We start from the raw sequence: 263,744 nt of genomic DNA on the forward strand, positions 1-263,744 counted from the left end.
CTAACTGTATATAACCCTTTAAAGAGATATGTTAAGGAGGAAAGAACTTCTCATTCAACTAACTTCCTTGACTCGTTGACATATCAATTCATTAGTATAAATAGTGATTAATCAAAGAGGTCTAGCGCTGATGAGTTAAGTGATTCACCGAAAAAGCGGGAATTGATATCATTTAGTTAAAAAAAAAGTGGAAATGGTTACTAGCACTAGCTTTGCAACACTCGCCTATATAAATACTTGTGCTTATTTCTTTCCTTAACTACTGTAACGTCCATCCACCTCCACCTCTGTTAATGACAATAACAATTTAAAGAAAAAGTGCTAGAAAATCGTCGTGTATCAAAGAGATAGCAGGCCAAGTCAACATCTTGTGTGCATCCACTCAACACATTTTGAGTAATGTTTTGGGTATAAAGCATACCAATTATGGTTAATGTTTTGGATATAATTTTATATAATTTGGTTAGTGTTTTGAGTATGAAGCCTATTAATAATGGACTTGTACTAAAATTCAAGCCTACTACTGTCCTGAAAAATACAAATTTTTCCTACTCAAATTTAATAGGGAATCTTTATTATCATTCGAAACAACCTTCTTTGGCATTTATTTTTTATGTTTCTCTCAAAACTTGGACGCGGCTACGTCTCAGATAGTCCATCCGTTCAGTTCAATTGTCACTGACTCGTTCGAGCATTTCGACTGGTAGCTGGCCAATTGGCACGAGTGAGTTTTTCTCCGAGGCCTAAATCGAAGCGGGATTGTCCGCATAGAATTTAGCTTTTACATATCCTCACAGAAAAAAGTCTAACAGTGTGATATCACACGATCTTGGTGACCAACGAACCGGCCCAAAATGTGAAATTATCTGCTCCTCGAAGTGTTCTCTCAATAAACCCATTGATTGATGCGATGTATGGAAAGCCGTCTTGTTGAAACCAAATATCGCTGAGATGACAAGCTTCAAATTCCAGCAGCAAATAGTTAGTTATCAAGGCACGACAATGGTCACCATTGATAGTTACGTTATCACCGGCATCATTTTTGACAAAATAGAGACAGAAGATTTCACAGGCGCACAAACCAAACCGTTGTTTGGTTAAAATGGCAACTATTGAATCTCCTGCGGTTCCTTTTTGTCCCAAATGTAGCAATTTTGCTTATTTACGTACCAATTGAGCCAGAAATGGGCCTTATCGCTGAACAAAATTTGGCTCGAAATCGTCGGATTTTCTTGGAACCATTGAGCAAAGACATATCGTTTGTGAGGGTGTAGCGGCTTCAGTTCTTGCACAAGCTGTATTTTATGCTTTTAATGTAAGATCTCGACGTAAAATGCGGTAAGACGTTCCATGCGTCAGTCCGAGTTGTTGCGAATCTACTTTCCACGGTCATCGTGTACACTCTCAGCTACGGCTGCTATATTTTCTTCACTGCGTGCAGGAAGTGGTCTATTCGGTCGAATATTATCCAATAATGAATGCTGGTTCTCAAGATGAGTGATCGTTTTGCGAAAAGCACGCTCAGTAGGCCGATTATGTTGACCATAAGTTGAGCGAAGCGCAGAAACACATTATTTATAACTCATACAAACTCACATAATTGAGAATAGCGGGCATGTATGGTAGGCAAAGCCATGCAATGCCACCAAGTACACGTGTTGCATATTGTAAACTAAAGAAAAAAAACGAAAAAATGCACAAAAACATGGTTGAAATTCATAAAACATTGACGGTAATCATGAATCTTAATTAAGGTGTTCAATATTTAAAATGCAATTAACACCTATTAATGATTTATTTGCCTTATTTTCCCAAGTTTATTATGCACATGTATACCGTCAATATGGCAGCGCTGCACGCGCTCTCAATGACTGCGTAATTTAATAAACTGCGGAAATATAGCTGTAGTGGTAGCGTGTGACAAAATGTTGAAAAAAAAATTAGTTCAAGCATTAAAAAGCATATTCAAATTCATTAACGAGTTGTGTACAAAAGCGGCAATTAATAAAAGCAAACACAAAATCTTCTGCTGCAATTAACGCAATTACCAGTGGCGGCTGAAATTCAACTTATTTGCTATTGTTTATGCATTTTACCTTCAACTGCATATTTTTTAAATAAATTACATATTTTAAACTAAAAAAAGTAAATTACTTGCATAGTTTTTGTGTTTTAGGTTTAAATTTAATCGCTAAATATTATTGTCCTGTCCGTTGTGTGCTAATAAGAGCGTGTGAAGTCGCGCATATGCCTTATATTTTATATCGATCACATTTCGCAGAATTCCATGCAATTAACTGTTATCCGTAAATTAAATAGAAATGTATTAAAATCGCATTAAGTAAGAATTTCAACACCCTCATAATAGGATTGCCATTATGGTGACATTAATTTCGAGGCGGAGTTGGGGAAATTGGCAGATGTTTGTCAAAGCTACATATTTTTTTTTGTTTTAAATGTAATTAAATAACAGAGTGCTTACATTTCTTATTAGATTAGTATAACCTAACTAACTTTGTTTATCTCGAAACCAGCATAAATTCCACCAATAATCTGGAACTTGAAAATCAAACGCAGTAATACTCTTACCAACTGCTAGTTTGGGATTGATAAGCAATTGAGATGCAGATGCCTCTCACGACGTACAAATATTGCGCTTTATGTTTCTCATTATTTCCGTTCTAAGTATTGTACGGAAAAAAATGGATAATGACGAAACGAGATGAGAAAGATGAGACGAGATGACACGTTCTAGAGAGAACTATTTTTCGCAAGATTTTTGAACCATTTGAAAGAACTGTTCTTCGCAAAATCTTTAGAGCCATTCGTGTGAGCGATGAATATCGAAGAAGATGAAACCACGAACTGTATGAGCTCTACGCGGCGACTTGGATCTAGTTGGCGCATAAGCATCGTAAGAATGCGCTGGTTGGGCCATGTCGTTCGCATGGAAGATGATGGTTCAGCAAAAAGCTAATTTGACTCGAGACCCATAGGTGGACAACGGAAACCAGAACGTCCACGCATCCAATGTAAGGACCAAGTGCAAAGCGATCTGTCTGCACTTGCAAGGTACAATCGACGTGAATTCACAAACGAAGTTTTATGTTTTCGCCCAGGCCGACACATGTTGCTAGAAAGGAAGAAAATTTAAAATACGGAGTTAAATTTTGAAAGAAATCTCAAGATTTACAAACAGAAAGATTAAGCTTGCAAAAGGTTAAAATAAATTATTTCTGAGGTAATTTTTGAGGTACACTTTATGCTTTTCTTCGACTATATCTTCATTGTCCCAAAATTTATTTTTAGCTACCATTTCCTTATAGGCCTTAATAGCAAAACAAGGTTACTAGAGGTTAGACCAAGAAATCATAAATCATCCTAAAGCAATTAGAATGTTGTAACTGTTCTCATTGAGTTAAAGATGGTAATGTGTTTTGATAGCGCAGCACTCCTTTCTTCAGCATTTTCATCGATTTCATTTATTTTTCCTTCAAACGCTCAATAAAATTTCATTTAATTCACTTTAAATCCATTTGCAAGATAGTCAATTAAAATTATTCCAAGCTCACCCTGAAATTAAAGCGCCATAGCTTTAACAACTGATTACTTCGTCATTCCACTACTTAATTCGGTCCATCGTATGTACTCCATTCGGATGATCGGCGATTGAATTCCGATTAATATTGTTGGAGCCAGATTTCATTCTCTTATCGACAGAAAGTTGTTGGTAATATTGTTTTGCTCTGAGATAAACCTCACTGAAGCTTGTTTTTCACTGGATTATAATATTTTTTATTTCATTTCAACCGAGCGAGTATCTGCGAGGTTCATTACTCCAATCAGGCATGAAGTACTCAAATTTATTGCAATGTAAACGAGAATTCTCATAAACTTGTACATGTTGTAAGCTAATAGTAGAAAAATAGCAAAATAAACCACAAACGAATTATGCAACATGCGTTCCACATGAAAAAGCATGCAATAAAAATAAATGAGAAAATTTAAAGCACCATAAATTAACTAGCGAAAACAAACGCCATGCAATTATTGCACTGCAATTATATCATATCATATTTACAAAACTTGCCTGCGTACGCACCACAACAACAACTTAAATGAGAGTAAAGGATACAAGCTGCTCATTTCGAGGGCTAAATTGGAAGACGCTCCTCACATTGATGTTTATGCAGCTGTTAGTTGTATTATTATTTTCGAGTTTGCGATAACTTTTTTTATACTCTTGCAACATGTTGCTATAGAGTATTATAGTTTTGTTCACTTATGAATCACTTAAAAGTAATCGCGTTAGATATAGGGTTATATCTATAAAAAAAAAATCAGGATAACGAGAAAAGTTGAAATCCGGTTACCTGTACGTCCGTCCGTCCGTGCAAGCTGTAACTTGAGTACAAATTGAGATGTTTTGATGAAACTTGGTATTTAGGTTCCTTGGTACAAAAAAAAATTTCAAGTTCATAGATGGGCGTAGTCGGACCACTGCCACGCCTACAAAACGCCATTAACTGAAAACTTATATACAGGGGATGGCAGTAGCAAGGGGCATCCGTGAGCTAAAAGTTAAAAAAAAAAGTGGGAATGGTCCCTCTAATAGGGTTAATTTACATATCACTTACACTATTCGAGCTAAACTAACCAAATTCACTCAATAAAAATTCCTTAAGATCCCCTACCTATAGTATTAAAAATTATTAATCGTTCACTCATTATATAACGGCGCTGTTAAAAACTGCTAAAAGTGCGATAAATCACTAACTAAGACGCCAGAGACATAAAATTTTACGCCCGAGATGGTATGAGAGGGCTTTATGGGAGCCGGTCTGAAAACTGGGTGAGTGGCGTGGCACTGTCCACTTTTAGGTGAAATCAATATCTCGAAACCCGTCAAACCGATTTCAACCAAATTTACAATATTTTTCTGACATTGGTATGTTAGTGTAATACAAATGGGTTAAATCGGGTCAATTCTTTCTCTAGCCCCCATATACCTAAACGAACCTTTCCAGGTGACTTATGCCACATCCTTCAGCTAATATGTAAGTTACCTCAATGAAAATGAAGTAGCATGTTTTACTGATAATAGTATATCTATGTAAAAAAATAGCTAAAATTGGCCGAAAACTTGACCTAGCCCGCATATAACTACATATTAACAGGACTATTTCGAACATCTGGCAGACTTTGTTCCATATGATTGTTGATTGTATGTGAGGTACCTTAAAGAATCTCAGAAATTTAGTTAGTATGTGACATATTAATAGTATATACTCGTAGTATTGACAAAAATTAATAAAATCGGGCTAATACTACAAACATATAATGATTCTCGCTTTTATTGAAAATGTCGATTCAGTGTAAGAGTTATATATGCATATATCTGCTTGGATTCCGATCTTCTGGTTGACGTTTTGCATCTTAAGGGGTAACATGGATTTACAGGTTTCAAAAAATCAATTTTTTTTATTGTCTTATTAAATTCTAGAACATCTCTAGAATATTGTCCTAAATTTTCAGGTTGATCCGAGTAATAGCTTAGGAGGATGGAGTCATGTGTAGAAGTTCACGCAAGTGAGGAAAGTTCTCTGATTGCCATTCACTTGGGAGTGGCCAGAAACGATTCTTTTACATGTGACTCAAGCAGCTCACGACTTCCGGTCTTTGACCAAGTATCCTCTGGGTAGCCTAAGAACATCCGTTTGAAGGCGAGCTAACGTGAGAAGGCGAAACATCCCCTGCATAGGGTTGTGCGCTGGGTTTGGGACCCGCCACGTAAAAAAACACTCCAGTGAATAGTCATAACCAGCCTCGGATGAGAGACCCCCCTTTTGATGACGACCATGGCAAACGAAATAAGGACTACGAATTGAGGGCATGCACCTGGAATGTCCGGTCCCTTAACTGGGAAGGTGCCACTGCCCAGCTGGTTGATGTCCTCGTGAAAACAAAGGCTGACATCACCGCCGTCCAAGAAATGCGATGGACGGGACAAGGACAGAGACGTGTAGGTCCTTGTGACATTTACTACAGTGGCCATATAAAGGAGCGCAAGTTTGGTGTGGGATTCGTGGTGGGAGAGAGACTCCGTCGCCGAGTACTATCATTCACTGCGGTGAATGAACGTCTAGCCACAATCCGCATGAAAGCGAGGTTCTTCAACATATCGCTGATTTGCGCCCACGCCCCGACGGAAGAGAAGGACGATGTGACCAAAGATGCTTTTTATGAGTGCTTGGAGCGCACTTATGTGAGATGCCCCCGTCACGATGTAAAAATCGTGCTTGGCGACTTCAACGCCAGGGTGGGCAAAGAAGGTATCTTTGGTACTACGGTCGGTAAATTCAGCCTCCACGAGGAAACTTCCCCAAATGGGTTGAGGCTGATCGACTTCGCCGGGGCCCGAAATATGGTTATCTGTAGTACTAGATTCCAGCATAAGAAGATCCATCAAGCTACCTGGCTGTCTCCGGATCGAAAAAACTACCAACCAGATCGATCATGTTGTGATAGACGGAAGACACGTCTCCAGTGTTTTAGATGTGCGTGCGCTCCGAGGTCCTAACATCGACTCGGACCACTATCTTGTTGCAGCTAAGATTCGCACCCGCCTCTGTGCAGCAAAAAACGCACGCCAACAAACACAAGGAAGCTTCGACGTCGAGAAGCTGCAATCACAACAGACAGCCGAACGATTCTCTACTCGGCTTGCACTCCTGCTCTCTGAGAGCACTCGTCAACAACTCGGTATAAGGGAACTGTGGGACGGCATTTCAAACTCCTTACGTACAGCTGCAACCGAAACCATTGGTTTTCGGAAAGTGCAAAAGAACAGCTGGTACGACGAAGAGTGCCGTGTCGCAGCGGAGAGAAAACAGGCTGCCTACCTCGCAACGTTACGATCGACCACAACACGTGCGGGATGGGATAGATACCGAGAGTTGAAGAGGGAAGCGAGACGCATTTTCAGACAGAAGAAGAAAGAGGCCGAAATGCGTGAGTACGAGCAGCTTGACAAGCTGGCCGACAGAGGTAATGCTCGAAAATTCTACGAAAAAATGCGGCGGCTTACAGAAGGTTTCAAGACCGGAGCATACTCCTGTAGAACCCCCCAAGGTGATCTAGCCACCGATGCCCAGAGCATACTTAAATTATGGAGGGAACACTTCTCCAGCCTGCTGAATGGCAGTGAACGCACAACAGCAGGAGAAGGCGAACCCGATACCCCAATCGATGACGATGGAGCAGACGTTCCATTGCCTTATCATGAAGAAGTTCGAATAGCAATTGCCCGTCTGAAAAACAACAAAGCGGCAGGGGCCGATGGATTGCCGGCCGAGCTATTCAAACACGGCGGCGAAGAACTGATAAGGAGCATGCATCAACTTCTTTGTAAAATATGGTCGGACGAAAGCATGCCCAACGATTGGAATCTAAGTGTGCTCTGCCCAATCCATAAAAAAGGAGACCCCACAATCTGCGCCAACTACCGTGGGATAAGCCTCCTCAACATCGCATATAAGGTTCTGTCGAGCGTACTGTGTGAGAGATTAAAGCCCACCGTCAACAAACTGATTGGACCTTATCAGTGTGGCTTCAGACCTGGTAAATCAACAACCGACCAGATATTCACCATGCGCCAAATCTTGGAAAAGACCCGTGAAAGGAGAATCGACACTCACCACCTATTCGTCGATTTCAAAGCTGCTTTCGACAGCACGAAAAGGAGCTGCATTTATGCCGCGATGTCTGAATTTGGTATCCCCGCAAAACTAATACGGCTGTGTAAACTGACGTTGAGCAACACGAAAAGCTCCGTCAGGATCGGGAAGGACCTCTCCGAGCCGTTCGATACCAAACGAGGTTTCAGACAAGGCGATTCCCTATCGTGCGACTTTTTCAACCTGCTTCTGGAGAAAATAGTTCGAGCTGCAGAACTGAACAGAGAAGGTACCATCTTCCATAAGAGTGTACAACTGCTGGCGTATGCCGATGATATTGATATCATCGGCCTTAACACCCGCGCCGTTAGTTCTGCTTTCTCCAGACTGGACAAGGAAGCAAAAGAAATGGGTCTGGCAGTGAACGAGGACAAGACGAAATATCTCCTGTCATCAAACAAACAGTCGTCGCACTCGCGACTTGGCACTCACGTCAATGTTGACAGTCATAACTTTGAAGTTGTAGATAATTTCGTCTATCTTGGAACCAGCGTAAACACCACCAACAATGTCAGCCTAGAAATCCAACGCAGGATAACTCTTGCCAACAGGTGCTACTTCGGACTAAGTAGGCAATTGAGAAGCAAAGTCCTCTCCCGACAAACAAAAACCAAACTCTATAAGTCACTCATAATTCCCGTCCTGCTTTATGGTGCAGAGGCCTGGACGATGTCAACAACAGATGAGTCGACGTTGCGAGTTTTCGAGAGAAAAGTTCTGCGAAAGATTTATGGTCCTTTGCGCGTTGGCCACGGCGAATATCGCATACGATGGAACGATGAGCTGTACGAGATATACGACGACATTGACATAGTTCAGCGAATTAAAAGACAGCGGCTACGCTGGCTAGGTCATGTTGTCCGGATGGACGAAAACACTCCAGCTCTGAAAGTATTCGACGCAGTACCCGCCGCGGGAAGCAGAGGAAGAGGAAGACCTCCACTCCGTTGGAAGGACCAAGTGGAGAAGGACCTGGCCTCGCTTGGAATATCCAATTGGCGCCACGTTGCGAAAAGAAGAAACGACTGGCGCGCGGTTATTAACTCGGCTATAATCGCATAAGCGGTGCCTACGCCAATTAAGAAGAAGAAGAATAGCTTCGGAGATACAGCTTAGAGGACTTGTGCACTTATGTCTCCCTTTATTATCACTCAAATCTTTGAACGCTTTTTTCTGGAAACTGTGTTTTTAAAATCGGTTGGCAAAATTTCTCGAGAACTACTCAACCGATCTTCATAAAATTATACATTGAAAAAAAACTCGCGAAATTTTCACTGAAATTTTCATTTTTTTGTAAAAATGTGTGCTTAAAATCCATTTTTCAGTTTTTTCCCTTGTCCAAGTTCTAAGTAATTTAAAATTTTTACTAAAACACGTAATTTTTTCACTTTAGATGATCGTGTAAGGAGTTATCATGCCAGCGGGGCTTGATAACTTTTTAAAAAAAAAAACGCATAAAATTTGCAAAATCTCATCGGTTCTTTATTTGAAACGTTAGATTGGTTCATGACATTTACTTTTTGAAGATAATTTCATTTAAATGTTGACCGCGGCTGCGTCTTAGGTGGTCCATTCGGAAAGTCCAATTTTGGGCAACTTTTTCGAGCATTTCGGCCGGAATAGCCCGAATTTCTTCGGAAATGTTGTCTTCCAAAGCTGGAATAGTTGCTGGCTTATTTCTGTAGACTTTAGACTTGACGTAGCCCCACAAAAATTAGTCTAAAGGCGTTAAATCGCATGATCTTGGTGGCCAACTTACGGGTCCATTTCTTGAGATGAATTGTTGTCCGAAGTTTTCCCTCAAAATGGCCATAGAATCGCGAGCTGTGTGGCATGTAGCGCCATCTTGTTGAAACCACATGTCAACCAAGTTCAGTTCTTCCATTTTTGGCAACAAAAAGTTTGTTAGCATCGAACGATAGCGATCGCCATTCACCGTAACGTTGCGTCCAACAGCATCTTTGAAAAAATACGGTCCAATGATTCCACCAGCGTACAAACCACACCAAACAGTGCATTTTTCGGGATGCATGGGCAGTTCTTGAACGGCTTCTGGTTGCTCTTCACCCCAAATGCGGCAATTTTGCTTATTTACGTAGCCATTCAACCAGAAATGAGCCTCATCGCTGAACAAAATTTGTCCGAAAAAAAAAAAAAAACCGAACACTAATTTTGGTAATAAAATTCAATGATTTGCAAGCGTTGCTCGTTAGTAAGTCTATTCATGATGAAATGTCAAAGCATACTGAGCATCTTTCTCTTTGACACCATGTCTGAAATCCCACGTGATCTGTCAAATACTAATGCATGAAAATCCTAACCTCAAAAAAATCACCCGTTATATGTATATAGGTATTTAAATTAGTATGTATGTAGGATAGCCCTTAAAACAAACGCACTCGGTTCAAGTTCAACTTGGTGATTACACTTTTATTTAAAATACTTATAAATGTTCCTTTAAACTGAATGGGTGAAGTGTTACCGTCTTGTACGTGTGGCGACTGTTTAACGACTGTCCTATACTTGTGGCGACTGTTTAACGACTGTCCCCCTTGTCATGTTTGTTAAGTTGGTTGTGCCCTATCAGTGCTGCCTATTGTCATAGGTCAGTGTTGCCCTTTGTAAGTGAAGTGAGTATGCGTACGTCTTAATAGGTGTGTCCACTACGTGTTGTCTTGTCATCGCTTCCCACAATCGGCCATCCTGCACTTTCATTCGACCCGAATGAAGGATCAAATTTTTTCATGAATTCCGCGACGGTAGTCGTGCGTCCGGGTCCTTCGTGATCTCCAACTTTCACAACTTCGTATCTGCCATGTTTCAACTGCTTAATGATCTTGTACGGTCCAAGATATTTTGGCTTCAGCTTCAGCCCAGATCCATACTGTGTACGTTTGATTACTACCAGTTCATTAATTTTGTACTCAACTTCAGCTTTACGACGAACATTGTAGGTCTTGCGATTTTCTTCTTGTAAACGAACTATGTTCTCTTTCGCTTGAAGACGGCTTTTCTCACGCTCTGAGTCGATTTCTTCTATTGCGAAGTTTTCTAAAAGCTCTTCCAGATTCGGCATTTCAGCCACTCTCATTTCTAATCCAGTTAATATCTTAAACGGTGATATTTTTGTACTACGAGGTGGAGTGTTGTTTATAGTCTGTTGTACGCGTTCTACATGTTTGTACCACTCACCAGGACTTTCGTGGCATAATTTCGATATCATAGGTATCACGATTTTGTGTATTCGCTCAACCTGTCCGTTCCCCCTTGGAACACCCGTGGCAATTGTTAGATGCTGAATACCTTCTTTCTCACAATACTCTTTGAAAAGAGTTGACGTAAATGCGGAGCCTCTGTCGCTGATTATGCGCTTTGGATTTCCAAATACCGACGACTGCTTCCTAAGTCTGTCAACTACTGCCTCTGCTCCCGTGTTTTTTGTTGGATAAAGCCAAACAAATTTGGAAAATGCGTCGACAACCACAAGCAAATAATTATAAGATTTCTTCGACATTTCCATTGGTCCAACGTGGTCGACGTGGTATGTACCTAAAGGACAGTCCTCCTTGTTGATTGGATTCAGCCAGCCTTCCTTTTTCCCTACTTTATTTTCGTTTACCAGACATTCGATACAGCTTTCTACTACGCGAGATGTTTTCGCTTTCAACTGTGGAATATAATATGTTTTCTCCACTATGTCTTGTGTTTTCTTACTGGAGAAGTGACCTTGTTTATGTGCAATCCTTATCACTTCCTCCTCCATGAGTGAAGGTACTACTATCAACTCTTTGATGGGGTCCTTGTGTAATATGCCGTATTTCATATAGTAATCCTCGTATTCGTCCTTTTCTAAAATCTTCCGTACAGCTCTAACCCAATTGTCCTCTTCTTGAGCTTGCTTTAACCGGTGTCGCAATGAATCTTCCATGAGTAGACAGGAAACTCTGCTCAACGCGTCTACGTGCCTCATTTTAGTGCCACTTCGATGCTCTATTTCGTAATCAAAATCCTGTAAATACATTGCCCAGCGCGAAACTCTTAAGGGTACGTCTCGTTTCTTCATCGTCATGGCGAACGCATTACAATCGGTTACTATTCGGAATTTAATACCTATCAGATATACGCGCCATTTCTTGAGTGCTTCGATGATGGCTAAGACTTCGAGTTCGTACGAATGGTAAAACTCCTCACACGGTTTCGTCTTCCGACTCATATACTGGACTGGATGAAAGTTCTGATCATCTCTATTCCTCTGCAATAGTACTGCCCCATATCCGAATTTCGATGCGTCTGTATGCACCTCTGTTACTGCTCGCGGATCGTATAACGTTAAAACTGGCGCATTGATTAGTGCCGCTTTTAGTTGCTGAAATGCTGTTAGTTGCTCATCACCTAGTTCATATCGTACATCTTGTTTCAACATTTCTGACAATGGTCTCGCAATTATTGCGTAACCTTCGATGAATCGCCTAAAGTACGAGGTTAGTCCAAGGAATCGTTGCATAGCTTTTTTATCACGTGGCAGCGGGAACTGTTTGATGGCGTTCGTCTTCGCCTCGGATGGTTTTATGCAACTATTCTTGATAATGTAACCCAGGAACTCAACTTTCCTCACCAGAAACTGACACTTGCTCCAATTGATTCGCAATCCACTAGCTGCAGCTGTCTTCAGCACAACTTCCAAGTTCTTGATGCCCTCGAATTCATCTTTGGAAGGAATTATAAGGTCATCCATGTACGCAATCACGATCCCATCTTTTATCAAATCTCTGAATACGGCTAGAATGAATCTCACAAACACTGCTGGTGAATTACAAATTCCAAATGGTACATACAAAAACTCATACTGTCCGGTACCCGTAACAAATGACGTATATTTTGTGCATTCGGCGCTTACGGGCACGTGAAAAAATCCATTTACCAAATCAAGTGTCGTATATATCTGGGCACCTTGCAAACACTCGACTACTTCATCCATCGATGGCATCGGGAAATTGTCCCTTAGTATTTTCGCATTCAATCTCCTATAATCGCAACATATCCTCTTTTCGCCGTTCTTTTTAGGTACCAGAACAATTGGTGATGCATATTCCGATGTGCTGGGTTTAATGACCCCTTCTTCCAACCATCGTCCAACTTGCTCATCGACCCAAATCTTATCTACGTAGGATACTCGCCTCGGCCTCTCGTATACCGGCTCTTCGTCCTTCATTACAATTTTCATCTCTACAGGCGACTTCACGTTCTTCGCTGGTCGATACTCGGTTATCAACTTATCTATCATCACCGCATGTGTGTGACTGAGATGCTGCAGATCGATATGTGATGCTACACTCATATCAGAAGCCAACAAAATGTCTCCAAACTCGCCAATCAATTCATTAATCCGAATCTCATCTTGTTCCATACTGTTCCTCTTCACATCGCATACATCGGCACTTCCGTATAATGACGTTGATGCCTCGCCACGCTTCATACTATCAGCTCCTTGGGCTCGCTTATTAGTTGTTGACTCTGCAACTAAACGCTCCTTTCCGCTTACGCTGTACTTTTCCATTGTTCCACTCGACCCTCTTCCATGTTTGCGAAGTCCACTATCTTCTTCCACGTGCTTCTCTGACTCTGATTCTCCTCCGTACCTCTTGATGGCACCATCCGACACCTTGCTGTGTCCACACAGTTCTCTGACTGCCCTCTCGTACTCTCCAGTATCACCATTCTCGGATATGTCGTGCCTTCTATCGCACATCACGTGTTCCTTTGAAACACCCTTCGACACCTCACAGTGTCCACGCAGTTCTTTAGCCACGTCCACGTGCCCCTTGGCACCAACTTCTTCTCCACACGCCTCAGATGAAACTTCTTCGGTACAAACACTTCTGCCGGTCTTCTGCTGCACTCCCTTTATCTGCTTCGACCCTTTCTTGCAAAATTTAACGTCTTCCTCTGTCACTATCAAATCTACTTGCTTCAGGATATCATTCCCTATCACGACATGATAACTTAAATCACGCTCCTTTGCGACATGAAACTTAACTTCCAAAGGTATATTGTCTATAACCATTGATATCGTAAAACTGCCCATGGTTACCAATTCGCTGTTGCCAATGCCAGCTAAATACTTCTTTTCGTTACTCAATTCAACATCAAACCGTAGCATCAACAAAGCATCATTCCGAATTAGACACAAATCGGAACCAGTATCAATTAACGCAGACATCGTTTGGGGCATCCTATTAGGTGCCGTAAAAATTAAATCTTTGAATAATAAATTGCTGTTCCTGCTTATCTTCCTCATTGTATTCATACTCCCTTCCGCACCCCTTTCTGGCTTGTTGGCTTTGACGAAAGTTTTACATTCGGATGCTTTATGTCCTTCTCTTCCGCAACTGTAGCAGGTGAATCTGCCCTTTGGACAATCTCTAGCCATGTGTGAACTTTCTCCGCATCTAAAACACTTCCTATCTCCGGGATTGAAATTCGATGTTACTCTGTTTGACGACGATGATTTGAACGGATTTGCAAATTGGAATGGAGGCTTTCCAGCGTTGATTCGTTCGTAAATTTTGATCTGCTCCTTGAGATCACCGATAGACCTTGCTTGGTATAAATTGGATTTGTTTACTTTAGAATCCGGAATACCATCGACGAAATACTCTATAAGGCTGTGGTCATCTAAGTTTATAGGTTTCCCGATTTCCATAAGACAATATAGGTATTCACGCATATCTTCGTTCTGTCGTTTACGTCGGTTCCTCAATGTACGATGTACATCAATTGCTGATACGGTGGTACCAAACTCGCTCTTCAATGCTGATTTCAACGAACTCCAACTACAAATACCAACTTGACCACGTACGAACATCTTTGCAGCTCCCTTCAGTAATTGCTTGGCATAGATATATTTCTGTAGTTCATTCCACTGTACAGCTTCCGCATTATCTTCGAAGTCTTGTAGCCATTGTTCAAAATTAGGCTGTCCTGAACCACTAAATGGAGTCATGGAATCTTCCACATCACGAAGTGTAAACATCGATCGCTCTACAATCGGTGTATTCACGCTACGTCTACTACCGGCGTCATCGGCCTCATCCTCGCTTGCATTCAGGCCGAAGTGTTCCAGCAATCTGTCCTGCAGTACGGTTTTCCGTCCACTAGCTACTAATCCCAACCTTTCCAAATTTTCCCTAAGTCCGTCCACAGTCAATGCTAAAATCTGTTCGCGGTCCATTGTCTTACAATGCTCTTAACAATTCAATTACAAAATCAATATCAATACAAATTAAGGAAGAAGTGAAATATTACAAATTTTAAATTTTATATACGTATTAACAATATAAAATTCTGCAAATTCTTAAAAAATTTTACAATATGTTACAAGATGAAAATGGTCACAAAGTTTATTAAAGTTATTTCGAATAACAATATTGGAATAATGTTTGTAAAATGAAATTAAATTACAAAATTTATTAAATTGAATTGAATTATAATATGAATATAAAATTATATGGCCTTACTTTATTCGCCTCAACTGTACTTGTGAATTGTTTTACAGTTGACCTCTTATGGTTACCGCTACTGTATTTGTTCACTTCTCTGCTACTATACCGCTACCAACGCTTTTCTGCTGCCTTCTCTGCTTCTACCACTACGGACGCCTTGCTTTACACCGCTACGAATGCCTTGTTGCTGCCTTCTCTGCTTTACCACTACGGACGCCTTGCTTTACACCGCTACGAATGCCTTGTTGCTGCCTTCTCTGCTTTACCACTACGGACGCCTTGCTTTACACCGCTACGAATGCCTTGTTGCTGCCTTCTCTGCTTTACCATTTGTTGCTGCTTTCTGGATCTTACTTGTTGCTGACTTGATGGTCTCGTACAAAAAATTTACGCTGCTTAAAATTTGCTGCTCATCCGCTACTCTGCTTCTAATCACTGCATTCACCGCTACATTCTAGGCTTTTCTAATAGACGCCCGTTATACGTCTGTATGTTTCTTAACGCCGTTACTTTTGCTTTTATATATAAATATGTATATTTTACAAAAGTACAGTTCTTTTCGCACGTTTTATATTTTGATATAAAGTTAAAATTACACATTGACGGAAACGTTTTTATTTATCTAATAACTTTACGCGCACTTCACATTCATTTGAAATAAGTATAAAAAATGTCAATTTAAAAGTTTTTTTTTTCGCGGGGCTACCATCTCACTCTGACACCATATTTGTAGGATAGCCCTTAAAACAAACGCACTCGGTTCAAGTTCAACTTGGTGATTACACTTTTATTTAAAATACTTATAAATGTTCCTTTAAACTGAATGGGTGAAGTGTTACCGTCTTGTACGTGTGGCGACTGTTTAACGACTGTCCTATACTTGTGGCGACTGTTTAACGACTGTCCCCCTTGTCATGTTTGTTAAGTTGGTTGTGCCCTATCAGTGCTGCCTATTGTCATAGGTCAGTGTTGCCCTTTGTAAGTGAAGTGAGTATGCGTACGTCTTAATAGGTGTGTCCACTACGTGTTGTCTTGTCATCGCTTCCCACATGTATGTTTATGAAAATATTGTGATTAAAGATAAGCTTCGAAATATTTATTGCCTAAAAAGGGTGCAGAAAGGCTGGCGCGGAGTAAATAACATACAAAAACCCGTTTAAATGCAGTTTGAAGAATTTTACAATTATTTTTATCAAATATAAGTTAGTATAAAACTAATGACACGCATTTATTTACTAAATATCCTTTTATATATTTACTTAAGAAATAAGCTAGTCTAGAATTAAAAAAAAAATGGTATAATTCTGACAATTTATTCAAGAAGTGAGGAAAAAGGAGTCGAATTTCTGTATTTCAGGTTTCATCAAAATTATACTTGAGTATATAAAAAATTCTATATTAACTATTTTACACAAAATGTTGGCGATTGGCCATTCTCCGAAATCATCTTTTCCACAGTTTATCGCCATAACACCAATTGAAAAAGTGCTCAGAACTATACGCTGTACTTTAGGCCTAAAAATATTTTCGATCTTTCGAAATCCCACGCCGTCCCAAACCTTTAACGTTAGGATCATCATCTCTCATCTCTTTGAGAATTAGAGAAACTACAAGAATCATTAATTATCAGTATTGATCAAGGAGGTAACATTTGAATCATAAGAATCTGGGATTTATCTAAAACCAATAATAATTCTTATAAGATAAGATAAGATAAACGAGGATTGAACGGCGACCTAAGGTATATTGTGCCCTCTCCTAAGTCACAAACACTCATAGCATATTGATAAAGTCCAATATCTGCAAGGTGCCAGTGAGACAATGTGATCCCTATTTGAAAACATACATAAATCCCAAAGCTTTTATCCTGCGTCTGCAGACTTCTATGCAGTTAATTAGTAGATGTTCTGTAGTTTCAGGCTCCCAGTCGCAGAACCGGTAATTTACGCAAGAAGCTAGACCCATGTTGCTTAAGTGCTTCATCACCTTGTAGTGGCCAGTGTATAATGCGAATAGTAGCCTGAATTCGTCCCCAAGGAAGTTGGTTGACATAAGTATTTAAACCTGCTGAGGTCAGAACACCCCATTAGTGACTTAGCATGCCGCATGTCTTGCAGTTGTTGCCAATATCGCTATCTGTCTATTCCTTCTCCCTTGCGGAGCAGCTCCATTTTGGATCCACCGCGATGAAGAGTTCAGCTCTTACCATATCAGTTCATTTCTGGCTATACCTTTGTGAACGGGCACCCAGAAGAGGTGCACTTGGTTACATTCCGCTGCAGCCGTTCTCTAAACCATTCATATCATGATTTCATTTTTTAATCAAATTTTGAATATAATAATTTTTATACTCTCGCAACAAAGTTGCTAAAGAGAGTATTATAGATTTGTTCACATAACGGTTGTTTGTAAGTCCTAAAACTAAAAGAGTCAGATATAGGGTTATATATACCAAAGTGATCAGGGTGACGAGTAGAGTTGAAATCCGGATGTCTGTCTGTCCGTCTGTCCGTCCGTCCGTCCGTGCAAGCTGTAACTTGAGTAAAAATTGAGATATCATGATGAAACTTGGTACACGTATTTCTTGGCTCCATAAGAAGGTTAAGTTCGAAGATGGGCAAAATCGGCCCACTGCCACGCCCACAAAATGGTGGAAACCGAAAACCTATAAAGTGTCATAACTAAGCTATAAATAAAGATATTAAAGTGAAATTTGGCACGAAGGATCACATTAGGGAGGGGCATATTTGGACGTAATTTTTTTGGAAAGTGGGCGTGGCCCCGCCCCCTATTAAGTTTTTTGTATATATCTCGGAAACTACTATAGCTATGCTAACGAAACTATATAGGGTCGTTTTTTTCGGGCATTTCCATATACAGTTCAAAAATGGAAGAAATCGAATAATAACCACGCCCACCTCCCATACAAAGGTTATGTTGAAAATCACTAAAAGTGCGTTAACCGACTAACAAAAAACGTCAGAAACACTAAATTTTACGGAAGAAATGGCAGAAGAAAGCTGCACCCAGGCTTTTTTTAAAAATTGAAAATGGACGTACCGTCGCCCACTTATGAACCAAAAACCATATCTCAGGAACTACTCAACCGATTTCAATGAAATTCGGTATATGATATTTTCTTAACACCCTGATGACATGTACGAAATATGGGTGAAATTGGTTCACAACCACGCCTTCTTCCAATATAACGCTATTTTGAATTCCATCTGATGCCTTCTCTGTATAATATACGAGTATACATTAGGAACCAATGATGATAGCGGAATAAAACTTTACACAAATACGGTATTTGAGCTGAGGTATCCCTTGTGGAAAAATTGTCGTGATCGGACTATAACTTTTCAAGGTCCCTGATATCGAACACGAAGAACTCAGTGCCTAACCTAACCTAACCTAATTTTTCACCGAAAATATCGGTAAATCTCTCAGAATTTAATTCTAATTAATTTTACAGCAAAATAAAAAATATATGTAAATGGCGGATAATGAAATCTCGATTATCACTTTATCATGTGAGAGTGTAAAATGTTCGGTGACACCCGAAATTAGCCCTTCCTTACTTGTTTTAAATTTGACTTTCAATCGATAATTGTTTAATTTTTAAGCATATTCTGAAAATCAACTCCAACTCTATTCAAAAGCCGTTTACCCTAACTTGCGTTTTATGAAACCAACAAATTTCAAAAAGTAACAAGTAAGGAAGGGCTAAGTTCGGGTGTCACCGAACATTTTATACTCCCGCATGATAAAGTAATAATGGAGATTTCATTATCCGTCATTTACATATTTTTTTATTTTGCTGTAAAATTAATTAGAATTAAATTCTGAGAGATTTACCGATATTTTCGGTGAAAAATTAGGTTAGGTTAGGCACTGAGTTCTTCGCGTTCGATATAAGGAACCTTGAAAAGTTATATATATGTATGTATGTGTAAAGTTTTATTCCGCTATCATCATTTGTTCCTAATGTGTATATTATAAAGAGAAGGCATCAGATGGAATTCAAAATAGCGTTATATTGGAAGAAGGCGTGGTTGTGAACCGATTTCACCCATATTTCGTACATGTCACCAGGGTGATAAGGAAATATTATATACCGAATTTTATTGAAATCGGTGGAGTAGTTCCTGAGATATGGTTTTTGGTCCCTAAGTGGGCGACGCCACGCCCTTTTTCAATTTGTAGAAAAAGCCTGGGTGCAGCTTCCTTCTGCCATTTCTTCCGTAAAATTTAGTGTTTCTGACGTTTTTTGTTAGTCGGTTAACGCACTTTTAGTGATTTTCAACATAACCATTGTATGGGAGGTGGGCGTGGTTATTATCCGATTTCTTCCATTTTTGAACTGTATATGAAGATGTCTGAAGAAAACGATTCTGTTGAGTTTGGTTGACGTAGCTATAGTAGTTTCCGAGATATGTACAAAAAACTTTTTAGGGGGCGGGGCCACGCCCACTTTTCCAAAAAAATTACGTCCAAATATGCCCCTCCCTAATGTGATCCTTTGTGCCAAATTTCCTTTCAATATCTTTATTTATGGCTTAGTTATGACACTTTATAAGTTTTCGGTTTCCGCCATTTTGTGGGCGTGGCAGTGGGCCGATTTTGCCCATCTTCGAACTTAACCTTCTTATGGAGCCAAGAAATACCTGTTCCAAGTTTCATAATGATATCTCAATTTTTACTCAAGTTACAGCTTGCACGGTTTCAACTCTACTCGTCACCCTGATCACTTTGGTATTTATAACCTTATATCTGACTCTTCTAGTTTTAAGACTTACAAACAACCGTTATCTGAACAAAACTATAATACTCTCCTTACCAACTTTGTTGCGAGAGTATAAAAATGAAATTGCGAATACTTTACTTCCGTCCAAACCACTGTAAAATAGTATTCAAATTTCCATTTGCCATCCACAAAATATTTCCGAGCACTCTTCCTAATACAAATCACTTCTGTGCCGGCACCTTTGTGCTTCTACCTTTGCGTCCATTGAAGCGTTCCACGCACAACTAGCCACTTAGCTAACTAGCCAATAAGTACCAGCAGCTGTGACCAACATACAGCGGCCAGCTTGTATTTTGACAGCAACAATAACAAACGACTCAATTACCTTAAAGCAGCATGTCTATCAAAGAGTTTGAATGCGTGCGCCGTGACGTATGAGTGACCTCAAAAGGAGAACCGCACGCACACGACCCAAGGAACACAACTACCTCCACGCGCACGCACACACAAACACACAGTGGTTGCGTTTGTGTGTTTGACACTTGGGCATAAATCACTTTAAAATTGATTTAATGCAATACGCTGCTGAGTGCAGTCATGGGAAAAGTAGAATATCAAAATGGCATTAAGGAAACTTTGAGACACGCAGCAATGGAGGGGAATGCTGGTGTGGCGCACGAGCAGTGATTGGTATTGAATACAATGGACGTGTTGGAAATGCGTGAATGGCAGCACATATATAGACACGTATAAACACGAGTTCGATTGCCTAATATATTATGCATTAGCGCGTTTTTGGCAAGCGTGCTGAGCTAACTGCTGCCGAAAAGCGAAATGCTGATGGAAATATTTCTTTCTAACGCAACAAACGTGCTTATATATATTAGAGTATACCACGCATTGGTACATAAATAATTAAATTTGATAGATTGCAGATAAAAGGTCGCTTCATCTTCGCCTTAATTTGTGCAGCAAACAAAGCGTTGACTGTTGCTTCAATATGCTTACTTTCATTAACGGTGAATATCATTGATTTTGCTGTCTGCTTTGATTAAATGAAATGCGCATGTCGGTGCTCTTCGCAGTTGCGTCATTAGTTCACTTCATTTTCGAAATTTCGAAATGTCAAAATCTTTACACATCATCATTTGCATTGACTTTAACGGCAATAAATCATAAGCAAGGCAAGCAATCAATTTTCCAACAACAGTAAGCACTCCAAACCAAACGTCGTGCTTAGGCGGTGATTACCCAAAAATTGTCATTTGCTGTTTGCTTTGGTAATTTGACTGCCATTTGCTTTGTACAGCATTCATTGCCGGCAATTGGTTTCAATTAAAATCAGACATCCTTTCCTTTGCAACAAAAGTCGTCAGCAATATTGCTGCTGAAGTGAAAGCTTTTTTGCCAAATACTAGAGGGACGTTATTTTCGAAGACTATTCAAGTACTGTGGTTATCAGTGCAATTCTCAAAGTTTTTCGTATGAAATAGTTTTGTATTTCTAGTCTATCTCATTGTATCATATTATATATCATTTTCAAAACTCTTAAAATATGTGGATGAAGATTAACTAATTATTAATAGATTAATTTTTCTAGTCTTGAATATCTTTTTGTCACATAATATATAATAAATCTCAGATATACTATGTATGTACATGTCAGCCATTTTTGCAATTTTTAAAACTCTCATAGTTTTTAGTTCTTTTAGCGATATGCGATCTTTTCAAAGATTCCGCCATGCTATCCCAACAGTGAAATTTCCTATTACGGACAGTGCTCATAGCCGGACATCTCCCATAACTGGACAAATTTTATGAACACAAATTTTCTTTATTTTCTTCATATAAAAGCATTTCTTATTACTGGATATGGTTACGTTCCAATGGCCGGACACGAACACTATTTTGGTAGTATTTCGTTAAATTATTTCTGATAAACGGATACGATTTCATATAAATCTGTCAAGAAAATTGTTTACAATTTACAGTTCCCCCTCTTTTAAATTCTTATTAATTTTTGGTATTTTGAGATAGGCTTTTTTAAGAAAAATGCGAATAATGCTCACGGCAGATAAATTGTCTTGCGCTGGTGCTGCCGGGCTCGCGGTGAATCATGGGCAACTAATGGGATAATTGTCATTCGTTCATTCAGTTCTGGCTGACATTGGCGTGCATTCATTAGTTCCCTAAAAATATAGTTTGTGAGTTGCAGCTTCTGTCTCTAAGCATACATTTTAAATACTCATTTTTGTCTCCTTCCTATATACGTATATGGACACCTCCCTTAGCCGGGCAAAAACACTGTTATTGTTCAAAACACTGCACCCCCGACAGTCGGGTGAACGTAACCGGAACGACCCGGGTTTTTTATCTGGCCAAGGCCTATGGCATGGTGGGTGCGATGGTGGGTTTTCGGCTATGAGGAATTTCACCGAAGATCAAAAAATGTGGCAACGTTATATAAATTTATATTAGAATTTCTTGCATTTCAAAACAGTTGACAACACTATAAATTTTATATATATTGAGAATAACATAGACTTAATTTTTTTTCTAATTTTTAAAATAAATTTTAGCAAAAGTTAAGTAATGGTGGCAACCTCGTTCCAAAGTAAAATTTTCATCTTGTTAATTATTTTCAAATAAAAAATACAGTTTGCAACTCTATAAAAAAATATATTTACAATAAATGTTCCTGAAGAGCTCGGCTAGTCATCGTTTACGAGTAATTTATCATCGAAATACATTCTTAAACGGCTTTTTTATAGTAAAACTTAATGGAAATTTATGAACGATGGCAACGATGCATCCTCCTTTATCTAAAGTCAAGCTCTGTAAGACATTTAAGGGTGCCATAAATACACTGACTAATTTTTAGGGTTTTATTTATTGTAAACCAATCGCAAATGAAATCAGTGGGTAACTCTGTTATCATAAATATCATATTTTTTAATAAATCTCCCGCATTTATCTCTACTTGGCTACTCTAATTACGTTGAATTATATAAATGGCATACATTTCCTTAATTAAATACATATGGCAACCACAATTTTTACTTTTTTTAAATTCACCAGATTGAAGGTTTGCAATTCAACTCTTATATGAAGAGTTCAGCTTATTAATGTTGCGTAAACTATTATATCTTATTATGTAATGTGATAGGAAAAAAATAAATTCTTAGAAACCACTAAGAAAATGTCTCCATGTTTGAGTTCTTAGTTGTAACGGCAAGGTTCTCCGCCTTACAAAGCTCTACTCCACGATTTTTTCATACACCTAACCGTTAAAAAGAAAACAAGTCTGAATATTTTGAACAAAGCTTTTTCTGAGTTTTATAATTCAATGAAGAAAAAAATTATTGTAAATCAGAAAACTCTTAGCTTTGTAGGAAATATACTGCTCTTCAGCAATTTTCTCTTATAATTAAAAAAAAAATAAAAAAATATCTATATCGTCACCTAAAATGCAAAATAACGTATCATCAAAAAATTCAAAACTGAGTATGTTTTTGATTACGATTCACTACTTTAAATTCCATACATAATATTACATATGCCCAATATTTTCAGGTTCTGCGTTCATATATGAACCAGTTTTAAGAAAAAATAAAAAAATTTTTCACTCGTGTTCCATTTTATTTCGCGTTTCATTCACGCCACTGTAAATTTTCGAAAATGTTGTTACGTTATTTTGCATTTTAGGTGACCATATGTACTTATGTATAGTATGATACGCATTGATGCCTGTATTTCAGAGTACCTAGCGAAATAATTTTAACCCACCCTAATGTATACACACCAAAGATCAAATTTGACCCGGATATAAATTAGAGTGTCCTTTATCTTTTTAATATATTTTATAGATGTTTTCCATAGAAATATTTCAATAAAAGTTATACGCAGTTCATTCATTTCATTCACACAGTACACCATGTCGTATGAGCAACACAGTTTTTATAAGAGACTTGCACTTGTATGAAGTTGCGTAAAGATATTTAAGATTAAATTGACAGCCTTGCATACTACACTTTCCAGCACCACAGCCACTCCAGCTATTTAATAATATAGCGTTTAGTGCACATACCCGCATTTACCAGATAATTGCTTATATACTATATATAGCATACATACATACTATATGTACATAGAAATGTGTACATCACACAGCTGGTATTTAACACCCGAATTTCAATTTTCACACACATCACTACAACAACAATGGTTTCCCCTTTTGTTACTGGTTTCCAACTACCCACACTACTGCGCCAGTGAAGCCAAAGTTTACCGTTATTATGTGGCAATGACGTCAGCAGTAAAATCGACGTTTGCTGTTGCTGTTGCTGCTTGGTAGCGCGAAAATTCTAGAGAGTTAGTGCTTTGCTAACACTTCCTGGAAGTGCTATTTTTATAACTGCAAATATGTGAGTGTGTTGGCACATATTTATTGCTAATTTTTTCACTCTCTTCAACTAAAATTCGCTTTCGTTGACTGCATGTACATTGGCACATTACTTTGGCTGGCTGCTGGAGCAAACATAATTTAGCCTGTTGCTAGAAAAGTTGTTTACGAGTTTCTACATACATTTAGTTGTTGCAGTTACAGTTTAGTGTTTGTATGTCCATATGTGGGTATTCGCGCTGGTTGCACTGCACTCAATTAGGTAAGCATCTGCACAAGCATATAAGTTGATGTGTGGTGTGGCGTTTCGATTCTGTTATGGTGTGTGCGTGTGTTAAGTTACGAATATGTGCTGATGTTGATTTACTTACAATCACATATAAGTGTTAGAAAAATGTTTGCAGGAAGTTAATGTGGCATACGTTTTTAAATTAATTTTTAGACTGGTCTGTGTAAAAGTTGAGCCATGAATAAATATCTATGGAATAGAAATATTTTATATTTATGGTTTGGCATGAGGTGGTTAGTGTCAAGCGGGGACTCGTTGCACTCTGGACATATATTTGATATATCAAAATCGATTGTAAATAAGGAGGAGTTTAACCTGCTACAGTATCCAGAACGAAGCTCTCGATTCTCGCGGCAACTCAAGCTCGTCGCCTGCAATAGATTTTGTTTTGATTCCAAATGTACCATTCACTGAGAGTGGTGGGGAAGAGTTAATAACTCCACTGTGAATGGTGATCTGTGCATGTCTGGAGTTTGTTGCGTCCGAAGTCTGGTCGTCGTATTGTTTTATGTCGTCGGTGTAGTTGAAGAAGAACCTATTGATGCTCCTAGAAGGCGGTTCCCTACTAGCAGGTAACTGCAGAGATTATTTCTACGAAATCACCTCAAAACTGCTTGGAGAGGAGTTTATTATGCTCCTTAACTGGGAGCATATGGGTCTGACTGTGCTGATGTTCAATTCGAGTCATCAAGAGCCATTCCGCTCAAATAGTTCATAGGTCACCTCTTGAAACCTGGAGGGAGCGTAGATTTTTCGATGTCCTTAAGTAGAGTTGTATGGTTGACTGTGTCAAAGGCTTTCGACAAGTCCAAAGCTACGAGGATCGTCCTCTCCCAGGGTGATTTTTGGTTGAGTCCACGAACTACCTGGGCGCTTATGACACTAAATGCTGTGATAATGTGGTGTGCACTTTTTGGATGCCAAGCTCTTGGTTTGCTAGACTAAGGAGGTGCGTGAAGATCGGTTGTAATTTGGCCTCAAGTGACTTCTCTAATGGGAAGAGGATAGTTATCAGACGAAAGGACTCCCTTTGTTGGCTGGTTTTAGTAGTGGGACCACTCTCCCGAAGTCCGAAGAGGCGTGGCCATCGAATTGGATTTCAACATTGGATCGGACATCGTGTCTCTTAGGGTTAGAAAAAGTTTTGACAGTAGTCCAAAGCTTTTTCATGCAGGTGCAGAGGTTGCAAGACTATAGGTGGTCCGCTTGTGTTTATTTACCTTTTGACGAATCTCCAAATTGAGTTCCCCTAATCAGGGATCACAGGATCTAAATACATGACGTAAGGTGTTGCGCTTGTCAGCTAAGGCTGCTGCTACGGCTGAGATCGTTTTTTTGGATCCATCGGTTATTGCTTTGACTATTCCTGTTGATATTATTATCTCAATCCAAGAGTGAAAAGTGCGCCATGAAACAACTAATAATTTGAGCTCCAAAAAATTGCAAATATGTATAACGATGAAATTACATACAATAAAAACAAGTCTATATTACACTTAACACCATCAAGCAAGTACCACCAAACTAAGTTAACTCAACAATAAATACTCATAAATTTGTTTCTGGCAGTTGATAACGCCACAGTTTTATTATTGTTTGTTTTCACAAAGATTAAGTGTCAATAGACTCCTAAGAGTGGGTAACAGGCTACGAAACAAAAAGCAGCCTGATGGCTGAAATTAATAACATATATATAAACAATAAACACGATTTGACCGAGGTTGACCTTTCAACGCAACACTTTTCTCTGCAACTTCGTATATTTCATTTGAAACTTTTGTATGTTTGTATTATTGTGCTATTCATTTGCTGCCACAACTTAAATCATTACTTTATGCTGGTAGTAGAGGGTCCGTTATGAAGTCAGAGAATGTAAATAATTTCTTTGGCAGAAGGAAGCAGACAACAGTAATAAATAAAGTCTTTTCACAGATTATTTTAAATGTGGTGAATAGAGAACTTGAAGACGCACCAGTTGTGCAAAGAGTTTATGAAGAACTTAATGTGATTAAAGGAACACTTAGTGGAGTAAAGTGCTAAATAAGGATTAGAGCAAAAAATAAAAACGAAATAAAATACATAAAATTCTTATACTGGGTAGTCGAAAAAGTCTTTTCGTATTTTGCGAATAGACAAAATATGTGAAAATAATGAAGCAGTTCGGTATATTTTTAAATTTTTGTATAAAAGAGAGAAGAATACCACGTAAGCCACCAATGAAATTTGTGAAGTTTACGGAAACGATGCTGCATCAGTTCGTGTTGCACACCTCGCTCTGGTCGACCTTTCGTTGAAAAAGTCGATAAAATTGTGGAAAATAATGACCAAGGCCGTCTAATAAGCAGCTATGAGATCGCTAAGGAACTTAACATTCATCTTCAAACAGTTAAGAACCATTTAAAAAAGGCTGGCCATAAAAAGAGACCCGATGTTTGAATACCACATGAATTGTCTGTGAGAAATCTAATGGACCGAATTAACATCTGCGATTCTTTGTTGAAACGAGATGAAATCGGACCATTTCTGAAAAGAATGGTTACTGGAGACGGGAAATGGGTCAATACGACAATAATGTGTGAAAAAGATCATGGGCCAAGCGTGGTGAAGCTCAACAAATGGTCGCAAAGCCAGGACTGACGCCTCGAAAGGTTATGCTGAGTGTTTGATAGAATTGGAAAGGAATCATCCACTATGAGCTGCTCCAACCTGGTCGAACGATTGCTTCTACATTTTACTGTCAACTATTGATGAGATTGAAGCAAGCAATCGAAAAAACAGCCAGAACTAATCAACAGAAAGGGCTCCATCTTCCATCAGGACAATGCTAGACCACACACATATTTGATGACTCAGCAAAAACTGGGAGAGCTTGGCTGGGAAGTTTTGATGCATCCACCATATAACCCTGATTTTGCACCATCACACTACCATTTGTTTCGGTCAATGCAGAAGTCCCTTAATGGAGTAAAGTTTACGAGCTGAAGTTGACGAGCCAAAATTCGTTGACATTTCGACGAATTAACCAAGAAAATTGCTTTCACTTTCCTAACCTCTTACACCACTTCGTGAAGTTTGTTTTATCTATAAATCTAACAGAGGTTTGTTATTCAATAAAATATGTGTTTAATCCGATATTACAATAAATCCAATTCCCAATTTTAACCCTAGCTGAATAGTTGTTTCATATACTTCGCACTCACTAGTAAGATTTGCACTATGACAGCCTTAATCTATACGAATTCATTATTGCTTTCTGTATTTAATTATTGCTTCTTTGCATATTCACGTACTGGAGAAGAAAAGTAAATTAATAACCCACAAATAATGCCTGAACGAGTTTCTTTTCAATATCACTTTACTCCACTTAAGTTTATGACAACTCAATAAAGATATTATTCGAACAGCATTGTGCGTTAATAACGCTCCTGCAAGCAGTAAATAACATTTTCTGCGAACTCTTCAGCCTGAAGTGCCAATTGCAGCATAATTTGTATGTAAAGCAACAAAAACAAATCTGATATTATTCGTACTCAATTTACTCGGCGGCAACAGTTTGTATGCAAAAAGCGCTGCTTCAACGGAATTCACTTGCCATTATTTATAAGATTGGCTTTTTAATCTGCACACAAAAGGATTTCCTTTTATTGCACACGTCGACGAAAGCAATTATACACATGCCAAGCATTTTTGTGTGGAAATTTAATTATTTTGGAGTAATGAAAGGTGCAGGCGAGCTGTTAAGTAATATTCAAAGAATTTCAACTGAAAAAGAAAACCATTGATTACACACATTTGAATGCAATTAATATACTACATTGATAAATAAATGTGTAAATATGCATCGGGTATACTGCAGCAATAACAAAGTGTGTGCTCGTGTGTGCGCCAACCATTGTTGAAAAGTTACTCATACGCAACGTCAGCTCAGTCAGGCACATATCACAACATACAAAAAGGTAACTGAGGCAAATATTTTAAATGTAAAGCGTATTGAATCATTTATTTACAATGAACATTTTATACTCGAGTGAGTTTAAAGCAACTTGCAGACAATCAAACACGCACACACACACATAAGTAAAGAAAAACAGCTGGCTTTAAGAATTTATGCTACTTCCTATGTATTTTTGTACAGATATGCACTTGTATGTATTAGTAATAAATTCTCTTGCACATCAATATGTTGGTATGTATGCGGGAAAGCAGAAAATGTCATCGAATTATTTTATGAGAATTTTATGAACTTCAGCGTTGCCTTGGGAGACGACCACATACATTTCTTACAAGTCTTTGCACGTTTATACTTTTGTTTGTAGATATGTGTGGATTATATATATACATAAATGTAAAGGGTGTATTTTATGAGATATGGAATTTTGTAGAACATTTATTTTAATTTAAAACCCTACAAAACACCTTAGTGAAGCGATCAAACTTGATTTTTGTCATTCAGTTTATATGGCAGCTACATGCTATAGTAATATGATCTAAACCATTTGTACAGAAATTGTAGCTTTGTCTTAGATAATACGCTGCGCCAAATTTTGTTGTAATATCTTGTCAAATGAAAAAGTTTTCCATACAAGAACTGAATTTTAAACGGTCCATTTATATGACAGCTATATGCTATAGTAGTCCGATCTGAACAGGAGTCTCGAAAATTATACCATTATCTTGTGTAATAACCTATACCAATTTTCATTAAGATATCTCGTCAACTAAACAAGTTTTTCTTACAAAGACTTGTGTTTTATCGGTCAGTTTGTATGGTAGCTATATACTATAGTAGCCTGATCTAAACAATTTCTTGAGATATTGTAGTGTATGCTAGAAGAATAAGTTGTGGTAAATTTCGTGAAGATTTCTTAACAAATAAAAACGTTTGCCATACAAGGACTTCGTTTTGAGCGGTCAGTTTGTATGGCAGTTATATGCGATAGTGATCCGATCTGAACCATTTATAAGGAATTTATAGCATTGCTTCGGATAATAATACCTGCCAAATTTTGTTCGGATATCTCGACAAATAAAAAAGTTTTCCATACAAAAACTTGATTTTGATCGGTCAGTTTATATTGCAGGTACAAGCTATAGTGGTCCAATACCGACGATTCCAACAAATAAACAATTTTTTAAGAAGAAAAGAACGTGAGCGAAATTTCACATAAAAAATAAAATATTTTAATTTTTTACTTAATTATTTTATTTTTCTATTACTTTTTAAACTTTATTTTAAACAAAAAAACTCCACTACCCCTATAAAGACACCCTTTCATATGCATAATAAATTCACTCGTGCATGCAAATGGGTGAGGGCTGCCAAGGCAGCAGGAAATATGCATGGAAGATGAAGCAAAGCCAAAGAGATAAAGACAAAGCTGCGCTGCAGCCCTCAGTACGTGTTCTTTATGGGGTTATGCTATGGCGCACTACAACTGCATACAATCATATTTAGTGGCAGCTGTTGCAGCTTTTGAATCGCTTTTTTTTTATTCAGTTGCTACACGCTCTGTCCCTCGCAACTTATGTACCGTTACACGCTATTTATTTCACCCCCGCATTCCTTTGCTGTATGGCGCTGCAACTGACTGCCAGCTTGATTTTCTTTTATTTCCAACTCGAATGCCTTTTTGATTAGTTAAAAATGGTGAAAAACACGAATTTTTCTGTGCTTTTGTGCGCTGCTGACTTACGCATGCGCAATACTTTAAGCGCATTTGCTTTGTCGAAAAATAAAAAAAAATTAATTTTTTTTCTGTGTAATATATGAAATGAGTTCCCTCCCAGCACTGCGCTTAAGTATTTTTGTACCCTTTAACAAATTTATAACCAAAAAAAGCTCGAAACTGTGTGAAACATGTTTCATATGTTTCTCAAAACTTTTCAAAAAAATTGAAGAATGTTTATTTTTAGAAACATATGTCAAAAATATTTTTGAAATTTTCGAAAAATATTTTTAAAAAATTTAGAAAAAAATTGTTATGAATGTAAAAACTTTTAAGTTATTTAAACTGCCATTGCCTTCCATTCGTTTTTTTGTAATTCTTTGCTAATTACATTTAAAAAAAATTTACTAATTAATTTGTTTCTAAATATATTTTTCCATATATATTTTTAAAAATAATTGTATTGCTTTAAAAAAAAAATGTTTTTATAAACATTATTTTCAATTTTTTTTTTAATTTTCAAAAATTTAAAAATATTTTTTAACTTTTTTTCTAAAAAGTTTAATTTAATTAATTTTTTCTTCAAAATTGTTGCTACGGCATTTTCTGTTCATACATTTTTTCAATTCTTTACAAATTTCTTTTTCAAACAAATTTTGAAACTACTTTTCATTTTTTTTCTAAATATTTTTTCTAATAATTAGTTTTAAAAATAATTATATTGATTTTTAAAAGGAAAAAATTTTTTTTCCACCACTTTTACATTATTTTTTTTTTAATTATGTAAGCAGTCTAAGGCAATTTCTGTTTGATTGTGTAATTTTTTTCTAACTTTTCTTCAATATTTTTTTGTAAATTTTTTTTTTGAAAATTCCAAAAATATTTTTTAACATTTGTCTCCAAAAATTTTAATTTAATTAATATTTTGTTAAAAATTTCTGTGTTCATTCGTTTTTTTTGTAATTCTTTGCTAATTACTTTTAAAAAAATTTGCTACTAAATTTTTGTATAAATATTTTTTTCGTTATATATTTCTAAAAATAATTATATTGATTTTTAAAAGAAAAATTTTTTTCTAAACATTATTTTCAATTTTTCTCAAAAAAAAATTTCAAAAATATTTTTCAACTTTTGTTTCTAAAAGTTTTTTCTAATCTTTATTTTTAAAAATAATTATATTGATTTTTAAAAAGAAAATTTTTTTCTAAACATAATTTTTCCGTAACAGTCAGTTCTATGTACTATAATAATACGTGCTCAGCTACTAATTAAATATTTAGGAGATAGCTTATACCGCGATAATATCATCAACATACATATCTGTCCTATGTGCTTAATAAAATTCGAAATCATAATTTTACTGTACAAATTTAAATGTGTACGTTATATGGCTATATTTCTCAAAAATTCAAATATTTACGGTAAAATATATACACAAGTATCATTGTAAGCTCCTTTGCACACACATTTCCGGCGAAACCTTTTTGAACTATTAGTTGCTTTCCATGAATTTTTCCGCCGACACGCGCGTTTGCGCTTTTAACTACGACCTTGCAACTATAGTTACTCATACGCCATGGTCATGCATCACAGTCGCTACTTTTATTAGTACTGTTTTTCGAAAATGCTGTGATTGAGTTTAATTCCACTTTGTTGTTTTAAATTTAATACAACTCAAGGAGTTTTTAGCATTTTTGTTATTATTGTACTGTGAACATGATTATATTTTTAAGGGCGCAGAATGGCAACATATGTATGCGTATGTAAATATTGTCATCCAGATGGTTTAGTGAGTGTACAACAGGTTAAATTACAATACAAAAAAAATCATTTTTTCTCCAAAGCATCAAGTGTGAACACTGGCAAAGTGGAAATCTGTCTTATTTTACAGTTTTTTCTTTCAAATAGGATTTTACGCGATGATAATGCATCACCGCATCGAGCCACAATTGTGACCGAATTTAAAGCCAAAAATGCAATGAACACCATCGTATTCACCAGATTTGGCTCCGTGTGATGTTTTCTTGTTCGCCAACTTGAAATTGCCGCTCCGTGGAACCCTTTTTCAGTCGATCGAAGAGATAAAACAAAAATCGCTGAAGGAGCTCAAGGCCATCCCCAGAAGAGCTAATGAAAAGTGCTTCGAGTACTGGAAAAATTGTTGGCTTAAGTATATTACATCTGTTGTGTATTACTTTGGAGTCGACAAAATAAATATTGATGAATTATTAAATATTTTGCGTTTTATTTACAATTTCCGGGTACTTTTTTGTCACAATATATACATATGTTTTTATTATACATATATAGAGTAGTTACTAACTTGCTCTTTTGGCTGCCTTAACAGCCTCACTAACCCCCATATACAGATAACGGTGAAAGCTAATTAAATTGTGCTTATTTCATAATCCTTTTGATTGCGCGTGAACTACACGGCGTATACGTAACTGTAACAGCAATGTAATAAGATTACTTAGGCGTTGATACATGAAGCGCATTTGTTGTGTAAACGACACATTTCTATGGAATTGGGTCCTCTATACTTCAACTAATTAATATAATTTTTATTTTTTCTACTTTTACTTGCAGTTTTGTGCAGCATCTTGTACGATTACAGAGTGGTTCAGCCACATAAGCGACATAAAAATAAAAGAAATAAAAGTTCACAATCACAAGCAGTGATTAACGCGATAAATCAAGTTATATAAGAGAAATATTAAATAAATATTAAAATAAAAACCGTTTGTAATCCACACCAAAGCATTTTAATCAGTAACAACGCCTCCATATAAACACATACCCATCCGTCACCACACCATCACATTGGATTACGCGCAGCTTTATTTTCGTCCAGAGCCAACTAGTGGCCCCATACCGCAGCAGTATCAACAGTACCAGAAGTACCAACAGTATCAGAAGTATCAGCATCAACCGTACCAGCAGAAGTATTCACAGTATCAGCAGTTGCCACAGCATTACAACTACTACAACTACAACTACAATCATAATTATAATATCACCAGTTCACGTTCCACACCGACCCATTCGCCCGCTCCCTCATATACACATCTCCATCAACACTCACATCATCAACAACATCATCTGCAACAACAACAACTACTTATACAACAACATCAATTACAACAACAGCAACTACAACTACAAAAGCAACAACAACAACAGCTGCAACAGCAGCAGCTGCAGCAACAAAAATCGCTCTCACAACAGCAGGCACAACAGGCGTGCCACTATTACACGGCGCCGCCGCCACCAACCAACACCAACACCAGTTCGAACCACCACACGCCGAGTCATCACAGTTCGACCTATAGCGCATACGGATCGTACGGTTCGTACGGCGGCGGTACATACGGCGGCGCTTATCTCGGCACGAGCGGCAGCGATAGCGGCGTAGGCGGTCTTACACCCATCGGCCGCAACTATCGTTGGTATCACTCGAGCGGTAGCGGCGGTAGTGGCAGCGTCAGCGGTAGTGTTGGGAGCAATTATCTTACTGCCGGCTCACTTGGCGCCACATACGGACGCACGTCGCCAGCCGCGCTTGCACACGCGCGCCCCTTGCTCGCCTCCACATCGACAGCGGCCAGCAGCAGCGCAGGTGGTTGTGGTGCCAGCAGCGGCGCATACGGTTTGGGACTTGGCCTGGGTTTGGGCCTCGATCTCGATACCAGTGACTACGAATACGAACGCGCGTCGCTACACTCTGGCGCTTACGCATACAAATCGTCGTCATCGCGACGTGGCAGCAGTCTTGCTGCCGATTATCTATTGGACGTTGCAGCACGTTGCAGCGTACCATCGCCGGCACTTGAGGCCGAGCCGGATACTGATCTTGAACTTGATCTTGATCTCGATCTCGACGTGGGCGTCGGCGTCGGTGTTGACGTTAACGACGTTGACCACATTGGTCACGACATTGGCTTGGGCCTTAACGTCGAGGATCTTGAAGATCTTGATATCCCGGTACCAGAACCGGAACCCGAGGCGGACGTACACGACGAACTTGTGCGCGCACTCGAACTCGAACTCGATTGGGGTCTTGACTACAACACCGCCACCACCACCACTACCACCCATCTCAATCTCGATCTCGACAGCAGCACCGATCTCGTCGGACTCGACGACATCGACATTGACGAAGAAGAAGAGCCGATACTATCGCCTGTGCTCAATCGGTCATTGCGTCCATTCACCTATCCGGCGCTTACGATTACAGCACCAGAGAATAGTATCGCAAGCGAATCACCAATACCTGTGGCGACACCGCCACCGACACCGACGGATTTTCTATATCCGCAGTTGGCGGTACACAGCAACAAAACGTCACCTCAACAGCAACAGCCACAACTACAGCAACACCAGCAGCAGCAGCAACAACAACAGCAGGCACAACAACAATACCAGCATCAACCACAACACTACCACCACCAACAACGTACAACGACGACACGTCTACCGCAACACGACGACAGTTGCGAGGAGTTCAATAACATTACCGACGATCCGACGTCCTGCGTCGGCCAAAAAAGAATGATGGTTAGTCGTTTGTGGAATAGTTGTTTCCCCAAATTCACGCCGGAGCATGTGCACCGGCACAATTTCTACCTGTGTCAGGTAAGTCTCTCATGAGTCTACTCTCTTTGTTTAACTTGAACTGCTATTTACCCTCCATTCATCACTAATCTCGACTCCCTCTTAGTGGCAACGCAACACCCAAGTGCGCATAGTCTATCTTTTTTACCGTTGGCTAACGGCAATTACCTGCCTCGCCGCACTCGTTTGCTCGCTACTGGACATCGGTCGCACCGAAGAGCACTTCGAGAATCATTATGCGAAATGGTGGATCTACTTGACACATTGGGGTCTGCTCTTTTGTACGGTGCAAGCTTGGTTGGCGGCGTGGATTGTAACGCAGGGCATGATGGTGGAGCGTGAGGATTTCGAGGTTGTACGTCAGGTGCGCAAGAGCCGCCTGCATCATATCTACTGGGTGCTCTACACATGTGCCACCGTGTATTCGTTCATAATAACGATGTGCTATTGGTTGTTGGTGCACGATCCAGGTATGCAAATCAATGCATGTGGGAATATTATATATAACTTTTCGTTTCTTTTGCAGAAATCCACAAAATAGACGCTTTAAATATAATGGTGCATGTGTTCAATTCGGTGATTATGCTCATCGATTTAGCTATTGTCGGACATCCGATTAAATTGAGTCATGTCTACTTTACAACCGGCATCGGCTTGGCCTACGGCATATTTACGGGCATATATTTCATAGCTGGTGGTACAGATAGGTGAGTATTGAAGTTTTCTGGTTAAAACACGATTTTGTTGTTATTATTGGTTCACGATTTAGAGGAGAAATTCATTCAAAAACTTTAATTTTTCTTCTCAGTTTACTTATCACTTTTTGATACTTCAATTGATTGGGTAAAATAAGATGCGAGTTTCTTGAAACCCTACTTAAAGACCTTTCTTGTTGTTAGTCTGATTTTCTTAGAGAACGTGCACATTTTTCACGTCCCTGTTTTTCTAATGTCAGTCTCCCTTTGGCAGGCTATCAAGTACAATTCTGTCATAAAAAAGCTCTTTAAAAATTCTTTAGCGGGACTTATAAGTCCTTCTATTTATCAGATAACATCAATATACAATCGAAGGTTAGATTAGGTCTGTCTGGTAGGCCAATGAACCACGCATAGACCAGTTTTGGCCCAGATGGAGTTCAGTTACATGGTACATATGGAGAAATCGTCGGATGTCTTCGCGTGACGCGAATTTTAACTGCCTCTGTGGTCTCACTATCGATACTTCTTCCAATGTATCAGTGGGGACCCCAGATACTTACAGCGTAGTCCTGCCAAGGCGGGACAAGTGAACAAGAGACCTTCTATTGTTTCCTTTGTGCCTTGCTTTAAAAATTTCCTTCTTCTCAATCTGACATTTGCACCCAGGTAGCTCGTTGCATCGGGTTTTGATTTTTTTTATCATACTTCTGTCGAGATCGTCGTATAAACAATGCATGGGTTTCCCAATGTTGATCACATTTTCACCTTTCTTGGCAATCTCTTCCACTATTTTATTGCATTCGATGCCTTTGTGGCCTGGCACACAGTAAAAGTGAAATTGCTTGCTTCTGGCAACACTTTCCACTACTGCACTGCTTCTCAAGGCACCTCTGGGCGATATGCGATACACATTTACTGCCTTGATTGTTGCAGCGCTAGGGAATTGTCTACAGGTGCATTAGAGACCATCTCCGCGTCTTTGGCAATAGCCGAGACCTCAGCTTGAAATATACTGCAGTGGTCCGGCTACTTAAAAGTCTGCCTTGTGCCTAACTCTGGACAATATGTTTCCGCACCAATTCCATCCTCCATTTTCGACCCATCCGTATAAATGTTTAGAGTGTTGCACGCAGCTACATACCCTTACCTCAACCATCTTTTCGATATTTACTTGAAACCTTCTCTCCCAGTTGAAAAGTGGGATCATGTTGTCGATGCTTGCAAAATAGCCAGAGTTGTCCTTAAAGTTTCGGCTGTTGATTTCGATTTCGATTTTGGTCAAAAAGCCAGTAACAATCATACTAGGATGTGATGAGACTTTATCGTGGAAAAAATCTACTGCGCACAAATCCGGTCGTTTAAGAGGAGTAACATCACGTAGACGTCTCAAAACGATTATGTGGTATTCTTTACAGACCTTTTGACTCTGTGGAACCAATTCATAGAGTATTCCTTATTATTCGTTTGATCCTATGGAACGAATTCATGGTGCAACACACCAATATAGTCAAAGAAAACGATGAATATTACTTTAATTTTTGACCGATTTTGACTATTGTTTTCGGTATCAGCTCATTTTCGGAACATTATTCCCTGGACTGTTTCAACATATAATACTCATAAACCCATGTCTCTTCACCAGTAATGATGAGTATGATGATTTAAGGGTTCTCACCCACGTTGTCAAGCACATCTTTTGCTTTAATACCCAAAATAGTAACCAAAATGTATTGAGTGGATCGCTAAGAGATGCTGAGATCCTCTGTTATCTCTCTGACTCCAACAAAATAATTTTCAAGCACAGTTTCTTTAAATTTTTTGAGATTATCATCCTTAACTCGCATAAAGTAAGTTTTTAATGACTTCACGACCACGCGGAATACTTTGTGTCACGCACCAAAATACTTCTTCAACATTTTTAATGATTCCGTAGCCATGATTCTAAAACTTCAAGCAAACTCTTCGTTAAGTTTTTCCTCCATGGTAAAAAACCCCAGACAAATTTTTCGCATCGTAAACAAATAGCTACCAAGCAGACCATAGTTGATATATGGAGGTTAAACTTCTCACTGACAAACCTATAAAAAGGTTGTTATAAAAAATTAAAAAGAACAGTCCGAGTCAAATTTGATCAGATGGTGTAATAGGTATGTGAACACAATAGGTTCCTTAAAGATGGTTCCCCCGTAAATAGTTTTATTTTGTATTGCAATATAGATTTTAAATTATTTAAAATTGTTTTTGTTTTTTAAGAATTTTTAAATATATATGTTTGTATGCTTTATTTTATATTCTTATTTTAGTATAAAAACTTGCACAAAATCAACAAACAAATGTTTTTTTTTAAGTTTAAAGTATTGAAAAAATGCGCACAGCATTCTGCACATCACTTTTTGGTTTGATTTCCACATCTTTATTGAGTTTCCTGCACACGTTCACCACTTCAACACCGCACACCAATTGCAAGCACATCAATAAATATATAATGAACGCTGATCTTCTTACAAACGCCACAATTTTCCGTTCACAGAAAGAACAACGTCTACATTTACCCGATGCTGGACTGGACCAAACCGGGCAAGGCCATAATTGTCACCGTGTGTGCCATAATATTCGTCGTTGTGGTGCATTTCTGCTGCTATCTGCTCTACCGCACACGCGTCTGGCTCTTCACTAAGCTGTGCATACGCGGCGCGAACAACCGCGACGGCGACATGGGCGAGGGGCTGCACGACGAGTCCACGGCGCGTCTGGGTGGCGGCACTTCGCAGGAATACTCGCATCAACAGCAATATCCGATATTGCATTCCGAGCAACCGCGCAGCGCGCATCACCACCACCAACACGGACATCCGCAGCACACACAACAGCAACAATATCAGCAGCAACCACAACAACAACAGCAGTACCAGCAACAGCCGAGCGGAAATGTGCAAACGGTAGACATGGTAAGCGGCAGCGGTGGCGGCGGCGGCGGCACACAGCATACCACACCGCCTTACTATCCGCAGTATTCCGGCTACCAGCAGCAGCCCGTTGTGGCGGGCGTGAATGTGGGTGTGCTCAGCGCCGGCGGTTACTATCAGCCGGAAAACAATAATCAAAATAAACATCAGCAGCAACAGCAACAACAACACAAACAACAGCAGCAGTCACAGCAGCAACAAGCACAACAGCAGTCGCAGCAGCAGCAGCTGCAACAACAACAGCAGCAAAAGCACTCCTCACCCGGTGCAAGCAGCGCATCCGGCTTAAGTCGCACCGTCGCCCACTTGGATGCGGCACAGCGTGAGCAATTCCTGAATCCAAACAAGATTGTGGAATATAAGATGTAAAGGCGTTGTACCCGGCACCGATATACGTTCCACTTGTCCATGAAATTCTTGGAGAAACACTGTGCGCAATGTCAGGCGGCCAAGCGACGCGCCGAAGCCGAAGCCGCAGCGGAAGCGCATGCCAAGGCGGAAGCGCAAGCGGCCATCGAAGCGGCGGAAAAGGCAGCAGCCGCAGCGTTCGAAGCAGCCGCCAAAGTCAAATCCGAATGCGCGAAATGCTGTTGAGCGCGTCGCCAATGCCAATGCACTTCGCAGCTCCTAGACATTGGCTACAACACAGGCGGTCGGGCAGTCTTGATTTGTTAGCGTCACAGTGTGCCTGCGTTTTTGTAACTATGTGTGTACATGTGTGTGTTGTTGTTGTGTGCGCACATTGTTGTTGGTATTAGGTTCAATTTAACTACTAGACAGTGTTCAGTGGCTCCGTTGTTATGGTGTCGGGTATTGGCGTTTGCATTTAAGGTAAACGAAACGGGCGTATGTGCGAGCGCTAGAGAGGAACAAAGGACAAAGAAACGGAGAATAAGAAAAAAAGGAAAAACAAAGTTGAAGAAAACTGGAAAATTTTTTATGAATACAAATGCGGTATGGGGCCTATGGTGGGGTTGAATAATTTTTATAATCAAATAAACGTACAAGTTAGTGTTAATGTAGCATGCGGAGAAGTGTGGTTAGAGAGAGCAGATGTTTAGAGACTTGTTTGCCGATTCATATGTGTTCCTTTAAAAGCCGAGTTCGTAATTATTTCGTCAGTTATATACAATATTTATGAATATAGTATTATTTATGAATATAAGTTATTATTTAGGTTAGAAAAAAGTGAGAAAATGGTTGCAAAAAACTATTACAAGCGACAACCAGAGTTCAGCTTATGGAGAATGAAGTGCTCGAGAGTCATAACAAGAGCACGAAGGTTAGTTAAAAAAGGCTTAGAAATATTAACATTAAATTTTCATGAAAATTTTAGCTCAATTTCGTAAAATAAAAATAATTTTTAAATTATTATACAAAAAATATTAAAAAAATTTTTTGAACTGAACTGAATTTTGAATTTTGAACTCAATTAAACCGAAATATTAGAAAATTTTATTTTGTTTTTTTATTAATTAATAAAAAATTTAGCTGAAAGTTGGAATCTCAGAATTCCATTAGAAATATAATTATCGAAAATGATTTCCATTTTAAAAGTATCAAACATTACTAACGCAATACTTGATTATTCTATTATTAATCTTACTCCACTTAAACTATTTTTGCATGTAAACAACAATATACATATTTTTTTTTTAATATTTTTACTTCTTATTAAACGAATTTTTTTGAGCAAAAGAGATTTTTTATTTTTGTATAAAAAAGTATTTCAGTGCAAATTATTGCCAATTTCAGTAGTAGGCATTTGGCATTGTAGGAATTGTTTTTTCTTAAGCGCTATGTTGTCATGTTTCTCAAGTGCTATGTTGCCAAGTTTCTGCTGGGAAAGCGTTTTTAAGGCATGGAGAGCTGTTAGTTATTGTAACAAATTTGCCTGAGATCTTTCAAGACACAAAAATATCAAAAATTCATTTTAACATTATCATTGAAAATTCATTTTAATATTCAATTGCAGTATTTCGTTTCAAAAACAGCAAATTGTAAGTGTAAAATGGTGTGCGGATTGACTAAAACATATAAATGTGTTAGGAAGAGTTTCGAATATTGTCCGTTTCAGAAAATACTCAATTAAATAAACGTAATTTTTACAAAAACAATAAGTTCAAGCCAAGAATGTTAAATAGATTATTAGTACTTCAAAATTTATTACAATTTGTGGAAAAGGTTGTGCCCTCGACTTAATATAAATTTGTTCGTGTCTAAACAAGCGATATTTGAAGCATTTGCTTTGATTCTCTTCCCTTTAATTGTGAAAAAACTGTAATAATATTTTTCCAAGCGTTGATATGATGTGCTTAATAAAAACAACATTTTGATGATTTCACTTGTTAATTTTTAGATTCTTCTCCTTCTTCCTGATAGCTAGCAGCTACTAGCACTTAAGAAACATACTTAATATAAAACAATAAATGTCAAAAAGATTTTTTTTTTTCAATAAAAAATGAGTAAATTATTGCGAATATATAATATTTTTTATTTATTTTTTATTAAGATATTATTTTTATTGCAAAAAAATAAGCTCCAAATTAAACAAAATATATTATTTATTATTTTTTATTTATTTTTAAAAGTCTAAAATATTGAAAACTATATAAAAATTAAAATTTACAGATTTTTCTTTTTTCAATATAAAATAATGAATAAATACAATAATTCAGGCAACATTATTGTTATTTTTAAATATTTTTTTTTATTAGTTTTGGAAAAGCTTACCGGTTGTATAAAATTTTTTATTATTTCTATGAAAAATAAAAACTAGTAAATTACTACAATTTTAAAATAATTTTCTTATTTTTTTTAATAATTTTTTTTTATTAATGTTTACTAATTGTATAAGTTTTTTAATACAAATTTAAAAGATAAACATCATGTAAGTATATATATTTTTCACATTCATAGTCACATTAAAAAAAAAATTTTGACTTTTTTTTTATTTTTTACAAATGTTTATTAAAATTTAATCCTTTATATACATACATATTTTTTTTGTTTACGTACATTTATATTCTATACTATTTATTTGCCTTTCTTGCCAAAAGAAAATAAGAATCGTAATACTTTTTTTAAACTTACCATTTTATTTGAAAATTATTCAATTAATTTAATTAAATAAAATTTAATTTATAGATATTTTTTTAATAATTAAATTAATTAAATAACATTTAATTAAAATTAATGGTCAATTCAACTTTTGTTCATATCTGCGAGTCAATACATAGTTATATAGCATACTATACACATACATGTGTATATGTGTCATGATTGTTGTGCATAGCGGGTAGTTGGTATATCGGTGCAGGAACCATATATACATATATATATAGAAAATGGAAACAATAAAAAATATGTACTAAGTATATATATGCAACTAGTGTGAGTAGTAAGCAAAACGTAGTTGAAACGTAGAAAGGCCTTTAATATTCAAAAAAGATGTAAATTTGTTAGCGCTTGTATGTATTTATTTAGGAATAGTTGGAACGCCAGAAATACAATAAACAAAACAAATAAAGGAATGCTAAACTAATTAATAAATGGTGTCTACAAGACATGCAAAAAATAACTAAAATATAATTATGCAAATTTAAAATGGAAAAAATATAAATAAAATAGAAAAAAAATATTTAATGGAAATAGAAAAATAAAATAAAAATAAATGGAAATGAAAATGAAAAAAAAATTAATTGAAAAAAAAATAAAAATTTAATTGGAAAAAATAAAAATTAAATGGAAATAAAATAGACACATAAACTTGTGTGTATATAAGAAAAACAGTGAAAATTAAAATGTATTAAAATATACACACATGTATGTGTGTCCATGTACATAAATTCATGGGAAGCTGAAAAGCCGATTTATTTTTTACTTGGCTTATAGAAGATCATACAGAAAACACGAAAAAAACCTGTTAAAATGCTGACTAAACCCAAAAAATAAACATCAATTACTATTATATATACTTACATATATTATATAAAAAAGTATATGAGAAAAAAATTGATAAAAAAAAATTATTAAAAATATTTAAAAAATATTAAAAAAGAAAAAATTAAGAAGTAATAAACAATTAATGCTTAGCATGTAAATGGCAATGTCGCAACAATAAAAAACAATTTAATATGTAATCAAAAGCAAGGAAAAAATTACTAAATTTAATTTAGCATTACACTGTAATATTAAAAAAAAAACTATATATTGTATTGTTAAAAAAAGCAAACACAAAAATGTTAAAAAAAAATACTTGAAAATTGTTAGCAATGTGGTAGTGATTAGTTGTAAGACAGTACTAAACACAAAAGCAAAAAAATAATAAAAAATAATAAAATAATTATGTTAAAAATATATATGAAATATATATACAATATAAATGTATTAATATATATATTTACATTGCATAAGAAAGTGTTTTTCAAAGAAAATTAAAAAAACGAGGAAACAAATATTTTAAGAAATCACTTCAAACGTTGTAAGAAACAGTAAAAACAGTAAATAATAAAAATAAGTACAGTAAAGACTCACCAAACCAAAACCAAGCATACCAAAAATAAGCACCAAACCAACTAAAGATATCATTTGCAAAAATAAATAGTAAAATAGCAAACAAAATGTATAACCAAATTATTTTTAAGTGCAGCTGAAGAGCAATTTCAGTTTACAACAAAAGAAAGTAAGCCAATAGAGTACAGTAGGTAAGAAAAAATTAAACACAAAACCTACATGCATACATAAATATCGACACCTAAAATGCAAAATAACGTAACATCACTTTTGATAAGTTTACAGGCGAAGGAAAAATGATAAAATGAAACCACTTATGTTGAAACAAAATTTGAGTTTTGGTTATATATTGGTTATCAAACACTCATATTGAATTAAAAATTTTAGTTTTGGTTTTGAAATGGCTATTTATTGGTTATCATGCACTCCTTTTGAAACAATATTTGAGATTTGGTTATAAAATGGTTATCTATTGGTTATAAAATGGTTATATATTGGTTATAAAGTGGTTATATATCGGTTATAAAACTGTTATATATCAGTTTTTCTATCAGACAGCGTTTTTCGATTTATTTTTGATGTTACGCTGTTTTGCATTTTAGGTGACGATACATAATATAAAGCATACATACATACCTACAATAAGGCAATACAATATTTGTAAAACTCGTCAAGAGAATGTGTTAAATATGTATTACTATAGAGACAACACAGTTTGAAAACAAAAAATTAAAAAATATTAAACTACAGTTGCAAACAAAATGTCACACCCAAATGCACAATCGCCCACTAAGCATAAAACTTATTTTAAAATAATATATATTATTTTAATTGAACTTCAAAATTTTATTCAAAAATATTACTAAAAACGCAAATTAAGAATATATATAGGGTGTAACAGCAAATGGTGTGCAATTTGAAAGGTAAAAGATGAGCGCTTGACAGCTGTTAAATATTTTAATATAAAGTGAGCACGTGAAATGTCATATTTTATTAAAAAAATGCCAAAATTTTTGAAAGGCATAGATTTTGACAGATGAACGTTTGACAGATGAACGTTTGACAGCTGTCAAATATTTAAATATTAAGTGAGTAAGGGAATTTCAAAACATCAACATTTTATTAAAATAATGCCACACCTCTTGTTGATACGAGTACACTCTATATAAGCCATCAGAGAAGAACAATATTTACCTCGCATTCACATACATCAAACACTTAGAAGCCATTATTAAGTGAAAATTTCTTGAAGCTCAACGTCTAATTTCCACTTTAATATGCAGCTATCTGCCTTTACATGCAATTTTGGTTTTCCTTTCCAACTTCTTCTTTATAAGTTAAACCTTATAGTGAATAACACTTCTGTGACATCAACAACTTCAATAAATTGTTATTATTGTAGTCTTTTACCACACACGCAATCAAGTCTAAAGAATTTATTGTTTGTACAGTTTACCATTTTCAAGCGTGGCCCATTTTGATAGCAAAAGTTTTAAGTTAAAGGTGTGTGTGATAACCAATGTCAATATTTTTTTCATAATACCCAACTTCTTGCTCACATTTTCGAGTTTTACGAAGTTTAGCAGAAGGTTCTAATAGTTTTCATACAGAAGTGCTCAACCTTTTCTATTTAATTCATCACTTTTCCCGATGATCCCTACTTTTTTAAAGAAAAAACACAGAAACTTTAAATTTAAAGAGGAATGTTGTTGTCATTAGAAAGAACATTCTTTAACATTTATTTTTTGAAGTTTTTCTCATACAAATGTTGGCCGCGGGTACGACTCAGATGGTCCATCTTTCAGTCCAATTTTCGATGACTCGTTCGAGCATTTCGACTGTTTAACTGGCGATATTTTGCTCCAAGGCCTGAAACGAAGTGGGATTGTCCACATAGACTCGCCGAGATCACGACCTTCCATTTCCCGATCCTTTAAACTAAACTCAAAGTACGCGAGAATATGTTTTCCAAGAAAAAAATACTTTCGTAAATATGGCACATTATGAACCAGGCATTAGTTTCGCTAAAAACTCTTTTGAATTTTCAAAACCCCAAAGCAAATATTCTTTAAATCTCAAAACATAAATTAAGACGTTTTTCGCACGCAAAAAACAATGTGTTCATTCATTTTTAAGTAAAATTACGAACACTGCTTTGATTTAAATGTTCAAATACACAACACTGAGCACTTAATGCTCACAAATAGCAGATGTAAAAAAATGTCAGTACAGAAAATAAGTGAACTTTAATTACGTAATGTAAGTATTAAAAACCAGTATTTCACCAACCTATAGTCAGTGCACCTTAAAGTTATTCAAATCAACTACAGAATTAATAAATTATGTAATAACTGAAATATGAAATTTAATAAATTTTTAGCAGCTACAGTTGGACAACACAGTCTATGTACAATAAAATTGCAAGCCACTTTTTTATTTCTAATGTTTCTGACTAAATTCAAAACGAGTAAAAATTCATGAGAAATAGTGTTATACATATGTATATAAAAATAATATAAATATAGACTGACTACAAGTTTACGCCGAAAAGAATACATAAATAATGCAAATGCAACTAATAAAATGGAAATAAATGAATTAAAAATAAATTACTGAAGTTCAAAATTAAAATTTTAATTGTTTAAAAATAATACTGAATATAAATATAAAATAAAAAAATACAAAAATTAAAAATGACACGCTCAAAGCCACAAAAAAATAATTGCTCCATAATTTTCAAACAGACTGTAAAGAATTGATAACAGAAATTTGTAAAGTAAAAAAGTATTAAAAATTCTATTTTAATTTGAAATACACTGAGATCTTTTAGGTCAGAAATTGTTAAAAATACAATTTCGAATTTCGATTGCTCTATTTTGTTCCAAAAACGTCAGATGGTAGGTGCAAAATGGTGTGCGACATGGCTAAAAAAACTTGGCTTTGTTCTAAAAAGCGTCGAAAGTTGATTTTTTCACTAAATATATGTATAAAATATTAAAAAACCCACATTCCAAGTCATACTAATATAATAGCGGAATATTAATAAGGTTGCATAATTTTCGAACACCCTGTAAAAAATTTGTCTGAGATATTGAAAGTCAAAACAGTATAAATACGCATCTTTAATATTTAATTGCACCATTTTGTTTCAAAAAAGTCAAATTGTAAGTGCAAAATGGTATGCGACTTGGCTAAAGGAGGTAAGTTTGTTCTGAAAAGTTTCGAATATTATCTGCAGACTTTTCGAACACACTATTTCACAAATTTCACTGAGAGCTTTAAAGTCCAAAAATATTAAAAATGCAAATTTGAAATTTTGTTGCTCTATTTCGTTTCAAAAACATCAAATTGTGGGTGCAAAATGGTGTGCGACTTGGCTAAGACATGAAAATTTGTTCAAAAAAGATTCGAAATGTAATTTTAACAAAAACAATAAGATGAAGCCAAAAACAATAAGATGTTAAAATAAATTATCAGTATTGAAAAAGTTAGTGCAATTTGTGGAAAAGGTTGTGGACTTCACTAAAGATAAGAAGTCGACTTTTATTTGAAAAACTAAAAATATATTAATTTTTCTTCGAAATAAATTTTACTGAGGTTTTTTAGTGGAATTATCAATTAAATTTTTCTTCAAAAACTCCAGACGCAAAGAATGGTGTGAAACTTTGCTAAAAAACAGAAAGTTTATTGTTTCACAAAATCATTGAAATAAAAGTAATTTTGGCAAAAATACTAAGATCGAACCAAGAATGCTAAAATAACTTAAGAGTATTCAAAAATTTAGTGCAATTTGTGGAAAAGGTTGTGGCCTTGACTAAATATAATAATTTGATTTTTATTTGAAAGACTATACATATATATTAAGTTTTTCTCTTTTCCTTCTTATTGATGTTATTTTGTAGAATTATTTTTAATTTCGTTAAAGAAAATGACATACGTGAAATAATGGTATGAGACTTTGCTAAAAAACATGACTCTGTTCTAAAAAGTGTGGAGTGTTGATTTTTTCACAAATGCTGCATGAAATAAAAGTAATACCAAGGAAGACCTATCATACTTTTCTTGAGATAAAGCCAAGCATGTAAAGCAGTTTAACAAATTTAAAAATAAACAAAGTATTAAAAGATGTAGTTCTCCGTTTGTGGAAAAGGTTATGGACTTCGCTAAATAATTTGACTTCTTCTTGAAAACTACAAATAGCCAACTCTTGTTTTTTTTTTAATAAATCTTTTATTTATAATTTTAAGTTATTTTTTGTAAGAAATATATTATCACTTCCTTTTGCTCCATATTCATCTTCAATGACTCACATATCAACTAACCACATATACATATACCTATATATAAATATAATGGATTGTATTTAAACATATTTCGCTTTAAGCCTAAATAATCAACTTGTTGTTGTTGCCTGTATACAATAAACGAATCAAACGAAATAAAATAGAAATTCTAAAACGTAAAAACCGAAAAAGATTTACCTCATGGGATGTGAGTCAGCAAAATCATGCAATTATTCACTACCTAACCACAAAAGTTAAATAAAGTAAAGAAAAATAAAAATTAAAATTAAACAAAACAAAAAAAATAAAGAATAAATAAAAGATATAAGTAAATCAAAAATAAAAAATTATTAAAAAAAAAATAAAAAAATTTATAAAAATTATAAAAGCTGCTGAGAAAAGAAAAAGGACATACACATAGTAAATATATATAAATAGTGCTGATGTCATATATTAAAAATAATCATTGATGCAACAGTTTGTTAATAGAGTGTCGGGAATTCATACAATCATAAATCATGCGAGTACAGTGTGTCGAACAAGTATAGCTTTAAACAGGTAGTTGGTAAAAAATATATAACAAGGTTCATGATTGCGCGGTTGCAAACAAAAAGCTCCTTCCGAAACACAAATATCATGCAATTCTAAAGAAAAAATTTTAATTTTTGTTTACGGAATTTTTTTCATTTTTTTATAATTTTTTTATTTTTTTTCTTTTTTTGTTTTTCTGTTGTTGCCAAAAACCTCCTTACAAAACTAAAATGTCATACAATCAAAAAAAAAACATATATACCATATATTTTAAGAAAATAATTTAACAATTTTTTTTTTTAAATAATTTAATTATATTGCTATTAAATATAAAAGAAAATATTTTTATAGTTTTTCATAACTTTTTTTATTATTTTTTTTAAGACTTCGACAAAAAATTATTTTTTTGTTTGGAGAAATATTTTTATAGGTTTTTTAAATATATATTTTTTATTATATTGTTTTTGCAAAAACTCTTGAAACTCAATATCATCAGAACATTTTTTTCTTTATAATTATTTTTTCTTAACAAAAAAATTTTTTTCAAGGAAATATTTTTATTATTTTCTTAACTTTTTCTTATTGTTTACAATTTTTTATTTAAGAAAATAGTTTTATAACTTTTTTGTAATTTTTTTACATTAATATTTATTTTTTTTTTATTTTTTTATAACTATTTTAATTTTTATTCATTTTTTTTTTTTGTTAAGAAAATATTCCTACACCTTTTAATTTTTTTTATTTATATTTTTTATAATCTTTTTATTTTTTTTATTGTTAAAAAAATGCCTTCCAAAAATTCTAGAAAAAAAATTTTGTTTAAAAAAATATTTTAATAATATTATTTCTAATTAATTTTTTTATTGTTGTTAATAATTTTTTTTCTCTTAACAAAAAGTTTAATTTAATTTTTTTTTCTTAAGAAAATATTTTTATAATTTTGTTACAATTTTTTTTTCCTTTTTTTATTTTTTAATTTCTTTAATTTTTTTTTTGTTTATGAAAATATAAAACAATTTTATTATTTTTTATATTTATTTTTTTTTTAGTTTATATACAATTAATTTTTTTTTTATTAAAAAAATGGTTTTAAGTTTTTGTAAATTTTTTAAAATTATTTTATATGTATTCTTATTCTTCATAAAATGATTTATTTTTTTTTTGTTCTAGAAAATATTTCTTCAATTTTTTATTGTTGCAACAAAAGCTTCTTTCCAACCGCAAATATTATACAAAAAATGTGTTCATAATTAATTTATTATTTGTTGTTTTTGTTCATATTGTATTTCATTCTTCAAAAAAACGTTTTTGTTTCTTTAAGAAAATATTTTTTATAATATTTTTACAATTTTTTATTATATTTCATATTTTTATTTATAATAATTTGTTGTTAAAAAATCTTTGTTTCTTTAAGAAAATATTTTTATAACTTTGTTACATTTTATTTTTACTTTTTTTATTATTATTTTTTATTCTCCACAAACAATTTTTTTCTTTAGGAAAATATCATACATACGTATATATTAATTTTTATAAATTATAACTATTTATTTTTACTAGGAAAATATTTTTATATTATTTCCTAAAAAATTTTTTTTCTTGCTAAATTTTTTTATTGTTAATATTTTTTACTCTTTGTTAAATTTTTCCGTAAAAAAATATTTGTATACTTTTCTTTTATTTTTTTTTGTATTGTTTTATATATTTTATTTCTTCTTCATAAAAAAAATTTTTGTTGAATAAAATATTTCTATAATTTTTACAATGTTGTTGTTGTTGTTCTTCGCAAAATTTTGTTTGCTTCTTTCACGAAAATATTTTTTTTTAATTTTTTTATTTATGTTTTTTATTTTAATTTTATTTTTCTTATAATTTTTAATATCATTTTACAATTTTAATAGAAGCATTACTAATACAGTATTATGTACACCATCCTGTATTAAAATATATAACAAAAAAATTAAGAAATAATTATAGAAAAATATTTTAAACAAATATTTAAAAATTCAGAAAATTCAAAATATAAATAATAAAAATAAGAAATAATAATTTCTCATACAAAAAACTGAAATAGTAGCAGTACAACCATAATTAAAAATAAATAAATAAAATTGTAAAATCGTTTTAGTTCTTTAAAACCTATAATTGATATTTACTTAGAATAAAACAACAATAAAAGGGAAGAATATAATTAAAAAATAGTATACAGCATACTGTAAGATTATATACATACATATAATAAATTATAAATCATGAAATACTGAATATATAATTTGAAATTAATAAAAAGCAAAATATACATGAAAAATATAATTAAAAATTGATATTAAAAAAATAAATTTAGTGTTTTGCAAAGAAATAAAAACGAAAACAATTAAATAGCAAGTAAAAACAAAAAAACAAGCACCAAAACAACAGAAAATAATTAAAAAGCAAAACTCATGTAATTTGTAAGAAAACTTAGAACGCATTAGTTTCAGATAAACAGTAAATATTATTAAATAAATTTAAAAATAAGTATGTATGTCATTTATAATTGCTTACAAGTATTAACTAGACCAAAACAATTCCTGAAAACGACACAAATATCAAACGAACACAGCAAAAGAAACTCAAAACTTATTTACAAACACAAAATTCCAAGCAAATAAAACACAACCAAACTATAAAATCTTAAAATAAAAAAAATAAAATAAAATTTAAATTACTTAAAATTACCAAATAAACAGTAAACCAATTTAGCACCTTACTTTTGACATTTTTAACCCCAATTGTACTGTTGTTGACACACTGTTCTAAGACTATTTGAAAATTTCAACTGTTATTACACAGACACGCGCAAAACTAGCAAGTCACATGGGTGAAACATAATACTGCAGAGTATAACTTATGGTACTCGTACTACATAGTACCGCATAGTACTCAGAGTACGACATAGTATGAGTTAGTATGTATACACGATAAACCAGAAGTATTAGCGCGTTAAAAAGACATAACTAGTATTTGCAAATATATATTAAGCAGATTGATAAATTAATTATTTACAATTGATTACATAAATACAATATGCGGCATTCGCGCATAAGTTACATAACATAGCAGTATATGAAAAGTACGGAGATGAGATGAGTGCGGATGAACAACTACCTAAACTCAGTTTATCAGAAACGAAAACCAAACCAAAACAAGAACAAGAAAACAACAACAAACAACACGACTAGTTTAGCATTAAAATAAAATTGAGATAAAAAGTGGAAATAAAATATATTAAACAAAAAATACATATAAATGACAATTCGTGTTTTTATTGGGTAGTCGAAAAAGTCTTTTCGTATTTTGTCATCAATTCCCATACTCAATTTGAGAAAACTAGAATTTTGGCTAATATTTTTTATAGGTTTTCTCGTAATAGTGAGCAATCCATGTACAGATTATTCAGTCTCAAGGCGCATTGCTCACAAATGTTCTTAATTAGTAAGAATATGACTCACCTCAACCTTAGTTCGAACTAAGGCATCGTAAATGCACTCTTTCCCGTGCATCTAAGCTGGCTATAATACTAAATAAATCCTCTACTTCACTCTTGAGAAACTACAATTCGACGTTAGCAAGCTCAAAACTAACATATTGCCCGGCCCGGATGAGATCCCAGCGAAAATACTTAAAACAATAGCTGCAGGATGATTCACAGCAATCTTAAATATGTACAACGCCTGCCTCGAAACTGGAATATTTCCTGAAATATGAAAGACACAACATCTTGTCGTAATCAGCATGGGAAAAGGGAATCCCAACTTGTCTGCTCACTATGCATGATCGACACAGCAGGAAAGCTCTATGAAGCTTGCGGACTCTCCCCCAGAGAACACGGTTTTAGACCAAGTCAACTCTAGAAGCCATCCAAAACTTCTTTAAAAGGTTAGAAATCGCGACTTTAGACATTCGGAATGCCTTGAACAGCGTGAGATGGTCGGACATTAATGATGCATTAGAAACAAATTTTAGAATTTCGATTACCTCAATGGTGAGGAACTATCTTAGTAACAGGAAAGTGATGTACCAGACTAGAGAGGGACCACGACAAATAGAAGTTAGGAATAGAAGCAGAAAAGGCAACGAAAATCACCTCCTATCTTAGCAGACCAACATAAGAGGGCCCACTCAAGAAAAGAGGAAGCTCTTAATGTCAACAACCACCAGCGTCTTACTGTACGAAGCAGAGATTTGGCAAACGGACTACAAAACCAGTGCACTGCAGGTGCGGCTGCTTACCGAACTATGGCATTTTGTGACCTACAATTGGCAAATACCGTTGCTGAAGGTATTTTCCATTCCCTCACCCGCAAAAGAAAACCTTTGTCTGCAACCATTATAAACAAGTAAAGATCCCAAATATAGACTTACTTCTTATTTCATAAATCGTTGTTCCTTACACAGTAGTTAGGTTAGGTAAGCTGGATATTCGCCAAGATGGCAAGAGGATCACACTTCTTAGTACAATCCTTTGTGAAGCCGCACAAAAACTTAATAAATTCTCGACAAAGCGTATTGAAAGTATCACAAATCTTCTTAGGTAATTTATTTCCTACTTTCGCTATTTCATTTGCATATCTAAAGGTGCGAAATCCTAAAAATTTTAAGTAGCCTTGATCTGACAATGGCGAAACATTCGTGTAGAAAGTGTTGAGATGATTCTATCTTATCCGCTGCCAAGCTGTTTATGCAACTGAAATCCGGTAAAATTTTCAATCTTAATGCATGAATCTCAAATGGGTAGTGTCCAAATAAAACGCATACAAGTATAATAGTTGAAAGCTGAACTTTGCTAAGGGCCACGAACCCCGTAGACCTTTACGATTTACCCTGGGCCTGAAGGACTTTACAATTGCTCAGTTGCTGGAATGTGACGAAAGTCTGCCAAACTAACTTGATTCCCCCCCTACCAGTACTAAACCGCAAGAAGCCAGTAGAGCTCCTACCCATACCTATTCTGCTAGTGAGACAGAAGTTCATGAACATGCAAGCTCGTCAGCCTTGCAGCATTACCCATTCCGTTAATGCCAGGCACCCAAACCAGTAGAGGCATGAAGTAAGAGGATGTCGGAGTTTACTAGTCTCGAGCGTACGGTTATCGAGCTCAAGGCTATTATCGCCGCCTCGCTATTGGCTTAGAGCTACTGCTGCCTTAATGTCAGCTACTTCCGCTCCAATTAACAAGAAGTCTGAGCCTGGAGTTGATAGATATTTCGGCATGTATTGCGCCACAGTATCTTCCCAACATAGTCCAGTCATTATAGTAAGTTCACCTCGGAATTCGATATACCCATTTATATGACTGTAAATACTTGTATATTGACACCCTAAAGTTGTCTCAAAGCCTACATATGGTAGGTATACCCTTTTCAATATACAAGTATTTACAGACATATGTATAAATGGATATATCGAATTCCGAGATTCTTACCTAATTTAAGCTTAAATGACTGGACTAACAAAGTTTGATACATCTATAAAAAAGCTCACCACGCCTCTCTCAAGGTATGTGTGTAGATAATAGACTGCCAGAGCCTAAAACTTACCAGACTGACAAAAGAATCCATTTTCAATCCATGTTATACAAGTCTTTATAACCGCCTTCAAAATAGGCTCTTTGGCCTAAACTGGCATTGGTTCAGTGCCTTTTAATGACAATGAAGTATCCGAAGTGAAGAGTCACAGGTAGCCAAATCTTCGCAATGGCGGCTTAGCTATGACTCTCATGTCTTGCTTGGCCGAAAAGTCAGTCTAAACCATATTAGAATGTGACGAAACTCCCTGAATTTTCTGCTCCCAAATCCGGTTGTATTTGACGGATTTTTGGTCTCAAATATATACGACGGATTACTTCCCATAAGCAAAAAAAAAACGGGTAATTAGTGCTCCTTATAGGGCTTTTGATACTGTGGAACGAATTCTTGGCGAAGCACGCCACCGCCATACATGGAAACGAAGAGCTCAGCTTGATTTTTTGGCGACTTTGACGAGGTTTTTCGGTTTTGGCTAATTTTGTGGAGCATTATTTCGCTAGATTGTTGGAGAGTTTCAACGTCATATTCATAAACCCACGTCTCGTCGACACTATTAATGTTTTTCGTGAATTTAGAATCCTCAGCTACTAAGTCAATTACCTCTTTTGCGACTTTTACTTGGTATTGACATTCATACACAAACCATTAACCAATATGTGTAAGAGATTATCTACGATCTCTCTGATTGCAACACGACAATTTTCAAGCAACTGCCTTGCAGCTTCGACATTAATGATTTTCTTGTTTCTGAATTTCTCTACAAAATTTGAAGCAATTTTCTCAACTTTTCTCTCGTTTTTGAATTTTTAAATATTAAAAAACAAAACAAAACTTTTTTTTTGGCATTTTAGGTAAAATTTTTCTTTATTTATTTTAGTTTATTAATGAAAATAATCACTGACTCATTTTATCATTAATTGTTTATTATTAATTTCTTTTAGCAACTAATAATAGTTTAGTTTATTTAACTATATTACAAAATCTAATGATTCTTTTTGTTCACATTTATTATTTATGTCAGTTTCTAAATATTTTCGCACTTTAATAACTTGTCATCAGATCTGAATATTTTTGTGTTTTAATTTTTTGCTTTCATCAATAATTAAAATATTGCATATGATTACATAACTAGTTGTGTATATGTACATAGTAAGTATGTAATTATATGCCTTTAGTCCTATATAATAAGATTTTTAGTTTTATTTATTATTTTCAGCAACGCATTTAGTTGTAAATTTCTTTAGTTTTGCATAAACTTAACATTAGCTTGGTTTATTGTTGTTGTAGTTATTAGCGCAGTGGATTTGTCGCGAAAACTGCAAAAGCTAGCAAAAGGCAGGTCAACTTTTACTGGGGAGAAAATATAATATTTGATATTTGCAAATAAGAGCGGAGAGAGGATGGAAATTATAATGAAAAAGTAGAACTTTTTTTCATTTTTTGGTATTTTTTAAATTATTTATTAATATTTTTAAATAATTTTTGAATACTTTAAAAAGTTGTTAGTAAAGTTATAAATAATAGCGATGTTTAAAAATATAACAGAAATGTTTGCAGATTTTTGTAACTTTTAAATGTTTGAGTAGAGAAAAGTGAGAATATGCAGTTGGAGATTTTTAAGGTTGGAACTAAAGGCTATTTGGGTATACTTCCGATTAGGTCACACCTCAAATTTGTTGCAAAATTTATATAGAAGTTCCTTATGGGATAAAAAAAAATTAATTACTTTTGTTGTCGAAGTTGCGATAAAATAAAATAGGGGGAAAAAAATATAAAAAAAAATTAAAAAAAAAATTAAAAAAAAAATAAAAAATAAAATAAAATAAAAAAATAAATAAAATAAAATAAAATAAAATAAATAAAAAAAAATATAAAAAAAATAAAAAAAATAAAAAAAATAAAAATAAAAAATAAAATAAAAAAATTTAAACCATTAAAAAAAATTAAATTATTTTTTAATTAAAAAAATTAAAAGAAAATAAAAATAATAAAAATAAAAAAACAACAAAATTTAAAAACTTTAATTTAAACTCAAAGAAATAAAAAAAAAATATATAGGTATATAAAATAAAATATAAGAATAAATAAAATAAAAAAAAAATTGTATATATAAAAATTAAAAACAAAATTCAAAGGAAATAAAAAAATACACATTTATAATAAAATTTAACAAAAAATAATCAGCCGAAGGCCCTTGTTGCTAGCGCTGCTAAATATTTATTTGTTAAATAATTTATTATTGTACAAATTTCTTAAAAAAAAAATAAAAAAAAAAATAACAAAAATAAATAAAATAAAAGAAATTAAAAAAATATTATATCTAAGAACACAAAAAATAATTAAAAGCAATTTATAAACCGAATTTTTCAAAAAAAATTATAATAACATTAAATAAAAAATAAATAATATTACAAAAACAAATTAAAGAAATTAAAAAAAGAAATGAAGATAATTAAAAAAAATTAAAACAGAAACAAATAAATAAAAGTAAAATAAAAAAATTTTAGCTTAAATTAAAAATAAAACTAGAAGCTAAAAAATATATATAATAATTTGAAAAAAATCAAATAAGGAAATATTAATAATTAATTAAATGATTAAAAAACCAGTAAAAATTAAGAAACAAAAAATAAATTAAATTAAAAGAACTTAAAGAAATAAAATCTAAGGTCATAAAAAAATAATAAAAAGCAATTTATAAAAATTTCATATTAATAAATTTCAATCCCCCATGATCCGCTTAAAAAATTAAAAAAAAAATGTCAATAAAAAATATATAAAAATTATGAAAAAAATACTATCAAAGAAATAATAAAAAGAAATACAAAACAAATTAAATAATTAAAATTTTAAAAATAAATTTGGAAAAAATAAAAATAAAATGATAATGAAAAAATTAAATTAAAAAATTTTATAAAAAAATATATAGTGAAATAAATAAAATTAAAAATAAAAAATACAATGAACTGAATAAATAATTAAATAAATAAAAAATTAAGAAACAACAAAATTAGAAATGTTTTTTTTTACTGTTGCTCACCTTGTATATAAATTATTTGTTTCCATATTCCATATTTGTTTGTTCGTTTTTAATAGAAAAAAAATATTATTAAAATAATAGATTTTTTTATTTTGCTTTCAAAAATATTAAAATTAATATTTTTTAGATCATAATTAGTGCAAACAATTTTTAAAAAATTACAACGATTTAAACTATACTATATACATGAGCTTTAGATATTGATTTATTTTTTTAATTTTCAGAAAGTATAAAAAAAATTCCAATTAGCGATTTTATGAAATTTTTTGTTAATATCGTTATTTTTTTTTTTTGTTAAAAATAAAAAAAAATCCTTGCCTGCCTTTTTTTAACAAATATATTCCATAAAATTTATTTTAATTTTTCATTTTATTTTTAGCATAACTGTCTCCAACTACTCTTCTATTCTTATTTCTTTGCGCTGTAACTGTATTTTGCTTTTTTTTTTCACTTCACTGTTGCCATTAGCCTAATTAATTCATATAATTAACAATATTTTATTATAATTTTAACCATTGTTTTTGAAAATTGTTGACACATATTTGCTTGCCCGTCGTTATCTACACAGTTTAGCAATTAAATATTTTTGTATTATGAATTAATTTTATGTTTTTTAAAAATCACCTACGACGTTACATACATACATACGTTACCAACTAACAACACAGTCTGATTTTATTACAAATTCTTCAATAGATTTAGTTTTTTTATTATAGACTTCTCTCAAAACATGAGGCGAGAGCGATAAAGGGTGAGAAGGTTCACGCTAACTAGCCTTCGCTGACTTTTTCGAAACATTTTTCAAAGCGCGAAACAGAAAGTTTTTATTACACATTTTTTTAACTTTTTTTAATTTTGTAAATTAATTTTTTTTATTATTTTTTTAATTTTGTAAATAAATTTTTTTTTATTATTTTTTTAATTAATACAAACATTTTTAAATTTTTTTCGTAAAAATATTCGCAAAATCAATGCAACAATAATACGTTTGTTTAATTTGTGTAAAATATATAATAATAAAAATATTTCAAAATTAGCATAAAATATTTTTAAACGAAAAAAGTCAATATTACTAAAACTAAACTTGTGAAACAGCAACAGATTGTTGTGGCGCAAAAGCAGCTGCTAAAAGCTTAGCCAACAGTTACACATAAAAATGAAAAAGAAAATATCAATAAAGCAGCAAAATAACAGTTAAGTGCGATGACTTGTTAAACAAAATACCATTTTTTTTATTTTTATTATTTATTTTTATTTTTCTAACCGACATTTGCTTATTTGCTTAAATATTTAAATTATTATTTGACTCTTCAAATGCTTATTATTCATATACATATACATATACTAGAATATAAAATATTTTTTAAAATCTAAAAGGCAAACGAAATGTACTTAATCGCGTGTGTCAACTTAAAGCGTAAATTACTTATTCGGAAATAACAAAAAACGTGGGCAATAAATGAGAAACATATACATACGGACACTTTGTGTGTGTGTGTGTGTGTAAATATAATAATAATAATAAATAACGCGCTTTTGGCCAACAATTTACGATAACTTTAAATATGACGGCGGTGAGCATTTTTTGCGCAAGAATTTTATAATGTACAAAGGGAAGCAGGACACTAGGGTAATTATGGAGACCTTCCAGAGGAAGTCATACGACCAGATGAACTCCCAATCTGTGTGAGGAAGAAAGAGAGAATAATATAATTATTACTTTAGTTAACAATTGTTAAAATATCAATAACTCACCGAAATACTCGTGCAACACAGCCAACGATATCAAGTAGAGGGCCAAACTGAAGAGTTCAGCTAATACCATAAGGCTGTAAAAGGAAGAGAACAATTATTTAATTTTGAGATATTCTTAAATAAATACAATTTTAATAAATTTCGTAAAATAATTTGTCAAATAAAAAAGTTTTCCATACAAAAACTCGATTTTGAACGATCTGTTTGTATGGCAGCTGTATGCTATAGTGGTCCGATCCAAAAAAGATTTTCGGAGATTTCAGCTTTGCCTTAGAAAATAATATATGTCAAATTTGGGGAAGCTAGCTTGTCAAATAAAAAAGTTTTCAATACAAGGACTTGATTTTAATCGATGAGTTTGTATGGCAGCTATATGCTATAATGGTCCGATCCAAAAAATATTTTCGGAGATTTCAGCTTTGCTTTAGAAAATAATATATGTCAAATTTCGGGAAGATATCATCTCAAATAAAAGTTTTCCATACAAAAACTTAATTTTGAACGATCAGTTTATATGGCAGCTGTAGGCTATAGTAATCCGATCTAAAAAATATTTTCGGGGATTATAGCTTTGCCTTAGAAAATATTCAATGTCAAATTTCATAAAGATATCTTGTCAAATAAAAAAGTTTTCAATACAAAAACTTGATTTTGAACGTTCAGTTTGTATGACAGCTAAAGGCTATAGTGGTGCGATATTGGCGAATCCGATAAATCAACAGCTACTTGGGGACAAAAGAATGTGTGTAAAGTTTCAGAACGATATCTCAAAAACTAAGAGACGGGTTCGCCTACTTATATACAGACTGAGCGTATTGTCTTGAGAAAGTGAATATAGAAAAAACAAAAAAGGAAATAGAAAAATTAGTAAAATTCAGATATCCAACGACGCCAGTTTAGTATCATGCCTAGTATTCACTTAATTTAATATAAAAATATTTTCTCACTCACCGATGCCACGTGCGCACTGTCAACGCCACCATGATCAGCTCGGTGACAATGAGCGCCGAGAAGCTAATCGCCACAATATGTATGAATTCGTCCTCGAATAATATGAGTGCGCCATACATAATCACACCGCCCTGGTATATACTGATTAGCACCCAAATGAAGAACGTTTTGTAGCTTAAACTACGACCCTTGGATAGATCCTTGTACAACTCGGGATAGGTGACGGCTGTGGTCGACGTAATATCTTGATCCAGCACCAAAGAGAAAACGGGAAACATTGTGTACAACGTTGAATAGCCGACCATGAGGAAACCTTGATACAAAGCCACCGAACTCAGATAGAAGACGGCGGAGAAGACTGCTTGCAGTGTAGTTATAATTAAACCACGATGTATGACGAACTGTGAAAGCGCCGCCGAGCGTTTGTACGAGCGACGACCATGCACCAGCAGCAATTTGGCAATATGTGAGAATTGTGGTACGCTAAAGTCGCCTGCGAGTGAAGCTTGTCTACCCTCGCGACCCTCGATACCCACACCGGCATCGGCTTGTTGTATCATGCTGACATCGTTGCCACCATCGCCGACGGCGCAGGTGCGTTTGCCGGTGTGATGTTGTATGAGTTGCACGACTTGCGCCTTTTGCGTTGGACTGCAGCGGCAGCACACAACCGCCGGACTGGCGGTGGCAAGTTCGAGGAACTCCGGCCGATAATATTGTAAGCAGACCTCGAGCGATTCACCAGATATAACCAATGCGTGTCCTTGTTTGCGGCGGAAGTTATTCAACTCGGCGTGCGCTTCGGTACGCGTCGACACGGAGCGCAATACATGCAGACCCTGATTGCGGCCGATCAGCTGTGATGACTTGGCAATACAACAGGCGGTCTCGAGCTTGTCACCCGTCAACATCCACACACGTACACCGGCGTTGCGCAGCAATTCGAGTGTGGGACGCACGCCATCCTGCAGACGGTCCTCAACGCCTGCAAAAACATAAAAGAAAAATCGTATATAAAATTATGGGTTTTTCATTCCTGGCCGTGTTTAACTCACCCGTCAAGCAAAGCAGCTCCATTTCACGCTCCAACGACTCAATCACTGCGGCGACTTTTGCCACACGATCGGTTACGCTGAGTCGTGCCGCGCTTATGCGTGTCTCAAAATCATTATATTGCTCTTCGGAGAGCACTTTCTTGGCGACCACCAAGGTGCGCAGACCTTCGCGCGCCATATTGCCTGATTCTTCGCTTAGCCAATCGTTGTACTGCACGATGGAGGTCATGACTACGTCGGCGCCTTTAAGGTAGAAAGTAATTTCGCCGGATCCTGAATCGCGCACTATAATGCCCATACGTTTACTCTCGCTGGTAAAGGGGAACAGCTGGAGAATTTGGAATTGCAGCATGCCGTCTGCAGATTCGCCTTTGGCTGTAAGAAAGGAGGAGAGGTGAAAATTAATATTAGAAGCAAGTGGGGATGGAAATTTCCTCTGATGAGGGATGAAGTTTCCAGATGTAGAAGTTCCCACGACCCTCGTTTTTACGTAACCGGAACGGACCCGAATTTTTACCCTGCCAAAGACTGCAAGACCCGACTGTCGTGGGATCGAACTAGAACGATCCTCTCATAGGGGGGTGCTTGATTTAGGCCATGAGTTATCTAGGCGTTTATAAGTGCTCTCAAGACTTATGGTATTGGGTAACCCAGACAACAAAAATAGATCCACAGATTTTGTCTTTATACTCACATTTTCTCGTTTTCATTTGTAAAGTCATCGAATTAATGTCACGTGCAATTAAAGTTAGGCCAACTTCGGCCGTCCACTTAACCAGCGCGATCTCATCGGGTGACGAAGCCTGATACTGGTGCTCCGTGGCGCTGGATTCAACATTTATCACAGATTTTGTAGGTGAAGTGGAGCCGCCTGCAACATGCAATAAACCAAAAGATGGACACGTGATTAATATTTAAATTAATGTATATTCATGTAAATACACGCACCTGCGGACGATGTGTAGGTCGACGACGTCGATACAGATTTGTTATCGTCCTCATCAGTGATCGGTGTAACATTGTGACATAACGCCAACGCCTTAACCGCCTCCCATTCACGCCAACCCTCCGGATGACGCATGCGATTGCCGGAATACATCGGTTTGTTTGTGATTATTAACGGTGCTTGTTGTTGTTCAACGACAACGCTATTACCAGCACCACCGCTGCCACCACCACCACCGACGCCCGGTGCACTTTGTGACAGTATTGTGGGCGCTAAATTTTGTATAATTTGACCGATGTGATGAAATGTGTCATTGTCATGTGAAACTATGCCCAAGTGTATCTTCTTGAAAACCATTTCGTTTTGTGTCAGCGTGCCGGTTTTGTCCGTCAGCACGTACGATATGCGACCGAGCTCTTCGGGTATGGTCGTCGAACGTACTACGGTACCTTGTATTTCGGGATCGTTTTGCATTTGCCATGAATAGAAAGCTTTGCCCATATCCAAATTGACGCGCAAGCTGATGGGTATGATGTAGGAGAAGAGTAGTACAAAGCGAAACATGTAACGATACCAGGGGCCGCTGAAGCCTTTAAGCATCATCATGACGAGCGACAAGCCGAGCACGGCGCAGAAGAGCACCTGGCGGAATGAAGATTAATTATATTATATAATTTAGAGTATTAACGAGAAAAAACGATGACTTCGGTTTCGACGAGTATCGCAAAGAAACAAATTTTGCTCACAAGAACTTGAACAGTTTTATGGCACCTATATGCTATGGTGGTTCGATCTAAGTAATTTGTTTGGAGATTGTACCGTTGCCTTTAACAATGATCTATGTCAAACCACATTTGTTGTACCTACCTTTGTTAGACCATTAATCTCCACATCGAGCAGCCCCACCTTCGAACGAGGCTGTGAGTTATTCATTACGCTACGCGTTTCACAGCCTGTATAGATGACAATGCCGGTGGCGGTGCCGGCAGCGACCACTGTATTCGCCCACAAAGTATTCTCCACATTTAGACCAGTTTCATCGCCGCCATCGTGCTAAGGAAAAACAGGAAAAATAAATTATTAAGCAAAACTTAATTAAAAATGTTATGGATACACAAAGAACTGCAACGTACCATCGAAAATGTGCCTATGAAGGAGTGTATATCATTTTGTGGCTTTTCAATGTAAACACTGGCGTCAATATTAAATAAATCTGAGTCCTTGTTCAGCTTCTGCGTAAGCGGCACGGCTAAGCGCAGTTTCCAATCGGTTTCACCTGTAAACAAAGTACAAAGAAAACATATTTAATTTTAAATAATAACACTAGTGCACTCTTCACTCACCATCCAATTGATCGGTTCGCACGAAAACGGAGCCGCTCTTGTCGCTGGTGCGCAACAGCACTAAATCGGCTGGCACGCGTTCGTTCTTCTCCACAATGATCATATCACCCACTTTCAGTTTCGATGAGGGCACCATTTCATAACCTGGTGTCTCATTTACAGTTAGCCTCTTGTATTTCTGTGAATTCACCTCGTGATCACGTTGATGTCGCCGCAAATCATCGACTGCCTCACGTCCAATTGTCACCATCAGCACGAAACTAAGCGGTCCCCAATAGGTGTACGGATAGCCGATACGTATGTCGGGTATGAATTGTGACAATGCCATGAGTAGGAAATAGAGATTTAAAAAGAAGCGGAATTGCTCGAATAGCACGAGCGGCAGGAACGTGATCACATTGTATTTTTGATTACGTATCTCGTTCGGTGGGAATTTCTCAGTAGTCGCACGTCCTAAGTGGACGGTGCGAGCGCGCAGTTCGCGTGGTGAAAACCATTTGCGCCAACAACTGTAAAGATGGAGATTTAGTTAAAACGTTTTGAGGTGAAATAAATAGATGGTACAAAATTTTGTTGTTGAAAAAACACAGTTTTGTTTTTAAGATATTATTTTAGCTGCTGGAAGCTTTTTTATAATATTTGTAGAAAAAAAGTTTGGTTTATAATATATTATCTTGGTTTCATCATTATCTTTTTTTATGATATTTTTGGCAATATGCAATTCGTCAAATAATTTTGACATTTATAGCACGTTTCACAACACTAGGGTTTGATGACCCGGAAAATGTATATTGTGTATTTAGCTTTGACAGCATAAACACTATAACACTTTATATTTATATTTTCAAAATGCGATAGAAGTAGCACACATTGCCTCAAATCAACAATTTGTAAAAGTTTTTTAATTGTTTCTGAAGGATCTGCAAGTATTTCAAGCACTTATGTGCAACTTTTGATCGAAAATTAAAAATCAGTATTCATTGTCTCAATTCAGTAAGTTTTTACTTTTTTTTAAGATATTGCAAAAACTTTATGTGCATGTGTCCAACTTTCTACAGCCGACCATTTTTGGACAAAGTTTCCAAATAAGTATTCCCAAATTCACTGGACACACTAATCAAAGTCTTTGAAAATTCACAATTCAACCGATATTTTTCTCAAACCTACAAATATAGTACAAGGAAAAACTTTGCGCTCAGCTTCAACTTCACCAATTCCTTGCCCGTTTCTTTATTTTCGACAACTTCCGACATTTTTGCACTTTACTTTCACAAATTCGTCATCGTTCAAGCCACACCAATAACTTACTGACTGTTTGGCTAGAAGCAAAACTGCGGTCAGCACAATTCGTAAAATATGAAAAATAATAATACAAATAATAATGCATAACTTTAAAGTTATACTAAAGCCAACAAACAAACGTATTGATTTTCTGAGCGACACATTTGGGCTTATGGGCAATCGTTTAATTAACCAGGCATGCCTTTGTATGGCGAAAAAGCAACAAAAATCACATACAAGTGGAATAATTATTACCAAAAGCTAATTATTATTCATAACTTGAATGCGAACAAGAAAAAAAAATATATACAAACAATAACAAAACAACGTAAAGAAAAATTCTGAGCAATGAATATTGAAAGGTGAGAGAACTTGCAGAGCATAGCAGAGTTTGAGTGGGTACTCATGGCTACATTAAAAACCTTCAAAAGCAAAACAAACTGCGCGAGTTTAAAGGTAATGGAAGTGCACGTAGCGCTTATGAAAAGTAGTAATTAATAAAACAAACAAAAATATGTAAATATATGGGTTCATCTAAAAAAATGTATTATGAAACAGGAGGTGTTTTTAAAAGATAAAATTTAAAACAGAAACAAAAAAAACAAAAACAATACATTTCTATTAAATTGGAGTTACAAATAATTCAATTACACTCATAATACTCGTTTAACTAGTAAATGAACTTGTGCCGCAATGCAAATTAGAATTATCGCTCCAAACTGCTTGCAAACAGAAAAAATTTACAGAATTATACCGATATAGTTGCACAAAGGCTTTGATAGTAATAATATAGCAACAATAAACGCAATTTAGATGGAAAATATACTACATATATTGTGGCGTTGAACTGTGGTACAGATTGTGTAGCCATTCAAAGGCAAAACAAGTAGATCGGCATAAATTTTCAATATATGCAAATTTTGCGTTGCACTTTTATTGCATTTATACACATTCATATATGTATTTGTGCATATTTACAAATGAACATTTTAAACACCCTCAACGAATATATTTTATTACCCACTGAATGTGCAGTAATAAAAACCAGCTGAACATTAGCAATAATAAATATGAGAGTGGGAAGCGAATAACAGAACGAGATATAACAATTCATTGCGAATAATTGCCACAATGGCGAGCTGGAGCGAAAAGCAATTATAGAAATACAGCTTTTGAGATTTACTTTTGTATATGTATAACTATACACAGGCATATCTGTATGATGTCATGATTGTAACTAACAAATAACATTTGTTGCGATTTTGTTGATTATAAAATCATAAGAAATAAGTGAAGGAGACATAACCATTTGAAACCACTTTTAAAGAAAAAATACAATTTATATTGAAATTGTCTACACAGTGAAAACTGGAAATAAGTTGCTCAGCAAATGCTGATTATAGAACTATTCAATACATATACATATGTACACATTGTATGTATGTACATAAATATTTTTCTAGATAACTGCACAATGTATTCGGTACAACCACCAGTTGTATAAGCAATACGTAAAAATAATTGGCTTTTTATTTGGTAAAAGTCGGTGATATGAACACTATTTCCACAACTTATTTGGGTTGTTTAAGTTTTAGCTACGAAAATATGTATGTATATAGAAGCACATCTCTACATAAGGTCAAGGTCGCTCAAAATATATACACATACACACATATCTGCTTAATGATATTTATTAAATTAAAACTTATTAAGGGAAAGGTCAAAGATTTTACAATTCAATTAGACGAAGTTTGTTATTATTTGTATTCACATTTCTACAATAGATCCGTTTGGTCTGTCACCATGAATCAGTAACTAAATAAGATTATGGGTACATATTATATTGAATTTGTAAGTTCATACATACATTTATTACTATTGTGTTGCTGCTTATCAGAATATTTTAATCAATTTTTTACAAAAATTGTCTCAATTGAAAAATGCATATAAACACAACACTTTTGTATATACAACAGTGAATATATGAGAAAATAATTAAAATGCGGGCAATAATAACCCAACAGCTTTCTCCAAAAATGGTGAACTCCTCGCAAGCAAAAACAACATACAAAAACTACTTTTCACTGCAATCAGCGCGAATGTGGGTCTATAGCGAAAGCTGCAGCCATAAACATTAGTGGAGCACCACTCCAGCACGACACACAAACACACATTAGCAAGCGTAGTTAAAAACTTTGTCACCACTTTATATAAGCGAATATCTTGTCTGTGTTAATCAATTCCACATATGGCATACCATGTCAAATAACTGTGCAAATAAATTTGCAAACGACTAATGTATGTATGTATAATTAAATACACTTAATTAATCGAAAATTGATGATTCACCTGAATAAATACCAACGTCGTCTGGGTCGATTTATTAGCGGAATGTTCTCTCGAGCCGCCATCGGCGTAGTTGCAGAACTTTGCGACGCGTCGTCCATTACGAAATTAGTTAATTTAAACGAATACACTTTTGCGTTTCCAGTTTAAAACTTGGCTGCTGCGTTCTTTGTTATTTGTTCCACACCAAAGACTGGGACTCATACACGATTTGTAAATTGTGAAAGACAAAGTGCCACTTTGTGTATTTACATTGCTTACAGCACAGCAAGTGGCTGAGTAATACACTTGAAACACTATTTCCAGAATACGCAAAATATTATTCTTTATTTTTGCACAATATTTACTACACTTGAAACGCCAATAACAATAAAATTCGCTTTTACATCGGTTAAAATTTTTTCACAGAACTGGTTCCAGACAGTGCTGAAAAATTTCAATGCACACTAACGCACGAATACGCAAGAACACAATGAAAATCGATAAGCCAAATGGCGCAAACGATGAGCGCGAGTGTGATGGCATGTCTTGTTTTCATTGAGCTAGTTCGGCACGTCTGTCACAAGCGTGTGAGTAGAAGCACTGCTGACCATGCTAAAAAATAGCAATTGTGTTGTGGTGATGGCAACACTGTTTTGACGTTCTTGCTTTCGCCAGCTTCTGTTTTCGTTGGCTTTGCTTTAAGCAAATTCCGCTGTTGTTTTTTGTTTTGGTTTGAAATTTTGTTGTTTTTATTTTTGTTTCATTTTGCTTTGCTTACGTGTTTCGTAAGCAAATGCAGCAAATCAGCTGTGAAAGAGTATGTGCTGTGTTTGCAGAGAAAGTGTGGGAGTAAAAGAAGAGAGTGTGTTTTAAAATTGTTGTGTTTTGGTAGGAGAGCAGTGCAAATGCATATTTGACATTGGTAACGGGAATTTATATAAATTTTATTGAACAATTTTTATTTTCTTTTATTTTATATCATTTATTTTTGTATATAATTATTTAACAGTTATTATTCTTGTTATAATATAAAAAGGTTTTGAAGGAAGGTTCTTTTAACAGTTATGCTTAGAAAATTCATTTATTTTCGTTTGATATTCCACTTGTTGTTCACAATAAGGGGGTTTTTTCTGACTTGGAAGAACCTAATGGCGTTTCTGTTTACATAGACGTAAATAAATGTATGTATGTATATAAACAGTTGAACTTCCCTAACTCGAATCACCATAACCCACAAAAAACATCGAGTTAGAGAGACTCGTGTTGTGGAAGGAAATTTGTATGAAAATTGACTTATATTGCCAATTCAAGAGTTTCAGTTATGGAGAACTTTGAGTTATACATACATATATGTACATATAATAATCGAATAGACATAAATTATGTACATAACAAAAATATATTCATGCTGGCTACTACACCTACATACATACGTATGAATGTAAATGTAAAAGTTTCTTAGAAAATTCTAAAAATAATATTTAATTAAAGGGAATTTTTCAATATTAAAATCTGCGTGACTATAAAAGCAAATCTGTGATCAGTGATGCGCTGAAATCACGCATCAAAATCAAAACAAATATATGTAAATATATTTTGGGTTAGTGAATTTATTTCATTTTGGAACACCCGCATTTAGATCCGCAACTCAAGCAAATAAAAAAATTTATAAATATAACAAACACATATTTATTCGCAAGTTTTTGATGTTAAGAAAATAGGGTGTTTGGAGCAAAACTATTTTGTGGAACTACATAAATTTAAATTGAAAATTATAAGGTTTTTGAAGAATACATTTTATCCAAGTCGTATAAACCTCAAAAAATCCATTTGCGTCTGTGTACAATTTCAATTCCCCACACTTATTGCTTCACCAACTGCCGTCGCTAATCAAGGTTTCGCTATGAACGTTGGTCTCTACTAATATATACATATATTCATTTAACATGTAATTGCGAAATTCTTTGTAAATATGTATTTATATTTATGGTTTTAAATGAATTCGCTTTCTTCAATTAGTGTGTATATTTTCAATGAACACAAGTCGCTCTGTTTCACACACACATTCACCAACATATCAATCGTTACAACACCCTTTCGTGCCACCTTATCGCAGATTACGGAAATTCATTAAGTCGACGGACTGTGTGGGGCGAACGATTTTGTGTGAACAGTTGTTGGCATTGTAATGTTTGACAGCGGTTAATTCCACGTGTCAAGGTATATATTTATGAAAAGCTGTTGTTGGTTGTTAGTTTGCATATATATTTGTTATTATTAATTTTTAATTATATTGTGCGTCAGAAAAAGCTGCCGCGCTCAGTCAATTTGAGCAATCTGGTTAATTATATCGGGTATAATGGATTACGGCATTAGATGATTATTGATTCCAAGCTTCATAGAGATAAAAATCAGTTTGAATAGAATGCTTACTGAGGTGTAGCAATGAAATCAATTTTTGATGTATAGTACATAGGTGTATACCCTTAACAGGGTATATACTTACTTAGTTTGCAACGAAGTTTGTACACTTAAAAGGAAACATCGAAAACCTTAAAAAATAATCGTGAGCGGGGACGACGATACCAAAGATGAATTCTACGAACGCGAATGAGAAGTGCCCCCGCAACGATTATGATCGGCGATTTCAACGCCTTGATGGGCAAAGAAGGCATCTTTGAATCGAAGTCAGAAAATTTCGTCTTTACGATAACACTTCCTACATTGAAAAGGGAGTAATTGACTTCCGCCGCGGAGCATAGCATGGTAGTTTATAGTACCAGGTTTCAGCACCTAAACATCCATAAAACTACTTGGATGCCCCCTGTCAAATTGATCATTTTGTAATAGACGGAAGACACGCTTTCAGTGTGCTAGATATGTTCATTCCGAGGTGCTTCATCATGTCCGATGTTTGGAGTATACTCTGCCTTATTCATACAGGGTTTGTCCGGAGTATAATAGAACTGATTCGATTTAAAAAAAATTATTGAACCAATCGTTACAATACTTTAAAAACTTTCAAAATAGGCTTCTTCTGCGTCGATGCACCGCTGCCAAGGCGATTTCCAAGCATTGAAGTAGTCACGGAAGGCATTCTCAGGAATAGCCTTGAAAGCCGAGGTGCATATTGCTTGGATCTCCTGTGTCGTCTCAAAACGGTTGCCTTTATCGGCCCTTTCAGGCAGGGAAACAAAAAAATCTGGGGCACATCTGGGATGCCGGTCTTGGTTACGTACCTGTTTACAAAAAAGGCGGTGTGAGCCGGGGCGTTGTCGTGATGCAACCTCCAATCGACTACGATGTTTTGTCGAACCCGATTGACCCTTCATTTGAGTCTTTCGAGGATTGAATCACAGTTTCTGATTCGGTCGACGGTCTGAGTTCAAAACTTTGCGCACACGAATCACGTTTTCGCTGTTTGTAGAAGTCACTGGTATCCCAGCATGGTCTTCATCAGCGACCTCTTCCCGGCCTTGCAAAAAGGCCTGGCGCTATCGAAATACGCCAACATCTGGGTAAGCCTGCTTGATCATATCAAACGTCTCTGTCTCAGATTTACCGAGCTTAACATAGAATTTAATCGCGTACCTCTGCTCTAACGAACGCTGTATTTTCAGCTTGCACCACTCACAGAAACACGTCGCGCGAAAATGTTTGCACTGAGTCTCCAGGTGCTCGGAGACAACTGACTAGCTGCCAGCTGCTCGTTCGTTAGCTAGGAACACCCTCTACCGAATCCAGTCGATGCGCGCACGTTCCGAAGTACAGTCGCGGCGAAAGAAAATCAGTCCTAGTAATTTTCAGACAAACCTTCTACGAAAGCAGATAGACAGTCTGCACGAATTATCGCAGAATCAGCCTTATCCCACGTCAAAGTTGACTGACAAAATCGAAGTCGTATTTAGAATAACTCTTGTCAACAGGTGCTGCTTCGAACTGAGTAGTAAAATGAGAAGTAAAGTCCTCTCTCGACGAACAAAGACCAAATTTTACAAGTCACTCATCATCCCCGTTCTGCTATGTCGTGCAGAGGCATGGACGATGACAACATCTGATGAGTCGACGTTACGAGTTTTCGAGAGAAAGGTTCTGCTGAAGATTTATGAGCTCAACATCTCCGTTCGAATGATTTTGGTGGATATTATAGGTTTGAAACGCGTTCTTGCTCGACTCGCCCCAATAAAGATGATTTTTTTCTCTAAAACTACCGTAAACAGGTCTCTTTGGACATGCATGATCGTGCCAATTATGATCCCATAACAACCATCAGAGTGGAGGGGGGAAAAACGGGCAGAAACCAAAAACACGCACCAAAACCGCTGAAAAATCAAGGTGGTACTTATTGTTTTTTTCGATATTCGCGGTTTGGCACATCATGAATTTGTTCCGGAGGTACAGACGGTCAATATTGGAATTAGATTGAAAAAATCGTTAGCATAAGTGTACGAGTATTACATAAGTATAGTGGGGATTACTTTGAAAGCGACAAAATATTTATTTACAATTTACGGGTACTTTTTTGCCACAACGTATATAGAACTTTTAATTATTATAATAATAATTATTAAAACTAAATAAATTTCAGGATTCCATTTTAATTTTTCTCAAAACAAAGTTTCTTCAGGGAAAAAATAATTTTGCTACTTTTGTAGGTCGCTGCATTTTCTTCTTCATTTCATTTCTTATTGGTTTTTTTCTCCTTTTTATTTTTCTCTTATCTATGACGAACCATGAATAATAAAACTATAGTTATTTTTATCTAAATAGTTAAATACACAAAGCAAACGAAATTCAATTTTAAATTAAGAATGACGTTTGTGCTACATACAAGTCACGTCACCATTTGACATTTTACAGCGTCACCAGATTTTTTAATCAAGCCACGTAAATTTTACGTACGAATCATTAACGACTTAAATAGTTTAGACGCATTTAGTTCATACACACATACTTATGTGCATATATTACATATACATAAACATATAGATGTGTTTGGATGTGCATATATTCGTCTAAAAAAGTTTGCTATAAATAATACAAATGAACAAAATTGAGAACACTCGTGTGGCTATTTAAGTATTAGTTTTCTGTAACGTCAGCATATTTGCGGCAAAATTAAAGAACGTCTAAAGTGAACGAAGGCGCATGCAACGGCACGTTGTCTCGGAAAATCAAAGAGTCAATAAACAAGCGAGAATGATGAGAAAGGGCCGAAATACATTAAGTAAAATAAAATAAACAGCAAAGCCAAGAACAAAGCAATAAAAATAAAAGTAAGAAAAATAAAAACAACAAAAAAGTAACAAAAGCGAAAATAATCTGTAGACAAGAATCTTGGCTAAGCGTTGGTACGCAATGGCATGTCAAACAATACTGTTAAAGGTAAATGACATTTGCTGACATTTTTGTTTTCGCTCCAACTCCATCTTCCGCTTTATTATTTATTTATTTTATAAACTTTTTGTCTGGCGTGTTTTCGTTTAATTTTAGCAACATAATGTGAAAAATATCGCTTGGTGTACATACATACTATGAATTTACATATATATGTTTATAGACCCACGGTGTGAGTGAGTAAACCGCGTCGGTATGTCTTGTTCATAAATCTTGCTAAATTTGCGAAAAATCTCTGCATGAAAGGCGAAGTAGTTGACACAGGCCAAATAAAAGCCAGCATTCCTGCCGAAATTTGTAAGCGCCGGCAAGATTACGTTGGAAAAGGCGGTTGCGGCAACAACCAGCCGCCTTTGTGTTGGTTATACAAATATTCGGTCTCAGCATCGAGGTTATTTACATATGTAGCGTTACATGCATTTACATTATTTCGTGTAATTTAGGTCAAGCTGCAAATGACTAATATCTGTGAAGTTCCAACGAATATGCTCCATAAGCAGCACTTTCAAGCGAAACGCGAGTTATGACAAACTTTGATGACGAATCGGAAAACTCTTACGCGTAAGTAGTAAATTTTGTGGTGCGTAATTAGTCACACCTCGTTATTTTTGTTATAATTATTGAGTGCCATTTTTGAGGTTGTTCTGTGAAACTATACCAAATCAGTTAAAAAAGAATGCCTATCAGTTAAAAATAGCCTAAAGAAGCCGAAATAATTGTCTATGCGGGCGACATTGCTGTGATGATGGTTGCGAAAGAACTTTCCCTGATTCAAAATTTCTGCAATGCGATCACAACAAAAATTAAGGATTGGCTCACGGAAACTAAGCTGCAGCTGGCCGACGAAAAGGCGGAAGCGGTGCTTATCACAAGCAGAAGAAAAGCGGTCACCGTAAACATCGATAGATAAACGCAAAACCCACTGAGGTACCTTAGCGTTATGATTGAGACGAGACTGAACTTTAAAGCGCACGTTGAAAAAGCCTTTGGCAAGGCAGCTAAAGTGACAGCGTCCCTGTTAAGAATAATGGCTAACTACTACTACTAGTGGCTCTAGCCAAAGTAGGAGAGCCCTACTAGCCAAAGTCAGCCAGTCAACACTCATATACGCGGCTCCTACATGGGGAACAGCACTGCGCCTAAAAACAAATGTCAATAGAGTAAAGACAGTGTCCAGATTATGCGCCATTAGAGTGGCCTGTGCGTTTTGACGGTCTCACATGAAACCAGTGTCATTATCTGGTCTTATGCCACCGGATTTAATGGAGATAAGTAGAGTCTATCAAAACTCTAAAGCTATGAATAGGCGTCTAACGGCTGACGAGCGAAAAAAGGAGCGGCAGGCAGGCCTCGAAGAGTGGCAAAAATAATGGCATGGATGGGAGAAAAGGAAAAAAAAAACCATGATGTCAACACAAAATGTTCATTCTGCATCAGAGCCAATGAAAACGCAGAATATATCTTTTTCTCCTGCTTAAGATGTGTAGTGGAGATAACTACCATGGAACGAATAACACACCAAAGGACGACGCCCGACAATATTTTAAGTCACATGCTGCAATCAAAGCTTGTATGGGCGAAAATTAAAATGTGGGCCATAATAGTGATCCAAGAATTCGGGATAACGGAACGAAATGGCAGCAGAGAACCTTAAGACCAGCTAAATAATCCCGCAGGGAACAGATGGTGAGTGCGTAGTCAGAAGGGGCAAGGTTAGGGCTATAAGGCGAGCAAGGAAAACTTCCCACTCACTGTTTTCCAAATAGTTTCCAAGCGGTCTTGCAACATGGAATTATCATAGGTCTAGCTGATGAAAAAAACAAGGTCCACGACTGCATGCAAAAAAAATAATTAAAATACCTTTCATTCAATGACTAACTGCGTTCCCATGAGTTTTCAGAACAATGATTCATCATTTTTTCGAACAATTTTTATTGAGCACCTTAATATAGCATTTAGGGCTGTCTGGTTAGCAGTTAATTTGTGGTTAACTTAACCAGGTGTCCTTCTTTCGGTGAAGAACCTTTTTTTTAACTAGAACTTGATTGACAGATGACTGCTAACCAGACATTGCGAAAACGTCTTTTACACAAATGCGAGACATTGTAAACTTGAAATTCTTGGAACCTTATCAAGTCTACAAATCGTTTCGCTCAATACAAAGTAATTAAATTGAGTGCCATCGTTACTTTTCATTTTGTCGCGACAATTTCATTTAAGTTTGCGCCAGCGTCAACATTTTTCCATTAACTCTGATTCACTAAGTATACAGCACAGTTCTAAAGTATTTCTATAGAATTTTCACCTCGAAGCAACTGATAAGCGCGCCACGTTTATTTACAGTAAATGCTGATAGCGTCTATCGATAGTTGTTTGTCACTTGGCGAGCACTTTAAAGTACAAAGTATTATATATAATTTAAAAGTAGTTAATTATATAAAATACCATTTATAAGAGGTGCAGCTGTTTTCTGATAAAAAGTTTGTTGAGTGCTACTCAAGTCAAAAATTTTAAATAATGAAATCAACTGCCAGAATGAGATAACATTCATCTGTTTTCCTTTTCTGCTAAGAAAATAAAGACAAAATAAATATATTATGACTGCGCGGTGATTTCAAAACATCTGATAGTAAGTTCGTATCTCCCGCTCAATAGACACTATTATACTATATTATCATAACGAACTTTGAATCGCAGCACGTGTTCTTAGGTTGAGAAGTGAAGTGAAAGAAAAAGTAACGACAAAATAAATTAAAATCTGAAACTGGTTTTAGAAGCGCTACTTCGTAGTTCATTTAAATTTGAGATTTTCACTTTCTAACTACGCTCAATTTCTTTTGCTTCCTCAGCCTTAGCACCATTTTCTTACCTAATGCAATACTGCATTAGAAATCCAGCCAAGTAAGATCGATATCAATCAAACGAGTAACACAAATCAAATCTCTCAAATGTAAGTCAAGCAGTGAATCATATTCACACTCATATTTCGTCAGCTGATAGAGTACGAGTGACTTGCTACCAAGGCACTCAAGATATGTCAAAGGCTAGCCGGTAGATCCTGAGGCTGCAAGCCAGGTATTATGCGATGGCAGGATCGTAAGGCCTATCGTCACTTATGGAACGGTTGCTTGAACATCGAAGGCAACGTAGTCTTCGGTAGGTCTTCAACTATCGAAACTGCAAAGACTAGCAACGCCATGTTACTATTAGGATGTTTCAACCTAGCAAGGTTAAGAGAAATGATCAACATCCCCCGAGAAAAATCCCGTCTCCTAGCCGCACTCTCTACTGGGCACTGCAAGCTCAAGAAACGCTTGTCCAATATGCATAGTCTCTTGCTCAAACTTAAGCTTTGTGGTATGGCGGCATCATCGGACCTTATTGCTTTCGAAATGAGGCCAATAATGGCGTTACCATTAATAGCGAGCGTGTTTCTTCAAAAATGATGCTGGCGGGAACGTAAGCGTCAATGGCGACCGTTATCGCGCCATCATAAGCAACTATTTGTTGCCTGAAATTGAAGCTCGTGATCTCATCGAAATTTGGTTTCAACAAGACGACGCCACTTCCCTCACATCCCATCAATCAATGGATTTATTTAGCGAACACTTCGGTGAGTAGATAATTTCACAATTTGAGCCGATCGATTGGATACCAAGATTAAGTGATATCATACCTTTAGATTTCTCCTGTGGAGATATGTAAAGTCTAAAGTACATGCGAGCTATCTACCTTCGTTTCAGGCCTTTGACCAAAACATCACGCGTTTCGTTCACCATTTACCAGTGGAAATGCTCGAACTATTAGACTCAACGGATGAACCATCTGAGACGCAGCCGTGACCAACATTTGAAAAAAATGATCATCAAAAAATAAATGCCAATGAATGTTCTCTCGATTGATAATACACATTCCACATTAAATTTGAAGCTTCTGTGTTTTTTCTTTGAGAACCTTGAAATGGATCTCCCTTCACAGGAGCATTTTTTAGCATAAAAAGGTATAAAAAGATCAATTTGAACAGCAGCTAAATGCTATAGTGAATCGATATTGGCTATCTCAAAACTTGAAGGGTCTCCGACTTTCCCTCTGAGTGTCACCAAACTTCGTGGCAAACGCTTTTCAGGTTATAAATACACAAAATTGAATTATCTTAACTCGTGTGCAAAAGTTATCAATTCAAAATCACAAAAGAAAACCAAAAGCTAAGCAAATAAATGAAAGAAGACGTTCATTGTTTACAAAATGCGGCAAAATCAACACCCACACAAAATAAATCTAATACACACACCCCGAACACATACAGACAATGGCAGCGAAGAGCAAATAGAAATATGTATGACACCTTCCCTTCCTCTTATAAAATATGGCACACAAATGCCAATGAAAGATGCCAAGGAAAAGTGAAAAACAACACAGCGCCAACAAATGATCGAATAAAGACAATTGAGCGACCACGAAAGTAACCTTGTCGTTGTTGCGGCTGCTGGTTTTCGATTTTAGTTGAAACAAAGGCAAATGAAAGCGAATATTTAATAATGTTTTGTGAATGTATTATATAGACATATATACCTGAAATAAAGTGGGGTTTTTAATATTTTTTTTTAAATTAGTTCCTGTTAATTTATTTATTATTAATTTATTGTTTAATATATTATTATTAAATGTTAAAAGTAATAATGTTTAGATTTATATGACAGTATTTTTTACAAATTTTACTTTTTGAATAAATTTTGCTTCTCACACTGTCTAGAGTGCATACCGTGGGCATTGGCATTCCGCATTTCGCCTAATTGTAAGCAAAATAAAAAAAGCGTTGCCTACCTTTAGAAGTAATGACATGTGCTTGTAATTATAATATTATAAACTATATTGTGGTCTAAACATGGATCTTTCTGAGATACCCTTCTCGAAATTTGAGTCATGGACACGAACTTATGTTATATTTATAGTACTGATCCTAAGTTGGTCTCCGTGGCAGTATCTATGGGTTAAGCATTTGGAACTTGTTTTCATTTTTTTTTATCTTAGATATATTGCATATAAATATTAATAAAATATAAAGTTCCAACGTAAAAGCTTAAAAGCACCCACAGTGCTCATAAATAATTAAACTTGTGTATTCTTGGTGACATTATTAGAGCAGAACAGCAGAAAAGGCCAGTCAAAAGACAGACAGGCGCGGTACTCTAGGTAAGTTAAAAAAAAACCCCAATGAGCACGTTTAGATATACGGTATATGTTAAAAGTAATGGTATTCATAAGTATATGACAGTTTAAATATATTATTAACATTATGTTATGAAAAAATGAACCTGTGAAGGGTATTACAGCTTCGGTATAGCTGAAGTTACCGTTATTAAGACTTGACCTCCCAAGCGCGAAACAGTCAAGAAGGAAGTGTTGAGTTGTTTCCATCTCATCTTCTTCCAAACAGCTTCTCCAAATGACGTTTGGTGAGATTCCCAACCTTACAGCATGAACGCCAATAGGGCAATGGCTTGTTAAAAGTCCTACAACTAGGGAGAGGCTAGCCTTACTGAAGGCAAAGAGATCACCAGATCTTCTGCGATCAATCTTGATTAAAAAGGCTTTCGCGAAAGCGGAATACCGATGGTGACTCATCGCTGGCCACACTTCCGCGAAGCCGAGCTATCTAGTAGTAAAACACAAGAGAACATGGGAGCACCGATCCGCTGCCATTCTACCGATACCGGTTCTATGGTCCTTTTTCTTGTTAGCTCATCCATTTACAATATCCTGCGATTCCGCTATAGCGCGACAGCCATACCAGTCTTATCACAAGGACGCTCGATGCTATTGATAGCGAGTTTAGGCACTCCTCGACCAACCCTGAACGCTCTGTAAATGAGTTCAAGGCTAGTATCGCCGCTCAGCTATATGAGTGAATGGTTACTTTTCTAAAGGAGGCCGCACTCCGGATCAGCAGATCTACTCCTAACTTAATGGCTGCAACCTTGACTTGGAAGACACTGCAATGGTCAGTAAGTCTGCAACTGGAGTTGATAGAGAGACAGTAAACCACCAACCTTCACCGCAAGCATTGACATTTCCGTAAAGAAGCTCACTGCCTCTCTTCTCCAACGTCTTCTTCCCATCCATAGCTCCCTCGTCGGTATATGGGTAGAGAAGGAGCCGCCAGAGTTCGGTTTGGTCTAGAAGGTATGAAGTCAAAGTGTGTGCGGCTATCCGAGTGTTCAGATACATGTTCTATTAAGAATCCAAAGTTGCTAAATATAATAGCCACTTTCGCGGTCATACACCTTCCGGCGATGTCTACGTACACCATGTTCAAAATGGCGTTAAGTGTCATGGTTGGAGTGGAGCGTCGGACGTTGAACGCTCGTGAGTTTCTTTGCAAGTGTGATATTTTCTAGAGCCTCCACCACATAAAGACTCCATTGAACATAATTGTGTTATCTATGGTGTTATAGAGCTATACGACCACTTTCGATGAGAGACCCCAACAACTCTTGCAAATGGCTCCTCTACAACTCTTTGATATACAGCCCCAAGAAAGCTTCCTATTCAGGCTGAGCACTAGATATTTCACTGTATCCGCCAGTTGAAGGCGGTGCCATCAAAATCTTATATCTTCTAGTGATTAAAAACCATCTCGGTTTTACTTGGATTGATGGCGAGACCAGGTTTAGGTTAATAAATATTTAAATAATTTTCCACTAGAATTAACATACTTTCTTAATGTACTGTATGCTTTTGCAAACGTGTGTAATGCTTCATTTAGTCATGGACGCAAAACCGTGGACGGAATCAGCTGATATGACCAACCTAATCTCCTACCGCCCTTATACGTGGATATCCGCAAAAATTTGATTTATTTCGTAGAAAGGAGCCAGGTGATTGTTCTCATACAACACAGAGTGACCACTAGTAATATATCATATATGTAGTAATTAAAAAATTAACTTGAATTCATTTGATATATTCTTAAAATAACTCAAAACTAGGAGATTCTTATTTTTAATATTTTAATTTTAGCTTTGAATTTTTCATTATGAAAAATTATAACTAAAAACCTGGATGTGATTAAGAGAGCACAACCGTTAAGTTGTCACTACGGACGGGCGGCACGTCGGCGACTAAATGAAGCATAAAGCACCTAACGCCTCGACGGAGACATTCTCTGCCGTGTTGCACTGTTTTCTTTTTTTAACGTGGGCTGCTGCATTAAATTTTATGAATGCGCAGAAAAACACACATAAATATGGATATAAATATATATATCTATATACATAATAATATGTCTTCACTACATGCAACGTGTTTCATGTCAACAGCAAAACAAAAGACAATGAAAACAATTTACTTTAAGAAAACAACATAACCATTTATATTTGTTTGCACACAACTGTATATTTTAGTTATAGAAAATATGGTCACACATGGGCGAAAAGAAAATATACAAAACAACTGCATAATGAAGAAAAAATACAATAATAATGATGACAAATACAGAAACTGTGTGAGAAGCAATGGCAGGTCTAAGACACTTTCCAATGCATAGGTTTTTGCTCTATAGATACCGACAAGCATCGTTAACAGACCTTCAGATGTAGAAAATAGCCATGGTCTCATAATTCAAGCGAAGTTTTGTAAGTTATCGATAATCTTCGAGGCACTTCGATTCCATAGTAGAAGAAGAAAGTCTCTTGCAACGTCTGTATACATTTTGACTACCACCATGTTATGCTTTCTGTGGACAGAGAGCCATCATATGAAACAATTACCTAGTTTATACAGCCTGAGGACTTGTGGAACTTTCCGTTGTTAGTACACATATGTAGCTTCTATTTCATCAAACCTTGTTTTTGCGATAGAACGATCGACCGATTTCAAACATATAATCTTTCTAAGAGCTATCTCTAAAGTATGGTACATGAAAGATCCTAAAGCAAAGCTAGAGGAATTACCCATCCTTCAATGGCCTCGTTTTTTTTTGTTTTTTTTTGAGATCCCTAAACGTATCTATATTCTGAAAACTTTGCGAGAGATAAGCTTCAGAAGGAAAGGTTAACTTCAAGAGAAAGCTTTATTTTTATTTTTGTAGTCCCTTACAAAAGCTAATGGAGACCGTAATTCCTATTATGGATCAACGTGATCAGTACCCTATCCTCTCTGGTTGATTGGTGAACTCGGAGTCGGACCTATCATCCAAAGACTTTCAAAAAGAAACAGAAATATTTAAAACGAGCTTTAGCTGCCGCTACACACAGTAGGCGCCTTGTATAAATTTTATAGCTTCAACCAACCGGCCGCCAGTAAAAATACTATGTAACATAACCTAATATGCGGAATAAAGTGTAGGTGGGTAATGAGTGCTCTGTGCTGTACTCAACTAACTGAGATAACCAGACAGATGGTTGCTGCGGCGACCGCTATAGACGCCGTGGCTGACGGTTGGACGAGCTGTGAATAGTGTGGCATACAAAAGGCCATCAGCATGAATGACAGACAGTGTTTGACAAGGTTCATAGAAGGTGTAAAGGATGTGACGACCAAAGTGAACCACATTTCAACGCAGTCCTAACCTACTGACGAGGTAGTCACTTAACAAATAGGTACGCGTTGTTATTGTTTTTGCAATTGAAAGTGAAAAACAAAAAACATGGAAAGTGTATTTAGTCATGGCGCCTGTCGCTCATTAGCAAGAAAAATATATGTATACGCGAGTGTAGGCGGCATACACTGCATGCACTTGCAGACCAGCCTCTTATGGCCACGAGCGTGTGTTGGCAATTTGTTTGGGTGTGCGACGGCGGTAAGTAGGCGTTGAAGTGCGCGTGCACTCTGCCTTGACATTTTATTTTCTATTAAAAAAAAAACACAAAAAAACAAAAACAAGTGAAAAAGCGTTGTGAAATAAAATTACTGTAACTGAGGGGCGTTAAAGTGGCCAACGAGGCAGGTTTCCTGTTTGGCTAAGTAAATTAAACGTGTTTAAAAATGGCTAAAATGTTTTAGATTGTAAACTAACTGGAATTACGCTGTAAAGATGAAGTATTTTGAACATAAATAATATATAATATAATGGACAAAAAGAAATCAAATAACTTGTGGAAGATGCTTTAGTCTGATGGAATCCACTAGAAGTTCGAAACTGGTATGTAGAGCTCGCTCACAGTGCGCTGAAGACTTATCAAGGAGCTTTTGACCTCTTTGTCAATAGCATCAGATTGCTTTGTTATCCGAAATGGTATCGGGTCGAAAATAAATCTCTGAAACTGCAAAGCTCGAGAGTGAATCTATACCCCAATTTCATGAGATTGACGACGAGTCGATACTCCACTGTCGCCTTGTGTTTTAGCCTTGAATCTATGGAGCCCTCATGGACTTGCGACATGCTTGGGTGACGGATCACAGCTAGATCGCTTGAACTGCAAAGCTCGAGAGTGAATCCTTACCCAAATTTCATAAGATTGACGACGAGTCGATACTCCACTGTCCTCTTGCATTTTAATCTTGGATCTATGGAGCTCCCTCCCAGATATCCCCTAAACTACATTCTCTTGGCAAGGTTCATCTTGGCGCCATCATAGACGTTCTGACTGGGCACTGTTCAAAAAATTCACATTCGAGGAGTTTACACATCTAGACGGACGTAAACTGACAAATCTATATCTCAGAAGCCGAGGTGGAAGTATCAGATATTTTTATCTCAACGGCCCTGCTTCTGGCAGACTAAGCTTTAAAGAATTCGGTAGGTCCAAAGCGTTTCGCCGATCTATAAATTTAGTGATCTATATGTACGAGTTTAAGGACTAACTATTCAAGTGGAATCCTGCCTATATCCTTGGTACGAGGATCAGCTCTACGACCTAACCATACCTAACCAAAAACTGTTAAGATGCGATTTCAATCTGAAGAACTGATCGAGGTGACTGGAAAATATGGTATATAGCCCGAGGAAGTTTACTTTTTGTTATGACTCAGTCACCGAAAGTTGCGCTGTCTTATTCGGCCTTAAAACTATTGATATCGATCTGAAGATCCAAAAAGTCTGGAATTATTTTTATTTCCTGGGAAAGTAGAAGTCTTGTAAAGGCTTTTAATATGTTAATAGGCTTCAGAAAACTCAGAAGAAGAGAAAGTACAAGTTAGAAACACTGGATTCTATCGACATATCAACAGTCCCAAAAGGTTAATACTATTAAGGAAACGAGATAGACAGGTTACAGAATAAAATGATGTTGTTTTGAATCCTATAAATCCGTAAGAATGCTTATGTCTGAAAAATATCTCTTGGTAGAAAGACGAAATATTGGGGTTGAGGTTGAGCAGCAATATTTCAAGTGGCTGAAAGTCCTTAAAGGTAATCAGTTAATAAAGTTTAAACTCAAGTGAAATCGAGGGATGGTTTTAAGGTAGTCAAACAATAAAAAAGCTTTAGAGCTCAATGAAGGGAATATACATTATACATTTATACTGAAGCAAAAAATATTTGAGTTTCAAGAGTCCAGAAATACTCTTGAGAACAGAATACAAAAGCAGAAAACGTGCTCGGCGTTTTACAAAGGAGAATCTTGGACTACATCTAAAGAGTGAGATATTGTTCTTCATACACGATTCGACTACAAGCCATTGAACTTCACAAAAAGATGGATTTACTCACAGCTTATCATTATTTTTTAGTCTTCATATTTCTGGCGTCGATTTTGAAAAACAAAAGAAAGGGTGAAACGAAAAGTCGTCGATTGTTTGTGAGAAAACAACACTAATCATACAAATGAACAGCAAGACAACAAATTATGGAAAACAATGAAAGGCAAAAAGCAAAAACAAACAGCTAAAGAAAGTGACAAGAAAAATTGCAACTTTGCATGAAAATTCTCAGTTAAGTGAGGCATAAAGCAAGTGGAAAATTCAATTAGGCGCCCAACTGACAATGTATAGTATATAGACGCCTTACGTCAAGTGGTAGCGTAGTCAAGTGTAGGTGTACCGAACAGAGTCTCAAGTGTATTAAATACTAGTTTCGAACAAATACACGAAAGAGGGAGGTGGTTGCGTTAGTGGCTTACAAAAATCGGAGAAAAACAGTATATTACAAAAGGCGGCGCCAATTGTGGCGGCAACTAAAATGAAAGGCATTGAACTAAAATAGCAAAAAGACAACCATTTCATAACAAAAGGCAGGGCTCTAAGCTTGTACAAAAAATACTTTGCCTTACATAGCTATAAAGTAAGTCGCGCTAAAAAAAGGGTGCGTCATGAGCAATACATATCGAGGCAGTCATATGTGCTTAGATTTGTCGTCGCATTAATATTTAATGTTGCAATAAAATTTAATGGTTATGGCCAACTGTTTTCAGCTACGTATCTGCTAATATATCTGAAAGGTGTGAGATCATTTCACACCACAAGTGACAAAATCGATATTGTCTTGCTTATTTGGCACTGAAACGAGATCGAATACCGAGAATTTTAGTTTTGGCATAGAATTGGAATGAAATAATTAAAGTTGTTGCCTACAATCAGGCGTAATACACATATTTTAGCAAAGTCGCACACCCAACACGTGTCAACAAGTACAAAATGAGGGGGTTTTCAGTTTTTTTTAATTTTAACTTAAATCTGCGCAGAAAATGGAAATTTTTCATAACCACATTTACGCCCACAGTCATAATCTTCATTCTTATTTATGAATGATGATTATAAATCACTTTTTTTTTTGAATTTCCAGAGATTATGTGGGTAGTATATGTATATGAATTCACTAGAAGTCCAATTATGCGATTATATATTAACAGCTTGTCATATGCCATAAACTCATGTAAATAAGTACGGCAGCATTTGGAAGTTACTCCACAGGGTGCTTATTTACGAAAATGGTTGCACCTAAACGCCAATTTATTTCGGTGTTTCAATTATGGATATTTTCGCTTTAAATAATACGTAGTAGTGGGTTAGCTAAGAATAACTTCTGTTGAAAGTGATGTGGTACTTACGACAAAAAGTCTTTTCAAAGCCTCTGCTGTGTATGAAACAGTTTTATTTTCGTAGAATAATTAACCAAGAACTTATCTCACGAAAATATAAGTGTGTTGCGTCAAAAAAGTTTTTAGAACTAAAATTCTATAACTGAATTGCATACTGGAAGTTTATTATTGAATTTAGTAGATTTTTATTAGGTTCAGAACTCGGCTAAAAATTTGCCTAAATGTAGGCAATGATTTATATTTTATTTGTATTTCCGAGATCTAAGTTCTGCTTCGTATCGAGCTTAGGATAAATAGTGATTTATATACATTTGAACTCACGGATCACCTAGATAGTCAAAAACACAAACCATTTAGTGACGCTGTTAATAAAAATTAGTATTTTTCCGGTTTATAAAAGCCGAAGTTAAAACGGCCAAAAAATATTTAGCAGTTGGGCATGAAGTAGAAATGAGCACTCCATGACTTGAAATTGAGCGCAATTTCGGCACAAGGTTTTTAGGAATCCACAGAACTTCCAAGCTAACGGTATAGAACTCCAAAATGTGAAATCATTTTGTTTTTAGGGCAGTATTATATCTCTAAAGGGAGGATAAAAGGAAGGCTAAGCACACTTCTACTCGGATTCGAAACATGGAATCTAGTAGCCTCTGACATCCAAAGCTGCAAGTTTTCACAAACCGTTGCAATTTGGCATTTTCTGGCACGTCACCGTCATATGGTCACGCACAAATCAAAAACCCCTGTGGGCCGAAATTCTGGGCCGGCTGGTTCGGTCATATACTGAAACGAGTTCCAGACAGAAAAATCCGGAACACTATCGACCGTTCCCACGACAGTCTGGTATACATAACCAGAACGAATCCAGATTTTTGTCAGGTCAAGGACTGTCAACAATGCAGAATTCTTCCGCTATAACAAGAACAATGCAGTCGACGGAAAGTCCGACCCGGTCAAGTTAAGTTTGGTTAGGTTTGATGGCTGATCCAGAAATCACACTCGGACTTTGTGAAGACACAAAACATAGAATTCGTGTTATTGGAACTTATCAGCAAAACGCCTTGTGGCCAGTAACAAATTACTCAGACGTTTGATTTCAATTTCTACCAGTTCGGTGTGATATCTGAAAGTGTGAGTAGTCTTGATGTTTCCATCTCGTATTTTCCTCCAAAAGCTTTTGCAGCTGGCGTTCGGTAAGATTACCAACCTTACAGCATAGACGCTGATAGAACAATGACGATTGATCTTGGGTCAAAAGAATCTTCCGACAACACATGAACCGATGGTAATTCAGTGTTAGCCACACACGTGGAGACGGGAACACCGACCGGTTTTTATTCTAATTATAGCGGAACTAGAGGACACTTCCTTGTCACTTCATCACCTTTACAGTTGCCTGCGATTTCGCTATGGTCTGGTACTCATACTAGTATTTTCAAAAAGAGACTTGACACCATTAATAATGAGGTTAGGCATTCCTTAAGAAGAAATTAAAATATGGCTAGCAGAAGATCGATGCAAATGGAAGAGTCTCAAAGAAGCCCTTGATCCAATAAATCTTCTTTCATAATGATATCAATCTATGAATTTGGCTTTCTCATGTATCCTTATCTCGTTCAATTTTCGGTAAACCTTTTCAATAACTATTTAAGTATTTTCAAAATTTAATCTCGCCCTTAAACTAAAGAATTTTACAGAAACGCGACAATACGCGCCATTAAAATAAATATCAAGTAACAAATATCGAATTTTGCTCACGCGAAAATAAGTTTTTTTATTACTTCTCATACCACTTCATTACCTGAGACATGCTAAGCTCAACATGCAACAATTCAATAAAGAGTCGAAGTTCACAACAGGGGTGGAACTACCACACCAAACAAGCGACAGTCGAATTTTTCGAAACAATTTAGAGCTATAGTTTTGGTATTAGCGCGACTGCTAACAAATGTATCTGCATAGAAGGTAAGTTAGCTTATGGCTTTTTTGTGAATAAATTTTATGAACTTACAAACGCAAAATAACAGTTTATGCATTCGGCTTGACAGTAAGTATTGACTACAATGCAGACACATCAACTAAGAAGGGTCTAATGTATTACATATATATGTGTGTGTGTGTGTTTTTCCAGCGACAGTTTAGTACTTTGACATTAAGAAGCCAATCGGTGGGGTCGAGGAGCAAAATACTCTTGCAAGTAAGGTCAATGCGGTAGACACGAAAATAAATGAATCAGACACCACTTTTGGTTGTTGTTGTTGTTGCTAATACCTACGAGACATGTGCGCCGCACAAAGCAACGTTGAATTTCTTTTGTCAGCTGTATTTCTTTCGCGTATTTTTACATGCACTGTTTCAGATTTAATTTGGTTTCTGTAAACTTTGCTCTTCCTGTCTCACCATAATCAGCCAAGCAGTGCATTTTCTAGAATTCTAAAGTTTAAAATAAATGCGCTGAACTATTGATTGTTGCAACGCGTTACTCTGTGCGGATGCCTTATGTTTGTTTAGCTATTTTAGTCATTGTAATAGTCAATATATTGTCGTCATGGCTCGCGCTGTTGGCTTTCCAGCTGAGTTGCGTTGCATATGGCATTTGAGTAGCATTTCTCCTTTATTTGCTCTTTGGTGCTATTTCTAAGCGCAGACATGTGATGCGTTAACATATGCCGTTGTAATGAAAACATTTGTGCTGAGTAAATATTTTTTGATTGAATTGATTTATTTTGAGAAGATTACGCACAGTCTTCTTCAGCGAAAAATGCACTTTCACAAATGCTAAATAATTTTTGTGGAAAATTTTGCCAAACAAATATATTTTTATAAGCAGAAAATAGTAAAATATGAAATTTTTTACCTATAATTTTTATTTATTGTTTTTATTATTTATTGTGTGTTGCTATAAAATTATAGCGAACTCAAAAAGTTATCTGATGCTAAAAATTTGATTATTCTGTTTACAAAAAAGTTTAAAAACCATGTATTTCGATAATTATTGAATTTTTTACTTGCTATAAAAATTAAAAAATTATTTAATTCTAAAAAGTCTCTGATTCTTTTTCCAAATATGCTTAAATACTAAGAACTTGGGTAATTGTTGAATTTCTGACTTGCTATAAAATTATAGCAAACTCAAAAAGTTATTTTATGCTAAAAATTTTGTTATTCTGTTTACAAAAATGTTTTAATATCACATGTTTTCATAATTATTGCATTTTTTACTTGTTATAAAATTATAGCGAACTCAAAAAGTTATTTCATTCTAAACATTTTGTTATTCTGATTTCAAAAATGTTTAAGAACCTAGAACTTTCAAAATTTTTAAATTTATGAGCTGCTATAAAATTATAGTAAACATAAAAATAATTTTCATTCTTACGATTACCCACAAAAAGCCGTTTTGTAACTAAAATATGTTTCCTAATAAGTTTAATTTGCTATAAAAATATTATAGCAAAAATTTTCTGACAATTTATGCCATTGTGGGTTACAAAAAACGGAGCGAAAAGAAGAAACGACTGGCGTGCGGTTGTTAACTCGGCTATAATCGCGTAAGCCGTAGACACCGCTTACGCGATTATAGCCAATTAAGAAGAGGAAGAAGGTTACAAAAAACAAAGAAAAAATATTTTAATTTATTTAAAAACTCACTAAGCATACTTTACAATGCATATTTAAAAGTCTGAAAGCCTTGCTTTAAAAAATTTATGGCTTTGTTTTAATTTACAGCATGTTTGCTATAAAATGATAAGTGACATTTATACTCTTTATAGGGAGACAAACAGCCATAAAAATTATTCCGCTATTTTGCAATTTAAGTGCATTTGTCTGAGGCGGCCGAAGTCAACACATTATTTATATCTCGATAAATAAAAGGTTACGTCAATTTTTTTGAATTTTGTATAATGAAAATACAGCACTCTTTATAGCAATATTGACAAAATACTCATTTGTTAACTTGCTATAAAAATGTATTGCTATAAAAAGTAAATGTAATTACTTTCAGGTAATTTTAATTAATTATTTATTCTAAAATACTAGTAAGTTGTAATTAATATTATATTAGAATTTTATGAAGTGAGTAGTTAATGCGATTTTGTTCTTGATATAAAAATTATAGCACAAAAGTGAGTGGTTTCAAAATTTGACTTTATATACATTTTATAATTAAATTGCTTACTTAAGAAATTTTACAGTAATTGCTCAACTGTACCTTGCTATAAAAAATTATAGCAAGTAAAATATTGAATTTTTTAAGAAATCGTATTTAACAAGATATATTGGGCTCTAAATAATGTGAATTCATGATTACTATAAAATTATATGAACTTTTATAGCAACTAAAAAATTATTTTTGCGTTGTATACATACATATGTATGTATATATGTACATATGTATGTACATGTACCCATAAACTCCACAAACATTCAATCACAAAAGACCTCGCCTCAACAAGCGCTACCTTTACGAGTACCCAAGTGAGTCATATTTCTGCAATATTACCGCAATGTGGCAGTGTCTTGAGAACCTTCAATTTAATTTTTTCGAAATTGACTTTTGGGTTTTTGGTGGACGGCATTCCATGAGCTTGTGAGCAGCGTTATGTAGTATGTACTCGTATGTAAGTTATGTACAAAAGTGCCCGATCAATCACATATTTTATATGCAGCACTTGAAGACAATCCGCGCCGTTGCTTACCAGCAAATTTTTTTCTCAAATGTCTGTCTTTTCCATTGTCTAATTTTGTGTCGTAGTTGGTGTTGGAATGAAGAGTTTGGCGTTTTCACTGCTAATTTGTGAGGCAATGCTTTTGTACTCAGCATTCATAGAAAATGTTATACTATGTTGTATATACACATGTACATATGTATATACATGTACATACATACATATGTGCTTATGTGTGACCTGTCATTATGTACTTCAAGGCTTCACGAAAAACATTGCAACAATATAACATTTTTGTTGATATCATGGCTTTTGTTACATGTACTTGTTGTTGTTTTTGTGGCGGGCTTAGATTGTAGCGGATGCTGCCGTTTTAATGTAATGGAAAAAAATTTCTTTGATGTGAAAAAAAAATAAATTTAAAAACTTTTCAAGCTAACAATTGCAAGTACTTGTGGTGGAAGCGGAGGCGTTGCTGATGGAGATTGGTGGGTTTCTTCGAACATAAAATGTCGAAAAATATACAAATTCGAGTGAAGTGAATGAAATGTGTGAAATATTTTTGCCACAGAATTTGAAGCAGGGGTCGTTGTTGATAAACAAAATTAATATTATTACAATTAAAAAAAATTAAAATTATATTTTTTATAAATTTTTTTAATTAAAATTTTATTCTTTTTCAATTAAATACATTTTTCAAATTTCCCGTTTAATTTCGTTTTTGATTCTCAATTTAAATATTTTTTCCATCATTCTTAGTCGAATTTATTAACTCGTGCTTGCCATATTCGTAACTTATACACACACACCCACAGTTATAATTATGTGCTTTGTTGTTGCTATGGAATAAATTTTGTTACTTTACAGCTAGTTTTCTGTTTATATTATTTGCTTTTCTTATTGCATAATTCCATTCACTGGTTAGCATTGACGTGAGGCATCCAAGCTGGTGCACAGAGTGTTAAAAACGGTAAATTGTGAATAAAAAATTTTTAAAAAATATAAAAAAATTTAAAAATAAAATAAAATATATACAGTAATAAAAAAAAATAAAAATAAAAAAATAATATAAAAAATAGAAAAAAATATGAGAATTTTTGCTTGAAAGGTTCTTTTTATTAAGAAATAAATAAAAATAAGGTACGTTTGCTGAATTTATGTACTTTAAAAATCAGTGATTCATTCCGAAACATTTTGGATGCCCTTGATATCGTTGCCGATCTCCCACAGGGCCTTAAAATCTATTCTCTTATGATTTTGCTGAAGAAGAGAGACGATAACATAACTTGGCAATATAACCCAATGAGAAATAGAAACTATAGACGGAGAGCTACGATCGGATCAACTGAATACCTAAAACTGTTTTATGAGTCTATAAATGCTCTATCCCTTCTATAACAATATTTATCGAAAATATTTCGCCATTCACACCACTGTCGCATACAACCGGCTTCAGCGATAGACGCTTTGCACAAGTCGCGTTTTAGACGCGCCGACGTCAGCGAAACTTTTCTACACACATACACTCACAAGTATTGTTTTTGTTATTGCACAAAGCACATTCTTTATCTTCACATTTCGGTTTCGACGACTTCTGCAGCTGAACGATGGACTGAGTTTGTAGACGACGACGGGGTAAAAATGTGGTACAAATACGAAATGCGAATGTAGCAATATGAGTGTTGTTGTTGTAGCTAATGTTATTTGTACTCATGGTGGCATGTACATAACTTTTTTTGTTGCTTTAAATAAGCTTTTTAGATAATTTTTTTTTGTTGCTTTATTTTATTTATTTTTTCTGCTGTTTGTTTTTGTAATTTTCTTTAACCATTAGGCCACGTTCAAGCACCGAAACGCTTAACAACAACAACAACACAACGAAGTATAGTTTAACGATTTGCGCCAGCGATTAGAATGTGCCACACAAAGGTAGACAGCAAATGGGCAAAACTTTTGAATTTGAACTGGTAGCAGGGAATGAAGAAGCAAACGAAAGCGCAGCTCACGAAAGCATGAAACATTAGCGAGCGTTAATTTTTGTTGTTGTGCGATTTGTTTTACGTTTTTTTGGTATTTTTAGATTGTTGTATTGGTGTGGGGTATTTTTTATTGTTACTTTATGCTTTATAACGCTAAATCATTTTAAATTGCTTTCAAATTCGGCGATTTACTGACGTGACGACGGGACAAGCTATCAAACTATAAAACAATACTACTACAAAAAAATAAATATTTTTTTTTAAGCTGTGAACATGTGAACATTCATTAAAAAACTCTGATATGCACATATTTATATGTAATAAAAAGGCACATACACACGCATAAATCTTGTCAGCGGCTACTATCTGCCGCTTTGACCTTGAGACTGGAAATAAAATCGAGATTTGGAAATCAAATAAAAATTAACGAAATGTAAAAAATTCAATGGCAACAACAAATACACATAAACGGCATTAGAAAGAACGCCGAAAACGCGAGTGTAACAAAATTTCATTGCCACGAGAAACAGGCCAAACTGGATTTTAATACACGCACGCACACACACACGCAGGCACAGAGATGCCGAGCTTAGATTGCGTTGGTATTTAAAAATAAACATACAAACTACAAAAATAAATCAACGAAAAAATATTAGCGCAATTTAATAGCAAACAGAATTTCGACTCAGACGGCCATAAACTGGAACTGTGCACATTTGCAAATAATTGCCAACAGCACTTAGTGACAGTTTATAAAAATAAGCAATTATCTTATGCTAAAAATAATTATTTGTGATCAAAGGAAAATAAATTAACGTTAAGCACGGCGAACATTTGTTAAAAATTTCAACAAATTTAATTTAGTTATTATTACTCATGAGTTTATGGTAAAATTATCAATATATTTTATTTTGAAACCAGAGTTTCAACATACAATTAAGTTTAATTACCGGTTTTATGCGTTTCATGCAATGTTTTTACTCTTTGTGTTGAAAAAATTTTGGTATAAAATTATAGCAAGTAAAAAAAATAAAGAATTAATTCACCTTTTATACCTTTTTGCACAGGTTTTTAGCATTTTTGATGAAAAAAGCTTGCTATAAAATTATAGCAAGTAAAAAAATAAAAAAATAATTAATGCGTTATGCTTTTTTGCACATTCTTTTACGATTTCGTATTGAAAAAGTTTGCTATAAAATTATGGCAAGTAAAAACGTAAACTATTAATTCACTATTATGCCATTTTGCACATTTTTTATGATTTTGTGTTAAAAAAGGGTTGCTATAAAATTATAGCAAACTCAAAACCAAAAATATTGTTATAAAAACGAATTAATTTGAACTTTTCATACACTTCTCGCTCATTTCAGTTAGTATTTCATTTGCTATAAAATTATAGCAAGTTGCCTAGAGTGTGCCAACGCGAAAAAATAATATTTTTAAAAGTTTCAACGACGACGAGCTTTAACTTTGTTTTTTAAAATTGTTAGTCAATTTATTTGGATTTTCATTGGAACTGCAAACATTACATTATTCTTAAAATTGTTTATTTATTTTATTTGTTTACTTTATATTGTTTTTCCTTTATTTTGTTATATATTTTTATTTGTTTCAGTTATTTTTAGATACACTAATATACTTTTTTTTTTAATTTTTACACATTTTGCATATTTCTAGGCTGCTAAATTCAATTTCTAATTATAACTGTAATATTTAATTGAATATATAATATGCCCACAAATAAAGTACACTGTTTTATTTTGTGTATTTTCTCAAATTATCTTCAATTTGAATTGAAAAATTTTGCAACAAACCACAGCACAATTCCCACCATTGATATTTTCGCTCATTTTCTGAAATTCTCAACTTGCTGTATATAAACAATTCACATTCACAAAGCGCCCCGTTATTTTTAATAATTTATTATAGCACATTTTTCCACGAACCATTCTTTTTTTTGATATTTTTTAAACATTTGCTTTTGTGGGTTTTTATACGCATGTTTTTTCATGTTGAGTTTTGCTGTTATGTAGATATGTAAACACTCGAAAGTAGCACACCATTTTTTCACTACATTTATTTGTATAATTATTTAACAACAAATTCTCACGTTATTTTGGAACACGCTAATGAGCAACACTCGCTTTTCGTTGTTAACAATTGTTGTTACTAAGATTGTTACGGTTTTTTGCGATGCACTCACTCACTAAGGCGTTTTTATAGCTTGTATTACGAGCTATAAAAATTATAATATCGGGTCATTTGCATCGCCGATGTATTAAAGACACATGTACACACACACATGTAAGTTTGATTGTGTGTGGCAGCCACTTCGCGTACGCGTAAATAAATAAGGGAAAGTAAAATTATGCGCAGCTTTTTCTGTATTTTTCCAAACAACTTTTTTGTACACACGTACACACACTTATGAACACATGAAGATTTTTTCAACTCATAAGAGGTAGATACTCACCCGCACAGGCACAATTTGCACAGATTCGCCAACGATCTGCGTTTACTGCGTCGCCGATTCTTCTGGTAGTAGACGGTCGTCGAACCGTTCTCAGCATCCAATACTGTCTGTTGTAGCACAACACCCGCGCCACCACCCATACCGCCACCCCCGCTAGCACTTTCACTCGTCGCGCTTGTGGCGCCCGTCGCATCATAACGTTTATGTGCACCACTTTGGCCACCAATACTACGTACGCCCAGCGCTACAGACTCGGTGACACCGTGTGCCGCCGCATCAACACCGCCCGACGCACCGTCGCCACCGCCAACGCGATACGACGTTTGCGTTGTCTGCGCCAATTTCGCCAGTCTCGCAGACGTACCCAATCCCGTATTGAAACCGCCAAAACTAAGTGCCGTTGTTCTAGCTTGTTGTCGCTGGTATTGTTGTTGTTGTTGCTCTTGTAATTGTTGCGTTCTTGCTCTCGAGGCGGCGTATTTATCGCGCTCGCGACTACGTTCATTTCTGAGACGTACTTGCCCGGCAGCGCGGCCAAGACTGTTCGTTGTGTTGCCAAACAAATTGCTAAGGAAGCCCGTCGCTATGTTGGTAGCCGACAACGACGATGCGGTCGCTGCCGTCGGCTGTGTTGCTGTTGAGTAATCATGGAGATAGTAGCGTGAGGTGGCAATGCTGCCGCGTTTCGCTGGTTGGCGCGCACCACCGCGTCCACTGTGGCGTATGAGCAATTCAGTCTCGGAGTCAGAGTCTTCGGTTTCGCCATCGAAATCGCGTAGCTGTATTTCGCTATCGGCCACCATGGCAGTGTGTTAGTGTATGCACAGAACGCACAAAAAGTGTGTGAATACGAAAAAAACAACAGCAACAATAAAGTATGCGTAGAAAAAAAGTTCGAAAATACCAAAAATAGAGAGCTGGAGGCAGAGAGCGTTGATTTAATTTGAAATATTGTATAATAAAAGGCAGAGAGCGGTATTTTGGTCGTCGTGTGGTCTTTTCTCGGGCACACGCGTCGTTTATTTGTTTGGCTATTTGGAGAGCATGTTACAATTTTTAATCCAATTGACTTTGCGTTTGTTTGGTTTTTTAGTTTTTATACAGGCAATACTGAGCGTTTGTTATGCTATTAGCTATTTCACTTTGTCTCTTTATTGCCGTATTTCTAGCGCGAGCGTATATTTTTAACATCACCATAGTTCTTTGGCTAATTTGCACTGTCAACATTCGTCGTTTTACTACTGTAGCTGCCGGTGACGACGCTCATCGCTTGGTGCCGTTTGCGGTGATTGGCTGCTGTCGCCTTCAGCGCAACGCAGTTGTTCTGTTTTTAATTGACCGCGTTAGTAACTTAAATGTGCATCAGCAATGCTCAGCATGGTCTGGCTTATTGCCTTGCTATATATTTTATTTGCTTTTGCAATTTATGCCAATTGCTTACTTGTTGTTGTATTTCTATTATTTTGAGCGCGCACAAGTGGTGGCATTGATGAGCTGGAGGCTGCTGATGTCAGCCTCGCTGATGTGCTTTTGTTTTCTCACTTCGTTTTTTTTTATTTTGTCCGCTTGAAAGACAGTTACCAGTTAAATTCACTTTAACTCATTTATTTATTGACGAACTTTATGGAAATTTATTTCCGATGCTTTTTTAATGTTAATTTTTAAATGCTTTAACGAGCGACGATATTTTGTTACTAATATTGAAAAAGGGAGAGCAAAAATTTTTAATTATAGTTATTTAAGAAACAAATTTCGGACAATGAATAAGTACTTGAGGACGATCAGGGACCAAATTTGCAACTATGACATTTACAAATTTTAAAACACTACGAAATCAAAGACGCGAAGTTTTTAGTAATTAAAAAAATTATATCTGAGGATTTTAAGTAACTTCATAAAGCAAATGAGCTAACCTAACGTCGCCCTCTACTGAACCTTTTGTGTAATCAAAATTATTTACTTAAAAATACAATGCCATATTAGTAAAGTTTATTATTTTATTGTGGTATATCATTATTATTTCTCTTACAAAATTTATTTAACAAAGACTCAAAACTCTTTCACTGCTCGCAGCAGTAAGTAAACAAACTTAGATTTTCTTTTTGTATAATTGGAAATTGATTTCAACAACTAATGGGGTTTTTGTTTTTGACGAATATTTATTACAAAAATGTGTTAATTTATATAGAGCTAATAGAATTCAAGCTGTAGAATTAAAATTGTGCATCAGCATTTTAGAAATTCATTATAAATCAAAAACTTTGCACTATTCAATTCAAACGAAAATATAACATGATGTCATTCAAGGAAGTAATTAAACAAAAAGCATAAATTCGTTTAAATCGCAATTTAAAACTTTTCACTTTTGTGTAGCCACGACACCAGAAAAGGGCAATACCGCGCACGAATGAGAATAATTGAAAGTACTGCGAAAGGTCTTTAACTTGCAATTATTATTGCAGTTTTTTTTCACACATATACAGCGTTTAAAAACAGGTTTTGAGGTGTATATATTGCATACAGCAGTATCCATTGATACCACAAATACACCTGTTCAGGGCGAAACGTTCATTTAAGTACTTCCAATTTCATTTAATTATTTCTTATCAGATGGCAGATTGCAGATTGATTGTGGCGATAGTAAAAACCATTGAATTTTGTAACTATTCTTATATTAATTTAAGTGATTGAAACTTGTTGAAGATTAGTTAGCACTATATATGATTGCAATGACTTCACCCGTCGCGATTGCGTGGCACAACTTTGCTAAATTTTTTCGTAATTTTCACACATTTAACGAAATTTTAATGTGCATATTTTAAGTCCTTCACATTACCCGTTATTTTAGTTTCACTCTGAATTGCGATTTATGTTATATTTTTGTCATTTTTTTAGACTTTTACACAATTTATTATAGATAAATATTTTTCACTGGGCGCGCTTGATTTCACTTTGCACATCTTTTAATTGGTTGTGTTCGCATTTACGAATTTGCGAATGTCAAATTACTGAACAGCTGATTATTAGATTTTCCTTTGCACGCTCTTCGTGTTTGCAGTGTTGGAAACGGCGGTAAATATGAAATCATAACGACAAGCTGATCAGCAACAAGACGGGCAATAGTTAAATAACAGCTACACTCGAGTGTTCACATTTAAGTAATACATAAGTTAACTGTAAGCTTTAATTGATGCGCCATGTAACTTAATTAACAAAAAGGAAAAGAAAAAAAAAACATAAAGACATTATTATCAAATTTCATTGTATAGATTGTCAAAAAAACCTATAAAAATTTAATATTTCTTTTTCTAAATATTGCTATAAAAATATCTTACAGCTGCAACACTGCTGTTTAAATATGCGCTCTCTCAAAACGCCAACATCCAATCAGTGCATTTTGCAGCAACAAAAATGTAAACAAACAAACATTTTTTCATCGAAAGAGAGTGCAGGCGCAGTGGATGCAACAATTTTCCTTTGTGTTATTTCTCCAATTTGACGTTTTTCATTCTTCCTGACATACACAACGACCGACTCTATTGCAGGTCAAAAAAGCGCAAATTCAGTGGAGCAGCTTAGAGAAAAAGTCAATTTGTTTGTGCCAGTGGTATTCGTGGAGGACAGTGCAATCGTTTTTGGCAAGCGCCAAGTAAGGAAGTTGCAAGGTAAATCAGTTTTCAGCGTTTATATTAGTAGAATCTCATGAATTTAGTGTGTGCAATCAAATTTTCAGTATGCTGAATTTTTTCAAAGACGTAATGGCTCCTACAACGCGTAGCGTAAAATCTGAAGACAATAAAGATGGCGGTGTCTGTGGTAAACTTGGAATCAGTGAAAATTGTGCTAAGCAAACTACAGCACCTCCACCAATTAAAGGCTACAAAATAACAGACAACGAACGTTCTAAAAAATACGGCATTGGCGCTAATTCGCTACAAATGCTAAAGGATAAGGCGAAACTAAAGTTCCCTGTGAGTAAATATAAATATTTAATGTTTTAATGGAAATTGCGTCGTACGTTTTCATTGAATACACGCTGATTGCTCAGCGTATCTGCAACCACCCACACCACCTACACACAGCATCCAATGCCATTGCCAGTGCCAAAACGGCCAATTAATAGTTCTAGGCCGCTTCGTAGCGCCAGGAGCCAAAAATGTGAATAAAGCAAATACAATGGCAAGGCAGTTTCCAAGAATTTTGTTTTCATATTATGCCTAAACTTGGCATTGGCTACCATATTGTGCACAAATGAAGTGTATTTTTTCTTTCCAATTGATGAATTCAATGTCAAGGCGTCGTGCGCATGACCCACAACCGGGCGCGCAAAATTCACAGACAACAACTACTAAGCAATGGTGGTGGGCAAAATCAGTGAGCAATACAACCTGTTGCTGCTTTTGATGTAGCATTGAAGCCTGAATGTGTGGGGATACTATGAAGGACGCTAGCTATAAGCACACATTCATTCATGACAGCTGTGCGTGTATCCTTGAGCGTATGCCAGTAGGGTTGTCAGACTGTTGATTTGTAAAAATCTTAAACTGCAGCAGTGTACTGTTGCACAAATTTTCATGGCCTTGTATGGCAACTCTGTGCCATACTCGTTCAAGGCCAATAAACTTTATTATTTTGGTTTACACATTTGGCTGTTGCTGCTCACATGGCCTTGTGACCTTGTTGGCTATATGGTCTGCTTAGTGTTGTTATCATTATGGGGCGGCGTTCTTATCTCGGCCAGGGTCTTTAATTCAAACAAATCGTAGGTCATGTCCTTCAATTGCTCACTTGACACTATTTAACTTTTATTTTTTCTTGGCGTGACATTGATGAACATTTGTATATGTATGTTTATGTTATTGCTACTTGCTTACAGATTAAAGACTTACGGTTGTATATTTCTACTGATGGCTTTGAAGTATCTGATGATGATTACTTTCAAACATTGGCGCCTCAAACACTTTTCATTGTGGCTGGGCCGGATGAGATTATAACAACAGGTGCGTATATATACAATAATATTTATGTAATTAATTTCACCTACACACCCCACTTACAGATGCCGACTTTGAATTCGAAAAACTGCGCCAAAACTCACCTTTACTCCGTGTTGCCGATATCATTTATGAATTCATTGAACAAAATCCCGAGCAATTTCGCAAAATGATAACGGATTATGAAAATCGCAAGATTTGTCGTCAACAAGCGCTCGATAGCAACAAACAGGCATACGAAAGCAAAACCGAACTTAGTTTGCGTACACAACACAGCGAGTGGTTTGAGGGCCAAGAGGAACGTTGCCATTCCAAGGAAGAGGCCATGGCGCGTCGTGCACAAGATCGTATGCGTAGCTACTACTACAAAACGAAAGAGGAACTGACACGCAATAAACTTTATCGCCAAAATCTAAAAGCACGTCACACAATCGATGCGGTGCTAGAGCAATTCCGTTATCTGCTAATCGGTTGTGATTACTTCTCCATGCTATTCGATCGCAAGTGTCCGAAAAAACATGCAATTCTGCAACAACAACTCGATGATGAAACCGATGCCAGCGCAATGCTGCCAAATAAACGACTGCGTCAGGTCATCAAAGAGTATACGACACGCCATAAAATACTGGACGAATGGTCGGTGTCGCTCTGCACTGAGCTGGGCGATTTCTACTGTCAAGGCAGCTACTCGGATAACGGCAATTGTTGCGCGCTCAAACACACCATCAATCCATACGCATCGCGTGAGAATTTAATACTCTTCCAGGTGTGGAATTTAGATCATCAAATTGAGTTGTCGCGTTCCATATTGCCCGCTTTAATTGAGAATGTGCGCGAGCTGGTTGAGCACCCGCAACGCAAATGCACGCTGCACAACAAGCGCGTCATTGACATTTCTGTGTTGGAATACTTTTTGGAAATATTCTCTTTGAAAAATCTAAAACTGGTGCATATCGTTTGTCATGATAAAACGCAGCGCGCAAACAAGTCCAATGGACGCTTGGTATGTGTGCAATGCCATGAGTACAAAATCGTGCAAGAATTAATGGGTGTGCGCAATCAGGAGGATGAAGTAGATGCAACGAGTTAAAGAATTTTGTGTGTGTGATTTATTGAAGGTAGGACACATTCCTTTGCGTTAAAGTAGTGTCAGTTTGTGCTGTTATAAAGCGTTTAGAAAGTTTGAGCGCTGTCAAATAGTACGTATAGCATTTGACGTGCAAAAAATTTCCATTCTGCGCTTTGCAACTGCTTGCGTTACTTTTATATAAGAAAAAGTTTGACGATGAATATGTACAGTATAAACCTAGCTTCCACTCATATTCTGTCTTAATACCTGAATTAACTTAAAATTACTCTACTCGACTTACTGATTAAGCCAAATTTTTTAGTAAAACCTAACCTATAAATTTGCACTAAATGGTTAAAAAAAAATAGTTATATTTGCGATTAGATAACTGCTCCGATTTGCTTCAAATTAGGAAGAGTGTCTTAAGGCCATTAGAACAAAAATCCATATTTTGCCATTCCAATCCATATTTTCGTTCTAAAAAAATTTAAAATAAATCCGAAAAAAATATTTTCATATCTGTAATTTCTTAAAAAAAATAAAAAAATGTTTTATGCAACAAACTTTGTTTTACTACACCAACACATCATTGTCATGATAACTGTATACAACACAATTAAAATATTATATCCAAGCCCATATCTACAATATTTAAATGCTGAAATGATTATTTTTGAAAAATAAAAATTATATATTAAATTTTTTGGAAAAAGTTTTTTTTGTGAGAAAAAAATTTTTACAAAAAAAAAACGATTTTATTAAAAAATTTAGATTTAAAAATCATAGATTTGATCGAATTCATTTTGAAAAAAAAAATTCATTTAGACCACCATGACACCATAGTGGAGGGTCCTTTCTATGCGAGAAACGATGTCCTTCGCCGGGATCTAAATTTACAGTGAAAGGAAACAATCGAAGAATTTAGCAGACGTTGCCTCATCTGTTTTGAGCATCATATTCAATGTCATACTACCATATCCCATTCCCATTGTGTTTTCATGAAATTTAGTTTTAGTTTTTTTAATTAAACAGATTCTAAATATATTGAAATTTTCAAAAAAAAAATTTGAAAAAAATAAATTTTTTTTCGTCATAGAGGGTTTTTTTTAACTTTTTTTCCTCATTTCATGAAATTTTGTTGTTGTTTTTTTAATTAAAAATTCTAAATACATACATATATTCAAATTTTCAAAAAAAAAAATTCCAAAATGTTTATTTAAAATTTTTTTATTCGAAAATTTCGTTAAATTTTGCCAAACAGGTTTTATTTTTTCATTTTAAAATATATTTTACCTTTTTTTGGAGGAATTTTTGTTTTAACTCTTTGCCAAAAAACAGTTCATGTGAATTAATTTTTTTTTGTTTTGGAAATTTACAAGTTTTACCAAAATTTGTATTTTTCCAAATTGATTGAATATTGATTTTTTATTAATTATTTTTTTTTTTATAAATTTATCAATTTTTTTTTTTTGAATTTGGACGTCTTTATCAAAATTTTTATTTTCCTGTTTTTTTCTGCCAAACAAGACACAAGGGAAATTGCAGATTTTATCACATCAGGAATCACAATATAAATTATGAAACACATGGGAGGAGTGACCTAATCGAAAGTATAGCTTAAAAAACGAATAAACTGGACTATACTTAAGTGCAAAAATGTCACACTTCTCTCTAATCACCTAAAAATAGTAATAAAGTATAAATAAATAAATATTACTTGCGCTATTTGGCAAGTTACTACATTACTATTTAATACACAATTCAAAAATACAAAAAAACTAATTAATAATTACAAATATATACTACTATACTACAGCATACAATATTCATATGTACAAATATATACAAAAACAAAAAAATATAAAGTATACTACATATTCATATATACTAAAGGGATTCAAAAGTCTACCATAAGTTAAATACTAAACTGAATAATATATTTACAATATTAATGGAATAAACTGCTAAAAGTATTTACAAATATCCGAACCATATTACGAGCTGCAGTTAACAAAACAACATAACTTTAAGCAATGATCTCGAATAAAACTGGAAATATGTATGTATATACTATAAATATAAATATATAAATTACTAAAAGCTATACACATATATACATACAAATATCTTACTATAAAAGTAAAAAAAAATATGCTGAAATGTAGCTTGTTGCGTAATTGATGGCTTTATAGCTTTTAAAAGACATTACAGAAATATTACAAATAATATTATATTGAAAAGAAAAAAATGTTGTTGCTTTAGAAATGCTATATACTATGTATTGTTGCTATGTAGTTGCCATATTCTACTATGTAGTAGTGTTGTTGTTATAGTTGTAGTTATAGTTGAGACTTTGTAGAGTTGCTGTCAATAATATGCTTTAGCAAGCAAAATTATAGCCGACTATAAAAGCAATAATTTAGCAAAATATGAAAAAATACTATTAACCGTTAAAAATTATTAAAAAATATTGAAAGAAACAAAGCGTTAGGCAGGCTGGCCCTGTTAAGCAATCGTTTGCAAAGAAAGTAAAAATTATGAACTTAAAAATTCGAACATAATCTAAAAGTTGTTGGGAGCAATATTTATTGTCCGCCAAAATTAAGCTTAAAATGTAAGCAATTTAAGCTATAAAGTTTCTGAAATTTAAGTATATGCTTTCTACATTGACGATTGATAATATTGCAGTACAAACTTAAGGTGTTTCATAATTTTTGTTGTTGAAAAAATTTTATGTCTGAAATACCCTCAAAAAATTTCTAAAATATTTTCTTTTATAATACCCCACAAATAACATCTAAATCTCCAAACACCCCATACGACTCGTTAAAAATTTTACCCGAAAAAATTTTTTCTCCTAAATACCCTCAAAAAATTTCGAAAATATGTTTTTTAGAATATCCCATAAATGCCAAATTAATAACTGTAATATATTCCCTAAAATATGAGTAGAAATTATTTTCATTAAAATCACAAATATTTGCATACTTTTAGGGTCAGTACTTTAATAGTAAAAAAAATTGATTTGTTGTATTCGGAAACCGTAGACCTCACTCTAGGACTTCATAACTGAGTTGTTTCTGGAGTGAACTGTGATCTCGTCGGCATAAAACTCGAATAAATCTCTCACTGTTTTTATTTATTTTTTATTAAATTTTTACTTTTTAATCCGGTTGGATCCAACATTTTTCATTTTTATTTCCAAAAAATTATTTTCTAATCTCATAAAAAATAAAAATGAAAGTTTTTAGCCCATCGCCAAAATCGGTATTAAAAAATAAAAATTTAATTTTTGTCGTAAATTTTTACATAATAAAATTCCCAACCCTACACCTACCCTTCTAAATATTATATATCCTTTTTCCCTATCAGAAAAATATATCTATTTGGGTTAGTTAACTAGACTCTACACCTTTAGTTGCCACAGGTTTTCAGATATTGAATATAATAACTGGTTTCTTAACGCAAATACTTCATCTTAAAAACGGTTTTTGAACTGGTTTCAATACCTACAACAATGTATGTATACTCAAATGCCAAAATCTCATTAAAATCGTGCAAATTTTAATACTTTTCTTCAAGCAAAAAAATGGTTTTATTCATTGAAACTAAAGAATATTTTTAATAAGCCTTTCAATGCCTTTACTGTCTAAGCAAATTAAATAAATACTTTTAATTGTAAAATTTTAACTTTTTTGTATGATTTTACAAGTAATTATTTTAAAGTTAATTTAGATTTGTTTTTAAATCTATAAAAAAACAGGTTTGCTGCTCGATACCTAAAATTTATTAAGAACTATATTCTACATATATATGACGTGTAAACTAAAGTTAACAATAAACTGGAAAAATAACTAAACTAGAAAAATGCAGTTTTCTTACTAATTAATAAAATTTTAACTTGAGAAAAAAATAGAGAGAATAATAGAAGCAAATAATTATCGAATTAAGTTACTATATTGTCAAAAAATGTCCTTAAGACCCAGAAACCATCGTACATCGTTGTGAAAAATACTATCAAATGCGGCAATTTTGCTTGTTTTCATACCCATTGAGCCAGAAAGTGACCTCATCGCTGCACAAAATCTGACTCGAAAACGTCGGATCTTCTTGGAAGTTTTCAAGCGCCCATAAATCCAAGCGCTGTCGTTTGGGAAGGTCCAGCGGCTTCAGTTCTTGCACAACCTGTATTTTGTTCGCGTTCAACATTATCTCGACGTAAGTTCAAGTTGCAGCGAACGGCATCGAATCGACTCCTTAAACTTCTCCTGTGCGACTGCTAGAACTTTCTACTCTAGTGTAAAACACTTGAGTTTCTCTAAACTACCTGCTCTCTGGAATATTCATCTTAAATCGTAGGAGTTCTTGACCAATAGAGTACATGCGGTAAGACTGAAAATTTTGTCGGTCAAAGTTGTAGAAGTATGGAGGAAGGTGAGTGGGGAAACATGCAGGCATTTTCTCCTTCATTGTCCAGCTTTTTCTAGGCAGATTGAGCCCTCATATACCTAATATAAAGATTTTCGAAATTCCCCTCAATGAAAAAAAAGATATCGTGTTTTGTATCTTTCTACCTAAAATTGATAAAAATCCGGCGAAAACAGGATAACTAATAATAGAATTTTCGAACATCCGGCTGACTTTAGTCCATACAGATTGGTGGTGGTATTTGAGGTACATTAATAAAACGTTGAGCGCATTTAATTAGTATGTGGTATTGGCTAGAGTTGACAGAATCAATTTACTCGTAGTATGATTTAGTATAATTTTCACGTTGTTTAATCCATTCACCATTTCGACGAGCAATGAACTGGAACTCTTTCTGCATTTTCCAATATTGACAACACCGCAAGGTATTTAGTCGGCTGTGATGCTTGCAAGTTGCAAGAGTATAAAAAGTTCGGTTATACACCAACTTAGCTCTTCCTTATTTGTTGAGTTTTTTTCCAAAGAGTATGGACAGGCGTTCTCAGCTACCAAGTGTAGCCGTTTATGGGTTTGACAGCTTAGCCTAACCTAATTTAAGGGGTATATAGTAAGAATTTTCAAGAAAATAGATTTAACAACACTTTAACGAAATCTGTTTGGTTTTTCAATTTCAGAGGATGCAGTTCAGAGATATAGTGGTTACCGCAAAACGCCTTTTTTGAAAGAAGCTCCTGGAGATCAGTTGTCGTTCCTTTCCAAATAAATATTTTTACTAAACTATGTCTTAAAATACAGGTAAAAGATACCATAATATGTATACACATTTTTGGATCAATAAATTTAAAAGTTTTCGCAGCAAAAAATCTGGAAAAATCACTTTTTTCGGCCTCCAAACTGTATATAACCTCTTAACTTACTCGTTTCTTACTTCAAATTGGTGCCATACAACTGTTTTTTATTCTTTTCTACAATTTAATGACAAAATTCGTCCCTTCTGCCATTATTTTGAATAAAACACTCACAATTTGTTATTTTTTTTTTTAATTTTCATATCCTTTATTTCATGAAATACATCGCATTAATAAAAATATTACAACACTAAAGAAATTATTTCGTTTTTTGTTGTTTTCAAAAAAAGTATAAATAATTTGAATTGCTAATAAAATGTTTAGATATATTATATAGTATGTAGTATGTTGCATAACAAAAATGATATAGACACACCGTTATAGTGTTTGAGTAATATTTCTTATGAATTCGTGTTTACAAGATTTTTTCATAATTTTAATTAATATAAAATTAACAAATTTCGTTACACATGCCACAATAAATTGATGAAATAATTCAAAATATGCACAAAATGAAGGACTTAATTACAAAAAAAAAAATAACTAAGAATACACAATTAAAATATAATAATTAATAAAAAATGAGTTAAGAACAAAAAAGTGTTAGCGCATTTTTTCGTTGAGTTCTTCTTCTTCCTTTGCAAGTCGATATTTTTAATTTTTTATAAAATTTTATGTTTCGTTTAAAAATTGTTTACATTTTTAGCTCTGCTTTGCGGCATTCGATAAGTTTCGTTACCTTTTTCAACCTGCCTTTGTTTTTATATGCTTTTCTTTTGTTGTTGTTGTTTAATAATTATCGTTTTCTTTTGCAAACAAAAAGTTTCACATTTCAAATATGTTTCACCCCGCCCACAGTTAGCGTACAATTCAAACATCTTTTTTTGCTTAAGTTTTTAAGTGGTTAATATTTCGTTATTCATAAACTGCCGTTAGTCCCCCAAAAACTGTTTAGGGCTCTTATAATTATACTTCATCGCCAAACTCCAAAGTGTTAATGTCGTCTTAGTAAGCACTAATGTACTAATGTTGGACAAAAAATATATATAAACGAAATTTTTATTTCTTTATATTCATTTAAAAAAAATCTATAACCAATTTCTATAAGTATGAGAAATAATTATAGATCTGATTGTCCAGGCCCTGAAACGAAAATGATAAAAAAGAGAAAGTAGAAGAGAATTAGTTATTTTTTCATAAAATATAAAATAGTTTACAAAATATATATTGAAACATAAAAAGCTTATTTAAAAAGGTTGGATAAAATGTCAAGCTGCGCGGACAAAGACAGAGTGTGGGGTACAATAACGGTACAGGCGTGGGTGCAGCAGCACTACGTTGGCACACAATGACAGTTAGAGAAATACAGGCCACGCTGGCGGAGTTTGTGAGCGCGCTTTTATGAAAATCTGACAGTTTCTTGACAGCTGTTTGATATTTCATAGGCGAAGAGAGCTTTTCGGTTTATTTTGAGAACAATTGTATAATTATTAATTAACTAAAAATATTAATTTTATTTATATTTTTAAAATTTTTTAATTTTAGAATTTTTATTTATTTATTATGAAACCAATTATATTTAATTAATTCGAATTTTTCAAGTGTTTTTAATTTTTCACATTTTTTTAAATATAATTTTAATTTAATTTAAAAAAAAACCATATAATTTTATTTAATTAAAAAATTTAAGCAATACTTTTAAGTTCTAAATTTTATTTTGTTTCATGGATTTTTTTATTTATTTTTTTAAACTATTTCATTTAGTTTTAATTTTTAAATAATTTCATTTTAATAATTTTTGAATTTTTTTTTTTAATATTTTGCGTAATTTAATTTTTTATAACTTTGTTAAATTTATTTTAATTTTTAGATAATTTTATTTAATTTTAACGGCACTTTTATACTTTTAATTTTTGATATTTCAACAATTTTTTTTATAATTTTAATTCATTTTATAATATTTACATTTTTTTTAATTTTTTTGATAGTTTTATTATAATTTTATATATACTTTTTTAATTATTTCAACTAAATTTTATATTATAACTTAACAGTAATTTTTAGTTTTAATTTTTCTCTATACTTTTAATTAAAAAAAATATTTTTAATTAATATTTTTTATTACTTTTTATAAATTTTAATTTTTTTATTTATTTTACGTAATTTCATTGTTAAAATTATTTTATTTAATTTTATGATTTTCACAATTTTTTTAATTTTTTAATTTTTGATAATTTTTTTATATTTTTGTATGTTTTTTAATTTTATTTTTTAAATTATTTCATTTAATTCTATAATATTTTAACAGTGCTTTTAAATTTCAAATTTTCTATATTTTTATGAGTAATTTTTATAATTTCTTAAATTTTATTCTTTTTATATTCACTGCAGTTTAATTTTTAAAATCATTTTTATTAATTGCATAATATAAAATTTTTTTAAGTTTTGATAATTTTCTTAAATTTTTTAAATTTAATTTTCGATATTTCAATATTTTTTTGTATAATTTTACTATTCTGTTTAATTATATAATATTTTAAATTTAATTTCCTTCTTATGAACTTTTTATATTTTTTTTAATTTAATTTTTTAAATATTTTTAGATTTAATAATTTTATTTATTTTTATTTTAATAATATTTCAACAACACTTTTGAGTTTACTGCATTAACGCTTTGCCAAGGGATTTCAAGGTGGTCACACATCGTACAGTGGGCAGTGTAAAGCCAAAGCGCATGTAAAAATAAGCCAGTCAAAGAATTTAGCCAGTGTAAAATCAAACAAAACAGCGACACATAAATAAAGAGCTTTGTATGAGAGAAAACTTCACCTTTTTAATTTCATAAAATTATTATTTTTAAAATATTTGTTTTTATTATTGTTTTTTCATGATATATCTCGCACTTAATATTATACAAACATTATTGCCTTCATGTCCAAAATAAAATACTCAAACAGTAAAGCCATTCACAGATCAAGAGAATAGAAAACCATTAGAGTTTATTATAAATAATTATATTAGAATTGTTATACTAAAATAGAATTAGAAGAAAATTAGGCGTTTATAAAAAAGTTAATCGGTTTTAGAAGGAAAACGTTGAAAAAATAATTAAAAAAGAAAACATTTAGAAAACGAACGAACGAGTATTGAATGCGGTTATATAAATCAAGTCAGAGTATAGTACAGTGTTTATTTTTAATCATTTATATGAGGACTATAGAAAATTTATAAAAAGAAAAATTATTCATTCGTTTCGTCGGCAATTCAGTGAGATATTTTTTTACAGTTCCTTAACGCATTTTCACGCACAGTAGCCAAAGGTGGAGTTCTTCTCTCCATACAACAACAAAAAATTCATTTTTATTATGGGTAGAATTTGTATTCAATAATTACAAAAAGCAATATAAAAGCCTTTTTGCTTTAAGCAAAATATTTGCGATAAAATATGTAGACAATGACGTTTAAAAATAAAAATTAAAATATACATAATTAGAGATTCTAAATGCCAATTTAATTGAATTTAAATCGTCACATTAAAGTGTTAATTACAGTACAGTTAGCCAAATAACAGTTCAGTATTATACAAACCTTCAATTGAAAAATAAAATTCCAATTATTTTTATTTTTTATTTTTAACTTTAAATAATTTTTTTTTAATATTAATTTCAATTAGTAAAATAAATTTGAAGATGTTGGAGAAGAGTTCAAGAATTAATTAAATTAAAAGCTTTGGAATTAATAATCAAAAATACAAAATGATTTGATGTGTTTCTAATAACGATATGAGACTGCCGATTTTTTTATGAAAGTATATTTTTTTTTAAGTTATAGTGAAGAAGAAATTCTAGACATTTGACGTATCGCAAATATTTAAACTTTTTTGTTGGAAAATTGGTTTAGTTTAGCACACTAGGTCGAGCGCTGAAGCGGCTTAGTGCGTAAGCTTGTTTTCGTAAGAGAGTCCACAGTAGATAAAATTTTAAGAAAAAAGTAAAGATCGACCGAGAGGAATTGCAATAAGAATAAAAGTCAGAATAAAAAATTATATTCCGTTAAAACCCAACGGTGAGCTTAGACATTTTTGAAAGTGTCATAAAGCCCGAAACCTTGTCAGAGTGGCTCTCTTAGCTCTAAACCTAATTTTTAATATTTATGCCTAAATGTATGCAGCGTTTATATCCACCTACATATTACACGCTAAAAGGTATGCTACATTTTTAAAATGTCACATAATGCTGATATTTGTTGTAATTTTATTTTATAGATATTTTAGACGACTCCTTAATAGTCTTTTCGCACAGACAAATTAATTTAGCACATTAATATTATAATTGAGAAACCAACTTTTGCCTTTCGCATAGGCGGCTACTCGATCAACGATAGGCTCGATTAACGATCAGCTTTTATACTTGCTTATAATTGCTTGAGTTCTTCATTTTGCAATCTTTTCTTCTAACGAATATATTATATATATAATAATGCCGAATTTGTCAGTTTCCACACAACCAAATTTCCAGCCTAGACAACAACCGTCAGAGTTTAATACAGCCAAGTTTTCAGTATGGACAACGACCCGCAGGATTGCTTCCAGTTTCATCTCAATTTTAATTCGATTAAGAAATAATGTAGTAAAATAAGCACTCGGCTATAACTGCGTAAGTGGTTTCTACGCCAGTAAAGAAGAAAAAGTAGTAAAATAAGATTTTTATTTGGTATGGTAAATCGATCTAAATTAGCGCTATAATCGAGCAAAGGTCGGTTAATAGATACATTAACTCCTGTGCGAAGAGGCTTAAGGAGTTATAGTCACTTGTAAAATTTTTTAGAACAGTCAATTTCTTTTTGAAAATTAAAATTATTTTTTTTCATGAGTTACGGGTTTATGGATCAATCGACATAATATTTCAAGTAGTTGGGAGCAAGAGATGATTTTTTCTGATAAGTAATAAGCAAAAAAAAAAAATAGAAAACTGTAAGACCCTTTCTCGTTACAATTGTGAGCTCATAAATACTTGGAAATATTTTCTTAAAGGTGTCCAAGAACATATTTTTCAGAGTACTAAGCTTAAAACAAAATATTCGTTTTTTCTGTACCCACTTTTATGTATCTAATATTTAGGAATGCTCTCCGAAAATGAAGCTGTTGGTCAGTCAAATAGTTTCGGAGATATGAGTGTATTTCTACGAATTTCTTATCTTAGTGTAATCGGCCTCCAAAATTTTAAATGTGCTTTTCTAGAAAGTCTGTTTTCAGAGTCGATGAGGTAAAAGGCTGAAACTATCGACGTGAAATTTTCACATTGAATTGAAGAATTTTGACTTTTGACTGACCTTCGTAAATATATTTTTCAGGTATTAATCGAAGAAATAAGACTCTTAACTAACTTCGAATAATTTTTAGCCACTGTTGAGTGTAAATGTTTTCACAAAAACTAAAATTTGAACTAGTAAATAGTATAATATTTGTATAGTATTCATAATAATTTTTTTTAGCTTAAGGTTTTGTGATAATTTCCAACAGAAAAATCGTCTTCATTGTCAGACACCGTTTTTCGAAGGTCTTCATGAAGACTGACGAGGGGATTAAGCAAATCCAAAATTTTTGAAAATAACTCGCCGATTATTAAATTACATTAATTGCTGTAAATTTACATATTTTTTATTTATGTAGTAAATAAAATGCTTCTTCAAAAAAAAAATAAAAATCGCAAAAAAACATTTTCTTCTGACCGGCAAGTGGACATAACCACTTAATTTAGTGAATTATTAAATATACGGCATTACTAATTGACTAAATTAAGAGCTGAAAATAACTCGCCGATTATTAAATTACATTAATTGCTGTAAATTTACATATTTTTTATTTATTTAGTAAATAAAATGCTTCTTCTAAAAAAAAATCGCAAAAAAACGTGGTTTTCTGAGCGGCAAATGGACATAACCACTTAATTTAGTAAACTATTAAGTAGGTGGGATTGGTAATTGACTAAATTAAGGATTGTAAATTTACAAAAAAATGCCACTTCAAAAAAATAAAAAATCACAAAACACGCGCAGCTTCCGACTTGTAAGTGGATCTAACCCCTTAATTTAGTGACTACCGAAGTTGGCGACATTGCTAATTGACTAAATTAAACGCTGTGGATTTTCTCACGAAAACATTTTGGTTGATTAGCACAGGGAAAAAAAGCCAGCTTTGCGTAAATATCTATGCAAAACAAAAATTGGAGAACAAAAAATAATTCAAAAAATGTATTTTTTCTTTTAGATACCTTAGGATTTTGAATGAGCTTGGCAAAATACTTTGTTCGTTGATGAAGAAAATTTTTGTTTGAACGTTTTATGATAAATTTTGGTTTCGCAATTTACAAAAGACGGCCGAATTGCTGTTTACGCGCTTTTTCTTTGTGCGTACGCATGTGTGTGTGTTTGGCTGTTTACGATTGACCTACAATTTTTACACTTGACTGAGGTGCTTTTTGATTGCATGACTTGATTGGTTGGACGATTTAACGATATTCTCTCGTTTAAGCTCTGTACATATTTACATAGAAGTATGTTTGTAGTACGTGATTTTGCACCATATATACAGGTGTGTATGCATGTGTGCTTGTATGAAGGCACTGAGGTAACGAACGAACGAATGAACGATTTTTCTTTGTTTTTTGTTGACGACTTTATTATTGCTGGTGTTTTAGTTAAGTTTTATATTTTTTGTTTTTCCTCGAATTGTTGCGGATTTTACAATTTTTTTTATTTACTGTTAATTTTGCTTATTTTTTTATTTTGTTGTTTCGTTTGTTTTGGCAGAAATGTGAACTATTTCTGTTTGTATGATTTATGTGACTGTGCTGCTGGTTGGGTTATTGTGAGAGCATGAATGATTCGGCAAAATGCAAAATCTGGCTGGCTAAATACAAAATTTTGCTTACAAAAGTGTTTTTTATTAAAAAAAAAGATTAACGCGGCTATCACTTTATGTTTTTATAAAATATTTAAGATTACTTTTATTTACAATAAATTCAAAGTTGAACACACTCTATGCGCCAACTTTGCAATGGTTAAACTTTTTCCATTAACTGAGTACAAAAAGGCAGTGTTGGGTTGGTTGAACTGTGCGAGTTGGTGCTACCACCCAGCTAATAAGAAAACTAGTAAATTTATGACATTTTTTTCTTGCATTTAAGTGTCCCTTGCCTACAGCGCAGCTGTCGCAATGAGACACTTTTTTTGATAATTTTTGATTTTTTTTAGTTACTTTGGTGCCATGCACCAGAAGCGCTTTCCGCCTTTCACAACAGTTTTCATTTAAAATTTTTAATTTGCATCACCGTTATTTGTATTTTCCTACAACTATACTTTAAACAGCTATTTTACTTAAGCATTTACGATTTCCCCCAGTTTTGGCGACCCGTTCACCCGCTTTGTATGTGCCGCCACCCTAATGAGCCCGCTAAACTTTGCGCCAACGACTCACCGAGCCCTCGCGCGATTGCGAGAGACAGTCGGGACTTTTGCTATTTCGTGCGAAAATCTCCGGCGACTCGGTTACACGCGCCAAATCGCGATTTATCGTTTTCGAACTGAGCACACGTGGACAACGCACGGACCAGGGGCTGCGTCGCGGCACATCTTGCATGGCGCGATACGCTTTTGGTGGCATGCCGTCCACGCCGCTGCCGTTCGCGTGCGACCATGTATCGTAGTAGTCGGCATAGCTTTTGTCGTTTTTGATGTCGTTTGGTGTGAGTGCCGGTGTCGTCTCGACCGATGTATTCTCCAATGAGTCCAGCTCCTCTTCAAGCACACGTTTGGCAGCTGCCTGCAGCTTTTCCATGGGCATTTGACGCAAATGGCTGCTATCGCGTTTCAATAGCAGGCTCTGCACCAATTCATTGACTAGTTTATCGCTAGTGTTACTGGACGGTTGTCCCATAATCGGTGAGGCTGGACTGTTGGGTGTCGAAGGATTATCCGCATCGATGCTGGTGTTTTTACGTAGTGGCAGTGAGAGACGTTCGCGTCGTTGTGTCATGGTTTCGGCATCGGCAAGTGCTTTAGGATTCTGTCGACGTGTGATGGATACATTGTGCACGATCTTGCGACGGCTGGGTTTGAAGTGATACTCGTCTGCGAGTTCTTTACTCAGCTTTTCATCTTCGAGTGGATCGTTGTCGTCTTGCAGTAGCTTGAAGAGTCTGGAATGTGTGGCGGCGCGTTGATAGCTGCTCATTTTACGCAGCTCGGGGAAGCTTTCGGATTCGGTGTCAGTTTCGGAAAGTGGTTTATTCATATCCGTTACACCCGAGTCATCTTCCTCAATTTCCGACTCGGAACGTTGTGAACTGTTACGCGACAGCGTTCCTCTGGGTGTGCAGCTCTCCACCGAGAGTGAGTGTGTTTTGCTATCGTCAGTTTTCTTTGCTGTGGTTGGCGACTCGACTGCACCAGTTTCGAAAGCAGAGATTCTATCGCGTACTGAAATCTTAACCTCTTCTTTCTTAAGACCCAAATCTGGTAAACCGTTAGGTAGACGCTTTCTTTCTACAATGGGCTCCACATAAACCTCGGGTAAAGTCTGCTCGAAGTTTGTAGGTGTTTTATTGCGTTCCGTATACACTTCGGTGGCGTTCGGTTCGGTAAGTACCTCTGTGTTCAGTGTATTACATGTTATTTCCGCACCTACACTTTTACCTCTGGTCTGATTTATGGTTTGTTGTAGGCTATTTTCAGTACAGAAACTGTCGGGCCCGACACTCTTGCCTCTTACTGTAGACTGTTCAAGGGTTTCTTTGTAGTAGTTGTTGACTGCATTTTCGATGCTTTCTTTTTCAATTACATTCGCGTTTTCTGTCCCAACGAGCGAGTTTCTATTTGACGAACGGCCTTTACGTGTTTTTTTCTCGGCATTCACTTCCTTTTGCTCGTCAATGGACGTAGTGAAGAAGGCCATAGCTTTACGGTAATTATTGCGTTTGACATTTGCCTCATCTGGCTCTTCAACGCGTTCAATTTTAGTGCGCTCCTCCGCCACCGGTTCGGTAGTTTCATTAATATCGTTGTTGTGTATCCATTGTTCGAGATCTTGATATGGCTTGCTAAGCTCATTGGTCTCTACCGTTGGCTCCCAAACATTTGCCACAACAGGTTCGTGTAGAGAAGCTACTTCCCAAATGTCACTTGAGCTTTTATTAATATCTTCAACATTTTCTGCTTTATCTGGTGTTTCTTCTTCCATTGGGATCTCATTGAATTGTGCTGCTAGCACCTTCTCTTCCTCCACAACTGGATCAATGTATTCCGGCTCTACACCTTTCGCGGCTTCTAAAGCTGCCCATAGACCCACATTTACAGTTGGCTCGTCGGGCAAGTTGGCTGGGAATGGTTTAGGTAGCACTTTCGAATAAGGTGTTTCATCGACAGAATTATGGCGTTCACGATTAGCCCAGAAAGACGCAGATTTATAGAAGTTAACGTCATCTGTGTCTTGATTCTTAGCTTCAATTTCAGCCCAGAAATCGATCTCTTCATCGGTATCAACTTCACGTGGTTCTTCGGGGTAAAGTGTGGGGTCATAGATATGTTGTGGGGCTTGCGTTGTTTGAGAATTGTTTTCAATGTTTGCCCAGTAATTGGTCTCTTCAACAACGGCTTGTGTTGAAGGAGCTACCGCATTATTGGTTGTTGAATATGATACCTGTTTTGCTGTAGATGTATTATCCTTATTATTTTCAATTTCAGCCCAAAAGTCTACTTCCTCAACAACCTCTTGGACTGGGGAAGACTTTATATTATTATGTGTTGATAGCTCATTCGTTACATTCTTATTATTGTCCTTATTCTTTTCCATGTCGGTCCAGAAGTCGACTGCCTCAACAACCTCTTGGGCTGGGATAGCCTTTACATTATTATGGGTTGATGACTCATTCTTTGCAGTTGTAATGTTCTTATTCTTTTCAATGTCGGCCCAGAAGTCGACTTCCTCTACAACGGCTTGGGCTGAAGGCGCCTCTGCACTGTTGGGGTTTGATGACTTTTTCGTTGTAGTTTTAATATTCTTGTTCTTTTCAATGTCAGCCCAGAAGTCGACCTCTTCAACAACCGGTTTTGCTGATGGAGCTTCAACTTTGTCGAGAGTTGTATATTGTTTTGTTGTACCAATTGCGGCTTTAGCTTTTTCCACAGACGCCCAGAAGTCTTCCTCATCTTCTTTCTCCTCCACTGGTGCTTTTGGTTCAGACAGCTTTCTGCCAACATTCACCTTTTCATACTGAACCTCTTCTTCATCTGCGTCTGAATCTTCTTCCTCACTCTCACTTGACTCTTCTGCCACCTGTTCTGATGGAGGCGGTGTATACAAATCTGCTTGTAGCGCTGTTGGTAGAACCTTTGTAGATGACTTCATAGTGTTTGATCTATGCATAATCTCACTTATTTCTTTACGCTCGTACGCAGTAGAGGTCTTGAATTCGGTTTTCTTTTCAGTTGTCTTAGTTTCCTTGGATTTTTCGATCTCTGCCCAAAAGTCGACTTCTTCCGACTCGTCTACAGTTTCGACCTTGTCTTTAATATCCACCGTGTCTCCAAATGTGACCTTACGGCCAGCTTGGACCTGAGCGGTGGCTTCATCATTCTTGATAAATGTGTTTACCGACATTTTTTCTACAACAACATCTTCCGTTTGCGTTTCCTCGTGTGTTTTTCGTGTTGCCGCTGCAAATGTGGACCAGAAATCGTCTTTAGCATCGGCTAATTTCAATTTCGGCACCGGCTTCGGTAAATCCTCGTTTCTATCAGCCCAAATATCATCCACCTCTGGTTCGGGCTCAGTTGTAGTTGCTGCGGCAACTTCCTCCTTTACTTCTTCCTTTTTGGGTTCCTCTTTCGCCTTTAACTTGCCCCAATAGTTCGCTGATGTCTCCATCATTTTCTGCGCTTGCAGTTTAGTAGCACGCAGTGTAGCAAAGAAGTCCAAATCGTCGGACGGTATTACTGGCGTAACTGATTCTTTCGCCACGGGCTCTTCTTTCATTTGTCTCGTACCTATATCTGGTTTCTTTATTTCTTTTTTTACTTGTTCCTGTATGGTCTCTTTTTGCGTCACACTGTTGAACATAGCTATATTATTGGTCACATCATCCCTGATAGTTTGACCCATAAACTTGTTGCGGGCATTTAATGAGAATGACACCGAAACGTTTTCGTTACTCGATGCTGGGCTGGGCGGCTCTGGTGTTGGCAGCTCTTCAATTGGATATGCTGCTGAGACGCGACGTCCGTCGGGCTTGCGTTCCATTGAACTCGAGCGTGAAGATCCACTCAAGCTTATCGTTACACTTACTTCACAATCATCATCGTACTCATAAGCTGCTCCTTCCTCATTGTCGGAATCATGTTGCGGTTCCGCAATGACAAATGCAGTGCTGCGCTTACCTTCCGAAGACGTGCTGTGACGCCTTTCTTCAATTTGGGATTTGCCAACCTCCACAGTGGCTACATTCTCATCGTTGAATGAGAACTTTAATGGTAGACGTACGGTAACCGAAGTGGAGTCATCCTCTGCGTCATCATTGTTGTCATTCTCCTCAATTTGCTGCTCCACAGCGTCGTCACGTTCAACTGTTGTAGCATCACTGGCATTTGAGCCATCACGTTGTATGATTGTATTCGGCTTATCGCTGCTATGTTCCATTTCACTCTCCTCTTCGTAGATGACACTCAGGTTATCGTAGTCCATATCATCGTTTTCTTCAATATATTCATCCAACTCAAGTTGCTCAGCGACATCTTCTTCATTGTCTTCCTCATCGAAGATATCGCTCTCGCCGTCAGCCGTTGTCACATCGTCTTCATCATCGACTTCGTTTATGTTTATATTACAATTCTTGTAGATTTGTATATTTGTGACTGATTTAATTGCCTGCAAGCCATTCGTTTCGACACATTTGGGTGTCGCATCCGAGTCCTCATCACTGCTGCTATCTGAGTCCGTACTCACTTCGGTCTCCGAAGCTAAGGTCACAATACCTACCGGCACTGGCGATGCGTTATCTGTCGGTGATTTTTCGCCGAATTCCTTATCACGCTCGCCGGCATAGTTCTTCTCGACATCTTTGCTCATATTTAAATTGTGTTCGACAACTTTGGACATATTCGCCAAACGTTGGGACAACATATCAATAACGGAACCCTCACGTTGTTCGCGCCTAAACTCTGGCGGCCTCATTTCACTATCACTCGTAGGGACCTCTTCGATCACAACAGCATCATTGCGCTTCGGCGGTTCACTTTTCTCGATTTTTATGTGATGTTGCAGTATAACCTGTGAGGGCATATCATCCGTACTGGGCGTAACAATAATGTCGGGCAATACACTGCTGGCGCGACTCGACGTCGTGCTCTGACTGTAGCTAGGCGCTACCGGGTAGGGGTATGGATATGGCGGCACATAAGCGGGATATGCGGTGCTTGCATTTACATCGTGATAAGCATTTTGCGAATCAAATTCATTCGGGGTTTGAGCGCGGGGCGGTTGCATATAAGCATAAGGGTTATGTGCTGGTGGCGGCGGTGGGGGATAGTAAGGATAATAGTAGGGATAGTGTGGCGCATATGGAGTGTGCGACGCGGCATCGCCGCTTTGTTCGTTAGGCTGTGCCTGTGTTGAAGGTGGTGGTGGTGGTGGGGGCATATTGTATGGGTACGGCCATGCCGGATATGCCTCACCGTTAGTCGGTGGCATTGGCGGCGGATACCAGGGATAAGGATATGCATAGCCATAGGCGGGGTAGGGATGTTTGGGTATGGGATAGGTGCAAGAGTCGGAGCTGAGCGATGATATAGAGGATGAGGATGAGGTGGTGGATGGTGCATGTGTTGTGCTATGGGTATGTGTAATTTCGGATGTGCCTTCATTATATTCATTCACATTTTCAGTACAATTTTTATTCAAAATATTTTTGCTTTGATTTTCTTTGGCTTTCAAAGGGGTTTCGTTCAATTCAACACGATCTGTAGCTGCCAACTCGGCTAAAATATTTTCGGTTATTTTTTTTTTTGTTTTTTGAATTTTTGGGGAGAAAATTTAAGTCAAGCGAATGGAAAGGAATAGAAAGAAGAAATAAAGAAAGAGTATAATTAACATAATGAATGCTAAATAAATGTGTAAGAATGTAACGATTTTGAATATTTTTTTCAATTTTTAATACTAAAAATAATTAACCAATATTATGCTACATACAAACAAACGAATGTAGTTAACGTGTGCGTTGAATGTGCGAATGATTGTGTGACATGAAAATGTAATGAAAATTTGGTAATTCGGTTTCTAACTCATACACGAAAAAAATCCAAAAAATAAACCATTTAGGGGTATAACAAATGTTGGGGATATTCTGCTTTTTATGAGAAATTGATGGTTTTTCTTCTTCTAATAATATTTTTTCTAAGTTTTTATTTTTAATCATGCCATTAATTACTGCAATTGTAATGTTGTTTTTATACAAATTAGTTTGAAAACATTATTTATATTTAAAGTTTGGTTATGTTTTTAATATTATTATTAAAAATTAATAATAAATGTATTATATAAAAATTTTTAAATTATACAACCCAAATGGATTAGTTTTAGATTTTTTTGCGGTAAAAATAAATATATAAAAGTGTAATGCATAAATATAAATTACAAAAGAATTAATTAAATCACAAACGTTCGAAAGATAAGCGGTTCATTTCTTAGTAATAACTTTAAGGCACAACAAAGGTGTCAAATCTAGTGACATTAATATTTATATATTGTATATGGATTTAAATAATAATTTATTGCAAAAAAAGGTGAAATTTCTCTTCAACTCATAAAAGGTTTCTAAACAATAATATATAATAATAATAAAAATAAATAAATAATAGTTTATAGTCTAATGTAAAATTGTTAGTGTGTCTTTCTTGAATTATATTTTTTGTTTAATTCATATGTATGTATTCTTGAAAATTGTTTATTTTTGGATGTTTGCTTTGTAAGTTTTTAATGTTCATATGTGTATGTTTGATTGGTTGAGTGTAACGGTATCAGCAGATGAGGTCGTCAGGGCAGGTTAACCTAACAAGTTGTAGGCACTCTGCCTGTCGCTACATCTACACTACTCACAGATCTTTCAATGCTATATAAATATGAATGCTCATAACTCCGAAATGTTCATAATACCACAACACGTGCGGGATGGGATAGATACCAAGAGTTGAAGAGGGAAGCGACACACATTTACAAACAAAAAAATCCCCAATCCCCAATTGATGAAGATGGAGCAGAAGTTTCATTGCCCGACCATGAAGAAGTTCGAATAGTAATTACCCCATTGAAGAACAACAAAGCGGCGGGGGCCGATGGATTACCGGCCGACCTATTCAAATACGACTGCGAAGAATTGATAAAGAACATGGATCAGCTTCTCTCGATTGGAATTTAAATATACTCTGCCCAATCTACAAAAAGGGATGCGCCCAAGGTGCGCGAACTACCGCGGGATATGCCTCCTCAGTATCGCATAAGATTCTATCGAATGTATTGTTTGAAAAAGAAAAGCCCATCGTCAACAAACTGGTTGGACTTTATCAATATGGTGTTAGATCTGGAAAATCAACAATTTACCAGATATTCAAAATGCTCCAAATCTTGGAAAAGGCCCGTGAAAAGAGAATCAACACATAGCACCTCTTCGTCGATTTCAAAGCTGCTTTTGACAGCACGAAGAGTAGCCTGATGTTGAACAATGCCAAAAGGTCCTTCAGGATAGGGAAGGACCTCTCCGAAGGACCTCAAACGAGGTTTCAGACAATTCGACTCCCTATCATGCGACTTCTTTAATCTGCTGCTGGAGAAAATAATTCGACAAGGTACAATCTTTTATAAGAGTGTTCATCTGCCGGCGTACGCCGATAATATTGATACCATTGGTCGCATTAGTTCTTCTTCGCCGTTAGTTCTTCTTTCTCCAGACTAGATAAAGAAGCGAAGCAACAGGTCTGTTAGTGAACGAAGGCAAGATGTATACGCATGCAGGATGACTGATAAGTCCACGTTACGAGTTTTCGAGAGAAAGGTTCAGAATATATACATATGTACCTTTGCGCAATGGCAACGGTGAGTACCGCATTCAATGGGACGATGAGCTGTACGAGAAATACGACGACATTGATATTGTTCAGCGAATTAAGAGACAGCGGCTACAAAAGTACTCGATGCGGTGCCCCCACCGGAGGAAGCAAAAGAAGAGAAAGACCTTCTCAGATATCATCATCATCTTTTGGCGCTACAGATCTTTGTGAGCTAAGGCCTCCTGAACATCCAGAAATTTCGGTAATTTGCTTTATAATTTATATGCCCAGCTTCTGTTTGTCTTCCTCGAGTATGCCGATCTATCTTGCTTTAGTAGTGAATATCTGGCCTCTACAATTTTCGTACTGTTCTGCAGTCCGTTACATGATCGAGCCATGTTAGTCGCTGCTTTGATGAATTTTAGAATATTTTCACTTTTTTAACATATGCTGATGTATCTCACGGTTCCACTTTAAACTCCTTTCGTCACTATCTTTTATTACTTCAAAGATTTTTAATTCTTTCGAAGATTTTCAGTTGGGTTTTGTCCTTTTCGACCAGCACAAATGATTTTGCGCCGTGGGAAAATACTGGTTCGAAAGATGGTTTTGTGTGGGGCCAGTTTTCATTGCTTATTGTATCAAGAAGTAGTAAGCCAAAATTTGCTGCGAGATCCCGAAATACAAATTCCGATATTTAATGACAAAAAATGTTCCATAATTCGAGCAATCTCAATATGAATGCCACTCTAATCGCAATATGAAGGAATTTCTAAAGCTTGGGTACAGCTTGGTTAAGAAAGTAGTAATATATACAACTTTAATGTCTAATAAATCCCCTTTCGAGACTTGTTAAGTATACAAAAATATCTACGAAAAGCTTAGGCTCCAATCAATTTAAGGACTTTGATTATCTTCGTTCAAAAATTCTACCTAAAGACCTCTGTACACGATCCCAAAGTACGAAACACAATATTACGAGACTTAAAGAGATACGTCAATATCAGATTTCATAATGTTTAGAAAATTTTTAAGGACTAATTCAGAGTTTGTAACTCTATTACGAAATCGCTATGGTTATTTTGAAGTTGCCTTATCTGGTTTTACCTTTATACCGATAAATCCTGTTTAAGTATGTACAGACCTAACCAAAACTCGAAAAGTGTAGACTTCCTTGAGAGTTCGGGTTTTAGAGTTTCGGTTAGATCTAGGCTCCTATTATCTTAAAAGATAAGAAAATTCTCGCAGTTCATATTTTGCAGCATATGTATGTCTAAAGTTTTAAGCTTTTCCCCCATTTTATGCCCATCATTCTGTCCGAACCTCATCCTCTGATCTCACCGTCTTTTAGTTAGCATAAGTTATTTACGTTTGACACAAACATTTAATGAATCAATTAGTTAATTAAATCAGTTATTTTTTCTCAAAATTATAAACATAGTATCCATAATTTATTGATCAATGAGGGTGTAAAAGCACTTACCAGCATTTTCTGGTGTTGTCATCGCTTGCAAAATTTTAAACGATCGACTTGGTATTGCGCTACCGGTATATTTTTTCGGTTCGGGTACTTGTTGTTCACTAGGGTGGATATATGGTTGTGGCATGTCTAAAATTATATAATTATTAGGTTTTTAAATGCACAGAATCGGAAGTTATAGACAAAAACACATTTCGTCAACAAACTACAACAACACTACAGTCCAATAAGCTTCCAAAAAGCTCACCGTTGTTATTGTTATAAATGGTGTGCTGCTGTGAGCTTTTTAAAGCATTACCTAGAAGAAAAGAAATTGAAAAGGCATATAAATATATTAATTTAAAGTGAAATATAGAGCAGTAAAATTTTGTAGGAAATATGTGTGTGTGTAAAAATGTGTGCAGTGGTGTAAATGTGTTTTGGGTAGTTGTGGTGTGCGTGTTAAGAATATTAATGTGCTTTTTATACAAAAAAAAGCTACAAATTTCCATTCACCAAAAACCATTAATCGTTTTATGAAGCTTAAATCAAAGGAAGCTTAAGTAAGGAGGTAACAAGTGTACTCAAATTTAAATTTTTTTCTCATTTTCATATTTCAGTAGTAAAAGAGTAGCTAACTCAGTGAACCGCAAGCTTTTTGAACAACAGCGCCTTAAAAAGCTTTGCTGCAAACAAATGAGTTTTAGGTATATTAAAAGCCAATTAAACTTGTTTTACCTTCCTGTTAAGACTCCCCATTTAGTTATTTAATTATTATACTATTTACAAAGTTATTGTGGTGATGGTGCCCCCAAACTTTTACAACTTTTCTATGTTGAGCTTTCATAGAACTCAATTCACAATAGCTTTCACCTTTAACTTCCACTTTTTCTTTTTTTTTACATTTACTTCTCAACACCATCTTTACCGGTATCTGTGTGCCCTGTCGTTTTTTAAGCTTTTGCAGGGTTGTAACCCACCTTGATTCCATGCCTGTGGCGCTTGTGACTGTTGCTGCTGCTGCTGTGGTTCGGCGGCGATTTGCATGCGTCTCATTTGCTCTACATTCGGTTGTGGACGCGCCTGTTGGGCGCTCATTTGTCTCGCGTATTGAGGTCGTTGTAATTGTGGCTCTACGTCGACATGGCTTTCCGCTTTCCTATCATCGCCGCTACCGTCGTCAATAGTGTCAGTGATTTTTTGCAAAATTCTAAAGGATTTCGATTGTATGGGTGACGAGCGTGGATCGCTAGAAGAAGTGGGCGAGTTGCTGGTTAGATGTTTTAGTGATGATGTCAATTAGTAGCGCATATTCTCTTGATTAGTAATAGTGAAAAAATACAGACTTGTCGAACACAAGCGGTGCTGCGATTAGGTGACAGAGATTCGTGTGGTGTGTGTCTAAGTTAACAGTGCTTTCAATAATTATAAGTGCTCTGTATAGGTTTCGACAAGTTTCTTATACTCTTAATATTGGTTGGTGCTACTCAACTTTTTTACTTATTGGGAGCAATTCTTATACTCTTATTGCACGTTTAGGAATATTGACCTTTCTAAACAAAATATAAAACTTAATACTCAAAAGCTTGTAACCTTTACGGAGCTTTCAAAAAGCTTTACTTATAATTTTAATGTTCTCTGATAATTTGTGAATTTTAAACGAAAAACATAAAACTTAATACTCAAAAGCTGATCAGCTTAACTGAGCTTTCATAAAGCTTTCGAAAGGTCTCCTTATAACTTAAGTTATTTCTCAAATTTTGTTTTTTAAAAACAAAACTAAAATCTCATACTCAAAAACTGATGCGCTTATGTAAGTGAGCTTTCAAATAGTTCAAAAAGATTTCGAAGTGTTTACTTATAATTTAGTTATTTTTTGATACTTTGTCCTCTACAAACAAAACTTAACACTCAAAAGCTGATGAGCTTAATTGAGCTTTCGAAGGCTTTACTTATAATTTAAATGAATTCTGGTATTTTGTGAGTTTTGAGAACAAAACGTAAAACCTAATAGTCAAAAACTGATAAACTTAATTGAGCTTTCAAATAGCTTTCGAAGGGTTTAATTATAATTTAAGTGATTTCTGATATTTTGTGTGCTCTAAAACCAAAATATAGAACCTAACACTCAAAAGCTCATAAGCTCAACTGGGCTTTTAAAAAGCTTTCGAAGCGTTTTCTTATAATTTAAGTGATTTGTAATATTTTGTGTAGCCCTGGCGGCGTTTTTATATACTTTAGCGACTTAAGAATTTTTAAAAATTAAAAATTATTGAAAGGCCTCAAATTTTTTTGCAACACAAAATATCATGCTGCCAATTTCTTAAAGAACAACAAAATTTTTCGAAAGCTTTATAGGCTTTTTGGCTTTCATGAACTTTTAGAAAAGTTTTGTGGGCTTATTAGCTTTCTCGAACAATTAGAGTGAGCGTTTTGCAATCTTTCTTTCATCATGAAAATAATTAAATTTGGATCGCATGTATACCGATTAGTAAAGAGTTATAAAATATTAATAATCGAACAGTAATGAAATTTACAAGTTCTCAGGACTGGGAGGAAATGTAATTGTTGGCTGAATTGAACTTCTGAAGAGGGGTATTGGTATTATAATCCTGCAATTCAAATACATTTTTTGTCAAAAATTTATGGAAATTTCAAATATTAATTTTAAGAACCCATTTTAGAAAGAAACTTTGAAAAGAGCTATGCGTCTGAAATTAATCATAAATCAGTGAATTAAAATATGGTTTTGAGGTTATTTATTTTTAGATATGACTTTGTGAAATTAACACTTTTCAACTGTCAAAACAAGTATTTGTTCACATTTTGTCATGCGAAACACACAAACTGTAACAACACTGACATGTGACATATGACACAAGATACAAACATACAATTTGTTTACATCTCACACGCTACCTGAGACGATTCATTCTGTACCGTATTTCCGCCTCAAGTGGACAATCGTAAACTACCAGATTGTAGTTTTCACTTGATCATCATTAGCAGAGGCAACAAAAAAATACCAAAACAAAGAATAAAAATGTTAATAAAAAAAGCGTAAAGTTAGTGAAAGCTTTCTAAAATATGTTTGGTTTACTAAAAAAAACTCGAATGAAAGAATATATGGAAATGCGTGCCATCGAAACAATGAGAAAACTGAGCCGATCGAATCGTCAAATAACGAACTTTAAAATGCGAGCTTTTTCGCCAAAGCTTTCACACAACAGCTTACACACTTACTTTTGCAAAACGATTGGTGATGGTGAAATGGGGCCACGTGTGCCCTCACTCTCCATAGCGATGGGTATGATGCGTGAGCGATTAGCGCCAGCGCCAGCACCATTGTTGTTATTCGTATATTGCTGTTGTTGTTGCACAATGCGTGGAGCATTCAGTTGCTGTGTTGGTGACATCACACGCTGAGCTGATGGCTGTTGATTGGTGCCAGCTGAGGGTGGGAAATTGTTGTAACCTTGATCAACGAATTGATTGGGCGAACGCACCACATAGCTGCTCGGTGCTGTGCGAGAGATTGCGAGTGCATAAAGCGATATTACATGTTAGTAGAGGTTACTTACCAGTGGTGATGCCACCATAGCTGACATTGAAGTTCGGTTGCTGTGATGTAGTATTCGTCGGTGTCTGCTCCAACTGGATGGGTATGATGCGTTCCTGTGATAGAGAATAAAACTTTATTGCAAAACTACATATTTACAAAAAAATATCGTAAGTCACTCACCCTTGGACCAGTTTGTTGAGTTGCCGTATTATTGACAATCGGGTTGGCATTGATTTGCAAGCGTAAACCGGTGCTGCCAATGCCATGGCTACCGAAATTCGTTGGTGCTGCTGCAGCAAAACCGTTACCCTGCTCCGGTTGATAGCCGTAGAGCTGAGGTTGGGGTTGTTGTTGTTGTTGTTGATGGTAGACTTGCTGCTGTTGTTGTTGTGACTGTGGTGGCGGCGGCGACTTAATGCGATTCAGCGACGAAGGCACCACATTGCCATTTTCCTCGGGACGCGCCCATTCTGGCTGATCGTTTGCCTTCGGTTTTGTGCTCAGCCAAGGCACAGTGGAGCGTAAAGGCTGTGCTTGTTGTTGCTGTGGTGTTTGCTGTTGTTGTTGTTGTTGTGGTATTTGACGAATTGGAGATTCGCGTGCTTGCTGTTGCTGTTGTTGTTGCTGAAATTGACGCACAACATTGGGTGCCTGCGGCTCAGTAGGTGCTGCCAGGGGTGCAATATAGAGCGAGCCGACGTTGGACTGTAATAAATTCGGAGTATAGAAGTGAATTATATGAAATAGTAGTGGAAAATATACCGTTAGGTATAAAAATGTCGGGAATAATTGCTAAAAAGACCCAAACCCCTGTTTCTGTCCAGCTATTGACGACAAAATGTTTCTGGTCGGAAGACTATATCAGGAAATGTTCAGAACTGGGCAAAATAGCGATGATAATTCAACGGGGAAAGATTTTAGGAGAAAAGACAAAACATTTCTGTTCTAATTTTTGAATGCATTACTTGAGATGATGACCTGTTAGAATTATAATCAGCTGATAAGAAATACGAAAATACTTTTTCAACTTCCCGAAATTTTTTCTTCAATAATTGATTTCTAACCAAAAATTAATCTGCAAATTTTTCTATAAAAAGCTCGCCGATCTATAAAATTTCGAACGCTCTTCTTAAAAGCTTTCCGATCTCATCAGAAATTAAGAGAATAGACAAAACTGGTCTATGCCCGTTTTTGAAACTTTTACTAATAATGATGCCCTGCTGGTACCACACAGCTTCACACAATTTTTTTTAAATAATTTTCGATTTCTGCAGATTTTAAGAAAAAATAAATAACAGATCTATCCTAATTTTGGAAAGCTTTACTAAAGTGTGACTCGCTACAAACTTATTTAACTCAAATTTTTTCTTCAGTATATGAAGTCTAACCTAAAACTAACATATCAAAGTTTGAAAAATTTTCTGTGTAAAGCTTTCCGATCTACTAAACTTCAAACTCTCTTCTTAGAAACTTTCTGGGCACAGCAGACTTTAAGAGAAAAAAAAGATCTATGCTAATGTTTGAAAGCTTTACTAAAATGATACCCTAATACTTTATAATACTTTATAGATTGAGTTTTCCTTCAACATCTTGAATCAACAAAGTTTTGAAATTTTTTCTATGAAGAGCTTTCGAAATTACAAAGCTTTAAACATATTTTTTAAAAGCTTTTCGATCTCAAAAAAGCTTTTGGAATTATAAAGCTTCAAAAACTTTCGATAAAAGCTTTTCGACGAAAAAGACGAAATATAAAACAGGTCTCAGCCAATTTTTGAAAGTTTTACTATTGATGATGGCTTGCTGCAATGTTCAGCAAAAACAAATTTCCTTCAATAATTAATCTCCAACCTAAAATTAATGAACCAAGTTTGAAAATATTTCTATGAAAAGCTTTCGGAACTGCAAAGCTTCGGACACCTTTATCAAAAGCTTTTCGATCACAACAACACATTCGGCTGTGGAACATTATCTGCTATGAACTAGAGCTCTGAACTTTAGGAAATACATTCTATTGAAAGACGTCACCAGCCGAGATCTGGACCTAAAAAGTTAAGAAAACTGCACGAAGATCCTCTGCAAGCTCAAAATACATAAATTTTACTAAGGAACCGCCGCACTTAGCGCTTATCAAACTACGTGAGCTTACACCCAAAGAAAGTGAAGGTTGTATGACTCAATTTAACTGGAAGTGATACTATGTATATGTAGTATCAACGACATTGACATTGTAAATATTTCTTTCATGAGCCAACGAACACAATGCAGAAATCAATGATTCCAAATTTTTAAAAATAAGCACGTACGAAAGTCTTTACTTGATTCAAATGCCAATTGTCATAAAACAATCACATCAATTCCGGCAATAATTGGTGACAACTACACCAAACTGTTCATGAGCTTTAATTAAAAACTGTTAATAAGCATCCAAAAATATGATGGCATAATGAAATTATTGTCAAATGAATTTACAGCAGCTGTGTAGCTGTACATTTATGTGAAAAAACAAAACAAAACAAAATCATAAAAATATCTGCGAAGAAATCTTCTTTAATTAGATTCTATATTAATGAACATGCACACAGAGTACAAATAAAAACAGCGCGCCATTGATAAAAATAGACGCTTCCGCAAGCTTTGCACTTACAGACGCAAAAATATTCATGAATGTGCCGCTGTATGTAATTTCATACTATGTTATTAGGTTTAGAACTATGCTCATGTATTTTTTTAAATTTTATTTAAGAGAAAACATATGGAATAGTATTAGATATAAGTGTCCAAATGGAGCTATAGCATTTTGACAATTTTCTGACAAGCTGTGGACTCCATCCCAAACTAACTTAGAGGGCTTGGTAGCAAACCAATTTTTGACACCCTGTTCTGATGTGGCTGGTATTCCAGTGAGGACGTTATGCATCGACTGTAACAGATAGTATTCAGAAGAGGACAGGTCTGGACTATAAGCCGGTTGAGGCAAAACTTCCCAGCTGCTGTTTTCCAAACGATTTTTAACTGGTCTTACAACATGTGCCGAGTCTTGTCATATTATAAATTATTGCCTCGTATCTAGTGGCGAATATATAGGCGTATTTTGGCAATCGCTCGCTTCAATTTGATGAAGACTGTAGAGAGTGGTTTCCGCGCAACGGAGCAACTCGGACTAACGTCGAACGAATTGGCGCATTTAACATCGAGATCTTAAACTGGAAGTTCGCTTTGCTCTATGAGCTCTTGAAAAGTTCCAAGAACATCCATTGTTTTTGAGCCAAATTTTGTTCAGCTATGAGCTCCATTTCTAACTCAACGATGATAAACGACTTTTAGCCGCCTGAAATTGAAGTTCGTGATCTCGGCGACATTTAGTTTCAATAAGACGGCGCTACTTCCTACACATGGCATCAATCAATGTATATATTGAGAGAACCCTTCGCTGATCCGGTCGATTGGCCCACAAGATCGTGTAATATCTCAACATTAGACTTTTTCATATGGGGATTTGTAAAGTCTAAAGTCTATGCGGACAATCCCACTTCGATTCAAGTCTTCGAGCAAAACATCACGCATGTCATTCGCAAGTTACCAGTCGAAATGCTCGATCGAGTCATCGAAAATTGGACTCAACGGATGAACCATCTGAAACGTTGCCGCGTCCAACATTTGAAAAAGATAGTCTTCAAAAACCAAATGCCAAGAACATTCTTCTTGAGTGATAATACATATTCCCCATTAAATTAGAAGTTTCTGTGCTTTTTCTTTGAAAAAGTAGGATGTCTCGAAATGGATCTTATATCATATAGACGTATGCATATAGTTCTAAAATAAGCACAGATCTTTTTTATCTCTCATTTTCTATGTTGTACCATTTTCATAGGTCTAAAAACCCGTTCTACGAAATCTTGTTCAATTTATCTTGCAAAAGCGAATTAGATATGATGCCGTGTGCAGATCTAGACGAGAAATAAATCTAGAAGCATATATTCATCTATCGCACATTTTGTTGTAAACTTAACGTGAAAAGGTCCCAACAAATTTTGGAGCGTAATTTTATGTTTCACTTGTACTACTTGTATATCACTTACCGGCTTGGGACCCTGATAGGCCGAAGTTGGCTGAGTTTGCTGTTGTTGTTGTGGCGAGACATTGTTATATATCGCAGTCGTTTGTGGCTGCGACTGTGGTTGTTGTTGTTGCGTCGGAGTACGTTGAGTGCGCCAGGGCACAGTTTGTGCCGTTGGCTGTGAGTTGGGAGAATTGTTGGCTGTTGTTGGCTGTGCTGGGGTTCCAGCGCCGGTCGGTGATGAAGTATACAGCTTTGTTGGTTGCTGTTGTGCTAGCGGTGAAATAGCTGGTGGAGCGCGTTGTTGTTGCGGTGGCTGCTGCTGCTGTTGCTGTGGTTGTGGACCGCCATATCGGAAAGGACTGTCGGTGGCGCGTTGTGGCGGTGTGCCACTTTCAGCACGTGGACTGTCCGTTTGACGCGTATAGACATGGACACTTGGCGATTGTGGCGGTGCAACGCTACGGAACTCAGGGCGTGGCGATTGTTGTTGCTGCTGTGGTTGTTGTTGTGATGGTGATGAAGCCGGCAAGGGTGGTGTGATGTTATTATATTGAGTCTGTTGTTGCTGCTGCTGCAAAGGCTGATAGGATGGTGAGTACGTGGGCTGAGGCGGTGTGTATTGTTGTTGAGTGGAGTTGTTGCTGTTATAGTTAAGTTCAGGTTGCTGGGTAGTCGTTGTTGGTTTCTTGTAACCTGTTGTATGATTGAGAAATATATATTAGATAAAATCGTTTCACAAAAATATGCAGTATTTTGAGGTTAGTTTTCGGAACCATTAGAATTCGGTTTGGTAAAGGATTAGCGTGTGACTTGTGAGAGTTAGCGGCGCCAGCACCATTTAAAGAGTTAGTAGACCCAACTGGTTTGCTGAAATATCATATTAGTTAGTAGTAAACTTCATAAACTGTTCCAAAAAGTGGAATCCGTGTGTATACCAATATCATATATAAGGAGACCCACAAAACCCAAAGCAAAATTATTCAAATATATATTAGCATGTGTCGGGCGTGTTTTGGCTTCGAGGTCAATTAGGTCTTCCATATACCCTTTGGCCTCTACATACTGAGTAGTTGTGTAATGAGAAATAACTTTTAGTCGATGCAAAAACCACCAAAATAGGACCAAGGTTAAACCCATACAAAGCGTTCTTGATGTGTGGATGAAGTGATGAACCGTTAAATATATATCATAATTTTCTACGCGCATTTCTCACCATCGACATGTTCGTTGACATCGTTGTTATTGTTGTTGTTCACATTGTTGTTAAGACTGACCGTAGCTGGCTCACCGCCACCGGCGCTAACGGCATGACCATTAGCAGCGGTATTCGGTGAACTAGCACGATCATTTTCACCCACCATGGGACTCTTGGAGCGATCGCGCACATACTCATCCTTCCAGAAGGTATTCTTCTCCACCGGCGGTGGTACTTTGCGCAATGCCGCCATTGGATTTGGCGGTATTTTGATTTCCGGTCGGAAACCCAATGGTGGCGGTTCGAAACGTTGCGGTGTGGGCGACTTGCGTTGCGCGTTGGGCGACCCGGGCGCACTACCCGGCCCGCCGCCATTCTGTGGTGGTGCTAATGTATTGGAGGAGCTAGGTGGTGGTGGTGGTGGCGGTGCCGATGTGCCATTCAATTTCTTACCCGCTACTCCGGTTGGCGCTGGTGGTGGCGGCGGCGGCAACACCTGGAACGGCATACCCATCCCGGCGGCGCCAATTTGCGACGCAGCATTGCCGCTACTGCCCGGCGATTGCGGCTGTGTCGGTCTGTTTTGTTGTGAGGCGCCTGTGGCGCCTTCGGCTTGTGCGTTGCGCGCCAAACGTTTCGCCATGCGCTCCGATTTGATTTGTGAGAGATCAATGCCGCCCGGTGTGTAGGTGAATGGCTTCTTGTCTTTTGTCACCATTGCATTCTGTACGCAGGCGGGCGCTTCGTAGCCCCGTTGAGCGGAGCCGCCATACCTGTGAAGCAAATGAAAAGAAAGAATTTGTGGTTAGAGAAGTGGTTAGAAAAGTAGTTAGAAAAGTGGTTATATTTTTATTTAGAAAATATCTTGCATATAATATTTCAAAATAAATAAATACAAACTATTTTAACATAAATAAATGTCCTAGAATGCCGCTATGATTAATTATTATCCGCAAACCAAATATAAATCATAGCTTTTTAATCCCTAAAAAATATTTATGTAAATATGAGTTCCACTCATTACGTTCGTTGACGTCATAAAAGTTTCGAAAAACTGTGCACACGCTAAGTATTTTTTTATACTACGCAGACTCCGAGCTGACGCGTGAACTGTCAATTTTGTTTGTGCCAACTATTTTTTTGACGCTTTTGCTGAAATGAATTTTTCTCAGATAAATCAGCAAGCTCGGCTAAAAAGCACAAACACGTGCGTTGCCGATGCGTTGGTCATTTCTTTTATTTTTGTTGACTTTTTTTTTAATTCTTTGTTTTACTGTTTTTTTCTTTTAGAAAACTGCAAAGTTTGGATGTATTATGTTGTTGTTGTCAAAACATATAGTCACCTATTACTTATGTAGAGTACAGCCAAAAATTCGACGATTTGTGCGACTTTATACTATCATGTTCTGACGCATTTTAACCAGACGACATGCATCTAAAAGTTATGGCTATTTGACAGGTTTGACATGAAAACTAATGCCATATGTTTGCGGTTTCAAAAGCGTGTTGGATTGATTTTAAAGGATTGCAATGATTTGAATTTTTTTTTAAGTGGATTAAATATCACTTTGTGTTGTATTAACGGCACTTACAGCTTGTCTAGACGTTATTGACAGCCTTTGTGGTGTGTGTGTTTTGAGGTTATCTCGAAAATCAAACGTCATTCAGCGCCTTCGTCGGCTGTAATTTTTTCGTAAATTCAAACGAAATTTGTCTGCTAAAGAGCAATTTATATCAAAAGCTGTGGCTTTAGTCGGTATTCGAAACTTTAGACCTTTTAGTTTATCAAAGAATAAATATAAAATTTAAGATTAAACGCTCTATAATATGCCTAGATGTTTTTCATGAGCGTTAACATATTCCCTCTGACATGTTTCAACAAAAGATTGTTAACTGTAATTTCTAGTCCCCTTTCTATTAGATGACAGTCATATGGAGCTTCTAAAATACTGGAAAATGACGACTTTTGAATAAATGCATATAATCCAACATTCAGATCATCGCCTAAATCACCCCTTGGTTGAACGAGTTCTCATTCTTAAGAGGTCTTTCTCCTTTTTCTTGTTTTATTTATCGTCGAATTCATTTATCTTAAGGGGCACATCTAAAACTCGTATTTTTTGATGATTAAAAAAAATACTGTATAAATTATTTTAAAATCTATTTAAAAAAACTGTTGTTTTATTTTTATTTATTTTTTAACTTTACTTAGGTGCGCGCCTTAAGCATCTGTTTTATTTTTTAGGTGCTCGAACTCTTATCTATGTAGTTAGATAAGATATAAAAGGGTTATTCATGGATGATTAATTGTTCTTGAAAATATTCTTTTGGAAACTGTTCGATGCTTGAAGTAAGTTATTATTATTAACGATAATATTTTAGATTCCCTTGGGTTTTTCTTTTGGTACTTTTTTAATGATTAACAGTCATTACTTGATGCTATTTTATCTTCGCACACAACCGAATTTACAGCCTGATCAACGACCTGCCGAGTTCAACTTAGCCAAGTTCACAGCATTGACAACAACCTGCAGAGTTTCATTCCAGTTCCAGCTCGATTTGAATTCGAAATTAATATAGTAAAATAAGACTTTAATTTTGTATTGCAAATCGAATCTAAATTAGTGCTTTTGTGGAGTAAAAGAGGGTTAATTGGTCAATTAAGAGGTTATATACGTTTTCGGGTTCTCTCTAGAATATTGTCCTAAAATTTCAAGTTGATTTGAGAAATAGTTTTGAAGACACAGCCTTGAGAACTTGAACACTTCTGTCCTTCTTTTATTGTCACTCAAATCTTTAAACGCGTTTTTCTCGAAACTGTGTTTTTGAAGATTTCTCGGGAATTGCTCAAACACTTTCCATGCAATTTTTAACAGGTCTTTGAGAAATTCTTAAGGACTTTGGGAGTATTTTTTTCCATTACAACTATTGAAAAAAAAATTTCGCGATATTTTCACTGAAATTTTCATTTTTTTTTATTAAAAATGCCTGCCAAATATCAAATTCTCAGTTTTTTTCATCTTCCAAATTCTAAATTAAGGGTTTAACTAAAACACATATTTTTTAACTTTTGATGATCCTTTAAGGAGTTATCCTGCTAACGCGGGTGCATCTTTTTTACCGAGGGATCACCGGAAATGGCGTCGCAATGGCCGAGCTTAAAATATCTTTTTCCGAAAATTTCAGAATTTCTTTGTTAATAGTGTAGGCTGTAACAATAAAAAATTCTCACATAATATTTAATTTTTTATAAAAGAAAAATGATTGAAAAAATTGTGTTTTTTATCCGAGAAAATGAGAAACCACTTAACCCTGTGCGAAAAGCCTAGAAAAAAAGCCTTCTTTCATTGAAAAATGCTTTATTACTTCAATGTTACCATAAAATTTGCAATACTTCTATAATATTATTGACTTTTTAAAGCATTCATAGTAGACTAAAACAATGCATACTTGAGAATTTTTTACTCTCAGTTCACTATAACCTAGCGTTATTGAAGTAGGGTTAAAAAGAATCAAACTAGTATCAAATTTGAGCCACCACAAGAACACCAAACCAGAATATTGACATGAACAGTTGCTTGTTTACCTTTTGCTCTAATTGGTAATTTGTTAATTTCGAAAAAAATATGCGCAATTTAATGACTTCAACGAGGAAATTAGGTTTTTCTAACTGTTGCAAATCAAGAATTGCGGTGGCGCGCTTGTACAGCACCGAAGTTTGCTACAACTACAACTAAAACAGTTGTGCGACGATAGGCATTACCATCAAATTATAGCAAGACAGCTAATGCGGGCGATAAAAAATACTCGTAACTGTATGGAAATTAGTTGCAGTGACAAGACAAGAAATCGTAGGTAAGCGCTAACCGCAAAACCGACAATTTTAATACAAATGTTAAGGTTGTGCGCTTAGTATATATTATATATAATAGACTACAGGGCTTAAGGTGTAGGTATGTGCATACTTGTACTATAGTATGAAGGTATGTAAATGAGTGAACTGAAATGTGGGCCGATTTGTAGACGCAATATATATTGTATGTAAAAATGGTATATAAGAACCTACTGATATATTATAAAAAATAATAAAAACCGTTATGAAAAACGAATAAAAAATATGTTTCAAACTCGATTTCTGTTCGTAAAATTATTTTTTTATTAAGAAAACCATCAATTTGAAAATATAAATTATTTTTCTTTACTAAATATAAATATTAAACATTCCACACTTTGTAATAATTAAATAATATTAATTAGTAACGCAATTGAAATGTGTAAATTATCGTCATTACAATCGCCATACACCTCAACGACGCCATAACGCGCTATAATTAATTACATATGAACAATTCAATGTCATAATAGTCTCCAACTATCGGCAATTACTCGTATACTTCGCTGCTTCCAAAAGCAGATAAATAATCCTGAACGAGCTTGCACTCATAATTTAAGCACTAATACATATACATATTTTAATTCAATTTTAATTCAAATGTGGAAATTGCATAAATTAAACTTGTTCCGCGCCCATTTATGGCTCCTTTGCGATATGATTTGACAGGTGTCACTGAAGTCAGTGTAGAGGAGGGTGCTACATACACATTGGTTCCACTCTACTGGGTATTTCCCGCTCGGCTGTGAAGTATGAAAGTTATTCCGTTAATCAAACGGGAGCCGTATGGTAGCTGTAGCTTTGGCAATATTGGCGTTTGTGCAAGTGGCTTTTGGACAGATATGGCAGCATGAATTTTATTTTAATTGTATGTATACAAGTATGTGTATATACAGTTCAATACATGTGTTTATGGTATTTTTCCGTTAAATTAAATATAAAAATAATATAAATAATTTGAAAAAATTTCAACTTTGTTTGTGGTTGAACTTGAACTAACGATATAAGGAAGCTGAGAAAAGGTGAGGTCGCATAAACGTGGAACCGACTGTAATTGGCGTTATGCGTTGCTATCCTTATGTTATGATATGTTATGTATACATATGGGTATCAAATAAGATTTTTATGTTTTGCTTAATTTTGTAAGAATGCTTGGATGACTTTCAAAATAGTCATTAAGGCAATTAAGAATATTTATGAAAATTGAAGAAATAATTCATACTTCTTTTCAAGGTTATGTCAACAACTCGGATGGGTAAAAATGCATGTTAGCTGTATCTTTCGCGCGGCTGTCGACTGGACAATGAGTGTCGCTCAAGTTGGCTCCTGTTAGCGTCATTGCAGGCAGGCGGTTCCTAGCAAAGACTGATGTATGTTCCCAATCATCCCCTTATGAATGACTGCTTCATATGTATCCTCAGCAGTACGTGAATGGGTAATACAACGGCCATTACTATGAGGTATATATGAGGCCTGGCGGCAGGTATAAAACACTATCTGGGATATCAAACGTCGGTGAGAGACGAGTGCAACGGAAGTACGTGCGGCGGTTGTGGTACTACTGCCTAACCAGCTTTATAGCGCACGGGTGCCACAGTCCATGAAGACTCGGACTAAGAAAGTGCTATAAACATAAACGCAGAAAAGGAAGGAGAACTTATTCGCTCTGTTGGGCAGACGCCCAAGGGTTCCAACTCTGGCAATAAGAGAGGGCCCCGGAAGAAATCAAGCTAGGAGGGGTTAAAGGCAAAAGCGAGGTACAAGACAGCGGTCGGAATATGTAACTGTCTCGAAGGCAAGTCTAACCTGAATGAAGAAGAGGTGAAACGACTGGTTTGGACTAGAGAGGAGGCCGTTATTTGGCCTGACACACTTCTCCAATCGTATTCGGAGTAAAGCCTCGGATCATCGGCAGACATTGAGATTGCCAAACGGCATTTGACCATTTTTGATCGTATCAAATAACTGGTACATCATTGTAGTCTCCATGTACATATAACTCAAGCAAATTTTTTCCGATTTTTAGAAAAACGTGTTGGAGCTGATTGAACTGAGCCGCACTTTAAATGCTGTAATTCAAAAATTTCTGGAGATATCAATTAAAAATGTTAGTATGTTATTTTTAAAAGTATAAGCTCTAGATATACGCTCTGAAAAAATCAATTTTGTTTCTAATTTTTCATTTAGTGTACCTAGGTATTAAGCATCCTTCCATAAAAACATTTACTTCAGTTCGAAAATTGGCGCTGTCTAATTAATATTAGAACTTAAAGCTCCCATGAGCCCTTCCTTCAAATTTCGAGCTTTCGCAATATTTAATTACAGCTATTTAAACTATATTTCGAATTGCCAGAGCTCCCACTTTTTCCCATATGTCACAAAAACAGTTTAATAGTTGCCTAATTCGGCCAAACACATTGCAGGTGATAGAAATGGCAACCGTTTCTAGTATGACCAGGTTTAACCAGTCCCACGATTATGGCTACACATTTACATACATATACAAGTATGTATGAGCATATCTAAGCACCACGAAATCATAATCATTTAAATAAAGCACAGCATTAGATTTAAATTTCGCAAGAACGAAGACAGACAGACATATCAGCTCATTATTTTTTATGCGGTGCCGCCGCCTGCTCTTCATACATTCATAAATACATACAACGGGTGATCCACTAGGGATACTTCTTTCAATAGCCCTTTTTTTGATAGATCACTCGTGTGCCGTGTCAAGCTGTATCTTCCAAGAAGATACAACTTCTTCGAGCCAAATATTGTTCCACTATAAGACCCATTTCTGACTCAACGGGTATGTAAACAAGCCAAATTGCCACATTTAGAACGAAGAGTAACCTGAAGACATTCAAGAGTTGCTATTTCATCCCGAGAAAACAACGGTTTGATGTGGTTTATAGGCCAGTAGAATCATCGGTCCATAAAAATGATGCCGGTGAAAACGTAACCGTCAATGGCGACCGTAATCGCGCCATAATAACCGACTGTTTGATGGCTGAAATTGAAGCTCGTGATCTCGCAACATTTGGTTTCAACAAGACGACGCCCCTCATCGACAATTAAACTCAAAAAATGGACCATCTGAGAGGTAGCCGCGGTTAACATTTGAAAGAGATAATCTAGAAGAAATAAATTCCAAAGAACGTTCTTTCGAATGATACTAAACATTCCACATTAAATTTGAGGTTTCTGTGTTGTTTCTTTAATGAAGTAGGAAACCTCGAAATGGATCACCCTATATATACTAACTAGTTTGCGCTTAGAACATTATGCAGTTGTAATTACGCGCTTTCACAAGCCGTTAAGCGTTTAAGTGGAAATGCGTGCGAAGCGCGGACAATTTTGCTGCAGTTGACCATGAAATGAGTCTTCAAATACACAAACATACATACACGCAATATATTCTTATGTTAACTGCCATTATGCGTCGAGTAACATATCTTCGTTTGATTTGTTACACTTGTTTAGCGTTGTAAGCAGCCGGCTTTACTGGCTCTAAGCCAACAGGTTTCGCAGACACATTTCGCAATTATTTCGCGCTTTTTTCACTCTTTCACACACATAAAAAGTAGGAAAGTAGTTCTATCGTAAACTACTTGTAAGCGCAGACGGACACTTTGAGGTGGCAGCGCCACACCAAAGCACCAACCGGCTAACTACCACAGGCCACCGCTGTGAAGCGCGCCAAAGTTGCATTTACTCACTTTTTCTAGGTAATGCTTTGGTGGCACCGAAAATTTGGGTCAACAGACTGGTAGCATCAGCTTTATAAAATTATTAATATACGAACATACATACATACATACATACTTATATACATACTTGTACTACGAATAAAAATGTGGCAAACACTGTGCGCTGCTGTGGCAATCACAATTTGTTTGCTGATTTCATGGTTGCCACCTGATGGCCAATGGCTTTCAACGTCGCTTCAATAATAAGTTTTCATGGCGTTTAAGCAACAACTGTGTTTATTGCACTTTTAACGAATATTTTTTGTAATTCCTATTCATTTTTATGTGCTACAAAACAAGCTATTTTGAATAGTTGGCAGTTGATTAAAGACATTTTGTTAAAAATAAAATATTTGTACTTAAATAAGAAAGAACGTTAACTTCGTTTGCACTGAAGCTATAATACCCCAGACAAGTGTATTTCTTCTAGCATAAAAGGATATAAAAATATTCTTATATTAATTTTCATGGTCCCTTTATATGACAGCTATATGCTAGAGTGATCTGATCTGAACCGTTTGTTCGGAGATTGCACCGTAATTTTTATCAATGATCTATGTCAAATTTCTTGAAGATAACTCGTCAAATGAAAAGGTTTTCCATACAAGTACTTGATTTTGTCCCTTCAGTTTGTATGGCAGCTGTATGTTATATTAGTCCGATCGCAACAATTTTTTCAGAAATTGTACCAATAGCTTAGGCAATAATATGTGCTAAGTTTTGTAGAAATATCTTGGAAATAAGAAAGTTTTCCTTACAAGAACTTGATCTCGATCGTTCAGTTCGTATGCCAAGTATATGCTATAATGGCTCAATCTGACAAATTTTTTCGGAAATTGTGACTATGCTTTGAATAATTAGCCATTCCAAATTTCGAATAGATATCACGTCAAATAAAAAAAATTTCCGATATAAAGACTAGATTCCGATCGTTCAGTTTGTATGACAGCTATACCATATGATTCTTGGGAAGAAAAATATATGTAAATTTCTGATCGATGTCTTAAAAACTGAGGGACTAATTCGCGTATATGCAGTCAGACGGACAGACAAACGAATGATGGCTAAATCGACCCAGCTCGCCACGATGATCATTTCTATATACTTAATAAGGCCTCTGACGTTTTCCTCTGTGTATTTCTGTAAAAAGCTGTTTTAAAGGCTATAGTTGACTAAATGTAGAATATGTCTAACCGCTTATTAGTCCTTATTATTATATATATAAGATAAATACAGGAGGATTGCACCGCGATCTTAGGTCTATTTTGTCTTCTCCTAAGCCACACAGCATATTCATAAAGTCCAATATATTATTATATATATTTAATAAATATATGAATATGACCTCTAAATATCGATTTCAAATCCTTCAAGTTAAGTTACTCCGAATCACAAAAAGCCCTCTGCTTATTCTCATACGAATTTTCAGCAGTTTAATATTCTGGTACTGTTAGATATAAATCAGACATTTACTGTATGTTAACCTACATAAACAAGGGTCTAAGCCCTATCGGCATGATTTCCATAAGCTTTGCTATTAATTTACTCTTTTTCTGCATAATATCACAGTTCTTTGAAAACATTATATTAAGTTTTTGAGAAGAAAAAAATTTTATGTGAAGAATATACTCGATGAAAACTGTATATTCCATTCGGGCGATTTCATATCAATAAAATATGAGATAAGTCATAAGCTTGCGGTTTTAAGGATATTCATAAATTCTTGAATTTCTTATATTTAGATATGTTCTAGAACCAAATTGTAATCAAAAATCAGCAACATTTGTTTGAAACAAAAATGAAGCAATAAGTTAAGCAACTGAAATCAAAATTTCATTTCATGATCTTCTGATCATTCCATTAATGTCTCATGAATCCAGAGATGATAACCATAAAAGAGTTAATCATCTTTCTCATGATCTGATGATGATTTAAGAAAAATCAGGAATTTTAGGCAAAACATAGATTACGACCTCAAAAAAAATATATATTTTTTATGGTTAGATCTGAGGATGTTTTCAGAATACTCGGCATTTTTGGACAAAACATGGATTTGTATGATTTATGATCTCAAAACAGTATTAACAAAACATTTGTAATTCTAAAACCAATTTCCATCTAAAATCCAACTGTGAAATACTTAATTCAATTAAATATGCGTTAATTAAAAAACATGCTATCGATTATACACATACAGGCATATGAGAACACTTCGGTAATTAAAAAAGACAGCCGCGAAAAGCAAATAAATGCCTGAACCCTATTCGACCTCAATTTTAATCATCTGCCTGATTACCTCCTCCACAAAACCACAAATAAACAATATTCTATAAAATCGCCAAAGCACAGCGCAAAACATCTGACTCATACCTTGGTACATTTGTTGTTTTTGATTTAATATAAAGAATCTTGCAATTTATTTCTACATGTTTTTCTTACATTTGGCATGAGTAATAATTTTTCACCACCACCATATTTATTGGACGAACAAAACAAAGTGAAATGGAAAAATAAATTACAAATTGTTGCAACTGACTCTGCAACTGATGAAAGAAAATAGCCAAAAAAAAGAAAACAACAAACGAAAATAAAAACAAAAAAAAAATATTTCCAACAAAAAACATTAAGAAAATTAATTATTTGTGTTTTCGTTGAAAAAGTGTGGCAGCTGGCGCGTAGAAGTATCAATATTATGCACTTTGTACTATGAGAAGGTGTAGTCAGATATTTGCATTTGAGGTATAGTGAACATTTGTAAGCAGTTCGTACGTGCTCTTTTGATGGTTTTCCTTTCTGGTACAATGTGCGTATGAGTAAACGTTATTTCACTTTCCGTCTTGTTTTGGTAGTCGGTCTGTTTAGTCTGCCTTATTTTTGAGGCATTTCAACCATACGCAGTGCTTTCCTTGAGAAATGCCTTACTCAATTATTTATTCTTTGTTGATTTCAGTATATTTTTCCCCAAAAAAATAACCGCCTGTTTTACTTTTTGCACTTTGTTGGTTATCAGCTATCGCTGCTAACCTTGAACTTTTGAGAAAAAATATAACAATATTTACTTGAAAAATAATAAAAATTATCGAAACATTTTGAAGGCTTTCTGAGTAATTTTTTGTTATACATACATACATACATATAATACATATGGTAGATACAACATATGTACTTGAAACTTGCAACCATATGATTAAGCACAGTGGGATTGCGAAGGAAACTCATATTGTGATGATCTGGCTGCTCTTTTTATCTATCACCCAGATTCGAAAACTTCTTGTAAGCCACCTATAGGTAAAAATAACCGGTTAATTACCCATCAGCGCTACCAGAAACAGGACGCGAAAATTTTCTGTAAATTTAGGTAAAATTACCGGTTAGTTACCCAACAGCGCTACCAGAAATTACTGTTAAAATTTCTATGAGTGCCCTAAAGCTCAATTGACAATTCTAACTGAAGTTTTTGTGTACGTGGGATCGTTCATCAAAATTAATTTTTTAATGTATTGCAGTTTCCGTAGTCGTGATTTTCTGGGTTAAAAAATAATAATACGAGTATATCCTTAAAGGTATTTGTATATTTTTTCACTGATTGCAACTTAAGTATGGTTGATTTTAATATATTATGTCTATCAGCATAACTACTTTCAATAAAACTAAGAAGTACTCTTTGTTAAGAGGTATTCTCCCAGTATGAACCCCATTCTCAACCAAAGCCTATAGCAACCCCAAATTTCGAGTTGCTCTACATACTATGGCTCTGAACAGGCCATAAAGACAAAAGAATTTTTTTGTCTCACCCTCGAAAACTTCTTCAGTGACAGCTATGAGTATTTTAAATCGGAGTTGTAAGACTGAAGAATGTTTCTTTCACATTTCTGTCAATACTAACGACTCTCTGATGTACTGAGATAATGTCATGTATTCAACAAGATGCTTTCTAAACATATCGATGCCTTGATCTTCCCAACGTATTTTTTTTTTGAAAAATTGTGATATTCCGTAAAGTAGAGACACTAACCTATGGATAGGTTAACAAATATAAAGTAGAGACACTGACCCATGGATAGGTAATCAAATTTTATTTCGTGAATCCTGTACAAAAACTTATAGATGTAAGAAAGAGAAAGAGAGATGTTCTCCGAAAAGGCAACCATTGCATTTTTGCCCTTAAAAATATATGCGATTACTTCACTAACGACATAAAAGTTCTCAAGACCGGATCATATTATGAGATTAGTGGCAAAAATTTAAAAATTTCTCCAGTATATGTGTCTATTTCTTTCATAGATCACCATGGAAGGTGGAAACCTATGATGAAAGAGTACACTAAAAGCTATAGCCCCTCCATATCATTTTCCAACACATCTGCATACTTTACGCCACCACTGTTACCCGTTTCACTTCGCATGTCTTATGCAAATTAAAAAGACCACTTCATATATTTTTTCAAGCACTTCATTAAACATTTTTTATAATCTTTCTATAAATTTCAGTGGCACACAGTATTGACATTTCTAATTTCTATGCGCCACTTCCTGCGGCTAACAAAACTCAAGTATCCGCTTTGGCGGCCACTTTTTTTTGTTTTGAAAATCGCCAGACCCGTTATGAAGTTGTTTGAAGAGTGGATAATGTGCCAAGTGGTTGGGTGCTATGCCGGTATGTATGCTGTGTACGAGCGTTCAAAAAGCTAAGACTGACGCAGCTGAGCACCAGGAAAAAGTAAACAAAGCTGAATGACACTTTTGACAGTTAAATTATGCAAATCAACTGATATGATAGGTGCTTGTGGTTTACAGAAATCAATGCTTTGTTTGCTTAGAAAAAAAGTGAACAATAACGAAAACTAATATTGCACACTCATTGCTGAGTCAGTGTATATGCTGTGACCTATTTTGTGGTGATTTTTTAATGTAAAAAAAAAATTGAGAAAAATATTGTTTATTTGTTTAGAGGTATTTAGCACGGTATATAGTAGATATTGAGTTGTGTGTAAATATATATTTAACAAAAAATTATTAAATTAATCTTGAAAACCAACGACTCTAATTTTTTTTATTTTTAAACGAAAAATGATTTTTGCTTGCTTTTATTATCATACAAAACAATGTTGTCACACAAAAATAATGAAATCTCTTGTATTTAAAAATAAATGCATCCAAATTATATTTAAAAACATCGTAAATATTTCAAAATTTTCGAAAATTATGTTCATTCAAGAGGTCAGTGCTGACTAATCAGCATGAAGGCGACGTGTGTGCTTTGTGCTTGAAATGCTCCTCGCAAAGCGGCACCACCCAAAAGAAGACTCATGTCATTTGGCACGACGCTTTATAACCAAAAAAAATTTGTGTTCATATTTACAATATATGTTTACGTTTTTGTTTGCTCTGGAATTGCACTTAGAGCTTCTTATATGTTCAAAACAAAAACCAAGACAAATTTCTTTGGTGACATATTAATGACTAAATGTCGCTGATATATATATATACATATTTGTACATAGTATATATGGCTTCATACATACATCTATCGATGTTCGTAAGTCTATGCAGTATATATATAATTTGTATATTCAATTTTCATTGTTGATTTACGACTCTCCGTTTGCGAATATGATTTCATAAATAGAAATTCACAATCATCAAGAAATTGCGCCTTTAGAACAAATCATTCCTTAAACGTGGTACTTTCGGCTATTGAATTTTTATAGGTTTTTTTGGGATTTTGTTCTATACTTTCTCTTATGGTTGATTTCATTTTGAATAAATATCGCTAATTTGCCATCTGGTGGCCTCTTGCTTTTGAAGAAAATCTTAATATTTGTTTTCAATTTTCTCCAAGAAAAAAATACTCAGAAGAAAAGAGGGTGTTTAAGGAAAAATACTTGTCATAGTAAATTTTTTTGTACTTTAATTTATACGCCAATTAACTGTTAATTATGCAATTAATTTTGTCAAATAATGGTAATGCAACTTGGCTGATGGCCTTACAATTAATAAATTGAGCTTCTTGAAGAGAAAAGGTGCGAAATTTCAGAACGATATCTCAAAACTTTTCAGAAATTTTGTCTAAGTCCTTTTCTTCCAAACAAGGTGCTCACTTCTTAGAATCATCTATATTGCACCACTATATCGCATAGCTGTCATACAAACTGATCGATCAAAATTAAGTTCTTGCACGGAAAACTTTTTATTTGTCAAGATATCTTCACGAAATTTGGCATGGATCATTATCTAAAGTAAATATTTATCACCTGAAGAAATGGTTTAGATTGGATCATTATAGCTTATAGCTGTCATACATGCTAAGCGTTCAGAATCTAGCCCTTCTATGGAAAACTGATCGTTCAATTTTCAGTTCTTGTATGAAAAACTTTTCTGTTTGACGAGTTATCTGTACGAAATTCGGCTCGAATTCGTACCCAAGACAATGGTATAATCTCGGAATAAATTATTCAGATCGAACAACTGTAGCATATAGCTGTCATACAAACTGATAGATCGAAAACAAATTCTTGTATGGATACTTTTTTATTTGATGACATATCTTTTTGAAATTTGTCATCGATTACTGTTAGTTTAAGCCAAAAAAAAAGGTGAGTTAAAAAGTCAGCATTACATTCTGTAATTTTTCGTATTTTTTGTGATTTATTTATTATGATTTAATTAATTTCGCATTTTTTAAGTGCAACTCAATTCTAATTATTAGCTTGGAAAAATTTGCATCGCCTAAAAATAAAATTACAACAATGCCCTATAACACATAGCGACTTCCACTTCCCTTACTCATCAAGTTTCGATTTTCTTCCCATACTTGGTCCTTTTGTTTGCGCTGCTGATTCCACAGAAATCTGTGATCGCTAAAAATAGTGCAGCGACACTTAAAAATACGACACTCAGTGAATGTGCGACCCATATGTAATACTGATTCGTCGTGCAATTATTTTTTACACTCCTTTTTTCACAGCGACCAGCAGCATCCACAATTTAATGAACGCCATTTAATCTCGTAATACACACTTCACTTCAAGTTGCATTTTGCTTTGCCCAAACAAAGGCTGCAACAAAGAAATGCGGTATACTCGAACGGCCTGAGCCATAGCAACCGAGGAGCATATATAAGTATATGTATGTATATATATTTGTACTTATATATTTACAAGTGTGTTCACATATGCATATACATATACATACAAGTAGATATGTCAGCTTATATACATAGCTGCATACAGTAAGGCAAGTCATGACTCTGGAGCAACAACATGTTGCTGCTGCAGCTACTGCTCTTGGTGTTATTGTTGTTGCTGCTGTCGTTGATTGGCATCACCCATTTGTTGTTTGTGTTTTTTCTTTATTGGCATTCACATATTTTTCTTTTTTTTTGCCTTTTTAATGTTTCTTTCTTCTTGGAAGGCATTTTTAAGCGTTCAATGGCATTTCACTTAGTGTCGCTTGGAGTGAGGGGGCCGCCTTGGCGCTTTATGGCCCGCGAAACTTTTGCTTTTCTTTATTTTCCATCAAACACAAGACCACAGCGGCACCCTCCGCCTCACCCACACACAGCCAACAACACTGACTCACAGCGATTTTTCAAGATCAAGGGCGTCATGAAAAAAGAAAAGCAAATGCGTTGCTCAGTACATATGTAAGTATGTGTATGTGTTTGTATATGTAAGTCTGTTGTATGCATGTGTGAGTGTTTTGTTTGTATGTGTGGTGGGGGATTAGAGGCAGTTGACTGTTGTGTCGCGCAAGCTATTGCATCTGCAGTACATGACATAATGACAGCATGCGTTGCTATAAATAGATGCACGTTAACAAGTCGGCGAAAAATGAGTGACGAAACCACAAGATGGCGTTTTTGTGGTCGATTGGGGAGGGAGTGCACACATTCGGGAATGCATGTAATATACATAAAATATTCGAATAATAAATAACACAAACAATAAAAAAATTGCTCTCAAGAAAATAACGTTTGGTTTTATTATCAAAAATAATTTTTTTTAGGTAAAAGTTTTTCATAATCACATTTATTCATAATTTTTTATATGAATATACTTTTTGCAATTTTATGGAGGCCTTTGAACAAAAGATATTTTTCTCTTGCAAGCTCTAAACTGTATTTTAATGTTTTTTTGCAGTTTTTAAATACATTTTCACTAATATTAAAAGCTCAAACTTTGGAATCACTCATCGCTTTTTACACTATTTAAAAGCTCTGAATTTTCTGAGTAAAATTTCTGTTGAAAAAAAATTAAAATTTCATAAAAGTTTGCTTGCTAAGTGAAGAACTCAATCAGAAACAGACTGTAAACAATCGTATCCATCCAAAACAATGCATAAAGATAATAAATATAATATTATAGGATATATTAGAAGATGGTCGAAAAAGTCTTTTCGTATTTTGTATCGGTACCGATGCTACCGATCATATTATGTTTTTAAGCTTCATTTAACCAAAAAAAAATAAGCTCGATGTTTGGGTACCACATGAATTGTCTGTGAAAAATTTAATTGACCGAATTAACATCTACGATTCTTTGCTGAAATTAAATGAAATCGAACCATTTCTGAAGCGAATAGTAACAGAATAAGAGAAGTGGATCAAATTATGTATAATGTGCGAATAAGATCATGGTCCAAGCGTGATGAAGCTCAATAAATGGTCGCAAAGCCAAGATTGACCCCTCGAAAGGATATGTTGAGTGTTTGGTGAGATTGAAAAGGAATCGTCTACTATAAGCTGCTCTAGTCTGGTCGAACGATTGATTCCACATTTCACTGTCAATAACTGATGAAATTGAAGTAAGAAATCGAAAAAATGGCCAGAACTGATCAACAGAAAGGGCTTCATCTTTCATCAGGACAACGCTAGGCCACACACCTCTTTGATAACTCGGCAAAAACTGGTAGAGCTTGGTTGGGAATTCTTGATGCATTCACCATATAGCCCTGACCTTGCATCATCGGACTACTATTTACTTCGGTTAATGCAGAACTCCCTTAATGGAGTAAAGTTGGCTTCAAGAGAAGCCTGGGAAAATTACTTGTCGCAGCTTTTCGCCGAGAAACCAGAAAGGTTTTACACTGATGGAGTAATGTTCATTAAAGTTCATTATAAATATGGAAAAAATAAGTTGAAGTTTGATTAGAAATACGAAAAGACTTTTTCGACTGCCTTATATTATATTTTTACTTTTATAAACATTTTTAATTTTAATTTCGAATATTTATTCATTTATTTTATTATACATTTACTTTATTTGCTTTTTTATTTATTCGAAATTTTGAGATAATTTTTATTTTTTAAGTAATGATTCCATTTTTTTATTAAAATTGTATCATTTTATTCTCCGAAAGTTTTTCTTCAGTTACTTTTATACTGTTAAAAATTATTTCAAATACGTAATTTATATTTTAACAATTTTTTTTTTGACTGAAAAATTTGATTTTGTTACCTACTTTTGTTTAATAATTAATTAATTTTCAACCTTACCTAAATACTAGACAAATTTAAATAAAATCACATAGTAAAAATAATTAATATAAATAAAAAATATTAATTCAGATTATTATAATATTTAATATATTTATTTTATATTTATTTTTTTAATTAAAATTTTTTTACTATTTTAGGTATTTTTCTTTTCACTCTTGTCGTCACAGAAATTTTTTTGGGCCCACCACAAATCAAGAAAAAAAATCAGAATATCGACAGAAATCAAAATCCTACTAATTTTTATCAATATATCTACAACACGAATAAATTGCATGAATTCAATAAGAAAAACTTCAAACATTTACAATAAACCCATACCCACAATCACAATCAAGTAAAATGTGCGCACTTACAATTCGCTCACACGTTCACCCTGTGCCGCTGCTGCTGCGGCCGCCGCCGCGGCCACTTGTCGTAGCAGCGCTGCCGCCGCGCAATTCGGTGGCGCCGTGCCATTCGTGTGCGCTGCTGGCGCTGCCGTACCAGCAATAGTTGCTGTTATATGCTGACTTGGTGGTGTAGCTGTTGTTGTTGTTGATCTCGCTGGTATGCTTATAATTGTTTTCGACGCTACTGTTGCCGGCGTTGGCGCTGCCGCTGTTACTGTCGCAGTCACCACGCCATTGGGCTCACAATGAAAGCCGCGATCCTCGCGCACCATATAAGCGGGCAGCGTTTCGATAATTGCATTCGCCTTGTCGTTGTAGGAGCCCAAAAGTTCGCGATATTTCGAGTAGACAATGCGCTTCAGTTGGGGGTTTGTGGCCGCATTCGCTGGCGCGGCACTCTGTTGCATTGTCGTGGCCATTTTCACACTTGTGGGCGTCGCGTGTGCTGAGTTTTCTTGCAATTAAAATGCACTAGACTTCAGACTTGTTGTTTTTGTGTTTAGCACTTGTTGTTTTGCGCAATTTCACTTGCGTTCAGAAAATCACAATGAATTGTTTTTGTTTGTTGTTGTTGGTTTTGCGTATTCAGTGCGTGCTGCAACGTTCACTGTAGATCACTTATTTTGATTATGATTATTATTATTATTTCTTGTTGTTGTTGTTATTATTTGCCAGCGTATTAACACGTTGCTGACTTAATCACGTATTTAAATGAGTATTTTATGATTTTCTTTGTATTCCGGTTCAATTGATTTTATTACTTTATAATCACCTCCTAATTGTGCCGCCACTCATCACTGCCTTTATTGGTATGCCTATAAATTTTATTATCAGTTACATATGTCCGACTGTACGTGCGCATATCTAAGCGCTTCTAGAAAATGCATCGTCCGTCGTTATACACAATAATTAAAAAGCTGAAGTGTGGGTGCCGCCGGATTCCTTTGTTACAATAATATCGCATTTCAACGACATTTGAGCACAAAGCGTTCATGATTTTTTTAGAAACACATACATTGATATATATAAAGTGTGATATATGTATATGTATATCGTTATTTAAAATTCAAAATAAGGTATCATCAAAAAGAACGAAATTGAGTTTTCTATTGCTTACATCATATTATTTTCAGCTTTCGCAGACAGATATAACCAATATATAACCATTTTATAATCAAAACTACAAAATCGAAATTGAGTTTTTGTACTGCTTACGATTTACTCTATTATATTATAAAATTTTCAGCTCCCGCTGTCAGATATAACTAATATATAACCATTTTATAACCAATATATAACCACTTTATAACCAATATATAACCATTTTATAACCAAAACTCGATTTTTTTTTTATATGAGTGATTTCTATTAAAATGTTTTTCCTTCGCCTTTAAACTTATGAAAAGTGATGTTACGTTATTTTGCATTTTAGGTAAGGGTATATATTTTTGTAAATATAATTAAAATCGAAATATGTACATCAAACATTTAGCCATTAAATGTGATTGTTCAAAACAAAAAATTACTAAATTTTGCAAGTGGAACTTTATGGCTTTTGGTCGCCTGTATAAAGTCCAGATTATGAAAAAATATGTATTTTATTAACAATTTTTATTATTTAAATTTTTATTAAGCTATTAATCGCTACAAATATAGCGTATTTTCGTATAATAATTTTTTTCTCATATAAATTATTATTGTGTTTATTTCAAAAATTATTTTTTAAGCGCCTACAAATTGGCTTACTGCTAAAAATTATTTGGACACTTGTCTTGCCTTTGTTGGCACTGGCTTTTCCTAAAATGACTTTTGTACTTAATTTTGATTGTTTTTAATAAAAAAACAATAATAAATCAAAAAATTAGAAGTATTACTTGTTCTAGGCCCGACTTGAAACTGCGCATAAACCAAAAAGTAAGTAGATGCAGTGAACTCACTTTGAAGCTTAACTGAAGGCGGTCTGTGGCATCTCCTATACTTTTGAGGCAACATTTATTCACCTTAAAATCTTAGCTGAAAAAATAGTCGACAAACGGATTCCAATCGGAAATTTTAGCTGAAACGACTTTTCGCACAGAAATCATTCAGTTCGTCCAATACCGTACCATTCGTGTCACTTTGAGATCACTTACTGTTTGCTATGATCACTTTTTATTTAGAGTGTTTAATTATGACCAATTTGTTATAGGAAATTAATGTATTCAATCAGTTAGATGCCAAGGAAGGTTAGTTTAGCTTAGACTAGATGGCTGATTGCTTCACATCGCGTAGAGATCACACTTGGACTCTAATGTACATACAGTCCATTGGGAAGCCAGATGATAAACTCCTGATTGGATATATATCGGCTATCATTCTATCAGCTATTCAGGGCGCTTGAACCTATCACAAATCTGTTTAGGTGCTTTATTGCTCTTTCCACTTCTTCGGCTGGATGTCTAAAAGTATGATAGCCGAGCTGTTTTTGCCTTGATCTTGCAAAGGTGGCACATACGACGAGGGAGTGTTGAGTTGGTTCTATTTCATCTTCTTCCAAAATATTCAGTTTAACGCATAAATACCGATCGGACAGAGTCCAGTTAGAACTACTATTGCACCTTACAGCACTTTGTTATCAAAGTCTGTACACTTTGACTTCATACTGGACCACTTGGATCATGGAGTCGCTAAACCGAACTCTGGCTAAACCGAGCTCTGCCCATATACCTGCGAGGAAACTGTGTGTTAGAAGAAGCCGTTGGAGGAGAAGGGCAGTGAGCTGCTTTACGAATGTGTCAAAGCTTGGGGTGAAGGGGTTTACTATTAAGAGCTTTCTATCAACTCCAGCTTCAGACTTCCTGACTATTGCAGTGCTTTCCAAGCCGAGGTTGCAGCCACTGAGGTAGCAGTAAATTTACTGATCCGGAGTGCAGCCTCCTTCAGAGAAGTGACCATCCACTCAGATAGCAGGGTGGCCATACTAGCTTTGAACCCATTAACAATGCGTTCAGGGTTGGTCAAGGAGTACCTAATCCCGCTATCAATAGAATCGAGGCTCTTTGTGATAAGACTGGTAAGGGTGCCAGATCACAGTGGAATCGCAGGAATTTGTAAAGCTGATGAGCTAGCAAGGAATGGCACCTTAGAACCGCTGTAAGTAGAATGGGAACGGATCGGTGCCCCCGTATACTCTTATGTTTTACTACTAGATATCTAGGCTTCGCGTTGGGCCACCATTGATACATGCGCTGTCACAAAAGCATTTTGGCCCAAGATCCACTGCAAAAGATCTAGTGGTCTAGTGGTCTCTTTACCCTCAGTCTCTCCCTAGTTGTGGGGGTTTTAGCAGGCCATTACCCTATTGGTGTCCAAGCTGTAAGCCTGGGAATCAAAGTCAAAGGACTACATATAGCGATCACGTGCGATCTCTCTAGATCAGCCACCTAACTCAAGTTAACCTTACTTAAAAAGTCGATCGGATTAACTATGTACTCCTGAGAAAGAGTAACTTGTTGAAATTACTGCTTTTCAAATAAACTAACGGTACTCTGCGTCAAGTTATTAAATATGGTAAAAGAGCTTTCTTGTCTTCATACCAAAAATTTATGAAACCAATTTCGGCAAGATCAGCAAGCCAAATGATCTTCATTACACGAAGTGATCTTTATGGTACATAAAATTGACAGCTGTCAATAAATAACACTTACAGCTGAATCAAATTACCAGCAGGATATCGCGCTGTCTCAGCTTACAAACGGACGTAAAATTCACGGAAAACTATAACAAATGCGTGAAACGGCAACCAAAGCCTAACAAATGGTTAGGCAGCAAACGTAAAACGCATCATAAAAGCGTGTAATAAATTCGCACTCATGGCGAGCTCAAAACGCGGCACTAGTAAAGTACAAAGATATGTACATACAGCTATACAACTCGTATAATAAGCGCATGAGGTAATAATAAGCTTAAAGCATTAAATACGCTCGCATGAGAGCAAAGAGGATCCTGACATGATCATTAATGAGGAAATATCAACATTTTATTGATTTGTGCATGTGTGTTATAGCAATGCAATACACTGCTTGGCCTCGTTTTTGCCAAATCTTCAATTTGCGGGCATTCATTTGTGCGCTGACAAATAGTCTGAAATTGATCAGTATGATCGGCAATGATCATGATATGTGATCTTCTTGAACCCCAAATAAAGCAAGCAACTGTGTTTGAACTCTAATTCAATTCAGCTAGCCATTTGAGGCTGTTAAATTTTGAGGAAATACTGCTGACTCATAGCATACGGTTGGAGTATGGTTTCGAAATGCCAAGCGACATACGACCAACAGCTGATCGTCACACATATGTATGTATATAAGTATGTACATACTGCGGTTTCGTTGTGTGTAAGTAAAGTGTGTGGGTTTTTTATGTTTTCTTTTTTATCACAAAAGCGAACAAATTATTCATGATCACATCACGTCATAGTGCCCTGATCGCTTACCAAGCCAAGAAAAAAATGTAAAAAAAATACGAACTGAATTCAATGCGATCATGAAAAGTTCTAATGAAGTAGAAAATGCGATAAACATTTTTGAGCGTGAGATGGAACCTTTTAGTGTGATCGGTCGCACATTTTTCAATTTCTTTTTCTTCTGCTACTCGCTTTCAATGCCTTGTGGCAAGGCATGAATGTCTTGACGTGTCTGTCGGGCTGAACTTGGCTGGCATTTACTTAGTGGTTGCTTGCCTTTGGGCTAATAGGGCAGTCAGCGCAAACATTGTTGTTGTTGTTAGGTATGCTGTACATATGTGTTTGTGTATGTGTAGGTGAGTAGGTAGGTGGCGGCGTTTCTGGCACAAGGTGAATGCGGTTGCCAGCCGCCAGGAGGCCAAATACTCGAGTGTTGAGTGCGGAGCGTGCGATCTATTACAAAGCGCTGATGTCTGCCAGGCCGCATTCTTCTCAAATACAACAACCAAACCAAGTATAACGGGTGATTTTTTTGAGGTTAGGATTTTCATGCATTAGCATTTGACAGATCACGTGGGATTTCAGACATGGTGTCAAAGAGAAAGATGCTCAGTATGCTTTGACATTTCATCATGAATAGACTTACTAACGAGCAACGCTTGCAAATCATTGAATTTTATTACCAAAATCAGTGTTCGGTTCGAAATGTGAAAATCCGCTTTTTTATCGACAAATTTTGTTCAGCGATGAGGCTCATTTCTGGTTGAATGGCTACGTCAATAAGCAAAATTGCCGCATTTGGGGTGAAGAGCAACCAGAAGCCGTTCAAGAACTGCCCATGCATCCCGAAAAATGCACTGTTTGGTGTGGTTTGTACGCTGGTGGAATCATTGGACCGTATTTTTTCAAAGATGCTGTTGGACGCAACGTTACGGTGAATGGCGATCGCTATCGTTCGATGCTAACAAACTTTTTGTTGCCAAAAATGGAAGAACTGAACTTGGTTGACATGTGGTTTCAACAAGATGGCGCTACATGCCACACAGCTCGCGATTCTATGGCCATTTTGAGGGAAAACTTCGGACAACAATTCATCTCAAGAAATGGACCCGTAAGTTGGCCACCAAGATCATGCGATTTAACGCCTTTAGACTATTTTTTGTGGGGCTACGTCAAGTCTAAAGTCTACAGAAATAAGCCAGCAACTATTCCAGCTTTGGAAGACAACATTTCCGAAGAAATTCGGGCTATTCCGGCCGAAATGCTCGAAAAAGTTGCCCAAAATTGGACTTTCCGAATGGACCACCTAAGACGCAGCCGCGGTCAACATTTAAATGAAATTATCTTCAAAAAGTAAATGTCATGAACCAATCTAACGTTTCAAATAAAGAACCGATGAGATTTTGCAAATTTTATGCGTTTTTTTTTTTTAAAAAGTTATCAAGCTCTTAAAAAATCACCCTATAACTAAGTATATTTATACCATAGATATATATTTATTTATGTATGCCATTTGGGCTGCTCAATCGGCGGCACATTTAGTCGGTGCGTGTGGGGTGCTGCCACATACAAATGTACATATGTATGAGAACATAGCTATGCATTTAGTGCCAAGCGGAATGATTCATCACGTCCATTCATATCAACAACACTGTTCTGCTGCCTGCTCGACGGACGCGCACTCAGTCATCCATTGTGCTTCCTCACCTCTATTATCGTCTTTTCAAGCATAAATAAAGACAAGCAACAACAGCAAAATAGAATAAATAAAATTAATTTGTATGAAAAAGTGCAGTGCGGCGCTGAGAACTTCCACTTACATATGTACATACATGCATAGATATAACTACAATTATGCATAAATACGCGCATTTACAGCAACAACTACAAATTCTTTGTGTAAAAAGGCCAAAAGATGAAAAGTCTTCGTGTCTGCGGGAAACTGCAGAAAGTGTTTTTTCCATTTTTCAAGTAGAAAATTTATTGCATGCACCCACATACACACACAAGTATATGTGCGCGCACCTTTAATAAATGCAATGCATGCATGCATTTATTTAAATAGTTTATGTGGAACATTTGCGTTCTCACGCAGCTAACCGCATTTTTCGTGATTAATGTGCATGAAACCCAAGAGAAAAGGAAAATATAGAAGGAATTTGTGCTCTTTTTTAAGAAAAAAAAATAAAAATTTTCTTTTCACTATATTTTTTTGCGTAGTGATTATGTGTTGCTAATTTGATAATCGATTTTAGAATAATAATAATAAATTTCAAAAACTCAATACAAAAACAATATTTTTAATTTTTGCTTTAGTTTTTGGGAGAAATTTAATAACTTTCTGAGTAAATATGGCAAAAATAATTTTTTCACAAACTTTTTTTTTATTTTGAAAGTAAACTAATACTTTTTTTGAGAAAACATTCAAGGTTCTAATACTTTTTGAGTAAAAACAGCAAAAAAAAAAAATCGAAAATTTTCGAACTTCGAATTTTGCATTTTCGAATTACGAAAATTTTCGAAATTTTTTTCTTTTGAAAAAAATGTTATATTTTTTCTTGATTAATTCTTCAACTTAATCAAAAACCGAAATATTGTTTTCGAAACTAATTAGTTACTTAAAGATTTTTAATTTATGTTTATCGGCTTTTCTTTTATCGAAGCATTATCACTTCTATCAATATATTATTTAACACAATTTATTACATTATGCCAAATTTTGATGTTTCGCACATTTAAATAACTTATGGATTTCTTAGTATATCGCACGCTATATACAAAAAGGTCAGAACTAGAATGTACACAAAAGTAGACCTAACGTTGAATTTCCAGTTAAATAAGATAGTGATGACAATGCAATTCTTGGATAAGTGTATTACGTATTGATATTGGGTAGTCGAAAAAGTCTTTTCGTATTTTAGCAATAGATGTTGTTGCAGTCGTATTTCTGCAGTGCTACCAATCACATTGTGTCCTACCATATAGTGTTGGAAGTTGGGATTTTAAGCTTCATCTAATTAAAAAACAAAATAAATTCGGGGAAGTTGAAAAACACTTACAGCTGTTCAAAAATGAGTGAAAATAATGAAAAAATTCGTTATATTTTGAAATTTTTGTATAAAAAATGGAGCGATGCCATTCAAACCACCAATGAAATTTGTAAAGTTTACGGAGGCGATGCTGAATCAGTTCGTGTAGCACAACCATGATTCGCTCGCTTCCGTTCTGGAAATTTCGATGAAGATGCACCTCTCTCTGGTCGACCTATCGTTGAAAAAGTCGATGAAATTATGGAAACAATTGACCAGACCGTCATATAAGCTGCCATGACATCTCTAAAGAACTTAACATACATCATCAAACGTTTTTGAACCATTGAAAAAAGGCTGGCTACAAAAATAAGCTCGATGTCTGGGTACCACATGAATTGTCTGTGAAAAATTTAATGGACCGAATTAACATCTGGAATTCTTTGCTGAAACGAAATGAAAACGAACCATGAATGGTAACAGGAGACGAAAAGTAGATCAAATAAGATAATAATGTGCGAAAAAGATCACGTTACAAGCATGGTGAAGCTCAACAAATGGTCGCAAAGTCTCGCTTGACGCCGAAAGGTTATGCTGATGTTTGGTGGCATTGGAAAGGAATCATCCACTATGAGCTGCTCCAGCTTGAGCGAACGATTGGTTTTACTTTTTTGTATCAACAACTGATGAGATTGAAGCAAACGATCGAAAAAATGGTCAGAACTATCAACAGAAATGGCTTCGTCTTCTATCAGGACAACGCTAGATCACACACATCTTTGATGACTCGGCGAAAACTGGGACAACTTGGCTGGAAAGTTTCGATATGTTCACTACATAGCCCTGACCTTGCACCATCGGACTACCATTTGTTTCGGTCAATGCAGAACTCCCTTAATGGAGTAAAGTTGGCTTCAAGAGAAGCCTGTGAAAATTACTTGTTGCAGTTTTTCGCCGAGAAACCAGAAAAGTTTTACACTGATGGAATAATGTCTCTAGCGAAAAAATAGCAAAATGTGGTCGACTAAAATGGTACATATTTCTTTATTTATTTATTTCAAGTATTTTCAAGGAATATATTATTCTTTTGGGTACTAAAAAATTTAATCAATGAATATTATATTTAAATTATAAGCTTCATCGATTTAATTTAAAAAGGAAACTACTACTTCAAATTTAATTAATATGAATTGTGATTCTAATTTCTTTCAGATATTTTTTACCTTTTATAACAAACCAAACATTTCCTATATATTTTACTTTTTTGATTTACTAAATTATTTGAAATATAAACAAAAATATTATTCCAATTTAATAAAAATATATCCAGCTATTTTTTTATCCAGATATTTTTTTTTTAATTTAATATACAAAAATTTTGTATTATATTAAAAAACAAAATTATAAAAAATTTATTTTCTTAAAAAAAAAAAACATTTTGTATAAAAAATTATTATTAAATAAAAAAAAATTATATGCAAAATATTTTTTAAATAAAAATAATTTTTTATACAAAATATTATTTTTAAATAGAAAATAAATTTTTAATAATTTTTGTAAATATTTTTTAACTAGAAAATAAATTTTTTGTTATTAAATTATTTTTTTAATTCAAATTTTTTATATACTATGATATGTCAAATTTGGCTCAACTCACGACCTATTAATTTAAAAAAAAAATGTTGTGTGTAATATTTATAATTTTTAAACACTTTGCCGAGCAAAAGAATTTCTTATCTTTACTTTTTTACATACATAATATTTTTTTCAAAAATATCATAACATAAACGTAATTTTTTCATAATTTTGCCTTTGCAGTTACTCCTTAAATCACTTGCAAATGTATGTATGTATGTATGTATGTGTATTGGTTAAACACAAAATAAATCTCGTCGTTTTAAATGAAAGTGCAAATATAATAAATATTTCAGTTTCTTCTTATTATTATTTTTTTATTTTTGTTATAAAACATCAAAAATTTTATCACCAGGCAGCACTCACACAATAAAATTTATCAGTCAACAGTCAAGTTGGCAAAGAAATTACTCTTACACAACTCGCAAAACTGTAATTTGCAATTTTTTCACAATCTCAAAAACCACACAGCATTAAATAAACCAATTTTAAACAATTTTGCGCACCAAAGCGTCTTTTTTTTGGTTGCAAAAAGCATTCGACGAAGAATCGTGGTAATTTTTTAAACGATGTTGACACTTGAATTATGCGGACTTACGCGCGGCGACGACAAACATCAACAGCTGACAAACAAAAAAGCTGAACTGAATTGCGAACGCAACTTAACCGAACTGGAGTGGAGTGGAATACTAGTAAAGAAGTACGGAAAAAAGACAGTTGAAGCGCGCGAAAAGGCGAACTGCACGCCGCGATGTGTGGACGCGCAATGAGCTGAGACGCGCGTCGAGCTTAGCGTCCAAGCGATTACGACGCCACAGTTGGGGCGCAGTGACGTTGAGACATATCAGCAGCAACAAAAGCAACAATATGAGAGTCAACAACAAGTTGAAGCGCGTCTGATCCGCAGCAAACGGCGTTACAAGCAGGGCTCACACACCAGTTGGAATGTAGATGTGTGTGTTGTCAGTGGCTGTGCGGGTTTTGTGTGTGCGGTTCCATTTCGTGTGCTGTGCGCTTGGCTATAAATTGATCTTGTTTTGTTGTTGTGCATTATTGGCGTTATTGATCATGTTGCAATTGCTGTTGTTGCTCTGGTTGCTGCTTGATGGTGACTCGAAATGTGGTTAGCTTTTTTTCTACCCATTTGAGTTGTGGTTGTGGCCGCTTTTAATTTCGTTTCAAAATCGTTATTGTTGCTATTTCCTTTATACATACATATTGCTGGCTGGTGCGCTTCCTTTGTGGCAATGAGGCGCGCGATCACTACTTTTGTAATAAACAGTCATGGACACAGCGCGCTGCATGATGACGCCAACGTCACGGCAGGAAAAGTGACCAAGACGATAAACGTTTGGCGTCCGGTGGACTTACACACACAAAAAGATATATACGCTTGTAAAAGCACACGCACACCCATGCAAGCGGTGGAAAAAAGGTGCTGGTCAGACAGGCCGAAAGTGACTTGCAGGCGTGCAGACCAGACAGACTCCCAGTGCTGGGCACGCCGCCGCCAGAAGTTGCAACAAAGCAGCAAATTGCTGTTGCTAATGCCCAAGTTGTGTGGACTGTCTGTCGTTGGCGTTGTGCGCGCTTGCAGTGGTGTTGGTTGCAGCAACAGTTTTGGTCAACAGCACTGGCTGCGCAGCACAAACGTCCCACTTGCTACAGCAGTGTCTGGTGTGGGCAATTGCAACTTGTTGCCGTGAATTGGGTTGGAGTTCTTGCATAAATTTGTTAAATAAAGAGTTTTATTTCCTTGAGTTAGCTTGAATTTTATTGAATTGAATAAGAAGGCGACACTAGTGCGCGAAACTGGTCGTTTTAAGATCTAATTTACATAGTGAGAGATTTTTGTAGAGGCTTAGAACAGATATATGTATATCATATATTGGATAGTCGAAAAAGTCTTTACGTATTTCTAATCAAACTTAAAATCTCTTCTTGCCAACGCTATATTGTATAACACAATTTGATTGGTAGCACTTATATACGACAAAATACGAAAATATTTATTCGACTACCCAACTTCAATCCATGAAAGTTAAAAAGGGTTTATAACTGGCAATGCAGTAGACTAAGCCAAGAATTTTGTATTTGGTTACTATCATCTATTCCACATGCTAAATATATAGCTAAAATGAGCTGCCTCGACATGTAAAAAGTGGCTGAGAGCAACTACCCTCTCTCTTCAATGTAAACATAATGCGATTGATATCTTTTTTTAAGTGGTGTATCCAATAAAACACAAACTGAACTTTGCAGATCAGTTTATACACTCCCTGCATCCAGGGCTGCCTAATGCTTTGTAGCCAGAATCAGGCTTTTTGGATCAGATACTATTGACTCGAATTCTTCGGCGCCGCGAAGTGTTCGCTCATATGCCAATTTAAATGTTAAGACGCTCGAATGTTGTGAATGAAGAAAAATTCAGGTATCGAGACCCTCAAAAGTTATAAATAAAGAACAATTTGGAAAAATATTTTGAAATTTCTATAATTATACGAATCTGTTTTATTTAATATTTTTCTTAAATAATTTGTATTTAGTTGAAATAAATTTTGCTAAAAAACTGAAATTTTAATTCTTTGCGCTATAATTTTTGATTTACAATCTTTTAAATAATATTTTATAGACTTTTTTCAGTATTTTCAAAAATTTCTTTTTCTTTAAAAAAATTTTATAATAATAATTATTATTATTCATTTTATTTTTTTTTTAATATTTAATTATTATTTTTATTATTTTGCGATATTTGGTATATTTTTAACTTTTACATTTTTTATTTTATTTTTTTAATTTTTTATTGATATTACTGTATTTTAATTTTATTTTTATTATATTCTTTTAATTTTTTTGTACTTCATTTTTTATTCTTTTTTATGCATATAAAAATAAATTTTATTTTTTATAACACAATCTTCAACCATTGCACTGCTTCAAGATTCGCTGCCACCAAAGTCAATCTAATTTGTCTGTCAAAATTTCATTTTTCAAGCGAACACGCTTCATTACAACCAATTTAATTTCCAACTGCGTTTCTGTTTTCTAATCTTTATCTTAGTCAAGCTATTTGGTGTTGTTTCCCCTTGTTGTTGCTGCCGTTTGTGTTACATATTGCTGTTTTTCTACGTTTTCAGTCACATAATTGCTGTTAAGCTTTTGTTTTGTTGTTTTTGTTTACTGGCTTTTCGTTTGTTAAATTCATAATTTCGCTATCACTTGAATTGTTTTGATTTCGTTTCATGTTTTTGTTTATTTTTTCGCTTGCAAACTTATATTGTTAAGTTTTTGTTTGATTGCGCTTGTTGCTGTGTTTTTGTTTGATAAATTTCATTTATCTCTTGTGGCGTGTAGTTCCTTTATTTTCTCAATATTTCGCAAATGTAACTGTTTATATGCACATTTTGATTGAATTTGGTAAAGAAATTGTGAAAGAGAAAATAAAAAAAAATTGAAGATATTCATATTAGGGTGGGTAAAAAAAAAAATTATTCTTAATTTTTTTATTTTTAAGAATAAGAAAAAATAGGAAATTGGCAGTATTATTAAGAAACTGAAATATAATGGAAAATATTCAGATTAGGGTGGGTCAAAGAAAATTATTTTCAAATTTTCTTTTTAATTGTTCTTAATTTTTTTTTCTTAAGAATAAGAAACAAATAAGGAATTGAAAATAGTATTAAGAAACTGAAATATAATAATATAAATTCATAATGATATGGAGAGCAGAATATAAAATGAAAAAAAGTTTTTTTTTAACCACCCTAATATACGTGGTATATATGTTTAAGAAGAAACTGAAATATAGTAGTATCAATTCCTAAAAATAAGGAGGGTAGAGTATAAAATGAAAAAAAGTTTTTTTTTTAACCACCCTAATACGCATACCATTTATGTTCAAGAAGTAAGTGAAATATAATAATATTAATTTCTAATAATAAAGAGAGCAGAGTATAAAATGAAAAAAAGTTTTTTTTTTAACCACCCTAATACGCATACCATTTATGTTCAAGAAGTAAATGAAATATAATAATATTAATTCCTAAGAATACGGGACGCAAAGTATATAGTGAAAAAAAAAGTTTAGATTTTTTTAACCACCCTAATACTTAATATATGTTTGTATGTTTGTCTAAAAAGTAATAATTTATCGCGCTTCGCCTCGAGACTGATTGAAGTAATTAATCTCCTTTTTTGTACACACAAATATGTTATATGCAGTTGTTGTTGTTTTTTTTATTTATTGTTATTAGGTGATTTGTAACAGTATTATCTGGCAATTACAACTGCGAGCGTCAATAATAGAAAATTAATTAAGCCAGCTTTCGCTGGGAGCAATAGTTTGGTAGTGTGTTTTTGTAACTAAATTTTTTGTAATTGTTTATTTTAAAAAAAATTTTAATTTCTTTATATTTTTTTCTTAAATTAAAAATTTTTTAAGTTTTTTGGTTTTTGTATTTTTTTTTTATTTTAATTTTTTATGTACATATCTAGCAATTATTATTTTTTTAAATATTTTTTCTTTATTTTTAATTTTTTCATTTCATTATAATAAGAAAATATAATATAAATAAAAAAAACAAAAAATATAAATATAAACTATATATTAAATTTTTTGCTTTTGTATTATATTTTTCAATTTTTCTTATATTTTTTATTTTTAATATTTTTTTTAATCTCTTTTCATTTTTCCATTTTTTCCAATACCTATTTGTTAGTTTCGAATTTCATTAAAGCAAACCAACAACAGCTGCTCAAGTGCACCCTAAATATGATTAATGATAAGAAGCTACAAGGTGTCACTAATTAGTTGGCAATCTCAACGTTAAATTCGCTTTTCGCAACAATTCCATAAATGTTGGTTTTTAATTCACCGCAATTTTTTGTATGACTTTCGCACATAATTACGCTTACCTTGCAGCTGTATGTCAATTTGCCGCTTTCAAGCGTTATGAAATCACTGTCTCGCGGCCTTTCTTAGTTAAAGCATAGTTCAAATATTTTCATTTATTTATTTATTTTCTTCATTCATTTTTTACGAACTCAAATCCTTTGTTTTAATTGTTTATTTACTGATCTAACTGCGCTCAGACACTGGGTTTGTGGAGCAAGCTATTTTATCATTTGCCCTTCTAGGCATTAGCTAAGCTGTTACACTTTCATAGAAGTCATTTAAATGAGGTACACACAAGTAGATATTATGATCTAATATTTATATGGAAATAAACTTTGTCAACATCATGCAAATTCCTCAGCGTGTGCGCAATTCTCACAATTTTTCTTCATAACTACATACCTATATTTGTATTATATAGAAGTATACATAGCTACTTCTGTACATTAAGTTTGAGAAATTAAGTAATTTGCTCTAGTAGTTCACTTAGTATGCTTGTATGTATGTTTACCGCTGACGAAAGGTAGTATATGCGGAATATAAAAATCCAATGAGAAAGCAAATATTTTGTTTTTTAGCGCAGAAAGTGTGAGACTTATGTATTTCAATGGGGAAGCGGCACTAAGAAAAGTGATGAGTGATAAATTTTAAAAATTTTACAACGTATACACGTATTTGAAATTCCAGCCAGTAGAGACAGAGGAAGAGTACTATACATTTACTTAATTTTATCTATCGGGTAGTCGAAAAAGTCTTTTCGTATTTCTAATCAAACTTCTACTTATTTTTTTATATTTATACTAATAAATAAATAAATTTTGGTCGACCACTTTTTGCCAATCTTCCGCTAGAGATCTTAATCCATCAATGTAAGACTTTTTGGTTTCTGGGCGAAAAACTGCGACAAGTAATTTTCACAGGTCGCTTTTTAAGCCAACTTTATTCCATGGTTCAAGATCAGGAAACATTGCTTGTATATACATTTTCTAAAATATACGAAATTGGAACCAACTTGAAGCTTTGTTTTGACAAAAATAATGAAGTCTCATATACATATGTATGTATGTATGGGTACCATAAATCCAAACCTATAACGAAAAGGTGTTATAAAGTACAACTATATATATAGTAAACTTTTCGAAGCTCATGAATCAACGTATAACCTGTTTTAACCCACATTTGTTTCAAAAGTCAAATGGTGATTTTTTTTTGCTTTATCGGTCGAAAAAATTTTAAGAAGTCGATATGGATCAATTTCGGTGTTTGTCACTGTGAACAAAAATTTCATGAATTAGTGTTATCTCCTTAATAGATGATGTAAGGTTTGGTTAATTGGTTGATCCAAACGGATCCACTTGGATAGCTAAAAACGCCGCTCCATTAGGATACCGAAATTCGCCTAAGTATTGATCGAAAAGACCGTCGCATATCGAAAAAGCGCCTTAAGCTGGCATCAAATTTATTGAGGCTAATGAAATCAATTACATCCAGTTCGATTAGTTAGATAGAAGTGTGACAACGGAGATACTTCAACCTTAATCTGCCGACATGCGAAAGGCTCAAACGAGTCATCGCAAATTGGACTCAACGAATGGACCAATGGATGTAAACGCAACCAACATTTGAAAGATATAAGCTTCAAAAAATAAATGCCGAAGAATGATCTTTTCAATGATAAATTAAATTTGAGCTTTATGTGTTTTTTCTTGAAAAAAGTAGGAAACATCGAAATAGATTACCCTTTACATATGACTATCCATAGCCTTTCTAAAGTGATCTCTACAAGGAATAATGACTTTTTATATTTAATGTTCATCCTAAACACGCCAAAACAAAGCCCCAAAAAATAAATTTACTTGTATTCTGCGTCGAAATCGCTACTCAAATTCACTTTCATTTAAAAATAGCGCTTAACTCACGCACAACATTTTTCAAAACAAAAACATATATTTTCTTATATTTCAAACATTGTTTCCTACTCTGAAATTTATTGCTTTTATCCGAAATTCACGCGGAAAAAAACAACAACTCAACCGAATTCTATGTAATTTCTTTATTTATTAAATTAAATGTTTAAATACACGTATTTATACGCCCACCACAGGCGGCCGCGTAAAAGGCAAATGAAATCAACACCAAAAAGAAAACTAAAGCAAAAAGTAATTAAAAAGTGGAAGAAATTAACAACAAAGCACAAAGTAAAGCACCGTTCTTGATATTGTTGCACAAAAGTCATTTTGGTTATGATATATCGTATAAACAATTTTCAAAAAAATTTATGAGTAAGGTGGTCTAGCTTGGTCTCTGAAGTGGAGGTGATTTTAACTAAGTTTTTTGGTTCGCAGCCTTAAGCATTTTGGACTTTTAACATGATTTTCTGTCGGCAATTCAAAGTATTATTTTTGTAAGAAACTTTTTTGTTTAACAATGTTTTTCGAATACGCTATTTTGCCATTTAGACTCTCTAAAGATTATTCGTTTTCTATACTTTCGGCCCAAAACTGTCTGAGAATTATACTCCACTCTATTATTGTTCTTCATATATATTTTTTTAGCATTTCCTTAGTGGTTATTACTAAACAAAGCAACTAACAAGCTCATAGCTCGTCATATTTATTATTATTATTATTTTTTTGGTGCTAGACTAAATTGTCAACAACATTTAATTTTATATTTGTCAATGACTCTGCGCAACAGCTGTTTGTCGTCGCATTCCGTCAAACGCTTAACGAGTTATGTCTGCCTGTTCGTTTGCTTGTAAGTTTCCGGAATAGCAAGTGTTCCGCAGAAATCGCAAACGGTTGTGGTGTCTAATAGTCGTAGGCAGCCGTGGGCGTTTAAAATGTATCGATGCAGAACAGAATGTGGCGCTTTTCGACGCCTGACAGACTGCATTTTAATAACTCTGATTGCTAACGGCAATTTGTTGAGCAGTAGGTGCAAATACAATCAATTAAAAGTGTAAATTGAATGATTTTTTCTAGTAAATTATGTGGTATTTTATAATAGAGAGATAAAGTTGATAAAAGGTAAGGCTATGAACAGATTGAGAGTTAGAGTTGAAGTAAACGTTTTGAGATAAAGTTAAGGCTGCAGTCAATATTAAGGCACAGATAAAGTTAATGTAGAGATAAGATTGTAGAAATGTAAGATCTAAAAATTACATTATAGAAATAAGATTATGAAGAGGGATTAGAGAAGAGTATAAACATTTATAAACTAGTAATAAACAAATAGCTGAAAAATAAAAGAAAGAAAGATAAAAATTAAAGACGCAAATAAAAGTTAGATAAGCGAGCTCAATTATTATTACAGTAGTTCAAGGCAAAATGAAAGATAAAGATGTAGTTAAGTCATAGATAATGTCAAAAGATGATAATACAGATAAAATGAAACTGTTATTTAAATAAGAATTAACGGCATTAGCAGTTATAGTTAGATAGATAGAGATGGAACTAAATATTTGAGAGGTAGCAATATAAACAAAGGTAGAACAAAGACTTATTTAAATTGCCATAAAGAGTCCGAAGCTCGAGAGAGATAAGTATAGGCTTTGTAATAAAACAAGTGGCAAGAATATGAAGTTAGTAGAAGTGCAGCTATTCAAAAACTTAAACACCTATGAGTAAAGATAAAGTTTTCAATCTTTAGAAAATAATAATAACGAGTCCGCAGATAAAATGTGTAGATATAAAAAAATACGAGAAAGTAAAAAGAAGAAAAAAAGAAAGCTAAAATTTAATAATGGTTGATTTTTTAAGATGTGTGGTTTCCAATGAAGCAATAATTATTTTCAGATGCCGAGATGTCCTTGACAGGATAAAAATCCGAATCCGTTCCGGTTTCTTAGACCCGACTATTGTTGGAGCAGTTTTCGGAGTTGGTCTTTTTGACAGCTGTAACTTGATTTTTAACCACGTAAGCGTTGTTTACGCCAACAAAGAAGACGAAAAACTTGATTTGTATTTAGTTGTATTTGATATTTCATAATAAAAAGTTTTAATCCGGAACAATGTATGTAAATCGTGCAAATTTATTACCAAAATAATGGCTTTGTTCGAGCGACGTGTCCAATATTCGATCGAGATATTGCTCAACGGAGCCGGTTTCGTCCCACGTTTAGTCTAGTTGATAAAGCTCATACTAAGAAACGCCGTACAGTGCGCACTGAAAACGATATTGATGTTATGGGGAAAAATATCGAAGAAGACCATCGAGTCAGCGAGCCCAGCAATTGGTGTAGTATCCAACCCAATTCGTACGAGAATTGAAGCCGAACAACCAACAAGGGCGCCACATGTTCGATGGATGGACCCAAATCCCAATTTTGGCAAGAAAGTGGACAGAAACGATTCCTTTACAGACGGCTTAAGCAGTTCACGACTTCCGGTCTTAGACTAAGTATCCTCTTTGTAGCCAAAGAACATCCGTTTGAAGGCGAGCTAAAGTGGTAAGACGAACCATCCCTCCCGAGGCTTGTACACTGGGTTTGGGACTCGCCACTTAAAAAATAACCCCAGTGAAAGGGAAATAACTGCCTCGGACGCAAACGGTGTCTACGCCAGTAAAGACGAAGTGAATAAATCGCATTTGGAATGATGATAATCTACAAGTCATTGTTGAGGCATTTCTCAAAAAGTCATAGTTTGTTATAGGGCAGAGGGGATCATTGATACATATTTATTTAGAAATGAAATGAAGTCGATCATAATATTGCAGTCAAAGGTGAACGATATATAATAATAATTAATAAGTTTTTCGTGACTGCGCTCTATTCCATACAATCAAAGAAGAAATCAATTTATTGAAGGAAACTTTTGGTGAACGTATTATCTCGGCTATAACCGGTATATAAGCGATAACGCCAGTAAAGAAGGAGTGGGGTGACCTGCAAGATCGTAGGATTTAACACCGCTGGACTATTTTTTGTGAGGTTATGTAAAGTCGTTTGTCTAAGCAACCTTGGAAGAGAATATTCGGCACATTATTGCTGGCATACTGCTTCAATTGCTGCAAAAAGTGGTTGAAAACTGTGCTTGTTGGCTGCAATCTATTCGAGCCAGCCGCGGTCACTTGCCCCAAATAATTTCAAAAACATCTTTATGATTAAGCAAATTTCATGATCACAATATTAAATTATATGTTTTATTTCTACTTGAAAATCACATGTCTAAAAACAACGTTAAAAATTTATGATTTTCTACTTAAAATCATATTTTGGAGGCAGAAAAAAATCACCAGAATTGGCTTGAGCAGCAACTTAAAAATAATCCGGATTTTAATCGATCAGCGATGAGACTCATTACTGGCGGAATGGATTTGACAATAAGCAAAATATGCGTTATTGGTCAGGCAGCAATCCAAACGTACTTCATGATTCACCATTGCATTACGAAAAAATTACGGTTTGGCACGGATTATAGGTCGGCGGCGTCATTGGACCGTACTTCTTCTATGATGATCCAGCCCGGCTCGTTACTGTGAATGAGAATCGCTACCTCTCAACGACAAATGCCAAAAAGGCAGCGACGAACTTCGTACGAATATCAAAAGTGAAATTGCAGCAGTATCGGCCGGCTTTTTCGGAAAAAATTTATTTCGAACAATCATATGGAGTATATATATATATTATGCTATATATTATAATACCGTCGGACTGCTGAATTTATTAGAATTAGAATTTTAATTTATATCTACTTGTATAAATGTCTGTTTTTTATGAGCTTACCAAAGCTTAAATGCAATAATCCGTGCCACAACTGCATATTGTTTACCGCACAAAAGCCCTATAATAATTCACATTAACTTGGAGAACAACAAAAAATATAATTTTGTTGACATTTTCATAGCCGTGCAAATTTTTGCGATTTATTTTGAGTGATTTATGATTTTGAATATAATTCATGGCCGCACGTTTAGCCATGATGATGGCGCTTGAACTTCGTCGGGACTATGCACAATGAAAATATATATTTAAATATAAAAATAATATTATTTTAGGCAACAAGTAAATTGTTAATTTTTAAGTAAACATGGCGTATAAATATTGAAAAATGTATGGATTTACACACTTGCTAAGCGAAAACGACTGCAAACGGCTGAAAAATTCCATTACTGCGGACGACAAAAGTCAATAACAACAAATAAAAAAACAAAAAAGCAGAAAATGTAAAAAATTAAAAGTAAAAAATAAAAAGTAAAAAGCTGGTTAGCATGCGCAGTGCTGGCCGCTCGTTTGGGAAGATTTTCACACATAAAAAATATGTTTTGCATGCCGCATGCGCGACTGCCCGCCTTTAAATTGAATGTGTTTTTATTAAAGGAATTTATTATTGCATTTCTTGCGCTTACATATTCTTAGTACTTGTTTACATACAGCCACAGTGACTGTTGTTGTTGTTGTTTACCTTACGAGTACACATTTTATGAGCGGTGTTAAGGTAATACAATACATCAAAATGTCGTAAAACGTAAATATTTGCAAAAGTTTACAAGATGCAATGACAACAAATAAAGGTGGAAGGTGGCTGCGCAAAAACAAGCTGTGAAAATATAAACCAAACTTCTCGCATAAATACAATGTACATACCACACATACATATGTAAATAGTATTACCACCAACCACAGCGCTTGACGAATTTAATACCGAAAGTTCATGGCGTGAAATTATGTAAAGAAAAGAGCGAAAAAATATTTCAAAACAAATACGCTAACAAAGCCAAAGCCGATAATGTAAGTAAAAATTATATTTGCACAACTTTAAGCGATCACGTGTCGCGGTCTAACTGATCGACGACAGGCCATATCATGGATCGCCTGTGCGAGCAGACGCTTGCTCGTTGCAATGACCAGAAAGTAAGCAGTCGCTTTACAACAATCCTTTCAGCTTGCAACGGATGAGCGGGCTAGTCACCGGGCCATGTTGATTGTCATAGCCTAACGCCAATGCATGCAAGCCCTGTAGAAAATTTTACTGAGTTTTTGAAAATGTTGCTGATCTGAAGCCAGTACTAAGGTGCCGCTTTTATAAAACCTTTTCTTACAAAAACCCGGTTTCAAAAAGTACTAAATTTCTGATTAATGCAATTTTAAGCATCATAGATATAACTTTATGACTGAAAACAGGATACATCAAGTTTGCCAAGAAGTTTGTAAAAACTAGAAGGAAACGTCGGAGACCCTATTTAATATAAGTTGTTGTTGTAACGGTTAGGATGGTACGGCTTAGATAAGCTGTCATCGAGGTCATCCAACGGTAGGCCCAGGGAATGTGCTATTTCGACTTTGGTCGGACCTTAGCCGGAGGGTAGTCAGATATGTAGGGTTAGCAGGGCATGCAAAGAGATAATTAGTGTCATGCGGGGACTCCTTGCACGCTGGAGATATGTTTGATATGTAAGGGTCGATTCTGAATACATAGGAGTTTAACTGCTACAGTATCCAGAACGAAGCTGCGCAAGGGTCACTCTCGATTCTCGTGGCAACTCGAGCTCTTCGTTTACAATGGGTGGTGGTTTGAACCAAGTACGCCATTCACTTGAGAGGGAGTCGGCGAAGGTGTTAATGGCTCCATTGTGAATGACGATCAGTGCATGTCTAAGATTTGTTGCGTCCAAAGTCCGGTCGTCGTGTTGCTTTATGTCGTCGACGTTGTTGAGAAAGGTCCCCTTGACGCTTCTAGGAGGCAGTTCCACTACAAGCAGGTGACTGCAGGGATAATTTCTGCGAAAGGACCACAGTAGAAACTGCTTGGAGAGGAGTTCATTATGCTCCTTAACTGGAAGCATATAGGCCTTACTGTACAGTTGTTCGATGGGAGGCATCAAGACGCATCCTATTGTAGTCCGGAGTGCAGTGTTCTGACATGTTTGCAGCAATTTTCGTGCAATCTCGTTTGGATCAGTAAGTTAGAATAAAATATATGTATGTATAAGTTCAATTCAGCCGAACTTAACTCTTTTTCTTTTCTTTCGTTTGCTTTTATATTAAAATTTTAATTGCAAATAATTGCATAAATCCACAATTTTTCCTACAGGGTCGCTTTACAGCCGTGACCATGCAATGTTGCGGTTATTACCACCGCCGCGCCATTTGTGCGGTGTAAAATTACGTTTCACCTTAACTTTTATTTGTTTTGAAGATTTTTTATTTATTATATTTTGTTGTTGTTTCGCCGCTTTTGTTGAACGAACGAACGAATGAAGCATCTCAGTTGGCGCTAACCACAATTGGACGCGCCGCTTCGCATCGCCGCAGAGATTCATCAAAAATTTACACTACATTTGCATTACATTACCACATTTATGCAAATTCCGTCGACACAAAAGAAGGCAAAAGCAAAGTGATCTTCGTCGTTGTCAATAAAAGCCGTTCGTTCAACGAGCCGCCGCCATACAAACACTTTGCAAATCGTCGCAATATTTGCGCGAACATTTACGACATTTGTGTTTTGATGAATGCTTTAATGAGTTATGGTGTAATGCTTGGCGGCGGCAATTTGCTCTTATTTATGGTGTTGTTATTGATGACAAACCGTGTGAGATGCATTTTCGGAATTACAATATTATCATAATTACAGTTATATTATGCTGTTATTTCTTTATTTGGCAGAGAATTCAGTTATTTCTTTATCTGGCTGACACTTAATATTTGGACTGCAATGCGTGCATGTTTTGCTGTTTGAACAGGCTGAGAACCTTCAAATGTTTTCACTTTGCTTCAGGTAATCTTAGAGCTTACATAAAAAGGGTTAAAGAAAGAGCACTTCTGTTAATCACTTAGCTGGAGAGGGTCGTTAGTAGGCACTGAAACAAGTAAATATCTTCCGAGAAATTGCTTTTGTACTGAAAAACCTTGTGCGAAAATATTTAAGATGTGTGTAACTTCTGGCTGCGTAGGCTCGTCTGTCCTGGGAACTTTTTTACAGTTTTATCACTCAACTAACCCTTCTGAATACGAGTACAGACAACTATAACCTGTACAATATGCAAATTTCTGCCTCAATTTTCCAGTTTAACAACACTCTAAATATTGATACTGATGGTTCGACAATGGACGATGGAGTTTATGCGGGAATATACTGTCCAGAGCTGGGCAAAAGGCAACCTTTTATATTCAATATAAGTTTTTCAAGCTGAGGTCTTTGTTATTGTGAAAGCAGCGGAGCTGGCCTCTAATGCATCTGCAGGCAATACCAGAGTCAACACCTACGTAAACAGCCAAGTCAGTAACCTCGTATCGCTTATCGGCCAGAAGTGTCTTGGGAAGCAAGGCAGCGATAGAAAGTATCGTCAGAAGTAAGTAACTTCATTTCTACTGGGTGCCAGGCCAAAAAGGTGGCAAGGTGCACGATATTGCCAAGAATGGTGTAAGGCTAACATCCGAAAACGTGATCAGGATTGGGAAATCCATGGATTGTCTATTGTCAGAAGCATGGTAAAGACAATCTAAACCCGAAGGAACGAGGTACTGGATGCTAGACAGTAGATCGGAAGAACACAAAATTCCTATTGGCACTCGATAGAAAATACTGTAGGAACATGATCGGAATACTAACTGGCCACTGTCTGGTGGCGGCACACGTCCGCAGAATAAGGCTGACAGATCGAGAAAACTGCATGAAATGTCTAGAGCAGGGCCCCAGAGAACCAATAGATCATCATGAGGACTTGACTTTGAAGAGAGTATTAGTAAGTCATGCGAGTTTAAGAATAATAGCCCATAAAGTATTGGAACAATAAGTTAAGAAGATAGGCCAATGGAAATACTCAGTGCCGGTCCGTCCATATAGGTACTTTAGGCAATTTCCTAGGGCGTAATAGCTTTAGGGTGCCATTATGCCTTATTTTCTTTACTACTATATTTATAGACGGAATAGGTTTTTGAGGCGAAATAGGCTTAGAAGGGGCTGAGAATTTACATTTTCTTAGGGCGGTTAATTGTCTCAGTCCGGCCCTGAAAATACTGGATCTATCGAATTATCCTTTAATATGTCTAAACTTTGATTAGTGTTAGTTTTTGATATGTATATTAAAAAAAAAATTTTAATACCCAAATGTTTAATCACCTTGTATACCCTAATGAACGAAACAAAATGAGCTACTTAGACTGAGTTCAAATGGGTAGACTCTTGTCGCCAAAAGTGGTTTTTTGTTCACGTGGGGACGGCGAGAAAGGATCAAATCGTCGTGCAAGGTAACACCCTTCTGTTCGTAAGAGTTCGCTGTTATGGAATTCAGCTGGTACTAAAAGTCAGGAATTTCAAACAAAACTGTTCCAAAGAACGTTTTGGAGTGATTTCCATAGCAAGATTTCACAAAAGTAGTGTAGGTTATTGTATGCTTTTCTGGATTTTAATTGAGCTAATTTATATAATTTCGATTCGAAATTCTTGCCACGGTTGCAATTGCTCTCGATGACAAAAGAATATTTACAATATGCTCGGGAATTTTAAATTTTTGTATCCATTTTTTCATGTAAATAAGTACAAGAATTTGAAAAAGTGATATAAAACGTAATGCAGAAAATTGTCCGACTCGAGTTACTGTGCTTGTCACGCCAGTATGAGTTAAATGGGCAACAAAATATTTGCGTGTAAACGCGGTCTTAGAGTACTAGCAATCAATAAAAAATATGCTCCACTAAAAATATTTGTGTAGACACTTTTCAGAGTAGCGGAAATTAAAACGTTAATCAAATGGGTAAACACTCATGATTACTCACCTGTCCTCTAATAAGTAACGAGTGAACTCTATTAACATATTTTTTCTTACGTAAAGTTTTCCGAATTGTTGATTTTTAGTCAACCGCTCGAGCGGGTAATTCACGCTTAGTCACTGGTACGCGAATTTTGTAATGTAAGCTCAACTCATGAATTGAGGTAGTGCAATGCAATTTTGGGAAAATTTTAAGACCGATCTCCAACACACGTTGACGTAAGAGTTGCTTATTCATACGCCGGCGATTATTCAATACTGCATTTTTCAATCCGAAAATGCTTCAATATCACAATTTGTGCTAAATTTTTGTGCCGCTAGCCTACCGCTTATGTAATTAGCATTCGACATCGGATGGATGATTGCAACAACACAACTCGATTGGGCGAACAAAAGCGAATTAAGCACCAATTCAACGCAAATGAGGATGGAGTTTTGTACGAAGCGCACATTTCCCTTGTTTGTTTGCAAGACAATGTGGCATTTGTCATCTCGCCGTTGTAACCGGCACATTGATTTGCCCATTCGTAATGAGCTCCACGCATGCGCATGGGCATACGCATTGGCAACTAACAACCGTGACGGCCGCAACAAAAGAGGCTGCAGATGCGGGCCGCATTCAGCGCAAATAAACGAAATGAAAATAAAGGGTGATTTTTTTGAGGTTAGGATTTTCATGCATTAGTATTTGACAGATCACGTGGGATTTCAGACATGGTGTCAAAGAGAAAGATGCTCAGTATGCTTTGACATTTCATCATGAATAGACTTACTAACGAGCAACGCTTGCAAATCATTGAATTTTATTACCAAAATCAGTGTTCGGTTCGAAATGTGTTTCGCGCTTTACGTCCGATTTATGGTCTACATAATCGACCAAGTGAGCAAACAATTAATGCGATTGTGACCAAGTTTCGCACTCAGTTTACTTTATTGGACATTAAACCAACCACACGAATGCGTACAGTGCGTACAGAAGAGAATATTGCGTCTGTTTCTGAGAGTGTGGCTGAAGACCGTGAAATGTCGATTCGTCGCCGTTCGCAGCAATTGGGTTTGTGTTATTCGACCACATGGAAGATTTTACGCAAAGATCTTGGTGTAAAACCGTATAAAATACAGCTCGTGCAAGAACTGAAGCCGAACGATCTGCCACAACGTCGAATTTTCAGTGAATGGGCCCTAGAAAAGTTGGCAGAAAATCCGCTTTTTTATCGACAAATTTTGTTCAGCGATGAGGCTCATTTCTGGTTGAATGGCTACGTAAATAAGCAAAATTGCCGCATTTGGGGTGAAGAGCAACCAGAAGCCGTTCAAGAACTGCCCATGCATCCCGAAAAATGCACTGTTTGGTGTGGTTTGTACGCTGGTGGAATCATTGGACCGTATTTTTTCAAAGATGCTGTTGGACGCAACGTTACGGTGAATGGCGATCGCTATCGTTCGATGCTAACAAACTTTTTGTTGCCAAAAATGGAAGAACTGAACTTGGTTGACATGTGGTTTCAACAAGATGGCGCTACATGCCACACAGCTCGCGATTCTATGGCCATTTTGAGGGAAAACTTCGGACAACAATTCATCTCAAGAAATGGACCCGTAAGTTGGCCACCAAGATCATGCGATTTAACGCCTTTCGACTATTTTTTGTGGGGCTACGTCAAGTCTAAAGTCTACAGAAATAAGCCAGCAACTATTCCAGCTTTGGAAGACAACATTTCCGAAGAAATTCGGGCTATTCCGGCCGAAATGCTCGAAAAAGTTGCCCAAAATTGGACTTTCCGAATGGACCACCTAAGACGCAGCCGCGGTCAACATTTAAATGAAATTATCTTCAAAAAGTAAATGTCATGAACCAATCTAACGTTTCAAATAAAGAACCGATGAGATTTTGCAAATTTTATGCGTTTTTTTTTTTTAAAAAGTTATCAAGCTCTTAAAAAATCACCCTTTAGTTACGCACAAAACTCGATGGGGTGTGTTTCGAAGGCTAGCCAACCGTCTGGCTGGCTGGTTGGTCGGCTCCGCTGGTCTGGCTGATCAATGAACCACCGTGTTACAGGCACATTTTTCATAGTAATCACCTCGCGACCGCGACTAGCTGCGCACATTTATTATGATTATTAATGTAACTCGCTGAATACTGATACGAGGCGATTGCAGCACAAAGTAATGATTGAAGTGCTGGGCTTTTTTCGAGTGGACAGCCGACAACATGTGCGACAAGTATTTGCCAAACCATCAGGCGATCAAGTCAACAGCTGTGCAGGCAACCTTTTAACCAGCATACAGCCAATAACATCGGCAGTAAAATCATTAACATGACTGTAGGTATGTATGTACTACCTTAGCGCCCAGCTTAAGTCGCGACGCTTGCGAAAGTTCATGAAGAGTGAAAGCTTCACGGTATTGGCGTGCGCCAAAATGTGCAAAGTCGCAAAATATAATACCAGCATGTGTAAGCACGGCATAAATATACTTGTATGTATATGTATGCATGTGCACACGTTTACTTGTATTGAAAATAATACACAATCCGCTGGTTGGTAGCGATTATAAATTAACGAAAGGAAAATCACTGCTTTACTTGTGGTTCATGTAGTTACAAACAAAAAGATGTTTAAATTTTTTGACAGTATGCGCTATACATAGCTGTCAGTGTTGTGAACATTAAAAAATTCGGGATCCCGAAAATATTTGGGATTGCTCGAAAACTTATACATATACATAGTTCATTAAAAGATGTGAAAATGTTGGTTACTAAGCTTAAACATTTTCGGGACTTGTGGAGATACTTATAAAATTTTTTATAAGATGTGAACATCTCCGTGTTGTTCTGTATTGCAGTTATTATTAAAAATTACTAAATTCCGAAATTTCGGGATCCTGGAAATTTTCGGGACTTGTTAAAAACATATATTTTTTTAATATAAAATGTGAACGAGGTCTTTTAGAACGGCTAGAAAATTTTCGGGATCCCGAAAATATCGGTATGGGAAATATCAACTCAGGTATTTGCTTGCATAATACTTTCTATGCCCTCTGCCAATCTTTTTTAACTACTTACAAAAATTTCGAGATCCCGAAAAAATCTATTAGCTCACATATTTTATTATTTTATTACATTTAAAACCCTCCTTTCTCAATTGCAATATAATTTTTGACTTCAAAAAAATTTCGGAATCCCGAAAAATTCGGTATTGGAACGAATTCAAATGTATTACTGCTTATAGCCCCTCCGTGCCCAATTGCTCCTTATGCCCCCATTAAGCAACGATATTCATGGTACTTTTGTTGTTGTAATACATGTTGCATGATACTTTCGTTGGCGCCACATACATAAATGCATTGGCAACTCTGTTGCACACTGTTTGTTTTTTATTCGATCGTTGTGTGTGTGAGCTCATTTTATTTCAGTTTTTGATCGTTTCTTGTAAATTTATTTTTCAACTACAATTCGCTTAACTACCGACCACCGTTCACCCACCGGTTATTAATGCTGGCCAAAACAAGTATCGGTTACATCTACCACATTTATAGCCATTACCAGCGCATGAGAAATTGTCGTGGCTGATTAGGCGTGTCATTGCTCATTACTCAATTTGTTGCAGCATTATGTTGCATCCCGACAAAATTTCACTTGCATGTTGCAGGCAGCTGTGGGAGCTGTGCCCAGCAGCAGCGAGGAAAATTTTGTAATTTAAAGGTAATGTAAATATGCATAATTATCCGTGTGATTGCTTCGTTCAAAAGTTTCGGTTCAAGGAGAAATTCGTGGCTGCAGTTATTTGTTTACGAATAAGATCAGATGATAAATTTAAAAATATTGCTTTTTTGTATGTGTGGAAAGTGAAAACGACACTGAGAAGAGGTATGAAAGAGATAGTTTTTTGGAAGATTCATCACTTGAGGAAATTTTAAAAATGCTGAAGTCAAGTTGAGCTAAGTCGAACTGTGGCCATAAATTTGTTCAAACATGCATCATACACCAAGAAACCTCTGGCGAAGAGGCGAACAGATGCCGGCTTTAAATAAGCGTCTACCAGGCTTGCACCGAGGGAGAAGCTACTCACGAGGGGGAGTCGCAAAGTGTGCTGGAAACCAGAACCTCAGTAGGTAAGAATCTGAATAGTGCCTGAATCTGGCTCTGAACATAAGCTCCCATAAGGACTTATGTCAACCCTCGCATGGCCTCCCTGTTTGCATAGTAATAGTACATTTTTTTATGTTTCATTTCATATTTGTATATGATTTTTATTTATTTTTTTTTTATTTTTCTTTATTATTTTATATCTCGCACAAGAACTCAGTACACTCCCACACATTCTTTAGCGCACATTGCATTCCACTTCATTAAGCACACATTCACTTTCTTTGCACATTCACTTTTTATGCTGCGCCGTAGGTATATAAAAATAGTCTATACAAACAAACAACCTACAATTGTGTGTTTATATTCACTTGTTCTAAATAAATGCATTTTAATTCTTATGCATTGCACAAGTCAATTGGAACGTGGAAGTGCTTGGATATCGAGCGTTAAGAATCAAGATCTGGGGCATCCAAGCCACATACGAACACACAAATGTATGTAAATATATATGCTTTTACATACTTATTTACGGGTTTATGCGTCTACAGTAGCAAGGCGAGAACGCTGAGTAAGTGCAACAGATCACACCCACATTTGATTACGTAAAAACTTATATATAACTTGACTTGTGCGAGTATGTGGAATGTGCATATATGTACATATGTATAGTTTTCTCTCTTAGTATATTGTATGTACATATGTGAACATCGCTCATTTCTATTTTTTTTTAAGTGTTACTATGAAAACGCTACCAAACCAAAGATGATTAATGTTTTGGTGTAAATATCTTGAACATAATTATTTGAAGTATTCTGTCGAAAACACTTAACATAGTTTTTAAAATGCAATCGATCTCCCCTATCGTAAATTCTCGAGGGACCAAAAAATCTTTACACTATATGGAAACTATATAGGAAGTACGTGATCTTCTACATATGGCTCCATCCTGCATGAGGTGAGGATTGTCCTCTGAGCGCCATTCACTTGGAAGCGGCCAGAAACTGTTCTTTTATATATGGCCCATGCAGCTCGCGACTCCCGGTTTAGATCACGTATCCCCTGGGTAGCCAAAAAAACATCCGTTTGAAGGCGAAACCTCCTTTCTCAGGGTAGTGCGCAGAGTTTGGGACTCGCCACGTAAAAAAATACCGTCAATGAAAAGATGGAAACATCCTTGGATGATGACGACCACTGCAAACGTATTAAGAATCTAAACTAAATAAATTTAAATCTAAGAAACCTAATACCACCATGTAATGACGTTGCGCAATACCAAAAGCTCTGTCCGGATCGGGGAAAACCCCTCCTAGCTGTTCGATACCAAACAATGTTTCAGAGCAGGTCAACAGCTTTTGCCAGAATGGTCTGTTAGTGAAGAAAGGCAAAACGAAATACTTATGTACCTTCTGTCATCAAACAAACAGTCGTCGCACTCGCGACTTGGCACTCACGTCACTGTTGACAGTCATAACTTCGAAGTCGTAGTAAATTTCGTCTTTCTTGGAACCAGCATCAACATCAACAACAACGTCAGATTCGAAATCCAACGCAGACTAACTCTTGCCAACAGGTTCTACTTCGAACTGAGTGGGCAATTGCGTAGTAAAGTACTCTCTCGACGAACAAAGACCGAACTATGAACGTCACTCATCATCCCCGCCCTGCTATATGGTGCAGAGGCATGGACGATGACAACAACTGCGGAGTCGACGTTACGAGTTTTCGAGAGAAAGGTTCTGCGAAAGATTTATGGTCCTTTGCGCATTGGCCACGGCGAATAACGCTGTTCGATGGAACGATGAGCTGTACGAGTTATATGACGACATTGACATAGTTCAGCGAATTAAAAGACAGCGGCTACACTGACTAGTCAAGTCGTCCGAATAGATGAAAACACTCCAGTTCTGAAAGTATTCGATGCAGAACAGTATATTTATTCATTGACAGGTAAAAGGAAGATCCGATCGTACCAAGGCATTATAAGTTCAAATTGGTTATGCCCCGCACCGCAGCGCGCTCAGCCTAAGAAGTTCATAGAATAACACATAATTTAAAAAATAAATTTTATTGCTTATTTTCAAAAACTTTTCACCTTAATTGAAAGCAATTTAAGTTTAGTCCAAATAAAATAAAAAACAGTATCTCTATGTATCTAGTATAATGGTCTGTTTTTGTGCTTTTCTTGAAACATATCGAAAGTTTTGTTTACAAAAAGTTAAAAACCGAAATTTGTTTACGAAACATGAATCAATGAGTAGATGATTCATTCCAAGTAAACAGAAAACATATGTGGCTGAATCAATGACTATATACATATAGTGTTGAAAGAAATTAGTTAATGGTCAAACGCCTGCTGTGGCGATTACAATTAAGCAGGAAGTACTAAAAGTTGTTTAAAAACTAAAAGAAATGGTAAAAAAAGAAACAGTTAAAAGAAGAAATCGTAAAAAACTCGAATGAAAAACGAAAGTGAGAGTAATAAATTGCATTAGATTTATTATGGAAGCTCTTGAGTAAATTTTGGATTTTTTTTTTGAGTTTTCAGGAATAAAATTTTTGGCTTTGAAGATTTTATGAAACACTTTCTTATAAAATGTGCAATGAAATATTTAACTGTAAATGTGATCTCTGCGATATTTGGTTTCCACACATCGCATCAATCAATGGATTTATTGAGAGAGCATTTCAGTGAGAGGATAATTACACGTTTTTGGGTCGATCGATTGACCACCAAGATTAGACTTTTCTCTGTGGGGATATGTAAAATGTAAAGTCTATGCAGACAATCCCGCTTCGATTTAGGACTTGGAGCACAATATCACGCATATATTTGCCAGTTACAAGTCGAAATGCCCGAACGAGTCATCGAATATTGGACTCTTTCTGTGTCTTTTCTTAAAAAAAAAAGTAGAATATGAGGAAAGGATACCCCATCTTTTTCCCTCATATATCGCACAAAATTGGTTTCGTCATAACCCTGACCTATTTTCTCATGCACTTCCTTCCTCACCCCAAACATCCCTACCGTTTGTGTGTGTTCTAGTGACCTCTTTTAAACACTCATTTCCTCGTGCAGACAGACACTTTGATGCTTTCAGTATAGAAGTGTCAATTGTCAATATGCGAAATTTCTATCAAAAATTCTTTTCAAATCTCTCTGCAATCGTATACTCTGGCTCATTGTCAAGACGCCGTGCATATGTTGATTTTATTTACTTAGACATTTTTATGACCTATTTTGCTTGGACAGCGAAAAATTAGTAAATTATTTATGTTTTTTCTGCAACGAGTCGAGAACAATAATGACTAATACCGGTGCTTGCGTGCGTGCGTCGGTACTTATGTGCGTATGTATGCACTTGTGCAAAAATAACAATTAGCGAAATTGAAACATTGCTTCAATAATTCAATTATCCGGCGAGAACTTTTGCTGTCATTCGCTCACTGACAAGTGTCAGTTGCCAAATGTCATTATATCGAGTGAATTACGACAGCTGGTAGGGTTTTGAATAAGCCTTTGTTGTTTTTGAATATTTATGGGCGTTTGAATTTTTTTGACTATTTTATTTATATACATACATATATCAGAATTGCACTCCATTCAGTACTTCTATGCTCACTATTTTGTACTACGAAAGATATGAATGGAATAATATGAATTCCTAAATCTCCTCAGAGCTGTGTAGAGCTAGAACTCTACAGAAGATTTTTTAGGCCAGTTTTCTTTTAGTAACTATTCAGTTTAAGCTGATTAAAGCTTAAAAAGCTCAAACCTCTTGAAAAGCTTAAACAGCTTAAAGCTCCTGAAAAGCTTGTCGGTGGAATCACAACCTAACTGATTGATATTCTACCTGTATTTGATCATACCAGTCGTTTAGGTTTATACTAGTTGTTTGTTCGATTAGACACTCTCATGTTTGATTAACTGATTCGTCTATAATATATATTTATATATTGTTAGTCGTATTATTTATATATATTATTTTAAAATATTATTCAGCACAGCTCAGGTCTTCAAAATCATGATTATTAATTTATATTTAAGATTTACAGTTTAGATGACTAATCGAAAGTGAAATAGTTTTAGTTGTGTATTTTTGTATTTTATTTTTATTTATTTTTTTTTTACTTTTATATCGTTTTCTTAGTATTTTTTGTGTTTAAATTCTTATTACTTTCCAGTCGCATCTATTTTTTATTTTCAATCTCTCTCGCACTCTCCATTGTTATCCCAAAGAAAATTTTTATTTTACGTTGTTTTTAATGTTTCGAGTTCGTTTTCGCTTTTCTTTTTTGTAAACACGTGTGGATTAAAGAACAACTTTCTGCGCCAACTAAATTTTAATAGTTGAAGAAATTTGTTTCTTATTTTTAGACATAATTTTTTTTAGATTTTCTAATTTTATTTTATTTGCGTATTCGCGTTGTTGTGTAATAATTTGCTTAAAATATGTGACCTTGAATTCGCACTTAACCGGAGAAGTGAACTGGATTATATATGATTCATCAATGGATTTTGAGAAAAAGAAAAAACATAGAATATAAGAAAGACTAGGTTATATTATGAAGATAGACATTATATTACGAAGAATTCTTCACATGAAAGTGAAACTTGTTTATTATTTAAATTAAAAACTACATTTTATAAACTTTTTCTTTCATAGAGTAATAGCAGAAGATATGTCATGGTGTAACCAATAAAAAATAATGTAGAAATTGTGGATCAGGTCGTAGTTATTTTTCAAAAATATTCCAGTTAAAAAGTTTATAAGTTTTTTTGTGTTTTTTAAATTTTTTTTTAATGTTTTTTTTAATTTATGTTTTATTCACTTAATATTTATTTATTTAATGGAAAAGCTCATTAATTTTCAGCAACTGAAAATTTAAAGCACAAAAACAATAATTATGAAACTGTCAGAATTGTTAACGCTTCTTATTTGTTATTGACTGCTTTCAACATTTGCTAATTGTTTGCGAAAATAAAAACACTCACTAAGCACTGACCTAATTTAAATTGAGCACAAATATGCATATTGGTAATTTGGAACAGCAAATTTTAAAAATAATTTTTTGTTAAAAATAGAAATGACGAGACATTAAAATTAGACATAGTTTAAACACTATGATTTTTGTTTATTTTTTTCGAATCTATTCTTTTTTAATTTTTGAATATTATTTGTTTTTATTTATAATTATTAATATTAATATTTATAATTTTATAAAATAATTTTTTAATATTTTTTGAGGTATTTATATTTTCTTTCAATCAGAGGTGTTGTGGAATCTAATAGTTGTCAAAATCAGAATTGAAACCCATAAAAAAGTAGTGAGTCTCTTTAATTCAGATAGTATTGGTTTGATGTTCGAAAGAGAATTTGTATCCGTTTTGGGTGCCATCGAAACCAATTTTATCTATTTTGAAAACAGAAATAAAGCAAAAAAATAATCGCTAACAAATTAAAAATATTTTGTTGTTATTTCTGTGAACTGTTAGACGGTTGAAAAATGTTTACTCCCTGTTGGCAGGCCCCCTCTGCTAAGAAACGCAGTGTTGCTGCCATCATTCACAGGTATAATCGTCGAGGGCTGCAAATGTGGTTCTATAATATTTAATACCATAAGAAATGCGTCTTTATTCAGTCGATAATGTGATATGAATCCGTGAAATAACACACAAGTAAATACAAGCTAAATTCCACTTATGATTCTCCTGGGGCATCAAGTGGGTTGCACTCTTAATATTTTCCTTTTAATTTCTTCGTTTCTTCGGAAAGTTAAAATTGCCGAACTCATTGTAAATTTCATTAGAATTGCTTTCACAAGATTTCTCACATTATTAATTAGCTGATTCGAATATTGGTTTTGCGTATGTTCGAAAAAACGGAAATCCATACATATTGTGTGACACCATTGAAAATCAGATTTGGTTAGCAATTTAACAGCTAAGCAAATCTGTCTTGGATTCCACAATATCACTGATTAATTTTTAAGAGAGTAATCTAGTCTAGAGGCCCGAATTTCAACCATATTTTGATAATTGAAAAAATAATAAAATTGAAATTTTTTAGCATTCACTTTTATATCAATATTTTATTCATATTTTCAGAGTGCCATGGCGAATTCTTGATTAGTACAAGTGTCATCATCACATAAACCAAAAAATTTTAAAAATATTGTTTTTATATTTTTGTTACTCGAAATAAGCGGTCGATTTTTTCACTAATTTTTTACTTTCTGGAGTTACAAAATTTCAGCTTTTGCTAAATCATACCATAAAGAGATATTAAAGAAGTGTTTAAAATTTTAAATCAAGACTAAACGAGCCCTGATGCCACCACAATAAACCGTTATAAGTTGAAGTTTGAAAAATTTGAATGAAACGAAGGCCTAAGCAGCCAGTTTTCTAGTCTGTCTGTTATTTACAGGTTCTATTTGAATAAATAAATAAAAAATTTGAAAAAGTTCCTTACGGGAATTTACAGGTTATATTTAAATAAATAAATAAAAAATTTTAAAAACTTCTTTTCCGAAAATATTCTCTAATATATAAACCATCGAACTAGGAAATAAAAAATTGGTTTATTTTAATTTCTAGGCAAGTAGACATACCTGAACCAATAACAGTAATGCATAGCCTACTATCAAGCTTATAAAAATCAAGAGTAAAATATGGAAAAATATTTTTCTAACGTTTTTAAATAAAACTCGGTTAAAAATGTTCGATTTTTTTTTTTTAATATTTTTCAAATTTTTTTAAATTTTTTTATATACCGATTATATAGTGAACAAATTTGTTTTAAAACTTTTTTCCACATTTTTAGACATTTTTTCTTTAAAAAATTATTATCGCATTTTTTCATTATAAAATTAAGTTTTTTGAAAAAATAGCTTAAAAATTAATTTCTACCTTTTTTTCATACGATTTTTTATAAAAATTCAGAAAAATATATATAATACTTAATTTTAAGTTACACGCACCTGTCACGTGCATAGAATCATATATATCAAAATCCGCCTACCCAAGTTATCCACTCGCCGGCCATATTTCAATTAATTAATTGTTTATGCGACAGTTTTGCGCGAATAAAATTTTCCCATTTCAACAGCTAACCGGTTGAGTTTAGGAAAACAAACTAAAATTTGCTGTGGCATTGCCCTAAAACACACTAACACACACACGCACACACTTCAAGGTGGAAATGCAAACACAAAACTGAAGAGCGCACAATTTGTAATCATTGGTGTATAAGTGAGTGGGTGTGTGTGAGTGAAGACAGTTAAAAGTCAAATAATGCACTGGCTGAGTGCAGTTGTCACTAAACGCGCTAGCAATGGTATTTCCGGTGCGAAATAATATGAAAAGAGAATAAAAATTAATTAATTGAAGACAAGGGTTGCGCTAATTAAATAATTTTTTAAATGCAAAGTATTCGGTAATTTTTTTGTATTTATTATAAGATTTTTGACAATGTGAGTATTTAAGTGAATTATTTAAATCATGAACTTAATTTAAATAACATTTTATTATAATAAAAAAAAATTTAATTGTCACAAAAAAATTTATTTTGAAATAAATTTATTTTGAAATAATTTTTTTTTTATTAATTATTTCAATTATATAGAATTTTAATTATAATTAATTTTTTTTACTTTAATTAATTTAAATTATAATACAAAAAAAAATATTTTTTCATTTAATTATTTTAATTATATATAATTTTTTTATAATTTAATTTTTTTTTAATTAAATTTTTAATTTTTTTTTTTAACAATTTAATTTTCAAAAAAGATATTTTTATTTTCCCAACTTTCCCAAATGTATGCCTTCCTGTTTATTTTTATTCACTTTTCATTTAATTTATTAATTTATTTTAATTTTTTATTTTGCTTAAACATCAGGCGCGCACACGCCGCCCATAAACCCACAATAGTTCGACACTTAGCCAGCGCAAGTTGGTCGGGCGGGGCCAGCTGACGCAACGCATTAACCGTCATAAACGCTGCGCTGGCATGTCGGCGCTGGCGGCCCTGAGGTAGTGGGCGTTGTTGGCCTTCAAAGTGAAGAAAGCCACGACAGAAAATAAATATTATATAAAAATACAAGAACCTCGCACGGTATTATTGGCAACACTATTTGCCTCCTGTGTTGGCGTATGTGAGACGCGGCGCTCTTTACAGAACACACTTTGGAAGGCAAGAACTGCACAACTCGATATTGATGTTTAAGGAAAGTGTAATATAATTTTTAGGTTGAAAATGAATATGATAAATGATAAACGATAAACGATATAAGGGAAGGTAAGTGACAGTCAAAAGTGTTAAATACGATTGTCGCATACTTCTCTCACTATTTCCCTCTCTTTATTCACTTTCTAAATATACATTTTTATTAAAATTTCCCTTAATATTAATTACCGCAACTTTTCTTGTTTTTTGCAATTTTTCTCTTATGTTTTTTCGAATTTTTTTTTAAGCTTTTACTTAAATTTAACGCAAAGAAATAATTGTAAAATTTACTCACCCCGCTGAATTCATTGCTGTTCGGTTTGTTGTTGCTTTTACTGTTTAGATGCGTTTATGCCGATTTTTCTTTCACTCAAAGCAAAACTTTTGCCAAAAATCGTTGTTTCACTGCGTTGGTCGCTTCGGTCGGTGTTTGCGTCGATTTCAATTTTGGTTGACAACAGTCAGCACAGTCCACCAGAGCAAGCACTTTTTCCTTCTTTCAGCCGTTTGCAGTTAATCTCTCTTCGTTTGTTAGCTTTACCGCAATTTATCTTTCAAATAATCTCATTAGAATTCTAAGTACCGCAGCGTTGTTACTTTGCGTTACGTTTTTACTTAATTTTTTATTTTATTTTTTTAATTTTTTATTTTTATTTATTTTATGAGCCGAAACTTATCACCAAATCACTGAAAATTCACAGCAAATATTATATAAAAATTCGCCAATTGTGGGCGTGAAATGTAAGAAACAGTTTGCAAAATTGTCTTCAAACTACTGTTTTAGGTGTGTGGTTTGAGGTTTTAGTTTTTAGTTTTAAGTTAATGTTTGTTTGTGCTTTTTGGTGTATTTTATAACCTTAAATGTCGGTGATTATCAAGCCTCAGAAATACAATTGATAATCAAACACTTTTTCCCATAACTTTAAAATGCATTTAAAAAGTTTTTGTTCTCATAAAATCAGATTTGTTTTGTAATTCTGGACAGCTTTATAAATTTTGGGAAAGTAATTAATATTGACAAGTTTATTTAATAATGAGAAAAGCTTTTAATTCGTCTGCCAGGAAGCACAGGTGAGTCTACTTTAGTATAAAGTGTATAAAAAGATATTTAACTTGAATTTGAATGATCAGTTTGTATGGAAGCTATATTGTATAGTGTTCCGATCTGCACAATTCGCTCGGATGTTGTAGCGTTGCTTAAGATATTAAGTTTTATTCAATTTGGTATAAATAATTTGTCCGCAGAAGAACTTCGTGAAATACTTAATATGTACTTCAGGATGAAATTATGAAAAAGATGAAATATTTGTACAGTTGTATCAATGTTAATGGTTTGAACTTCAAATTGGTATCAAAACGGATTTGCTATTTTTTATTATTTATTTATTTTTTTATAAAAGATATCTATTTTTCAAAACGATTTATAATACAGAACAAATCTTTTGATAAAAAAAAAAATATTATTTTTTATCCGATTTCAAAAAATTTATTCTAGTGGCATTTAAAAACATATATAATAATACTTTTTTCCACATTTATTAATTTTTAAGCCAGGTTCTTATACTGCAGCTAGCTTTATCCAAATATTCTAAATATATTAATTTTTTAAAATTCATTTTAAATTATTTAATTAGTTCTAATTATATTAATTTATTAAAAATCGTTTAAATTTTTTTTAAAACTATAATTTAATAAAAAAAACTATTTTTAATTTTTTTTAATAAAAGTTTCCAAAAATTTTGAAATTCTTTTTAATAAATTAATATAATTATAACTTCAAAAAGATTTTTTTTTAATTATAATTTTTTAATAATATTATAAATGATCGAAATGAATGAAAAATTAAAATTTTTTTGTAATTTTAGTTTTGAAAAAAAATTTAAATCATTTATATAAATTAATATAATTTAAACTTTTGGATAAAATTAGATTTAGAGAAGAACTTGACTCAAAAAATGTTGAAATTTTGAAGAGAATTTTTGTATTAATTTGTATTTCCCTAATTAAAGTTTTTTCTTAGAACTTGTAGTGATATGAAAAAGGAGTTTTTTTTGTATTTTTCGTGAATATTATAATAAATTGTTATTTTTAGATTTTTAAAAATTCCGATTTTTTAATGTGTCATTTATTTATTATTATTACGTTTATTTTCAAAAACGTTATTTTTTACATTAATTTAAATATGAATGTGCATATTATCTGTTCACGTAATTTCTGAATTTGTATGATCACCAAAACGATCAGTTCACAGTTTTTTAAAACTTAGACAACATACTTAGTGTTTCGAAGTTTCAAAAAAGCAATATTCTTATTTTTTTGAAAGGTGTTATTTAAAAAAATATATTTTAATATGAATGTACATACATATATCTGTTCACTCTAAATGTTACTTTTGAATATATATGATCACTATAACGATCAGATCACATTTTTTTCACTCAGTCAACGTACTTAGTTTTTCAAATTTTCAAAAACGCAATTTTCCAACTTTTTTATGATTTTTATTTTTAATTTTTTACACTAGTCTTCACAAAGCACCCTTCTAATTAAATTTCACAGTTCAAGTTTTACTTCTCGCACTTTTACAATAATATTCTTGCACATCGCTTTGTTTTTCACACCAAAACTCGTGTTCGAAATCAAAATCGTTAATATTTTTTGCACTTTACACACGAAATTCTGAAATTCTTATTTTAACCGTTCGCAAATCACATTAATGTGTTTTCTTGTAATTTTCATGCAGCTATTTTTAACTTTATATATATGTATATATGTATATTGTATATATGTAGTATGTAAGTACATGCGACGGAACTTTACTTTTTCTCACACGTTGCAAGGAATTCGCACTTTAAATTACAATTTCGGATTTATTTTTTTATTATTTCGATTATTTTGATTACTTTTTTGCAATTTTTCTTGTTTATTCAAGAATTGCTTAGCTTCAATTGATTTCTAAATGTAATATGTAATAATTCTTGTTCTTCTTCGGTCGTTCTTTGGTGATGGTTCTCACTCAGAAAACAACGCGTTTCTTCAAGTAGCCCAACTCGCACTGAATTCGCAGGAAAATTTTCCTCAACATTCTAGCCGAAAAAATGTTGAAACTTTGTGAAAAATTCGTGCGCTTCGGTCAAGCGGTAAATTTGTAAATTTGCGCTTGTGTATGTGCGTGTGTGTGCACGGTCGTACCGTATAAAAATATAAATTTGCTTGCATGTATTGGTGTTTTCCCATACATTTTGTGTCTGTGTATGTGTGTGCCGTGTATTGGCCATGTTGGAAAACTCACGAATAATATGCTCGCGAGATTTTCGGCCGTTTTCGTTTAAATAAATAAAAGATTTCGGAAAATTCTAAGCAAGAAAAAGGAAATCGGCGCACACACACAGCAAGTGCATGCATACGCCGGAGTACATATGTACGTATTTGTATATAATATAAGTAATATATATTATAGAATTTGAGGCGAAATTGCGTGTGTGCTACGCACGAGTCTGTTAATTCGGTTTCAATATATTCTCTTTTCGATTTTTTTTTCTGGCTTTGGGGGATTTTCAGTTCACTCTGTTTTGTTCTAAAATAAAAGGATGAGCAATGTGCTGTGCGTGCCAAGGCGAATCCCCGGAGTTTGGCAAATAAATTTTAATAGCGTGATTTGTTAGTTGAAAAACAAAAATAAACCTTATTTGCAGAATAATAATCACAAATGTCATAGAATAAAAACAAAAGCACAAAATTATACATATATTCAACTATTTATTGCTTTTAAAACATCCGTGCTCCAATGACTGAAAACAAATGCTAAGGGCATAATAAAACGACATGCAAAATTTATCGGAATTCAAAAATTTCGTCGATGCAACAACACTTAGACAATGGACAGCCTGAGTCGGTTTAGTCCGTCCATTGTCTGTATAGACGCGACCTACTCCTCAGTTTTCGAGAAATAAAATTGAAACTTTGCTCACATTCTCTTCTCCATAAGAAGCTGCTCATTTTGAGGAACTGAGCTGATCTATCAAAATCATGTCCCTCTACCGTTTTTTACCAGGTTTTGAACATCGGAAGGACTACTCAACGTGCACTCCTGTCTAATATTTTGGATCAACTTAAGTTGAACTCTGACTCCCAAAGGCTCTTTTCAACATCGACCGATCGAGCGTTCTCTCAAAGAAAAGTTTAATATAATTTCACAGCAAGACCGGTTTTGGACCTTATCCATCGATTATAATGTTTGCTGCTTTACTAGACTCAACTGAGGTCGAACTTCGAAAAAGTATTTTTGACATCCACTGCCTCCAATATCATCATTTAGTAAGTTTCCTATGTTTCTATCCGCATCTATTTTTGTATATTTCATATCGGTTCCTTGCTTCTTGATCCAAAACTAGAGTTGGTTAAGCCTATCCTCATACTAACACCATCTGGTGGCGACACATGCTCGCAAAATTGGGTTAACAGATTGAGAACCCTGTAATAAATGTCTAAAGCAAGGCACCAGGGAAACAATGGAACATCAGTTGTGCACTTGTCCCGCATTGGCAAGACTGCACTGTAGTTTTTTTTTTTTTAACAGACTGCTTCAAATTTTGAAGCCAAAAGTGATTTTGGCCTTGGTTTCAAAGGTGGTTTCAATTTCAGTCTTAAAGGTGATTTTAACCTCAATTTCAAGTGATTTCAATCGCACATCTAAAAGCGATTTCAATCTCTTTTCCAAAGATTATTTCAATATCGGTCCCAAAGGTGATTTCAACATCAGTTCCAAAAGTGACGTTGGTGTACGTTCCAAAGCGATTTCAACCTCAGTTCCGAAGGTCATTGTGACATCAGTTACAAAGGCGATTTTAACCTCACTTTCAAAGTGATTTCAACCTCAATTCCAAAAGTGACTTTTGTCTCAGTTCTAAAGTGATTTAAATCTCAGTTCCAAAGCGATTTCAACCTCAGTTCCGATGGTAATTGTAACCTCAGTTGTAAAGGTGATTTCAATTACTGTTCCAAAGGTGATTTCAAACTTAATTCCAATTTCAAACTTAATTTCAAAAGTGATTTCAAATTCAGTTCAAAACATGATTTTCACCTCATTCCTAAATGCCATTTTAACCTAACTTCCGGAGCTGATTACAACCTCCAAGGTGCTAAAGTGATTTCAACCCAAGTGAGTCGCAAAAAATTCCGCATCCGTTCTTAATCATGCGGAGTTCTCTTCCTCATCAGTACTCAACTGAAACAAAGCAAAAACGTTGACACTTCAAGGTGTTGCAATTATGTCGCGCTTCCCAACACAACCCTGATTTCACTATTTAAACGATTAACACAGTTAGGGAAATGTCAACCAACACGTTCGGTCTATTTAGCATAACCTCCAAAATCATTCCTGGTGTTCAATCATAATCATCTCCGCCGTCATAACAAAGCAGTGATCACTACTTATCATCTTTTTCCGTCCCGCTGACGTCTCCTGTCACTTACCAACCTTCCTAATACAAAAGAATTTCTTTTTTTTTCGCATTTTTTGTAGACAACTGTAGAACTTGACATAAGCACATCTTTTTTTGGCCCATCCATTATCTATTTAACAATTTTTTTGTCCGCATTCACAGCTGTTGATCAAATAAATACCACTTTACCCCCCACACGAGTGCGAGCAATGCCGACCAATGGTCGCAACGACAACTAATGTCAAACCCATTGCCGCTGCTGCTGTTGGCGAACGCAGACTATAGATTTTTCATTTTTTCCCGATAGTTTTCCTGAAAGCTTTCACGCGTACACGAGCCCAACGTCGATGAATGCATGTATGTATGTACGTACTTGCCCATACGTCTGTGTGTGTGTGCGTGTTGCCATTTTGCATTTTTCACCCGTTTCGGCTTCCGAACAGTTTGCGTTCGACGTTGAGTACCGCATGAGTTTTGGCTTGCGACCAATTTGTCTAAATCGCGTACGAATCAAATGTGTATTGTATGTGTATGAAGAGGAAAAGAAATAAAAAAAGGAGAAGAAGAGTTTAACATCAAAATTTAATTTAAATGAAGTGTATAAAAGTAAAAACAAAACAACTGAAATGATATAACAAAAAAATTGTTTGCAAAAAATATTATTTTATTTATAGAAATAATTTTATTATTGAGAGAAGTGAAATGTAATTCAGAAATGCAGTATTTTTTCAACTGCAGTAGTTTCTATGATCGCAAGTTCATTCTTTACCATCACATTTGAGGAGAAGATGCACAGAATGATCTCCAAAGAGATTAGTATTCAACGATACTCTCCCTAATAACTGATTTATACATATATACTTCTGTTTATATTTATTCTTAAAGATCGTTTTCTAGATCAAATTTTCATGGATATATGTTTCTATAAATTTTTCGATCTATGAGCAGGATGTCGAAAGTCCTTAATTCAATCTATGGGACCAAAATTAATCTCAATAATATATGCTTCATAATATATTATACGATTGGTCTTTTATCTACAAGTTGTTCACTAAGTAATCTCTAGTATCGGTCTGAGATATATAATTGAAATTCTGTGATAGTAAATAGTTCTCTGACAATGGTATCTCTGTATGTCAGAAATGGGTTGAATCGGGCCAATACTTTCCTTAACCCTCATATATCGAATATATAACGATTCTCGAACTTTCTAGTGACCTTGTACCGCATATATTGGCCAATATGTGAGCTACCTATCAATCAACGAATATAAGGGAGCGTGTTGTACTCATAACAGTGGACTTTTTTGCCTAAAATAGAAAAATTTGAGCGAAAACTTGACTTTGTCCCCATATACATAACTATTCCAGAATTTTTGAACATCCGACTAACTTCACTCTATATGATTGGTAATTGTATGTGAGGTACCTTAATGAAACCCAGGGAACATTTTTTTATAATATGGCATGATAATAGTTAATAGATAATATCGGATCGATACTTTTATATATCGCTCATTTGCTGCAAGACCGACATAAGTCAAAAAAATCGATTTTCCAGAAAACGCGTTAAATGTTTTCAACTGACTACAACCTTACACGGTGACTCCAACCTTACACCTCTTCTCAAGCGGAACATATAAGAGGTATTCATATGAATTTTTCACTCAACATGAAGTATGATATAACGAACAATTCTGCAGCATTATCTCAAAAATCACGTTTTTTGATTTATGCCGGTCTTGCAGCAAATGAGCGATATGTACTTCATATAAACATATTCGTTTTTCTAACAAACCTTGTGTGTCTGGTAGTGTATATGTTATGTATTTTATTTTTTAAGTTTTTAGATTTGTACAATCGGTATATGTACATATGATATATGCAAAAACAAAAAAACGTTAATTTCCTACATAATTAAAAAAGTTTCTATACAATAATTTGATTCCGTTCGGTCACTTTGTATGGCAGCAACTACTATAGTCATCGAATCTAAAAAACTTATTCAGATATTGTACATAGTAACAGATAATAATCCGAGCCAAATTTTGTGAAAATATCTTCTCAGATAAAGAAGTTTTTTATATAAGAACTTAACTCCGTTCTCTCAATTTGTATTGTAGCTATGTGTATAGTATTGTAGTCCAATATCTGCTGTTCCGACATATGAGAATCGCCTTGGAAAGAAAATATACAACATTTCAGTGACGTCTCAAGAACTTAGGGACTAGTTCGAATACGCAAGTATGTATAGAGAGTTTTCCCGGGTAAAAATATAAAAAATGAAATATTTATTTAAATGAAATATTTTATTAACATTTTTTATTCCTTAAAACATACATCAGTAACAAAGAAATATTGAAATGAAAAAAAAAATAAATAAATAAACTCGGCCATTGCAACGTCATTTCCGGTGACCCTCGGAAAAAAATATTCGTTGTTTAAAGACGGTGCATATGTTCTCAAGGCTGTGTCTTAGACCCTATTACTTGGATCAACTCGAAAATTTAGGACAATATTCTAGAAGTGTTTTAGAATTTTATAAGATAAGAAAATACCAAATTTTTTTAAACCCGTAACCCCTTAATATACCCTGATCTGGTTATAATAATGCATCAGTCGTTTAGCATAAGCCTCAAATTTCGAGAAGAAAGACGAAGTCTCAGAAATAATAGGGTTTGATTTATTGTATCGCTTTACAGAGTAAATCTCTTGAACACATTGAACTTCTAAAACGAGTCGGCAGTTTGTATGCCAATTAATTTATTAGATGATAGATCACATTCCGAATAATTGAAGGTTGTTCTTATTTCCCTCCTGAGATCTCTAACCTAACCTAATTTTTATTTTTATTTCAAATATTTTCAGTATCTTCATTCTAAAATAATTATATTTTTTCTTACAGATCTAAATTTTTCTGATTAACTTCGTACAGAAATGTTATATTAATTTTTAATATTTGTGAAAACCAGCTGTCTGGTTAAAATTTTGTTGTGCTCGCGTCGCTTTAATTGCCTTTGTATGTTCATTCTAAAAATACAAAAACATAGTTGCTAATAAAATTATGATTTGTGCACAAAAATATAATCAATCGTTTACTCGAAGCGTGTTGTGTCGGTATATATATATGCCTATATATCAGATATTCATATGAATATATGTAAATAGTTTCAAAAATCACTTTGAAGAGTGTGAAATTATTATTTTGTGGCGCATATAGAAATAAATATATTACTTTGGCGTTCGCTCATTAAATTTGATTCGCTATACTCTATATTTATATATTCTACATACATAAATGTATTTAATAGACAGATATATGCCTCCATTAAGCGAACTATATGTACATGTAGTGTTGTCTGGTGCCAAACTATGAAATGAACACGTGCCAACTTTGAAAACAATATTTTCTGGTGCTCATTGAACTCATGACTAATCTATCTTCTTACACATATATAATATCCATATTTATGTATATAGACAATTCGTATACATGTATTCATATATGAAAAATATTTGACACATCTGCGAAGAAAGTACTTTTTTTTATATTTTAATACTTCTCTGCTAAAATTGCTCTCATTCTACTAACAGCTTAGCAAAATTTACAAACTTTTTATTTCTTTTTTCAGTTTTTTAAGTGCAAAAAGATATGTATTCTTTAATTTACATGACAGTGAAATGACTGACCTTCAACATGACAGTTCGAGTGCACATGCTCTGAATAAATACTGGTACTTAGCACTCTATGCTAAAGGATTATCTTGAAGAGCCTACATTATCTTGAAAATCAACACATTTCTTTGATTTTTTACCGAAAATGTATGTCAAAATAGAGCACCTTGTAGTCTCAAGTAGATACTGGGTCTTTATATGATCAACAAACAGTAAAATGAAGGCTCTTATTAGTTCAAAAAACAAGTAACCATCGCCTTAGGACTGAATATCAAGAATTCTAGTCAGTTTTTTTTAATTCTTTAAAAATTGTTACCTAAAAACATTGAACCACATATACTGTAGGGATATTGGAAGTTTAGTTTCGAAGTTAATTAACCTTGTTGAATTTTATTATCTACAAGTGCAGGTATGAATGGAATATTTGATAATAAAAAATGCGATTTGGCTGAGACTGATTTGCCATCTAAAAAATGTAAAATAGTCCTCTTGCGATAGTGGCGCCATGGGGCGCAACTAAGTTCCCGATGTTTGTCAATAGTTGGTTTTCGCGGTTATTGCTAATCGATTTTTATATATCCAAAGCGTGATAAATTTACCTAGACATTTGAAAAAGAAACTACATTTCCACATTAGTACCTTTGATAATGGGTCGCAAACTTTTATTGGCACATCAGAAACTCCAAAAAGTGTGCAGAGGCGCTGCCCTAAGTGTGCCGTGATTGGTTTCGTCACCTCAAAGACGGCGATTTCGATATTAACGACCGTCCACGTGAAGAAAGGCCAAAAACCTTCGAAGTCGGTGCTTTAGAGACGTTGCTTGATGAGAATTCGTGTCAAACGCAGGAAGAATTTGCTTTTGCATTGGGAATCAGCCGCTAAGCCATTTCAAAGCGACTCTGTTTCTTGACAACGCTCGGTTACACGTTGCCAAACCATTTAAAACTTACATGAAAATGCTTAAATAGGAGTTCTAGATGTAATTCTCATTATTTTTCATCAATATTTCTTTTAGTAACAATAAGTTATATGTAAAGTCTGATAATTCTTATTCCTTAGTAAAAGAAATTGTCGATCAGGAGAAAAAAACATTTTATCAGAAATATTTTACCTCAAAGTGAATACCTTAAGCGGTTATAACCACTTGGTAATTTGTATATAAGTAAGTATGTATATAGTTTTCTTAGAAAATTTGATATTTATCCGGCAAATAGTCGGAAAAAGTCGGAGATAACCGTATTTATAAGGACTTTTAAATTTGTGTAATCGGGTTCCAAAGCCTTGAACATATTTTCTCGAAATGTTGATTTAATTCGGTTAGAAAAATTCTACCGCTGGACCGATTGAAATTTTCACAAGACTTTCTTATTTATTTTGGTGTGTTAATAATAGAAGGAAAGAGGTTTTTCCATTGAAGATTATGCCATTAAGCCTATTAAGTATATTTTTTTTTACAAAAAATATTTTTTGTAAAAACCGAAATTTTTTCTAAGGCTATAGTTTATAGTTCTAATATTTTTTTGGCTTATGGATTTGAGAGAATTTAAAACAGAAAAATCTTCCTCGCCGCCAGACACCTTTTTTCGGAGGTTCACCCAGGGATCAGCTAAGGGCTCAAGGGAACCCCGAATTTTCGAAATGAATCGATTGTTAAACCGATAACCGATTATTAAATACTATAAATGCAATTTTCAATATATTTATTGGGAGTTAAACTTTCTCTTAAAAAGTTCGAAAATCCTTAGTCAAAAAGTAAATGATCTTCAGTCGTGAGAACAACTATTATTAATGAATAAGTTAATCTGCTAAAATTATTCTGCTCAATACAGCTACTCACTCATATATTACACTTAAATATATATCATTTATAAAATCATTTTCGTTTTCGATGGTGAATCGTAAATATAAATTAGTGCAACAAATTCGAATTTCACACTTTTTCACCGTGAAAAACTCAAGTTGTTGTTGCATGCTTTTATTTTTACCGTTACATGTTACCTATGCGAATTTCCAACGCTCAAATACAATGACACAGATTAATGACCGAAGGCTGGAGCAACAAAAGCCATTACAAAAGCAACAACAATAGCAAAAGCAAATTGCAAATAAATGCGAAACCAAAATTACTAAAATTAGCCAAAAATTGTATAAATTTAGAAGTAAACTCAGTTTACAACCGGCAACATTGAGTGCGGTGAGTGAGCAACAATTGAATTGAAAATAGTTGAAGAGTTCTCCCGAATGAATGAAGAAAATGCGTACACGAAAAAGAAATCAAGTGCTGCAGCTTGTTGGTCCGCGCTCATTGCCTGTCCGGCTAACAAAACTATTAATTAAAAGATTTGTAACGCAGACAGTTTGCAGATCAGCTTTGCTATGCTTATGCTCGGCATTCGAGTTCGTTTGCTGATTTTTTTTTTCGTTTATTTTTTATTTTCCGCTAAAAATGTCAATGCTCGCTGCGCTGCAGAACTCAAATTGCCAACAGATTGCGTAAAAACACACATAATAAAAATCAGTCTTGAAAGGAAAACTTGAAAATGAAGCGGCCAGTTTGCTATTTTTGTGTAAAAAAAAAAAACAAAAAAAAAGCAAAAACAATTTAAAAGCATAAAAAAATAAAAACAGTGGCTAAAGTCTGCATGTGTTTCTGGTTTAAGGAAAGCGTGCGAAAAATTCAAATTTCCGTTGACGCACACGAAATCCGTACATGCGCACTGAAAAACGAGCAAATAGATAAATAATATATTTTTTTGCGTAATGCAGCTGTTTTTTATAAATGTTTGTTGTTTTATGAAAATTTTAATTCTTTCCACTTTTGTGCACACATATCTTTTTAGTACTTTTGCATATATTTAGTTGTGTCGAACTCGATGAATGAGTTCAATAGGGTGGTCAGTTGCTTGTACGGAAAAGATTCACTCGAAAGATGCTTGAAAATTTATTTGCAGTTTTTCAAAGATTTTATTGAAGATTTCGAAAATGTGTAGTATTTAATGTATTTCTTAAAAATGTCACGTTTTAAGAAATTAGTTCTGGTATGAAAGTGCTGTTTAATAAGCTTAAGCGTGACCCATTTTGAGGTTCCAAACTTTTTTAAAGAAAAAACACAGAAATTTCGTTTCTTTAGTTTAGTTTCAAGCTTCTTCACTTCTGTAGCGTTTTATAAGTCGAGATCGCAGTTATTAAGATAGCAGTAGATATACTGTTCCGGAGTGCAGTCTTCATTAGAGAAATGAGTTCCACTCTAAAATTAGGATGACGGTACTCACTCATTACTCGGCTCACTAACCTTACGTTCAAGCCTAGTTAACGAATGCCGAACTTCTCTATTAACGACATCGAGTATTTTTATGTTAAGATTAGCATGGATGCCAAACCACAACAGAATCGCAGGTAAGGTGATGAACTGGTATGAAACAGCTTAGCACCGTTATCAATATAATAGAATGGGTTGGAGCTTCGCTCTTTTCGTGCGTTCTACTATTATACATATATTTGAAATTGTAAGATTTTTTTGGCCCAAAATGGACCGCAAGAAGTCTACTTCGCTAGAGGGTTCTAATTGGTTGTAGTTTGGCCATCGCTCTTCCTTTATCCCAAGATCCTTTTGGTCCAAAGTTGATCCCAGCTTCAAAGTTGATTATCAGCTTCTATAGCTATTTCGAAGAAGATAAAGTAGAAACATCTCAATACTTTTTTCTTAATTATTACAACTTTGGAAAATCAATACTTAAATACCTAGGAACATTCCACCAAGCTGTTGGAAATAGAAATAAAATGCTTAAGCAGATTTGTATTGATATCAGGCATTTTGTCGACTTATAAGTACCGACTAAGAACTAAGAACAGGTGTCTTATCTTATATACTCCAAGTGCGATCCTTATCTTGACGATCAGTTTTTGAACCTAATCTAAATTCACCCAGTTTTCATTATATCTTTTTTTTTGGAATCGTTTCTTTAGATTATTTGTTTCGGCTGCTAAACTGCACTACCCTAATGCTTAAATTAGTATTCGATTTTTCGTGCGTATTTTTATAGCATGTATATCTATGCCGGCTAATTGACAGATATTGGCTTGTCTAAAACATGAATTACCAATTCGAATACCAGTGGCGCTCAATGAATTTATCTCTTATAAATTCAATTTCATTAATAAAAGCCCAAAATATTTCATTAACAAACACTAACAGATTTATACATATGAGATATACATATATTATATGAAATTTTTCCTTCTATAAAATAGCTAGCCGTATATGTAGCTTGTTCATTCGAGATTTCTTAGATCAGGCAATTTGATGAAAAGTAACAAATATTTTATCTTTTTAATTATCTTAGAGATCCGTTTAAGGTCAATATTCGAAAACTGATTTGATTCCGAACTTTGAGTTAGTATGGTAGCTTTATGGTATAGTGGTTCGATATCGGTGATTCCGACAAAGAAACAGCTTCTTAGGGAGAAAGGAACGTTTGCAAAACTTCAGATCAATATCTCAAAAACCGAGGGACTAAGTCGAATGTATACAGACAGACGTATATGGCGAAATTGACTCAGCTTTTCATAGTATAAAATGAGATATGTATATATTTTATAAGGTATCCGACCTTTCCTTCTGTGTGTTACAAACATCGAGGCAAACTTAATATACCCTCTTTAGGGTATAAAAAGTACCTAAAGCTTTCAGTTTTTCGCTAACTACATATAGTACACGCGTATTAAAATATTTTTATCCATTTACTTTCTTGAACATTTAATATAATATTTTAGAGCCAGATGTTTGTTCTACATTTCAGTTAAAATTCGGGAAAACGCACATGAACACATCTGTAATAGAATTTATATACATACATTCAATACAATAGAATAGATACCTAGATCAATTAAAAAAAAAAACGAAAATGTTTCGACAAAATTAAAGCACTGTTATATTTTTGCGATTTTTATGTTGTTGAAATATTTATGTTTCTGTTATTAGCTTGTATTTAATTATTTTGCGCCGCTTTGAAAAGATGAGTTGCCGTCATTTCCGAGAAAGGGGTGGGTATGTGTACAATATGAATGATGTCTTGAGGTTAATGAACTTGGTTATTAAAAAATTATATGTAATAATATGCAATTAGAGAATTGCTTTCTTTAAAAGTCTAATTCGCATAAAATTTCATATTTAACGGTGTTAAAATGTATATTCAAAATAAAAAAGGTCTGCAATTTTTATTCGGATATTGTTCCAAATCCAAATATGAAATGAATATATCTCGTAAAAAAAATTCAATCAAGAACTTGATTTTGATCACCTTGTATGGTAGCTATATCCAAAAGATATCCTATATCGAGGTTTTCGACAAATTAGCAGCTTTTTGGACAGAAAATAGGGGTGCATTATTTCCAGAATGATGCCTCAGAAACTCATTTGACCAAATCATCGCACTATTCGCCGCATCATCTTGACATCAGGCATATTCATTATGGGATAGTATTCGATTCGAATAGACCACATCTAGCACGCTGTGAAGAAATATGAGAGAGTATACGAAGACCGCGGAGAGTCGATTCGCCACTGTTCCCAGCAACTCGGGCTGACGTATGGAACGACTTGCCGCATTTGGAACTGAATTCGCTCGACCTTCCCAATCGACATCGCTTCGCTCTATATTGAAAAGTTCCGAGAAGAGCTAAAGTTTTCGAGACAAATTTTGTTCAGCGATGAGGCCCATTTCTGGCTCAATGGGTATGTAAACAAGCAAAATTTTCGCATTTTGGACGAAAAGAAACTAGAAGGGATTCAAGAGCAGTCATTTCATCTAGAAAAAAACAACAAATTAATGTGGTTTGTGGGCCGGTGGAATCATCGGTCCGTATTTCTTCAAAAATAATGCCGGTGAGAATGCAACCGTCAATGAGGACCATTATCGTGACATGATACCCGAGTATTTGATGCGTGAAATTGAAACTTGTGAACTTGGCGACATTTGGTTTCAACAATACGGCGTCACTTCCTACACGTCGTATCAATCAAGTAATTTATTGAGAGAACACTTCATTGAGCAGATAATTTCACGTTTTGGGCCGGTCGATTGGCCACCAAGATCATGTGATATCACTCCGTTAGACTTTTTCCAGTGGGAAAGTCTTAAGTCTATGCGGATAATCTCGCTTCGATTCAGGCCTTGGAGCAAAACATCACGCAAGCCAATTAGCCGGTTGCCAGTCGAAATGCTCGAACGAGTCATCGAAAATTGGACTTAATGGATGAACCATCTGAGATGTAACCTCTTTCCTACATTTGAAAGAGATAATCTGCTAAAACTAAATGCAAAAGAATGTTGTCTCGAATGAAAATAAATATTCCATATTAAATTTGAGATTTCTGTGCTTTTTCTTTCAAAAAGTTAAGAATCTCGAAATGCATCACCCTTTATAAGTATAACGTATAATACACTCCATTCATAAGAATACTTCGTCTAGTCTGTCAATATAAAACAATCATTCATCTAATTATATGTCAGACATCAATCGCTGTACTCTCATTCCTAATGGGGTTAATGTGCAGGGTGACTCATAGGCAAATAATAACATTTTAGACTTTAAACGCAATCATACACAGTTTGTTTTTGTTTTTGGTTTTTTTTTAGGAACAAAATAATCACTAGTTGAAATATGTATTATATATGTATGTACATAGTTGTCATGTGTTGGTAAATTGAAATAAAAAGTATATTTTAATAGGTAAACACAAATTAGGTTAACGTAATAACACTTTAAGTTGCTTGCTAAAATAAATAAAAAAAAAAATTATAAATACATATGTATGTATGTACATAGATGTTCTTGCGTGTTTCTTGGGTGTTGAAAGATAATTATGACATTAATGGTCGATAACGTCAATGTTTTGTTTGCTAAATATACAGGGTGAAATATTTTGAGTTTGCTCTGAAGAATAACTCGATAAAAGTTTAATTGGGTTTTGGTTTTAAAATAAGGTGATTATATTCTTTTAAATTTAAGAGAATTTATTTCTTTTAACTTTACGCTGATTAAAGAAGTCAACTACACAGGTATAACGCTTGAAACCATGTCCAATTTATATATTAAGATTTATCTCAACTTATTCTTTGTCATTTTGGCATCATATAGTCCATCTTCATGATACATAATGAGAATTGCACCGCGACCTAAATTCTATTGTGCCCAAGGAGGATGATGCAACCCCTATATATACCGGCAAGTCCCAATTGTACTGCGGAGTAGGTGCCGGTATATACTCAAATGTTCTCTAAATCTCTCTCTCTCTATCCGACTACCAAAATCAGCCAACAGCTTCCAAGCGGAAGTACTAGTTGTAGAGATTACATGTACTGTTCTATTAAATAACTACGAGAAGATGAAGAAAGCAATCATTTATATGGGTAGCCAAACAACTATATACATATAAGGATAGCCAAGAAGCTCTGCTGACCTTGTGGACGCCATTTATTAATCAACAATTGCAGGAAGCTGAAACATTTTCAGCAACGAAAAAGTAGACTAGTTGTGCAAGAAGCCGTTTCAGATGAATCCAACTAGCGGAGGAAACCAATAACCAACTACAAGATAACGAAGCTGATATGGCCTACGTATGATAGAACTAGAACCAAGGACTTATTACATAGGTCCAGGAATAGTATTTACAGACTTACAGCTACTATAAGGAGACACTGACCTTCTAGAGAACATGCGGTAACACCTATAATAATATTTGCCGTAGCCGCAAGCTAAAAGTTGGTGGGAATAAGGAAACCGTTTCCACTTTTTCTGTGAATGTTCTAACAGTTCTAACACAAACTAGACACAGCATGCTTGGAACACATCAGCCACCACGCCTTAAATGACTGTCAACGAAAATTATAACGATTATGTAAGTACTTTTATGAAGAACACCAAAAAGTTTCAGCGCAAAGATGAAATGATCTGGACATAGACACATCTATATATCTATATATGTGTGTAATCTCATTACTCGCCAAATTTTTCAAAACCTCTTTCTGTTTTTCAAACTCTTATTAAAGAAATTTGTTTAGGAACACAATGGACCTCCTTAGCTCCATCCGGTGGTGTTAAATCTGAACTTTGGTACAGACAAAAAATCTTAAGATTATAATAGATAGAGATAGACGAGTCATTCGTTTAATGTCTAGTTGTCAAAAATTATTTCTAAATTTTTGCTAGTCAATGTTCCAATTACTTTCGCCATAAAATCAATCAACACAGAAAATTATGTGCTAAAAATTATAAAAAATGACTTTTTGACCAGTATTATTTCCAAACGCTCACACTTTATAACAGAGCGATTTTTTCATGATAATAGCAGGCGTCAAGCAGCTGAAAAGCAACCCCGAAACAAGAACAAAGTTCATAATTCTTTAAGCATACAATTTATCATGGAAGTATATTTTCGAAATATTCCATAAAAATTGTGAAAAACTGTTCAAGTGTTTTTCATAAGAGCTTTATAATTTGTTTTGTTTCAATTAAGATAAATAAAAAACTGCTGATGCTGACAATATATTGTATGTTCTAACTTAACACTTGTAATGTATTTTTAAAATCTTTAAACAAACAAACACACTTAAATCAAATTTGCCGGCTAATTTATAGACCTTGAAAAAGTAGCCGCGATCAGCTGCATTTTCCGCAAGCAAAATATTATATACATACATACATACATATATACATATGATATTATTTGAGTTGAATATAAATGTGTCCAAAAATATGCATAAATAAATGGATTTTGCAAATTAAATAAATTTCCTGATTTAAAAGCGAAATAAAATCGTGTTTTTTAAATGCAATATTTGCATGTTTTCCACCAAACTGATGAAATATTTCAACCTTTGATGTATTGTGTGTGAACATAAATATGGGTTTATAGGATAGAGACAAGTTGGCGCTGCATAAAAATGAACTAAAAACATCTCTAAGCTTATCGAGTATAAAAGATAATTTAAATATTATAATTATGTGTTAAGAATTAATTTTTCAATATTATTTTATTAGAATTGTTTTTTCAATACTTCAGTTTGATATTCACTTTATAATTTTGTATTAGGATTTAGTTCTCAATATTTTTTTGAATAATTTTTTTTTTTTTCAATATTTGTTTTTTTTTTTTTTGAAGAATTATTTTTTTTTTAATAATTTTCTCTCCAATATTTTAGTTTACCATAAAATAAAAGCAGAGAACGTATGTGATAGAGAAGGTTTACCACGCAGATAACGTAAAAATATTTCTGGCCAACTCGTACAAGATGAGCGAGTTTCACCACAGCTAGCTCGGAAGGTGAAATCTTAAAATATGCTCGAACTATATACATATATTTCTATTGAATTACGTTCTAATAGTTTTGCTCGAAGGGAAAACTGGCAACCACGCAAACCCACAAACACAAAAAAGTGGCAACATAGCTGTTGACGATTTATAATATTTTTCAATTCTAAAATATTTTTCCGTGGCTCACAAAAATCAGCACCGACATGTAGACAAGCTATTGCATACACATACATATTTGCGAATGTTTATGGTGCCGCTGTTAGAGCGGCAAGGGAAGAGATTGTAATCAGCGTTCGTTCGTTTGTGTTTTTCAGCATAGCTCGGAAGGAAAAACATGGAAGTCTGAGTATCATAGTTTGAGCATACTTTTCTTAACAAAGTGTAGGTCATATTTATTGGATTCAGTAAAACATCACTGGTGATTTGTAAACCGAAATACTCCAGAAAACCAATGCCGTTTGTTTGGACTTTCCAACAGCAGAACGATCTCAGGCGCACAAGTAAAGTTGCTAAAAGATGTTTTGAGAAAAGGAATGCCAAATTAATAGAATGGCCGCCACAGTCCCCTGACATCAGCCCCATCGAAAATTTGTGGACTGATATCAAGAAGTCAGTAGCCCGATGTAAGCTAACATCGACTAAGCAACTATGTGAGGCGCTGTGAAGAACACATGGGAGTCTATTAAAAAAATAAAGATCACGCAACCAAATACTAATTTCATAAAGAGACAATATCCAATTAAAAAAAAAAAAATTAAAATTATATAAAATTAAAATTATTAAATAATTTTATTACATATTGGTCGAATTTTCGAGCTTCCTATGTTACACTACTAAGTTTTTGACCACCGAAATCCCTCATAAATTTGTTTCTTACATTTATAATTCAATGAAATTAGTTAAACACTTAGTTTTTTCGTGATTTTTGGGTTTTACTTACTTACAATTAACATTATTTTTCTCATTTAACACTGAAAATGTTCAATTCTGTTATTTTCGAGTCTCTTGATGTAAAACTGTGATGAAACACGCTAATATTTTTTTTTTTTGTGAAACTCGCTCATCGCTCGGACCCCTACCCCTACGAAAAGTTACGTTCTGTGCATGCATTTTTTTATCACATACGTTCTCTGTATACGCATTCTCTGTCTGTTCCTAATTACATTCACAGCCAATCGCCTGTTCTCAGTTTTGCGCCTAAAGGTATGCTACATTTTTTGTTTGATCTCCATGATCAGTTTGACACTGCCATATCGACAGCGATCTTCTGACAAATAAAACTGCTTCAACTCACGCACAGTACTTTATTCATTCCATTTATGTATAAATACAAAAAAATACTCTAAAGATCGATTTATATATAATTTATCACTTTGTCTTTCGTTTTTATTTTCAGCTTTATATATTATTCCACTATTTGATATTTTTGTAAATCCACGGCAATAATGAAGTGATTCTCGTATACACGCCCGGATATTCGCCTTTGCCACAACCAATGCCCCAAGACACGATGCCGACCTGCGTGTAGCGTCCGCCCTCATTGACGATCAGAGGACCGCCAGAGTCACCCTAAAAGAAGTAAAATCTTAGTATTATTTATGAATATTTTCAACAAAATATTGGACTTAAAAAAAAAAAAGAATTGTATGATTGGATTTGAGTTGATAAAAAGAGAACTAAAGACAAGCTTAAAGAGAAAAGTTAATATATTCAGTATCTGAGAACTACAAGGGGATACGGACTGACTTCATTTACTTTTTGACCTTTCTATATTTTACTTAGGACAATACTCTCACTCAATTACCTAACCATTTATTTTTTTCTAACATATGTATGCATATAAGAGATCAAACTAACTGAAAGTCTCGAAAAAGGAATAAACCGGTTTTTGCTTTTCTGTCCTATGCCATGATCTGAGGTCTTTTTGTGATTTTTTCATATAAGTCTAGTGTAGTTAGTAGAATGACTATCTCACGACGCCCCTAAGTCTTCAGAAGGCCTATTGTCATACCATCTGGACTAAAGTTTCCTCATTTTACTGGCTTCTTTGGGATGGTTCAGCCCGAGCTTCTGATGAAGTCCATCAGTACAAGTTTTATCTGTGCTACCTTCGAGACGTCGTCATAAAAACCCTCGACCGATAGTTGCGATTCTTTTCGAATATAAAGCTTTACAACCGCAGAACAGATGTTTGACAGTCTCTTTCTCTTCTACCTCCCTACCTCTTGACAGCTTCTACTATAGTCATTATAGCGTTCCTTGTCTACTGACATGCCTGCCTTTTAGACAGTGACCTACCAGTCCTCCTACTAGAGTTCTTATATCATTGCTTTTAAATTGTAACAATCGGCATGTGCGACCCACATTCCTTTCACGTCACGTTTATCTGTTTGTTAAGCAAGTCAGGGATTGACCGATACTCCACTATGTTTATCGAGCCTAGTCTAAAGGTCCCCGAAAAATTTTAAGTGATCTCTATGAGGGTTTAAAATATCTCCCAACCTTCAAATCACAATAACAATTTTATTTATTTATTTTTTTCCACTTACACTACACGAATCCTTGGACGCCTGCCCAGCGCACACCATCGATTCGATGATGCCACCCGGCGCCGCACGTCCATATTTCCGCGCACAATCATGATTCGCCCAAATGGGTATCTGTACTTTCTGCAGAATTGATGGCTGTGGACCGTTCTCACGCAAACTGCCCCAGCCTGCAACTGTTGCTACCTTACCACTGTAGCTACGGCTCAGTTGACTGCTTGAGCTGGGCAAGCAAATGGGTTGGACCTCATAAGTGAATTTTATGGGTTCATTTACAGTCAATATTGCGATGTCGTTGTGCTAAATAAAGAGAGAGAAAATAATATTGTCTCAGTAATCCCAGTTCCACTGCAACTATTTCACTCACCAGCGTGCTAAAATCGAAGCCTTTGTGACGCACCAAACGTTTGATACGCCGTACAACATGTTGTACTTCGTAATTGGTGCGTATATCATAGTCGCCGAGATGCGCTGTCATTGCCGCCACATCCCATGAGGTCATTCTATAAATTATCAAGGATAATCATTATAAGAACTTCCATAAGTAAGACCGCAATGTCTGCTCAAAACAATACCCACCTGGAGACACAATGCGCCGCTGTCAGAATATGATTCTTCGTTATCACACTGCCACCACAAAACTGTTTGCCCGACTTGAATAACACCGCAATCCATGGAAACTCATTCGGACTCGCATTTGTGCCGCCCACAATACGTTCTTGGTCTGGCGCTGCCGGATTCTTAATGCCACATTGTGCAGGCAAGCCGTAATTTGACGAACCGCTTGAGATCGGTGTGGTCGGACGTCGTGTTGTTGTTGTTGGCGCAGCAGTTGGACGATACGTCGGGTAACTGGGATAATTTGGGTAGCCGGGATATGCTGGATAACTAGGATAGCTTGGACGGCGTGTTGTGGTCGTCACCGGACGTGGTGTAGTCACCGCTGTTGGACGTCTAGTAGTGGTACGTCGTGTGGTTACCGACGGCGAGCTTGCTGGTGTGCTTGGTTTTGTGGTCACCGAAGCGTGTGTTGGATAATGATGATTGGGTGGATGTGTTGGCAGTGGAGGCGGCCAAACTGCGGCCGATGGTGGATGTGTTGGCAATGGTGGTGGCCATTGATGTACGCTAGAGAATTGGTTACCAAACTGGTTCGGCCATTGATAAGCGAATTCATTGTAGAATGTTGCCGGTTTCGCTGTCGTCGTTTCTGTTTTCTCATCCACATCTTCTTTGATGGGATCGTAAACAACATTGGTGTCTGGCTTGTCAGCAGTTGTCGGCTCATGTAAAGGATCGACTAGTGGATCGACTTCTGTTGGATGATCCAACTCAATAATATCTTCTTCATCCTTATCCTCTTCAAACTCCTCCTCAGGCTGCGCTGGTTGTGTGGGTGCTATCGGTTCGATTGGTGGTGTGGGCAGCGGGCTCACACCGCCTGGATAGAGGAAAGGTGGAAATACACCAGCACCAGGAAAAGCACCTCCAGCGCCAGGAAAAGCACCGCCCATAAATGTGCCTGTGCAGCAAATGCCCGTATTAGGACGTCCAAACTGGTCGTAGAAACTGCAGACATCCTGTCCTATACTCGCCACTTGTGGCCACTGACGTAGATTGAGGAAATTAAAATGCCGCTTGGCGCGATAATACGGCTGACAGCTAGTAAAGCGCATACAGATGCCGGGATAACCGCGTGCAGTTATGCATTTGCCACCTTCAGCGCCATAATTTGTAAGCAGCAATAGTGAGGGATCATAGAAAAGTTGACGCCGCCTCCGTATTTGCTCCTCGGAGAAGTCGGTTACCGCTGTTTCCGAATACGCTGCGTCCTCAGGCACTGTAAAGAAAAATTGAGAGGTTCTATTAAGTAAAATTCGAAAAAAAAGTGCTCATAGAAGTGCTTTACCAAAATGTTTGGCCTCATTAATAAAAACTTGCCAATTTTTTCGACCCAATTAACAAATCGTGAGTGTGCCTTGAAGTCAAAGTTGGACACTTAAAAATCAATTCAAGCAGCTCGAAAGCAATCAATTAAGCGCGTCTACTTTTATGGCCATAAAATGACAAATAAAGATGTAGAGAAAATGAAGAGATCTAATCTATGTATTTCAAGTAGCTACTTGAGCTTTTGCCACTGGCTCATTAAAGAAGTCGTTAAATGGCTCGTGTGGGCTTGCGTATATGGATGAAGGAAAGACGGCAATTCTGAATGTAAATTTCTTTCAAGCAACACATATTCGCTAGTTTTACTGAATTCTTAATTTTTGTAAAGCGTTGATTCTAATCAATCATGTGTTTAATAAGATAGCTGTGATTTAATAGCACAGGCTGAAGGGTTACAGAATTTCTTAGATTGTCATGCTCAGTAATTAGATACATATCTCATTCCACGAGCTTTCATTAGCAGAATTTATAATTCAGCAATATTTTTGGTCCCAGGTAATTTATGATTATTTTCACACAATTTATCTTTTCCGTTAAGAATACATTTCTTTTTTTTTATGCGTTATGTGCTCAGACCAGAGAGAGGATTCAGATTTTTTTGAGATCACTTAGGATAATGAGACTTTCTATGATTGATTTTATGGTATACGACGTAATATTGTTTGATGTTTAATTTTTAAAAGAGGAAGTGGGTAGAATTACAGATCAAGATTCAAGTTGAAGTACATCCATATTAAGGAATTATATGGGTTTACGGCAAAAATCAGTTGTCAAAAACTAACTTAACATTCATAATGGCCGACATTGTCAGTATAAGAAAGGGAAAGATAACGCAACAAAACAATCGTATGGCATATCGGCCAGAAGTGTCTTGGGAATCAGGTTAGCAGTGTAAATTGTTGCTAGAAGTAAGCAATTTATACTGGGTGCCATGCCACAATGGCATCGAGGGTAATGAAATATTAGACGAGATCGCCAAGAATGGTGTAATCTAAAATCTAAAATGTGATCAACATTCTGAAACTCATTCATTGTCTATCCGACGATCCCGACAGAAACATGGTAAAGAAAATCAAAATCCAATGGAAGAGCTACCTAGGCGCAAAACTGCAAAGGACATGTGCAAAACGGTAGATCGGAATAGATAGACTGTAGGAACATGATGGAAATACTAACTGGTCACTGTCTGGTAACGATACACAGGATGGGGCTGACAGATCCAGAAGACTGCAGGGCACCAAGGAAAGAATGAGTTATCACTTGTTCATGTGTCCCGCACTGGCAAGACTACAGACTACGCTGTAAACATCTCAGGTTCCCTCGGTATGATACACTGGAGAAAGTATCTATAGTGAGACCGCAGAGTCTGTTAAAATTTGCATCAAGAGGAGGCATCCTAAAGGATCAAATTATTTCAAGCAGGAGCTTTCTTATCTGTATAACAAAATCAACCCAAGATACGTATAGCTGATCCAAAGACAACTTTAGACTGGTTAAAACGTGCGGTGTGAATGAATCTTAGCTATTTAGCTCTGAAAGTACTATAGGTAGCATGAACTCATACTAATAGTCTCCTCGGCATCGGATATACTAGACAGAGAAGAACTTGGATTCAATTATGATCCAGCTGATTTGATAAAAAAAATCAATAAACTAACGGAGTCGAATATATTATATTATAACTTTGACATAGTTGTGTCAGTCCTGCCCCACTTTTGAAAGCACAGTTAATCAGCTGATCCATATGGCAAGTTGAATGACCCGAGATGTATTTACTTTAGTGAAACAATTAAACAAACTTTTTTTTACATTACATAGACCACAAACAAAAACATCGCTCCGTCTAAAGAATATTGTCGACTGCGGTTGCCTTTGTTGGCATAGATTACTCAGTATTGACAAAATACTTAAATGGTGCGGCTGCCGGTGCCATGCTGAATGCCAAATTGCTGCTTGCGCCTACCCCACAGCGCACTGTCAAGTTTCTTCACCTCACACTATGCTTTTTTCCTACGTTATGCTTATTATTCTTTCATTTTGGTTGGTAGTGTATGTAAATATGCGCACGCTTCACAGATATTTCTTTTGTTTTACTTTTTGGAGGCTTTTTTCATAAGGTTTTCTATCTTTTTCCCAAATTTCTGCAAATCAAACACACAATTCATATTTACATTTGTATTCAGCTAGTTGTGAAACCATTTATGTTTATTTGTCAAATAATTTGACAGCTACATAATTTAGAATCTCAATATTTTTTTTGCGATTTTCTCTTTCTTTCTCACTGTTCTAAGGTTAAGCTGTTAAATATTATGACTTAATTGAGTGTTTGACAATTAGGTGAAATGTATTAATAAATATAGCAAACCAATATAGATTTTTGTATACATATGTATATGTATAAATATACTTGTAGGTCAATATATTAAGTATTGTATAGCGAAAGGGGCTTGTTACATGATTAGTTGGAAATTGTAATTTTGTCCTCTATTATTATATGTTTAACATATTTTTCAGATAAGAATTATTCGCTCCGATAAGAAAAGCTTACGACTTCCAACCAATTTACCAATTTCTGTATAACCATCATGCTTTTATTTCACCACTATATAACTATTTCATTATTCATTATGCGAGGGGATTCTTATTTCTAATTCCTGCTAAGATCGCTGAACTCATTCATCATAAATATTTACTTTCGTAGCACGTGCTTGGCATTCATTGGTAAAGAAATATAATATTTACAATTCTACATAAATATTCTTATGCTCTCGCACCATGCTGCTGCAGAGTATTTTCGTTTTGTTCTTTTAACGATTGTTTAATGAGTGCGAGTTGTATTCCGCGCGACTGTCTGGCCGTCCGATAACTTGAGTACAAATGAAGATGTATTTATGAAACTTAGTACACATGTTCCTTAGCTCCATAACAAGTTTAGTATTGTATATGGGGGGAATATATGCATAAAATAGACTTGAATGTCGGTGCAGAGATCACAACAGAGGGAGACATTTGAGGTGAAAAAATCTTAAAATTAAATGGTCGTGGTCCCATTCCTCAATAGATTTCATGTACATATGTGTCATACCAATAACTACAGCTGTATCAACTCCTCCTACAGTGAATGAAATCGGATCATAACCACGCCAAATTCCCATATAACGTTTATGCCACTAATAAAACGGTAACTCACTAAATAATCACGTCAGAAATATTTAATTTTACAGCTAATATAATTCGAAGGAACTTCATAAGAGCTGGTGTCAAAATTAGATAAACAAAGAGACTACAACCAATCCTACTTCCCATATATCACAAATTTAAATTTCCTATGATCCTTTCACTCTACAGTATTTAAAATCAAAGCCAATACCGCCATCAACATAAAAATTTGCAAACAAAATACATTTAAATTACTCTATCTGAAGCCTAAAATAAGTAAAGAAATTGAACTATAACTTTTCAAGCCTTCAGATAGATTAGTGGACCTCAGCGCTTTTAGCTCAGTTTTTAATAAAAATATAGGTCAGTCTGTGAAATCTAATATTGAAATGCAAATCTTTATCTGATTATAATATGCGCTTATATTAAGACAATGGTAAAATCCCAAAATTATGAAAATGTTTTCGCCGCTTTAATAATCTCAATCTCTCTACAGTAAACTCGAACATAACTATTTCTCTATTGTTTGCTCTGATAGTATACTTACACTTATGTATATTTGTATGAAGAAATATTGCGACCGTAACCTCTGAGATTCAAGCAATCGTGTCGAGAGTAATACAATACATTGTGACAAAAAAAGCACCCGGAAATTGTAATTAAATTACCCGGGTAGATGATTTTTCAAAAAAATTTATTTTGCTGTCCTTAACTGCTATGTCAAATATGAGCGCAATCTGTCAACCAGTTTGCCTACAGCAGCTCCTTAAGTCGGTACACCTTAATAATGCGTTGCGATTGTTATAATGGATAAAAATATCGAACAAAGAATTTGTCTAAAATTTTGTATTTCTAACCAAATTTCGTATGTGGAATCTTTGGGAATATTGGAAAGGGCTTATGGGGATTAAGTTTTATCAAAAACACAAGCCTACGAGTGATACAAAACCTTCAAAGATGGTCGAGAGATCGTTGAAGAGGCGTTATGGACGACCTTCGACATCTTAAATACAAAAATGAAAATATTAAGAAAGTGAAGGATATGGTTGAAATCCGTCCTCGACCTCGACATCTCTCGCGAATTCATTCAAATAATTTTGGTGGATATTCTGTGTATGAAACGTATTCTTGTTCGACTCGTCCCGATAAAGATGAATTTTTTTCAAAAGCGGGTATCTTTGGATATACTTGATGATACATAGATTTAAGAGTTTGACATGCAAACAAGTCAACAATCATCGGAATTGAGAAAAAACTCAGCTTCCATCAGTTTGGTGTGTCTACCACCACCGCTACTAGTTTCAGCACACTTCTTCTGCTCAAGTGTTCTATGGCATACTAGACTCGTACGAGTAGTTCGCAAAACTTACGTAGGTGTCAAATTAATGGGATTCCTGCTCTTTATGGTCGGCGACAAGGCGAGCAAATTGATTAACTGTTTAGTATGTACAAGTAGTGCAAGTGCGAATATACGTACATACATACCACATATCCTTATATATGAAGACAAAACGCAAAAAGACTAGATTCTTCATGCCCACAATAATTCAAAAACAATTTAGTCAAAAGTCGTAAATGTTGCCAATTAGAGTGCTGCCACGCTCCAGAGTTGTATGTAAAATGTTCTTTTATAAAAAATGTCTTCACTTCCACACAGGCAAATGTACATCTAAAGTACAGGCATAGTACATATGTATATACATGTATGTATATGAGTGCGTTACCTTCACTTTAAGTACTTTCTTTTGCTTTTGCGCATTGGCAGTCGCATAAGTGGACAGGTTGTTGTGTACTTTGTACCTTTCTTTGCTTGTGTGTATGTATGTATGTATGTTCATTTATGCGTAAGTATTTCTGTATGTTTATTGGCCGTAGAACGCCAGTGGGCAGCGCATGTGAAACATGTTGGAATGCGAAGCAAACACGAGACGCAAAATCATGTCTATAATATCTCTACATTCTAAGAGCCACCGGTGACTCCCCGCGAACTGTCTGCTGTAATAATATTGTCGGTGACCCAGAAAATCGAAATTTTTTGTTTACATATAAATTTGTCATCCTTTGGGTGCCTTTTGTAGTGTGCTCTTTGCTTTGTTTTTGACAGTTCACGTTTTCTTTTGAATATGCTTACGGTATTTTTTCAAGTCAGTTTTCAGTCACTCCAAATTTTGTTGCATTTTCGTATTGATTTGTAATACATCACTGGCAAAAAACCGTTGCAATATGGTTGTGAGAATATTTCTATGTACATATATATGCGGAGTTACAGGAATTGTATTGGTGAGTAACTGAAATTTATTGACGGCAAGAAACAATATCGGTGTACATTTTATTTAAGTATGCTGGGTAACAGTAAATTTATTGGCATATTTTGTAAACTGATACTTTTTATAACCCATTTGAGTTGTGTCAATTTAATTTTTTAGTGATATTCAGTACCCTTGTCTCAGATCTGACCTACTTATTCAATTGGTTTTACACTTTTTTAATTATTTTATTTATTTTTGTATGCAAGCATATGAGTGCTGACTATACTGAATTTTTTATTTTTGGAAAATTCCATATTTTATAAATTTTCAATCGCCGTTTTAGGTTAGTTTAAGGGAAGTGAAAATAAAAGAGGGATTGAAAAAAAAGTGTTGTGACAATTAAAATTTCTTAATTTTAAAGGTAAAGTCTATTTTTGCTAACATACTTGTATTAAGAAATCTACATGAAATCGATGACTAACCTATAATTCTTGATTATCAAGCATTATTTGTCCATGTTCTACCCCACTTTAAGCAAAATTTCTCGCGCCACTGTGCTTCAATGCAACAATTAGCCTGAAATTCGATTTTCAGGTTCAAGGTTTCCGAGACCCAATTGCTGCTACTACACAGCTACATAAAAAACATTGTCAAGATTTAAGATTATCACACTTTGACGACAAATCAGTGCTCGGCTCAGCTGTAATTAAAGGTAGCATGATGGCAGCTTATATTGAAGCTTACAGCGACTTCTACTTGGTTTTGCTGTCACTATTATTTATAAATACATACATATGTCAATATATAAAAGTGCATTTGGGTGCCTTTATGTTTATCAACGCATGCTCATGCACTTCATTTGCTGCCGTCGTGGTTATTGAAGCCGGCACGTTCCAAGCCGCCTTTAGCTTTTGTTAAGCATCAACAGCCAATAAAAGACTATCATCAGCTACTTCTTAACTGCAATTCAATGCGTTGTCGCAATAATAATAATCGGTTACCGGTTTTTTCCATTCATTCATGCCTGAAGTCTTTGAATTATAAGCCATTTATGTAAATGGGCCATTTGCTGCTGTGAGACAGACATGAGAATTTGTAGTTTAACTGGGTTTATGTAGGAAGGTGCATGGCTGCATTGTAGTTAAACTAATTTAAAGCTTGATTTTAAGCGAAAATCTGTGGATAGAAAAGTCTCTAATCTTCGAAAAAATTTTTTCGCAAATTTTTAAATTTGTGAAGCTTACAAAGGTGTTTAATAAATATTATAAATTCTGGTTATTTTTATATTTGAAAAATTTTTCGAAATTTTTTCTTAAATGTTTTGTAATGTTCGAAAAAAGTTTTCAAAATAGTTCTTTTAATTGAATGAGAAGAATAAATAATTTTTAAGATAATTATTTAGATTCTGATTATTTCTTATCATCGAAAATATTTTCGCAAAGGAATTTTTTAAATTAGTTGCATAATGTTTTGACAATTTTTTTTAATTTATGAGAGTATTAAATTTCTAGTTATTCCTTATCTTTGAAATAGTTTTCGAAAAATTATTTTAAACTAATTGAAAAGTATTACACTTTGCAAATAAGTTATAAGAATATTAAATAAATTATGATGGTTGAACAATTTTTATATATCGGTTGAAATGTGTTTTGATAAATTTTGTAAGAATATTAAATAAATTATGATTGTTTTAACTTCAGAAAAATTTTCGAACAACTTATAAAAATCAGTAGAAATGTGTTTTGACAAAGTTTGTAAAAAATTTGCAAGCAATTCAGTAAATGCTGATTTTTTCTTATCTTCGAAAAAATTTTCGAAAGAGTTGAAAAAATTGTGTTCGTTAAAAGTGTTAAACATTCTATAAATAATAAGCAAAACAATAAATAAATTCGGACTGTTTTTATCTTCAAAAAAATATTTGATATTTGTTCTTTAAATTAGATGAACGGTATTTTGATAAATTTTGTAAATTATGTTAACTTCGAAAAAAATTCGAAAAAGTTCGAAAAGTTATGAAATATTAAAAACTTTTGTAAATGATAACCAAAGATTTAAATAAATTCTGGTTTATTTTATTTTCGAAATAAGTTCGAAAAATTCCTAAACTCTGTTGAAAAGCGTTTGAATAAATTCTGTAAATTATTTATTAAAAAATAAATAAATAAAAGCTATCTTCTAAAAAAATAGAAAACGTTCGAAAAGTTATGAAGTGTTGAAAACTTTTATAAATTGTAAAAAATGTAATTAAGTAAATTCTGGTTGTTTTTATTTTCGAAAAAATGTTCGAAAAAGTTTTATAATCTCTTTAAAAGTGTTCGGATAAATTCTGTAAATCATTTATAAAAAAATTAAATAAAAGCGATCTTCGAAAAAATTTCGAAAATCGTCGAAAAGTTAAAAAGTACTTTGATTTAAAGAAATCATATTTTGTTACTAATTTTTTAAATACAAAAAAAAAAATATTTTTTTATTTTAACTATTGTTTATTTTTTAGTATTTTTATAAAAAAATTTGTATTTATAAAAAAGTTTACTATTGCAAAAAACTTCAAATTTCAGAAAACAGAGCAATGAATCATATTTTATTAAAGAAAAAATACAATAAGTCGCAAAAGCAAATTTACTTGTTATCTCTACGTTTGACATATCATCTTAAAACCATTTAAAAGATTATTCTATTTTGCTCTTTACAATTATTTTTTGTTCTATCCATAAGTTTAAGCAAGGGCCTTTCACATTTCAGTAATTAGCCCACACACTATTGCTCATTAGTCCACTAACATAAACAGTTTAACGAAAATGCTCTCTTTTTGTGCTGCACTCTTTTCTACGAACAATCGGCCTGTCAATTTGTTAAATCACACGAAATCTCTTAATGCGATTACATTGACATGATTGGGGTGACAATTTTCGAACTCGAAAGTACAAGATGTATCGATAAGCGCAATTAGAATTGTAACGTGTGTGTGTAGTACAAGGCGCGTGCGCACATTTTCAAAGAGCAAAATGTAAAAGTGATCAACAAAAGCGGTCTAAACGCACACCCAAACACAAACACAAGCACGTATTATTTAGGCTTAAGTTTGCCTAAACGTGCGACGTTCAATAACACCTACGCGCTTTTTAGCTGTCTCGTCTTTGTCTTCTTCTTGTGGGCTGTTAAACACTCCCGTGCGGCACGTCTTTGCAATCGGCGTGCTTTATGGTTGTTGCTTTTGTTGTCACTAGCTGAGTTCGTTACCATTTTCAAATGTAAACATTACCAAATTGCTTGTATGAGTGTCCAACAATATGTGCACTTACATGCACTCATACATACATAAGTAAAGGTAGTTGTGTGTCATTGTCTTTCAATTTTCTCGCTGTACGTTTTTTACGACTTTTTATTTGTATTGGAAAAGGTGCAAAAAATGTGAAATCAATTGGATCTGTTCAATTGCTTTTTATTAGTGAAGGTCAAATTTTATATTCTATGCTCTTCGGTGTATAGAATTTTAGCTTTTTAAATAGTAAAATGATTCAAAGGCATTATGCGCGCCTTGTGACATGACTATTAAACACCGTACGCTTTTGTGTGAGTAATAGGCACTTAGCGTGTTAGATGAGGAGTCAATGAACTGCCAACTTTCGATTTGATTTAAATGCCTGGGACAATATGTGGGAGTTTAAATTTCCTGCGAAGATACGCATTGTAACCTCTAAAAATTAATTTTTCTTTCAAAAGAAAGGATAATAAATTTGTGTGAAGTTTTTAATAAGTTTTCTTTTCCCATCCTTTCTTTGATATTCTGATAAAAAGTTCCTAAATCCAAGATTTTAGGAAGGCCTTCAAACAATAGTATTTACTATCAAAGTCTTTTGTGCCTGAATTCTGGTTCTAAAGTTATTGTTTGGCCGAAAGCGCGTACCAAAATAGGTAATAGTCCACCTATTGGAGCGGTCTAAGGCTAAGAAGACCCCAAACTCAGATTTAGTTCACATCATATTTATTTTGATTATTTTTTTCCAAAACATATACTAATCACCCTGCCGATTTACTTCGAAATTTACAGAAGTTCTCTAGACTATTTGATACAAGATCCCATATTTTTTCTTGCAACTTGCCTTTATCAAAGTCTGCGCGAAAGGGCTTATAAGTTGTATGCGTTGTATTCACCCTATTTTTGCTGATATATGAATATTAACAGGAAGTTCTGATCCGATTACGTTATACGAGTATTCAACTCATTTTTGACTTACAAGCATATTGTTATTAGAAAAATTTCTACAATCTGTCTCACAGATTGATCGATATTTTTGTTAAAAAGTTCACGATCGGTACTTTGATCCACATATTCTGGGGACTTGATCCGATTGGGACACTAAGCAAGCAGAAGAGTCTAGGTAACTAGAACGGACTCGGATTTTTATCCGGCCAAGGACTGAAAGCTCGGCACTATTCCTCTAAATTACATCAGGAATATTTTATGGTGTTACAACAAAAACAACAGCAAAGTTATATCCCGATACATTCATTCGCGTTTGATTTCCATACTGGAAAGTGAAAGAGTCAAGTTAAAATTGGGTTACATGGGGTTACTTTAATACATATCGGAATTTGGTTGAAATCGGTTAGGCAATATTTGATATATATAGTACATGTGATTTCAACTAAAAAAGAGCGGTGCCACACCCATCGTCCAATTTTTATCCCGGTTCCTTTAAAGTCCTCCGGTATGTTTCTTGGACTTAATGTTTCTGGCATATTTATTTATTGATTTATCGCGTGCTGAAAGTTGGGGTACTTAAGGGACTGAAGAGATTTAGATATTGCATCTTAAGTGGTTTAGGAGACATACGAGTATATAAATATTAAACCTCTTAATTGGCAGAGTCACGATCATTTTTACAACAGTTTTAGACGGATGAACGAACGGACAGACAGTCACTCGGATTACAACTTGTCTCGTCATGCTGATCATTTATAAATATACCTTTGTATTTTAAATTTTTTGAAAACTAAATAGTTTTTACCAAACAAAGGTTCATTGAAGGTTTAAACAATTTTTTACAATTATGATTTTAGTAAAATATTTTTAATTAGTTTTTTGTTGTGTGTTTGAGAGTTTAATACATATTCCTAAAATTTTTACAGTTGAAACAAGAGAAAATTTTAAAATTTAAAAATAAAAAACCAAAAACATGGTTATTTCCATTTTTCAGATAAATTTTGAGATTAAGTTAAAAGTCGTCGATGAATATGCTCATGAAGAATTTTCATTAAATTTTTCTAACTAGAAATTTTAAATTTCGAAATTGTATTATACGGATTATTTACGCTAGAAACAATAATATTTGATAAATTGCCATTTAACTTAAGAAAAGATATTCCTCATTAATTGTTTAATTGCTCAAAATGCTCAAAAAATCCAATTAGAATTATAAAAATATTTTTTCTCGAACAACGCATCACTCATACGCACTGTTGCACTAATTTCACAGGAATTCTTCAAATATTTAAAATTTCCCTCAATCCATTTCAACTCTCACCTTCGATCGTTTCCGTGTCCTCGCCATCGAAATCCGTCAACGACGCCGACTCTGTTGCATTCGCCAAAAGCTGCGCTTCCTCGATGTCTGCTGGTAACAATTTCACTTGTGCCACAGTCGTATTGAGTTCAGCGCACAATATCACATGCCACAATGAGCAGAATAAAAGCAAAGTCTTTAGTATTTTAGACATTTTACGATCAACAAAAAAACGCGCATGAATTTTAAAATCCCAAAACAAGATGCTTAAACCGAAAGCGATGTCCAATTGGTAATTACGCGGCTTTATGGCGAAAATTTTTGAAATTATGAAGAATTTTTTTTACAAAATAAAATTTTTTATCACTAAAATTTCTTGTTATTTTTTTAATATTTTTTTTTAACTTTTTAACACTTTCAAAATTTTTTTGGAAAATTTATTAAAATTTTTTTTAAATATTTTTAAGCTCAACGAGAACTGTCCTTTAAATTTTATTAAAGAATTTCTCTTGAAAAATTCGCTCCACCTTCTTCCGCGCCGCTTTTTAGCCCGCGACCGTTTACGTTGAACGCACTTTTTGGTCTGAATCGAAAATTCTGTGCGGCACTTCTGTCAACAGTTATGTTTTTGCGCTGTACGCACTAGAACGGCATGGCTGGAACACGAATAACAACAACAGCAACAATCAGCTATATTGTTATAAGCTATAAGCGCAGATGACTTGAAAATGCCGGCAGTACAAGCCTGAACATGACACATTGGTTTATTGATTACGAGCATTTAACAAATTGCCCAAGGAACAGCACACACATACACATGGATATGTATAGAATTGTATGTATAATGTATGGGACTAGAATGGGATTAAATAATACAAGAAGAGTGACACGAAAATCAGCACAGTAAAAGTAAGTTCACAAGAAATCGAAAAAAATTAAAGTTGTGTGGGACTTTGGTGAGACTTTTTTAGGTTTTTTTTAATCTTTTTTTTTTGTTAATTGCTTATTGGCTTTATATTTATTAGATTTTAAAACTTTCTTTTGCAAAAAATATATTTTTATTTTATTACACACACTTTTATATTTGAATGTACATATATGCATTGATTTTTTGCTCACAATTTTTTTATGAATTGATTACTAAGAAACTGCAAATAATATTTTTATTTTTAGTTATATATATATATTTAAATATAACACAATAATTTTATTTTTTATTTAAATTTTTAAAATTCCACTAATATTTTTTTTTATTTACATATTTTTTGTCTCACTGCCAACATTATCCTTCTCTCACTTCACTCTGCCTGTAATTACTTAAATTTTTCTTACACTTCGAATTTTTCTTTTCTTAGTCACACACTTGGCTCGTCTTGGCACCACCTCGTAACGCTCATCCATTCGCTTACGCGTCAACAACCCGACTGAATTCTTAACTTTCTCGCTCCGTTTGAGTTGCAGTAGAAATTCAAAATAACCAATCCATCAGCCAACAACTAGTCCCTCAATAGTTTGTGTGCCTAACAAATAAACACCAAATTCAATAACAACAAAAATAGAAACATCAACAAACAAATGGCCATTGAGTGACCATAGAATATTCTATGCGCGCCTACTAATGCCCATACTACATACACAAGCCATTGTCTTGTCCTTCCCATTTCTACTTTTTCTTTTGTTTTTGCTTTGCATAAATGCGAAGTTCTACTATGCCACTTCAGTTTACATAGTTGCTATTTTCTTTTCATTTTTATCTACTTTTATTGTTTTTATGTTAATTTATGTCGACATTTTGCAATTTTTATAGTATTATGGTAAATTTCTAGTAGCGCTTTCAACTTCACTTTTACTATATGACTGTGCTGCTTCTATAGTGGAATGGGATTCGTGTTACAATATTTCTTTTTTTCTCATACTATTTAGCGCCACTTAATTCAGCTACAAATTCACATGGTATAAAACAAAAGACTTATGTCACAAATATTCACACAGCTTAAAAGAAAAGACTTAAGCCACAAACTTGATTGACATAAACTCCATACTGGTACTGGTAAAGACTCAAGAAACAAACTCGAACAGCTGATCGAATCAAAGCTTAATGAAAATAGATTAGATAAAAGTTCAACAAAACGATTAATAAACCATTTTTTATTTTTGAAAATTTAATTTTAATTGAAAACTTAAAATATAGTAACAAGTAAAAAGGGTCATAGTATAATAAAGCCCGTTGAAATAAGAAGAATAAGAAGATAAAATAACTGAAGTTAAGGGAAAATTTATTTACTGACGATCCGTGCTCGGTAAGAGGCACGGGAGGGAATGAAAGAGTTTTCTTTGGACATGCTTAATCGTGCGAATTGCTATCCCACATTCATGGAGAGTATTATAACTGCCAATGAGATAAGGGTTTATGAGTTTGACATGCAAACAAGTCAACAATCATAGGAATGGAGAGGAAAAAGTAGCCGAAACTTAAAAAAACGACGCCAAAGCCAAAGTGATGCTCATTATTTTTTGGATATTCGTGGCTTGGTGCATCACGAATTTGGTGCCGAAGGACAGACGGTCGATAAGAAATTCTATTTGGCCGTATTTAGGCATATGCGTGACAACATCAGTCGAAAACGGCCGGAATTGTGAAGGAAAAATGTATGGATTTTAAACGATTATAATGCACCATCACATCGAGCCACAATTGAAACTAAATTTAAGTCAAAAACACAATGAATGTAATCGCTCAACCACCGTATTCACCAGATTTGGATCCCTGTGATTTTTTCTTGTATCCCAAACTAAAATTATCGCTCCGTGGAACTCCTTTGCAGTCGACCAAAACAAAATTCGCTGCAAAGCAAAAAAAATTCTAACTTTTTTAAAAATACGCCACCATTTTTACGCTCGCTTCCGTTCTGGAAATTTCCCCCCGCTCTGGACAACCTATCGTTGAAAAAGTCGATGAAATTAGCCATGACATTGTCTGTGAAAAAATTAATGGACCGATCTGCGATTCTTTGCTGAAACGAAATGAAATCGAACCATTTCTGCAGCGAATGGTAACAGGAGACAAAAAGTGCTGAGTGTTTGGTGGAATTGGAAAGGAATTATTTATTATGAGCTGCTCTAGCCTGGTCGAACGATTAATTCTACCTTTTACTATCAACAGCTGTTGAGATTGAAGCAATAAATCGAAAAAAAATTTACCACAACTGGTCAAAAGAAAGGGCTTCATCTTCGCTCAGGACAACGCTAAACCACACACATCTTTGATGACTCGGCAAAAATTGAGAGAGCTTAGCTAGGAAGTTCTGACGCATCCACCATATAGCCCTGACCTTGCATCATCGGACTACCATTTGTTTCGGACAATGCAGAACTCCCTTAAAGAAAAGTTTTACACTAATGGAATAATATCTCTAGCGAAAAAATGGCACAAAATGGTGAACCAAAGTGGTACATATTTTATTGAAGTTTATTATAAATATAAAAAAATTAGTTGAAGCCTGATTAGAAATACGAAGTTTTTAGACTACCCAATAGCTATATATAAAGAAATTTTTATATGTTTTTATTTCACACAATTAACCAATAAACACAAAACGCTTAAACATTTCCGATCACCGTAAACGATCAATCATCCAACAACTCGCCACTGTCCTCAATCCACAAACGATTCACAATGTTTCATCGCCTAAATATGCTGCAATCAGCAAATTTCAAAAGCTTAAAATGTGAATAACCTAAATTCCTTTTTTTAGAACTTTCATAAACCACAAGCAAAGAAGGAAGTTTCCAAAAATATACTATATGTATTCATGAATTTATTTCATTTTTCATGTAAAAAAAAATAAAAATAAAAACATAACAGCAATTGAATCAGAGGTCTCATTAAGCGCATTGTTGTTTTTGCAAATTATTAGCGAAAAGTAAGTGCGAAGCGCGTGCAATCCTTGAATAATCGCCAAAATCTTTAATCTCCTCAAGCCAATTTGCCGAAGGTATTCACAGTATGACAGGCAGGCTGGCGGCTGTGAAATTTCTACAAAGAATTGTTCTTGTGGCTTTCCGTACACTTTTGTTTGTAATTCATGCGCAATCATGTCAGCAACGTAAATTAACCATAAACAAAATCAATCAAATCTCAAGTGTGACTCAGTTGTAATGACACTGTGTTGTTGTAAATATGATACACTTAAAAAATTTCACAAAAAGCTTGTTATTTACTTTCTTTTGTTTTCGAATTTTTTCCTTTCAATATTTTTGTACTTTTTTTATTATTCTTTATTTTTGTTTTTGCCTTTTTATTTCAATTTTATTTCTAGTGAATTACCACTTGAATTTCCTGCTTTATTGGTCCAATTTGCGCTAGTTTCTGCCAAATTGAGCACAAAAGAAACAATAGCGTATTTCGGTAGTCTTTTTTTTTGTTCTCGCTCTGTAGTATTCACAGGGCCACTCCTTTATCCTCATTTCATTTTTATTGACATTTTATTTGCGTATCTTGCTTGCGGCTTTGGTTGGGGCGAGCATTTGTTTGTGTGGCATAGGTTCATTTGGAACAAATTGGTCAAGTGGGATTAACTTATGTGCAATAAAATGCTGTCAGACCTAAATAGGGTAATTTTTACATTTTATTGTTCTTATTACTTTATTTCTTTATGATCTTAGTTGAAATAGCAAAGAATAAAGAAAGTAAAGATAAAAATGATAATCTACAAGAAAGCGATCGATCCATTTGAAGGTCTTACATTTTAGCTGGTTATAAATCAAATATAAAGGCATTTTCACTTTAGTGAAATTATCTATAAAAATATTTATAATTTATTTTAATTTTTAATTTATCAACTAAATCAATTTTAAGAAATTTTACAAAAATAAGTCCATAAAAAGAAAATTGGACTAAGCCGTAGAGACTTAAAATTTCACCAGACAAAATTTTAGAGGGAAAAAATTGGACAGAAACAATTTTTTAGAGAAAAAAAAGTTTTATAGAGAAAAAGTTTTTAGAGATAAAAAGTCTTTAAAAGAATTTTCACAGATACAAATTTTTAGAAAATCAGAATTATTTCGGAGAGAAAAAAGTTTTTAGACAGAAAAAATTTTTAGAGAAATACTTTTAGAGGGGAAAATTTTTTTCCTTTTTTAGAGAAAAATAATTATTTTAGAGAGAAAAAAAATTTTTAGAGGGGAAATGATTTTAAGGAGAATTTTTTTCTTTTTTATAGAAAAAAGAATTATTTCAGAGAGAAAAAATTTTCTAGAAAGAATTTTTTTAGAAACAATAAAATTTTGGAGATTATGTTTTTAGAGGGGAAATTTTTTTTAGGGAGAATTTTTTTTTTGTTTAAGAGAAAAAAAATGTTTAGAGAAATATGTTTAGAGGGAGAAATGTTTTTATGGAGAAAAAATTTTTAGAGGGATAATTTTTTAGAGAAAAAATTTTTGAGGGAAAAATTTTTGAGGGAAAATTTTTAGGGAAAAATTTTTTTCTTTAGCTTAATTAATTTGTTATATTGATTCAAATGTTCAATATTACTGGTTAACAAAATTTATACTTTTCTAACACATGAAACTCATATCAAATTTTGATGTGAATGAATAAAAGTCAGGTTTTCTTGTGACATCAAAACAAACATCAGCAGCATTTAGAGAAATTATTGCCTAATATAGCAACAACACTTATGATTTTTTTTTCAATATTTGGCTTCCGGAAGGCCTTTTCCAAGTATCTAACAATAATCTGCTGGTATTCCTGCACTCTATTTCTCTTGTAAGCGCTTCTCCATTTAGAAAATGTGCTGATGGCATATCTCGCACTTTTTCTTCACTCACAACTCCCAAATTTGCCAGAAAGTAAACCGAGTTTTCTTAATCAATCACATTTTCTTCAAAGAAAATATCTTATCTTTTATTCCCTCTTTATTTTTTGCCCCGCTGCGTTTGGATAATTTCTCTTTCAGATATAATAATCCACCGCCATCTCTTTGGCGGCTTTGGTACAGGCAGACCGACACTTCGTTTTGATACAGGCTATTGTGTTTAGACTTGATAATAATGGCTTTTGTTTGAGTTAAAAAAGTTACATTCACAATAGAAGACAAGTCGCAAACCTCAATTAATCTCTCTCTCTCTCTTTCTAACATTCACCTACATGATCCTTAGGTCCACAACACTTATGTGTGTGAAACTTAGGATTTATCTTGGTATTAAAATATTAATTCTCCCTACACATAAAAAAACGGTCGGGATCATTTGAACACTTTCGTGGCATATTTGCGATGTAACAAACATATCTTCTTCTTCTTTATATATAACATGACAAGACTGGTAATAATATATTCTAAAATACTTAAGTCCATTCCATGGTCCCATGCTCAAGTCCATATATCTGGATATGTAACAAGTGATTCTGAATAGCTTTGTACATTTTGTGAATTATATGAATGAACATATTTTCAACTGGTACCTAAAAACTGCCCAAAAGTATGTAATGTTTTTTTATACTTTGCAATAAGATCATTTCAACAGTACATAAGCTACCAAACTGTGAATGATCGCTTTTTACGTCGAATAATTTCAAATTTGCTAATAAATTCATTTTTACATTAAAGACTTTTGTCCATGTAACAGAGAGTTTGGAATTCATAAATCAAAACCAAGTTTTCAATACAAATATTTATTGTTGCCATTGAAATGGCTTCTTGTGAATAAACAGGGATAAGTTTCTCTGGAAAATAATCCAATTTTCCATAGTATAACTATCACTAAAATCAACACAGAGGAAATGAACTGCTATCAGCTATCTAAAGCAACTAATGATGCATTCCACCGAGGGGTTAGTTGAATTTCGAAATCTGAAAATAGATATTAGGATCAAACTCTAGCTAAAAGGGGGTTCGTCTTTAAAATTATAATTTTATATAAAAATTCAACGAACTAGCCAAAATATAGATTTTTTAAAAAATGGTAACTTTCGAACGAGAAAGCAATTTTTTGTGAGAGCACTTACACTTCATACTAGCTTTAAAACCCGATATTGATATCACAACCTTTATTCCTTCGATTTTTGACAAATATTTCTAAGAAAGTGGTTTTAAGTCGAGGAATTTTTCTCACCGACTCTGAAAGCATTAAATTCTGCAACACCTTTAGAATATTTTGCGAATTTTTCAAATTGATCCGAGTAATAGTTTCGGAGAAACAGCCTTGAGAACTGTGTTTTTGAAGTCGGTTGTAAAAATTTATACAGAACTACTCAACCGATCTTCATGTAATTTCACATAGGACTTTGAGATACAAATCTTACAGACTTGGATGAGGGATTTTAATTTTTTTGTAAATATGTCAAAAATCCAATATTCAGTTTTTTTCATTTTTAGTAGAATAAGTAAAGGAAGAAATTGTTCTATTGAGAAGCGATAGTTGACAATAAAGCTAAGGAAAAAACGTACAACCTAAAGGGAATCGATTCTATAGTAAAGGGTGATTTTTTAAGAGCTTGATAACTTTTTTTTTAAAAAAAACGCATAAAATTTGCAAAATCTCATCGGTTCTTTATTTGAAACGTTAGATTGGTTCATGACATTTACTTTTTGAAGATAATTTCATTTAAATGTTGACCGCGGCTGCGTCTTAGGTGGTCCATTCGGAAAGTCCAATTTTGGGCAACTTTTTCGAGCATTTCGGCCGGAATAGCCCGAATTTCTTCGGAAATGTTGTCTTCCAAAGCTGGAATAGTTGCTGGCTTATTTCTGTAGACTTTAGACTTGACGTAGCCCCACAAAAAATAGTCTAAAGGCGTTAAATCGCATGATCTTGGTGGCCAACTTACGGGTCCATTTCTTGAGATGAATTGTTGTCCGAAGTTTTCCCTCAAAATGGCCATAGAATCGCGAGCTGTGTGGCATGTAGCGCCATCTTGTTGAAACCACATGTCAACCAAGTTCAGTTCTTCCATTTTTGGCAACAAAAAGTTTGTTAGCATCGAACGATAGCGATCGCCATTCACCGTAACGTTGCGTCCAACAGCATCTTTGAAAAAATACGGTCCAATGATTCCACCAGCGTACAAACCACACCAAACAGTGCATTTTTCGGGATGCATGGGCAGTTCTTGAACGGCTTCTGGTTGCTCTTCACCCCAAATGCGGCAATTTTGCTTATTTACGTAGCCATTCAACCAGAAATGAGCCTCATCGCTAAACAAAATTAAAGCGCGAAACACATTTCGAACCGAACACTGATTTTGGTAATAAAATTCAATGATTTGCAAGCGTTGCTCGTTAGTAAGTCTATTCATGATGAAATGTCAAAGCATACTGAGCATCTTTCTCTTTGACACCATGTCTGAAATCCCACGTGATCTGTCAAATACTAATGCATGAAAATCCTAACCTCAAAAAAATCACCCGTTAGAATACAACTTCACAATGATATACAATGCTGTAAAATACATTAATAAAGCATAGAATAATCGGGGGGGGTTTGGAATGTACAAAAACCAATATGTATTATAGCACAGACAGATTATACGATATTTATAAATCTAGTCCTAACCATTCTCAAAAATTATAAAAAAAAGTTTTAATTGTCGATTAATACTCATAAAAATCATAGGAGGCTATTCGATGATTTAATAATTTTCACACCCTGATCCTTTAGAAGTCTCTCAGCCAATCCTCCAAATCGTAGAAGGCTATTTGAAAACAATTTGAAGATAAAAAGTTCCCCGAAAGTAATTCTTTTGGCGAAGAAACATTTGGCTGCAAAAATAAAGTTCGCAAAAGAATTTTTCAATAGGTGGTCTGTCCATAAAAGAGACGTTTGTATAGGATAACGCGCTAAAACATACGACCAAATCAGCTAAGGAGTGATTAGCATCAGAAAGGAAAGGCCAGCGCAGACACTGGTCCTGAATATTTGTAGGGAAATATTAAAGGAGTTCTAGCTACAGCAAATCCATCAAAGAGAACACAAATGTGGCTAGTGGTCAAGGCACGGGCTCAAATGCTTATGAGACGAATAAAAATATAAATGAAGGCATTATTGGTGGTCCGGTGTATCTAGAGTATTGAGTACATTATTGAGAAAAGCTTTGGTAACTAAGAGTGGTTCCAAAATAAAATTTTAAGTTGTATGACAATAAATATGTTAATCCAAGTAAAAAAGTCGGGGGTTCGAAGGGACTCCAGCAAAGATTTAGAGAACTACTTTTTTCGAGGCGGCTAAACAGCACATTTTTACCCAGCTCTATGTAGTTTACCGAGCACAGATGCAGATTTATTAAATTTAGTTTTTATTGAAATTATTTTTAACAAAACCTTTCGAAGAAAGTCTGTTTTCATATATTAACAAAGCATTTCATCCATAAAAAACTACAGTAAATATATATTTTATTTATGAATTAATATTTTTTATTTAAATTAATCTCTAAAAAAATTATTTTCATTGGAATCGAAAGCATAAATATTTTAATAATACAAAGGTACATTAGGGCATGTCATGCAATAATATTTAAATAAATACATGCATCGTTCTTGGTAATGAATAACTTAAACTAGAAACTAAAATCTTAATTTTTTTCGCTTATATATGTATATTGTACATATGTATATTAATAATTAAATTGCTTACTAAATTTACGTATGTGCACTTAAAAATATGTAAATTTTGTAGGGCGAATATTAAAATGAGTTTTCGCTTTGAACTTCTCGCGAACATCCATCTGTGTATATAGAAATGGAATGCTTACTCTATCAAGAATTTATCAATAGGAACATTCGCAAAGAATTGATTGATATGTGTGGTGAAAATGGGTGCCCACTGCTCGCGTGTAGCCGGTATGCCTACTCGGGTGATTTCTGGCAGATTCTCGTTCACCAAATTCAAAATCATTGCATCTGAAAATAAAATTTCTCATATTTATATCCTGTTCACTTTCTCTTTCTTTCTCTACTCACTCAAATTGCGATCGCTGAAAATGCCGTTGGCTATGATGCGTGCATCACCCACAGCCACATTGGCGTTCAAGCGGTTCAACTTCAAGCGACGACCCGCCTCGGTGTTCTCCAGCAAACCGTCAGTCAAAATTGTGGCGCGTATGTTATCTACAATTGAGAGCCATTTAAATTTAAGGTAAACTCAAAAACCATCCACTGCTTTGACCATACCGATCGTTATGTTGAAGGGTCCCTTCGGCACCAAACGTAAGCCACCGAATTTCACATCGGCCTTAAATTGTCCATTCGCTTTGATTTGCGGTATTTCGATGCTTAGCTTGACAATGAATGCTTTCTCGGTGAAATTCGACAGGAATGTGTTTACTTTGAATTCACTAATACCGTTAATATACATATTTTTGATGAGCAGACCACCTTGCACGCCTTCGTTGTCATAACGGAAAATGCCACGACGATAGAAGTACGGATCGATTGAGGACATGCCGTATTGCGGTAAGCCAGTCTGTTTGAAAATAAAGAAAAAGACGGCGTTTAGATCGAAAAATTCGAAGTCTGTTGGTCTTTAAATACTCACCTTCAGTTGAGGTACGATTTGCGCGAAGAGATTGCGTATGCACTCATTTTTGTCGACTGCCTTAAGGTCACAGGGCGCGACTTCAAAATAGTTGTTGGTGGCACTCGGTTCGGATGGTACTGAAAAATGCAGAGAATGGGGTGTTGTTAGGTTTTATAATATTTAATAGAAGTGCATATTATAACTTATTGCTTTTAGATAAACCACTTATTTTAGGAGGAGATATAAACGCCTGGAGTACAATATGGGGATCTACGCACACAAACGCAAGAGGCGAAAAAGTTGAAGATGCGCTACTTGCATCCAATATTATCTGTCTTAACGATGGATCCGCCACACATTTCTCCACCCACAACACCTTCTCCAATATTGATGTCACGTTTTGCTCTACTAATATAGCGCCCCAATGCACATGGCAAGTTCTAAATTCTTTGTTTGGCAGCGACCACTTCCCAATATTCATACAAACAAATCCGCGCAACAATCAAAATACAAGTACTTTTAAATTTTCATCTAAATTCAAAACTGATGAGGCTGATTGGAAAAAGTTCAGACAAATATGCAACAATCTTTGTGAGACCACGCAAGTTTCCTCCAACTCGAACCAGGAGTCTGCCAAAATTTCGAGAATCATACGTACTGCTTCTCACTTTTCCATCCCTCGAACGCTTCCCAATAAAAGTAGGAAAAATATTCCTTGGTGAAACGCTGACTTGTCCAGACTACGGCTCACCAAGCAGAATTTATGGTATGAATACAAGCGAACACGCTCAGCTGAAAACCTGCTCCTTTACAAAAAGGCAAATGCGTTGTTCCGACGTTCTGCCAAACATTATAAAAAGAAAAAGTTTGAAGAACTCACTGAGACCATAAACCCCCGCACTAGCCCAAAGAAAATATGGGATGATATCAAAATGCTAACCGGATCTCCTAAACGGCCCCTATTTTCCTACATTCAAACACAAAGCGGTCCATTAACGGCTCCCGTAGATATTGCCAACCATTTTGCTTCTTTCCTGTCACTCTCTTCTTCCGATGCAAGCTTCTCAGACACGTTCCGCAACCTAAAATCTCAACGAATAAGTATTGAACCACCTATTTTGTACCGTTTATCGCCTCCCGCTAAGCAACTAGAGTCGGAAATTCTACTAACCGAACTCGAATTCGCCCTTTCGTCCGTTAAAGGCAAAACCCCTGGTCTTGACAAAATTACCTATCCAATCATTCAAAACTTGCCTATCCAGGCTAAGCATCGTTTACTCAACCTCTATAATAATATATTTGAAAGCGGATGCTATCCTCATGCCTGGAAAACTTCGTGTATAGTTCCTATCCTGAAGCCCAATAAGTCAGCGCTTGATGTCAACAACTATAGGCCGATATCGCTCTTACCCTGTTTGGGAAATCTTCTTGAAAAAGTTATAGTTAACCGGCTGATGTGGTATTGCAACAAAAGAAAACTCATAAGCCCCAACCAAACCGCATACAGAAAGAATTATGGCACCATCGATGCTCTTCTGCACCTAGATCACTTTATATCAAGCGCTCTTTCCTCTAAGAACCATGTCTCAATTTTAACAATTGATTTTCAGAAAGCATTCGACCGTGTTGGTGCCCATATCGTTCTGAGACCATTAGATAAGTGGAAACTAGGCCCTAAAATCAAGAAATTTATCAAGAACTTCCTCAGTCACAGGCAATGCAAAGTAAAAATAAATGGTTTCTTATCCTCCATAGCTTCACTTGACAACGGAACCCCGCAAGGGTCTCCATTATCCGCCTTCCTTTTTATAATAGCTTTCGAAGAGATTACTCAACTCACTTACAACAACCATCGCGGCATCGAGTGCCAGCTTTATGCTGACGATGTAATTTTCTACACAAAGAGTGCAAACCTCACCAATACAGCCCAACTGTTTGAGAATATCTTATCCGAAATTTCGATATGGTCCCTATCATCAGGAACTACCATCTCTTACGAAAAATCAAAAACATTACATATTTGTAAAAAACGAACATGCTCAGGTTTACTAACCTATTCTAACAATATTAACATTAGTATGGTAAATGAACTTAAAATCTTAGGGTTAGTACTAGACTCTAAATATAGCTTTAAGGCCCATTGTAAGCATATTAAGGACTGCCTCTTAACGCGACTAAATATAATCAAATATCTAACGTCGAAAAAAAGTTTGATTCATCCATCAACACTTATCAACGTCACCAAGGCTCTAATGATCTCCAAGATCGACTACGCTCTTCCTATCTACGGCAACTGCCCGGCTTCTACAATGAAAATACTCTCACCCCCTTACCATGTGGCCATGCGCAGAAGCATTAGCATTTCCAACAACACCACTAAAAAACCTCTTTGCTGAAACTGGCCTGCCAACTATAATAGACAGGACTATCGACTGCACCAGACGTTTACTACCAAAGCTTCTGTTCACGACCAACACTATTCTCGCCAAAGACGTCCAAAATGCTCTCTCGAGGAAACGGAAACCTAAATGCTTGTCAGCAATCGCGCGATGCGTTAACTTCGCCAGGCAACTTGAGTTACCTTCCTATAAATGTCCTCTTGGACCTGAAACTCGTCCACAATGGATGATAAAAAATTCTTCATTTGCTATTAAGACCCTGCAACTGCCGAAGGATAAGACCTCAAGCGAAAAATACAGGCAACTCTTCGCTTCGGAGAAGTCAAAATACTCCAGTTACGGTTGGAACTTTATATACACCGACGGCTCAAAAACAGCAAACAGCTCAACGTTCGCAGTCACAAAAGAAAATGGCGACTTGATTCGACACGGCACTCTCCACACAATATGTTCATCATTTACGGCCGAAGACGTCGCCTTATTAGAAGCAGTTACATATGTAAATCACACCAGGGGAAAGTATATCGTATGCACCGATAGCAAATCTTGCATCGAAGCCATAGAATCCTCGGAAAACTCACAAAATGAAATAGTCGCCATACGCAACAATCTTTTAAAATATCCAAACAAACTGAAACTGATGTGGATCCCGGGGCACACAGGGATATCTGGTAATGAAAAAGCAGACGCAGCTGCGAAAAATGCAGCAAATACACCAACCATAACTTTTGGTTATTTCACAAAACAAGACATTATAACTGAGATTACACGCCTAAGGAAAAAATCAGCAAAAGATAATTGGAGTGGATATATTCATCACTATTCGAAAATCAACCCGTTCAGAATTAAGCCGACCTACACTGCCGATATCACCTTACGCGCCATCAAGCCCTTTACCCGCTTACGTCTGGGACACACCATAATTACACACGCTTATTTATTGCAACGTGCCCCTCATGGAAACTGCCCATTCTGCGACGAAAACGCAACGATAGAACACATATTAACCGCTTGCCCTATAACTGCAACAATTAGACAGGAGATTTTTAATTCGGCCGATCCATTCCAGCTTCTGAATGAGCCCACCGCCAAAAATGTGAATATGATTTATAATTTTCTTAAGGAAACAGATCTACTTCGACGAATATAAAGATAATTAATTAACTCACTAACCCTACTTCCTAAGTACTAATCTATCCTTTCACTTCTGTTTTAATATTAATTTAAACATACACATGTATATAGCATAACAGACAGCCGAAGGCCTCTGCAGCTAGTGCTGCTAGATATTTACTTGTAGAATATTAAGTATTGTACAAATAATTTATAAAAAAAAAAATAAAATAAAATAAATAAAAAAAACTTATTGCTTAGAATTCTAAAATTTTGCATTCACATTAGAGGCTTCAGAAATATTTTTTGTTATTAAGGTAAGGTAAGGTGTAAGTAACAAATCTTCAACTAGTCCGTAACCAATCTGTAACTACTCCCAGACCAGTTCATCTCGTAAAACGAGATCCCGAAAAATTTTTTAATTTATTTTGTTAGCATTTCATGTATAATTATGATTATTTGACAAGTTCCAAAATTTCGGGATTCGTTAAAAATGATCCCGAAAAATTTTTAATTTTAATTTCTTAGCATTTCATACTTATTTCATAAATCCCGAAATTTCGAGACTCGCAAAACGGAAATCCCGAAAATTTTTTTATTTTATTTTGTGAATATGCCGTGCTTGTATCACAATTAATCAAAGTATTATTAAAGTAAATAATTTCCAACTTTAAATTGATTTACTAACAACTTTTCTAATGAAAAAAACTACATACATACATATACATATGTTAAAATTAATTAAATTAAGAAAATACCAAATAACAATTTCAAAAATATAAATATAACTTATAAACTTGCGCAACACCGCACTGTACTTAAACAAGCTTCACGGCTCATTAAAGTCTCCACCACTAACTCATTCACTTCATAATTAAACGAAGGCGATTTTTTGATTAACATTTGCTTAATCGAATTTGCCTTGGACACTCATGGTTTGCTGCACCGCGTACGAACAAAGTCGAAAACGAAAATGATATTTTTGTAGTGGGAATTTTCTTTAAGAAATAAACTAGCAAATACGCATTTGAAAGAAATAATTGATTGAAATTAAATGTGTGTATGTGTAGGTATATTTTATAATGAAACCTCATTACTGTTGCCACGTTCAACCAACCAACTGACCACGTTAAATGTGGCAATTAGAGTTTTGCAATACTTTTATGATAAAATATTAATATATGTTTGGTTTTGTTGTTGCAATTGCAATTAATTTATATTGCGCGATATTTTCCACAAAGCTTACTGCACATAGGTACCATACTTCATGCCAATTGTGTTGAAATATGGCTTAAAAATCGTGTGGTTGCAGTGGTCAAATGTTCACTTGATAAATATTCTCATATTTTTCTAATATTTTTTCTTTAACTGACCTGCTTAAATACCAACTAATACTTAAATAAAGATATATAATTAATTATTGTTATTTTTAGTTTTTTTCAATATAAGGTTTCGAACATAATTTGTATACGTATATTCCATCAGAGCTGATTTAAAATATTGGACTATAATCGAATATAGACTCTTTATTACTGTCTCCTCTTGTGCAGCTAAATTCATCAATACGAAAGGTTTTATCTGTGCAACTTCCGTAACATTGTCGAGAAACTCTCGATAGATAGCTGTTATTATTTTTCTATAAAAAATCTAGCATACGCATAGAAAATATTTTATAATCTCCTTCTTCTACCTCTTGAGAGCTTCAACAATAGTCATTATATCACTTAGTCTGCTGGCATGTCTGCCAATTAGACAGTGATATGTTAGCACTCCTGATAGTCTTTAGGAATGACATTTCCTTTTGCATTTTAATAATCAACAAGTGCCGCTCATATTCCATTCATGCCACGTTTGCCTTCTTGTTGGGCAAGCCAGTAATTGACGCCACCGAGATTCAGTTATATTTATAACATGTTTGTCAATTGAATAACAGCTTATAAATTCCCTCTTTTCCGGAGCCCAATTGTAGGGTAGTGCCTTTTTTGGCTAGTTCAGCTGCTTCTTATTTAACAAGGACTTCATTATATCCTGGAACCCATTGCAGGTTTATAATATGACGTTGGTATGTTCTCAGGCAGTTTTTTGATTGCAAAGCTCAGTATTGTTTTGACATGAGCAAAGAACACATACGCCATATTTCACATTTTTTCTTCGATAAAAGCGGAAATGCAAGGCGAGGTACATATGCTTTTCTGAAGTGAATGATTACTGATGATGAAAAGTAACTCAATTACAGCAACGTTCAGCGAAATAGATTTTGGTCGAAGCCAGCATTGACGTTCAATAAGAAATGATTCACAGAGAATCATCTGCTCTTACATACCTCCTCCTCTACTTCCAAATTATTAATTCGGACATATACTGTCAACAAGTGAATTATTCAAAGAAAGTAATCAATGGCCATTAGAAGATAAATGATGGATTGTGTTCCATAAAGACAATGCCAGACCGCTCATATTGATAGTGACTATCCAGAACATCCTACAGCTTGATTGGGAGGTTCTAATGCATCCATTTTCTACTCTACATGGAAGAGGACACTCCAGAACACCTGATTCTAAATTGCCCAGCAATTTGCAGAAGCAGGGTTCAATAGACCGTAGATTGTAGTTCAAAGACTCAATTTTACTATTTACCTACCTTTTTACTAGCTATGACGAAAGGTTTTGCTGGTGAAAACTTCGCCTCGAGAGAAGCATGTGAAAATCAAGTGTCCAAAGATAAGCCCAGAGACATACCGTTTTACACACACAATGGCACATGAGGACTTATGAGGAACCGATGTCAAAGTGGGATGATGGGCGAGTCATTTGGCCCGCATTTAGATGAAAACCCATATCTCAGAAACTACTCAACCAAATTCGATAGATAATATTATACTAACTTTCCTGCAGTATATTGCAAAAATCAGACAAAAACCACTCCCACTTTTCATTAAATTAAAAATACTATTTATCACGTGTTCGCCATGGTACTTGCATAATAAAAATATTCACATAGATCTAGGTATTTCTATGGTAAAGAAAGAAGTAGAGGATAGCAGAATGAAAAAATATAAACTCTGAGATCCCCCAAATCCAATGTCTTTCTTTATTTTTCAAAAAAAAAAAAAATTATAAAATATTAAATTTCGCTATAATGATTTCAACAAGTATTTCTTTAATTAATTTTTTGTTTATAAAGTTTTACATCTTTATGAGATAATATTGATTCTAATAACAATTTTGGTTTTTTATAGACAAATATTGAGGCTTTGCTGTTCACTTTTATATATACAAAATATCAAAATTTTTAGTTTTAACCAGGCAAATATGATTGCTTAGTCTTACTTTTAATAATAGTAATACTTTGTGTAATGAACACCTCGCCACCTGTGAAATATGCTTTTTAGCATTTTTTCATGACCCAAAACCGCTGACAAGCACGGTTTTTCCACCAAATTCAATTAGTTTTTATTTGACTACAGTGGATATAATTGTTTTTAGGCTTTATTGCCAGCGCTCATATGTACATACACAAGCGGCAGTTACTCCTATTACAAAAGTCTACATTTGTACAATAAATTTCGTTTGTTAACACTCCAATTGAACTTGACCCACTTGACAGATTACCCCAAATAGTCACATACGCCTCATAAAAAGCGAAACATGCTCAGAAATATACATACAAACATAGAAAGGTTAAAGCAAATAAGTTCAATTGCACATGTACATACATATACATATATATTTATGTATATAGAGAGATGCGCAGTTATTTCAACACAACGCGTATCCGCATATGGTAAATCGCATGAAATTTGGAGCAAACTTTGACATATATGAACGTAAATATGATGCAAGGCAAGATCTGACACTTGTATTTTGCATAGTTGAGTATGTTGGCCATGAAAATAAACAGGCAAATATTTGTAAAAAATGTATAGTGTTGTATTCGTATAAGCATCTGCATATTTGCATTGCGAAATAAACTGAAAATTCACACATATTTCTCCATTGCTTGACTTCCCATTCGAGAATCACTCATTCAATTCAAAAGACTTAAGCGAGCAACTTGCAATCACAGAAAAGCGCGTGCACACAACTCACACCCATTAAGCACACATCACATCTTTCCACGCACTTTTCTCTATTTGCCCAATTACACAATTAACCACATATTATACAATCCACACACACACACGCATCCATACATATTCAAGTGGCTCAGGTTCAAAAGAAATGAAAACAAGCGCGTGATCTATATATGTGCCGGTGTTGCCAACTGCATTGACTCGCTTACTGCTGCGTGCGCATAAATATCACTAAACAGTGCATAACGGTACCACTTGCAACGACCAAATGAAATGTAAACACAACAGCTTTGTAGGAAATTCCAATTATCATAGCACGCTCGTTTATCGGTTACTGATGCCCTAAGCGCTCGGTGGCGCGAACGCGGCAATTAAAGCTTTTTGTTGTCATTATTAATATGTAGGTAAATATGGCTTTGATGGCGAGATGAAAAGCGTAACGAAAGCGAAGAGTGCAAGTGTTAACGCAACTACCGTATTACGGCAAGCAAACACACATATGTACATAAATGTGTACAAATGGAAATGCGCATTGCCGGTTGCGGCAATTTATTGCTGATGGGGGTAACGTGATTGAATTTCTATTGACTTTTTCGGCTTGAAAATGCTGATAATTGTTTATTTGATGGTTTCTAGTATTATTTAAATCTGTATAAAGCGTATATGAAATGTAAATATTTAAATATCACTTGTAAAGAAAATTTATGAAATATGACAATTTTTGGTATATTACACTAAAAGCGAGCATATTGGAAAAATTTATATTTTTTGTAATTTATGAAACTTTAGTAGACTGAGTAATTGAATTATTTTTAATATATATGTGTATCAGGGTGGGCCAAAAAAATATATTTTGGGAGACCTATGCCAAAACTTTTTATTTTTTGTAATTTATGACGCCTTAGTAGCCTAAGTATTTGAGTTATAATAAATATAAAATACTTATATGTATATTAGGGTAGGTCTAAAAAACGCTTTGAACAATTTTTAACATAAAATACTTATATGTGTATCAGGGTGGGCCAAAAAAATATATTTCGGGGGACCTATGGCAAAAATTTATATTTTTTGTAAAAACTTCAAGGGTTGTGTCTATTTGATTACCCTTTATAGCGGTACTTTTTGCGTAAAAAAAATTAAAAAAGTATAGTGGTAAGCTTTGTGTGACCACGAGTGTGTGCATTAGGGTGGGTTTATATAAATATACATGGTAAACTCTATTGCAAAAATTTATATTTTAATTTATGACGCCTTATTAGACTGAGCATTTGAAATATAGTAACTATAAAATGCTTATAAGTGTATTAGGGTGAGCCAAACAAATATATATCGGGTGATCTATAGCAAAAATTTGTATTTTTTGTAATTTGTGATGTCTTAATAGACTGAGTATTTTAATTATATTAAATATAAAATACTTATATGCGTATTAGGGTGGGTCTAAAAAACGTAATAATTTTCTACTTCAGTATCTGAAAGATTGATTAATAAACACTTCAAAAAAATATCTCCAAATATGAATTCATTTTGGTAAGAAGACTCTTTGCTTTTCAGTTTAATCAAAATCTATTACTCAGTATCAAATATTTCTTAATAAATTTCCTATTTGTACTTATTACTAGAAGGAAATATTATAACTTAGTACTAATAAAAGAAATTTCTTATATTTTTGGAGAATTGAAATATGTACAAAAATACTCTATTATTGTTTTTTCGTAAAGAACACCGTTCAAAAGTTATTTGGGATTTTTTTTTTTCAATAAAAAAAGTAATAATAATACTGAAAATATAGGATTTTTGAATATTACTAAGAGCTCACATTTGGAGCTTCAGGTAAGAAGTAACACAATTTTTAGAGTATAAAGTGAAAAAAAATCTGCAAACTTCGTCTATCTTGGAACCAGCATCAACATCAACAAAAGCGTCAAATCTAAAATCTTTCATTTCCATTTCAAAATTGCCTTCAACACAAATGAACCCCCCTGCAATTAAACCATTGCCGCACCTATAATATAAACGTATGTATGTACGTATGTTACTCTCCTAACGCTGCTCGGCTGCTGTCAACAGATATTCATAAATTGGGCTTAACAGACAGAAACCGTAGCAATAGTGTGTGGTATTGCTTAATTTTTCGTGCTCATGCGCTGACAGCTTTCGTGCTATTTGCCATTTATTCATTGACTCTATTTTACTCTTTGCTTTTGCATAATTTTTTTACGCTTATTTTCATTTTCATTTTTGCTTTTTGTTTTCGCACATACTTTTTGCTAACTTTTATTTACACTAGATTCTCCATATTAGCAGCTTACTTTAACCTAGTAACTGTTTATTTGGCCAACAATGATGCGCTTAAGACGCTTACTTTTGAACATGTGGACAAATATTAATATTTTATAGGTATATTAGTAATGTTGTTGTGATTTTTGTGTGGCTAAGCCTAGACTTTGGTCGACATGCCAGCAGTATTTCAAATTGATGTAGGTCAGTAATATATTTGTTTGTGTTTTTTCGCACTATTTGTCGTCGTTTCTTTGTTATTCTAACTTTGCTTAGTTATCTTACATATGTATGTAACGACTTTTCGCGTGCAGTGGACATTTTAATGTAATTTTTTTGCCATTTGATTCATCTTCTATGCGGTCTCATTTTTGCACGCTGCCATGAGCTTCGGTAAGGAGTAATTCCAATGACTATTTGAGCAACTCTGGCGGTTGAAGTCTAAGTGCTTCGCATTATACAAACCTATTTCTTTCACAATTTTGTATTTGCCTCATTCTCACATACTATATATACATATTTACTTTACGTATATTATAAATGTTCGTGTTATCGGTGCGAAAATGAGCTTCGAACAAAGAGAGAACATTAAATTTTGTTTAAAAATTGGTAAAACTTTTACCGAAACGTTTCAAATGATCTAAATATTTAGTTTTGGTTGCAGAGCATTATTTTAATAAAACCGCTTCCACCGAAGCTATAATCCCCCATCACAAATACATAAAATTCCTTGCAACAACTTGATTTCGATCAATCAGTTTATATGGTAGCTATCTAAACAATTTCTACGGAAATTGCATCGTTGATTTGGACAATAACCCGTTCTGCTACCGTAATAATTTGATTTGATTTCAAATATATATCAACAATATTTTAAAATATTACACTCTATGAAAATCAGACCTTAAAAAGTTCATATAATTTTTTTGAATATTATATTTTTTATAAAAAAGTATGACAATATTCCTTAATATCCTATAGTAACTATATATCGCATATCTTATCCTAAGTCTACCTCTTCCATAGGAAGATCGAAAATCTACTAGCTATGTACTCGTTTATGACTGCTTAACACTACTTTCTTTTTATATCTCAGATAGAAGGTGTCCTTATTTACTAGATATTTTGTGCACAATCTGTGCTCCGTCAAGTATTATTATCTATAATCTAATCTCAGTTAGATTATTTGCTTATTTGTTTAATTTTTTGTACACACTCTGTGCTCCGTCAAGTATAGTATTTTGATTTTTAATCCAATTTGCATTTCTTTTGTGGTGGTTCCTGGTCAACCATACCTCCCGGCTGAGATCTCTTCCAAATTCCTTTTTTCATCCTTAGTAAAATCAATGCTGCCTCTCTTACATCATCCGTTATTTCTGTGTCGGTCTCCTTGTGCTCCTGTTCTCTAGCACTTTGTGCTTCAACAACCTCCTTCCTCTCACTGTCATCTAAATCATTTTTTGATTTTTCTTCCAGATTTGCATTGCTGTAATCACTCAGAGACAAGGTTGCGGAGTTCATAAAAGCATTTATTTCTTCCATCAAGTCCATTTCATCGCCGACATCAACAGTTAGAGGTGCTATATATGATTCATGCACCATGTTTAGATCTAATAATGCGCCTGGTCTGAGTGGTCTCTCGTAAGTACCAACCAACCTGTAGAAGTCTGGAATATATTCCACCTTGTATGCTTGCTCTACTTCTTTGTTTTGCTGGCGAATTGGTGTGCTAGTAAAGCGGGGTCTCATGCTTAAGTCCAACGGAAATTCTTGAATCATATATACATCGTAATTGTTACTATAATTCAATTCATAACTTCCGTATGAATCTTCATCATTATTTTCTTCCTTCATATACATAGCTTCGTTTTGCATTGGTCGCGGGGTGAGTAATTCATTGCCAGAGCCTGAAATCTCTGTAGCGGGTTTATCTTCTCTTATGCGATCAATATTGTTCATAGCTGCACGAAACTTTTTATGATTGTAGTTTATTGGTGTCATCACTTCTTGATCGTAATTGTCAGACATTTTTCGCAAATTTTATTTTTTACTTTTTTTGTAAGTTGAACTTTGGAGATCCTTCGCTTTTGATAGCACGAATGTGTTTGACATTATTCAGTTCAGAAGGCTCTTTTATACACATCCTGTCGCAATGCGTTTTCCAGAGCCTTAAAGGCTTTCTTAAGGTTCAGGTAGCTAAGTTTTCGAAAACTCGTTAGCGCAACAAAAGAGATTTAATTACTACCTAACTACCTTTGTGTGAGATTTGATAATGGACTAAAGAAAGATATAGCAACAAGTGCAGGCTAAATCAATTTCCAGGTCCTTAATCACTTTGCTTCTATAGAACAAGTGGATTAGTTTTCGGACACACCTTAACTTTAGAAAGGGAAATTCCATAAACCAAACCATAATTATACCATACATAGTACGAAGGATTATTACTCGTTGTTGAAATACCCACCATTATATATTTTTTACAGATTCCTGAAACTTAAAAAAAAATGTTCCAGATTTTCTTTAGTAAAGTAAATAACCAAATTAAAACCCATATTTTAAAAACTAAAAATAAACTTTGAAAAATATAATAATTATTTTTTCCATTCTAAGAGTCTGGAAATATAAAATTCTGGAAAACTCGCACTTAGAGAGATTTTTTGGAACACCTTAATACACAAGTATTATATTCGTTTTTGAACCCAACCTAATACTTATGCAAGTTAAGTTCTAGAAAATTTAAAAGAAAATATTACCGCGTGAATACTCAAGTCTTCGAAATTGGGTCTTTTATTCTTTGGAATTCAGTTTACAGGAAATTCCATAATATAATAAGTGTACTAAATACATCTTATGCATTTTTTTTCAACTTATTTTTATTAATTTTTCATATTATTTATTCTTTTTTTGTGTTTTTTAAATTATGCTTTAATTTAATCCCTTTTCAGAACAATCTTTTACCAGAACAAAGCACATGTATTTACTAACATGAGGTCATTTAACCCTTTACTTTACATCTGCCATCTCTTTTACTCACAAAACAAAGATCAGACTATTATTAGATCCAAACACAAAAATTTGAAACTTTCTTTGAGAGTGAAAATATTTTTAAAATAACTAATCTGGAAGTAGATCATTAAATATTCTTTGTTTGTTTGTGTTTTCTGGAAATAGAGCACTCTAATTTAATCCCTTGGTGTTAACCCACAACAAAGGATTCTTGAGGAAACAAAAAAAACTCACATATACTAACACATTATTTAACCCTTGGGCTTTTCAGAAATAAAAAACAGACCCTTACAGGTAGTTGAATAGCTCATGATTATCCTACCCAAAAATTAAAAATATACATAATAATAAGAAACTTGTTTTACAGTGAAACAAGTTTGGGTACAACCAATCACAAAACGTATATTTTTTTAATAATTTTAAATTCAGGGGTTTCTAATCTGTTTATAATTTGAAGAGGTTACAGAAATACCTAATTGTGAGCCAATCTTCGAATATTCTTTAAAGTATATTTTAAAGGTAATATTTCCTCTGTAAAGCTTGCAAAGTTTTAGTTTACTTATGAATAATTGATGAAAAGGATTCTACATACATTCTTCTGTGAGGAAGAGTTTCGAACCTACTAGATATATGACTGCTTAAGGGATTAATGGGTTTCAATCAATCGATTTACTTATTTATTATCTTATTGAATTCTACAGTACCTCTCAAATATTATTGAGTTTTGAGTCAAGAAGATATTAAACAGGAATCGATACACGCTTTGACGCCCTAAAAAGATTTTTACTGACGGAAGCATAAAAAAATTTCCCAATATAATTTTGGTCGTCAGTAAAATGAAGTTGCTTGAGAGAGCTGAGCTCTGTGCAAAGTGGGTGTCGCGCGAGGACAATCCATCAAAAACAACAAAGAATTAATGAGTCTGAGCAGTGTTTGAAGTACTTTAATCATAATAAATCATTTCACATTTTCTAATCGAAAGTCAGCCGAGTGAACCGCACATGACGAACCGACTCCAAAGCTTGGAAAGACGCATAAATCGACCGGTAAGATTATGACAGCACTATTTTGGGATTCACACAATATAACATTCACCGACTATCTTCAAACTCAAAAAAGCGTTAACAACAACTATTGGAGCTTTTGAAGGACAACAACTATTGGAGCGAAAAACGTGGTCTTTTGAAGAAGAAGATGTGCTGTCCACGGCAATGCACCGCACAGCAAATTAATGAATCTTCTTTTACTGTTCTCCGACCACGAGATAATGCTGATTGGAAATAAATTTAGCAACAATGAGGGGAAATTCGCTGTGGCTTATTTTAAGGCTTAAAGTTATATCGCCTTCGAATATAACTATATTGTATAATAAAATCAATTTTTATCAAAAAAACATATTCTATGCTATCTTATGAAGTCAAACTTGAATCCTAATTTCAATTTCTGACATATCGATTTGAAATTTTGCACACTTCGTTTCTCCCACAGAAACTGCTTAAATGAAACGTCGAAATCGGACCACTATAGCATATATAAATAGTTTATTTACATAGTGACCGATCGAACTAATGTCCTTATACGGAGAACTCTTTTAATTGTGAAGATTCTCTTCACCAAATTTTTCATGGATTATTGCTCTCGACAAAGGTATAATCTCCGCAGAAATTGTTAAAATAAATGCTTGCTTGGAAACTTACAGTGTCGGACAAAACATATTGGACTGTTGGCTATGTGCGTGTTCAAGTGGCTACTAAGTTATGGGGCAGCTAAAAAGCCTTTTATAACAAGAAAAAAATCGACTAAGACGATTATAATTTGCTCGGGAAGATATCAATTGGTCAGTAAAACGATGAAAAACAATACTTTGTGCTGATGAATCAAAATTTAATTTGAAATATTCAGACGGAATAAGTAGAGTTCGACGACAAAAAAATATGTGGTTTGAACCACACTGCAAAGCATGGGGAGGTGGCATTATAGTATGGGGATGCTTTTTCAGGTTTGGTGTTGAACCTCTTTATTGAATTATTGGCATTATGAATCGTTTCATATACAAGGATACCCTTGAGAACGTGATGCTTCCCCATGCTGAGTGGAATATACCATTTTCATGGTCGTTTTAACACGACAACGACCCAAGGCGCATGACGAAACTAGTGGTAAATTGGGTCGTAGCTCAAAATATTAAGGGGTCAGCAGGGTAATCTGGCCTGTTTTTTAACATTTTTTTTTTTTCAATACAACTTTTTTCACATATCTCAAAAATTTTGAATACATTTTATTAACCGCTTATTTTATTTATAAAGAAGGGGCTCAAAAAACTAAAAATTTTACGGAATGAACTATTTAGAATCCTAAGCCATTTGTCGCGATTTTATTACTTTTTGTTATTTTATTATAATTATTACTTTTATAATTACAAAATTTATTAACGATATTTAAGGCCTGGGTGCGTCGACAGACTTACTCGACTCATATTATTTGTAAATTTTTTTTTGTTTCAAAAATTTTGGAAAATTTCAAAATTTTATTATTAATTTTCTTTTTCCAAAAATTTCTTATTCCAAAAATTATGTTTTTGTTTCCAATAATTTCAAAACATTTTGTTGTTGTGTTTTTTCCAAAAAAAAAAACAAAATTATGATATTATTGAAATTTTCTAAACCCAAAAACCGTTTATTTATAGTTCCAAGCTCATATTCTCTAAAATTATACTAATAAATATTTTAAATTATATTAATTAAATATTTATTTTCAATCCACTCAAATATTATTTTTGAAAAAATCATAACACATATTTATTTCATTAGCTTTAATATATTTTGAAATGTGTTTCAGTAGTTTTTTTGACAGTTTCTGTGATTTAGATAATTTTATCACTTCACTGTTATTCTATTATTACACTTAAGCCTTCTATTATTATGAGCACCGCCTACTCTGTTACACTTACATACACTTACGTGTGTGTGTACATAACTTTCGACCTGCTCCTTGAGCTGATCCTTATTTGTTACGTATGTTTAAATAAAGTTAGGATATGCTTTATACCTAAGCAAGAATGCTTAAGAAAAGGCTAATGCCCAAACAAACGTCAGTCGCTCGATAGTACACACTAATAGAAGTTCTACACCTACGGCAAGCAAATTTTAAAAAGAATTACTTGAAAGTTAAAAACTTTATATCAACAAACCTCGACATTTCGGTTAACAAAGTACATAAACTTCGCGTTATCACGTCCTTGAAAGTAAAAACAAAATCTAAATTTCAGCAGCTCCTCGCTCCTTTGAACGAATATTATCTTTCAAAAATATATATAAAAATCTGAAATGGAAAATTTGAGCTGCTCAGACATCACTTATAATCATAAAAAATTCGATATGTTAAGACGAAAACTACGAGAAATGATTGCGGAGAAAAGTATTTTGCGAGAAAAGCAAAACAAAAATGCAACATCAACACCCTACCCGGGAGCTAAGAAATTCCGCAAAATATCGGAACTGTATCTCGTATCAGAGACAGATATTTCGTTGTCGCCTATAAAGGCTTCTGACAGCAACATAACAGCAACTGCCATCGTGACACGTTCAAGTGTGGTTGGACGAAATCTGAAACGGAAGCACGTAACCGCTGACGACGACGACGACAATGTCAACATGAAGGTAGCAGTAACCACAAAGCGACCACGTTCTTCCTCAGTAGAAGAGGAAACATGCTACATAGCTCCGCCTACAGCAAACTCCGCAACCACCACGGTGAGTGCAAAGCGCCGAAAAACTCGCCAGGATTCAAGCAAGGAAAACACGCTTTTCGTCCATATAACAGGAGACGATGACGATGATAGCGCCAGTAGCAATGCTGTGCCGCCAGCTGCAAATGCTGAGCACAAACTTAAGACTAGACTTCGACTTAGACGTTCATCAACGATTCCAACGCCGCCGAGTACAACCAGCAATTCGTTAGAGGAAGATCAGCCATCCAGCACTATGCAGTTCGGCGCTATAAAGTCTCGACTAAGAAGAAGGTCGGAAAATTCGAAATATGACGCTATCATCCATTACATTAACACAATGGAATCAGATTGAAATACACAGCATAACATTCCCAACCTTTTTTGTACAGCGTGTACATTAATTAATTCAAAGATATTTATATTTTATTTTATATTTTTATTTTTTTATATTTTTAATGTATTCAATTAATTCATTTAAAAAATATTGAAAAAAAAAGTTTATACACGATAATTTGAAGATTGTTATATTTGTTGTTTTGTTTAAAATTTAATTCAAAATATGTCCAACCATTTAACTGAACTTTTAATGTTGTCAATTAAGTTTATAAAAAGTTTTGTGATCCTCCTAAAATTTTATAAATAAAATAGAATTATATATAGCTCAATTTATCTATTATTTATTTTATTAATTATATTATTTTTATTAAAGCCGCTCAAGAACCGGATAGGAGTACTGTTATTTTCAGATCATATATATTAGGGCTTAGAGTGCAGAATATCCTTTGGATATAACAATATTACATCAAGTAATTTTTGTGAAAATATTCTTACCACAAAATAAATATAATAAATATTGAATTTAAAAAAAAAAATTATTAGTGAGGTAGGTAGAGTACATTGTTATTAATAAAACACTCTCACACACTAAACCAAATTACATATTGGCTCGATATATGCGGTATTACATAAAGTAAACCGGAAAGCATTATATTATTTATAGGTAGGTATATGCTTCATCTAATTCGACCCACTTTTGCTATACACACTAAAGACAGGAGAGGTTTTCCTCGATTTTTAATATCACAGATTGACTGATATTTTCGTTAGAATATTTGCTATAAGAAGTGAGGTTCACATATACGCCATGTGTATCTGGCGACTTTATAGATATTTATATACTGGAAAGTGAAAGAATCAGTTGGTTGCAGTTCCTTTTCGCCAATTTTCCCATTTTAGTGCTGAAACGTTGTGGTAAAATTATCTGCCGAATTTGGTTAAAATCGGTACAATAAGTCCTGAAATATCGGTTTTCGCCTAATGATTCCGAAATTTCTTTGCTAAAACGAGGCTCATTTGAGCTATCAATCACGGTAAGAGAGATTCTCAAAACTTTGTTTATTGCTTTGTGAACATAAGTATCGAGGTTTGAATTACAGAAGAATAAGCAACATGAAACTTACAATTTATAACTAACCCAACCCTTTCTCAGACACTCAGAGAAAATTCAAAAAGTTAACACTACTAACATGTTTGCATATGGATACATATACAGGTTGGGCCATCTAACGTTTTAAATTTGAATTATCTATATTTCGACATTAGAAACGTCAAATATCATTCGAAAAGTGACAGATATTCTGTAAAAAGTCTAATGGGTCACTATTCACTAGAAGAAAAATGGGAAATATAGACAGATTGGGCAGAAGATCGTTTGACCGAGGATGGTCAATTTTACCGGAAAATCATCTTTTCGGACGAGGCTCATTTCCACCTCGATGGTTACGTTAACAAGCAGAATTGTCGCATTTGGGGCACAGGACGGCGCTACGTGCCATACAGCAAACGCTACACTCAATCTTTTACGCCCTATCTTCGAAAATCGCATAATCAGCAAAAGAGGTGATGTGAATTGGCCTCCCAGAAGCTGCGATTTAACTTTGGACTATATTCTGTGTGCAGCTGTTAAAGATAAATGTTACGCCATCCATTCAGAAACAATTCAAGGTCTAAAGTACGAGATTCAAGCTGCTGCAGATGCCATAAATCCTGAAACCATTGAGAAAGTGCTCCAAAATTGGGTGGATCGGATAAGCTACTGTAAACTCAGCCGTGGTGATCATTTGCCCGAAATTGTTTTCCGCAAATAAACTTCATAAAACAGCCTTTTAAATAAATGTTAGATAAATATCAAGCCGTTTTTTTATTGACTTTTTAAAGTAAAAAATTAAAATTTTATATGGCCCACCCGTTAGTACATATCGTCACCTAAAATGCAAAAAAATATGTCACCAAAAAAATCGAAATTGAGTTTTTTGCTACTTGAAATTCACGATAGAGTATTACATACACATATGTATGTAGCATAAAGTTTTCAGCTTCCCCTGTCAAATATAACCAATATGTAACTAATATATAACTATTTTATAACCCAAACTAAAAATTTGCTTCAAAATGAGTTACTTCTATTATAACGTTTTTCTCTTGGCTCTAAACTTATGAAAAGTGATGTTGGGCTTTTGGATTTTAGGAGAGGATATGCATGAGTAAGCGCCTTAATTTACCTGGAAACTACACTTATTAATTCGAACTGTGAACTTATTGAAATAATATTCCACTTTTTCAACTTTTCCATTAAATTTTTAAAATCCAAACAATCTCGTATATAGTATAATTATAAAAATGAAATAAAAATAATAACACAGGGAATGTTAGAAATTTTTCGTCTTTCTGTGCCCCTGCTTTCATAATCGAAGTAGAACCAGCGTGTGAGCCTAAAACCTACATGTGTATGTATGTTTTTGCATCTCAATTACAGTATATGAAAAGAAGGGTTCTTGTATAAGTTAATCAGAACTTATCTGACAGGTGACTGCCAACCAGACATTGAGAAACGAGCCTAAGTATAAAAGAATAAGCCTATTTAGTCGAGTAAATATTTTGTATGCGATAAATTTTGCTATTTTGTACCTTTTATGCAGATTTTCTCCTCAATGTTAGTTTATCTTTAATTCTATTTAGCGTTTTTTGCATAAAAAATAGAGCGGATGAGTTATCTCAAAATTTAATTGTGGTTGTAGAGCATTATTTTATTAAAATACTTCCACCGAAGCTATAACACACTATGAAAATCAGACCTTAAAAAGTTTATATAATTTTTTTGAATATTATATTTTTTATAAATATATTCCTTAATATCTTATAGTAACTATATATAATATAGTATCTTATCCTAAGTCCACCTCTTCCATTGGAAGAATTCAAAATCTACTAACTACTCGTTTTTAACTGCCTAACTCCAATCTATTTTTATATCTCGAATAAAAAGGTGTCCTTATTTACTAGATATTTTGTGCACAATATGTGCTCCGTCAAGTATCTCTAATCTAATCTCAGTTAGAAGGTGTCCTTATTTGTTTAATTTTTTGTACACACTCTGTACTCCGTCAAGTATAGTATTTTGATTTTTAATCCAATTTGCATTTCTTTTGTGGTGGTTCCTGGTCAACCATATCTCCCGGCTGAGATCTCTTCCAAATTCCTTTTTTCATCCTTAGTAAAATCAATGCTGCCTCTCTTACATCATCCGTTATTTCTGTGTCGGTCTCTTTATGTTCGAGTTCTATAGCATTCTCGACTTCAACAACCTCCTTCCTCTCACTGTCATCTAAATCATTTTTTGATTTATCTTCCTGATTTTCATTGCTGTAATCACTCAGAGACAAGGTTGCGGAGTTCATAAAAGCATTTATTTCTTCCATCAAGTCCATTTCATCGCCGACATCAACAGTTAGAGGTGCTATATATGATTCATGCACCATGTTTAGATCTAATAATGCGCCTGGTCTGAGTGGTCTCTCGTAAGTACCAACCAACTTGTAGTAGTCTGAAATATATTCCATCTTGTATGCTTGCTCTACGTCTTTGTTTTGCTGGTGAATTGGTGTGCTAGTAAAGTGGGGTCTCATGCTTAAATCCAACGGAAATTCTTGAATCATATATACATCGTAATTGTTACTATAATTCAATTCATAACTTCCGTATGAATCTTCATCATTATTTTCTTCCTTCATATACATAGCTTCGTTTTGCATTGGTCGGGTATATAACGGGGTGAGTAATTCATTGCCAGAGCCTGAAATCTCTGTAGCGGGTTTATCTTCTCTTATGCGATCAATATTGTTCATAGCTGCACGAAACTTTTTATGATTGTAGTTTATTGGTGTCATCACTTCTTGATCGTAATTGTCAGACATTTTTTGCAAATTTTATTTCTTTACTTTTTTTGCAAGTTGAACTTTGGAGATCCTTCGCTTTCGATAGCACGAATGTGTTTGACATCGTTGAGTTCAGAAGGCCCTTTTATACACATCCTGTCGCAATGCGCTTTCCAGAGCCTTAAAGGCTTTCTTAAGGTTCAGATAGCTAAGTTTTCGAAAACTCGTTAGCGTAACAAAGGAGATTTAATTACTACCTAACTACCTTTGTGTGAGATTTGATAATGGATTAAAGAAAGATATAGCAACAAGTGCAGGCTAAATCAATTTCCAGGTCCTTAATCACTTTGCTTCTATGGAACAAGTGGATTAGTTTTCGGACACTCGTTAACTGAAATTCCATAAACCGAAGGACGAAGGATTATTACTCGTTGTTGAAATACTCACCATTATATATTTTTTACAGATTCCCGAAACTTAAAAAAAAATATTTTTTTTCCAGATTTTCTTTAGTAAAGTAAATAAACAAAATTAAAACCTAAATTACAGAAATTTTTCTTTTTAAGTTTCTCGAATTTAAAAATTCTGGAAAAAATTAAGAGCTCGTACTTAGAGAAATTTTTTAGAAATGTGTAGAAGAAAAAATATTCTACTTTTTGTCCACCCTAATACATATGTTAGTTAAGTTCTAGAAAACATTGCCTCTCTTACCGATTATCCTTTGGAATTCAGTTTTACTTATTTTGAAAGAAGGAAATTCCATAATATAATATTGTTTAGTACACCAATTAAATTACTTTCTTTTGTTATCGATTTTAGAATGTTATTGAAAATTTATTGCTATTAAATGAATTTAATACAGTGACAGCCGCTTTTAAATTTTGCTTAAGTATGTCCTTTATATGTAAATAAAAAAGATAATTGTTGTGTTCCTTAGGAATAGAGGGCTTTAACTTAATCTCTTTATTTTTCACCCACAACAAAGAATTTTTGGAGAATAAAAAACAACTCACATGTACTAACATGCGCTCATTTAACCTTGTGTGTTGCCGAACTAAACAACAGACCCTTACAGGTAGTTAAACTCATGTTTACCTTACATCTTCAGTAATCCAAAAATTAAAATAAAAAAATATTAATATGAAATTTTCTTTAGAGTGTGAAAATATTTTTAAAATATCTATTCATAAAATATTTGTTTATTTTTTCTGGAAATAAAGCGCTCTAATTTAATTCCTTGGTTTTAACCCAGAACAAAAGCGTTTTTGAGGAAACAAAAAACAACTCACACACGCTAACATGTGATCATTTAACCCTTGTGTCGTGCCGAAAACAGACCCTTGCAGGTAGTTGAACAATTCGTGCTTATCTTATATCTGCAAGGTCTTTTACTCACAAAACAAAGTTCATTTCACTAATCCAAACATTAAAAATATTTAAAAATTGGAAATTTCCTTTAGAAACTGAAAAATATTTAAAAATTCATTAGAAGGTGAAAATATTTTTAAAATAACGAATTATAAAATATGCTTTATTTGTTGTTCTTTTTCTGGAAATAGAGCAGAACGAAGCATTTTTGAGGAAACAAAAAACAACTCAAATCTCAAAACATCTGCCAACTCTTTTACTGACAAAACAAATTTCATTTTAGTATTTCAACAAAAAAAAAAATAAATAAATTTCTTGAGAGAGTAAATATGTTTGGAAGATAACCAACCGCATAACGAATAATTATAATAATTGTTAATTTCAAATGCAGAGGCTTCTAAACTATTTATTACCTGAAGAGGTTACAAAAATACCTCATACTGAGCCAATCTTCGAATGTACCTCTTCATGCTACCTAGCACAATTCGAAAGGAGACCTTTAAGATTTATAAAATAAATAAAAAAGCAATATTTTATCTTAAAACTTAAAAAGTTTTACTTCACTTATGAATTATTGATGAAAAGGTTCAAGATTTAGGTTGATCAACATTACTTGAACTTTGCATCAGGGAAATCAACCGTTGAAAAGTGGTTTCAACGAGTGGGCTGCACATGACGTACCGACCCCAAAGCGTGGAAAGACGCAAAAGTCGGCTGGCATGGACATGGCATCGATATTTTGTGATTTACGTGGTATGATATTCTTCGACTATCTTTAGAAAGAAAAAATCATCTACAGCGACTATTGGAGCCTTTGAAGGATAAATAGCGACAATGAACAGACAATCGCAGAAACTTCTGGCTTTTTTAAGGCTTAATGTATTTAAAAATAGTATATTTCTAAGGTTTTGTATGTCTGTATGTATGTTTATATAATATTTATTCTTCAAATCTGAGTGTTGAGTGTTTATATTTAAAATGATAATTGGGAGAATAGTATATAATTCGGAGGTATGTATGAGTCCAATAAGTTTTTTTCGACACTGTTGTATTATACATAGCTTCTGTGCAACCAAAGTAAAATTTTTTTCTTGTTAGTTCTCAATATTTTTCTACTTTTTCTATTAGTTTTTAGAATATTAAACAGTTTTTTTAAAAAGAAAAATAACCATTGGGTTGCTTCTAATTAAAATGTTTAAATTTTAAACCGCTAATTTTATTTGTGAAGAAGTGGCTCAGAAAATGAAAGAAATTGCGAAATGAACTATTTAGAATTACTTTTTTTTACTTTTTGATATTTTATTGATTGTAAGGCAATATTATTCACGTTATATGTATAATTATAATTTTTATAATTATGAATTTTATTAATGATATTTAAGGCCTAGGTGCGTCGACACACTTACTCGACTTATATTATTTATAATTGTGTATTTTTTTTTCCTTTTCTTATTTGTATGTATTATGTATTTCCTTTTTTTGTTTCAAAATTTTTAAAACTTTTGTTGTTGAGTTATTTTGTTTGTTTTTTCCGAAATTTTCAAAATATTATCTGATAATTTTTTTTTGGGTTTCTTATTTCAATAATTTCAAAACTTATGTTCTTATTTTTTTTTGTGTCCAAACTTTAATTGTTGATTTTCTTGTTCCAAATGTTTTTTTACAATATTTTGTATTATTGTTTTTGTTTCCAAAAATTGACAAAACTTTAGTAGTGATTTTGTTGGCTTCTTTTTCCAAAAATTATGCTTTTGTTGCAATTTTCTGTTTCCAATATTTTCAAAACTTTTGTCGTTGTATTTTTCCAAAATTATGCTACTATTGAAATTTTCAAAATGCAAAAACCCTTTTACTTATATTTCCAAACACATGACACAATACTTGAAATTATATTAATAAAATATTTATTTTCAATATGCTCAAATATTATTTTTGAAAAAAAATCACAAAACAGGTTTATTTCTTTAGTATTGATAAATTTATAAAAAAAAAGTTTTTCAGTATTTTTTCTGACAGTTTCTGTGGTTTAAATAATTTTCTCGCTTCACAACACTGTATTATTATTACACTTAAGCTCTTCTATTATTATGGGCACCGCCTACTCGCTTACACACGTATATAACTTTCTACCTGTCCTTGAGCTGATCCTTATTTGTTACCTATGTTTAAATAAACTTAGGATATGCTTTATACCTAAGCAAAAATGCTTAAGAAAAGGCTAATGGCCAGACAAACGTCAGTCGCTCGATAGTACACACTAATAAAAGTCCTACACCTATGACAAACAAATTTTAAAAAGAATTACTTGAAAGTTAAAAAATATATTTCAACAAACCTCGCCATTTCGGTTAACAAAGTACATAAACTTCGCGTTATCACGCCCTGGAAAGTAAAAACAATATCTAAGTTTCATCAGCTCCTCGCTCCTTTGAACGAATATTATCTTTCAAAAATATATATTGTATAAAATCTGAGATGGAAAATTTGAGCTGCTCAGACATCACTTATAATCATAAAAAATTCGATATGTTAAGAAAAAAACTAAGGGAGATGATTGCGGAAAAAAGTGATTTGCGAGAGAAGCAAAAACCCTACCTGAAAGGTAAGAAATTCCGCAAAATATCGGAACTGTATCTCACTTCAGAGACAGATACTTCGTTGTCGCCTATAAAGGCTCCTGACAGCAACATAACAGCAACTGCCATCGTGACACGTTCAAGTGTGATTGGACTAAATCTGGAACGGAAGCACGTAACAGCTGAGGACGACGACGACAATGTCAACATGAAGGTAGCGGTAACCACAAAAAGACCACGTAAATCCTCAGTAAAAGAGGAAACAAGCTACACAGCTCCCCTGACATCAAGCTCCGCAAACACCACGGTTAGTGCAAAGCGCCGAAAAACTCGCCAGGATTCAAGCAAGGAAAACACGCTTTTCGTCCATATAACAGGAGACGATGACGACGATAGCGCCAGTAGCAATGCTGTGCCGCCAGCTGCAAATGCTGAGCACAAACTTAAGACTAGACTTCGACTTAGACGTTCATCAACGATTCCAACGCCGCCGAGTACAACCAGCAATTCGTTAGAGGAAGTTCAGCCATCCAGCACTATGCAGTTCGGCGCTATAAAGTCTCGACTAAGAAGAAGGTCGGAAAATTCGAAATATGACGCTATCATCCATTACATTAACACAATGGAATCAGATTGAAATACACAGCGTAATATTTCCAATCTCTTTGTACAGTGTGTACATTAACCAAATGACAAAAAGGATAATTTATAATATATTTTACATTTTTCGTTTTTAATATTTTTAACGTATTCAATTAATTCCTTTAAAAAACTAAAAAAAAATTTTTTTTGTACACTATAATTTGAAAATTGTTATATTTGTTGATTTGTTCAAAATTTAATTCAAAATATGTCTAATCATTTAACTGAACTTTTAAAGTTGTCAATTAAATTTATTAAAAGTTTTGTGATCCTCCTAAAATTTTAAAAATAAAATAGAATTATGATCAACTCAATTTATTTATTATTTATTTATTATTTATTTTATTTTTATTAAAGCCGCTCCAGAGCCGGATAGGGGGTACCGCTATTTTCAGATCGTATATATTTTAGGTTTTAAAGTCCGGGATCTTCCTTCGATATAACACTATTACATCAAGTAATTTTTATGAAAACGTTCTTTGCGCAAAATAACGAAACAAATGCTAAGAGTTTAAAAAATTTAAATATTTTTTATTAATGAGGTAGGTAGAGTGGCTGTCTGACGGCGTCTGGGCCCATTGCGATGCCACCAGGACTAATATTTATTCACTCTATTGTTTCCTTTCGAAACAACCACCTTCTTCTTAAGGTCCATAAGCTTTTGACACTACTCAGGTGTACTCGAGAACATATTTTCAAACAATCTTTTAAATATATAACTCATACATTGACCAATATAGACCACAAAGATGCATTGTTATTAATAAAACACGATATTTCATTTCACTAATCATAATCAATTTCACATATTGGCCGACGTATGCGGAATAAAGTAAACCGGAAGTTCAGAAATGTTTATGTAAGCTATATGACGGCAAAGGGGAAAAGATTCGACCCACTTTTGGTAAGCAGACATGCTTTTTTTATGTATGCGGTATGTGTATCAGGGGCTTGAACCGTCATATTACAATTTTAACAATTTTGTACCATAAAGTGACGCACCTCAAAGCCATTATTCGTGCAAAGTCTCATTTCATACATTCATTGGTTGTTTATTTTGTATACTGGGAAGAGAAAGAAACAGTTGGAATTAAAAATTAAGTTACATGGTAAATAGGAGTGGCTAAAGTTCGATTTCACTAATATGCCCATTCTAATGCATAAAAGTGATATGCAGAGTGGGTGCGATTTGATTCCGAATTCAAACATTTTCATAAAATGGGAAGAAAGATTTGCTCTGGGTTAATTTGGTTATTATTGCTTGAATAATATAGGAGATATGTATATTAAACTTAGTGAGGCCACGACTACTTTTAAAAAAAAATTTACACCCAAAATGTACCGCCCTATTGCAACTCAAAGACAAACTGACTAAGCTGATTGAAATAAGCGGCTTCCCTTTAGGGGGCTGTGACTCAAACAATGGTTGAAATATTTATATTTTAATATGCCATATTTGAAGATAAAAACAAAAATTTTAAATTTAATTAATTTAATTAGTATTTAATTTAAATATTAATTAATTAAATTTAATTTTAAAAATTTAATTTAATTCTTAAAATTTAAGTAAATAATTTAATTTAAGTTTAATTAAAATTTTGTCAAATTTTTAGTTACATTAATTATTTATTATTTTGCATACTTCTATAGTTTTTAGCTTTAAATATAGCATATTAAAATTTTAAATAAATATTTGAACTATACTTTGAGTCACATACTGTTAAAGTAAAATAAAAACTCAATTCAATTCAATTAATTATTTATTTAATTTTTTTCAAAATTTCATAATGAATGAAAATATAAATTAACAAAAACAAAAAACAAAACTATTTTTACCTTAAAGGATCCATGAACTTCAACTCTGTACTAATCCAAACCCATTATTAATGCCTTGCTTCAGTCCTGTAATCAAGCTCGCATAAAAAAGAAAGATCTACCAGCCTTCTAAAGAGTAAAAACTACTAAACAGGTTCAAGTAGAGCCTTGAGCTTGCCTAGTTTTAATTCGATTTTAAGATTTTAATACTTATTGTTAGGCTTTCAACAATTCAAATTCAGTAAATAAAGATATATTAAGAAAAAAATCGACCACTTCCTCTCCTCGATGAGTGAAGTACGTACTAAAACTTTGATTTCTGTGTTAAATGGTTTACAGAAAAGGAAAGCGACAGTCGCTTTTGAGGTAATAATGTTTCGATTTCTTGTATTTTGACTTTTCTTTGCTAAAAAGAGGCTGATTTAAACTGTCAATGGGTATCAGGGTGAGATAGATTCTCCTCAAAATAGCAAAAACTTAGTATACAGCTTTGAGAATATAAATAATCACCGAAATATGTGCAAAATGAAGCTTACAATTTATAGCAAACCCAAGTATTGCTCTCTGCCGAGAAAACTAAAAAAGTTATCACCGAACCACTAAACATGTTTACCTATGCTAAGAAATTTAGAAGTTCGACAAGCATTTCGAATTAAGGGTACATATAGTACATATCGTCACACAAAATGCAAAACAATGTCATCAGAAAAATCATAAGTTTTTTATTACTTACGTTTCTGTTCATCATATTACATATGTACATGTATTTGGTAGTCGAAAAAGTCTTTTCGTATTTCTAATCAAACTTCAACTTATTTTTTTTATATTTATACTTATATATAAATAAGCAAGTATGTTCCATTTTAATCGACCACTTTTTGCCATTTTTCCGCTAGAGACATTTTTCCATCAGTGTAAATCGAAATTTCCAGAAGGGAAGCGAGTGAATCATTGTTGTGCCGCATGCATTTTATACACAAATTTCGAAATATAGCGATTTTCTCCTTTTTGAACAGCTTTTTCCACCTCACCTTTTATTTTATTTATTTTATTTTTTGGTTAAATGAAGCTTAAAATTTAACCTTTCCAACACTATATGGCATGAATACGAAAAGACTTTTTCGACTACCCAATATGTAGCATAATATGTCAGATATAACCAATATATAACCATTTATATAACCAAAACTCGATTTGGTTTTCAATATGAGTGGTTTCTATCCTCGTTTTTCCTTCGCCTCTATACTTATGAAAAAATGATGTTAGTTTTTCTGCATTTTAGGTTAGGATATGCATAGGTATGCTCCTCAATTTACAAAAAAATTACACTTATTAATTCGAATTAGAAATATATTATGCTTTTTCAACTTTTTCATTCAATTTTTTAATAACAAAGCAAATTCAATAATTATAAAAATGAAATAAATTAAAAAATAATGAAAATTATAAATTTTTCACTTATATGCGCACTTGCTTTTATTATTTTAATATAAAAATAATATTTCATTGAACAACACTTTTCAGCCTTCGACTCAATTGACCATTAAATTTGCTTAATTACTAGGTCTTACTCATTTCCTTCCTCTCTCATAAACGCCATTTCCTACAACAACCACAACATTTTCTATTAGTCATAATACCGAAATTATTAAATTATTATTATTACACTTAAAATAAACGATTAGTTCCACCTTTCGCGCGTAAAAATGATACGCATCAATGAGGTAAACAAAAGACTTAAGTAACAAACGCGCTTGACAGCTTTCGCAAACCTATGCATGGTATGCATGTAAGATGGTGTGGTAGAAAAAACTAAAATTTTTGCGCATTTGATTTTCAAGTTCTTTCGTCTAAATAAAAATTGCATAAGCGCAGCGAAATACCGCCGCGGCTCAGAAGCGAAATAAAAATTGCAAATGTAGTAAGTTTGCCGAAAAAGCTGCTTTGGCAATTGCATAGCACACACACACACACACACAATTTATTTTGCATATTTTTTTATTACTATTTTTTATTCGTTTTTTTTTTTTGTAAAAATTTATATGTTGCTTGTATGCATCTAACCACTCACTTGGACTAAATTCCACGCCATCGCTTATGCCTACTCTGTCGTAGGCCAGCACGCCAACGTTCGGCAGTTGGGGCGCAGCTTGAGGAACTGGTGGTGACGGTGCTGCTATTGCTCCATTTTGCGGTGTTGTTACTGCTGGCGCGTCGGCTAGCGTGGCTGCTATTGCCGATGGCAGCACCGCGCTCGTTGTGTACTCATCCAAGTTGCCCGAAACTGCTGCGCCGCCGTTAGACGTTGTTGCAGCCGTTGCACTTCCGAGTATTGCCGCAATGGCGGCAAAGCAGAAAATGTAATGATTCAACATTTTAATTGGCCTGATTTTCGACTGGCGAAATGTTTCTTAGTGGGTTGTGGAGAGCAAAATTTTATTTTCCGAAGTAAATGCGTTTTATTTAAAAAAATTTTAAATATTTTTTCACGGAGTTTTGAAACAGTTTAACACTATCGATTTTTATAACATTTATTTTTCTTTGGAATTAAAATATTTTTTATAATTTTTTTGTGAATTTTTATTTGGATTAAATTTTTTTTACAATTTTTTTTTAAGATTTTTTTTTCAAAGAAAAATGTTTCACTTTTCCTTTCAAATTTTGTTTTGCCTTAATTAATTTTTATTAATTTAATTTTTTGTTATTTTGTGTTAAAAAATTTTAATTTTTTCTTCACTTTAATCAAACTTTGCAGCACTTTAAAATTCGGTTGGTCGAAAAATTAAGCCGTTTCCCATTTATTATTTGCACAATAATTAAAAACTTGTTTCTTTATTTTTTTTTTTTTTGATTCAAAATTTAGTTATCCCTTTTTCGAGTTTTTCTATTTTTCGACCAACTTGCGAACGCGACGCTTACAAATCTCGAAATGAGCCGCAAATACGTTTATTTATAGTTTTTATATAAAAATCGAAAAACTTCAAAGTTTTTTTTTGCTTTTACCCAACTGCAGTAACAACATTGGCAAAAACAACAACAACAAAGTCGTCTATAAAAACAGTAACAATGGTGGCGTCAACTGCGAAAAATCCATACTCGTAAAAAATAAAAGCAAAGCAGCCGCAAAAAGCTCAAAATTCAAACATTTGAAATACCCGCAACAACAACAACAACGGTAACAGCGGCTGCGTCAGCGTCTAGCTTCAACATATTGAGCAATCTAACAGCCATACTGCACACATAACAACAGCAATAGCCAAAGAGTGGCGCTGAGCTGAGCGTCTTAATGCAAATAACGCTGTTGGCGAAGCTTTTTCGGCTGAGAGCTTTTGAGCTTTTTGCTCTGTTTACATAGTTGGCCAGCTGCCAGCACAAGTAGACGTTGTTATTGCAATGGCTGGTGTCTAGCTGCATTTTAAAATGTTTTTGCTTTTGTTTTTGTAATAGCTGCATTTATATTAGCTTTACTTCGGCAGTTATTTTTTATACCCAACGCACCCATAAGAGAGGAATGTGCGTTGTAGCGATGTATAAGTGCGCTAAGATAATATAATAGTATAGAGTTGCCACCTGTAATGAAAATAATTTCCAATATTTTGTGAAGCTATAATTTAATTGCATTATCGGTAGCTTGCCGTGGACAGTCCTTACTCATTTTTTCAAAAATATTTTCGATGTTATACCTAAAAGTACTTTTTTGCATTTTTCGATGCGAAATATATTTTTTTTATATATCTTTTTTATTTTATTTTATTTTTTTTTGTGTTCTTTTTTGAAATTATTATTTTTGTTTCTATTTTTGAAATAATTAATTAAAGAAAACACACTAAAGTTTGTCATATGATTTTTATAACATTGAATACGATTTCCGTATACATATATAGCTGTCCTGCTCTAACAAAAATATTTTTATGTAACTATTAAAGTGTCTCAGTCTGGCAACACGCCTTTTAGAGATATAATTTTAGAGTATAAAAATGATTTTTGAAAGATTGTCACAAATATGTCCAACAATGTTGTCACTTAATTAATAGTGAAAAGCTAGATTTTTTTATTTTTGAGGCAACTTTACTCTAGAAAGACAGGTTAAATCTTTTGTTACTAATATTGCTATATTTATGAAATATTGTTTTATTGATTTATTTGATAAAAACTAAATTTAAACTTTACCTAATATAAACATCATAATTGTAATAACTTAGTTAAAAACAACTTCCCAGAATCACACCCAAGTACCAAAGAAACCAAAAAGGGCATAAATCAAATATATTATATATCATTTTTGTTTGAAACTACGTCATTACTTTTATTATTTAAAAACAAAGAAATAAAAGTTTAATAAAAAATTCACTTCCCAGAATCTCACAGAAACACCAAAAAAATCCTCAGAGGTTCAAGCCTTCAAAATTCAACAACTGCCCATCCCAGGCATTTTTATTTATATTTGCTATTAGCGCCACTCCTAAAGCTTTTTTACTGCGCTTCAACGAATAAAGCTTTGCTCAGTTCAGCTTGGAAATAGTTTCACAGTCCTATAATGCCTTGCACTTAAACTATTTTTCATTCTCATCACATGAATCGTGTGATTTGTGTGCGCGTTTGTTTACAAATGCATATCTAAGTTGCTTGCATATTGTCAATAAATGATGAGTATTATTTATAGCACAATTTATCGTTGAGCTATAAAATAATATTACCATAATTTAGTATGATAAATGCCGCACATGATTTGTAACATTTTTTCGTTAAATTTAATTAATTAGGGCTTGGAAATACTTAAATTGATTGTCGGAGCACCTATGGACATAGTTGGCTACTGTAAGAATGAGGGAAGGTAAGCATATCACAGGTCACAAACAGGGTCGTACTGAAATCATTCGCTACTTCAGGTGGATCGAAGCTTTCAAGAGCGTTTGGAGAAGATCTCATCACCAATTGCAACTTCCTTCAGAGAGATCTGCATTCACTCCCATAGCAGAGCTATAATACTGGCTTTGAGTTCGCTGAGAGTGCGCTCAAGACTTGACAACTAGTATTTGATCTTTTTACCAGTAGCATCGAGCTACTTGTTTGGGTTCCTGGTCACATCGGAATACACTAGAAACTGCAAAAGTTTATGGGCTTGCTAAGGAGGATATCTCCATCTCAATGTCATTACATTGGCAACGAGTCGGTGCTCCACAGGCCATATGCGGTCTGGCGTTGGATCAATAGGCTTTGCCTGTGCTTGGCAACCACTAGTCAACAACCAAGCCTTAAGCGGCTGCGATATCCATCTGGCCTAAAGTGGATTATAAGAGGTTATCTAATCTATTTGTTCTTTGAAAGATTCATCAAGTCAACATGGAAAAATTCTGACTGGACACTGTCCAATACGATCACATGCGATCAGGTTATATATCTTGTAAGATATGAGTGGTTAAAGCTGAATGTAAGAAAACGGAATGGAATCATTAGGCTTTTTCTTCTAAACTACCCAGCTTTTGTCAGACTGCGGTCAAAACGTCGCGGTAAACAAATATCTTGCCGAAACTGGTGAAGTTTCTGAGGTTGATATTTGTCATTATAGCGCTTTGTCGATATATAGAGATCTGGTGATCCATATATAGACTTTATAGGTATCTCAAAGGATCAGTCTTCATAGCTTTCTAAGTGAGATGCTGCTTTACGTTTGGTGCAAATGGATGCTGGAGAATCCGCGAGTATTTCATGGACTTCCAGACTTACGGCAAGCCGAAACGAATTAAAGAAGACAACAAAATCACAATTTCTAATCATGTTTTCATTTGAAAATAAATGAATGTAAGTTATTTTTCAATACTACACCACGTTTGCTGCTTTTCAAATAGTATGCATGCTTAATTCAAATTTTTGCTATAAAATATATGAAAACTTAAGTCAGCACTAACAAATAATGTGCGTACCTTTTCTTGGGGATCTCTGCCATAATCCTAAACTCAATGGAAAATCTTTAACCTGACCTGATAGCCTAATTTGACAAACATACTAAGAAATTGCTGAATTGTCGTCACTTGTGAAATCAATAATATTGTTATACCCTGAACAGGGTATATTAAGTTTGTCACGAAGTTTGTAACACCCAAAAGGAAGCGTCGGAGACCCTATAAAGTATATATATAAATGATCAGTATGTTGAGCTGAGTCGATTTAGCCATGTCCGTCTGTCTGTCCGTCCGTCTGTCTGTCTGTCTGTATATATACGAACTAGTCCCTCAGTTTTTAAGATATCGTTTTGAAATTTTGCAAACGTCATTTTCTCTTCAAAAAGCTGCTCATTTGTCGGAACGGCCGATATCGGACCACTATAACATATAGCTACCATGTAAACTGAACGATCGGAATCAAGTTCTTGTATGGAAAACTTTAACATTTGACAATGTATCTTCACCAAATTTGGTATAGATTATTTTTTAAGGCAATAATGTAATTTCCGAAGAAATTTTTCAGATCGAATTACTATAGCATACAGCTACCACACAAACTGAACAGATAGTTACTAACAGAAATGCACCTGTGAAGGGTATTTAACTTCGGTGCAATCGAAGTTAACGTTTTTTCTTGTTTTCATTAAAATTTCCATTTAACAAAATGACTTTTCTTACCTTTAAATTGAAAAACTGAAATAGCTTCGCGAATATTTTTCTACAGTTGCTACGCTGATTGCAAAAACTTTTAAGTCGTAAACTTCACTGAAGCGTAAATAACTAATTTTCCAGCTTAGAAGCAGAAACTCGCATTGAGGAAGGTCAAAATGGGAAGTATTGCGAAAATATTAAATTTAAATTGCTGAATACTGATGCAAGAAATAATTATTAATTTAAATTTGTCAATGAACTTTGCTACTTGTGCTCAACCGAGCAAGACTTTACAGATTTTTTGCTCCAAAAGGTATTTGTACAAAAAGCAATGAGAGGCATTTGCAGATTTCATTACGAATGACAAATGTATATTACAAACAAATGTATATAACTGAAAAAAGTTAATAGATTTGATATTATTTATATGCAAATTCTATGGACATTAAACCTTGCCGATGATATATGTATATACCGTCACCTAAAATGCCAAATAACTAACATCACTTTTCATAAGTTTACGGGCGAAGGAAAAACAATATAAGAAAACCAATAATATTAAAACAAAATTTGAGTTTTGGTTATAGAATGGTTATATATTGGCTACCATACACTCATATTGAAGCAAAATTAGAGTTTTAGTTATGAAATGGTTATGTAATGGTTATTATATCTGGCAACGATTTTTAATTTTTTTTATGATACGTTCATTTGGATTTGGTGTGATGATACTTATGTATGTTTGTAATATTGACAAAGTTTTTCAATATTCATTTTTACTACATTTTGTGTGGAATTTTTTTAAGATTGAATATACCTCTCTTTTGCAAACCAAGTAAAAGAGATAAAAAATATAAGCAACATAACAGCAACTACTTCTTCGTTAATTTTTTTCTTCTACCTGTGACCTGTCTAAACAAAATGGTAGTAAAAGAGAGTCCTTTAGAAAACATCCCTTCATTTTATGTTTATGAGTGCCAATATATTTGAGTATATAAAAACTGAAAACATTGGTTGATTGGTAATATGGTTGCCGCTAAATTTGAAGTTTATTTTTTTCCTTCTACCTGCTAAAGATCTAAAGAAAATGGCGATTAGAGGTGGTCCTTTAGAAAGCAGCAATCCTTTTGTCGTGTGTATATAGGTTTGAGCACATAAAACCTCAAAAATCCACTCAAACCATTTGCTGATTGATGCGTTAGATGGCGCTGAGACTGCAGTTTTTTATATAATCGATAAATCGCATATGTGGTATTCAACTGACTAATAACTATATACTTATGTGAACCGTTCAAATAAAGTTTGTATATTTTCGAGGATATAAAAAATAATTAAATAAACATGAGATTAGCGAAACTGGATTGAAATAGTTCTTAGTTGTATTCTTACCATTCAATCAACTTTTTTAATTTTTATTTGTATTCCCTATAATATAAAATAAAATATTTAAAAAATACATTATTTGGTAGTCGAAAAAGTTTTTTCGTATTTTGTCAATAGATGTCGTTGCAGTCGTATATCCCATATAATGTTGGAAAGGTGAGATTTTAAGCCTCATTTCACCAAGAACAAATAAAATTCTGGGAAGTTG

General features: G+C 34.3%; 6 protein-coding genes across 20 annotated transcripts; 2 read left to right on the forward strand and 4 right to left on the reverse strand.

The window, feature by feature from the left end:
- The first annotated feature begins 28,684 nt into the window (after positions 1 to 28,684).
- Positions 28,685 to 39,553, forward strand: LOC105232484 (uncharacterized). Its single transcript, XM_049446758.1, has 5 exons — positions 28,685 to 28,703; positions 33,116 to 34,977; positions 35,063 to 35,426; positions 35,483 to 35,663; positions 38,185 to 39,553. The coding sequence occupies exons 1-5, from the start codon at positions 28,685 to 28,687 to the stop codon at positions 38,987 to 38,989; spliced, it is 3,231 nt and encodes a 1,076-aa protein (XP_049302715.1). The 3' UTR covers positions 38,990 to 39,553.
- A 17,435-nt stretch (positions 39,554 to 56,988) lies between these two features.
- Positions 56,989 to 95,683, reverse strand: LOC105232425 (probable phospholipid-transporting ATPase IIB). 4 transcript variants are annotated; one of them, XM_011214097.4, is made up of 11 exons: positions 95,549 to 95,683; positions 92,713 to 94,406; positions 62,607 to 63,115; positions 62,397 to 62,539; positions 62,131 to 62,316; positions 61,266 to 61,905; positions 61,012 to 61,188; positions 60,318 to 60,692; positions 59,263 to 60,247; positions 58,312 to 58,385; positions 56,989 to 58,238 (listed from the first exon to the last, which is right to left on the reverse strand). In XM_011214097.4, exons 2-11 carry the CDS (start codon positions 93,513 to 93,515, stop codon positions 58,105 to 58,107), a joined length of 4,026 nt encoding a protein of 1,341 aa, XP_011212399.2. In that variant the 5' UTR covers positions 93,516 to 94,406; positions 95,549 to 95,683; the 3' UTR covers positions 56,989 to 58,104. The 4 variants fall into 4 exon arrangements, with proteins under 4 accessions (XP_011212399.2, XP_019848003.2, XP_011212400.2 ...); XM_019992444.3 differs by having other exon boundaries at positions 95,452 to 95,680; XM_011214098.4 differs by lacking the exons at positions 92,713 to 94,406; positions 95,549 to 95,683 and adding an exon at positions 66,237 to 66,696.
- Positions 95,684 to 96,050: 367 nt separating this feature from the next.
- On the forward strand, positions 96,051 to 102,013 carry LOC105232424 (DNA fragmentation factor subunit beta). Its single transcript, XM_049458984.1, has 5 exons — positions 96,051 to 96,377; positions 96,446 to 96,683; positions 97,589 to 97,712; positions 97,772 to 98,824; positions 100,303 to 102,013. Exons 2-4 carry the CDS (start codon positions 96,447 to 96,449, stop codon positions 98,794 to 98,796), a joined length of 1,386 nt encoding a protein of 461 aa, XP_049314941.1. The 5' UTR covers positions 96,051 to 96,377; position 96,446; the 3' UTR covers positions 98,797 to 98,824; positions 100,303 to 102,013.
- Positions 102,014 to 111,325: 9,312 nt separating this feature from the next.
- LOC105232423 (protein piccolo) lies at positions 111,326 to 187,119 on the reverse strand. Of its 12 annotated transcripts, none has more exons than XM_049458982.1 (12): positions 187,005 to 187,119; positions 184,284 to 184,675; positions 129,439 to 130,193; positions 128,245 to 128,918; positions 124,346 to 124,870; positions 124,185 to 124,278; positions 123,847 to 124,126; positions 123,141 to 123,215; positions 121,584 to 121,852; positions 120,872 to 120,922; positions 120,628 to 120,753; positions 111,326 to 117,080 (listed from the first exon to the last, which is right to left on the reverse strand). In XM_049458982.1, the coding sequence occupies exons 2-12, from the start codon at positions 184,295 to 184,297 to the stop codon at positions 111,505 to 111,507; spliced, it is 8,439 nt and encodes a 2,812-aa protein (XP_049314939.1). In that variant the 5' UTR covers positions 184,298 to 184,675; positions 187,005 to 187,119; the 3' UTR covers positions 111,326 to 111,504. The 12 variants fall into 12 exon arrangements, with proteins under 12 accessions (XP_049314939.1, XP_049314934.1, XP_049314928.1 ...); XM_049458977.1 differs by having other exon boundaries at positions 186,892 to 187,055; XM_049458971.1 differs by having other exon boundaries at positions 186,809 to 187,055.
- A 16,593-nt stretch (positions 187,120 to 203,712) lies between these two features.
- Positions 203,713 to 218,758, reverse strand: LOC105232422 (serine proteinase stubble). The gene is made up of 5 exons (XM_011214089.4): positions 217,852 to 218,758; positions 205,548 to 206,808; positions 205,336 to 205,471; positions 204,972 to 205,268; positions 203,713 to 203,991 (listed from the first exon to the last, which is right to left on the reverse strand). The coding sequence occupies exons 1-5, from the start codon at positions 218,042 to 218,044 to the stop codon at positions 203,836 to 203,838; spliced, it is 2,043 nt and encodes a 680-aa protein (XP_011212391.2). The 5' UTR covers positions 218,045 to 218,758; the 3' UTR covers positions 203,713 to 203,835.
- An 8,655-nt stretch (positions 218,759 to 227,413) lies between these two features.
- On the reverse strand, positions 227,414 to 258,489 carry LOC105232426 (uncharacterized). The gene is made up of 5 exons (XM_011214100.4): positions 257,629 to 258,489; positions 228,361 to 228,479; positions 227,997 to 228,288; positions 227,787 to 227,933; positions 227,414 to 227,726 (listed from the first exon to the last, which is right to left on the reverse strand). The coding sequence occupies exons 1-5, from the start codon at positions 257,930 to 257,932 to the stop codon at positions 227,575 to 227,577; spliced, it is 1,014 nt and encodes a 337-aa protein (XP_011212402.2). The 5' UTR covers positions 257,933 to 258,489; the 3' UTR covers positions 227,414 to 227,574.
- Between the last annotated feature and the right edge of the window lie 5,255 nt (positions 258,490 to 263,744).

Source organism: Bactrocera dorsalis, chromosome 1 (genome assembly GCF_023373825.1).
Source record: "Bactrocera dorsalis isolate Fly_Bdor chromosome 1, ASM2337382v1, whole genome shotgun sequence".
Classification (NCBI taxonomy): Eukaryota; Metazoa; Arthropoda; class Insecta; order Diptera; family Tephritidae; genus Bactrocera; species Bactrocera dorsalis.

Coding starts and splice junctions, on each gene's coding strand:
- LOC105232425 (XM_011214097.4), bottom strand. CDS start 93,515: ATGGTGGCCGATAGCGAAATACAGCTACGCGATTTCGATGGCGAAACC. Junction 63,116..92,712: donor TGCAAATTGTGCCTGTGCGG/GTGAGTATCTAC, acceptor CCATCTTTACAG/TTGTTGGCGCAAATGGTTTT. Junction 62,317..62,396: donor TCATAGGCACATTTTCGATG/GTACGTTGCAGT, acceptor GTTTTTCCTTAG/CACGATGGCGGCGATGAAAC.
- LOC105232422 (XM_011214089.4), bottom strand. CDS start 218,044: ATGTCTAAAATACTAAAGACTTTGCTTTTATTCTGCTCATTGTGGCAT. Junction 206,809..217,851: donor GGACACGGAAACGATCGAAG/GTGAGAGTTGAA, acceptor TTTTCTTTACAG/TGCCTGAGGACGCAGCGTAT. Junction 205,472..205,547: donor GCGGCGCATTGTGTCTCCAG/GTGGGTATTGTT, acceptor GATAATTTATAG/AATGACCTCATGGGATGTGG.
- LOC105232423 (XM_049458926.1), bottom strand. CDS start 147,370: ATGGCCACGACAATGCAACAGAGTGCCGCGCCAGCGAATGCGGCCACA. Junction 123,216..123,846: donor TCACCAATCGTTTTGCAAAA/GTAAGTGTGTAA, acceptor TTTGAATTGCAG/GATTATAATACCAATACCCC. Junction 117,081..120,627: donor GACAACACCAGAAAATGCTG/GTAAGTGCTTTT, acceptor AAAATATTTTAG/CCGAGTTGGCAGCTACAGAT.
- LOC105232484 (XM_049446758.1), top strand. Junction 34,978..35,062: donor ACAATTTCTACCTGTGTCAG/GTAAGTCTCTCA, acceptor ACTCCCTCTTAG/TGGCAACGCAACACCCAAGT. Junction 35,664..38,184: donor ATAGCTGGTGGTACAGATAG/GTGAGTATTGAA, acceptor TTCCGTTCACAG/AAAGAACAACGTCTACATTT.
- LOC105232424 (XM_049458984.1), top strand. CDS start 96,447: ATGCTGAATTTTTTCAAAGACGTAATGGCTCCTACAACGCGTAGCGTA. Junction 96,684..97,588: donor AGGCGAAACTAAAGTTCCCT/GTGAGTAAATAT, acceptor ACTTGCTTACAG/ATTAAAGACTTACGGTTGTA. Junction 97,713..97,771: donor GGATGAGATTATAACAACAG/GTGCGTATATAT, acceptor CCCCACTTACAG/ATGCCGACTTTGAATTCGAA.
- LOC105232426 (XM_011214100.4), bottom strand. CDS start 257,932: ATGTTGAATCATTACATTTTCTGCTTTGCCGCCATTGCGGCAATACTC. Junction 228,289..228,360: donor AAATCGTACCTCAACTGAAG/GTGAGTATTTAA, acceptor ATTTTCAAACAG/ACTGGCTTACCGCAATACGG. Junction 227,934..227,996: donor ACCCTTCAACATAACGATCG/GTATGGTCAAAG, acceptor TCTCAATTGTAG/ATAACATACGCGCCACAATT.